General features: G+C 47.3%; 8 protein-coding genes, 1 long non-coding RNA gene and 1 other non-coding gene across 19 annotated transcripts in view; 4 read left to right on the forward strand and 6 right to left on the reverse strand.

Moving 5' to 3' along the window:
* UTP25 (UTP25 small subunit processome component) overlaps window positions 1–353 on the reverse strand; it is a 22999-nt gene extending 22646 nt beyond the window's left edge. The window contains exon 1 of the mRNA XM_010949464.3: window positions 145–353. Within this exon, the coding sequence (XP_010947766.2) occupies window positions 145–263 (119 nt within the window). The 5' untranslated portion in view covers window positions 264–353. The remainder of the gene's footprint in view (window positions 1–144) is intronic.
* Window positions 354–19323: 18970 nt separating this feature from the next.
* Window positions 19324–35583, forward strand: IRF6 (interferon regulatory factor 6). Of its 2 annotated transcripts, none has more exons than XM_010949461.3 (9): window positions 19324–19535; window positions 23354–23436; window positions 23991–24167; window positions 27681–27885; window positions 28870–28998; window positions 31018–31176; window positions 32210–32602; window positions 33301–33419; window positions 34086–35583. In XM_010949461.3, exons 3-9 carry the CDS (start codon window positions 23994–23996, stop codon window positions 34308–34310), a joined length of 1404 nt encoding a protein of 467 aa, XP_010947763.1. In that variant the 5' UTR covers window positions 19324–19535; window positions 23354–23436; window positions 23991–23993; the 3' UTR covers window positions 34311–35583. The 2 variants fall into 2 exon arrangements, with proteins under 2 accessions (XP_010947763.1, XP_074207991.1); XM_074351890.1 differs by having other exon boundaries at window positions 19350–19372.
* Window positions 35584–38402: 2819 nt separating this feature from the next.
* On the forward strand, window positions 38403–182150 carry LAMB3 (laminin subunit beta 3). Of its 7 annotated transcripts, none has more exons than XM_074351893.1 (25): window positions 38403–38507; window positions 49610–49749; window positions 106796–106864; window positions 118961–119054; window positions 137603–137702; window positions 156958–157072; window positions 157608–157681; window positions 161639–161830; window positions 163164–163227; window positions 163609–163802; window positions 166174–166294; window positions 166982–167170; window positions 168402–168557; window positions 168924–169120; window positions 169414–169525; window positions 170256–170634; window positions 171764–171924; window positions 172031–172251; window positions 172508–172705; window positions 173024–173168; window positions 176866–177073; window positions 177478–177619; window positions 178058–178234; window positions 178936–179089; window positions 181645–182150. In XM_074351893.1, the coding sequence occupies exons 2-25, from the start codon at window positions 49731–49733 to the stop codon at window positions 181779–181781; spliced, it is 3618 nt and encodes a 1205-aa protein (XP_074207994.1). In that variant the 5' UTR covers window positions 38403–38507; window positions 49610–49730; the 3' UTR covers window positions 181782–182150. The 7 variants fall into 7 exon arrangements, with proteins under 7 accessions (XP_074207994.1, XP_074207993.1, XP_074207995.1 ...); XM_074351892.1 differs by having other exon boundaries at window positions 38430–38648; XM_074351894.1 differs by lacking the exons at window positions 38403–38507; window positions 106796–106864 and adding an exon at window positions 54146–54330 and having other exon boundaries at window positions 49615–49749.
* Window positions 38646–44529, forward strand: C23H1orf74 (chromosome 23 C1orf74 homolog). Its single transcript, XM_010949453.3, has 2 exons — window positions 38646–38843; window positions 39352–44529. Exon 2 carries the CDS (start codon window positions 39446–39448, stop codon window positions 40235–40237), a length of 792 nt encoding a protein of 263 aa, XP_010947755.2. The 5' UTR covers window positions 38646–38843; window positions 39352–39445; the 3' UTR covers window positions 40238–44529.
* Window positions 40677–63204, reverse strand: TRAF3IP3 (TRAF3 interacting protein 3). 2 transcript variants are annotated; one of them, XM_074351899.1, is made up of 17 exons: window positions 62691–63204; window positions 61644–61782; window positions 58786–59189; window positions 56804–56951; window positions 56604–56667; window positions 56318–56342; window positions 56045–56074; window positions 55856–55951; window positions 49873–49944; window positions 47457–47597; window positions 47195–47332; window positions 45846–45981; window positions 45218–45280; window positions 43645–43704; window positions 42408–42544; window positions 41554–41667; window positions 40677–40933 (listed from the first exon to the last, which is right to left on the reverse strand). In XM_074351899.1, exons 3-17 carry the CDS (start codon window positions 59128–59130, stop codon window positions 40841–40843), a joined length of 1662 nt encoding a protein of 553 aa, XP_074208000.1. In that variant the 5' UTR covers window positions 59131–59189; window positions 61644–61782; window positions 62691–63204; the 3' UTR covers window positions 40677–40840. The 2 variants fall into 2 exon arrangements, with proteins under 2 accessions (XP_074208000.1, XP_010947757.2); XM_010949455.3 differs by lacking the exon at window positions 61644–61782 and having other exon boundaries at window positions 62691–62823.
* On the reverse strand, window positions 78998–102517 carry HSD11B1 (hydroxysteroid 11-beta dehydrogenase 1). Of its 2 annotated transcripts, XM_010949457.3 has the most exons (6): window positions 100460–101204; window positions 99605–99735; window positions 98755–98866; window positions 98441–98626; window positions 81073–81216; window positions 78998–79615 (listed from the first exon to the last, which is right to left on the reverse strand). In XM_010949457.3, the coding sequence occupies exons 1-6, from the start codon at window positions 100545–100547 to the stop codon at window positions 79395–79397; spliced, it is 882 nt and encodes a 293-aa protein (XP_010947759.2). In that variant the 5' UTR covers window positions 100548–101204; the 3' UTR covers window positions 78998–79394. The 2 variants fall into 2 exon arrangements, with proteins under 2 accessions (XP_010947759.2, XP_074208002.1); XM_074351901.1 differs by lacking the exons at window positions 78998–79615; window positions 81073–81216 and adding an exon at window positions 85807–86361 and having other exon boundaries at window positions 100460–102517.
* Window positions 121034–122072, reverse strand: G0S2 (G0/G1 switch 2). Its single transcript, XM_074351902.1, has 2 exons — window positions 121916–122072; window positions 121034–121758 (listed from the first exon to the last, which is right to left on the reverse strand). The coding sequence occupies exon 2, from the start codon at window positions 121725–121727 to the stop codon at window positions 121416–121418; it is 312 nt and encodes a 103-aa protein (XP_074208003.1). The 5' UTR covers window positions 121728–121758; window positions 121916–122072; the 3' UTR covers window positions 121034–121415.
* An 887-nt stretch (window positions 182151–183037) lies between the features above and the next one.
* CAMK1G (calcium/calmodulin dependent protein kinase IG) lies at window positions 183038–210683 on the reverse strand. The gene is made up of 13 exons (XM_010949451.3): window positions 210413–210683; window positions 201022–201142; window positions 196129–196257; window positions 192819–192893; window positions 191091–191229; window positions 190266–190389; window positions 188884–188959; window positions 187720–187832; window positions 186878–186956; window positions 185366–185453; window positions 184704–185128; window positions 184004–184131; window positions 183038–183867 (listed from the first exon to the last, which is right to left on the reverse strand). The coding sequence occupies exons 2-12, from the start codon at window positions 201111–201113 to the stop codon at window positions 184041–184043; spliced, it is 1431 nt and encodes a 476-aa protein (XP_010947753.1). The 5' UTR covers window positions 201114–201142; window positions 210413–210683; the 3' UTR covers window positions 183038–183867; window positions 184004–184040.
* TRNAP-AGG (transfer RNA proline (anticodon AGG)) lies at window positions 198321–198393 on the reverse strand. The gene has a single exon. It is a non-coding gene; the product is annotated as a tRNA-Pro (tRNA).
* An 18600-nt stretch (window positions 210684–229283) lies between the features above and the next one.
* On the forward strand, window positions 229284–230429 carry LOC123615159 (uncharacterized). Its single transcript, XR_006722715.2, has 3 exons — window positions 229284–229369; window positions 229954–230015; window positions 230237–230429. It is a non-coding gene; the product is annotated as an uncharacterized LOC123615159 (long non-coding RNA).
* Window positions 230430–283638: the final 53209 nt, after the last annotated feature.

Here is a 283638-nt window from a genome sequence, read left to right on the forward strand (position 1 = left end):
CCCTCCAAGCCGAGGGCAGCGTGGGAAAAGGAGGCAGCTGCCCCGTCACTATCCCCCGGGAGACCGGCGGGCCCAGCGGGGAAACGCGGGCTTCCACTCGGAACAGACGCGAGCAGAGCTGGCCCCAGCCATGCCCCTCCATACCTGTCATAGAAGGGATGCTCCTCGCCGAAATCCCGAAGATGCCTCTTCTGCTTTTTAGTCAGGCTGCTAAGCAGCTGGCCCTGGCTCCGGCTCCGGCTCCGGCTCCCGCGTTTGCCCATGGCGAAAACATCAAGTTAGCCCACCTCAGAGAAGCACGTCTTTCACCCGGAAGTAGTCTCGTCGACCCACTCACGCGGGATCGCCGACGGCGCTTTACGGTTGAAGCAGGGTGCCATAAAGCAGGGCCGCTTTACGTCGCGCTTGTACGACAGGCGTTAGAACTTCCTGCTTCCCATTCCGCCTCCTAGCGAGACTCTTTGGAAGCACATGCACTTAAGCTTAGCTTTTCTCTGAGCCCTAGAAAGAACAAGACAGGTAGGCTTTGGGCTTCCAGGTGTGGGTAAATGGGTGGGCGTGCTTTGTGCATCTGTTTTGGTTGTGGGAATCAGCCTCCATAAGCGTCTAGTAGAGGGGATGGTTAAATGCAGTGCCTTTAGCAAAATACCAACCAACATTTAAGGGTGCCGGCACATTCATCATCACAACAGTCACGGTAATAAGCCTGATATTGGAGATAAAAAAGCCAATGCTTAGAAAGAGTTACGTAAACACTACCAAGACAGGAGATGGAACACTAAGTCTGTCTGATGCGACCACAGGCTTTTCCCACTAGGATCGGCCACGTGCGTGTGCTATGGGGCAGAATGGAGAGGCAAGGCTAAGATTCCTGCCCTTACCCTACCCCCTCATTTTCTGAAAGTATTGCAAGAGCCCCTAGTAACAAATCTGTTCCGACACTTTTCATGTTTTCATGTTCGAGCAGAAATACCCCCAGAGAGATAATATGACTTTACTAAATCACTCAGAAAGTCGATGTTAGAGAAGGCAATAAAACTCAATCAAGTGTCTCAAAACTGAACCCAGGCAAAGAGGGATGGAAAACTTTCAAAGGCGGAAGTAACCAGTTCTGTATCTTGATCATGGTAGTGGTTATACATTGTATACAATTACCAAAAGTAATCAAACCATACATTTTAAATTTATAAAGTTTAATGTAAGTAAATAATAACCTCAACAAACAGGAAAAAGCAAGAGACACAACTGGACTTCATTTGCCAGTGACATGCAGAATGTGCAGGGCTACTTAGGACCATGGGATACACAGAGACACTTTTTTTCCTAACAGTAACTTATATGTCATGTTTTATAAATAGAAGTGCTAAATCATAGACCTCAGAATTCACCTTAATATTTAAGGTAAAACGGGAACCATCAAAGACGGTGTTTATTTGCTCTGCTATTAGAGGAACTTCTGTGGGAGAATTTGAGCTTTGCCCAGAACCTTGTCACACCTATAGAAGTTGTACTAGAACTATTAGAATGCTATTCTTGTGGTTCTAGTGACCATCCACTACTCCTAATTAGATTCCAGGAGGTTGGGGGTTGGGTAGGGAGGGGAAGGAGGATGAAGAAAATATGCAAACAGGAGGTAGTGCCAGCAGCTGGCCCAGACAAGGAATCCATAAACAAACAGACATCTGTCTTCAGTCTAATTTCAAGATAGAAAGTACAGTCACTTATGTCAACAAAAGGCTGTTTGCAAAATGTCATCATATATTTTAAGGCACTAACCACAGTATAACCTGGCTGGAACAATAAAGTCAGATGTTTTTTCCTCCTCCCACCCTCTTCCAGGTGCCCTGGCTTCCCTCCCCAGAGGCAACCAGTTTCTTGGTGTTCTTCCAGAGAGCTTCTATAAAAAGCTATATTCTTGAGCACTTGAGGTGACTCTTTACTCTCTCCTGGTTTCCACGTCACTGTAGTCCTATGGACAGGTCTAGACTGTTCCCAGGTGCAGACAAAACTGTGCCATCACTCCACCCAAGCGGTCTCATCATGGGCTCACTAAGCAATCAAAAAGGTGCCTCGCATCTGAAAATATTTATATTAGCATTTGACAACATAAAAGGAGACGCTTTGTGAAATTTTAACGTGAGAGTTCAGAATTTAAGCTTTTGTTCATGCCTCCTGCGAAAGTCCTCTTAGTAAAACCCGCACAAAGAAGGTGCGCGTGCCAACTAGCGAAGGCCCTGGGAAAATTGTAATAAAGGCAGAATTTGTTCTTCCCACACTCAGCCCTTCCTTTTCCCTCCTCCAGGGTTTTCTTTTATCTTGACCCTCAGGCACTTGGTGTTTTCAGGAGGTAGAAATGTTATGGGGAAAAGGGAAATAAGAATTACCTTGGTTCTTAGTCACCCCAAAAAAAATTTTTTTGACAAGAGACAAAAAGCGTGATATAAGAAAGATTTTTATTAGTGAAGTAAAAAAAAGAAGTAAAAGAGAGCACACTCCCAAGAATTGGGAGCAGGCCAATCCCAGAGAGGAAAAGTGGAGCCTTTCCTTTGTTTTTTCTGTTTTTATATCCTGTCTTAGGGGTGTTTTCGTGATTGATTGATTGATTGATTGATTGACAGCTCAGGTTCCCTGAGATCTGGCACCCCCATCCCCTTTTGGGCAGGTTCATTGGGTCAGGTTATATATACCAGGGCCCCCTCCCATGCGCAGCTGCAGTGCTTTGATTTTAACTGGCTTCTTTTACTGGCCCTCATTTAAAGAAAGTAAAAATTTCTGGAGTCCCTTTTCCTGAATGCAGACACACTGCCATTTTCCGGGTTGTTCCTTTCCTCTTCCTCTCCCCTTGCCCAGTGCTCATTTCCATCTAAACTGCCTAACAGAAATAGTCCAGGAAATAATAGTTTATACTAGTCTGTAAAGAGATGTTGTTGAATTAATGTTACTTTTCAATTTGGGGAGACTCCCGAGGGTAATGATCTCAAGGAGTGGGAGAAGGATGGCTGTTTCTTAGGAAAAGATTGTCAGAAGATTCAGAAAGGTGTTCATTTTTCTTTGTTAAAAACTTTTTCCTTGGAAAATTCCAAGTATATACAAAAGTAGACAAAATGGTATAATGCACGCCCATGTACCTATCCCTCAGCTTCAACACAAAGCCATCCTGTTTCTTATATACACCCACCCACTACCCCTGATCCTCCACTGTTTTATTTTTCAAGCAAATCGCAGACATCGTATTATTTAAATGTATCTTTAAAAATACCTGAAAGATAAGTGTTCTTTTTTAACATAGCTACAATGACACTATTTCACCTAAAAAAAAGTGATAATAATGATTTAATATCATCATATATCCAGTCGGTGTTCAGATTTCTGATTGTCTCACACATGTTGTCTTTTGAAGACAAACTTCTCCTTTTTGTAAATTTTGTTTACCCAGTGGTACAGTTTGTACAGGAAAGGCAGAATAAATGCTTGATTCTCTCCCTTCACTTACTAATTTTCAACATATGGAGTCAATTTGCTAAATCTTCTAATGCTGACTGATTAAGGTTTTTAAAATTTTTTTTATGTATTTACGTATTTATTTATTTATTTATTTATTTATTTATTTATTTTATTGGGGGTGGTGAGATAATTTGGTTTACTTATTTATTTATTTTCAGAGGAGGTACTGGGAATTGAACCCAGGACCTTGTGTATACTAAGCATGTGCTCTACCGCTTGAGCTATACCCTCCCCAACAATAGAATTTATTTATTTATTTATTTATTTATTTATTTATTTATTTATTTATTTATTTATATCACTATGAACTCGTTGAATTATACAAATTGATGTGTTTTAATCCCTTAAATATTATGGTGTGTACATATACATGTGGTTTGAAAGAGCTTATTTGATATATAGCGATGTATTTGAAAAAAACAAACTACTTTCTAATGCAAACTACAGACAGTAAGCAAGAGTCCATCTGAGACTCTCAGCAGAGCAGGAATGGGAAGGTGAGGGGGCGCACAGATACTGGAGATGTTTGAGTTTTGAAACTTCTGTGATAACATAAGTGATAACACAGGCACATGGGTTCAAGATATGTTGACAGGGAGCCGTTCGGAACCCAAAGGTGTGACTCTCTAACGATGGAAGCTCTGACACCTCAGCTACTGATTTGAGAAGATTCTGGGGAGGGTGTGTGTGCGCCCGCATGCCTGTCTCCTCCTAGAGGTCTTAAATCAGACACTGTCCCACATACAAGACCTGCTCCTCCACCACATGTATACACATGTGACTGTATACAGCCCAAAGCGATCCAGCCTCTCCCTGAGAGTGCTGGCAGAAATGTCTCTCACTACCCTTCTAATGAAATGAGCACACTTAGTCATGGACAAAAAATGTGCTAAACACCGTGTTCCAGGTGCTGTGCTGGCACCTGAGGCTAGGAGAAAGAATTAGCTCCTTGCCAGCCTCTTCAAGGAGTTCTCAGCCTTGTCTAGGTATGGATAAGTATGCAGATTATTACAGTATGGAACTGATAGATGCCTGATGCTAAGGAAGCAGCTAGGTGGGTGTTTTGGAGCTGGTGGGAAGGAGGAGGTGAGGGATCTGCTGCCATTGAATATTTGTCACTCGCTCACATCCATTGAACATCAGTATGATACTCAAAGTTAATCTTGATGCTGTGTCTTAAGCTTGTGTGAGTTGTTTCAGCTGACTTCATGAACAGCATGCATGCGTGTGTTCAAGACAGGATATGAGGGATGTAGGGCAACAGGAAGTTAGAAAGCTGTGTAGTCATCGGATTCCAGAGCATTGATTGTGTAAGGAGCAATGACATCTCTAGGCGGAGCATATTTTAGAAAACAAGATTATGTCTGAGAAAGGGAAAGCTTTGTAATGCACTTCAATGCCCACTACCGAACTTGAAAACATAAAATATTATTACATATACTTTCTACCCTTCCTATTCATCTGTATCTGTAAGAACTACTCGTTGTCAAACCCAGAGCCCGGCATACAGTGACCTTTAATAAATATGTTTCCTCAAGCTTAACAGAGGTTGATTTACATTTGCCTAGCCTAAAACTGAAATATTTTATCAAATTATATTCATCTGATTGAGACCGAGCTTAAAATGCTGTGCTAAAGGGATAAAGTTTTACATCCTTCCCTCTAGTGGAGTGTTTGTATAACTACACTCTATTTTTTCACATTTTTTCTGGCAGAGGCGCAGCACGCAAACATTCATTCATTTATCAAACATTTTCTAAACAGTTACTGTGTTCCTGTCATAAGGCTAGGCATTAAGGATTTAAAAAGCTCAGACCTCAGACTTTCCCCTTGGAGATCTCATAATCTAGTTGGGGAGACAAAGCAATTAACAAATGATTATACTCTCATGAACTAAAAGCTGTATGAGAAGGAAGTACAAAGGGCTTTAGGAACCCAAAGGATAAAGAAACTCATTCTGCTGTGGAGAGGAGGGGAGGAGTCGTGGGAAGTTGCACAGAGGATGCACTGAGGCAGGGTTTCCTGGATGAACAAGTAGGGAAAGAACGTTCCAGGGAGAGGGAAGAGCCTGAGCGAAGATGTAGAGATGTGTTTGGAGAACTGCACGTGGTCCATGTGGCTGAGGTGGGTGGGTGGGACGGGAGAGGCTGGAGAGACAGGCAGGTGAGGAGTCAGTCCACTAAAGACTTTGCATGCGTTGCTGGAGAGTTGAGGCCCAATCGCAGGTAAGGTGAGGAGCCAGTGAAGGATTTCAAGGAAGGGGATTATGTGATCAGATTTGGACTTTAGAGAAACCACAATGATGTCTGTATGGGTGACGAGGATATTAAATCTTCCTCTCTGACGCCTCCCTGGAGCCATGAGTTGGCAATAGATGCTGCCCACCAAGACTTGGGAGATTTTTTGTATTTTTACCAAATGTTTCCTCCCACTTCTCAACATTTCTGAAAACTAGTATTGCAAGTTTCTCCTGATAGAATCATCCTAAGTTAAGACTGTAGTGAATTCAGTTTATGAAATTCACACCATTCATGCTAGTTCCTGTGTGGGGCATGGTTACAACGTGAGGGGCTCCTATGGGCCAACCTCATGGGCCCTGCTCCCCATAGCTGTTAACTGCTTCGGTTCTCCCTTTGTTCCTGTGGTTCAGAGACCTTGTATCCATCTGCCCAATGAATGTCAAGATCATTCAAGTCACATGGTAAGCTTGAGATTTCTAGTAGACATCCAAGTGGAGAGGTCCAGGAGGTAATCAGATAAGCATGCACATCTGGGATTCAGGGGAGAGATGCAGGATGCCAGGATGCCCACATGGGAGTGGGCAGCGTATGAATGAGACTGAAGGAGACGACCTCATATAAATACAGAGAAGGAGCCTGAGAACTGAGCCCTGGGGCCTTGTACATTCCAGAGGCTGGAGGATGGGGAAGAACCAGCAGGGTGACCAAGGAGGAGCAGCCCATTTGGGGAGCAGGAGAGCTAGTGTTGTCTCCCATTGACTGACCGACCCTTCTCAGGAAAGGCAGGTTTACAAAGGGGTTAAGACCGAGGGTACTGGACTCAGTTGGACCTGGATTCAAATCTCAGCCACATATTAAGTACTAAGTGAGTTTATACTTCATGTATGCCACTGGGTCTAGTACAGGACCTGGAGGGTGTTTGTTGAGTAATCATTGATTGTGCACCCCTGTACCCTGGGCATATATTGAGTGTCGAAGGAATTTATGAGAAAGAATAAAACAAAGGCCCTGGCCTCCGGAAGCTCAGAGTCCAGAGGGGAGGAGCAGTCCTAGAAGTCGGTGATTCTCCATGACATCACAACCTAATACATTGTTGAATGAAAGTATGAGCCATGCACTGAGAGAACAGAGAGGAGTGATTAATCCAGCCTGCGACGGCCCGACTTAAATGTGATGCGTTTTTTTCTCATTTGTCTTTTACATGCCATTTTGCCCAAGAAATTCACGACTCTTCTGAATACCACCCATCAACCTACAACCTATGTGACAGTTTATGAAAATGTTTTTCTTTAAGAGAAAAGAAGAGGGGGAAAAAATCCTCAGGTTGTAGACTGTGGTCCTGCTTTTTACTAAATGAATGACTGTCTTGAATGAAATTGAGTATATAATTGCCTATCAGCCCCGGTCAACAGTGGCTATGTTCTCCCACTTTTGGCTGCTAGCAAACCACCCCGGTGTGGTCCCCACATCACAGGCCTGACCACCGAGCCTATTGCATGTGGTGTGGTAGGCTTCAGTGATCTTAATCTTTTTCCCCGGGTGATGGATGATTTACCTTCCATTTGGGGGCAGCTTTTCTTCTTCACGTAGTGAAGCCCCAAGAATTTCAGCCTTTTTCATATTTCTCATGAACAAGATTTTATAGTGTTTTCTTGTGCTTTTTATTTCTCCTTATTTTCTTCTCTGTGCATTTATTCTGGTTAGAACTAAAAATTTTAGAAGTAAGATTTGTAAATAAAGATGTCCTTCATGAGTTTAGCATAAATTCTCTTTTTTCTTTTCTTTTTTTTTTTGATTGAAGTATAGTCAGTTTACAATGTTGTGTCAATTTCTGGTGTACAGCATAATGTTTCAATCATACATATACATACATATATTCCTTTTCATATTCTTTTTCATCATAGGTTACTACAAGATATTGAATATAGTTCCCTGTGCTATACAGTTGAAACATGTTGTTTATTTTGTATCTAGTAGTTAGTATCTGCAAATTTCAAACTCCCAATTTATCACTTTTCACCCTCTTTCCCACCCTGGTAGCCATAAGTTTGTTTCCTACGTCTGTCAGTCTGTTTCTGTTTTGTAAATAAGTTCATTTGTGTCTTTTTTTTTTTTTAAAGATTCCCATATAAGTGATAGCATACAGTATTTGTCTTTCTCTTCTGGCTTACTTCGTTTAGTAGGATGATCTCCAGGTCCATCCATGTTGCTGCAAATTACCATAAATTCTTGCACTGAAAATTCCATAAAGGCAGATGTAAGTCAGTGTTGAGTACAGTGGAAGACTACCCTTGTTCTGCAAACTTACACCTCCTCCAGCGCTGCCTCTAGATGTGATTAGGGCTTTTGGAGCCAGATGAATGTTTGGATCATCATGCCCTCCAGTCCTGAAGTAACTCCAACTGCTGCTCCTTTCATGGCTGGGGTGGATGACACTGAATGTATGTGGGACGAGGCGGGTTCTAGTGGAAAGGAGATGAGGGCAGTGTGGGTAAGCTTTGAGCATTGTCAACTGGGATCCAAGGAGGACATTCTTTTCAACCACCCAGGAATATACCCTGGAATCAGTGTTTGTTCTTCAGCCAACAAAAAAGGCCATGAGAAATCATTAAAAGAAAGAGAATTGTGTAGCCCTAAAGCCCTAATTTGAAAAGGAAGAAAACACTAGCCTTTTCTCTTAGAAAAGATAGTTAAGGTTTATTTCCTACAAAGGGTATATGCTATTTGAAGAGTAATCGTTCTTCAAAGTTGGCCCTGTGCTTCAGCCTTTAACTAAAAGGACTGAGTGTCTTTTAATGTAGAACTCTCAATGACACGGAATACAATGGACTGAATGTTTGTGTCTCCCCTCATCATTCATATATTGAAACCCTAACCCCCAATGTGATGGTGTCAGAAGCTGGCGCCTCTGGAAAAGTGCTTTGATCACGAATGGGATTAGTGCTCTCATAATAGGGACTCCAGAGAGCAAGCTCACTCTTCTACCATGGGAGGACACAGTGAGAAGATGGCTTTCTAAGAACTTAGAAGTGGGTCTTCATCAGACACAAAATCTCCTTAGATTGCCCAACCTCCATAATTGTGAGAAACAAACGTCTGTTGTTAACAAGCCACCCAACTATGGTATCTTGTTATAGTCCAAATGGACGAGGATACTGAGCTTCTCCATGAGTAGTTTAGCAAGTGGTCCAGTCTTCCCTCTGGTTTGGCCAAATCTCTGATGACGCCGACCCAGTCCAAAGGGTAGTGCTGGCACCGTTCATCTTGAGCAGTCACTGTTGAAGCCTGGTTATGCTGCAGGGGGCAAGAGCAGACATTCTCCCCAGCCCTGCCTGAGCCCTCCCGTGGCTCCCACCAACGTGTCACACTCGGTCTCAGGCATGCCATTAGCTCCCAGAGGTATAGCTCTTTAGGGTCTGAATTCTTCACTTGATGAGTGCACAGCCATTTCCCTAGGCACGCTGAGAATGTCAAGGCGGGTGGGTTGGAAAGAGGCTTTGGTATCAGGCTCACACTGTTCCCAGAACCAGCTCTCTGCTTCAGTGGGCTCCAAGCCCTAGGTCATCACTGTCTTATGGTGAAGGTCATTTCAAGTGGACTTGTCACAACTGTCCATCAATGAGTTGGCATCCCTTCTGTCTCGTCCAGAGCTAAGGTAGAAATGGTAGCTCCAGGCCTTACTGTTCAGCAGGTGTTTTCAACCTAGAAAAGAAGGCACAGACATGTCCCATGTGGCTACTCTGTCTGGAGAGTCCCAGGAGAGGGTGGCTACTGGGTGCTGTGTTGTGGTGAAAATCATCTGAAAAGGTTAAAAAAAACATAAGTCAGGGTAGGTGGGAGCAGCAACTGGGGCTGGCAGGGACATCTGCCCTGGTATTGGATTAGAAGAGGTTGGCCATCGCCTGGGAGAGTGAGGTAGGTATTTCTCATAAGAAGTGAAGGCCCCCCGTTTCCTACAGGGCTATGAGAAAAATCGCTTTCAATTATGTTAATTACAACAACAGAGCACTGCGCTTCTCAGGAGAGCTTTTTATCTTCAAAGGGGCCCCAGGATGGAGCATTACCGGATGACATGAAAGTCTTTGGAGTTTCGGAACTGCAGTCTGTAGTCGGAGGGGCCCTAGCTGTGTGGGAAAGGCAGTGCCTGAGGAATTCTTTTGCTTCAGGATGGGGAGCAGGTTAAGGCAGGGATATGTGTACGGAAACTGGCCCTCATCTCCCTGAAACTGGAGAGGCAGGGGGATGGAGTGTCAGCCCCGGCCAGTCCAGTTCTCCTGAGCCCTGCCCTCTGTGTTGGGTTGCCCGATAAACACAGGACACTCAGTTACATTTGAATTTCAGACAATCAAAAAGCACACGGATGCACTGAACGTTATTTGCACACACAGCCCATGCCCAATCAGAGGCTGGGCTTCCTGCCCAAAAGACTCCTGCCGGAGAGGTCAGCAAGTCAGGGCGTGTTTCCCCAAGGCCCCAGGGAACCAGCAGTCTCCAGACCTGCCGAGACCCAGCCTCTTTCCCACCTTCCTGTGGGAATGCGAAAAAGTCCTCCTTTCAGCTCTCCAGGGGCGGGGACTCTGGGCTGGGCTGCTGGGCACACAGTCCAGCCTTCTCAACTCCTTTATTTGCCTTGGATTTGGGGATGAAACAGCCTTGGGGACGGAATGTCTCCAACTTCCCTTCCCTCCCCTCGCGCGTCTTCCCTTCTCTGCACCCTGATACCCACCCCACCGCTCTGTAGCTGGAGGGGAAAACCCTGCAGCCACCCAGCCACCCGTCACCCTGAGCAGCTGGAATAGGAATTCCTCTGTGACAAAAACCAGAGAGAAATGGTCACTGGGCTGAGATGAGCTTCGTGCCTAGGCAGTGGAATCCAGGCCGCCAGGACGGGTCTGGGCTTGAGCTAGAAATGCTGCCAGTTTTCCGGGCTGGGCGGGAAGGGAAGACAAGCCAGCACTTGCCGTAGCACAGAATAGCAACTGGGAGGTGGCTGTGCTCGTTCCCAAACAGTGAAACTTGCCTCCCAGGGCCTCCAGACATTCAGGCACTTAGAGAGAGGTTCCCAGGCCCCTAAAGCTCCAGATGCAGCCCCTGGGCTCCGTCAGTCAGGGTCAAGGACAGAGCAGGTTGCCTTCTTCACGCCCCCAGGACAGACAGATGGTCACACACATCCACATCCTGGGATATTACTTCAGGCCTGTGGGCAAGATTAACATTCCAAAGCTCAGTTTCCCCTCTATGATCTAATGGAGAGGGATCGGAGTCAGACAGACAGATCGGGCCCAGCCAGCTTCCTACTCACCGTTTACCAGCTGAGTAACTTTGGAGAAGACTCTTTCAAAAATTAAATTTAAGAAGAATCCCACACTGATGAACTTGAAAATAAATCCATTTAAGAAAAATGAATATGTGCAAGAGGAACCTGGGTGACTGGCCAGCAATGCAGCGGGTTCCAGTAAAGAAGGAAGAGCGCTGAGCCATGACTCTTCCTTCAAACACAAGATTCTGGAAAAGTTCCAGAAATCGGTAAATCACTCTTAAAATTATGTGGAGGAACAACAACAGCTCTCCCTCATGAATTGTAATAGTTGGTAAAACATGCTAGTGTTTCTTTCTCTCCCTGTCCTTTCTTAGTAACTTAGAAGTTTATGAATAAATTAATCAAAAGTGACACACTCAGTTCACGGGCATCATTCAAATCATTACCTGCCACTTGTGGGAGTATGTTGAACACTGAACAATCTGGGTTTATTGACTGACTAACTAATCTACTATCTGATTTGAGTAAGAAAGAGAGGAAGGAAAGAAGGATTGATTTTATGTCAACTGAGTAGATCTTAGCAGAAATTCTGACTCTTAGAAGCAAGCCTCCAACACTGATACTCTATTTCCTCAAATCGCCTTTCACTGGCTCTACTATATTCCCACCTCCTTTCATCTCTATGTGTGCAACAGCCACGCCCAGCTCTGCTCATGAGGTTTGTAAATAATGAACAAGAGAAGAAAAAACTTTGAAGCTACCTGGTACCCCCAGGGGTTTAGTCAGCCAGGCTCCTGGCCAGCAAAGATCTGATGGGTCCTTCTTTGGAGTTGAAAGACCCAGAAGAAACTGCTAGTTCTGGCAACTCAACGTTTTGCAGATGTCACTGGGCTGGGGAGGGACAGGTGATGAGTGGCCTGCCTCATCTCTGATTCCTAGGTCTGAACAAAATAAGAGACGGACAACGGTCCCAGAGAGTGGGATCAGAAGTTTCCCAAGGTGGGGTTAAAACCAGGTGGAGCCGTACACAGGATATTGGGGCTGTCCCCAGGATGTGGGGACAGCTCTGGGATAGAGGATGGTATAAAGTTCTGATGAAGAGCTGTTTCTACTCTTCAACTCTTATTCCATCTTATCCCATCTCTCTTGTAAAACACTCTGTCTATTTCCAACGTGAACCTGAGTGTGGCCACTTCCCTTGTCATCTGTTACCCTCCATGAGCCCCAGTTTCCTCCAATGTAAGATGGGAATATTAATAACTCACCCATACATGTGCATTTAGCAAGTATGTTTGCACACCTACTGTGTGCCAGGCCATGCGGCAAGCACTGAGAACACAGTGGAAATAAGACAAAGTCCTTGTCTTCCTGGAGCTTGTTTATAACTCCAGTCAGAAGCCTCCAAATGGCAGCTTCTGGGGTGAGGGGGGTCATATGGCTCATGTAATTAAAATAAAAAATAAACTTGTTGCAAACATATAAAAAGTTGGAAGATTTTATGTAAAATTCTAGACTTCCCAGTGGTAAAATTGGGCCTGTCTTTCTGGACAGCAACTATCACCCAGAACTCTGGCTGCTTTCCTTAGAAAGAAAGCATGCATGCTCTCCAGGTAGCCATGGTCCACAGCATTTCCGGACACTCTTACCCTGCTCAAAATTTAACAATGTTTTTGTTTATTTGTTTGTTTACCTAAAACCTTTTGATGCTCCCTTGCCGTAAACAGGAGAAAGTCCAACTCTTTGATATGACATTCAAAGCCTTCCAGATCTGTTCCCTGCCTGATTCATCCCTATAAATGCTACACACTAGCAAACTACAGTTTCCTGAGCATCCCGTGTGGTACCTCTGAACCTTTTGCCATGCTGCTCTTTTTGCCTAAAATGTCTTTTGCTTCCATTTATCTATCCAGATAATTGACCTTTAGACATCTTCCTCTTGTGCAGACTTCCTATTCATCAAAGATGACTTTCCTCAAAGATGCAAATGATCCACTTGAGTCCAAACGGGCATCAATTGTTCTACATCTTATGGTTGGATCCAGGGACCTTCCAATTGGTGATAACTTATAAAAAGCCTCAGCTTTCCCAATAAATGGGAAAAGCGTTCTTTGATCTCTACTCAAATGTCATCTTCTCTGGTTAGTCTATCTGAAATTTTACTTCTCCCTTGCCCCCTCCCCTTCTTGGCCTCTTTTGCCTTGTTGTTCTTAGAACTTATCACCAACTAACAGGCTTTACTTGTTGTTCTTATTTATCTTGGTTATTGTCTGTCTCCCCCACTAGAATACAAGCACTATAACAGCAGAGGGTTTTTTTTTTATCTGTCTTGCTCATTACTGTATCCCCAGCACCTAGAACAGAGCCTGGCACACAGTAGATACACAACAAACATTTGTTGGATGTGTGAATCAAATTTCTTGATTCAGTAAATATTGGGAAGTCACAGAATGTTTTTGAGCAGGAGAGTAAACCGATCAGAGCTCACAGAGGGCTGGAGGATAGAAGCTGGGGTGGGGGTGGAAGCAGGGGATAGGATGTGGTCCCAGTAATAGAAGGCTGCACAAGTGAAAGTCTAAACAGAGGGCTTTAGTAGGAATAGCAGACAATAGGAGGCAGTAAGTTTCGTGAGGGCAGGGTTTCCGTCTGGCATATAGGAGGCACTGAGGGATGAATGAAGGAATGATTCTTGTGTCACACGGGGGATGGAGCCAGGGCTCTGGTTTAGGTCTGTCTTAGAAAAGATCTGAATCTTTTCTGCTCTTGACTCTAAAGTTCTCCCAGCCAGAGGTTACATGAGATCAGCACTGAACTGCTATATTTGTTTGTCCATCTTCCCTTCCTTCTTTGATTGGGCTAACCCTCCATGACTTTATCACCTTGTAGGCCTCAGCTTAACTCAGACAAATTGAGACTCAGGCTGTGGGATCTGAGATGAGGTTTGGGCTCTAGATCTCCAGGGGCATCATCGAGATCAAATGACCTTTTTGATGGTACAACCAAGGTTGTCAGTGATGCAGAGAAATTAGTGTGGAAGGGTGCCACCCATAGTGTGGAAATTCGTGGGCCAGTCCTGAGCCACTCAAGAGAGTGAAGATCCCTGTGGATACCATGTTTAGCTTCTCTGCAGAAGCACAGGGTATTGAATAAGTGGCTCATCTTGGTTGAGGCTGGGTGTGTGGACTGGGTTGAGAGGAAGTTCCCACAGTAGAGGGGTCAGGGGGCAGAAGGGTGGAGGTGGGGCTGGTACTTAAAGAACCCCCTTGCCCACTCTTTAGTTAGCTACATCTCCTCAAAGGAATTATTCACTAGGCTTTGAGATCCACACTTGGACCTTGCCCCTAATCCAATAAACAGAAATGAGGAGCTTCACAGTCTCCCTGCCCCAAGAATAAACAGATAGTAACTCATTTCTGAATCCTTCAGATTTTTATGATGAGAATGCCTGGTGCCCAGACCTGGGCCAGATCTTTGCCTAAAGACAGGAGGTGTCACAGTGGAGAAAAATCACATTGGCTGCTTAACTGATTTGCTTTATTTATTTCATTTAATCCTCTTGTCAATCCTGAGAAATAGGCAGTCTCTTTATGTGTGAGGGGAGTAAACTGAAGCCCAGCCACTTACACAGCTAGAAACTGAGAGAAGGGAAATCTCACAGAGCTAGGAATCATTAGAACTACAGGGTGACTGTAGGATTTGCTCAGCTCCTTCAGATGAAGGGGCTCAGGCTCACACAGTGACAATGACAAGCTCTGCTGTCACCGAGTGCCAAAGGAAGCCCTGACACCCAGGACCCCTGGCTTCCAGGTGCTCTTTCTTCTTTCTTTAAAAAAAAAAAAAAAGTAATGATAATATTTTTCTTCTATTATGCATATCTGCATAAAGAATCAAATAGTACTAAAAGTATTATAGTCAAAACATCAGCTGTCCCCACTCCTCACTTTTGCTGAAATAATGTTTCATCGCCTAATATTTTCTGTTGAAATCTCTTATCTTTTCTTATCTCCCCTCTCATGCTTTTATCCTCTCTTAACCTTGTGGGTTAATGTCTTTTTCTATTTCCTTCAGTATCATTTTACTGGAATGGCCTGGGGAGGGAGACGAGATAAAACACATTAGGTCGATCAGTCTTACTGAATGGAAGTCCAGTTTCTTACCATACTGCCTGCACCAAAGATTCTGTATCCCCAGATAATTCATTTTTTCTGAATTCAATACATTGTCTGGACCAGACACCTAGCCCTGGGCTAGGAGCCCCTGGCTTGCAGGAGTTCTTGTCTGGGCTGTGCCTTGTTACCCTCAAGGACTTGACTGAGGCCTGGAGAGAATGATTTGCAGGAGGAAACGAAGAGCAGATAATAGCAGCGATGAGCCCTCCCACCCCCGCAGCCCTGATCCAGTTTCAGAGAGCTTTTACAGCCATGGTCTCATTGAACAGCTGCAGATAATCACACGATAGGTCGTTTGGTGCTGACCATGAAGTCAAAATCCAGACACTGCTCTGTCTCAACGGGGCAATGCATTTGAAATCAAAACTGCAAATCCTTCTGCTTGTGGTAGCTATAACTTCTTATTTGGCTCCTTTCTTTGCAGATCCAATGGAAGCTTCCTTTGCCAAGGGACAAGGCAGTGAAAGGAGGAAGAATGGAGGGAGGGCCGCTGGGGGCAGCTTACTTCCAAGGGATTTACTCAGCTTTGTTTTTCCCTCCTCCTCCTCTCACACAGATCCAAGTTTGGAGTAAAGACAGCTGCTCCCCTGAGAACACCAGTGGTCAGCTTGGTTCCAGGATAAAAAGAGAGAAACAAATAACTCTGAACACTTTGGTGAGGATTTCTCCTAAAGTTCCCCACCAAAGTCTGTGGCACTGTCTGGATTGGAACGTGAGATTCATTTATGGATTTATTTCTGCTGCAGCTTCCGTGGCAGAAGTCTCAATGACTCTAGGATTTGGATTGCATTCTGGGATGCCGCCTATGGAGGATAAGGGGACAGAGAAATGGTCAACAACCAATATGTGTCACCATTTAGGGTGTGGTTTAGGCAATGTATTGGCTTCATCTGCAGTCCCAGGACTGGATGGAGCCAGAAATAAACCAGGGTGCAGAAAGGACTTGGGGGGGGGTAACTGATGGCCTCCAGAATTGCCTTCCAGAGGCTCACTGGGGCCCAAGTTCCTCTGAGAGAGCACAGAACTGAATTGTTCAGCTTGAAGTCCCCACTCCTTCCTCAGCAGCCCCACTGACACGCAGCCCAGTCTCAGAGACTATTTGCTGTCATTGATTCTGGGGACACTAAACTCTTCACTGTCACCGAGCCATCAGGAAAGCTTCCAGTCGCCATGCCCTCTGCTCTGTCAAAGAAGAGAGTTGGATTTGGGTCACATTACTGTCATGTGTTTGATATTATAGAGGCTGAAGCCTCTAGGTGGTGAAAGAGACCCCTCCTCACCAGGTAAGAGTTGCCTGGGAGTCGGAGAGGGAAATTCCCCGATTCTCTGTAGTTGTGAATCAGGGCTTCTGTGCTGAGACGTACATCCCACTGCCTGAAACTCAGACTCACAAGTGAGTCAGCAGTGCCCCACCTAAGCAGGGATGGAGGGAAAAACACTGGGAACATTGCAGGCTCAAGGCACAGTGGGGATGTTTGAATCCCGAGAGAGATCTTTTGAGAACATAGAAGAATTAATTCCTCTAGAGCCCTTGCGGGGGCTTACAAGATGTTCTTGCTTCTCAGGCCAAGCAGATGAGGTATGTTTCAAGCAAAGATGATTTCAAGGTGGCCTACTGCCAGCTCTCATTATTTGAAGAGCCCAGGAAGTTCCTCCTGATTGCTACCTTAATTATTCTTGCTTTATGCCCTTTCATTGATTCTTCTATAGAATGACACAAGAGCTAGGACTTTGTTTTATTCACCATAGTATCAACAAAGTCTAGATATATGGTTGCTGTAAAATATATGTATTTAACAACTAGTGCAGCACCGGTCAGAATAGACTCTGGCTGGGGCACTGAGCAGGGGCCAAGTGGAAAGAGCCCTGGGCTTGGGTTCTAGTCTTGGCTTTGTGGCTAATATGCTTGGTGACCTTAAGCAAATCACTTGACTTCCCTGGGCCTCAGTTTTCTCATCTTTAAAAAAGGGATATTTGGACTAGAGTTTGCAAACTCATTTGCCTACAGGATCAGGCAATTAAAGTAAATGAGAAAATCCAATAGGGTTGTCCCTGACTGTTCTGTGTGGACTCCCTCTAAACAGGCAGCTGTTGCCTGATGGAACTACTGGTCCAGGCAGTTCAGAGCATTTGACTCCTCAAGGGATGCAGAGAATCTGAATGTTTATGTGAAATCTGGTGTTTAAAAAACTGTTTGGGTTAAACAAACATCTCTAAACCAGTTTCACCCATAGACTAGAGGATTTGAGGGGCCCTCACAGCTCGAATTTTCTGATTCCAAATATGTGTCTTTCAAAGAAGATCCTTAAGAAATCATCTTAGTTATGGGGATTTCAGCACAAGGGAATGTCTGTGTGTGGGCCCATACTTGTATGCCACTGGGCTTTTGGCTCCCTTCAAATGACACTCTCCTGGTGGTCTTCCCCCCCCCCCCCCCCCCCCCCCCCCCCCCCCCCCCCCCCCCGGTCACACACACCTGCAGCAGACTGCTTGCTCTCAGGAGCCCAACGCTGGGCCAGATGGAAGATGCTCCCTGCTCACTGAGCTCATCAGCAGTCATAGGCTGGCCATGCCGATGAGAGAGCCCTTCTCTTACCCTCCGTGAAGGGAAGAGTGGCCACAAGTAGGGGTGAGATGGAGGCTGGCTGAGTCAGGCTCTGGGCTTCGTTGCCTTCCCTGGCTGGCTGTGTCCCCAGGCTGAATTGGAACCAGGAGTCAAGCCCACATTATGACCAACCTGGAGCCCTCCAACCTGTCTACATTAGTTTGCTGGGGCTCTGGGGACAAAGTAGCACACACTGGGTGGCCCAAACAACAGAACTGTATTGTCTCACAAGGCTGGAGGCTAGGCATCCAAAATCAAGTTGTCTGTGAAGCTGGTTCCTTCTGAGGACTTTGCGGGAAGGATCTGTCCTAGGCTAGTCTCCTAGGCGTGTAGATGGCTTGGGACTCTCCCCATCCTCTTCCCTCAGTGCCTATCTGTCTCTGGGTCCAAATTTCCTTTTTTTGTAAGGATGCCAGTCGTATTCGATTAGGGCACACCTTAATGACCTCATTTTAACTTGATTACCTCTGTAAAGGCTCTCTCTCCAAGTAAGGCCACATTCTGAGACACGGGGGAGTTATAGGACTTCAACATTTGCATTTAGAGGGGACACAATTCAGTCCCTAACACTACTCCCTCAGAGTCTTTCACTCATTGCTTTTAAGCTCCAAAACCTAAGTCTCCTCCTTACACCCCTTACCCGTGACAGCTCAGTGCTTACAGGACATACAGGCCTTGAACCTCAGGTAATAACAGAAGATGTCATTTTATTCTGTGAGATACTGTCTATATGATACTTTTTATCCTTATATCAATAAAAATTGTAAGGCTTTATACTGCACTTGGGAGATGCCAAATACCGTGCCAAGCACTTTACATGAAGTAATTTTTTGAATGTCCACAACCCCCCCCTGTGAAGAGGTAACATTATTTACCTCACTCTACAGATAAAAAACTGAGGCCCAGAGAACTTAAACTTTCCCAAGTCTGTAGTAATTGATGGCGTTGGGTTTGAATCTCAATAGATTGGCTCCGGAGGCCAGGCTTTTAATCATTGCCAGATAGCGTTTGGAAAAGACAGGAACTATTATTCCATTATTCTCACTGAATAGATGAGGAAACTGAAACCAAGCATCTAAGTAACTCATCCAGGGTCACAGGGGTAAGAGGCAGAGTAAAGGCAGGATTCCTGCCCTAGAAGCCACGGGCTTCCCTCGGAAGGAACCAAGTGTCCTGCCTCCCTTACACAGGCCCACAGGTAGTAGGGCCAACTCCCAATCTCTAACCCCTTATTTGTGGTTAACTGTCCCCATACCGCCGGGTGAGTATGGGGCACGAAGGAGGGGAGGCACCTCCTTGACTTAGATCTGACCTCCCAGTTGCTTCCAGTTCCCCAGACCACCAGCCCCGAGGGTTGAAGTCTAGGCCCCGGTCTGGGAATTTTCTCACCCCGGGTTAGAAACGGGGGAGGGCGGTGGGGGACGGGCTGGGCGAGGCCGAGCCGCCCAGGAACACAGAGTATCATATTTCTCGCAACCCGCCAATCCTGAACGCAGGAGGGCGTGGCCACACCTGGGGGCGTGGCTGGACGGCGGAGGGGGCTGCGGCGTCCTGGGGCGAGGCTCTGACGTGATCTCGGAGCACCTGGGCCGGGCAGGTAAGGGCCGGTGCGGGACTGGGAGCGGACCCCGCGGTCCCTACCTGCGCAGAGCCAGGTGTTTCTTACCCAGCCGGTGGAGGAGCGCGGTGGCGACGGACGATCTTAACTGGGGAGTTGGTTCGGAGGAACGTCCGCTTCTGGCAGCCGGATTGAGGAAAAGGTGGGGACGCCAACTTCTGGAGACTGGCTTAAGGGGAGGGAGAACACACCCGCTGGTGGAGAAGGGTCCCCTCCAGGGTTTGTGGGGTGAGGAAAGTTTGCTTAAGGACATCTGTTTGTTTGGGGATACCATCTGGGGCTGGGTGTCCGTCGCTCTGCTCCAGGTGGTTTTTGGACGGGTCCTAGCCCTAGAGAGCTAGGCCCTTCCCAACAGTACCCCCCAGCCCCACTTCTGTTGACTCCCTTTCCCTCCCTGCCCAGCTGAAATGTACTGCTCTCGGCCTCTACCCGCCCACCATCGGGTAGAGCTCAGGTGCCTCCACCTCTCGGGTCCTACCAGCTGTATCCCAAAGAGGGCATTTCTTAGGCCGGCTCGCCCTTAATCCTGGTGGGTGTCTTGGGAAATTGAGGGTAGGGACGGCCAGTAACTTTAGCCAGTGTGTTTTCTCTCCTGGAATTTGTTTAGCACAGTCGAGCCCTTGGCCCTGGCCCTGGGAGACACCCGTGAATTTCCAAGTAGCCAAGCTAGGCCCTGGGGAGGGTGGCGCCGGGTGTGGTTGCTCTGGGGGTGAGGCCCTCTTGCCTGAAGGGGCTGGAGGGAGGGTGTGGAGAAGTGAGGAAAGTCTTCCAGGCCTGGCTGGAAAGCAGGCCCGGGGTGCCGCTCTTTACAGGGAGCGAGCTGTGTGGAAGAGGGGTCATCCCTGCCCCATCCCTGCCCCAACCCTGCTCTCTTGGTGGATGTCAAAAGTGGAAGCCAGGGAAGGGAGAGGGAGAAGGGGTTTGAGTAGGGGTTGGTGATGACTGGTACTGGTCTAGGAGAGTCCTTTAGGGTTAGATGTATCTATAATGCATAACACCAGCGCTCAGTACCCTGTAGCTCCCTCTCACCAACCCCCAACTTTGATCAAGCAGGGAGGAAGGGCATAGGAATTATGGCTAGTGGCCCAGAATTTACCCCTAAACCGAGCTAAACTAAATGGAGGAAAAACTGAGGAACTTGGAAGATGGCATTTCAGGTCCCTCCAGGAGGAAGGGAAAAAGCAGGACCATCGCTGATGCCTGTCTGCAAGAAATGAGGGGTGTGTTTTACTCTGAGTAAAACCACTGACAGTTGAATCTTGGCTTTGGGTTGGTGGTGTCCCTGAAAACTGGTCTGGGCAGGGGCTGCAGAGGTGCAGTAGGGATGTTTATAGGGGATCTCTTCCCTTGAGTAGGGGTGTGAGAGAGGATGGTTCATGCCTTGGGGAGATTGAAAACTTCCCCACGTGAGGGGAGTGGATGGGTTAGCATCTTTGTTCTTTGGCTGGTTGAATACTTGGTGGAGACACAGGCCTTGAATTTCACTTTGATGGCAGCTAGAGATACCAGGGATGAGTTCAGGTAGGCTAGGGTAGTTCTATGGGCATTGGGATTTGAGTGGTGAGAGTATTTTGAAAGAGAACTCTGGTTTAGGTGTGTTTGGGGTGGGTGTCATGCAGCTCCTCCCTAACCACTTCATTGGCCCTCTGTGTTGCTTGGATCTTTGTTGATGTTTTTGGTTTACTTTCTTGGTGTATAGAAGGGAAGGACTTAGAAGTCTGAGTGTAGTGGCAGGATTTGGTACAGCACACTCTGACTTAGAAGTGTTGGGTCCAGCCCCCAGGTAAAGTACTTTTCTGTGCCTCAGTTAACTCAGCTGTAAAATGGGGATGATAGTAATACTACCTCCACATCATGAGGATGAAATCAGACACTTAAGTAAAACTGCACATAAAAACTGTAAAGCCTATGTAGATAAAAAGGGTTGTTGTTACCATGGTTTAATTAGCTGAAGGCCATCATCTTTTATACCTTCCAATGGCCAAGAAATGTCTTAGCTTCCTGTGGTTAAAAAATACTCCTTGTGGTGTTTGGTTCTTAAGTTATGAATCAAAACATGTCATTGTAGGAAAATGTGGATCCTATATGAAAGTATATAGGCAAGTATAAAATTCACCCATAATCCTATCACCAGGTTACCATTAAGAACTTCTTATTGCATTGGTGTATTATTTCTTTCCCTTTTTTTATTCTATGTGTGTATGTATGCAAGTGCATGTTATGTTACAAGATGGAGACACTACTGTCCAGTCAATATGGTATGATGCCTTTTCCCCCCTTAACTACCTATTTAAACATTTTTCCAAATCCAGTAAAAATTCTTCAGATGCCACGATGGCTGCATAATGCAGCAGCCTATGAATGTTTTGTTAGCCATGTTCCTCTGTTATTTCAGTTGCTTCCAGTTTTTTCCCTCTCTGCCCGTTTTTATCATCTTCGTTACTGGGTGGCAGGTGGAGGAGATCTTGGCTGACTTTCCGAAGATGGACAGGGTTAGCCCGGCTGGAGGTGGGGCCTGGAGGAGGAGGCTGGGGCAGGTGCCATCCTATGTGGTGCCATGTTGGGAGAATGGTGAGAACACAGGGCTCTAGATCTTAATCTTCGATCTCCATGGGTGGCTGCGTCTCCCTCCCCATCTCTATGTGCAGTTCCTTGTGTTGGCCTGGTTGTCTTAATTTTTTCTTGATGTGCTGTGGATCAGCTAGGATGAGGCCTTTTCTTCAAAGCCCGTGATGCGTCAAGAGGCAGAATTGACGTGTCAGCAAGGCTCAGGGGAGGGACTGACCAGTATTGCAATAGAAATTCTCAAAAGTCCCTCACTAGGTTGACCAGTTTGCTGCCCACTTCCCTTTTCTCTTTGTTTTTCCCTCGCCCCATCCCCCTCACAGAGGCCAGGACTGAGGACGAGGAGGCTAGAACTTGCCCTGGGGAGAATATGCATTCCCTCCTCCTTGTGAGGTAAATGTTCTTTGGGGTGTGATGGCTTGACTTGCTGCCCTACAAAGCCACCTAAACTAAGGCCAAGAACTTGGGGGTGGGGGGCACTAGAGCCACGTCACATGCCCACTGTGAGCTTTGCTCCCAGGGGGAGAGTTTCAGTTGCAGGACTTGGTAACTGGGTCAGAAGGCTCAGGTGAGAGCAGGTCCAGCCTTGCTCCTAAAGTGCCAGTGGCCGAGTTGGGTTTGAGTTGGGTTTGAGTTTTCCTGCTTGTTGGGTACCTGGCTGGGGAGAGAAGTGGGGTTACGGGGGCAACCGCCTCAGCTAAGCTCCTCCAAGTGGGAGCCCCCAGCTAACTCAACTGGTTTGGTTTCCGAACTGTGATCCATGTGGGAATCTTTCTGGTGTGAAGGTGACTCAGTTATGTCCCTTTCCTCATGCCATTATGGGGTTTGAGCAGCTCCAGCGTGGATTTCTTCAGGAAGTCTGATGAAAACATGGTGTTTGGTAACTAACACTGTGCTTGTCACACAGGAGCTGACGATCAAATATTTGTTGAATGAACATTATTTTGCAGGCATCTCTTTCTCACCCGAGCTAAAAAACAAAGTCAAATAAGAACACCAAAAGAGCTAGACACAACATCCCAGGCAACCAGTTGTCCAGTGATGGTCTTTCCTTTAGGCGCCCAATCTGGGCAGGCTTTTGTTTCCCCGCTGTGAGTGCTGGCTACTGCTGGATGTTCTCTGCTACGCTTCGCTCTGCCCTTGTATTTTTATGAGAATCAATTGCAGACTTTACCCAGGCTGGCTCCTGCAGCCAATCAGTTCATCTCAGTCTCTGTGGGTAGATAAACAGACCCGGGTGAGGAGGCTGCCCTGGCAGGGCTTCTGAGCTTTCTCAGACTCAGTTACAGGGAAGGGTTCTCAGGCTTTGTCTCCACTGCTCCCAAGCCTTCTCCCAGACACTGCATTGTCTTGTGGATAACCAGCTTGGACCCCCCCCCCTTTTTTTTTGTACAGAAACTTTGAGTGATCCAGAGAAAGGAAAGCTGACTTGAGGCCCAGCTCTCAGATCCCCGTGGATACACTGCCTGCTCATCTATGTAAGTGAGGACTTTGGAACCAGGACCTGTCCCTCGCTTACTTTTCTCTCATCACGATGCTGTCATTTCTTACGAAAATATTCCCACTCGCCTTAGTTGTCTAAAAAGAGAGTGTGCCTCAAGTTCTTGCCCATATCCTCGCTGTTTCCGTAACTTTTTTCTTCCCTCTCCTGAGATGAGATTAAAAAGAGCAATTTCCCTTCTCTTCCAAAGCCCTTGGTACTTCACGAAGGACTATGTTCCAGTAGGGATGACATCATCTTTTTATTTTTCTGCTTCAGGATTTAAACAGAAGAAATGCGATCTACTTACGTGATAAGTCTGATTTGGCTAGAGCATGAAGTATAAATGGCTTTGGAATAAGAATCAAAAGAACCTTTTAACCTCTCTTCTTTTCTTCCCCAGCTGGCACAGTTGATTCCCATATTCAGTTTCTTGGCAGTAATCTAATGAAACTGTAGCCCTATCAAGCGGGAACAGTGGCTGGGAACTTTTCCCAGGGGCTGGCCTAATACTCCTGCTTTCTCTACTTCTCCCCCCTCCCCCCAACCCAGATCATGGCCCTCCACCCCCGCAGAGTTCGGCTGAAGCCTTGGCTGGTGGCCCAAGTGGACAGTGGCCTGTACCCTGGGCTCATCTGGCTACACAGAGACTCCAAACGCTTCCAGATTCCCTGGAAACATGCCACCCGGCATAGCCCCCAACAGGAGGAAGAAAATACCATTTTCAAGGTAAACGTCTTCTAGAATCTGACTCGAAATGTTTTCCAGTTCTCTCTGACCTTTCTGGTTCCTTGTTCTGTTCTGTTTTCAATTTTGGCACGAGGAATGTACTAGATCTGTTGCTGATGCAACAGAAAGAATGTTTATGATGTAGGGGGGGAGCAAACTTAGCCGGCATAGTAATTTCTCTTGTTGGGGCACGTCTGTTATGGTTGAGGTCATATATTCTTTCCCATCTTTCCCATCGGTCAAAGGTACTCAACTCACAAAGTCATGTCCCAAAGGATCCCTGGTGCAGTTGCCTAAACTCCTGGAAGTGTGGGTAGGATGTGTTTGTTCCTAGAGCTCCCAAGGGTCAGCCAACAATTGACACTTCCCCTTCATTCACTAGGTGTTCTGCTTTGGAGGGAGGTGCTTGGGCCAGGGAAATGGTTATCCAGACCAGGGCAGAACCTCTGAGAGTGAGCATGCCCCTAACATGGCCTGGAGGGTGGGTCTTGAGGGCCCTCTGCTTGTTTTTCTTTTGAAATTAAAATATTTTGCCCCATCTGTAACCTCCACTTAAAAGATGACTTAATTACAAACTTTTTTATTCTATAAATATGTTTTCTTAAATAAAGAATAGCTCTGATATGAGAGTTATTTTGCTTAACTGGAAATAAGACTTAATCACGTGGCATTTTACAAAATTAAAGTGAAGCCAAAGTCTCAGACAGAAGTAGGTGGGAAACTGCTCGTGGGAAGGGTGTTCTGTGGTTTGTAATTCTGAAGCCTGTGCCTCTGATGCAGAGCAGCTTCTCTGCACTGGTCAGTCTTCCACCTCTTGTGTAGCTTTAGTTTCTGCACCCTCAAGACATGGAGAAGTGAGTTTACCCATTTCTTCCCTGACTATAAGTTAGAAATCAGAGGTAAAATCCAGTCCCTACCCTGGGCCTCTCAAGGTTGATGCCCCAGCGTTCTTGCTGAGATTGTAGTGGGAAAGGCGGGCGCATATCTCAAAGGAGGGCCATCCTGGAGTTGTTTCCTGCCCAGCTCAGTTATATTAAGCAGAGAGACGAGAGGTGGAGAGAAAATTGGCCCGAGAGTACTTAGCAAGTAAAGAAATGCTTTTAATTTAAAAATTACATAATGATGTAAAAGTGATAAGGGGAACATCTGTAAACCAGCATCCATTATTCGAGCTGGCATCAGAGGGGGAATGGGCCTGCCTTGGCCCAGCTGGCCTCTCGCTGTGGCCCTGGTCTGAAACTGACTTTGCTGTTGAAGCGTCTGGTGGCAGCTGGCTGTCGGGGAAGAGGCTGGTTCCTGAAAGCCCCGCTCACGAGAGTGATCTGTGTGCTTAGGGCTTAAGGAAGTCTGTGGGGAGCTACTTTGTCTTATTTATATCTGTGTATCTGTTTACAGAATGCTAAGAGAGGGCCTTGGGAGTCAGGAGAAGAGGGAGGTGCTTTCACAGATCCCAAATTCTGACAGGCTTCTGGCAGGATGTGGGGTGTGGGGAGTGACGACTAGCATTAAGTGAGTGCCTACTGTATACCCTGTGACCATTATCTCATTTAGTTCTCGACAACTGTTTAAGGGGGGGCGTCACCCTCATGTTGTAGATGCGAAAGCTGAGTCTGAGAGAGGCTACATAATTTGCCCAAATCACACAGCCAATAAGTGATGGGGCCAGGATTTGAACCCAGGCCTGTCTGGTCCCCCATTTTCATACAGCCCTTTCTGACCAGCAGTCGGAAGTCCTGGCTTCAGATCCTGCTACCATCAATTGCACGTGTGGTCTTGGACAAGTCACATAATCTCTTTGGGCTTTAGCGTCCCCTTCAGTACAATGGGGATGAAACCAGTCTTGCCTGCCTCACAGGATTGTTGTGGGAATTGAGTGAAATAAAGTGTGGGAAGGGACTTGTAAATTACCATACAAATGCAGAGACTATGTCCATTTTAGGTAGAGAAATAGGGGCCCACCCAGTGACCAAAATCTCAGAAGCAAGACTCAGAATGGGTTTGAACAAGGAGTGATTCTGGATCACAGTGATTGCCATGTGGTGGGTACCACTCTGCTGCCTCAGCCTTGGGTCCTTAGCACCACCTGATTGGGCCCTGGGGAGTGGCTGCGTTGTGAGCAGGAAGGCTGGTGCTGTGGTTCTGGGTTAGTCTGGCTGCTCTCTGTGGAAGGGCAGGGATTTGGGGAGCCACAGAAATTTGCAGACCTGGGCCAAAGTCAGCACAGTGTCAGCCAGCTGGGTGGGGCCAGCGGGGGAGTGGACAGCGAGCATCAAACAAACAGAGGGGACAACAGCAGCCAGGTACCACCAGGCACAACTGGAGACGTGCCTCTCCGACACTAAGGACCAGTGAGGTTGAAATCCCCTGCAGAGGGCTGGATGGAATGGTGCCTACTGAGTCGCCCACCCAGGGCAGCAACTTTGTCAAACCTCTTCATCCCATACTGCAAAACTAGCGGAGGAGCCCCTGGCTCTGGGAAAATGGTAAGAACAAGTGAGTGACTTGGAGGAGAAGGATTTAGATTAGCTATTGGAGGAAACTGCCTCATGATTCTGAGGCTCTGCACGGAGTGACTGAGGGAGACCAGAGATCTCAAAGGATGGGGCAGAAAAATTCCATTTTGGCTTGAGGAAGAAGCCTGTGGTCAGGAGCAGAGGCAAGGATTTGGGATTGGACGAATGATATTCCCTATCCACTGGAACAAGCTGGTGTGTGCTTCCTGATCCTGAACTCTGCCAATGATACCCCCCTTTTCTGCACAAGAACGTATGTCACACTCCTGAAGAAAGCGTAGAGATCTGAGAATACATTTGCCGTGGGAGAGGGCGGACCTTCCGTGAGCAGAAACATAAATGCCTGTTAGCCCTGGAAATGGAAAACCAGAGAGGTGGGGCCAAAGTGGTCTTAGCCCTGGCCACCAACCACTGGTGTTTCCAGCAAAGTCTTTCCACGTGGGAGTTTGAAGACGTAGGGAGAGGCAGGGGGTGTGAGTTTATTAGGACTTGGGGCCCTCAGCCTCAAGGTGAAGCAAACTGAACCCCCAGAGTATGCTTCCTGCCTTCCTACAGGCTGTTACCCCTAAAGGCACTTGGTTTCTAAAGTTATTTGGGCATCGGATTAAAGACTGACAGGGGACCAACTAAGTTAAAAAGAAACTACCTGAAATCCTCTCTCTACATTTACCATTGGCATTTTGGTGTGTATTTGTTCCAGACTTCTCTTTTCAGCCCTTCATTATGGCCATTGTAGTCTTGACAGGTGGTGCTGGCACCAACACTTGAGATAAGTCTCCTCTTTTCAAAAGACGGTATTTGTGTGTGGCTTTGTTTCCCTTGGGCCCTGCCTTGCCTGGTCCCCAGGGTGGTGTTTCCTGCTGCAGGCTCTCTACTTTGGGGTTGGGATGATGGGGCAGTCAGGCTGGGGTGTGTATGTCTTGTCTGTATGAGGGAAGGTGGGCACACTTTGCAGTTTCTGGGCCACAACAGGCACTCACTGCAGTTTCCTATCCTTCAGGCCTGGGCCGTGGAGACCGGAAAGTACCAGGAAGGGGTGGATGACCCTGACCCAGCTAAATGGAAGGCCCAGCTCCGCTGTGCTCTCAACAAGAGCAGGGAATTCAACCTGATGTACGATGGCACCAAGGAGGTGCCCATGAACCCAGTGAAAATATATCAAGTGTGTGACATCCCCCAGCCCCAGGGCTCAATCATTAACCCAGGTGAGGACCCAGCTGCTGGGGAGAAGGCTCCGGGCTGGACCCTTAAAGAGACAGTTGACTTGAAAAATGCCTTGCTGCCAGAGTTTACGACTGGTAGACAAGAAAGCCTTTCCCTAGGAAGGGCCCAGAGAACAAAAGACAGAAACTCGGCAAAGTCTTCCTGCTCACTCAGTGGAACAGTAAAGCATTAGAAAGTAGAGGGAGTATAGAGTTCTATAAAAATAGCTTCTCGTGGGACTCAGCACTGAGAAGAGAGGCCAGATAGTTCAGAATAAAGAGGGATTAAAACTTAGAAGGTTTGAGTTCTAACCCTGGTTCTTTTCACTTCACTACCTGTGGGACATTGAATCCAGCCCTTTGAACTTTTGAGCCTCAGTTTCTTCCACTGTGAAACCTGGGCTCTCAGCTTTCCTGCCTACTTCAAAGGCTAGTCTGAGAATCAGTTGACATGACATGTGACAGCTATTAAGTTCTCTTTATGAACGATGGGTGAGTGATCATTTAATTTGTAGGTCACTTTTGTTAGAAGAATACTACCCAATCCTCCTATTTACTCAATGTTTAACGAGTTCTGATTATGAGCCAGATAATTGAGACTTGGCCTCCAGTGAATCCAGTGAGGCCCTGCCATGAGAGAAGGGTCTGTCCTCACATTTAAGCTTACAGAGGAGAGAAGTTGCAGTCCATGAGTCCTTAAAAAGGGTGCTAAAGTGTAGGAAGAGGTGTAGAGTAGGAATTAAAAGATTTCCAGGAGAAGGGACTAGGGTCTGCAGCTCCTGGATAGGAGAGGACGAGCTTGCACTCGGGCTCTGTAGGAAGAGTTGGAACTGGGGTGAACTCTTGGTTCCCACTCTTTGGCTAGGGCACTGGGGGTGCACACTGAACTCACTGGCACTCCCTAGCTGGCACAGTGGGTCAGCTGCAGGGGTGGCAGTGCAGCCTGAGCGGCCCACTTACGGGCTTGTATGTCTGTTTCTTGGGTAGGATCCACTGGATCTGCTCCTTGGGATGAGAAGGATAATGATGTGGATGACGAAGATGAGGAAGATGAGCTCGACCAGTCACAGCACCACGTTCCCATCCAGGACACCTTCCCCTTCCTGAACATCAATGGTGAGTAGGGGCAGTGGGTGGCACAGAGGGATGAGGAGGTTGTAAGGGGCTTTGACTTTGCAGCTGTTGACCGCTCAGCCACCACTGCACTGGGAGCAGTGACTGGATTTTGAGGCCAGGCTGCCAGTCTGTTAGCAGGTAGGGGTCATAGGCAAAGGAACTCCTCAGGCCCAGTTACCCCAGTGGGGTGGCTTCTAGGCAGAGAGAGCATCTTCTGAATCTTATGTGATAATTCAGAGAAATTAAAAATTTAAATTCATTCTCAGTTCCACATGCAAATATATCAGCTGTTATGAATTTTGCCGATTTCCATCAGGTCAAGTGCAGACATCATTTTCATGAATTGTAGACAGATTCCTCCACCTTTTCTCTTGGTATAAATTTTCTGTCACTTGCTTAACAGGATCTACTCTGCTAAGGCTGTATCATGGGAAACTTGCGACTTCTACAGCTCTTAATACTAGGCTCTGATAGAATTTATCTACTAGAGGCTTTATCTTATTTTTTTTTTAATGGACTTTTGGAATTCAGCTTCCTAGGAAAAATGAGTTTAGAGGCTGATGGGTCCCTGTGTGACACAGCAGGTACTGAATCTCCCATTGCACATCCTGAAGATGCTCAAACACAAGGTGTATTGCCCTTCCACAGCATCTTCACTTGAACTGACATGCTCCTGGTCACATGACGTGCATTCAGTTGAGCAGCTTTTCACTGCCTTTCTAAGTTCCATCTGGCTGCTACGGGTCAAATGACAGAGACTTGTGCCACCTAGAAAATTTAGTAAATCAAGATGATTCCTTTAGGATTTTGGAGTACCCTACTCTAGGTGAGGTCCCTACCTTTGAGAGTCAGAAAATGATTCTTAGCTGTCTACTTTTCCCCCTTCACTTACCTTGTCATTTATAACTTTGCATCCAAGTGATGAGTAAAGAAAAATATCATAATACTCTCTCGGGTCAGTATGGCCACAAGCTACAGTCCCACTTAGCAAAATTTTTAGAGTTGGACATTTGGAAATATGAGATCCTCTCCCAAATCCTTGGTTGACTCAGTCAGTCATTCTCACCCCTTAAAAGGATGCAACCTATTTCCAGGATCCTGATTTCCTATTTCTTTTCACATTTTATTCAAGCTGATGTTGTGTGGCCTTATGTCATGGGCCATTTTGGATCCTTTATGGAAACATGAGCATATATTGAATACAAAAAAGTAAAATGGGTATGTAGATTCAGCCAGACTTGTACACAGAGGGTCAAAGAAACATTAACCTCTGTGATTGCAGAGCTGTTGGGCAGAGGAAGAAGAATTATTGAAGAATAGATGCCAAAAAGATGAGGCTAGGAGGAAAAATCTGTAGACTTTGGAGAAAGCCAATTTTGACAATAGCAGGAAAGTAGGATGGGCTTTTCATTCTCTCTCTTAAAAGCTTTAACTGGATCCTTTTGAATAAATAATATTCTTACCTGGTTTAAAAGTCATAATGGTACCAAAAGGTAATCAGCTGAAAGGCTTTCCTTCCATCCTGTCTCTGAACATCCCAGTTCCTTCCCTGAAGGAGACAAATCTTTCCAGGTTCTTGAGTATCCTTCCACATGTTTCATGCAGGTAAACGTATTTGTTTATTTTAAAAGGAATTTTTATTCATTAACATTTACTTGAAGCTAATCAACTAATTCAGTTGAGTTCACTTTATAGAAGATAACCAGCTTCTACTTAATTGCTGGGTTCAGATTTTGCAACAGGGAACCTCTCATTCATGTGCATTTTAATTTAACCCCAGAGAAAACTCACTTGTCTGTTAATCATCAGCAAATGCATGTTTTCAGAATTATGAGTTTGAAAGAACTAACAAGATTAGGAAGCAGAAGCAAGGGAACCTTACGGCTTTTTGTGTTTGTTGGGGGAATCATTGACGGGCTGCCACACTGAGTCGTGGGACTCTTACGAGTTGACCTTTCAGGTTTTCGATGTGCTTGTGTGCGGTGCCCCTGCCTGCTCACCCACATCCCTCTGTTCTAGGTTCTCCCATGGCACCAGCCAGCGTGGGCAACTGCAGCGTGGGCAACTGCAGCCCCGAAGCAGTGTGGCCCAAAACCGAGCCTCTGGAGATGGAAGTGCCCCAGGCACCCATACAGCCTTTCTATAGCTCTCCGGAGTTGTGGATCAGCTCCCTCCCAAGTAAGTGAGCCTTGGTTTTCTAGCTGGGTCTTCAGCTCCTATTATAGTCCATTTCCTGCCCCACCTTCTGCCTCTGTGTCTTTGCCATGTATAGAATAGTCCCCCAGGGAGCCTCTGTGTCTGGTTCCTGGCTGGCTGATGAGTCACCAGGGAAGAAGTAAAGAAATACAAGCCCATACCTACTTGGCCCTGGGGATGCTCTGATTGGTTGCAGTGCAGCTGTTGGTTATTCACCTCTTGGGTGGGTGGGAAGGCCTGGGTTTATCAGTTTGGCCAGGCATTTGGGGACAAGGCCAGTTGTGGGATAGGGAAGTTAATGGCTTTGGATTTGGTCAAGGAGGCTCTTGGATTTTGAGAGGCTTTAGGACCCAGAGAAAATCTCTTTCTGAACTGGGCAGATACAGCTCAGTGAAGAATCAATGCCATTGCTCCATCTCCCTTTCACAGTACACGTGGTGGGCGGTGTGAATACTAACATCTTGTCCAAGAGGCTGATAACTTTGATAAGACTTAAAGGTTTCAGTGTACACTTGCTGAGTGAAAATTTACTTTGCTGTGAACTATGTCCTTCTATGATCTATTTTTAGCAGAGATCAACAGTGAGTGCTCATATGTATACTTTTCAGTACTTGTTCCTCCTGTATTTTTAAACAGTGAGCCAAAAATGGTACACAAACCAGGTGCCTTAGTTTTTAGCTCCTTCCAGTGCCTAGTGATGTGAAGACTCAGTCCTTACAAAATGGGGAGATCAGGACCCAGCACTTTGGTTGGAGAAATTCTAGCTATTAGGGTGTGGTGACTGAACAGAGATAGTATAGATGGACTTTGAATTGTTTGCTTCAAGGCAGCCTTTTGAGTGACCATTCCAGGGATGTGTTGATGTCTCCCTTTATTCCAGGAAGGATAACTATAGCAGTGGCCTTCCTGAATGCTGGTTGAAAGGTGGCTTGATCTTGACGGACCTGCAGAAGTCCTAGGGATGGACAGGCAGAGCAGCAGGGCAGGAGTCTCACTGTCCTCTCTCACCTTGCAGTGACTGACCTGGACATCAAGTTTCAGTACCGTGGGAAGGAGTATGGGCAGACCATGACCGTGAGCAACCCCCAGGGCTGCCGGCTCTTCTATGGAGACCTGGGTCCCATGCCTGACCAGGAAGAGCTCTTTGGTCCCGTCAGCCTGGAGCAGGTCAAGTTCCCAGGTCCAGAGCATATCACCAATGAGAAGCAGAAGCTGTTCACCAGCAAGCTGCTAGACGTCATGGACAGAGGACTGATCCTGGAGGTCAGCGGTCATGCCATTTATGCCATCAGGCTGTGCCAGTGCAAGGTGTACTGGTCTGGGCCATGTGCCCCATCGCTTGTTGCCCCCAACCTGATTGAGAGACAAAAGAAAGTCAAGCTATTTTGTCTGGAAACGTTCCTTAGTGGTGAGTCTTTTCAGATGATTGAGGATGGGAACTGCTCCCCAGAAGTATGTCTTCCTCCTTCCTGCCCCCCTTTCCTGGCTCTGCAAAGATCTTAACCAAGAAATTTCTTCTGCAGGAAGTCAAGGTAGAAGAGAACCTTGACTCTAAAAGTGACCTGGGCAACAAAGAAGGTTGTTCCACTGCAGAGCTATGTATTTGAAGCCAGTTTTAGGTTGGCTGTGGCTCCTTTATTGCCAGAAGAGGGAGACAGTCTTGTCATTGCTCCCCAAATTCTACAAGCTTCTCCTTAACTTTGGAGGGTGACCCTGTTCATCAAAATCGGCAAAACATATACTCTTCTCATTTGGGACATATCTGAGTGGCAAATTCAAGCAGACATGTTTAGAGAGAGCACTGAGATGTGACTTTTCCAGTGTGATTTGAACCCCACGTCTAGTTTAAGTGATGTCCGATGGAATTCTCTGAAATGATGAAAATGTTCTATCTTTGTGTTGTTCAATATGGTGGCCACTAGCCACGTGTGGCTATTATGTAAATGTGACACATGTGACTAAGAAAGTATTTAATTTTAATTAATTTAGATTTACTAGCCACATGTTGTGGCTGGTGGCTACTATACTGGACAGCATGAAAGAGGGTATTTACTGAGTAGATATGGAATGACCTGGTACACTTAACTGCTCTTCCACATTCTGCAGATCTTATTGCCCACCAGAAAGGACAGATAGAGAAGCAGCCACCGTTTGAGATCTACTTATGCTTTGGGGAAGAATGGCCAGATGGGAAACCCCTGGAAAGGAAGCTCATCTTGGTTCAGGTGAGAAGATAATAATGTGTCAACAATTCTTTGCCTTTCTATCAGTGCTTTAGCCTCTAGGTCTGGGATTGAACCCTGAGTGAGGAGCCATGAGCCTGGGTGAGTTTTAATCCCATCAGATGGGGTAGCGACTCAAGCTTTGTACATTGTACAGTAGGACCAGGCTGGAGAATACCGGGTCCTCAAAGTGGAGGAATGCCTGATTCAATGGAGACCTTATTCTCTTACTGACATTGGAGTCTTGCTGAAACCTAACAGGATATGACTCTTTCCAGCTCTTTTAGAAAAACCTTTTGAGTAACTTTTAAGAACATGTTCTTATTTGAGGAAATGGCAGCAAGACCACTTGGATTTGGCTGTGGATTTGTGCAACAGGACAGGCAATACATGAAATTTGGGTAAAAGTCTTGCTAAAGAAGCAGTTATTTATTTAGGCATATGATGTGATGCTACATCTAGGTTCTTTACCTTCATTTGAACCAAATTCTAAAGTGAACCTTGGCAGGATGGTCCAGAGAGATGAAGGCATATTCTGCATCTAGAACTTAAGAGTGGAGGGGGGCTTCCCCATGGCCTCACTGGTCCTTCGTTCAATCTTGGATTCCTCCTGCTGTTTAAAAATACCCTTTTATCAGTAGATACTGGTGTGCTCTGTGTTCTGAACAGGTCATTCCAGTGGTGGCTCGGATGATCTATGAGATGTTCTCTGGTGATTTCACACGATCCTTTGACAGTGGCAGTGTCCGCCTGCAGATCTCAACTCCAGACATCAAGGATAACATTGTTGCTCAGCTGAAGCAGCTGTATCGCATCCTCCAAACCCAGGAAAGCTGGCAGCCCATGCAGCCCACCCCCAGCATGCAGCTGCCCCCTGCCCTGCCGGCCCAGTAATCACGAATGCCATCTTCCTTCTCTTTCTTTTTTTTTTTTTTTTTTTACAAGATTGTACATAGGGATATTTTTTATTATTCAGATTTAACTAGCTTTTAAACCTTTCTTCTTTCTAACAATGTTAGTACTCTCTGACTCTCCAAATATGCCTAGCTTGAAAGTTGATTTAATTTATGGAAAAAATCACCCTTCATACTTTTTTTTTAGACCTCCCAATGGTAGTGTCATGTAGAAGGAAATCTGGCCTGGGAGTTTGCACACCAGGGTTCTAGCTGCAGCTTTGTTCCCAATGGTGTGACCTTGAACCAGGTCATTTAACCTCTGGGCTTCAGATTCAGTACTGTTCAAGTGAAGGAGCTGGAATGATGCCTGAAATAATGCCAGCTTTAAAACTCTGACTTGCTGACTTCATTCTCCTTGTACAAGGCAAAACTGCCTGGAACAGAACCTTTCTGCCTTGTTCTTACACCACATTTTTTTCTTGCTTTCATTAAAGTCCCCTCAAGCACTGATTTGTCCAGGATTGATCTCCGTTTGACCTGTTCTGCTAGTATAGTAAGCCCGCTCCCTGGTGGGGGAAGTGAGAGGGAGGGGTGCCGGCTGGTTGCTTAGGAACCAGGCTTGATATCTAAATAGAAATAGGTGCCAAAGTCTGAAAGTCATCCAGCCTGTGGAGTAAAAGCTCATAAACTGAGCTTCTAAAGGGAAGCTGTTGACATAGAAGGCTTAGGGATTCTGTAGAAGAACTGGTTATCAGGTGTGCAGCTTGTCACCTCTCAAATACAGGCATACAGCGGAGAGATTGTGGGGTCAGTTCTGAACCACCGTGATAAAGTGAATATTGCAATAAAGCAAGTCACACCAATTTTTTGGTTTCCCAGTGCATATAACAGTTATGTTTACATTCTACTGTAGTCTGTTAAGTGTGCAATAGCATTATGTCTAAAACTACAGATGTGCATATCTTAATTAAATAATGCTTGATTGCTAAAAAATGCTAACCAACATCTGAGCCTTCCGTGAGTTGTAATCTTTTTGCAATAGTAACAGCAAAGATCATAGATCACCACAACAAACATAATAATTAAAAAGTTTAAATGTTGTGAGAATTATCAAGATGTGACACAGAGACACGATGTGAGCAAATGCTTTTGGAACAATGGCACCAATAGGGTTGCTTGATGTAGATTGGCTACAGACTTTCAATTGGTAAGAAACACAGGACATGCAAATTGCAATAAAGCGAAACACAATAAAATGAGGTATGTCCATACTGCTGTGTATGTGTGTGTGTGTGTGGTAGATGAGAGTACAGACCTGGTGATAGCCTTCGAAGAGGAGAGAGCTCTCTTTCTCTTTTTTTCCTGCTTTGAGGAAGACCTGGGAGTGAGCTGGGCATCCAGAACAAACTCCTCTGACTACAGAGGAAACAGGGACCATTCCCCCTCGTATGGAGATTTTTCCAGTCTTCCTGTCACTTGGATTTTTTGCACTTGGGAAAAATGAGATGTTGAATGTGCTGGCTGAGCAGTGCTCTTCTGGGAAAGGCTCACTTAGCACAAACCTGCTTGTCTCCCTTCCTGGTGAAGGTAGCTGGGTGGGAACCATTATGGTGAAGACTGGTGTAGAACCATTATGGTGAAGACTGGTGTATGCCACCAACTGGTCTGATGTATTAACTTTTGTTTGGTCTCTGACCCTTTTGCTCTTTTCTTTTTAAAGGTGAAATTATATGTAATTTAAACTTGAAGACCTAAATGGAAAGCAAGATGCTAATCTCTGGTTGCAGGCCCCCGTCCTCTGGAATACTGATACCTATTTGTGCCATGTTAAGAAAGTCCATGTCTGGTCTGCTACCCTTAAACCAAGCCACCTCCTACTTGCTCCCGAAGTGGAGCTAGCTGAAAAGTTGGGCCAGCTTTATTTCAAAAACCATAAGCTCCCCTTGATCACAGGTGGCAATGGGACTTATTTACTGAGAATGCTGTTGCTGAAGTGTGACCAAGGGAAAACTGGGTGCTCAGCTGTGAGCAGAAGTTGGGCTTCTAGAGAGCAGGAGACAGGCAAGGTATAGAAACTTCATATTTTGGGGGCATTTTGTTGAGTGGGTGAAGTGAGGGATTTGGTCTTGATGTCTGGCTGCCTCTGTCTGTATCTGCATAACTCAAACTGAAAAAGAACCCGCAGTAAATAAATTGGGAGAGAAGCTGTGGGATCTACGCTGGTCCCTTCCCATTATTCTGTGAGATGCTAACAGCCAGGCTGTCCACCTGGATTGGGGCCCAGATAATGTGAACTGGCAAAGTGTAAAAAACAGTGTTCTTAAGTGCCAAGAAGGATTGAACTTCTAGTATGTGACTCTAATGGGAAGTTTATGAATATATCAGAGGAATGGATGAGTGGTTTTAACTCAGTATCTGCTTGACTACAAACTTGCTGAAGGTAGGGACCGTTTGCCTTGGACTTTGCTGCTCTTAGCACAATAGCATCATAGCTTCTTCCTTGTTTTTTTTTTATCCTTTTCAGAAAAGAACACTGGGAGAGTGCACGCAGGGCTTTCCACTGATCTCCCTTAGTGCTCCTTCTCTGGTCCTGATGCCGGGTGCCCTTTTTTTCTTGGAAACTGTCTGCTATCGCCTTTGGAAGCCCCAGCACTCATTCCCTTGGTGTTTTCTACTTCCTTACCTTCACCTTGCTTAAGACTGGGAAGGGAGTTAGATGGTGACACCGGCTTTTCATTTCCTTCACTGTCCACCCCACTAACCTAGATTAGCTGTAGGTGTAAATTGGGGGTGCAAATGTTGGACCTGGGCTGGTCCCTTGCCCATAAAACTAGGTCCCTGGCTTTATGTTCCCATAGCACCCTATACTTCCTCTTTCAGAATAATCAGTTCCCTTCTAATTGCTCAGCATCTGTGTCCTGCTTGACTACAAACTTGTTGAAGGTAGGGACTATTTGTTTTGGACTTTGCTCTTCTTAGCACAGTGTCTAGTACATAGTATGTTCTCAAATATTTATTGTTAGAATAAATGAACTAAACAAGTCTTTCATTTTAGGAACTGATTGCTAACTACCACGGAAAAATCAAATAAATACGAATAACAAAGACATTCTAAAATTAATTTCTAGTCTCTGCTTTTGACTGCCTCTGAGCTAAGAATCAACGTTAGAGTGGGAATCCCTACAAGCTGGTCCTCCTTCCAGGCTGGCCCCACCTTTACTCCACAGTGGTCCTTTTTCAGTCTGAAGATACCAAGGTAGAGCCAGGAGTGAAACTTCCAGTATAGGTGCGCACAGTTCCCTTAGCCTCTGCCCTGCCCATGTATCAGTAAATTTGGGCCATTTCTTCACATAGGAATTTTCTCAAGAAATTCTTTCCCTTCGTGGTATGGGTCATTTTGCTGGGAATTAAAGAGGTGAAAGAAAATTTTTTCTTCTTAATGACCTAACTGAAAAGCTTCTTCATCTCTGCCTTATGCGAAGTCAGCAAACTGAATTCCTACAACTTGAGCTCCACAAAGGTGGGGTTTTTATCTGTTTTATAGGCTTTGATAACACCAGCGCCTAGAAGCGTGCCTAACACGTATTTGTTGGGTGAATACTCATTCCCTTCACACCCTGCCTAGAGATGGCAAACCTTGGCCAGGTCACTTGTCCACCCACTTCTCGGAATTCAGCCTCTCAAATTTAGGATTTAGACAGATGAAAGTAAAAACAACAACAAAATTTTGCAGCACTACCCGCAGGTGAGGATATTATGCAAAACACGTCGCTGGTCTTGAGATAACTTTCGTTTGGAGGGGAAAATACATTTCTCCAGAGACAAATCAAAGGGTGTTTTAACGCTCTGTGCCCCGCTTGCACATTAAATGGGACGCCAGACTTAAGCCAAGGGTAGACCAGGGCCAAGGGCCGAGCCGAGCGAGGGCGGCAGCCGGTTACCAACTGCGCCAGGTCCCGCCTCCTTTCGTCCACTCCCGCCCCTTCCGCTTTCCTACGCAGACGGGCGGGGCCGGCATCTGTCTGGCCGGAAGGGGCGGGCCACAAGCGCCCACACTTCCGGCATGCTGGGCGCACTTCCTTGCCGGTGGTTGTAAGGCGAGGCGCACGAGTGGACTGGGTGACGTCACGGAAGGCGGACGGACGACGCATGAGTCGGGCATGCGCAATGGACCGACTTCGCCGACCGATCGCCGGTAGGCCGTAAGGGGCTTTCTTATGGCGGCGTGATTTGCACCGTTGCGGTTGCGCGCCGGTAACTCGCCTCCTTCCTGGCAGCGCGCAGGAAACTGGAAGGAGTTCCTGAGCCCGCGAACCTGCAGCGGAAGTAGAAGAACGTATGTGTGTGTGAGAGACCTCTGCCGTTTAACATTATCACGATGCTATGCTCAGGAAAGGGAGGCTGTGGAGGCTGAAGTGGGCCCATCTTCTGAGGCTCCTGAATGTCCATCAGAAGGGGAAGGCGGGGCCCGCAGAAGTTAAAATCAACCCTCTCGCAGTTCTAACCGATTTCACTTATTTTATGCCTCAGGGTGAGTTGGTTGGTAGTCCACTTTCTAGTGTATAGTTTAATCAGATTGCTATTCTTACAGCTACTCCTGGCGGGAAGCGAAGGGGAAGTTGGCTGTGAAAAGAGTGCATTTGGAACTTAGAACTGTCTCTCAAAGGGCAACTTTAGGTGAAATGCTCTGAATATTGCCAAAGACTGTCCTGCCTCTTCTCTGCCCCAAATTCCTTACGGTTTGACTCAGAGAAAGCAAATTACAACAGGTAAAATTTAGGATGGAAGCCAGAGAGAGTATAAATCTCGCCATGAGTTCAGAAAGACTCATGAATTTGAGACTAATGGAGATTTAAGTCAACTGAAAAATCAGGTAGTGTTGGTGGCCCCATCTTGTCTGGGCTGGGTTAGCATTCCAGAGCAGAAGGAGGAGGGAAAATGACCTCTGGAAGATGCTGTAAGACTTAAGGGAAGGCTGTTGGCAGATTTCCTGGTATGTCATTGGTGTTAGTAATCCCCTGCTACTACTTTGTTTTTAGGCCCTTCTTCAAGTGTCTGGAGTCAGAGATGCGGCCCAGGGGAGGGAACTGTGGCTAGTGAAGGAGGCCATGCTTAATATTGCTTCCAGATCCCATGTCAACACCAAGTCCTCAGCTGCTGGTGGCAGCTGCTCAGCAGACCCTGGGCATGGGAAGGAGACGGGGCCTACCCCAAGCTGTCTGCCTTCACCTAGCTGGAGAGGTGCTGGCTGTGGCCCGGGGACTGAAGCCAGCTCTGCTGTATGATTGCAACTGTGCAGGGGTGTCAGAGATCCAGAACTATCTGGAGGCGCTGCAGGGCCTGGGCTTCCTGACCCAGGGACTTCACATCCTTGATATTGGAGAAAACAGCCTGATTGTCAGTCCTGAGCATGTATGTCAACATTTGGAGCAGGTGCTGCTTGGTCCCATAGCCTTTGTGGATGTTTCCAGCTCTCAGCCTCACCCTTCCATCTGCTCCCTGGATCAGCTTCAGGCCTTGAAGGCCCCCGTGGCTGAGATCATCACACATTTGCAGGGGCTGCAGAGGGACCAATCCCTGGCAGCCTCCTGCAGCAGGCTCTGCTGCTCAGATTGGAATCTCTGTACTGTGTTTGGGATCCTCCTGGGCTATCCTGTCCCCTATACCTTTCACTTGAACCAGAGAGAAGACAACTGCTTAGCCATGACTCCACTACGGGTGTTTACTGCCCGGATCTCATGGCTACTTGGTCAACCACCAGTCCTGCTCTATTCCTTTAGTGTCCCAGAGAGCTTGTTCCCAGCCCTGAGGGACATTCTAAACACTTGGGAGAAGGACCTTAGAACTCGCTGTAGGACTCAGAATGACTTTACTGACCTCAGAATCTCTTCCGAGATAGTCACACTGCCGGCTGTGGCCCTCTGACTGTAACTCTTTTCCTGTGTAGAAGGTACTCAGTAAATGATCACCTCTAGATCAGGGACGGCAAATAGGAATCATCTCAAGTGCCAATTCTGAGCATCTTGAGAACACTAGGGAAGAATGTTGCAGTCAGTTTGCTATTTCTGTGTTAGGAGTCCTCTAAGCTGACATGTCTATTCATTTTTCACTGGATAGGAGATGGAGGGAGACTGTGGAGAAGAAGGAGGGTGATGGAGGAGAAGCAGTATACCGTTCAATGGTAGTGTAAATACACCTGCCCTGTGCGGGTAGTGTCTGCCAGCACGTAGAAGGACTGGGCATTACTGCATGCTTATATACTTCCAGCTGAACTGGACTAGGGAGAGTAGACGAGGATGCTTAAGTGTCTCATATTTGTGATGTGATGTGTCATTCAGGAATAAAGAGAGTTCTGAGGAACAGAGACCGTAGGTGAAGTTTGTTTATTTTTACAGTATTAAAAAAATAATAACGAAGTCAGAAATCTCAGGAGAGTTGGAAAAACCCACACTTTAAAGTACCCAAATCTGAGTTTTTAATTGAGTCTCTTGCTTCTGATTTCCATCCAAGGCAGCTGTCACAGGTTATTCAGATCATCAGGCTGTCCTTATTGGCCAGGAACACTGCCAGTGCTGTAGCGACCAGGACCATCATCATTGGAAGCCATCGGCCACATTGGCTCTGTGAGGAGGGAGGGGGAGAAAAGAGAAAGAGGCCATGCGCTGGTCAGAAAAGATACAGGCAAAAATAATCTTCCTTTGTCCTGTTCTAGCCCAGTGAAAAACCTTGGGTTGGTGGAGGAGAAAAAGCCTTTTACATCACTGTCCCTCTTACTTTGTCACATTCCTTGGGATAAAACAGTGGTCACTGGCCCGTAAGCCAGGATTACTGGCCCAGGGAGCCACAGTCAGAGGGGCCAGATACTTAAATACTGATACAAATGATCAAAAGTGGAAAATAACTGAGCAAAATTGTATTACTCTCTGTTTATATTCCTCAGTATGTTTGCTCTCCTCTCTCTGTCCTTGCACTATGCTCATAATAGGCTACGAGAACACCATTTCATGCTTTAGCTAACAGTAAGTTTTTCCCTTCAGGCTCAAGAGTTCCATGAAAATTAGGCCTGGATGCGTGAGCCACTGTTTCTCTCCGTAGTTGCTATCCTGTCAATGTGGTAAAAACCAAGCTGCACAGGGCAGGCTGGTCAGATGTTGGCACGGCTGATCAATTTTACTGGCAAGGTTTGCTAAAGAAGGAATCATGCATCATGTTGGGCTGCATGGGAGGATAGACCCTCTTACTCTGGGAGGCGGCTGCTGGCTCTGGTTCAGCTCTTCTCGACAGTGCTGCAGCTTCCGCAGGCAGGAGAGATACTCGTCACTGAGGTTGTCTAATTCTGAATGCAGTTCTCTGCACTAGGGGAGAACACCACCAAGGTCATCACTACCAGCCGTGTTGGGTACAGAGCCCAGGTAGCAGAGAGGGCCCTGTGCAAGTTACCCTGTTACTCATGTGGAATTTTTACCCCCCTCCTCCCTTCCCAGCCTTTCTCAGAGCTTTGCCTTTTGTCTGTCTCACCTAGTTTATCCATAATCTGTTCATTTAAATGATTGATTATAATGCATATTATAGTATATATTATGCATGTAAGTGCTTTTGTGTGACAGTTGTATGTGCAAGTTCTTTGTAAATGGGGACACCTCAAAATGAAGTTCTTACAACACAGATGACCTGGAAGTGATCTTAATGCAAGTCTTTTTGCCAGGAGCTAGTTAGTTGCAGTAAATACTTCCAGAGATACGTATGTTTGTGAGTATGTAGATAAGAGGGGTTTTGTTATTTAAAAGACTGTATAAAGCTTTAAGATACTCAATATACAACAGATTTTGAAGCGTTAATGTATTTACTAATAGTGTTTGAGTTTAGGTTGACTCTAAAAGGTAACTAGTTAGTAAAACCTTGAATAAGCATTGGTATAAACAAGGAAGGCAAAAGATAAGCTACCCTGAAAGCAAAGCCATTTTGTAGAGGGCAGTGAATACCTGCAGGCATCCAGTCTCACTTTAAGCTATGAAATGCCTGCTGCTGGCTGCCTCCTGACACTTCCCCTATCTCTGTAGGATAAGCCCCTCACTATCTGAGGTCACCATCTCACCTCCTTTTCCTTGGCCAGGAGCTGCAAAGTTTTCTTTTGGAGCTGGTCTCTGATATCCCAGTCTTTCTCCTTCCCTGTACCCTCAGGCTCCACTTCGTTATGGGAGGGCTTTGGACTCCACACGGGCCAAGCCTGATCTAAAAAAAGCAGCCAGATTCTCCATGACAGTGAGACCCACACCTTTGAGGAAAGGGCCCCATCACTGAGAGGACCCCTGGGGGTGAGAGGAAGGGGCGGGAGGAAGGGCCTGTCCCCGGCCAGATTGCGAGGAATTCAATTCTCTGACTTTTGAAGAACTCCTATTGGGACCTGGCTCAGCCTGAGCAGAGAGCTGGAATTTGAGCCCCTTGAGGGCAAGGTTGGCATCTTACTTTTCTTTGTATCCCTAGTCCTGACTAGTGCCAGGTACTTTTAGAGACTACTTATTAATTTAATTTCTTTGGTTGCATTCACACCTTTTGTCTGCTCAGTTTGCTGGATGCTTCAGTATAACTCCTTTTTCCTTCTGTCCTCATCTCAAAATGATGAGAATGGCAGTCATATCCTAGAATCCATCTTCATGTAGTTAAAGATAGCTTTTCAGCCACCTGGCACTCTTAATCTTGGTGAAGAGAGCATTGGACTAGGAGTCAGAAATTCTGGATTGTTGTCATAGCTGTGTCCTTAATTTGTATGACCACAGACCTTCATTTACCTTCATTTTCTTATCCATACTACGTGGGCATAATACTTTCTGCCTTCTATTTTACCCAGGGACTATGATAAGAAAACAAAAGGCCATGAACAGTGGGTAAGTGAGGCGCTTTTGCCCCCTCCAGATACATATGAGTTCTTCTCCAGGGAGCTAAGGCAGCAGACTGAGGGCTGAGAGTGAGGTGACTTGCATGTGATACGGTTTATACTTGGGGAGCTGGGTGTGGTCTGGAAAGTCAAGTGTAAAAATTGACATAAAATCCTGAGTTCAAAATCAATTTATTGAAATGTTCAACACAGACATGTTTTCAGAGGGAGTAGAAATCCTTTTCACAGTTTATATACTTCTCAGGATAGGAGGCTAACTAGTTAAAATGTTCTCAGAACCAATGATGAGTCCTTAAGAAGTTCCTCCAGCTCCCTGACCTAACAGACTCCCAGAACTGGCTGGGCCTCCAAGAGGTCATGTAGCTCCATCCCCCCTGCCTCTAGGCAGGAAAAGAAAGAGCAATATCTTAGAATTTGTGGAAATAAATTTGCTGACCTTTCTTTGTTAAGAGTTTCTCCTGTTCTTGAAGCTGTACGGACTGACTCTGAAGTAGACCTGTTGGAAAACACAAGGAACTTGTCTGTGCTAGCATGTTTACGGCAAAGAGTGTCTTTCAGAGCTTTGCTTAGAACCTTAATTATTAATTATGTTCCCATCTGTAGTTGGTTGAATTGTGTCCCCACCAAATTCATATTTTGAAGTCCCAACTCCCAGGCCTTCAGAATGTGACCCTGTTTGGAGATAGGTTCTTTTTAGAGGTAATCAAGTTAAAATAGGACATTAGAGTGGGTCCCCCTCTAACATGACTGGCGTCCTTATAAGAAGGGGAAACATGGACACAGACATGCATAAATAGAAGACATGAGAAGAGACAGAGAAGACAGCCATCTTCACGTGAAGGAAAGCGGTCTAGAACAGATCCTTCCCCCAAAGTCCTCAGAAGGAATCAAGCCTGCCCAGCACCTGGATTTTGGACCTCTAGTCTCCAGAACTGTGAAAAAAATAAATATCTGTTCTTGAAGTCACCCAATTTGTGGTGATTTGTTATAAATACACCATCCTTATATGTCTTCCTACATGTCTTTACCTTTAAGTCTGCCTAAATGTTACCTTAGAAGAAAGGCTTTCCCAGATGACACTGTGTGAAATAGCAACTGTCTTCTCTTTAACTCGCTTTATTTTTTTTCTCTGTAGCAGTTATTAATGCTGGACACATAGTCATTTGTTCATAGAAACTCCATACTCCACTGGAGTGCTCACTAAGAATGTAAGCCTCGTCAGTGAAGACACCGCGCCAGTCTGTTCCTTACTGTCCCCTCAGTGTGTCTAGGGAGCCTGGCGCTTGGTAGGGGTTCAATAAATATGTACTGAGTAAATAAAGGTGTGATTTTGAAGTGACTTCTTGCCCATCCAGCTCCCACTGTGCAGGAGCCCGGCTTCTCCCTGGGGTTCTTTCTTTCTCCCTTTCCCTGGTGGTTGCCTTGCTCTTTTCATGTCCATCGCTGTTTGCAGGAAACTTCTCGGTCAGGGTGTCAGAGGTTAAGGTGATGGGCACCCAGCAGAGCTATTAATTGATTCGGATTCTCCAGCTTTTCAGAAATTGCTTGCTTTTCTTCTGAAATGGTCCTTTTCCTCTTTGGCCCCCATATGAAGTTTTGAGGTAGTTTTCAATTGGCCTGAGGCATATGTCATGTGAGCTTATTTTCTGAACCATTCCTAGTGACAGTGGTCTTTGTGACATATTCATGTACATAATAAGTTAGAATATATCAAGTAACCATCTTAGAAAACCCAGCACTCATTGGAATCTGCAGTTCTGGGGGAAATGCAGGTGGTGTCATTGGCATGGAGGAGAAAAGTGGAAACAGAAAAACAGGCTAATGTGGAACTTGTGAAGAGCTATGTGAATGACCTCATTGCACAAGAAGAGGGTCTGAAAATGTACAGGTAAAGGACATGCCAGGGACTTGGCCCCCAGCCCTCCTCTGGATGCCTTTTATGGGGCAGGAGCCCCAGGAACACCAAAAAACCATCCGTGTTACTTTCTGAATCTGGAAAGGGGACTTACCCTGCAACTGCTGTACTTCAGACACCAGGGCCAGTCTCTCCTCCTCTGACCTCTTTAGTTGATCTGAAAATGAAATAACGCAAACTGAAATAGAAGAACCTAAGACTTAATGAGCTCCACACCTGAGGATGGGAGTTAGTCATAGCTGCTGTCTTGCCCATGGCGTCTGATATGGGTCAAGTGGAAGTTGCTTTTTCTCCTGCTTGCCCCAGGTCTGAAGAGCTAAATTAGAACCCGGCGACCTCAGTTTTCATCTGCATCAACAGTGGGTTGAATTAAGGGTTGTATCTGCACATGATTTGGTCCTCTCTCAGCTGACAGGCTGTGGCTGGGAAACGTTTATCACGCTTTGTGTTTCAGCTGACCTTTCCCTTTCAAATTAGATACGTGGCCTTGACACACGCGACTGTGGTGGGAGGGGTGGGCTGGAAAAGAGCTGATGCTCCAAGATCCTCTAATGTGGCGAAATTAATTTTCAGTCTTGGATGATAAAAACAGCCCTGCCTTTTCCTCAACGTAAAATGAAATTGCAGAGTCAACCTAACAAACAAGTCAAAGACTGAATCCTCTCCACCCAGCTTCCTTTCTCTGGGCGCCCTCAGCCAGAGGCCCCCAAGGAGAAGGGTACCTTGTAGGTGCTGGGTATCTGTGCCACACAGGTCTCTGTCCCCCTGCAGACGTTCAATCTGCGCCTGCAGCTCCTGGTGCTCATTCTCCAAAAGTTGCAGGGCCTGGTTCATCTGTAAGTCTCTACTGTCTGCCCCCTGGAAGGAGAAGGGGGTGCCAGCACAAGCAGATCAGTGCTAGGGTGGAGGTAGGGGGGCAGATCCCAAAGAAGAGGACAATCGTAGAAAACTAGAATTTTAGAGTTAGAAGAAGTCTTAGGGAAGTGGAAAAATAAAAGTTAGAAAAAAAACAAAACTCTTCACTTCGCTTTATTCCTCACACTAATAACAAACAGTGCATTAGATTCTTGATATTCACAAGGGATTCATTTGGGTAAATGCCCAAATTAAGGAATACCAAACCATCACCAGACCATCACTTTTCTAGGTGCCTTCACTTTGTCTTTACTTCTAATTCAGCAGCTATTGATTTCTTTCTTCTTTTTTTTTTGGATAGAGTCATTTTTCACAAAAAATTAAGTTGAAAAGAAAAAGTCCTTTGTGAGAGTTGCCTTGTAGGTGATTCGGGGAAGAGAACAGTGATGGGTGAGATGTTGCAATGCAGTGGCCAGCACGGTTCCCACCTTTGATGATAAGACTCACCCTCTGTCTCTTATCAAATGGGCTCCTCAGACCCCTGCTGCAGTAAAATTGTAAAGAGCAACTTTTGAGATGGGTCCTCAAAATTCTAAACGATGTACGTAAAATCTATGAAAAACAATAGCTAATATTTACTGAGGGCTTATATATGCGAGACATTGTGCTACGTACATTCTTTGCACGGATAACCTCACTGAACTCTCATAACAATCGTATGACATAGGTACTGTTGTAATCCTCATTTTTTTGAGATGAGGAAACAGGCTTAGAAGGTTAGCTACCTCCTCTAAGGTAACACAGGTCAGAAATGATGGCACTCTTGAGAAAGCCAAGGGTCTACTATAATGGCTTAAAAAACGCATTGGCAGGATGTGTTAGTTGATACTCAACCTGTAAGCAAAGCAGTAACATTTTTTCTGTGCTAATAGTGGGCATTTCTGAACTGGATGCTTTGCTGGGATGGGATGCAGAGAGTGGGTTGGAATGTGACAGAAGGCTGATGAATATTCCAGGCCAACCTTTTGCATTTGGATGCTGTTACTCCAATGAACACTTAGGTTATTTGTGTGAGCAGTGCAGACATCCTTGCTAAAGTCAAAAGTAGATCTAGGGCCCCCAACCCAGCAGCAGCTTCTTCCAGCACTGTTGTCACCCCCTCCCTCCCCTAAACCCTGCCTTCCCTCTCGACTTCCCTCCCCCCAGAGCCTGGTACCTGCAGTTTAGACTGAAGCACGTGGAGCTGGCTCTCCAGCTCTCTGTGCTGGCTTCCCAGGGTCTGCCAGTCCTCCTTCAGAGCCTCGTACTGGCTCCTCCACTCTTCACACTTCTGCTCGGCCAGAGCCAGGGACCGCTGAGGGAGATCAGAGGACAGGGTGGTGCCTTGGGGAGTTCCAGGAAGCTGTGTAGCTGGTTCCCTTGCCACCCAGACCGCCCCCAGGGTTCCCAGCCCCAGGGATTGTGCAGCATCCCCACACCTGCGTGCTCTGCAGTTGCTGTTCGGCGCTCATTTTCTCCTCCAGCACCTTCTGCAGTGACTCCTTGGCCTTCTGCTCATAGCTGTTTTTCTGGTCTTCCATCTCTAATAGCACCTTTTTCATTCCCCCAGGGGAGTATTTCTGTAAATTTGATGCAATTCAACAAATACACACTGAGCTTGTGTGTGCCAAACCCTGAGCAGGGATATAGAAATGAAAAGATGTTGGTCCTTGCCCACAGGGCAGAGATGCCAGTAATCTGGTGGACCTTCTTCTAGGCTGGAGGTGGGTAGGGAGACCCCTCAGGTGATGTGAGAGACAAGTGAGGGTAATAAACTGCCCTGGGCATGCTGGGCATTGTCCTCTTGGCCTTCCACAGGCACTTGAAGTTCAACAAAAACCTGCCTGGGGAAGGAAGGAAGGAAGGAAGCGATGGGCTACGTTGTGTCTGCCCCCTCACCCACTCAGTGACCAGCATCACCACCCACCCAGTCTCACAAACCCTAAACCAGGGAATCATCTTTGGTTTCTCTTTCACTTTCTCCAAGGAATCAGTTGGTCATTGAGCTTTGTCAAGTCAGCCTGTATCCCTTATCCCTACTAAAACCTCCTTAGTCCAGGCTGTAAAAACACTATTGTATGGAAGTCTTGCCTCCCTTCAAACCATTTTCAGTCCTGCAACTAAAGGGTTCTTCCTTAAAATTCAAGTCTCATCATGTCACAACCTGTATAAGCCTCTCAGTGGTTCTCAGTGTCCAAAGGATCAGGTCCAGACTCCTTGGTGTGGCTCCTACTTACAAGCCCAGACTTTCATTCCATGCTGCCTCCACCCAAGCTGAACTGCTTGCAGATCCCCTAACACCGTGCTTTCCAGCCTCTGCCTTTGCCCATATAGCTGCTTCTGCCTAGAGCATCCTGGCCCACCCTTTTCACCTGGTCAACTTGTACTCATGCTCAAGATTCAGCCCAAGAATCATATAAATTCTGAGAAACTTGACTAACCACGCCTGTTCCCCAGATCTTTATGGCTGAGGTAGTTTTTCTTGGTGTTTACATAGTATCCCCTGTACACCTCTATCTTTCTAATCTATTGACTCATTTTTTTTTCCCCTTAAGGGATTGCAGATTCTTAGGAGGCAGAGAGCATTTTTTAAAAAATAAAATGATCTTTGTAGCCTCAGGGATCTGAACAATCCTCAGTAAGCTCAATTAATTTAAAAAAATTAATACATTTGCATTTTTTAGGATTTCTCCTGGCTTCAGGATCAAGAAAATGACACAAGAGCAGCTTTGCAAAGTCACTGAGGGTCTTGCCCTCCCCGTGCTTTTCATTTTTATGCCCTGTGATTTTGGGGAAGGCACGAAGTTTTTACTGTCAATTCTGGATTACCCAAGTGGGTAAAAGATAATCTAGATGATGCAAATTTAGGAGTAAGTATGAAATCATTTCGATTTAGCTTTGGAAGCATCTGAAAATTTGGATTTAAATGTTGAGTGGGTCTTATGTCCTTGGACTTGTCATTAGAAACGAGGTACAGGAGTTACGGGCTGAGGTCATGCATGGGTAAGTCCAAGTTACTGGACTTAACCGTGCTGGTCGCTGGCTAGCTTTATCCCCCGTTGAAGATGAGTAGCTGGCATTCTGGATTATATGTGTCTCTTATGAGCTTGGCATTATTTAGTTCATGAGAGCCTGACAAAGTAGGTCATACTGAAAAAATAAAAGTTGTGAATCAGCAAACCCGTAGACTATAAATTGTGTTCCCCTGCAAGATTCTGTGTGGCCACCTTATCTCCCTAACATTGAGTGGGAGCAGTATGGCTGGTCTACCTCATTCTCTTATTTGCCATCTCCCCCCTGTCAGATATCCATCACTTCTCAAGTATGAGAGCTGATTTCTTTCTATCTCTTATAATCCAGGATCAGGCCGATGAAAAGATTGCCGAAGCTGGATAACAATAACCCAGAAAGCCAGGAGTCACTGTCTTTTACTTTTTCCCAGGGATTGCTACTAGATAAAAGTTGCATGGAATGAAAACCATTTTGCAAGGCTTCATTATAACATCCAACTCAACTGTTCGAAAACTGGGACAAGTGAAGTTCCATTCAGGTGGGGCGAATCTTTACCAAGGGCCTCTCCCTACTTTTCCAGGTATTTTCAAGGTTCCCTGGAGCTGGCAGAGTGCTTGGTGCTGGGCTTCCTTCCCCAGGGTGCAAAGGGGAGAAGGCGAGGAGAATGGAGGTAGTGTTTTGAATTGGAGACCAAAGTGAAAATGGCAAAGCCAGAACTGGGTGAGTAGAAATGGGTGCATTAATCTCTAGTAGGTGACGTTTCTAGAGAGTAGGATTGAGGTTCAAGCATTCTCTCCTTTCATTCTGGATTCCTGGGCTAGAAGTATCCTCCAGAATGCTTACCTGGGTACAGGTGTACAGCTGGTTTTCTAAGGTTCTCAGTTTGCCCTTCAACTTGTCTTCATTCAGCTGACCCTGGAGCAAATGGATGAGTTAATGAGTTTGGGCCAAAACATAAGTTGCAAAGAGCTTTGTTCTGTATTCCCAGCCTACTGCCTGGAACATGGTCTGTGCTCAAACAGTGTTGTGGAACTGAGCTCTTCCAGGAGGTAGGGAGAGGGAAAGATGACAAAGGATATTTGGGAAAAGGGGTATTTTCCTGTTTCTCTGAAATAGGAGAGGGAAGAATCAGACTGGTCCCCGAAGTTCTCTGTGTACCTTGAGGTTTTCTGTCAGATGGCTCAGGGTGTCACAGCAGGAGTCCATTGTAAGGAAAGCTTCCAAGCTCTCCTTTTCTTCCCTCATTCCCTGTCCCCCCTGTCTGTTTAGGCACTTCTGTACGTGGACCTTTACCTCCAGAGGCCAGTAAGACTAAAGGGGTCTCCCCGCCCAGGGGGAACGTGCATTCCCTCCCTCACCTCCTGCTATGGGCTACGTTGTCCCCCCCCCCCAAATCCGTATGTTGATGTCCTAACCCCCAGTACCTCAGAATGGGACTGCATGTGGAGATAGGGTCTTTAAAGAGGTGATTAAGTTGAAATGAGGTCAGCAGGGTGGCCCCTAATCCAGTACGACTGGTGTCCTCATAAGAAGAGGAGATTTGGACATCAGAGCGTGCAGAGGGAAGACCACGCGAAGACACAGGGAGAACTTAGCTATTTGCAAGCCAAGGAGAGAGAAGAAACCAACCCTGTCGGCACCTTGATCTCATTCTTCTACCTTCCAGAACTGTGAGAAAATACATTTCTGTTGGTGGAGCCACCCAGTCTGCGGTACTTTGTCACAGCAGCCCTAGTGAGCTAACACAGTCCCCTCCCTGCCACACACACACACACGCGTGCACACACACGCACACACTAGACTCAAGATGAGAAATTCTTTAAGAAAGCAGGAAAGAGAGGAGAGACATTAAGGCGGGGTATGTGTGTGTGTGTGTGTTTGGTTGGTGGTGGAGGTGGTAAGAGGATTTCCCAGAAAGCCAGATTCTACTTATTCAAAAGCTGGGTTTGTCTGGTGGCATTTTGGACTTTCCACGAGGGATGCTAATTTCAAGAGTGAGGGTGGAGAAAGGCAGGCAGGAAGGACCTTATCTGTTTCTGTTTTTCAGTATTCTGCTGAGTAGCGAACGACTCCTTTGCTGTTTTGTTCTTTCCCCCGCCTGCAGATGTCTCCCTTTTTCCCAGGTTGGAGGTGGGTTCTCCCAGCCCTGAGTTTTATTATGAGGAGGTCGGGGAGAGGGGAGCGTGCCACTGAGAGCTACTTTCCCAGAGAAAAAGCCGTGGGTCTCTTTAGCAGTAACTGGTTTTCATATCCTTTCTCTGACTTTCCCAGCCAGACCCTGTGGGACACTTGTGAGGTCTAGAGATGACATTTCTCCTCCAGTCTGAGATGCCATGGCCCCTCTCAGTCAGGCAGCTTGGACGTTTCCACCCTTACAACGTTTCTGGTCTGTAACGGTCTTGGGGCAGAGGAGTCTCTGTTTTGAGGTCTCTCCCCCTCAGTGAGTTTCAGGGCACCAGGGGGAGGCAGGAAGTGGTATCTCACAGCTCCTGTTTTGATCTTGTTTGGCTGATTCGCCTAACCATGGGAGCCAGGGGGTGCCCCCACCCTCTCTGCTTCCTGTATTACTCAGCTGGGCCTTGCAAAAGCAAAAGGCTTTGCCAAAAATAATTTTTCAAAGTGCCTCCTGCTAATAATGTTTTTAATGTCTCGTGTGAGAGCCGAGAGTCAGGGATCTGGCATCTGTAATAACCACAGGGCTTTGGGACAGATAAAAGAGATGGACAAAGACTTCCACTGTTCTGGGCTTTGGAGTAACTGGGAAAAGTTACTCCCCTGAGTGGCCTGTTCATTGTTAATCCACAAGTCCTGAAATCAACTCCCTCTTCACCCCAGCTCCTGGTTCAGATCTTCTGACTCTGTGTTTTCCTTTGTCTAAACTCTCACCAGGCAGAATGTAATCAAACCCTAAGGTTAGACCTAAGTCGGATAAGGATAAACCTAAGTTGAGGGTTTATCTTGCTATAGTTTGGGAAGAAAACAGATGAGCCCAAGGCAATAGTCTTACATTTTCCCCAGTCTCCTACCCTTCCTGGGTAGCTCCCTTTTCCTTCTTTATTATGGTTTTAATCCGATATTTTGCCTCTTCCAGTTGTTTTTGTAATTTTAGCCGCACCCCAGATTACTTCTCCATTCATGTTGCAATAGAAGACAATCCAGGATAGCCCCTTCAGTGGGGAGGAAGGGCCCCCCAAGTCTGGGGCTTGAAAACATCTCTGGTCCACAGCTCTGCCTTCCAGACTCCCCAAGGCAGGCAGGAGAGTTGCAGCCAAGTTGTTGCAAATGGGGCATGTAGTTTCCTGGTCTGAGCCCCAGATTTCCCCGCATGGAGCTCCATGGTACAGTACGGGGAAAGAACCACTTCTTACAGGCTTATTGTGGACTCATTTTGGCGTTGGCATCCCAGGAACCCAGGGCTCAGAGAGCACAGTACCCCCGGTTGTGGAAGGGAGTGAGGTGGGGGCCACACACACCTGGTGCCGGTCTGAGAGCTTCAGCTTCTGCTTGGCTTTTCCCTGCCTCTGCTCAGTCCTCCAGGAACACCACCACCTCACCGCAGAAGCACCAGCCCTCAGTCCACCTCTCTGCTCTCCCAGAGGTCGCTCAGGGCCCGCAGCCAATCCCTCGCCGCGCTGTCATCTCAAGATCTCATTTCCACTTTGCAGAACTTAAAACCAAACCCAAGCATGCCCTGCTCTGGGTTTTGTCTTGCCGGGTACTGAGGGCTTGCTTTCTCTTCTGCCTGAACCGTTTCCGCTCTGAAGCTCAGACCCAGCTCAGGCACCTGTGCAGTGCCCCCCAGGGCCTGTCACATCCAGAAGGCCCAAGGTCGGGTTGGAGGTGGGGGCGGTAACAGGAGCGGATCCTTGGTGTCCTAACAGAGTTTGCAGTGAGCTTCTCTGCATGAGAAGTTGAAGATTCAAATCACGGAGACCAAGTGGAAGAAATACAGGCCTGCCCTTGACTGAATGTCAGAGTCCCTGTTTGTGCTGCAGTTTGGGACTGTCCTTTCCTTGAAGTTGAGGCTTCCGTGGGATGGGTAGGGGGTTGAATTGTCTTGTTTTGGGAGAAGCAAGAGCTCTTAAATGAAAAATCTGAGACTGTTTTTCTTAAAAACAGGAAACTGGGGTTGGCGGGAGGAGGAAGATAAGAAGGGTGCGTGTTGGGAGGGGAGGGAGGGGGAAAACCGCAGCCAGAGGAGCCCCTGCTCCCCTGCTGGAGGTGGGGTGAGACCGCCCTCCCCATTCCCTCCACCTTCTGGAAATTCAAGCTCTGACCGTCTTCCCTGAGATGTCGCATGAGCTCTCACCACCCCTACTCCCACTCCTGCTCAGAGCCGTGGTCCTTGTGGTTGTCAGGGAACCTTTTACAGTGCAGATCTGATCAGTTGCTTTCAGCTTGGCTCCACAGCTGTATCAGTCCTTGTGCTGCCAGAGCGAGCACGACTGCACAGCTCCTGGACCAGCTCCTTCTGAGGATGGGCCAGACCCCTCTAAGTGCAGGGCTTCACCCCTGAGTAAAGTGTGTTCCCATGGTGACCCTGCTCATTGCCTGCAGCAGTTGTTCTCCAACTAGGGTGGCGTGCATTCTCATGGATCCATGCTGTATATGTTTTTCTTTGAAAGGGAATCTGTTAAGTATTTAAGTTTGAGATGCCCTATCCCACAGAAAACGTTCAAGCGCCGTAATTCTAGAGACCTGTCTGGGACCGTTTTGGGCTTTTATCTTTGGAGCTACTCTGACACGACCCCTTTGTTTCAGTCACAACCTGTTACATCCTGTGCTTTGTTACCCCTAGGCCTATAATCATTCTGCCTCCTTGACCTTAAGCACCCTTTTCCTTTCTGCTTTTTCTTCCCCTTCCTCATTCCTGCTTCTGTACTGATAAACTCCTGCTCATCCTTCCCGACCCAGCTAAAGTCAGCCCTTCCCTTTGGAGCCGACACTGTTCCAACTCGGGCAGAAGAACTGCTCCCTTGCCTTTCTGCTGTATCACTCTGTGGAGAGTGCTGTGACCACGTGAGCACACCGCATCAGAGTTCTACCTGTCTCTCTCTCCCTGGCTGATGTGGGAGCCCCTCAGGAGTAAGGACCCTCTTTCTTTCTGTCCCTGTAGCGTGTGGCCCAGCACATAGCTGGAACTTACCAGATGTCTATCGAAAAAACGAGTGAGCCGATCTCAGTCTAGTTCAGGACCGGAAACCACCTGGCACACGCAGCTGTCTGTCTCGGGCTCCCACTCAGCTATGAAAACGACTTCCTTAACCAGCCAGTGCCCTGAACATAGACACCTAAATCCAGGTACAGTGACTGGCGTGAGGAGGGAGGGCTGAGCCTAGGAAGTCTTTTTTGCACCACTGCAAACTTCTGTTTCGTTCCACGCCCTCCAGTTCCACCTCTCTGTCTAAGCACAGCTGTCCCCGTGGTAAGGTCAGACGTTCTTGGAGGCCGGTGAGGCTGCGTGTTCTCTCTGTGCACTTCGGGCTTTATATTTGTATAGCTCCCTGAACATGAGAGTCTAGGGGCTTTCAAGGTGGGGTCCAAGGACCCCTAGGAATCCCTGAGGCCCTTTCTAAGGGTCTACAAGGTCTTCCCTTTTCCAACTACATGTCTGTATGAGGCCGTCTTTTCCTCATATTTTTCAACCAAAATAATGTATTGATGGCAGACTGAATATAGATGCAAATAGGAGAATCTAGGTGTCTTCTGTTCAGACATGAAAAAGATGTGCAGAAACATAAAACAATGCTACTCCTCTCACTATTTAAAAAAATACTTGTTTTTCATAAAAATATATAATTTAGGTTCACATGTAATGGATTTATTATTTTTAAGATTCTTTTTTTCATTTCTAAATGGTAAGTACATTTGGGCTTTAATATTTTTTTTAAGAGTCTAAAGGGGTCCTGAGATTAAAACCTGGTGACTCATTGCATTAGACTATGTCATGCTCTGGTTCTTTGCCTGTGCTGTATCCCCTGCCCAGAATATAGTTCCTGTTTCCACATTTGCCTGGAAAATACTTATATAACCACAGATGTTTCCCTGGTTCTCCCCGTCTCTGGAGTCATTCGTTCCTCCTTGGATTCCACTATATCCTGAAACATTTCTTTTGCTTCTCACATCTCTGTATTGTTTAGGCGTCTGTCTCCTTGACAAAACCACAAGCTCTCCGAAAGCAGAAATCTGTCTAATTAATCTCATTATTTCCAGTGCTCAGTGCAGAGAACATGATCTATGCATATTTGCTGAATGAATGGACTGAAATCAGGAGGTCTGAATTTTAGTGCCAGTCCGGCCTCTAACTAGCAGTGTGACTTTGGACACATCCCCTGACCTCTCCCACACTCAGTATCCTCATCGGCAAAGTGAGGAAACTAGACTAAGTGATCTCTAAGGCCCCTTCCTGCTTCGACGTCCATGTCTGGGCTGAGTAGTTGGTGCATGACGGTTTGGAGTTAATGTCGGTGTGAATTCCATTCAAAAATAGTTGACATTTACCACAGTCAATAATATTAACCATACTGGGGTCTTCCTGTTTTTCTTCCAACAAATTAAAAAATGAAAATTCTTGCCCCTTTTGGTTCTGGGTCTTCCCTGGGTGTTAGCAGCAGGGCCCTTGGTTGATGACCCTGGATTTAACCAAGCTCTCCCATGTATTTACTGTAACACGTCTGACCTCTAGGTCTGTACACCATGCCCCAGCTCCGGCCTCCTCAGTGGTGAGGAGGCCCTTCTCTTGCTGGGATGGTATAGAAAGAAGACTAAGATGGGCACACATAGAAAACCCACGAGCTTTGTTCAAAGAAAGATTTCATTCCCTTACCTTCCAGGAGCTGTCAGAAGCCCGAATCAGGGTGGTCAGTAGGTCCTGGAGAATCACCATTTTTTGTTTCAGAACCAGCTCCCTTTGTAGGGCCTCCTGGGGGCCAAAATTCAAGAGGATAAGGTTAACCAGGAGGAGAAGGGAGCAAATGGATGGAGAAGCTGAGGGGAGAGATCACATGTCACTTACTTTGAGGTACTCAGAAAGCTGGATGATTTCCTAGAGAGAAAGAAAAAGGGTATTCTGAAGTCCTAGAATGTGGACCCAGAGCTAAGATTGGCTTGTGTCGAGTAAACTTTCTTCCTAGGCTCAGAGTCCCTCCAGGCCCCCACATCTGTGTTCATCCAGCTAGAGGACTCCCCTCCATCCCAGCTGAGTTTACCATGGAATTCCAGAATGTCAGAGCCTGGAGGAACTTAGATGCCATCTGATTCAACACCTTCACTGGGAGGATTTCCTTACCTTATCTAGAACTGCAACTCCAAAACTGGAAGAGAAGAAATAAAAACAAAAATGACAGTAGATCAAAGAAACACGCATGTTGGGGGGCAGTAGGTTGCTTCCTTCTGTGATCTCTTCTGAAGAGCCGGGAGGGTGGCAAAGGTCTTCCTCTTTCTTACTTAGGGTGGGATGGAAGTTCACTGTGTTCCCCTCCACATTCTGGGTGAGAGTATTCAAGTAAAAGCTTAGGAGAGAGGAGTGGGTGAGATGAGAGGGAGTTGGGGTCAGGAACATGAAAGGCACTCACTTGGTTTGCTGACTGGCATCGTTCTTAATTGTTGGCTGTGTTTCTTCTCCCTTTGTCTGAGTGCCTGGGAGATAGGGGATAAAGTGATTCAGAACCTGTGGGAGAGGCAGTGAGTGAAGTGGTGGGACTTCCCAGTGAGCCGGGACTGCCCTGGCAGGTTCTCTGCAGGCCCCAGTGAGTGAGGGAGACTCTGCTCTTACCGCGGTGGTGTCTGGGTGGCTTCTTGATGGGAGAGTCCTGTGGTGGAAGGCTCCCAGCCTGGAGAGGGGGGTGGTCAGCTAGAGCCCTCCAGGTGCCTGAGAGAGGATGGTGCTGGGCTGGAAAGACCTGGCAGCTGGTCCCTGACACCTGGAAGGCAAGTCAGGGATGCTAAAAGCCTAGATAGAGACTCTTAGAACAGGATTCTCTAGCTGACTGCAGAAAGATGAACCAGTGATCAAGTTTCAGGTCCAGAAAACCAAAATAACCCATTCAAGCCTTCCAGGCTATAAAGTTATCCCTGCTCCTGCCCTCCCTTGTCCTGGCCGGTGGGAATGTCCTCCTCTGGCCAAGCAACTGGGGACCTGGGCTTGTCTCCAATTCCTCTCTCTAGAACCACTGATCTACCTTGTTTGGTCCTAGCCACTTACACAGCCAGCATGGTGACATGGAAAGAGAACTGGTCTGAGGTGGGAGTGAGTGGATCTAGGATCAGGTCCTGCCTTTTCTTGGCCTCAGTCTCCCGTGTGTGTAATGAGGACTTTGGAGGAGGTGATCTCCAAGGTCCCTTCCGTACTCTACAGACAGCTTCCTTCCTCTTAGTAGTAGCTGGAACCTTGCTGAGGTTTTGTGTGAAGAGAAGGTGGAGCAGGCAGCTGCAGGGAGGGTGCAGTGGTACTTGTTGCAATTTTGTCTGCGATTTTTATATTTTCTTCTTACAAACTAAACAGTTCTATGTTTGTAACGTAACACCAAAAAGCTAAGAAATGCCTGTGGCATCTAATCACACAGACTAACTCATCTCAGTCAACCTCACATAACTGATAGGACCAGGAGGAGTTCTGTAGGTACTTGTATTTTCTGTTCCTTTTCTCCTTAACATTGTTATTATTATTATTTTTCAACAAAAGCATTCAGAAACCTTCTTGCCTTAGAAAGTACACAGTTGGTTTTATTTTACAACTGGCCTCCAGGATCATTTTTCTGGACAGCGCCTCCTATTGTGGCTAACCGAGGCACCGGTTTGAAAGGCCTGCCGGAGCACCTGCTCTGGGTGCAGCACAATCTCAGGCACTTCCGGGGAGTCCAGAGGCCCCATCCCTGCTGTCACCATGCCCACAGCATGGGTGGGAGGACACACAGATGGTTTGCTGGCTGGGGTCATTTCAACATACCCTGATTTTTGCCAACACTGCTCCTTCCCAGGCCAAACTAATGGGCCCTCTGAGAGCTACACAATATTAGAGGATTTATAACCTTGTAAGGACCACAGAGAGCAGAGGTGGCCTGGAGAAGCTAGGAAAGCTAGGGCTTCCTGGATCAGATGAGGCCTTAGGTGAGTGAAGCTAGTCAAACTGGAATGGCCCAAGAGAAAGAGAGCAGGTGGATGGTGCAGCAGCCCTACAGAGAACAGAGAAGAGAAATGTGTGTGTGTGTGTGTTTCAGGGAGGGGCATCAAGAAGATACCTGGCCCATAACAAGCATTCAGTGAATGGGTTTGTTTTTTGGGGGGCGGGGGGAGAGGGGAATAGGTAATTAGATTTATTCACTTATATTTTTTAATGGAGGCACTGGGAATTGAACCCAGGACCCCCTGCATGCTAGGCATGGACTCTACCAATGAGCTATACTCTCCCTCCCAGTGAATGTTTTTTGAGTGATGGATGAATGAATGCTGCAGAAGACATATTCAGATAGGCTAAATTTGAACTAATATTAAGAATTTGTTATGGAGTTGTTTTCAAATTATTTTTTCTGTCCTAAAAGGCAAGTGCAAAACCAAAATATAGCTAAAGAAAAAATCCCCCAAAACACAGCAACAAAAATATCTGAATGAATAAATGGCTAAGGTCGTATTTATTATATGGCAGAGGAAGAAGGGACTTCATTTAAATCACTTTTTAGTGACCTTGACCCCACCCACCTGTCTTGGTACCCACTACCCCATCCCCTCCAGACCAGTGTGTCCCTCGACATGGCCCACCTGCTGTCTAGGGGAAGAGATCCTGTTGGCCCAAGACAAGGACTCCTTGAGGTCAGTTGCCTGGCCCCCTCTTCTGGAGGGACCTTGCTTCCTGGCCCCAGGGCTCTGTGCCTTGCCTTTCTCCTCCACTTCCAGGTTCCTCCGTCTGGAAAACTGCTGTTGTCGAGCTCTCTTGAGCTGTTCCCTCTGCTGGGTCCTCTGCGCCTTCCCCACCTGGCGGCAAGTGGTCACGTTGGGGCGGCAGCGGCGGCTCTCACGGGTCTCCTGCCGGCGCTCGCATTTGGCCTCGTAGCTCTCAGCCCACCGGGCCAAGCCAGGGGCAGGCCTGAGGTCTGGGCTGGTCATGATGAGCTCCTGGGCACCTGTTGTGCTTGGCTTCCAGTTCCTGGAATAGCTGCCTGGGTCTGCCAAGTGCCAAGAGGGAGGCGGAGGGGAGGGGTCAGGAGATGGGCAGAAAAATGACTATCTCCCTGGACGAGGGGGCAGAGATAGCACCATGTCCCATACATGTAGTTGAAAACTGAGGAGAGGATCATGTCACATTGGGACTCAGGACTCCTGGGTCCAGTTCTTTAGACTAGTTTCTGCTATTCTCTGGCCGACGTCTCCCCTTTTGCAAAGTGGCAGGATCCCTCCAGCTCCCACTTCTTCCTTGAGCAAACATCTTACCCTGCGTCTAAGTCAGGGGAACGTGAGAAATAACTGATAAAAATCACTAAAATCACATAGCCTTTTGGATGGCGGATGGAGATGAGTTCCTTTTCCAGGGACTTTAAAGAACCAGTTACATTGGCTCCCTGTTTCCCAATCTAAAAGGAAAGTCAGCATCTTCACTGCTCTCTTGGCCTAGTTGTTACTAAAATAGGTGAACAGCTTTTCTCAAGGCCTGGGTGGGTAGCCATACCCCGTAAGTCATGGCCAGTCCTGTACCTGGTACCCACTGCCCTCTGCTGAGCCGTTAGCCACTAGCTTGTGAGCCTGGTCCTGGGCGTGGTTGAGGAGGGAAACCTCATACTAATTCCTCCAGTCGTGAAGTGCTGCACTGATCCACTGGCACTCCACTCCTGACCCAGGACCAGGTTCTGACTCTCAGGTGCAGATCAACTCAAATCAGTATTGGCTGAGCACCTACCACTTGCCCATCACTGACCAAAACCCATTTCAGAGCTCTCAGCTCGATGTCTCTCCAAGCAGAGGGTTCCATTTTTGTAGAATCACCTCCCTGTAAGGGCTAAGTATGGTGCCAAGTCTACTTCCTTAGCCCAGACCCAGATTGTGCCATGGAAGCCAGCAACCACATGGATGATGCCTAAATAAGGCTACTACACAAAAACGAAACAAAAGCAAACAAACAAAAACAGTAACCAGAAGTCCCCAGGGAACCAGGCGTGGTGTAGAGGCCACACTTGCTACCCTACCCCTTTGCATGGCCTCACCTGCTCGTCCCACATCCCCCAGCCCTCATCTCTTCTTCCTTCTCTGTGCCCCTCTCTCTTTCCTGCTCTCCCTCACCTACCTTCTGCAAATTTGTTTATTCTCCTAGAACCCTCTGGCAGCTGGGCTGGGTTAGGGCTGGGCTTGGCTGAGCTGGATTCTGAGCACTGGAAACTCTGGTCCCTCCTCATTGGTCCCTGGAGTCAGTCCAGAGACTGATGAAGGAAGAGGGACTCCCCCTTACAGCTGTCACCTCTCCTTGCCCGACAACCTCTCTATCCCTGGGAACCTAGCTCCTGAGTAGGTCAGAGAAGGGCATCTCGGCTTCATCAACCAGCAGGCATTTGCCAGCTCTGGCCCCTTGGGTTTATTTATAGGTCAAACAGACTCAACAGGTAGCAGCCTCTGTGCCCCTTCATTGGAACTTCCCCGCTTGTCCTAGTTCAGTCTGGAATTCTCTGCAGGATTCTTGCTCTCTCTCTGATCCTACCACTCCTTCCTGGGGTCATGGGTGGGGCAATCTCACACCCTGAGGTCAGGCCCTGTTCCCCTCTCCAGTGCCTGACTCTCGAGGAGTGGAGGGGCATCCTCTGGTCTCAGACAGGCAGAGCCGACCCCAAGCAGAACTGTGAGGTTGTCAGCGCTTGTCTGCTTGTCTCATCCATGGGTGCCTCTCGACCCTTTCCTTAGGCTCTTCTCACTCCTACTCTGTAGGGTCCCTTGACTTCCCACCTGCTCTTTTTTCGTTTAAAAACTTAGGAAAGGATCTGAGAGGCCCATTCATATCAAGTTATGAAAGACTGGATGTGCAGGTAGACCCCACGTTCAGAAGCTACACTTGTGGCACCCCAAGTCCTAGCCCCTGGCAACTCTGCAGTCGGTGGGGGAGGCAGGGAGCCCTGACCTGCACTCAGGCTGTGTGGACTCATGTCCTGGCTCTGTCACCTACTGCCCATGTGCTTTTGAACAAGCTGTTAAATGTCTCTACATCTCTGTCTCCTCACTTATATAGTGGGAACCTACTTCATAAGTTTATAAGGAGTAGAGGGAAAACCCATGTGAAACATTTGGGACATAGCACACAATAAATGTTAGCTTTTTATAATACTGTGATTATTATTACCCCGTCCTACTGATCTCTGACGACAAAGGCCCCGAGCTAACCTAGCACTCCAAGACCATGAGACCACAAATGCCTTATCCTCCAATCCCCCGCCCCCTTTGTCGTTGACAAGGTACTGTTTACCGCATGGAGGGGATGCTGGCCCTGGGCTGAAATCATAGTTACTGCTGCTCGGGGCCCTCTGACTTCTGGGTGTGGGCTACAGGTAGAAAGGACGACTCTGAGGTCTGGATACAAGCACCACCTCAGTTAGGCCTGGCAGAAAGGTGAAGACGAGGGTGATGAAGAATTGTTGTCTCACCTGCTTGTATCCCGCCTTTAAAATACGGGGCGCTAGCTCCCCTCCCTATTTGGTTCCAGGTAATCTGCAGGCTTTGTAGAGGAGGCAGATCCTTTGACTGGGGAGAATCCTCCTGCCTCTTGCTGTGAAGAGGAGAGAGCTGTGGGGCAGAGATAAGTGTGTGGGTTCTGTCTACACCAGTCCACTGAAACATGTGGCTGCCCTGCCCTGCTTCCTGGCAGGCAGACGTTGGGACTCGTTACGGAGAAGGGAGCATGCCCAGACTCCCAGGAGAGAGCACCTACCCCAGTAGGATTTGGTGTGGGTACAATCATACCCAGCCTTCCAGGAAGTCTTGACTATTCTGATTTGCTTAAACACAAGAAGCCATGTGAGATGGCTGACTGGCAGAGATGGGCTCTAGAAGAAAAAGGAACTGGTCCCTGTGTGGTTCAAAGAAAGGTCACTGGGCCACTGCCCAGGCAGCCCTTGGCAGCACGATGGGGCCCGGCTGGACCTCTGGGAGGAGGCAGCACTGGCCAGGTGAGGCTATCCTCACTGCCATAGGGAGAGATCAGGGCGCTCACACTGATGGTGCTTGGTTGCTGCCTTTCCAGGTCTCTGCTCCTACTTCCACTGTGTGTGCGATGAGTGACCTCCTGCATGAATGAATGGTCTGTCCTTCCTCATCCAGAGCTCTCTGCATGAGTGGAAGAGAGAAGGGCCTGCACCCAAGCTGCTGGAAAGGGGCTTTGTGCTCTGGGGTCCCTGCTGTTAAGGGAGCTGTGAAATGTACACCCCATCACTGGGGAGCCTGCAGCCTTAGTCGCTCAACTTACTGCAAATCTAATCTATTGGATGGAGCAGAGAGGGATGGGAGCCGTGCCTCTGGAGACCAACATAGGACACTTGCCCGGTTACCCAACCCCCAACACTTTTAAAGGACACCATCTGCTCCAGTGTGTCCCCCTTCAGCCCAGGGAATCTGGCCCGACAGCGTGTCTTCTGCCCCACCCCAGGGTCGGAGGGCCCCAACCTGGACACAGCAGCCTCCTCCTCCTCAGTTACCTGGGGTCCCAGGCTCCAACCCAAGCAGCTCAAGAAAGCATCCCACCGCCTGGGCAGATCTCCGCTCTGGTCTCGGAAGGGGCCAGCTCTCAGTCCGTGGCACTGGGCCCCCTTTGCATTTCCCTTCTCGGTCCTGTCTTTCTTTTTGCACAGCAGCCTTGCTGAAACAGGAAACAGACAAAGCCACAGTACGTGCTCACCCCAGTTCCTCTCTCTTGCTCTCTGGCATGATCGGAGGGGCCCCTGAACCCTTGAGGCCTCCAGGGCTGCGCTCAGGAGCTCCTCCCACCAGCGGGCACCCCAGACACCCTTTCTCTCGCTATTTGATTGGTCTGAGCTCTCGGACAGTTTCAAGTCAAAATCCCTTTCCAGGATTAGACGAGGATAGGTCTCTGGGTCAGATTCAAGTCTTGCAATTCTACGAGGGGAAAAAAGTGCCTTTTTGATGTAGAAGAGATGTTCCCAGTGTAGGTTGTCATGTGTATCGGGGAGCTCTCTGTGTAAGGATTTTCTCTTTCCTTTAGTCGCCTCTTTCCAGCCCTGGTGGTGCAAAGAGTTTCTGCTCGTCTAAAGTGCTGGTGTCTCTTTCAGAATTCTGGAATGAGGCCAGCTCTGCATTTGCTTCTTTCTGAAGCAATGGGGTCGGGGGTAGGGGGACATGAAAAGATGGTGGTTGGGTGGCTGGGGGACAAAGCTATAGCAGGCGGAGCCTTATGAAACTACGTCCTAGTCAACTGAACTAGGAAATCTGGGGAAAAACTAAAAGGAACTTATCTGTGTGCATTGAAAAGAAACTATTACAAATGCTCTAGTCAGGGAATTCCCAAGAAGTTCAGGAGAAGAGGGTGCAGAGGGAACCGGATTGGGACATGTTAACTGAGTAGCTTTGTAGCGTTGTATGATTAATCTTGTCTGAATGGGTGACTTAACATGGCTCCCGTGAAGTCTAAGACTTCACAAGTGAGGCGCGTAATGGGACTTTTAAGTAGCTGTGATAAGATGACAATTATTGCGTGTCAGGATTATGTCACAACCTTCTCTGTTGCCTACTACTTCCTCCATTCTCTGAGGAGAAAATGAGCAAGGAGTAGGCAGGGAAAAGAGGGCAGAGGGTGGATTCTCAAGCACTGGAACTGAGGACAAATGACATTCCCTCAGAATGAGAGACAGTAGCCCAAGGTCCTGTGTCTGAAGCTTGACACATGGAGATGGGAAGGAGTGGAGGACAGAGGGGTTGGGGAGCCCAAGATGGCAGAAGGGGAGAACGTTATCGGCACAGAAGTGTGAGAGGGTTCTGGGGGTTTAGGGCACTAGAGCGTAAGAGAGGACAGGCGATGCTAATAGGGGTTTCTCTGGACCAACTATTTGGGTTCCACTAAAAATCAGAAAGAAATGTGTATGAAGTTTAAAAATCCCTTTTAGGGCTGTGCACTCAGTGGGGGTACCACACCTACTTTAACTGGCGTTTGGAGAGGTTAACAGTGTGAGCTCAAGGTCACACGGGTTTGTTTGACATCAGAGCCTGAGTTCTTAATGCTGTATTCTGAGAACAGTACAATTGATGAGTTCGTCCTACCTGTCTGTCTGTATGGAGAGAAGGAGACAGAACCACACACACACTCATGCAAAAGAGAGACAGAGAAAACTCAGGAATGTACCTTATTTTCAAACACCCATGAAGCATCAAAAAATGACATGTTGATCATAAAGCAAACTTCATTTTAAAAAAAGCAAACATTAAAAAGTGTTTTGATCTCTTACAGCCGGACTTTCTGACCATAGTACAGTAAGATTAGAAATACATAGCAAAAGTTGGGAGAAATAAACACTTTAACCTCTTGGAAAAAATTTTTCCTGGTTTACTCTTGAAAATATAGAGGAGACCAAATATGCAATTAAGAACGCCCTGAAAACAATGCTAATGAGAATACTAAGAACAACATCTATAAGGTATGGCCTCGGCATAGTCTTAAATATTTATATATTCATAGTCTTAGACATTTTCATGACTTAAATAAGGAAAATTAAAAAACAAATTAGCTATTCATTTATTTTCAAATAAATTTCTAAAAAATGATCAGGAAAACCAAGGAAAGGAAATGAGAACAAAAGGAAGACAAAAGGAGAGAGCAATAGAATCAATCAGAGTTTAGGATAGAACTGATAAATTCAGGAACGGGTTCTTGTGCATGTGGAGAGAGGTCAAAATGCCAATAGAAAACAAAATAAAATAAACTACTAGCTAGCCAAATCAGTTTATAAAAGAGACAGCATATCTGTAAAAATGTATGAATGATACATAGAAAGTAAATATAATTCAGTGGAAATTAAAATAAATTTAGAGTTATTTGTGTAACTATGGGAGTGTTTTGAAAGTCTGGATAAAACAGATTTAAGAAATTCTGTGACTTTTCCTATGCTCCAAGAAACAGCACTAAGAAGTTAACCTTTTAAGGGGGGTGGTTCCCCTTGTGAGAGCTAGTGGTTCTAATCTTGTTCCCCCTTTGATGACTCCCTCTTCATTTTTGGGGAAATGGCAACCTTGACTCTAAGAAGTTGTTCTTGCCTTAGAATTACCCCTGGCACTCCCTCCAACATTTTCTCAGCAGTGCATTCCTCAAGTCTAAGTTATTCATTTTAGAATAATGTCACAGACCCTCAACAGGAGAGTACCTGGTGGCCTTGGAACCCCAGATTTGCAGAAGGTAGCAGAAGTGGGTAGTGAGGGGAGCTTGGAACTCCAAGCCCTGCAGAGCTGCTCAGGGCGGGCATACTTAAGTCTATTCCCGTTCAAGGTCTCCCCAATGCAGACGTACAGACTCTTCTCTTTAGTCTTCCAAGAGCCTAGTTGGTAACTATTTAATCAGATGTCCACACAAACATCCCAAGGACAAATATTCATGCTCAGAGGTAATGCAGTCTAAACTCATCAGGAGGAATGCAAATATTTTCTTAATGCCTACATTTGCAAGGTTACTTCTCTGAGTGCAGTTACAACTTCACATTCATAGGAGGACAGAATTCTCAGTCCTCTTCTTCTCTTGAGTTGCTTTGTGTTATCACTGTTGATAGAGGAACTTTTGCTGTGATAAAACCTCAAAGTTAGATGCTAAGAATCTGAAAGGCCTCACCCGAAGTCACAACTAACTGGATCCATCCTTGTGGGTCCCAGCAGTGAGCAAGGGACAAGTTACTTTTCATCCGAGGCTCCAGAAAAGGCTGGTCTCACTGGTTTTGACCTTGAAGGGTACAGACAGGGTGAAATTTCAAGTGTGGGGTGAGGGCGGAGCTGTGTGTGTGTGTGTGTGTGTGTGTCTATGACAGAACACACAGAAAAGCAAAGAGATAGACATATGAAAAAATGCTCAATATCACTAATTATCAGAGAAATACAAATCAAAACTACAATGAGGTATCACCTCATTCTGACACCTGCCAGAATGGCCATCATTCAAAAATCTGCAAATGATAAATGCTGGAGAGGCTGTGGAGAAAAGGAACCCTCCTACACTGCTGGGGGGAATGTAGTTTGGTGCAGCCATTATGGAAAACAGTATGGAGATTACTCAAAAAAACTAAAAATAGATTTACCATATGATCCAGCAATCCCAATTCTGGGTATATATCTGGAGGGAACTCTAATGCTAAAAGATACATGCACCCCAGTGTTCATAGCAGCACTCTATACAATAGCCAAGACATAGAAGCAACCTGAATGTCCATCGACAGGTGACTGGTTAAAGAAGTTGTGGTATATTTATACAATGTAATACTACTTTGCCATAAAAAAGAATAAAATAATGCCATTTGCAGCAACATGGATGGACCTAGAGATCATCATTCTAAGTGAAGTAAGCCAGAAAGAGAAAGAAAAATACTGTATGGTATCATTCATATGTGGAATCTAAAAAGAAAAAAAGTATGTTATAAACTCATCTACAAAACAGAAACAGACTCTCAGACTTAGTAAACAATTTTATGGTTACCAGGGAAACGGGGTGGGAGGGGATAAATTTGGGAGTTTGAGATTTACAAATGTTAGCCACTATATATAAAAATAGATTTTAAAAAGTTTCTTTTGTATAGCACAGGGAACTATGCTCAATATCTTGTAATAACCTTTAATGGAAAAAAATACGAAAAAGAATGTATGTATGCATATGCAAGACTGAGACATTATGCTGTACACCAGAGATTGACATGTTGTAATCGACTGTAATTCAATAAAAAATAAAGAAAAAAGAAAAGCAAGGAGAAAGTTAGGCCAGAAAAGGAGGGCCTCCCAAGGGCCCATCTCTGTTTGAACCAAAAGGCAAAAACACACATTAATCTTCAGAGCAACTTGGTTCCTCTCCTTTAGACTTTATTTCACATTGTGTCACCTTTGGCCTGCCTGAAAACAAAATGAGGCATATCTCCAAGTCAAATATTGTCATGACTTATCCCCTAGGTGTGCCACAACCCTTTCTGAACTTTAAAAATTACTGCGTTTTAGGGCTCAACTAAAGCACCACCCTCCTCTCCCCAGTGTGTGTGAGTTGTCCCATAATAGGATTCTGAGAACTCCTAGTTTACCACTAAAAGGCCACATTATTTATTTTAAAACAATATAGATATGTAAATTGCTGAGCTACCAAAAGTTATTTCACAAAAAAATTAAAAGTATGAAGCTTCTGTTCCTTAAAATATACTTTCACTTGTTTTACTTCATTTATTATTTTCCTTTTTTTTCCTAATTGAAGTCTAGTTGATTTACAATGTTGTGTTAGTTTCTGGTGTACAGCATGGTGATTCAGTTATACATACACAGATACATATTCTTTTTAATGACAGGTTACTGTAAGCCATTGAATATGTTCCCCTGTGCTGTACAGTCAGATCTTGTTTATTCTATTTATAGTAGTTTGCATCTGCCAATACCAAACTCCCAATATATCCCTCCCTCCCCTCTTTCCCTCCGGTAACCATAAGTTTCTTTTCTATGTCTGTGAGTCTCTGTCTGTTTTGTAAGTAAGTTCGATTGTGTCATTTTTTTAGATTCCACATGTAAGTGATATCGTATGGTGTTTGTCTTTCTCTGACTGGCTGACTTCACTTAGAATGACTATCTTTAGGTCCATCCATGCTGCTGCCAGTGACATTATTTCATTCCTTTTTATGGCTGAATGGTATTCCATTGTATATCTATATACCACAACTTCTTGATCCATCTGTCAATGGACATTTAGGTTGCTTCCATGTCTTGGCTATTTTCACTTCATTTCTATATGGTTTTTCCATGATAGCCTAGGTAGTCAGAGCCAGTACCTCTGTCTTAAGCCAAGAATTCTGAGAACGTCAACAGCAGTGCCTGGACTCACTAGCACTGTCATTCCACAGACGTTTGCTTTCTAATAAAATCAGGCTATTTAATAGTGTTATCCTCTTTCTGAAACTGGCAATTTTCCTTTGTGGTTTAAACTGGTTTTTTTTTTTTTTTTTTTTTGGCCACAGCTTTGGTTAAACTATCCCAATTATTTCACTGATGGCCTCACATTCCAAACTGTAATATCCTTCAGAGCCTTTTCTATGCATTTCACACCATTCTGCTCTTACCTTTCTGATCTGTTTTATACTCAGCACAATCTACTGTCCCTAACAGAGAATATTTGAAATTGGTGCAGTAAAATAGAACCAAAACTGACCTCACCAAAGCGCTGACACGTTAGCCTGCTGTCAGCCTGCTCCAGGGAGAGCACTGCAGAGCTGTGCTCTGAAGAACGACTATGAAGGCAGCTTGGTGGAGAAATGGCTCAGAAGGCACTGAGATATTCTTCAATTTTCTTTTTTCAGTTTTACAAAAATTGTAATCTGATACCATTAAAATAATTTTTAAAATAGAAAAATAAAGACCTCATCTTACCCCTCAAACATGAATTAATCTCATATTTTCCACACCCCCTTCTAGTTTTATATATACATGTATATATCTATAGAGAGAGAAGTATAGTCAGTCTACAGTGTTGTGTCCATTTCTGGTGCACAGCACAGTGCTTCAGTCATACAGGAAAATACATATAGGCGTTTTCATATTCTTTTCACTATAAGTTACTACAAGGTACTGAACATAGTTCCCTGTGCTATACAGTATGAACTTGTTGTTTATTGGATTTTCTGAGAATCCTTCTGTATTTCGAAGCGAGAGACACTCTACCAGAGTTCAGTAGGTGTTCTGTGCGATTCATTGGGTCTACAGATGTAATTCTTGGTGTATTTGTGGGAGAGGGCGAGCTGTGAGTCTGTCTACTCTGCCATCTTGGCACCCCCCCCCCCTTCTAGTTTTTATCTGAATGCACACATCTTTTTTTTTAACCAGGGTTTGTGTAGTGAATCTACAGTTATGTGTTTGTTTTTCCACTCAATACTGTATTACAGTCTTCACATTTTTACATTTTTCATATTTTTACCTTTTAGTGTTGTCATGATCTTTCATAATGTTAGTGCACCATGATCTGTTTAATAATTTCCCTATGATTGGATGGTAACCATGTCTACCTAGCATTGCTCAGGATAATTATTAATCACTGGTTAATGCAATTTAATAGATAAAAGAAAAGTAACTACGAGTTATAATAATTTTCTGTAATTACAAGGATAAATTCAGAGCTGTGATAACCTTCAACTTTGGAACAAGATTACTATATGTGTCACATCTGACACCTACTCACCAGAGCTGCTGTTTTGCCCTGAGTGGCAGGCAGCCCAGGGCAAAGGTGCTGGGAAGTAGGGCTGCCCGAGTTGGAAGCCTGGCTTTACCTTGACTGCCTGTTTTCATAAATTATTTAACCTCTTTGCATCTCCATTTCCGCCTCTATAAAGTGACTATAATGATAATCCCTACTCTACAGGATTACTTAAGGATTGCATGATATAGACACTTACACAACACTCAATGAATGTTACCTGTCACTATTATTTTAGCAACACGTCTGACTTGGAGCATCTGTCCTTGTGACTTATTAATGGTTGATGCAGTGGGTCCTCACTTGGACCTGCAGTTGTATGAATGTGAAGCAGTACTTTCAGTGAATTTTTGTCTGATATAATTTTTCTGATGTAATTTCATAAGTATATTCTTAGGATAAAAAACATTTAAAATGATAACCTTGAAAGATTAGTAAACATGTGTACCCTCTCCATCCATGGGAGGATGGCAAAAGTATAAAATATATAAATTTTTAAACTCAACGCAATTCAGCTGACCAGGTTCTTCTCCTCCTCCTCCTCCTTTCTTCTTTCTTCTTCTTCTTCTCCTCCTCCTCCTTTCTTCTTCTTTCTTCTTCTCCTTCTTCTTCTTTTCTTCTTCTTCTTCTTTCTTCTTCTCCTTCTTCTTCTTTTCTTCTTCTTTCTTCTTCTTTCTTCTTCTCCTTCTCCTTTTCTCCTTCTCCTTCCTTCTCCTTCTCCTTCTCCTTTTCTCCTTCTCCTTCTTTTTTTTTTTTTTTTTTTTGTGGGAGGAGGTAATTAGGCTTATTTATTTATTTATTCTTAGAGGAGGTGCTGGGGATTGAACCCAGGACCTTATGCTCTACCACTTGAGCTATACCCTCCCCCCCGACCAGGTTCTTCTAAGAATATGTGTTACATTAGTCTCTGTGGAAGAAAAATATTTGAGGTGCCTCATAGAGTGCCCCCGACCCCGCCCCACTAAATACGTATCTAGTAGGCCATTTAACTTCTATATTATATTGGACCAAATCAAATGTGTTCTGAAATAAATCATGGGAATCATAACAGGACTGACCTCACAGGGCTATTCTGAAGATTAAATAAGATAACATTCATATAGCAGAATAGTGCCTGAAGATAGTAAGTATTTGGAAGTGTTTGCTAATAAGTGAGGTGAAAAAAATCATCCCAATGTGTTGATACTCTTTTTAGTTTTTGTGTGATGTGACTGATAATTTGATTCATATGGAGATTTTTATGGAGGAAAATCATTCAAATTTTTTTAAAATTTTATTTTGGGGAGGAGGTAAATAGGTTTTATTTATTTATTTTATTTAAATGGAGTTACTGGGGATTGAACCCAGGACCTCCTGTATGCTAAGCGTGCACTCTAGCACTGAGCTATACCCTCCCCCTCAAAATTTTATTTTTATGGAGATTTTTGTCATTTCTAATTTTTAGCTTTTACCACAGTACTGCAAGTGTACATCTTCATGCATGCAGTTGTGTGTGTGTGGTTTTTTTTAAAAAAACATTGTAAAAAAGCAAGTATTGTGTCCTCAAAGTAGCAACAACATATTAATCACAATTCAATCTAATTTAAGACGTTAAAGTTTAAACCATAAATGTATGCTTTATAGAGGACAGTCAGGAGACAGGTTACAGGTCTGCCTCTTATAGCCAATCAGCCACAGTTGTGTGTTCTCTCCTTTTCAAATATTTCCTTTAGGATAAAAATCTCAGGAGTGGGTTTGCTGGAGCAGTTTCATGGAGAAGCAGTTTAGTTCTGATGAGAAAGTTTTGCAAGAAGTGGGCAGGAAGGAATAGAGCTAAAGTTCAGAGCGCTGCTGGAGAAGGCGAAGTCGGGGTGGGGGGCCCTCCTAACAGCTTGACGGCTTGGTGCTGCTGGGTGTTAGCAAAGGGGCAAAACCAGGATGGAGTGGTGAAGAGAGTAATGGTCTGGAATCTGGAGAAATGACCTTGAGATCCACCTATACCTCTCTCCTGAAATGCAAAGTTGTTTTGCCTCCATGGGTCTGTTTCCTCTAGAGCCTTTCCAGTATTAGGGTCTAAGAGTCCTTTGATTCTCAAACATGAATTACATGCCAAGCCAAGCTCTGTGTTCAGTACCAGGGATGCAACAATGAGTACACTACAGCGAGTCCCTTGATGGAGTTACGTAAGATAACTTTAAAGGTAAATCTTGCATGTAGTAAACTCAAGTGATAGATAAATATAGAAATTTATAGAGGCACGGGAGAGGTAGAGCACCCATCCCAGCCTTGAGAGGTGGGGCCCTGGTGGAAGGGAGGACAGTTTTCCTAGCAGAGGTAATTGTTGAGCTGAATCTCAAAGGATGAGCAGGAGGTAAGCCGACTATGGGGAGAGTGAAGAGCATTCTGAGAAGAAGAGATGGCCTGGGCAAAGGCACAGTGGGAATAGCTGGGTGCCTTCAGAGGACCAGCAGCTTCATGTCCACAGGGAATCAAAAGCAGAGCAGGTGGCCTGAGATGTGTCTCAGGAGATGTGTCCTTCCACATCACTTTAAGGAGTTTAGGTTTCTTATGGGCCAATTTACCCAAGGATAGCTTTGGATATATTGCAGCCTCCACTCGCAGCCAAGAATCTCTCTTTATTTCCCGGTATCCTGACATTTTCTTCCCCCTTGAGGCCCAGAGCATCTTGCTTTGGAGGATGACCACTAGCTGTCGCTATTGACCCGCTCTGACTCCCCACCGCTAAACGCCAGTGGTGCCCTAGGCCTCTGGATCCCGGCGGCCCTACCAGACGCTCGAGTGTCGCCCCGCCTCCTCTAGGTCTGTTCATCTGCCCTAAAAGGTGACTCACAAGAAGGCTCGCAGTAGAGGAGGTGGTGGTAACCTGGGCGCGAACTGGGGGAAGAAATTGTGGTGAAGAGCGGTCCACCGCACCACCGCATTCAGCCACTGGGTGGCGCTGCCACCCCTGAAAGCAAAAAGAGGCTTTGGATAGGACTACTCTGCTCTTCCATCGTGGGATGGGGTGGCTTTGGCGTCCACTCTGTTACCCAGAGTTCCGGGTGCCACAGGACTGGTCAAGGACAGTGTGAGGGAGGTCCCGAGCACACTGACCCAACAGTCCCCGATCAGCCAACATTGCCATTTACTGGGTCCTTCAGGCCTCAATGTGTGTGTGGGTCTTTAGACCTGTCCCCAGTTCCCACCCTCTGGTGGAGTATGCCCTCCCAATATGCCCTCTGCTTTGGCTTCTGTTTCCTTATCTGCTTTCCCAGAAACTCTCATCTCCAAAGCCTCCTATTCAGCAGGTGTTCATCTGGTACTTTTCTGCTTTTAGGAATCCATTTCCCCTTATCCTTTCTTCTGTAGCATTGCGGTGTGCTCTGGGTCCATGTCCTCACCCTGTGTGCAGACTTAAGTCTGCTTCTCCTGACTTTTTTTTTTTTTTTTTTTTTTTTGCCTGTGGGCACTGGAGTTCTAAGTCCTACTTTACCTTTTTGAAAATTCTCTCTTTTCTTGTCTGCCTTTTCTTTCACATTAGCCCTGTTTTCATCCCTGTCTCCCCCGCAACAACTAGACAATGTAGACATATTCTAAGTCTAAGTAGAAAAGCTGTGAGTCTAACAACTAGAGAAGTCAGGTTAAGAACTGTTGAGAGGGGGCAGGATGTAGCAGGTGAGGGATATCCTGGCTTTCCTTGGCATCCTCCATGAACTGGTGACCCTTGGGTGGGATGGAGATCTCGGGGTGCTGAGAGGCACACTGAGGCAGAGTGGCTGGAGACAGTGTGAGACCGCATGAGCACTGATGTGTTCTTCTCCCTCCACGCTGCCAGTTAGTTTGGTTCGCATACCTCCTTTGAGAAATTAAGGGATGCTTCTGGGACTTGATTAACATATGTGTCCTAGTGCTCTGGGCTGGGCACTAATGAAGAAGAATGGGGGTTGCTGGCAGATCTCCTGGTCAGCAGGCAATGCCGGAGCAGGTGATGGCCTCTCCCCAACACGTAGCACCCTCAGAGAGGGGAGGGAGCTCACTCTGGGCCAAGACGGGGTTTGGCCTGTAATTCAGGTCCCAAAGGACTGCTTAGTAGCATAACTTACGCTGACTTCTTTCTGTAACACAGCTTTAGAGCCATGGTCTCCAAAAGGGACATGTTGGGGGAATGACTGGGGGGTGGGGAAGAAAAATATTAGAACTTATTTTTTATCTTGTCTTTTTAAGATTTCTATTTTTTGCATATGTTTTGTGTTCATAAATATTAAATGCATATATTATGTAAACAGTAACTGTGTATCTGTCAGAAATACATATGCCTCATCATGTTTTTAATGGTGAAGTGTTGGATCCAAAGTGTCAGAGACCACTGCTCTGGAGAATCTTTGAAGCTTGCCGGGGGCTCTCCGGAAGGTCTGAGATGCTGGCCCGGAGCAGTCCAGCCGAGGAGAAAGGCCCAGCCTGTGTGGACAGGCTCGGTGGCGGGGTGGGACTTAGCCGTCCTTGAGAGCGAGTGGCAGCTGGGTGACTCTCTTCTGTGCCAGTGTGAGTCACTGCCTCTGAGGTCACCTCCGGGCTCCCTGCTACCTGATATTGAGGGCTTTACATTCTTTACTGAGGAGAAGGATTCAGAGTTTCTCAAAGGGATGTTGGAAGAAGTGGGAGGCCTAGGATGTCCTCCAGCATGAGGGGAGCCGTGACCATTAGGACTTTGCAGATGGTCAGTGGGCGTGGCTCCTGTCTCCACAGTTAGGAGTCTGGCATCATAGGGGTTGTGTCCTTCCGCTCTGACTGTCTCAGACCTGCTTCTGAGGTGATTTACATGTGTGACAGACACTTGTGGTTGCCTAACAGAACCCCATTTTTATTTGGGGTGGAAATGGGCTCAGCTGAAAGTTCCATTGCTCAACCTCTTTTGAAGGGACGGGGTGGTCCCATGACTAGCCCACAAGAGGGGAGCGGACATCCTGGCTGGGCATTCCCTGTTGGCTGTTTAACAGGGCTCAGATTCAGCTGGTGTACACCTTCATCCCTTTGTGTTTCTCTCTCTTTTTTGGGTGGGTTGGGGGGCCTGAATCACAGTGTGATGCTGAAGGTGGAGCAGCTGTTTTGTGAGATTAAGACTTCAGACTGGCCGCCTCTCTCCCCTTCTGAGATGGCCCATGTTCTGCCTATGGAGAGTGTATCTTCTTGAATAGACCTACTTTCACTTAACAAAACAAGACAAAACAAAACAACAAACAAACAAACAAACAAAAAAAGCGTTCAGCCTGTGCTCAGTATAAGTCAGCTGCTCCTTGGTTCTGCGCACTTATCACTTACTGGGCGGCATGGGGAAAGTGAGAGAAGCCATGAAACAATGTTAAGGTAGTTAATAAACTAAAACTTTGGTCTTTCCAAGGATGTGTTGGTAAATGCTTAACAGCTGGCTCTCCAGAAAAAGAACAAAGCCCCGATCTGTAACATCTGCCTACTTCCATGATGTGGATGCTCTCACAGGGCCGATTTGAAGCCACCAGTTGACATAGTGAATATGTATTAGAAGAGACAGATGTCATCGGCTCTCTCAAACCTGCACAGCCAGCTCCACCACCCACCCTGACTTTCACTTCCCACATTCTTGGCAGAATTAGTTATTCTTAAAGGCCCAGCTCAATACCTCTCTCCTCCTGCAAGGACTTGAAAGTCACAGGACAGCTTGTTTGTGTCACTGCTGGGGAGGAGGGCGGGACCAGTACTCCCTGAGTCGGAAGGTGTTCTCGTTCCTCAGCTCAAAGGGTGTCAGCCTCTCGCGTGAAGTCGACGGCCTTGACCCAAATATGTCTTTGGGCCTAAGGAGGACCCTAAAAGTTCAGGCTGAAGGCAAAACTGATTTTAATCTGACCTTGGCTATAAATTTGTCATCTGATCATGATCCTGTCTCGTCAGGTGTCTCCTTTCATCCTAGTCAGCCTCCCGCCCCACCCTGTGGACGAGCTCTGGATCCTGTGTCTGGTACTTCCACCCACACACCTTATGATTTTCCCTGCCTCGCAGAGCTGACAAAGATGGCCAGGCCAACATGTGCCTTATCCCACGTGCTCTTCTTACGATGTGACGTGACACTCCTCTGTCAGGAGGTGGGGTCTGCAGTCCTCTCCTAACAGCACATGGTCAGTCAGGAAAGGCAATAAGCAGCCCCCTGGCCCTGTCCCTCAGGGCATGTGCCTTTGGAGCCCGGAGCCACCGCGTAAGAAGTCCGGCAGCACTGAAGCTGCTGTTCTGAGAGACCATGTGGACAGGCCACAGCAAGCAAGAGGTGCTCGGGGAGCCCTCAGCTGTCCCGGCTCCAGCTGGGCGAGTGTTTCCGGTTCGGGCACAAGCCACGTGCTCCATCGAGCCTTCAGATGATTCTAGTTCCTGGCCTTAGAGCCACCCCCAGCTGTGCTGCGGCAGGGCAGAAACGCACTCCCCTCTCTGAGCCCTGCCCAGCCCGCAGACTCGTGAGTGAAGTCCACATTCCTCTGAGGTCCTGGAGATTAAGACTTCCGCATATCTTTTTTGGGGACACAATTCCACCCATAACGCTGCCATTACAGGAATAGTAGGTCTGCTCCTCCGAGGGAAGCCATCCCTGATTTGTCAGGTCTGAGAAGTTAGCCTCCCCATTCAGTACACTCACACACACGTGCGTGTGCACACGCCGCCCCATTGTATGTACTATGTTAATATTACATATATAAGATTGTTAACATAAATGGGGTGATGCTGTACATATTTGTGAGCAACTTTACTACACTTACCTTTGTGTCTTGACGGCCCTTCTGTGTGAGTACATATAAATCTACCTCATCCCTTGTTATCGTGATATAGTGATTTCATACTGTTGATGTCCTATGGGTAGACATTAAAGTTATTTTCAGTTTTGGGGTTTGGGTTAGCCCTTATCACAAATGTAGTGTTTGGTGACTTGTAACTTTCCTAACAGTTATTACAAGAATTCCTTGTGGTAAGAGAATATTTTGGTTAAAAAATATTGCTGGGTGGCCTCAGATTGGAGTCAGAATCCACTTTGCGTGATAAATGTGAGAGCAGAGGAGGTTGGAGGCTTGCACACTCTCAGGGGTCAGAGTCAGGGAAGAGGTGGAGCCAGCAGGAAGCACTCTGAAATTCAGAGACCTGGCCCGGGGGCCCTTCTGAGTTAAGTGATGCCCATCCATTGAGTGTAAACCCAGTCTTCCCTCCCGCCTCTGAAACATTAGGAAAAGGTGACATTGCTCACAATATGTTCAGGGAGAGTGGAGTTGCTTTGGGAATCCACAGAGAAGTGCTGAATCTTTGTGTCACTGTGGGTGAAGAGTGATGGGCATCTGGGTTCCACATACAGTGAGAATACAGACGCCCTGGCACATACAAGATAAAGTGAGCTAGGCAGGCCAGGGTCTTTTAAGTGGAAGTCATCTGATGACAAGAGCCATCGTGATGCTGGTACCACTGATATTAGAGCGTGGCTCCCGAGAGATGGGGCAGAACTCTAAAGGGCAGGGGTGCCAGGTGAGGAGCCAGGTGAGGACCCTCCTGTGAAGGGCTCTCTGAGAGGATCACTACACCTTCCTGCTGTGAGACAAAGCTGAGTTTCTTGCTATTCTAGGAAAGGGAAGTACCACCTTGAGGGAGTGGATCCTTTCAGAATGGGGAGGGCAAAGGGGGCTGTTGATGAAGTACTGGAGTCCAGTTTAAGGTGGGCCTCCAGGGTGGAGGCTTGATTAGGACTAGGGAAGGACCGCGAGGCTATCATTGGGGCCTGGTGACCACAGTGAAGACAGGGATTTGAGGTCAGGGCTCCAAAGAGTCCTGAAGGATAATAATCATTTGATGTTGTCTGTTGAAATGTTGAGCATTTTTAAATTGTTTTCAACATTTATCTTCCTGGACCGACTTGGAATAGTAAAGTCAGGCTGCTGAAGATAAGGAAATTGTAATGTCCAGGCTGGTGAAGGCAGCAAACTATGAGGGTGTCAGTGGTTTCAGTCTTCAGACCTAATTGCTGAGGTCATCCCTTTGGGATTCTGGGGAAAGCCTCAGTAAGTAAGACGTTTAACCTCTACCCATGCAAATTCTAACTTGCTTTGAATATTGTCCCCACCCTTCAGTAAAGGAATTTCTGTGCTCCACCTTGTCAACAAAATCTGTGAGGAGGGAACCTTGTTTCTACAGGAGACTGAGGGGTGTTAATGTGCTTGGTCAAAAACCGACGTCTACTAGACCAGGTTTTACTAGATGTGTGTGTGTGTGTGTGTGTGTGTGTGTGTGTGTGTGTGTGTGTGTGTGTGTGTGTGTGTGTGTGTGTGTGTGTGTGTGTGTGTGTGTGTATTATCATGGTGCAGAGTCAGAAACCAGACTTCACATTTTTGGTCTGTTTTCTCATGCACAGGTGCATTCAGGTCGCCCCGCTCCCTAGCACTGGGCGCAGCCTGGGAAGGACCTCTTTCTAAGTAAAGTCCAGCCACATCCACACTCCTAGATCCAGCTCCTTGTCCGTGTGGCTGGCAGCTCAGCGGGCTCCAATTTTTCTGCTGCTCAGCCATTTAGATTAAGAGGCAAGAAAAGGAAACTTCCCCTGTACTTACAGGCCCACGTCTTGTGCCCCAGCATCACTTCCCACGGAAAGCCTACATTTCAGAGTGTCGGGTTTGTGCTGCGTGCACTCCATCTGCCCCTCCAGAGCTCTCTCCATCCTTTCCCAGCCTACTCTGTGCGCGGGGAGGTTGACCTCTATGGCTTACGTCGCTCTGCCCTTTGCCCCTCTGTTCAGCTAATAGAAAATACCAGCGAGGACTCAGAGGGAGAGAAGAGTGAGGCTGGGGTATTTATTCCCCCAGGCCCCTCCTTCATGGTCCCTGGTGGGCCGGTTGCATCCCTAAATGGAATGTCATCCCTAAATGGAATGTGTGGCACTCTGCAAGCAGTTCTCTCTATCTGGGCTTTCAGAACAGGCCCCTCCTCTTGTCCAGATGGTGGGCCGAGGGCTGGAAATTGCAGCATCTTGCCCTGACATACTGCTTGACCTTTTGTGACTTCCCCGTAACATTGCCCACACTTTTGTAAATAGTCTCCTTTTTATCAGACTCTGCTAAAATTATTCAGTTTGCCATCTCTTATCTGCTGGCCAAGTAAATCAGTTGTTGACATAGCTGATGTTTTGTTTCCTCTTTGCTTTTAGTCAAGTGAGGCCTGGCAAGTATTTGCTATATATTTGTTGAATGAATGAATGAATGACTGTAAATGTGTGAATGGCAGGATATGAACTCCAACCCCTCCCTCTACAAACCTCTCATATACTGTTGAGCATTCATATGTAAAGTATAGATGCTTTATGCACTCTGGGTACAATGAACAGATGTGGGTTCTGTGGCTCAAGTTTCCACTGGGTTTGCCCCAGTGACTCATACTCAGATGTCCTCCTTCCCAGAGGAGCAAAAGAAAATAATATAAAAAGTGTCTGAAATGTACAACATGCTAAAGACATTATGTCCACCAAATGAAGAATAAATAAAATTTCTTCAATTTAAGAACAGATAAAAAGTTCAGATCACAAAATAAGAAAGGTACATTGAAAAACTTCACAGGTATAGGTTATGGTTTTAATGGAACCATACTGAATGAACTGAAGTTACAGCTACCTACCAGGTATGAATTTATAAAGTGTCTGCGACCTTTATTAAGTTAACATTAAGCATCATAACCATTATTACATGTGAGGTAAATTTGATGTAGCTACCTTGCAATTATACTTAGGGTTACCTTCAATTTCACAATTGCTGGTTCACGACATTCATTATAATTACATTTCGACTGTACAAGTGTTAGAGCAACTCTGTCAAATTGTGAGATGTGATGTGTGACTGGCAAGCCCCTGGGGACACTCATTTATCTCTCTGGGGAGATGCCTTCGTGATGGAACTCGGATCAGTCTCAGGCAGAATTGTCCCAAGCTCTGCTATCATGCTCAGCCCTAAGGAAGTCCCTAGTTGTTAATAAATTTTTCCATATTATAACTTCTTAAGGAGAGGAATTCCAGGATCTTCCTCCCTGGATTTCCCAGCAGGAGAGAGGTCAAGATTGAGCTGTCATAATACACTTCCTCCTGGCGCAGAGCTCCCCCTTTGATAATCTCTAAGGCACATTCTTCCTTTGGAGACGCGTGTTTTACGTCGAGTATCCCAGCCACTGCCTCCATGGCCGTGTCTGTAGAATGACGAGGGAAGAGGGGTTATCCAAGGCTAGCCGAGTCCACGTGGGGGAAGGCCTGCAGACACCAGCAGCTTAGCTCTTGGGGGCTGTTTGCCAGTGCTCTGCAAGGCCCACGGGTCCTATCAAGAGTATGTGGAGAAAACTGAGTCTGTTTGGGGCCCACTGGGCCAAGAGAGGCTCCGTGTTCGTATCGGCCCGTCTTCCTGGACGAAGGTTTGTGGGGGCAGCTAGAGGGTACTAGCTGAGAGAGTTGAATCGTGCTTCTCTCTTGGGTGTTTTGGTTGGAGTGAGGGAGCAACATGGGGGAGCAGAATGAGGACAGAAGTCAGATGATGACCCAGTAGCTAATGGGAGGTGTCAGTGGGCAAAACCAGAGTGCTGTATGTTAATGACTACTGGCTTGTAAAAAGGAGAGGTGGACAAGAATCGAGGCCTTCGTGCCCTTGTCAACACCAGTCACTTTCACTTGGAAGGAAACAGTTACCTGCTCTCTCCTTCCAAATTTCCATGTCCTTCTCACCTAGCTTCTCTCTCCATCCCTTTCTTGTTTCACTCCGTGTCTTTGTCTTTTTTGTTCTCTCTCTCTTGTTCTGTAACTGCTACTCAATAAGTCAAAGTTTTCTTATCATACTTGCCACATGTTTTAGATAAGCTTGTGTTTGGACTTACAGAAAAGTTGTAAAAATTGTGCAACGTTTTTCCTTTTATCCTTCACCCTGCTTTCCCTAATCATAACATCATACATAACCACTGTACAGCTGTCAAGAATAGATACGATATAATTGGAACAATGTTACTAACTAAACTGCAGACTTAATTTTTTCACTAATATCCTTCTTATGTTTCAGGACCTTATCCAGGACTTGGCAGTAATTTCTTCTTTTCCCTCTTGTCTTTGTCTCTGATAGTTCCTCAGTCTTTCCTGGTCTCTCATGGCCTTGACACTTTTGAAGGGTACTGTTCAACTGATTTGTACAATGTCCCTCAATTTGAGTTTGTCCATTGTTCTCATGATTGGCGTGAGGTTATGCATTTTTGGCAAGAACACCCCCAGAATGATACTGTGTCTTTCTCACTGCACCATATCAAAGGGTTCATGGTATCGATGTGTCTTATTACTGGTGATGTAATTAAGAAAAACTTGTGTGTGATAAGTTTCATATAGGAAAGTAACCACCATTGAGTGTTCATGAGGCCATAAGGTGTTTAAAATAGGGTTGGGTGATGAGTGTGGTGTCACTCAGCATACTCAGTGGTCAGAATGCAAAGAAGGGTCAAAGTGTAGTCAGGGGCTCCACTAGTGACAGAAGGTCCATTAAAGGGACTAGTGGTCTCACTGGCTCTCAGTGCATTACACACGATGATGCCAAGGAGTTCAGCACCCTCTTTACCTACAATGGGAAGACAGATAATCCATTCGCAGGCCATTTATTCCAATCTCTTGACCTTACCTGTGTTTATGAGGCCGAGGAAACAGAGAGTGATGGACACATTGACCTTGGTCACGGAATATTCTGTCCTGATGGAGGAGAAGAACCCATCCAGAGCAAACTTGCTTGCAGAATAGGCAGCAATGAGTGGATTAGATATTTTCCCTAAATGATAAGGAAATAAGTTAACAAGGTGACCCATTTCGGCCCCAACAGAGTGGATCTGTGCTTTATCTGTAGCAGCCTTTGAAACCCCTTTGGAGTCCTCTTACTCTTTGAATCTCAGTTTCACTCTCTTCCCTAAAAAGATTATCATGCTGTGTTGAATTTTTGAAAGAGAGAAATCATTAAGGTATAAAAGAAACTCCCCTTCCATTGGGGAGGGATTAGTTATATTTTTAGGAAGGGTGCTAGATAAGTGGGATTACAAAAGAGCCATGTAATTCTCCGGCTGCTAACTCTTCCACCTCTGACCCAAGAGCACCGGAATCCAAGAGTCTGGCAAGAGCTCTCTACCAACACAATAACCTATCATTTATTTATTTTCTACGCAAGAGAAATGAAAATTTCTGGCTTTGTTTTTCTAGTCTAGACCACTTTTCTTCCTTTTATCAGCCTAGTTAATTCGCACTCCGTTTTTGGAGGACATGTGGATGTATGCCTAATAGCATAACCTATTCTTTCCAGGAGGAGGGAGTAGAAATGTCCTGAGACCTTCTCTTTGCTGAGCCTTGTTACAACAGCTACTTTAAAATCCTTGTCTGCTAATTTTAAAATCTGGGTCATTTGAGGATTGATCCCCATTGGTTGTCTTTCCTCCCGAGTATGGGTCATATATCCTAGTCTTCCTTGTGCAGTAATTTTTGATTGTATCCTTGATATTTTAAGAGCCTCTGAATCCTGTCCTCCAAAGAATGTTGATTTTTTTTTTTTTTTATTTTTTGGTGGGCAGTTATCTCAGCTGAAACTCTGTGTCCCATGCATCAGGTACCAGCTAAAATCTCTCTTTTAATTGTTTGAGCCTTAACTGGGCTTCTTGATGTCTGCACTGCCTGTGAGTAGTTCAGGGAACAGAGATTTAGGAAGGGTTCATATATAGAATTTGGTGCTCTTCCACTGTGGCTCTTTCCTTTCTGGGACGTCTCCCTTCACTTTCTGGCTGCTGCAGAAACTCCAGACCCTGCCTTCTGGTTCTACGTGGTAGTAAGATGGCAGATTTCAATCCCAAATAGGACACTGATTGGGGCTTGCCCTTAGGCAACAAGCTATGAAATTGAGAAACTCACCTAGGGTCAGTACCCTCTTTCGAGTATCAACAACTCTCCAGTTTGTCTGCTTTTGCTTCTTCTCTCCCATGCTTTCAATGGTTGTTTTCTATATTTAGTCCAGTTTGTTATCTGGGGAAATTTGGCCTGTTAGGTATTGCCCTGTCATGCCTGGAATTGGAACCTCTGTAAGTTTTTGAAAATAATAAAGTTACATGCCGAGTCAATGAAGAAAGAATGTCTTAGTCAATAAAGATGCTGGGAAAGTTGGTTAACTAATTGGAAAAAATTGTTAGTTCCTTCAAAAATTATACATGGAGAATTATAGCAGACGATGTTGTCTACCCAATATCCATTTTCCTTCATTTAATAAAATAATCTAATTTTGTTCAGGACAGCAATGTGTTCAGATAAAAATATTTACTTCCTCAAGAGTCCCTTGCTCTTTTGGGTGGCCATATTACCTAGATCTGACCAATGAGAAATCTAACAGATGGCATCTTCAGGAAAGGTATTGATTACCCCATAAAATAGATGAATTCAGGTGGCATGCGGCTTTTATATTTTGCCCTTTCTCTTTCTTTCTAAATGGACTTCAGATGTGATGCCTAGAATTGCAGTAGTCATTTATGAGCTTGAGGAAGAGCTATATAATTATATAACTATATAATTATATAATTAAGGAGTATCAAACAAAAATGTGGAATGAGCTTAGATTCTGGAAGATATAATAAGTCCATTAAACCAGCTCTGAACTTCTTATTACCTGAGAAAAAGGAATCTCTATTTGTGTTAAGCCATTGTAAGTGGAATTTTTGTTACATGTGCAACAGAATGCATCTTCTGACTGATACAAAATTCAATCAGAGAAGGAGGATAATATAGGTAAACACTTGTCAGTTTGGTTATGAAAGATCATCCTAACATAAAAGTAAAAAGCATGTAAAGACAGAGACTATTTGATTATATAAAATGTAAAATTTCCATATGTCAAAACAATAATTACAATAATATCACTATGACGGTAAAGGGTAAATGATAAACTAGAAAATAATTTGCAACATATTAGGCAAATAAAAGCTTAATCTTTAATGTATAAAGAACTCTTAAAAGGTAAAAAAAAAAAAATAGAAACAGATATCTTCAGGGAACCACACCATCCTCAATTCTCAATTATGAGTTTTGGCTTCAGATGACTCTACCGTCAAGTTCCAGGAATGGCTGTGTGACACAGGATGTCCAACCAGAGTCTCTGATACCACTAGGCTACTGACTAGTCTCTGGCTGGACCCAAGTCCCAGGCAGAGCTTCAGGACACACTGTTGTTGCCTAACCAGAATTTAGTTCTTTCTTCCTCTGTGACAAAATCCCAATTGAACTCATGTTTCCACCTGCTAACAGAGACTGCGGTTTTCTCTCAAGATACCTTCTGTCCCTCTTCTTTGGTAGTAGAACCCCTGATTTGTAGCTGGGTTCATATCTGGAATGAAGTCCACATTCCTTAGCTTCTTTCAGCCAGTTGTTGCCAAATGACTAAATGCTGTCTAGTAAGTTGTACACAGAAGTGTGTCATGTGATTTCTGGGATATATCTTTTGTTTTTAGGGTTTTTTTGGTGGGGGGAGTAATTGTTTTATTTATTACTTATTTTTAGAGGAGGTACTGGGGATTGACCCCAAGACCTCATGCATACTAAGCATGTGCTCTACCTCCATATTCTGAAGGGAGTTTCTAGACTCCCTGTGTATCTTACGTAAAATGTGGTAACACAAACAAACAATTCCTCCCAACCGCCTCCGAACCCTAAAAAGCAAAATCAAGTTTGCAGCACATAGACCCTCAACCATCCTAAGGAAATAAAAGGGGGTGAAGGTGAAGAGGTCAGAGAGGACAGGAGTTGGGGCAAGGAAATCAACAGTGTCTCAATGATCTTCCAAGAAGAAGGGGCCAGTCCTTGTGACAGGAGCTTCAGCGGCACCTCATGGAGAACTTGTCCCCAGGAGTTTGATGGGTACTAAATGCTGGAGTTTGACCCAACCTGAGAGGCACTGGCTAGGGGCAAGGCCATTGCAGACTAGTGCAAATTGTGTCATACACAAGGGAACTCTCCTTGGGGGGCCTGAAATCCGGTCCACACTCTGCTCACTACCCTTTGGGTCTTGTCCCAGGGCTTATCCCATCTCCCCTGGAGTCATTTCCGATCCTGCCCTAAAGGACAGTCCAACGTGGTGAGTGTATTCACCTGTACTCCCACTGTATTCCCAAGGTATGAGGGAAGTAACATAAGCGGCTGCTACCCAGTTCACAAGAACTATCAATATTTCCAGCAGGGGCCTCCAAAGAACCTATGAAAGCACCCAATGCAAGAGTCAGGTGTGGTCATCCTCCCAGCCCAGAGAGCATGAGATTTCAACATGCACGGCGGCCAGAGGAGACCGATGCTATAATATCTGGGTACCAGCCAAGTAAGATCTATCCTACCCTGAACTTGTTTTCCCTGCATTCCCCTCTTCCTTTTATAGGAGAGGCTGAAGGGAGCCTGGTGAGTAGGAGGAGATGGGAAGCAGGAGGGAAGGCTGAAACACATCTCTCTTTCCCATCCTAGGTTTCCTACAGCAGCAGGTTCAAGCTTGACGAGAGAAGCTTTGGTTAAAGTTAAATTAAAAATGACTGGACATTTCAATTACTGAAGCAAGAACTTTCCTGAGACTGGAAGCACCCAGAGAGTCTTTTATTATCTTGGAGTGTTGTTATCTGCCCTAGATCACATCCAGGTTCAGGGAAGAACTCACCCAGAGAACAGGTCTGAAGGAAAGAATAAAGTTGCTTTTTGATTGCACCCTGTGAGATCCACTTGTTCAACTACTGTTCATAAAAAATATTCCAGAGTATGAACCTAACTAAATCAAATGAATAAATAAATAAATGTACTATTCTAATATGCATGAAGCAGTCATGAAAGTGAGGGGATTAGAAGCCTGTGTGCTTTTATCCAGGGTGAAGTTTTGGTTTATGTAGGGAGAATAGAGCCACCACAGCAGAATTCATACTTTCTTTCTCTCTATATGTGTGTGTATAGAAAGATAGATAGATAGAAAGATAGATAGATAGATAGACAGACAGACAGACAGACAGACAGACAGATAGATATGACAGTCAGATTTATCTTCTGGGAAGTTTTAGACCACAAAGAAACAGCTATGGTGACCATATTTTCTGAAGCAAAATATGGGACATGGAGTCTGACAAGTAAGAGTGCAGACCTGGTGATAAATGGGACAGACTGGTTGCAATTAGCTCTGCCCCAGAAATGCAGGGACTTAGCCACTGTAGAAACAGCAAGAGCCAGAGGGCTGGCCGATTAGCTATGCGCTGGAGCTTGTTGGCTGAGCAGAAGAGGTCAAAAGCAGGCCTTATGCTTTTGTTCATCCACTCCACACCCTCCATCCCCAACTGCTTTGCTGAGACTGAAATTATTTCCATTTCAAAGGCAGATTTTCAACGACTTTAATTGAGAACTCAGATGAAAGCGTACAGGGTTGGAAATCTTCACTGCACGCCTTCAGACTTTCAGAGTGACCCCAGGAAAATGCACCACATCTTCTGCTGAGCAAACCCCAACTTGAGGGTTCATCAGGCCTTGATGACTATGAGGCTGGGAACCCATCTTGAGTCCTGTCCATTTTTTGTAGCTCTTCCTAAAACTTTGTTTTCAGCTGGGACCCTCATGGTCTAAACTCCAGTTGTTTGGGCTGAGTTGGGTTCTGAAGGTAAATCCATCTCTTTATTCCACCCTGGGAAACCTGAGGTGTCGTCATAAGCTTTGAAACAACCCACACTTCAGTAATAACTGAAGCAATGGGAGTGGATGGGATTGCCCAGGGAGACTGCATTGAGTGAAAAGAGATGAGGGCCTGTGATGGAAATAGTCCCAAGGAAACCAACAAATGAGAACTGACAAGGGGCAGTCAGAGCAGCTGGAGGAAAGCCAGGGAAGGGTTTTGAAGACAAGGGAGGAGTGTATGGTGTTGAAACAGCACAAAATCCTGCAGAGATAAGATAAAATCTATTACTAAATTTCACAAGGTGACTTCAGCAAGAGCATTTCTCTGCAGGTACAGGGCCTGTGAAACACAGCTTCTCCCCTTGCCTTAGAGCCTCAGCACATCTCCCAAGGCAAGAATAAAAGAACAGATTTTTAAGAACCTCTGCAGTTGAAAGATGGGCCCAAACCAGTCCTACTGGCATCACCAAATCTCCCACATGCAACATAGTTGTGCTTGGAGAGAGGAGTGTTGTCAGTGTCCTGTGTTCATCCACCAGGGGTCAGGTTCATCCATCAAGGGTCAGGGGAGGCATTTGCATTCTCTTCCCCTTGAAGCCCACTTGAGAGGGGCTTCAAGAGGATCATTCAGAGACCTTTACAAATGTACCCTAGAGTTTGGAGACTAGTATTTGACTCACACCTGGAAGTCTAAAAGCAAGAGGCAGAGCTGGAACTGTCCTAGCTTGAAAGCAAAGCTCAGTGCGTTGTGGGATCAAATATATCCACACACAGTGGGCTTCCCAGAGACCAAATGTGGATCTGGTGGAGGGGAGCTGGGCTGAGGTCACCTGCCCAGGGGTGGGTCCAGAAGTCTGGACTGATCGAGGCCCTGGAGCTGAGGAGGAAGCTTAAAGGAGTGAGCTAGAGGAAGCATTGCTCATGCCAAGTGGGTCTCCTGCAGGAGATCCCTGAGGAACCCATGAAAAAGCCCCACAAAATCCACCCTCACCTCCTCCAAGCCACTAGAGCCCTAGGATGGGGATTTTTTTCTTTTGACGAAATTTCAAACCTATGGAGGAGGTGCGAGAATAGTACAAGTGACCTTTCCACCCCACCCCCTCCCTGAACTATCTGAGAGCGATTGCTGTAACTGAGGTGATTGCTGACCTGACGTCCCATCGCTCCTGAATATGTGAGCATGCGTTTCCTACACAGAGGGACATTCTCCCACGTAACTATCCAAAGGAAGAAAATAATTTGTTAGTTTCCTAGCCCTGCTGTAATAGCTGCACAAGGTGGGTGACTTAAGACAACAGAAATTTATTTTCTCACAGTTGTGAAGAGCAAGAGTCTGAAATCAAGGTGTTGACAGGAAGTGTCTCCAAATACTCCAGGGGAGGGAGAATCTCCCCTTGCCTCCTCCAGCTTCTAGTAGCTGTCAGCATTCCTTACAGCTACATCACTGCAAGCTCTACCTCAGTCTTTACATGGCCCTCTCCTTGTCTCCTTCTGTCTTTGTCTTCTCTTCTGTCTCCTATAAGGACACTCGTCATTGCATTTAGGGCCCACCCAGGTCATCCTGGATGATATAATCGCACGATCCTTGACTTGATTGTATCTGCAAAGATCTTTTTCCCAAATAAGGTCACCCAGCCAAATTCAGGGAATTAGGATGTAGACACCTCTTTTGAGGGCCACCATTCAACCTACTACATTAACATTGATGTATCCCCATCATCTAGTCCACAGACCCCATTCAAGTTTGTCACATGTCCCAGTAATATCCTTTACAGCAAAGGATTCAACTGAGGATCACATGTTGTGTTTAGTTGTCATGACTCCTTAGCTTCCTTCAAGCTGGAACATTCTCTGGTCTTTCCTTGCCTTTCATGACTTTTACCCTGTTGAAGAGCACTGCCAGTCATTTTGTACAAGGTGGGATGCTGGAGCTGGCTTATACTGGATCATGAGAGCTGATGGTACAGTTTTCATTGATTTTGCAGGCAGGTTGAACTCATGTTGATACGGCTATAGTGAGATTATATACACCATGGAAATTCTCCAAATCAGATTTGTTGATGTTGCCCTTCTAGAGAGCTAGTTGGTAAATATTTACTGTCACACTGCTGATAAATGTCCCTCAGGTTGGGTTTCTCTGATATTGCCTCATGATTTGATTCAGACATATGTTTTTGGCAGGATCACAGAAGTAATTCTCTTCCCTTCACACTGCATCCCATCAATTTATTCCATTACTTGTGATGCTAGTTAACTTCTATCATTTGATTTCAAGTGGTATCTGTCAGGTCTCTCCACTAAAATTATTCTTTTTTCCTCTGTAATCAATAGGTATTCTGTAGGATGATACTTTTTTGTTGTTTTTAAACTATCTTAACCATGTTTAAGTCTATAGTTCAACAGCATTAAGTACATTCATATTGTTGCACAACCGTTACCACCATTTATCACCAGAGTCTTCTCATCTTGCAAAACTGGAACTCTGTATCTATTAAACACTAACTCCCCATTCCCCCTTTCCCCCAGTCTCTGGAAACCACCCTTCTACTTTCTCTCTATGATCTTGACTACTCTCAGTACGTCATACAAGTTTAATCATACAGTGTTTGTCTTTTTGTGACTGGCTTATTTCACTTAGAATAATGTCCTCAAGGTTTATCCGTGTTGTAGCACACTTCCTTTCTTCTTAAGGCTGAACTGAATGCATATCCCACATTTTGCTTATCTGTTACCTGTTGATGGACATTTCAGTTGCTTCCATGCTTTAGCTATTGTGAATAATGCTGCCATGACCATATCTCTTCAAGACTCTGCATTCTAAAGATACTGAGTCACTACGTTGCACGCCTGAAACTAATATAACGTTGGAAATCAACTATACTTCAATTTAAAAAGAAAAAAAGAAAGAAAAAGACTCCGCTTTCAGCTCTTTTGAATATATACCCAGGAATGGAATTTTTAGATTATATGGTAATTTTATTTTTAATTTTTTAAGGAACCTCCATCTATTTTCCACAGCAGCTGCACCATTTTACATTCCCACAAACAGTGCACAAGAGGTCCAGTTTCTTCACATCCTGCCAACAGTTTTTTTTTTTTTTTTTTATTGGTCATCCTAGCAGTTGTGAGGTGACATCTTCTTGTGGTTTCAATTTGCATTTCTCTGATAATTAGTGATGTTGAGCATCTTTTCATATACCTGTTGGCCATGTGTATGTCTTCTGTGGAGAAGTGTCTATTCAAGTCCTTTGCCTGTTTTTGAATCAGGTTGTTCATTTTGTTGTTGTTGAGTAGGGTGGTACTTTGAGACTATGGAAATACTGTGTTTCTTATTAAATTTTATCCATTAGGTTTACCATCCATTGATGTTTCCTGGATGAATTATGAGTATGACAGTTGCTAAATGGTGATTTTACTAATTTTATTATTCTTTCTATATTTATCATTTGGCTTTTTACTATATGGAAAAACCTTCTCCTCTCCCCATTTATTTATTCATGTATTTATTTATTTATACTATTATGGATTCTTAGTCTATTTAACAGTTTACAATCTATTATTATCATTACTATTTATTTGAATGCCCCAATGGTCCCAGATTAGGTTAGGGGGAGCCACGAAAAGTTTCTGTGTTTTAGTAATGTGTCTCTATTAGTCTTCGAGCAGTTCTTTCCTTACTGGCACAAGAAGATTCTCAGATTCTTCTCATGCCTTTCTGACCACTGCCCTGGAATCAACCATTTCTCCTAGAAGTCCTGGTTTCTTTTAGTGGAGAATGATATGTAGAAACCAAGCTCTGGGTGCTAAGTGTGCTCACAGGGCCTCTCAGATGACAGAGCTAGGAAACATATTCACTCACCTATCTATATTTCCATGTCTATCCATGTATACAAACTATTGTCAGACCAGCACCTCCGATTCCAGTTCATCATCCCAGAGTTCATTCTCATTTTCTTCCTTTTCATAGTTATAACTCCAAAAGTGAGAATCTAGCTTCTGTTATCCTCGAAATATATTACTTATTTGATTAATGCCCTTGTATGTGATTATTCTTTAGTTGCTTCTGCACCCTCTGTGTGGACACCCTCTCCAGCCCACCTGGGCTCTGATACCCCTTGCCAGGCCACACGGATGCCCTCTTCACTGCACGCTGGGCTGCCTCATTGTAGCCCCCTTGCAGATCCCCTCTCCACCTCTCTTGGTTCTGACACCCCATGCCAAGTGCCGCGTGGACAAACTCCTCAGCCCACTTGAACTCTGAGACTTTACACCAGGCTACCATTGTTGACCCTTGTGTGGACACCCTCCTTGTCTTAGTCTCGATATCCCAAGTCAGATTGCCACCTCTTTTCAACAGAAGCAATATTTAAAGAAGATTATCCAAAGGAAATGCAAGTGACTCAGACAAGTCTACCATCACCTACCCGGCTTCTAGCCTGACTGTGCCCTCCTTCATTGTGGCCTCACTCATTAGACCTGAGTCAATGCCTGTATCTGTCTAGGGTGGTCATCCTAAATGACTTGGGGGATTGACTTAAAAAATTCAGCCGAGCCAGTTGGATACGTCTTCCTTAGGGGAAATTTAGAGTTGGAAGATTGAGAGATCAAGAGAGTTGGCAATAGGGCTGAAGTTCAAGAGTGTACTGAGAGTTGTGATGCTGAGAAAGGACTGTGACAGCTGGATTGAACTCTGAACCAAATGAAGCAGAGACTGATAGAGAAGAAAGAGGAAAAAATGTACCGAGAGAAGCAGATATGGCAAAACCATGCTATCTCTGGGAGCTCCTGGAGGCTTCTCAGCTTCAATTCCCTTGAGGTTAGCTGTCTCCCCGGGGCGGACTGAGACAGATGTGTGCCCAGTGTGGGCCAATGATTTGGCACCCTTTCACAATATTATTCTTTGAATATTGTTCACATTTAATTATTTAGGGAGTACAGGGGAAGACTAATTTTCTAATGCTAGAAATAAAGGATTCATTATATGCACTTATTCCATGGAAATCCCCAAACTAGGCAACTTCATAGAAAAATGTTAAATAACTTAAAACTTATGTACTAAACTTAATTCTGCCATATAGTGATTGGATTCTGACTTTCAGTTGACTATGGTGGCTGACTTCAGGCTACTGGCTGTTTTTCTATTGACTGTGGTCACATTGACTTCAGGTCAGTTGGCTATTTCCAGCATTGGTCGTTTTACTTGTAGGTGCATAGACATGTTGAAAGAAAAAAATTCTACGACAAATGTTATTATACACATATCTGTGACTGGATTGATGATTATTCCTTGATAGATTCTTAGCATTATATATGCTGGGTGAAATGATGGGAACACTTAAGGCTATTGGTACATATTGCTAAAGTGCTTTAGGTAAAATGAAAAATGAGGGATAAGACTTAAAAATCAATAGGGGAAACTAGTTAAAATGAATAAAAGAACCATACCCATTCCCACTAGGAATGTGTGAGTGCCCATCTCACACCTGCTTTGTGGAGTTAACAAAGTCTACAACAGTTCACACTTTTGTAGGCAAACAAACAGCAACAACAAAAAACCAACTGCTGAAAAATGTTAACTCTGCAAAGTAGGTGTGAGAAGAATACTCATATGTATCCTCAGGGTGGGGATGGGACATGATGCTTATATTCATTTAAATTGGTTTTTACTTTTGTATATTTAAAAAGGTAGGTCCTTTATTTTTCATTTTATCTAAAGCAATTTGGAAATATGTACCAATAGCCTTAAAAATGATTCCATCATTTCACCCAGGAAATCTAGTACTAAGAATTTATCAGGGAAATAATCATTAACTAAGCCACAGATTTATATACAAGATACTTGTTTTAGGGTTTTTAAAATACATTGAGAATAACTGAAACCGAGTCCCCCTAAAACTGAGATCACCTGCTGAGTTTATGATTAATCTCTGTATCCAAAACTTTATTCCTTTTCTTGTCCCACCTCTGTTCCCCTCAAGATTGAGAAGTATCAAAGATAAGGAGGGATTGAAACTGAATGGGACCCTGCAGGGCCCTCCCAGGTACAAAAGCCCCTCCATGTCCCCCATTTCTTGTTTGTAAAAAAAAAAAGGCTTTAGTCTCCTTGGCCTTCTCCAAGTCCCAAAGAGTAGACTCAAGCAGTTAATGACTAGGACAAGAGCCACAGGACTCCTGTTTCCTCCTGAAGGGATATAAATAACAATCCAATACATATCTTTGAGTTGTTCTGCAGAAACTAAGAACCACCCCCACTCCTGCGTCCCCTCCCCATATACACAGACACACTCAGGTGGAGGACGGTGACTACATGCTGACCACAAGCATGTAGACCCTAGACTAGCCGTAACCAGAAGGTTGATGATTGAGATTCCTGAAAAACCACCCTGTTACCTCGCCACCAACCAATCAGAAGAAGGTCCATAAGCTGATCATGCATCCTATGACCCTCTCCTCCAACACTGTTTTAACAATGCTTGCCTTAAAGCCAACAGAAAATTTGGGTCTTTTGAGCACAAGCTGCCTATTCTCCTTGTGTAGTTCCCTGTGATAAATGCTGTACATTTTTTCACCACAATCTGGTGTCAGTAAATTGGCTGGCTGTGTGATGGGTGAGCAGAACTGAGTTCAGTTCAGGAACGTAACCTAAATATCTGGCAGTAGGGACATAATTGCTCTGTGTCTATCTAGAAGGAAATGCTCCAAAATACTGGCATGGTTATGGGTGATTTTTATTTTCAGCTTTATACTTGTCTTCATTTTTCCAATTTTCATAGTGTGTGTGTGTGTGTGTGTATGTGTAGCTTTTATAATTGTGGAAACATTTTTAAAAAAGTTCTTAGGGGTACTGCTGTTTCCATTATTTTGTGCCTTCAATTTATAGTCTTGTATGAGAGATTTATTTCAGAAATGATTTGTTTCCTGCAATGCTTCCTTCTTTTGAATATAATCTTATCGATATACTGATCCTATTCTTTTTCTTTTCGTTAGGAAACTCAAGAGTCAAATTAGAAACTTAAGCACAGCATCTATATTGAGTTTAATTTTGAAATTTTTATATTCTTCTTTTCTTTAAGACCTAGTTTTTTATTTGTGTATTTCCAAATAGAGTCTGTTGTGGTAAGCCTTCTCAACCTCTTTGGTGAGTAAACATAAAGGCGTGAATGGTGATAGAATCCTGCTATTTTCAACAGGAAGGGTACTTGAATGAAAGCAGTGGTCTAGCAGGGTTAGGGTGCCACAACTACTTAAGCTCTGTCCACCCACCCCTTCCAAGGGAGTAAACGTGGAATAATGGTCACATGGATTGAATTACAACCTGCACTAAATTGTCACATCAGAGAGTCTTCTCTTCCGCTTTCAGATCTCCTCTCACCCCTCCTGGGGGCAGATACAACACTGAACTCCGATGTTGGGTCCAGAAAATTGTTTCCGTCCTACAGGTTTTCAGAAACAGATTCACAGACATAGAAAACACACTTATGTTTACCAGGGCGGAAGACGGTGGGAAGGTTTAAATGGGGAGTTTGAGATTTGTAGATAATAATATATATAAAACAGATAAAAAGCAAGTTCATACTGTATAGCACAGGGAACTATATTCAATATCTTATAGTAACTTATAGTGAAAAAGAATATGAAAATGAATACATGTATGTTCATGTATGACTGAAGCATTATGCTATACACCAGAAATTGACACAACATTGTAAACTGACTATACTTCAATTAAAAAAAATATATATATATACAAATAAAAAAATCCTACAGGTTTTGCCTGAGCAGTCTCTTTTACATTTTTTAATTTTTTTATTTTTTGGAGTGTGTGTGGCATTTTTATTGAAGTGCAGTCGATTTACAATGTTGTGTTAATTTCTGATGTACAGCATAGTGATTCATTTGTATATACAACAATGACTCTTGAAATACTTATGTCCAGGCTCTGATCTCCTTCTGGCCTTCTTTCAGATCCTGAAGATGACATATCCATACACACACATGCCTCATCTCCCTGTATTTCTCCCCACGCCCCTGCAAAGAGTCCAAATCCACAGCACTCCACCATCGTGTAAATACCTAAATCCACAAGCACAGACACTTCCATTCACCTTGGAGATTGTGGTCCCTGAAAATTATTTCTGAGGTAATTAGATATAAGGGTGAAGATTCATCTTTATTAGAAAAATTGGAAAAATTGGGTGAGGGATAAATTACCCCATTCTACTGTACTTCCTAGGCTCCTCGGCATCCTAGATCTTGGTCGCCACCCCTTCCCCCCTCCCCCCAGGTCATATCCATACATTAGGCCTTAGTTAATCTTTCAGGAAACAGTGGGTGCCAGAGCTGAAGCCAAGGATGAGATTAACATCTGTATGTTCCTGTCTTTATGAAAGTAGCATTTTGCATATTCCAAGTCCTGTTAGTTGATCTGTGTGGTTGAGAAGCCTGTTCCCCCCTACCCCATGCCATCTTTGTAATGTAGAATTCTTGAAATAGGGTTTAGACCACACAGGCAGCCCTCAACGGACAGACAGGTTAAAGTCCAACAAATGACTTTATACACTGGTTTGAGGTTTCCTACAAAAGCATTGTCTTACAGGATATTTGCGTCTGGCTAGTCTGCTTATAATGTGCCTGACATACCACACATTTTCATAAAAAATAGTTTGAAACAATGTTGGGAATGAGTAAGCCAGGAAAGGAATAGTTTGAATAAGACTTAAAAAAAATATAACTTTATATATATACATACACATATATATACACATATACATATATACATATATATATACATATATACATATATATACACATATATAAAAAGTTGATCTTTTCCAAAGAAGATTTACTTGGAGAAAAATGAGCAGGTAACTGGAGACATTTAATGGAGCTTCCAAAGAGAGCTCTGAGCATTCAGAAGTTATTGGCAGGGTTCTTTTGCTCCTTCTGATGTGTTTTTCATTTTGAATATTGAAAGAAACCGAGGGTTTTATTATGTCTAGTTTCACTTCAAAAAATGTCTTACATGTTTCGTGATACAGAAGACTGGCCATCTGTGCACTTGAACTAGACCAGCATGGTCAGCATTTGTGTTATAGTTGTTGTTACTGGTATTTGTACAACCAATGAAGCCGAAAAAGAGAAACAGGAACAGGGTTTCTAAAGGGATCTTAGAAAAATGTAGTAGGTAAGAGGAAGAGGAAACGTTTAAAGGGATCTGGTGAGGACTGAAAAAGACCTCATAGGAGGTGAGGTAAAATGGATGCTTTAGGAGAGAGGGCTCGGGGTGAGGGGGTGGTGACAGGGTTTGTCCATGGCTCCCTAAGGGGGCTTTAGATGCTGGCTTCCAGTTGTCCTGTCACAGTTATGGGGTTCACAGAACCCAGGGAGTCAAAAATGGAATGACTTTTACATTTCTAAAATTGAGCCTAAGAAAACCTTTTTTGACTAATGGCAGATAAACTTTTTCCAGATGTTTTCAAATGTTCTCTGCCCAACCCAGTGATTTTTTTTTTTTTAGTCAAATTGGAGTATTAATCTCTCTGTCTCCATTTGTTTTGCAAATACCATCTAGGTATTTTCTTTCAATTCTTTCACCCACCCCACTGCCCCCTGCATCATTGCCTGACGGACAGGATTTTGTTTTTGTGATGGACCTTGAATGTGAGCCAGATCAGGTCTGGGATGTGTGTGCACGGTGTGAGGCACGCATGTGGGGTGGCCCGGAGGGAACACTGCCTCTCATCTTATAGGCATGGGTGATTTGAGAGAGACTGTTAATTGTTTGCCAACATCAGTAACCCTTGATTTTCAGTTGGATACAAGTCCACTTTGAATAAAGACCTACAGTCGCAGTCAGCTGTAGCATATGAGAAGTGTACAACATTCAAATTGTCTTCTTCCTTCTCCATTTTCTCTAGCTGGAATTCTGACATGATAATGAACCACCCTGGACCCAGAGGGGAGGATTACGCCCAGGGATGGTGGTGCTGAGATAGAAGGTTCCTAGACAACTTTATGGGGCAGGACAACCACAGCAGATCTAAACTGCTTACCCCTGACTGTTTCACGATAGAAAAATAAAATCTGCTTTGTTTAAGCCATTCTAAATTTGAGGTATTGTTACAGTAGCTCAACATCTAGCCAACCTAGCATGTGGTGGAAGGAGGGGAGGCCAATCAAAGTGACTCGATGTTACACATCACATAGAAACTTGATCAGTAGGTGCCAAGAACTGTGTTGAATGATGGATGGATGTGGACTGTAAGGAAATTCCCAGAGGCAGCATACTGTCTCTGTTGATGCTCAAGAAGTAGCTGAGGTTTTAAAGAACATATTAAAAGTATGGGATTTCCATGCAACGTGATACTTGGAAGTGCACTGGGGATAAGAACTATTGCTGATCACTGCAGTTCAATGAACGACTTAATACAGTCCACGGAAGGAATGATGAAGAAGCCATCCCAGTACTCTTTGGCTGACCTTCAAATCAATTTGAGGTTTAGCATCCCATGTTTGTGGAATTCAGATCTTAAGGAGGACAGATTAATGAACATACTTGCTGTCTGTTTAAAACAATATAACCTGTGTAAATCAACTATACTTCAATTAAAAGAAAAAAAGAATATAGCCTAGAGCAGAGAAATTCTTCAGTTAGGAAGAGAAGGCAAAGTGTTTGTACTTTGCAAATTCACAGACACACTTTTAAGCAAACAGGCTGGACTCTTAGCTATGCAAACAGCAGACACAAAGGAGAGTAGTCCAGCTAGATTTCTACTTCCCAGAGTCCACAGAAATGATGAGGTAGCATTTGGTAGGTGGCATTTGGTTTGGAAACAGAGGCTGTCAGAATTTCATCGTGCCCTTGGACTTGTATGGTAATTCTGCTCCTTCCGACAACACCTAGGCTGTGTGTACAGTATAGAAAGTTAAATTCTCCAACCAGAGATGAAGCACACCCTTTGCTCAGAGCTGGATGTGTTCTTTAATCAAATGAGATCGTTAAAGCCACCTACACCATGACTGATGTGAGAGTTTTGGCCAGTGCCCTGGGATGGGCTGGGGATGTGCCCAGCACCCTCTCACTCAGTATGCATCCGGAAGCGCTCCCTTCCTTTCAGCCCAGAGAGAGGCTGTGTCTGGGGAGGGGTGGGAGAGTCTGTGTTGTCTAGGAAGCACAGGGATGCATATCAATCACTCTGTTTGTTGGGTGGCACAGACACACTGCCCTTTTATCCCATCTAGGATGCGGAATCTGTTACAACAGAGATGCTGCTCTTACTTACAGTAATAACTCATGTTTGTGAAGTACTTAAGAATTTACAAAGTCCTCTAAGTTATTTGTTTTTACATTGCTAGGAACCACATTTAGAGGGCGATTTTGAGCCTGGTGTTTGCCATCTTCCAGCCACATCCTTCTACCTGACTCAACAAACACGTGTGAAACTTATCTCCTGAACCTGTAAAGCAGTGGGCTCAGGGAGTCCCTCAGCTGGAAACTCCCTGGCTTTTTCCTGGTGATAACTTCGGATGCTGCCACCATCCAAAGCATTGGGGACCCCTCTTGATGACACAAGTTCTCTTCACAAGTATTTCTCTATATACACTCCCGACCCTGTTGGTTGTTTAAAATGGACTTTTTATGTAGAAAGTTCAGATTTTTGAAGAGCACCCCAAATATAGGCAGGTCTGTTATGATAGGGTGTTTGTTTCTGTCATTCATTTCATTTTGCCTTAGCTTAACCCACTTATGAGAAAATTGTATGTTGTTAGAACATGTCACTTCTCAGTGTTTGTTTGTTTGTTTTTTTGCATCAATTAATGTCACCAAGGTTGCAGAGGAAACAAAATCCTTTTTATCTATGGTGACCAGGTCTCTCCCTGAGTCTCAGGACAGGTTGTACCTCCAGCAGACTCTTGATGACTCTCTGGATTCCAGTTTGTTGATCACAAACCACAAGGCTTCGAGTGAGCATTCCAAATTGCTGCTCTTTCTCTGTTACATCCAGGGATCTGGGAGCCCATCTACCCCGAACAAACCTTCATTTTTATGGTTTCACCTGTTCCCAACACTGTCTCGGTTAGTCAGCATACATGCTCCTCACCGAGCTTACGTACCCAAGTGTCTTATTGGTATATCTGCCTGTCCATACACCTGGGCAAGGTGTTCATCAGCTTTTGCTTAATGCAAATGCTCACTGTGAGCATTTCAACTTCCGGTTTCTATCGTGTTACTTCTCTGCATGGAGACTGATAAAATGCGTGTGTGCGACACAGCCCCCGACACCAGCATCCCTAGCACTTCCCCCGCTCCTACCCTCCACGCTGGTCCTGGCCCCACTCACCAGCCATCGAGGAGACGACCACAATGCTCCCATTGCTCTGCTTCAGCATGGGCAAGGCGGCCACGCTCAGGACCACGTAACTGAGGAAGTTGACTTCCATGATTCTACGCACGAGCTGGATGTCATCACTAAATAGATCCACAGGAGTGCTGGTGATGTGGTTGAGAATCAGCATGTCGAGTCCCCCTGCAAGAGATGGCGGGGTGGAGAGAAACCATCTGAGGCTGATACCTCCACACCGCTGCCCCCACTGAAATCTCCCTGGTGATCCCTAGGGCAAAGTCCAGAAGAGGAGACAAGAGATGCTGTCTCACCCATGAGCTTTCCAGCTTTGGCAACGAATTGCTCTGCGAAGGTCATGTTCTCCATGGTGCCAGCAACATAGTGTGCCGAGGCTGCTCCGAGCTCCAGGCAGTGGGACACAACCTGCAGGGGCACAGCGGTGACCATGGCAGTCTCGGCTGCAGACCTTTGGGCAGCAGTCTCTGATGTGATGGGGGTTAAATGAGAGGTTGCTCAAGGCCCTATTTTGATAAGAAGAGATGTGTGTGTGTGTGTGTGTGTGTTGTTAAATACAACTTGACACAATATGTGTCCTCTGTTTGAAATACTATCTGGAACAAGGTAGGGTACAAATGGATAAATCACTGTGCTGGGGTTTAAGTCCATGATTTGTGCTCAGGAGTTTCTGTGAACGGATTTTTTTCTGAACACATTATTGCTACGGATGCTAGTTTCTGTGTGGGGAGCCCTAGACTTGTGAATATTTGTATATGCTTGGGTTTGTGAGTCTGATTGTAGAGGAAGGTATGAGTCTGCATGGGTACAAGGATATGGATTCATGAGTAGGTACTAGATGTTGGTATCTGAGCACGTGTGTCTATGTCTGTGACTCCATGTGGAAATATGCATGAAGAGGCATGTCTGTGAGTGTATATAGCCCAAGAATTTTGTGTCTATATATGTGTGCATAAGAATGAATACTTAAATACATGTTTTTATATTCCTGTGGGTGTTTGGGTACTTAAATCCTGTGTGTGTGTGTGTGCGCGCGCATCTGGGTATGACTGTGCCGGCTTCTGTGTGTTGGCATATATGTATGTATATACAAGAACACACCTGGGCACGTGAGGGTACATACAGCTGTGGGCATAGGACCCTCACCTTCTTTAGACCTTCTTCTGACCTCGCTGTCACTGCCACATGGGCTCCCATCTTCGCCAGGTGGTAGGCCATCTCTCTTCCGATCCCCTTGCTGGCCCCCGTGACAATCACTTTCTTTCCTTGAAGCATCTCTGGGAAACCCCCAAAGGAAGTGAGGACCACGCGTGGCAGCACCATTCCTCCTCCCACTCCGGAGGTGGGCAGCCTTATCTCAATGTCTAAACGTTATGAGCCCAGATCAATTTATCTCAAACTGCATGAATCAATGAAGGAACAATTCAAGTCTTTCATAAGCATTCTCAGAAATGGGGGTTGGTGTTGGTTGCTCAAAACCTTTAAAAAAAAAAAAACCTGTGGACAGAGGATTCAGCTAAAACCCTGGAGTTCCAGATATTTCTCTACTCATCCAGTTGCTCAATTGAAATAAAATTCAAAGGTCATCAAAACACATGTGCTCACAGAGATTCCAGGGATTTTCTCTCACTTCTATTTAGTCATCAAGTCCAGAACTCTTTCTTGTTTCCCACTTACCCGTCTCCACAGAGCCCAATTATCTGGTTAAGCTGTGAATTTTGGAATTACCCTCATTTTTGTAGGGGATCTGGAATCACTTGCGGTTAAGGGTGCCCCATAAAACACAGACTGTTTGGTCATCTTCTAGCTACATGCCTACCCCGCCCCACACCCCTGTTACCCAGCCTGTGGCTGGGGGACAGAGAAACACAGTCTTACCTCAGGGTCCCCTCTTGGGCAGCAACTCTGGGGATCAAGAACTCATTTTGGTCCTCAGAAGCCCTCTAGACATCCCTGAGTTTTGAAATCTGTTTCACCAAAATTAGGCACATTGGTACTCACCTGGTCTGAATTCCTCATTCGCAGAATAGAAGTAGTAGGCCAAGATGATCCCCAGAACGGGGAGGAGATATTTTTTCATAAAAGCCATCAGAGAGGGACCTGGCCCGAGGAGCCCTGTAGGACACACAGAGAGAACCTACAGAGCTTTCTACAACCTCCTCGGCAGGCGGCAGACTCTGAATTGTGACATCAGGGACGGGGGAGGCTGGAGTAGGCTTAGGCAGCGCTAGCCAATTTCCCTGTCAGAGCTGCGATTGGCTTTGGGTGGGATCCCACTTGTCCCTGGCAGCCTGCATGGTGGATTTCATAATGGACAATGTTTACTCCATTTCATTGAGCAAGAAGAGACTTCCAGATGGCCAAGTTCATGACTGTACAGGACTGGATTCCTGAGCATCCCTACCCCGAGCCCATCCTCCTCCTAACGCCGTTTACGCCAGGAATCAACGGCCTTTCAAAAGTGGGGTATATCAAAGGTGGAGAGAAAGTGTGTGCGGGGCTTCTGGGGAAGTGTGAGTAATAGCAGAGCGAGCCAAAGTCAAGCAAATCTCACACTCAGCCCCACCTCCCAGTCGGAAGCAATTAAAAATAATAGCACAAAACAGAAAAATAAGCTTAAGAAAAAAAAAGCACAACTTGGGGGGGAAAAAAGAAAACAAACAAGCCTCTAAGCCCCACACTCAAATTCAATGAACAATATTACAGCATCAAAGGGGATTGCAAGGCGGCCAGAAAGCTGATGGTGGGAAATCCATGCCTGGTCGAGACTCTCAGACAAGTGCAACGGAATGTACGCTTCTTACTTTAGCAGCAAATAAAGAACAAATAATGAGTGCCAAGAAGAAAAGGCATGAAGCTATTAAACTAGGTCTTATAAAGGCTATAGAGGACCAAGAAACATGGAGGCAACGGTAGGAAGAGGGGGTCTGATGCGAAAAAAAAAAAAAAAAAAAAGGAACAAATACCATTGAAACAAAACTAGCCTGAAAAGCCCTCATCCAGCTAAAAATTGATCTAGTAACAATAAAAGGACTGGGGTCGGGGAGAAACCCCTATTAATTTAGAATTTATTGCAGAAATACAGAAATAACCACCTTGCTATGTCTGTAGCAAGAATTCATTTAGGAACAGCCCTCAAAGAAAATTTAAGATATATTATCATTCAGTTTTTCAACTTAGAAGCAACTAACTGAAGTATAAACATTACCCTGTCACAGAGCAAATCCAGAATTCTACAAGTTACCAAAGGAGCCGAGAAAGCCATTTACATGTAGTGATAAGAGTGAGGATCAATGCACTGAAGGAGGACCTTGGATTGAGGGTGGGGGTTGGAGGATTCACACAAGATTAAGAGAAACTGAATTATGACTCCAAGTCTGGTATCTGGAAACCCTCACTGAATTTTCACTTCAGAACAAGGGAAAATAATTTAAGACCCAAAGGAGATGAAAATAATTTAAGACCCAAAGGAGACCCAACAAAGGCCCACAGCTGTGAAGTTCACTTCCAGAAGACAGTGGAGATTTGAGAACAGTTGAGGACTCGATGGAGGACAAAATAGGAAAAAAAAAAAAATTAAAAAAATAATCAAGTGGAAAATTACATTATATTGTGTCAGAACTGCAAAGTGCAAATGCACTGTTTTATAAAGGACTTTATGCTACCAAGCTGTGTTACACACTAGACTCTAGAGGAAAAGGAATTTCAGTTTTATTTTCTTCATAGTATACTGCTAGTAGCAAACAAATAAGAACCAGGGAAAAATTGCTTTCAAATACGATGATGCTAAAATGATAGGAAGATGATCAGACCAGGGAAGGGAAGTTTCTTGTCCGACAGAAAAGAATTTTAAAATACCCTACAGAAAATATAAATTAAAAAAAGGCAAAAATAACAGCGAGCCGGATGAACTGCAGGTGATAAACGCATTGACCGATGCTGATTGCTGGCTGAATTAAAAAATGAAGTCCAGCCTTATGCTGCCTCAAAAGACACATTTAAACACAGACACATGAAAAAAAAAAGAAAAAGCCCCACAAGCAGATTAATAATGAGATGGCCAAATAGCTGTCATGCTGGGGACTAGGGATAGAGAGCGAGCATCCAATAAAATAATTTTCATGGACTTTGATGAAACAATTTTTAATCAGTGAAATGTGTTAACGAGAGATGAAACCAATGTGCAATGGCAGATGACACATTCCATCTTAGCCGTTCTGAAGAGTTTCGGTCTCAGGATCCCTTTACAGTCTTAAACGTTACTGAGGATCTCAAAGTATTTTTGCATATGTGGTTTCACCCATTGATATTGGTACTGATGTATAAGGAATTAAGACTGAGAAAAAAATTGTTTAACCCAAGAATACAGAAGCATCCATGTATTAGCTTTGTATTATTACACAACCTGTAGGCTGGGGAAACTCATGAGAGGATGAGAAGGAAAAAGGGTGAATGATGTTTTAATATAATTATGGAAATAGTTTTGACCTTCCAAACTCCTAAGAGGGTCTTGGGGACCCATGGGGACCACACTTGGACTACATCATGTAGTTACCATGGGTCCCCTGTATGTCTGTAGTTACACGCCTGGTTCTCTCATTACCTTGTAAACTCCTGGAGCGCATGCACTATGTCTTTTTCATCTTTGTCTCTCTCCGTCCCTCTCGCCTTGCTCCAAAATAGGCATTCGGTGAACTTGTGCTGTTTCAGGGTTTCTGAGGCACTGCAGCCATGAGAAAATTGCTGTCTTTCTGGAGCCTGTTTTAATCCAGGGAGGTTGCTGGGATTTAGCGTTCTGTCCAGAACAGATCAACCCCTGCCCCCTAATTCTCTTCTAGTGGTGCTCAACAAATTGGAAAAGAGAAAAAAAAGGCAAAAGGGAATTTGAGTGTTTCACCTAGCATTTGTCTCCAGTCAGATTTTCACCAATCAAATAACGTTCCTTTTGCTGCCATAGCGACAAAGCAAGCTGCGCATTCCTTCACGCCACCCCTCCTTTGTAAAGCACTGACCATCTATGTTTTAGAGCAGGCTCTCAGTGAAATGCCTTCCACGTGACCTGGCCATTTCAAAACCCCACAGAGAATGGGTCCCTCTCAGCTGGAGGTGCGTGTCTCTCCGACTTGACCACCCCCACCTATGTAAACAGGGTCAAACAAAGCAAGAAGGGGAGAAGAGGGCAGGGAGTTGAATGGGAAAGGGCCTCTGCGGGACGGGTCAGATCTGGGAGGACTACCAGGAGGTGGCAAACATGTGAGGAGAAGGAGATGGGCAGGTAAGAAAGGCTTCAGAGAAGAGGTTAACCTTGAGCCGTATTGGAACAAGAGCGGGAATGCTCTTGGCAAAGGCAGAAGGGTGAGAGTGAGCACTGAGTTGGGTTCCAGGAGTGTGCAGGGGAGAGGGGAGCATTGGTTTGTAGAACATTCCATGCAGAAGAATGCCAAAGGGGAATTCCTGTGCGTCTGGCATAAAGTGGAGGTCATGAAAGGAGCACCTGTCATTTTGGAGGCAGCGGAGGCTGGAGTGCTTTTGGGGACAGCTTGGTGGCTTTGTTAAGGAAGCGGCCTCTTACTTGTGAAAAGGAATCCTGCCCATGGAACAGTGGGCCAGCTTTGGAGGTGGGTGAACCCTCTGTGTTGGGAGGTGCTCTCTTCCTTCGGAAAGCAGTCCTGACAGGTCGAGATGGAAGGGATCTTAGCAGAATGTGAGAATGCATGGAAGTCTCCCCTTCCCTCACCCCTCCCACCCCACCCCCTTCCCCATCCAATTCCTCAGGTCTGATTTTTTATGATCTCCTAAGTCTGTGTCATGTTTGCCAAAATCTGTTGTTAGCTATGGAAATAACCATCATTTTACATCATTTTGTCTAATAACATGGACTCCTCCCCTCCCCACCCCTTCTTCTCTCTTCCCTTTATGTCTAACAAGAGGAGAAGTCTTATTTGTCAGCCCTTCTGCAGGACCCTATTCCTAATGGACAGGCTTGTATTTTCCAACTAATGGAAGCTCAGATGCAGGAAAATGAATGAGAGATGGGAAAATCTGCCCTGTGTCTGCCATCCTGTCCCCACCAGTCACATATAGTCTGTGGTGGGGGGACTGGTGCGGCCAACTGCTTGGAAACTGTTTCCCTGGGAGAGCCAAGAGCCTCTTGGTAAAGAATAAGTCCCCTAATGAGAGCCAGAGCCTGGCTGGTCCCTGCCCCTCAGTGGGGGTGGGGCAGAGACAATTCCAAACATGCCGTACTTGCAGTTTTCAGGTTTTCCCCTGGCCTGTCTCTTGTGGACTTGCATTGGAGCTCTAAGTAGCCACGTGTAGTAACTGAAAAAGTTATTCCCTGGAAAGTTTGGTGAAACACGGGTAGCACCAGGGAGCCATGAGAGGCCCATAAAGGGGAGAGGACTGACTCCAGCAAAGCCACCACGTAGCTGCGGCCATCTGGAGTTTTCTTCCTTGGTTGTTCTGTTCAGCCTTCAGGGAGCATGTGAGGTTGGGACAGCAGCCTCCGCTTGGTGTTATTCTAGGGTGCCAGTGACTTTGCATTCGAGGGAAGCCACCTCCCTTTGGAGGAAGTAGGGTTGCCACGTTTACTAAATAGAAAGACAGGACACTCAGTTAAAGTTGAATTGCAGATAAACAATAAATACCTTTTTTAGGAGATAGATAATCTCAACTATTGCATGGGCTATACTTATACTAAAACATTATTCACCGTTTATCTGAAATTCAGATTTAGCTGAGTGTCCTGTGTTTTATCTGGCAATCCTAGGAGTGGCATGGAACCTTGGGAACACTGGAAAACTGCGCCTTAGGTGTGCACAAAGCATTTTTGGCCATGGCTACTGATAGAGACGAGACCACCTTGTCTACCTTTACTACAATGGAACCCAGCCACCTGGCCACAGACAGCCCCCAAAAGGCCCTCAGTAGGAAAGAAGGAAAAAGGTACATGCCACAAGGTGGCTGAGTGATTTCATCTCCCAGCATTTATTTAGGTCTTTCTATAGGTCAGGTCCTATGATCTATTAAAAAACCAAAAACCAAAAAACAGTAAAATGCTTTCCAAGCCCTAGAAGGAGGGAGATATATGACATTTCAATAAATGAAATGTATGAAGTGTTACCAGCACTAATATGGAAGTCTGTGGTGAGGATGGAAAGAAGGAAATAGCCCTTTCCACTTGGGGGATGGGCAGGTAGGAAAGGCTTCAGAGAAGAGGTTAACCTTAAGCCATATTGGAACAAGAGTGGGAATGCCCCTGGCAAAGGCAGAAGGGTAAGAGTGAGCACTGAGTTGGGTTCCAGGAGTGTGCAGGGGAGAGGGGAGGGTTGGTTTTAGAACGTTCCATGCAGAGGAAGCTGTGTGAGAAAATAGAAGGAGGTGTGGAAGAGAGTGACATGTTTGGGAAACTGCAAACAATTCCATATGGCAGGATGACTGAATTTCCAGGGATGGGGTTCCATGGGGAGAAACCAGCCTGGAGAAGTCAGCAGGAACCACATCCTTGAGGACCTTGTACTTCAAGACATGAAACCTCTGCACCCTGTGGTCTCCTCATCCCCATCCCAGGACTCTGCCTGTTCCCTGGCCCTTTGTACTCCCTCATGACCTTACGCTGAAAGTTCTGGGTCCCCTGTCCTCTTTAGGCTCATCAGTCCAGCCCCACTCCATCCATCAACACCTCACTCTCCCCGGGGCTGTGCTGGACATGGCCTTGACCGCTGTCAGCTTGCAGCTCTGGACCTGTGCCCAGCGATGTTTCTTGGGTTCCCCCCACCCACACCCAGCTAGATTTTCCTCCCATGTGCTCCGCTTCTTGGTTGTATTTACTTACCTGACTTCTCAGGAGCCCCTTCCGCTCCTGCCCCTCTCTCCCTTTCCAAAGCATCTTCTTCCCTTGGATTCTGTCCGTATATATTCTCTGGGCTTTCTTCCTATTCCTCTGACTGCTGCTTCTTGTGTTCTTTATACACTCTCTCTACCTTTTGGATTCCTTGAGTGTTGGACTTGGCTTTGATTCCGTCCTCACTATTTCCTTCTCTCTCTGTCTTTTGTGTGTGGCTTCTCCCACTCTCATGACTCCACTTGCTATCTTTATGCTGATGAGTCTTAAAAACCTCTATCCTGTGCCGCATTGTCTCCTAAGCTTCTGGAAGTCTAACCACCTGTTTCGTCTCACCACTCTACCCCCATTCCTTCTTATCCTTCAGATTCTACCCTTCAGAGTGTCCCTTGGACACCTAAGGTGCTCCCCAAACACCAGTTATTTCTCTTGTCAGAGCTCCCATCCCTTTGTCTTCGTAGTTGCTCATTTGTCTGTTTTCCCCTTACATGCAGCTCTGGGAGGGCTGAGACCTGGTCTACGTTCAGTATATCCCCAGTGCTTAGCACTGTGCTTGGCACACGGTAGGTACTCAAAAAGAATTTTCTGAGTGTTTAATGGAAAGTGACTCCTATACATACAGACAAAGATGTCTGCTAGGTATTTGAAGGTCAGGAGAAAGGTCTAGGCTAGAGATACAGATTGGGGAGAATTAAATCATATTCTTTCAAGTTCAAACCATAGGAGTGGATGACAACCCCAGGGAGAGGACGAAGGGCACTGTGGGACATTACAGAAGAGGAGAGCTGGTGGAGGGGAGCAGAGGGGAAGCAGGGAGCAGAAAGAACAGAGAGAACAGAGAACCTGGGGCCGGGGTAGGACGGTACTCTCAGTGAGATGCCAGAGGTCACAGCTTTGAAGCTTCTGTGAGGTTGAGGAGGATGACAAGTGGCAAAAACACTTTGGGTCTGGATATAGGAATCACTGGAGTCCTGTTAGAGAGTTCTGAAAGCACTAAAGCCGGAATGCTGTGGCTTGCAGAGTGCTGGACATGAGGAAAGAAAATGTTTAGTGTGAGTGTGGGGAAGCGGGGACTTTTGAGGAGCTCTGGAGGGCGGCAGATGGGAAGGAGGGTTCTGATTTTTTAGGATAGCAATGAGTTAAATTTTCATTCCCGTTTTTGAGCATTTTCTCTGTGCCAGATACTGTGCTGGGTTCAGCATGTTTTCAGCTTGTGGGAAAAATCCAACAAAGTTCATAGACAGCATCGCTGGAGGGGCATGATTTAGGGGTCTGAGGATCTGGCACGTGACTCCAGAAAAGGAGAATGGAGGACGTAAAGCGAGGGTGGATATGGAGCCCTTGTCCTCTGCTTCCAATTCAGTGAGTTTTATAGCTTAGTGAGTTTCCTTCGATTTTTTTTTTTAAACTGAAGTATAGTCAGTTACAATGTGTCAATTTCTGGTGTACAGCACAATGTTTCAGTCATACATATTCATACATATATTCCTTTTCATATTCTTTGATTTTTGAGAGGCAGATGGGTGTGGCTTCCCTGTCTGTCCATCTCTCTTGGGGGAGGGGGAGGAAGAAGGCGGGGTGGTGGTGGAGAACTTAAGTTCTTCTTTTCCTCAGGCTTGACTGCAATATGTAATGCTTATTCTCATTTCTGCCTCGTTCTGCTTCCTTCCTGATCTTTGTGTACTTAACACCTGTAAGGCAGGAAAGTCTTTCCCATGTTGGTTGAACTTTTCCTTTTCTGTTTTATGGGAGGTTCACGAAGTTTGAAGGCTTGGAATCAGCTGGGGAAAATGGCCTTATAGGAACTGAGGGAGAATGTCTAGGTTTAGGATGCTAAGAGTTTTAACAGGCTTCTGCCAGCAGAGGGAGCCCCAGGGCTGGGAGAGAAAGCAGACGGCCAGAGTTTAAAATTACAGGGATGGGGGGATCTTTATTTCTGGCAGTGTTTTTTAGCAGTCCAGAGATTTATGGGTTAAGATACAAGAAGATGAAAGAGAAAGGGAAGGAGGAAGACAGACTCACAACATACCGATATGTTACACACACACAAATCACATATAACCCCTCTCCTTCACCCCTCCCTACACACATTGACAATTTCTGCTCTAGTCCGGTGGTTCCTAAACGTTGCTGTGCAATTGAATCATCTGGGGGAACTAAGGGAAGGTTCCCAGGTCCCACCAAGGACTGTTGAATCAGAACCAGCAAGAGCGAGACAAGGAATCTGTATTTTTGCAAAGCTCCCCAGGTGATTCTGAAGTAACCTTTAGAAAGACCGGCAAACTCCTCTAGGTAATTAGGTAAATACTTTAAATATACCTTGTTCGAGACTTAATTTAATGGCTCCAGCTATCAACACGCTGACTGGTAGACAGAATGTAATCCAAGGAGACTGCTGTTTTGACTGAGCCATTTCTTTCTTCTCTCTTTCTTTTCTTTCTTTCTAAATAATTTTTGTATTTGTTAATATAATAATACATGAGGAGGGTTTACAAAGTCACATGGTAACAAAAGTCTTATAATGAATAACAGCAATCGTGTTCCTCCCTTCCTCACGCCCTAGTCCCATTCAGAGGCAACCATGTTTTAAAATCTTATTTCTTTCCTCTAGGAATCAACTCCATATTTTAAAACATTTACTGCTATTTCTTGAGTTTGCAATTTTAGAGATGATCTATTGACTGCCTACTAGGGAATATTAGGACTTCTTTGTTTTTACTCATTCCCTTCCTTCTAGCTATTAAATCACAATTTTAATTAAATCAGTAGTCAGTATTCATATTATTATGACTAATTTTTTACTTCTTAGCAATGTAATGTACTATGACTGCATTTCTTTTCTTCTATTTCTCCCCCCCGTGGGTGTTAATAACCACTCGTTTTTGTTTGTTTGCTTACTTAGTTGTCCATGCTCTCCAAATCCTCTGATAGGAGCAACAAAATGCAAATAAATTGGTCAAATTAATTGGATAATCTGTCTGGTTTTGTTCCAAGGGGACATTCCCTCTGGAGCCCCCAGTCTTCTTATTCCAGTCAGGACTAGGGTCTAGGTAGACTGATAGCCTTTGCCATTCACCTGGGAGGTCCGACTTTTTCTTGGTTGACTGCCTCATGAATGGGAGGGAACTTTTTTTAAGACCTTGGATGCAGAAGTACTGTTGTGCATTTAGCATCTTTACATGGGCTTTAATCCATCAGACCCTGGCCACACATACTGTCAGCTCTGCCTGCTTGTCCTTACTTTACCCTCTCCCTGATTCATTGTTTGGCTGGGTAAGGATTTCAAGATTGGAGATGATTTTCTCCCAGAATTGGAAGACATTGCTGTATTGCCTTTCAGTTCCCAGCTTCCACTGTTGATACAGAGAAGTTCAATTACTGCCTGGATTCTTGATCCTTGGTTTGTGACCTGTTTTTCTTCTCTCTAGAACTTTTGGGAATCCTTTTCTTTCCTGAGGCTCTAGCATTTTAAATTATGTACTTTGGGGAGAGTCTTGTTGTTGTTGTTGTGTTGAGCACCTACTGGGTCCTTTCCACATGGAAATTCAAATCTTTCATTACGGGAAACTTTGGAGAAATTATCTTTTTGGTTAATGCATTCACCTCCATTTTCTCTATGTTCTCTTTTTGGAAATCTTATTAGAAGATGTCACAGCTCCTGGATGGATCCTGTGAGTTTCTTATTGTTTTTGCCTTATTTTTCATCTCTTAACCTTTCTGTCCTACTTTCTTGGAGAATGTCAATTTTATCTTCGTGTTTCATTTTAATTTTTAAAGTTCCAGTTGTATTTTAAAAAGCTCCTGTTCTCTCCTACTTTTTAAAAACTTTGGCTCCCTGATCTTCACTGACAGATACACTGTCTTCCCTTATTCGTGGGGGGATACTGATGTTGCCTGGGCTATTGCCAGTTTCTTCCACTTTCTCGATTATCTATGTTGGGGACTCCACCATCAAAGTCAGAGGCTTTCACTTGATGCTTGGTGATCCCTGGCGTACATTCTGTGGCTGTTAGAAGCTCTGTGTGCGAGGGCAGGGCTTGTCAACAGTAGGGTTCCGCTGTAGGATAATCCAGAGGCTATGTGAAGGTATCATTGTCTGTAGTCTTTTTTTTTTTTTTTTAAATTTCTTGGACACTTTTTACAAGGAGGAATCCTTAATTCTTCTGCCTGGGAGGGGGAGGTGCTGCAAAAAGGTGAATGCAGAGGGATATAAGCTGGGCTGTGCCTGTTTGGGGAGCTGAGCCAGGACAAGGGGCTGGGGAATCTCATCTTTCAGTGTGGAATCTTCCTTTTATCCTCCGTCTCTAGCTCCATGCCTAAGCCCACACTCTGCTGAGCCCGATGTCCCTGAGCCTGGCGCCCCTGTGGCCAGTTTCTCCAGAAGATAAACCTTCCTTCTTCTTGGTGGGCAAGGGAGGAGGGAGGGGATTTGGAGTGTCTCCTCCTACTTTTGCCGCATCCCTCTCTCTGCACGCTGAGGTTCCCGGTGCCCTAATCCCTGAGCCTCTCCTGGGCTCCGTGGCTTCTTGCTGGCGCCTCGTCACGCGCTGTGGGCTCCAGCAGTCTCCGGCTTGCTAAGTCCCTCGTTCACCCACTTGTATCTTCCTAGAGGGTGCTGACGTTTCTCGTCTGCTGTTGTCTCCATTCTGGTTCTCTTTGTCCTTGTGATTTATAGCATGCAAATTCTCCTCCTGGGTCAGCGCACTTATTAGGGAGCAGAAATGAATGATTGTTCAAACGGCACGTTTAGCCCTGGAGCCCTCTTTTGAGTAGCCTCTCAGGCTTGACATGAGAAGAAGCGTGTGGTAGCACCGACTTGTATTCCTCCCAAGGTACCCAAGAGTCAACAGTGTGGGAGTGAGACTTTTTCTTAAGTCATTTGAATGGAAGAAAAGGAGGGGGGAAATATTTCATTGATTCATTTATCCATTTTCCCCAAATGTTTATTGAGCACGAATAAATGCCCCCAAACTGTGCTCGGTGCCAGAAATATAAAAGCTGAGTAATATTTGGTTCAAGAAGATTGTAGTTAAGTATAAGGAAGGTAGACAAGTAAATCAAAGTTCACGATAGCATAATAACAGCATAACAACAGTGTAATTGTAAATCAGAGCTCACAGTGGTGTAGTCAGAATGTGCACTGGGTGCACAGAGTACAGCTGAGGGCATCCAAGTCAGCCCAGGGCAGTGGGGAAGCCTTCTGGGAGGAGGTGGCCCCGGGGCTAAGCTTTGAAGAGTAAGTCCAAATTATGGAGATGAAGAAATTTGAGGGAAGGCCATACCAAGCAGAGGGAACTGTTGTGTTTTTAGGGAAGGAGTCTAGAAATAGCTTAACATGTCAGAGTGACCTCCAGTAGGTTGAAATGGCTGGAGCCAGAGTCCATGTTGGGGAGGGGCCTGAGTAAGGAGGGGCCCATCCCTGAACTAGAAATATCCACATCAGTCTACAGCCTGATCCTGGACCTGCTAATGAGAGGTGCAGAAATAAGAATATCTTATTCTCTCTGTGAATTTGAGCAAATTAAAAAAAAACATTATTTGTAAAATGAGGATACTGTGAGATCATATAAACAGATGAGATATGTAAAATGCTGGCTCAGTGGTAGGAATGTAAAATATTCCAGTTCTCTCGTGACCAGCCTGCCTTAAAGCCTTCTTCTACTCTCTCTAGTCCCCTGAGAGTTACAAAACAGATTCTGGAAAAGCTTAACTGTTAGGAAAATCTTTTCCTTCTTCCCGTGTCTGCCAGGTAAGCATTACCTGAGCATCTTTCAGCTGAATATTTTATTTTATTTAATCAGAAGTTGGTGGGTGGCTGGGGCACCTTCTTATAAAGTTTGGGTGGTTTCTTAAAAGGCCCCTGGGTGGGACCAGGATAACTGATTTCTAGTCTCCCCTCTACCACTGACACATAGGTGACCTTGACAAGGCCCTGCCCCTGCCTTGGCTTCAATTCCCTCAGCTGGCAAACAAGAGGAATTAAATTAGATCACCTTAAGATTTGTTCCAGCTCAGAAATTGGATGCATGGAGGCTTTTAGCTGTACTGACATTAGTGTAAAGAAAGAGCTAGGGTTTTTGGATTTTATTTTCGTATCATACAGAAGAGGGAAAGGCAGTTCCTTTCAAATTCTGGCAGGTGAGCAGGAGCGAGATTCTTCTATCTCTCCTTACCTCTCCCACCCTCCTTTCAGCTTCTGACTGTGATTTACTCACACAAAACCCAAAGAGAAATACTGGCACTAAAAGAGGGAAAAAACAAAACAAAACAACAACACTTGAAGTCTGTCCTTTTGGCTTGTTAAGCTCTGTTGGAAAAGTTGGGGGAGCAGGTCTCTTCAAAGCCAACTGTTATGTAAACACACCATCACGGGCTATAGGCACTTTGAAAGCCTGCGCTGAGCTATTTGAATCCCCCCAAGTGATTGGATTAGTAAACTGCTACCTTCTGGAAGATACTGTCTATTGACGGTCAGCGAGGGTTTGGGTAAATGAGGGTGTGGGGAGTGGGAAAAGCATTTCCTGTTTCTGTCGGGTTCTCACTAATGGACCTGAAAGAAGTGCCTTTGAACTCGGTCTGAACAGGCTCAGGTCAGTATCCGGAGCAGCAGAGGGCCCCGGGATTTAGGAATAGGTGAATAACACGGGAAGAATTTTGATTGACAACTTTCGGCCTCCCTTGGTCCATTGGACAAGACTCCTTGAGATAAAAGGAGCCTTCCTCAAAGCTCCAGCTCTCAATATTAAAACTATTAAGCCAGCTGATGATTGGATGCAAAATAGAGGATACCGGCACTCTTAGCAACCCCCAAGATACAGCCTAGGGTTTGTGCTCTGTCATCGCTTTAAAGTCACTTTATAATAATGCTTACGACCTGCAATCTTCGTATGATTTCAAAAGAACACGCAGACATTTTAAAACCTATTTTTACAACTTTTTGCTCCAACTTAACTTTTTGTCCCAAAATGATCAGAATGTGCTCAATGCCAGCAACAAACATCTGGTTCCATCTGTGTCTTATCACATCTTCCCTCCTACACATTGAAAGGCTTATTGGGCATTTCTTTTTGTTTTTGTTTTTTGGGTTTTTTTTTTTTTTTTTTGACTGCATTTGGCATTGAAGTCTCTCTCAGCCCAGCCCTCCAGTTTATTCCAATAGAGGCATTATTTCAGTAGCGGTTTTTGAGGACCTAGTATGGACTAGGCCCTGACACCTATAGTGATGCTATTATATATTATTGTGATTTTAAAAAGTCTTACCTTGAGGTTTCAACCAAATTTGACTTCTTTTTATTGGTCTCCTTTTTCCTTTTGCTTCTTTTCTCCCTCTCCCTCCTCCTCTGCCTTCCCTTCTGTTTCATCTCTCTCTTCCTCTGCGGGAAGGGGAGGGGCAGGATTTCCTGCTCAGAAGTTGGTTAGTTTCTGGGAGGAGTCAGAAGACCTGATTTGGGGCTGGAACCAGCTGCTCTGTCACCTGATACAAGAAGGTAAAACCCAGGCCAAGGAAGAAGACCTTTATGCTAGTACTATCTTGCAGCTGGGAGGCACCGGGAGACGAGCCCCAAAGGAAGGGCAGAGTGGGCTGGTCCTGGGCATCACACATCAGGGCTCCCCAAAGGACAGAGGACCCCTGTGGCCGTCCAGGGTGGGAGTGCTTGGAAGCGGTCCTGGTTGCCCCGGAGACTTATCCATTACTGTTGTCAGCTCTAGATCTGCCAGCGGCACACCAGGCAGACCCTGTCCCACCCTTAGCAAGTGCTCACTCTTGGATTCCTGGCTTTGCCGCAAAGGAAACTACTAAAACAAGAACTGGGTTTGGGCGGATTTTCCTTCCCCACCGGGAGAGACTAGCAATCTGATGTACTCTGTGAGGCTGTGGGTCCAGTCGTTTCTCAGTTATTAACTCCTTAGAGAGTCATCTATGTTACTTATAAACCATTATGGTGCTCACATCCACTGGAGTGTGGAGTAGACGGCAGAGGGGAGACAGGATCCAGATGGGGTAGGGACTCCACTTGTAGAGACAGGAATTCCAGCCTGATTCACACGGACTAATGATAGAGGGTCCCCTATCACGTCAGAGGGTTTCATTCTTTAAAACTAAGGTAGAGACAACAAGGTGTCAACAAAAAGTTTACTTTCTTCATCTAGTTATTTATTCTCCATTCAACAGATTAATGAGCACCTGCTCTTTGCCAGGCACTGGGCTTGGAACTGGGAACAGAGTCGTGAGCCGAACTAGACAGAGCCCTGCCCTGGTGGGGAGCGTAACTAACATGGCTGCACACTGAGCTCTCTGTGCCTTGGGGGCATAAATTAGGAAGGGCTGGAATTGCTGGGTTCTAGTGTCTCCTTTGGACAGCATCACTGGACCGATTTTGGATAGTCATCTTTCTGTTTCTTAGCCAAAACGGAACACTGGTTCTTCCAACAACGCTGATACCTGCAATATTTACCCGTTTCTTTATCTACAGGCTCCCAAGTCTTAGAGGATGGAAGACTTTTTTGTCTTGTTTTTCTTTCAGGAGCCAGTTGTATCTGGAGAACTAGCTTATCCACTTTGTAAGGCTCTCTGAAAAGGTCTCGTCACACACTGGATGTTTTCTTAACTGCCAGTTTTGGATTTCAGTTAATTTTTTTTTCTCATTAAACTCCCTAAGTAATATTAGAGCTCATTAAAAGAAAAGAAATGAAAAAAAACAAGTCTCCTTTACTTCAGCTGTTGGGTCTACTCCAGATTGCTCTTTGAAAGTTTCCTAAAGTCTGTTTTCATTTTTAGTTTATAATTTTCAACTTTTTGTCCAAGATATCTTTAAAAGAAAGGCTCCTGGAATTGTCTTCTGTACTGTATTTTCTAATTTTTCTCGCCCTCTTAAGGCACTTTTTTTTTTTTAATTTCATACAGCTGAGTTATTTAAGTTTTTCTTTTCTTACCTGGCTGCTTTCAAATATTTTTCTCCAGCTGAAGGACTAACAATTAACTGAGTTAGTCTGTAAAGATCTGTAATCCAGAAGAGTAAATACCTAATAAAATCCCAAATTATGTAAAAGATTTATGCCTGGCTTCCTGAGATTTAGGAAAATCCTTAATTATAACTCTTAATATGGCTCCAGACCAGGGTTTCAATTTAACTTCGTTAGGGCTGCCTTCTGGTTTAGCGATTTTACAATGTAATTGCTTTTTTTTCCCAAAGAAAACTCTGGAAAAAAAAAAAGGCAGCTCATATAGAAGATCAGGTAAAAATAAGTGGAAGAGAAAAATGAAATGAGGGTGGGTTCCAGAAGGTTATAAGTGTCTTTGAGCAAGACCATGCTGGACTTAGAATTTTGTTTTTTAAGGCCTAAGCCTAATCAAAGAAGCAAACTGCTAACTCTTTAGATTTCTGGGGTTCCTCTTAAATGTATTAATTTATTGATTTTGACATGTAAAAAGTTCCCTCATGGTGGCCATTGTTATTCTAAACTCAGGGTTTTTGCCCTTTATCAAAGTAAGTGCAAGAGTTAGGATTACAGGGCACCTGTATACAGGAAGCAGGCACTCGTCGGAGAGGAATGTGCCAATCTGATGTAGAAGAACCCAAGAAAGCCGAGAGGGTTCACTTAGTAAGGATGTGTGCCCGGGAATGGTTGTCTTGGATTCCCCTTCTAAGCCAAGGTTAGGGAAGGCCTTGCAATCGATGACCTGAAAATTTTTGACCCCAGGATGTAGACTAAAATTGACTTCTTTTCACAATGAGTAAGACAAGGAGGGCTCTCATGAAGGTTTTGTAGGGGTCCCAGAGCCAGGGTTGATTATTTGCCTTTTCCTGAGTAGGTCACCTGTGTAATGGACCTCGAACTGTTGTCCCTTAGGACCGGATTGGATTGGTGACTTATTGGGCCGGTTCATATGGAACACTTCCTTATTTGTATATCAGAAATAAGGCATTCCAGAACAACAACAACAACAACAAAACACGTAAGACTTCATAACATTGATAAACAAAAGCAAAGGAGAAGTGAACAGCAAGGGAATAGCAGTTTAATGGCAAATATAGTTATCAAATGGTATACCTCCAAAAAAAAAAAAAAGAGTCTGATGAACTTATATGAGACCTATGTCTAATTACTCCGTGGTATACCACCCAGTCAAAATGTCTAATGACTTACCCAGAGGCCTAGGTGTAATTATTTACCAGAGTGTACATCTATAAACTAAAATTTCTATTACTTTACACAAAGACTGAGGCCTAATGATTTTATACAAAGACCTACTTGGTTATAAATGACAGAAGCAGTGAAAACTCAGTGAAACTACTCACATTCAGATTAGTGTTGAGACTGATTACCTGGCAGTAGATCTGAAGGGCAAACAGAGTTTAGACACAAGGAACCCAGTAAGTATACCTTTTGCTTTTTGGGGAAATGTGAAGTTCCGAGTTTGGTGTACTTTCCTGGACATAAGTGGGCTGACATCATCTGTAGAAGCATATTTATTTGTTGCTTGGTTGGCACTCTGAAATATATTTATGGGGTGAGTCAGTTCCTGGTTCGATGGCTCTCAGAAGTGAGGGACTGTTATCGACTGGTTGGGGTGTAAAATTATGTTACCGGAGGTGAGCTGTCATTGATTGAACTGGTGGGTTTACGACTGGTTCTGGATACCATGATTATAGAACAATCAAACTTTTCCTAAGAATGTGGAAACATCTTAATATTCTCACAGTTGACACCTACTAGTTGTTTTCATAGAACATAGGACAGGTCGGCATCTGATATAGCACAAATTTATGTACATATATTTATTAATGTTAATAGAGCAGACTTTTGTGGTGTTTTGTCAAAGGGCAAAGTGACTAATGAGGGCTTCACTATGACTAACTGTGGGAACCCCTAGGTTAAAGGACCACAAGGGTAAAGTGTTTTCTAAGAGAGGTAAACTTAATCAGGAAATAGTTTATTTTCAAAATGAAATCCGTTACTTTTAGTAGTCATCCAGCAAGAAGGAAAATGTTTACTATGCTAAGAAAAAGAATAAAGAGGCACTGAAAACATAGAGAAGAAGCAGGCTGGAATGGGAAATACATTCCCTATTTGGTAGTTGTATTAAACAGAATGCTAGCATCATGTAAGTGGGTGGGACCTCAAAGCTCATCTAACTAACCTCCCTCTAAGTTCAGAAATCTCCTCTCCAGTTCATACCATCCCCGGTAGATGATCTCTGACCTTTGCTTGGTCCCTTTTAGTAACAGGAAGCTTACTATACATCACAGCTCATTATGTTTTGAATTACTCTGATCTCTTAATGACACATTTCCTTGCACGCCTACGTGTTAATTCTAGTTCTGCATTTTCAAGCCACGTACCACAAGTGCATTTTATTGGACTTTGTTGGACCAATATGACAGCCCTTCAAATATTTGGAGGCAATTGTTATGTGACACTACTGTATCTTATCTTCTCTAGATTCATTCAATTTTTCTGTATGTGACAGGGTTTCTGAATTTTATCTGCCCAAGTTACTCTGATCTAAGCAGGTTTTTGTGTGTCAAGATCTCTCTAGAAATATAACAATGACAACTATCATTGGCTGGAGGCTTACTATACGCCAGGTAAGGCTGTAAGCACTTTATATGCATTATTTCATTTAGTCTGCAAAATTATCTCACTCAGAAGGTACCGTTTTATAAATGAGGAAAGAATTGAAGTAACTTGAGGCAGAGAGTTTATAAGTAACTTGTCCAAGGTCTTAGAGCTAGCAAACAGTGGAGTCCAGCCAAAGCAAATCCAGACATTCTGACTTAACTTCTTCGGTTTCCCACCTGCCAGACTGCAAAGTAAAACAAAACCACCTCTTTTTCCGTTTTCCTGGAATTCTACTTCTGCTAATAAGGTGTTAGTTTAATTTAGCAGCCCTGTCACAAATCCTTGTTGGATTCTACTGAGCTTGTAATTAGTGAAAATATCTAGGTCTTTTTCACATGATCTGCTGCTAGAATAAGTCTTCATAATTCTATAGTCATGCAACAGGTTTTTGGATCTGAATTCTGTGCTGTATCTTCTTCCCTATTCAGTTTCAATTGGCTAGCATCAGTGCATGGTTCTAGCCTATTAAGTCATTTTGAACCCTGACGCTACTATCTTAGCTCCGTATCACCAAATAGAACTGATAAGTGTATCTTTTATCACTTCTCCTAGGTTGCTGATAAAAATTGCCAAACAGGAAAAGGCCAAGGACCATTTTTGTCCCTGTGTGGGAGAGGGACTTAGTTTGATCACAACCAGACATAATCTTGCGAGGCAACCTCACAACCTTAATTCTGAAACTATTAAACAAACCATTTTCCTTTCCTATCCTTTCACCCAGGATTTCTCAATCTCAGTCCCATTGAAATTCTTGGACCAGAGAATTCTTTATTGTGAGTGGCTGTCTCGTGTGTTATACAATGTTTAATGGCATTCTTGGCTTCCACCCACTAGATAGTTGCTAGCAAGAGTACCCCTCCTTCACTACCAGACAAGCAGAAATGTCTCTGGACATTTTCAAATGTCTCCTGGGGGACGAAACTGCTTCCCTTCCCGTTGAGAACCACTACTCTCACTTTATACATAGATTAATTGAGACATCAAGTATATATGAAGAACCTACTGTTTGCCTAAGACTTGATCATTTCTTTCAGCACTAAAGAGGAAGACATCAAGAAGATTATGCTATGAGAGAAGACCAGCTCCGTATAACAACTGGGAAAAAATGGTCCATTACTGCATGATCTGGTATGAGAACCAGACTGACTGACCTGTAAGAATTCAGAGAAATGAGAAGAATCAGTGAGGACAGAAAAGATTTCAATAGCTCGGATTTGATGGGGTTGGGTAATCTGAACATGAATAGGCATGAAGCATAGCCTTTGAAACTAAAAATACATAGGCGTTTCCTACATATTTAGGCAGACATGTAAAAAAATATTTTTATATACAGGCAAACCAAATAATATAGGCATTACCTTCTCAAACAAAAATCGGAGTCCATGATTTGATATATAGTTTGACAAGAGGCAGGATATTTGAAATCATACCTCTCCTGGAGAATTTGAGGTATATGGTTTCAGAAGGTGTGGAGATCGTGGGTTGGAGGGCATTCAGGTGGGAAGGGTAATGTGAACAAAGGTGAAAAAGACCAAAAGGGACTAGGAGGGTCCTGGGGTTCAGCCTGACAAGTCAGGTAGAAGAGCTGAGATGCAGGCAGGTCACAGAGACACCAGAAAACCTGGTACAGAAGTTGAGGCTCTGATGGTTTTTTGGGGGAGGAGCAACAGGATGCATGGTAGGAAAGGAAGGGCTCCATCCCCAGTCTGGCAGTGGATGTTTTGGGGCAAATTCTCTCCCGCTAGAGAGTGCAGAAGGTGGTTTGAGACGCTGAGAGCTGGACCAGGTGGTGGCTGTGTGGGTGGACGAACAGGAAACATAATAGGCAAGGCACTTGGGAAGGCCAACTGAGAGAATAAGATTGGGTAAATTCCTGAGTTTTTTGGACACTTAAGGTGAGGCTATGTCACCTTAATACAGGGCCAAGTTTCCCATTTTGGAAACTGGGGAAACAGTGGTTCCATGGCTATTCTGCTCTTCCTTTAAGTATGTCTCTTTTGCCTTGTGTGTCACTGGATTCTGACTGCTTTTTTGTTTGGAGTGATGAGGAGAGATTTCAAGCAGAGATGGCACCCGATCAGGGCCAGAAATGCTGCACAGGACTTTGAGTTGGCAGAAATAAAATGGAAGGGTGTATGTGTGGGAAGAGGGTGGTGGTGGTTGAGAGTCTGATCAGAGGCAATGGCACGAGCCTTGCTATGTCTGCAAAAATGCACAGGCAGTGATGGCGAGAGTGAAATGTCTGGACCTGGTTAGGGCAGGAGATGTATTAAAATCACAAGGAGAGTGGCATTAGGCTTCTGTCCCAGGCTACCTCTTTAAGAGCCATTGCTTAAAATTTCCTATGTTGAGCCCTAGAGCGCCACCTTCCCTGGAAGAAGAGGACTCAGGTCTGTGATAACCAGTTTTTTCCCCCTTCTAACCGAAGGCTTCACTGTATTTTGAGTTTGTGAGGAGGAAGGCTGGGTAGAACTGGACATCCAATTAAATGTTCTTGGGAGATTGCCTTCCCTCTTTTCCTACAAACTAGCTAGTTTCTTCTGTCCCTCCGTCCCTTCCTCTCCTTCCGCCTCCTTCTCACATGCTAAAATGCAGTTAGGAAGAAAGAGGTATCAGCCACAGAGCCTCTGGGGCACAGGTGTGAGATGGCAAATAGGTTTTCTGATCTGGAATTAGTCAGTATCTCTCATTCACTTACTCTAGCTCAGAAATTGATTTATCTTGTTTTTTTAAAAAAAATTTTTTTTCATTTAAAAAAATGTTGGTGCTAGAGATTGACCCCAGGACATCGTGCATGCTAAGCATGCACTCTACCACTGAGCTATACCCTCCCCTCCTTGATTTAGCTTCTTATCTTAAAATGCTAAGTCTGGGGGAATTTATAAGTGTCTCTTTTTTCACTCCGAGCACAAAGCAAAAACAAATTCTCAACAGACTTATAAGCATGGAACATCAATCTTGGAATCGGAAGCATTCAAGCAAGTGTTGCCTGACCTTCAGCAAACTGCTCTCTCCGCTGTGCCGCGTAAGACCCCCTTCACCAGCAGACCTGCTCTCCCTGCTGCCCACCCTAGGAAACCATGCCCCCCATGAATCAGATGCTAAGACAGAGTACAAAACGTTTTTTTATTTCAAAATGCAAAATGGTAGTCACTGTAATAATAATAATAATAACAATAATAATAACAATAAAAACATAAAAAGGATGTCTTCTCCTTTCAACGCAGTGTAAAATGGTAGATGCACTCAGATAGCTGACAGGTACCTAGTTTTGGACATGTCATCCCTCTTCAGTGCTGCACAGCAGCAAAATTCAGTCCTAAACTCCTTTTGGTGGATCCGTGTGGTAGTTCAGTCTTAGAAGTCAGTGGCTTCTCAGGAGCAAGTCCCAACAGCACAAGGCTCCCACGGGAGCCCGACCCTCGCGCCCTGGCTCCCTCTTCTCCGTTGTCTCTCTCCCCTTCCCTCCGCCGCACCCCCCCAGGGTTCTTAGGAGGCGTGCAGCCGGTTGGAGAGGGCCCGGCAGCCTTGGACGGCCTCCGGCGGCTTGTCTTTCTCCAGCGGGGCCCGCTCCCGCAGGGCCTTCCGCGCCTGGGCGGCCCGCAGCTCGGCCACGGCCGCCTCCCGGTCCCGCAGGCGGTCGGCGGCGGTGAAGGGGCTGCATAGGGTCTCCATCAGCCCGAGCACCGCGCCGACTAGGGCCAGCACGCCGCCCAGCATGTACAGCCTCACCAGCTTCCGGCCGGGCTTCTGGGCCATCAGCTCCTTGGCCAGAGGAATCAGCTCCTGGATCGTTTCCATCTCGGCTCCGGGCTCTCGGGCTGGGAGTGACCTGCAGGAGGAGCGGAGCAGGAGAGGGGGACCTTTAGCTACGGAGGATGGTTCCAGCTTCCAGAGCACCCCTCACTCAGCCCGCCCGGGGGAGGCCGCAGAGAGGGGAGCCCGCCCGGGACCCCGCGCCCCACCGCGCTCTTCTCCGCTAGGCTCACCTAGGGGCGCCGCGCGATCGGCGTGTGCGGGGATCCCGCGCCTCTGCGTTCTCCTCCTCCTCCTCTGCAGCCGCGGCTCTTCCGGAGGGAGACTTCGCAACTGGTACCGGGACAGCGTCCCGGGGCTGCTTATATTTTTGCTCCGAGCCCCGCCTCCTGGGCTCCCGGGGCTGGGGCCCGTGCAACCAGAGCCAGAGAGAGGAGGGGGAAGAAGAGGAAGAAGGGGAGGGAGAAGAGGAAGGGGGTGAGGGGTGGAGCGGGGCAGGGACCTTCCGGGAGGTGGCCAAGAGCTGTGCACTCCTGGGCCATGTGAGCTGGGGGTGCGGGGGAGGGAGGGTCTGGTTGCACAAGGGTGAGGGCCCGGAGCCCAGGGAGGTATCCGCGTTCATTTCCAACCTCTTTCTTCATGGTGTGGGTGGGTCACAGCTTCCCTCGTTCGGGGCAGCCTGAGAAGGACCCCTACTGAAGACACCTGGGATTCCACCTAACTGAAAAATTAGTTTTTATTTAGAAAGATTGTCATCTTTCCACACACATAGGGATTGGAAATAGAAGGCAAGGGGGAGGGATCCGAACAATGAACAGAAGAGGTCTCCAGGCTTTGTATAACACAGTTGGTGCTTAGACTATTTCTTTTTGGTCTGATTGATTTTATTCATAAGTGCTTGCAATGCTATGGTCACTGGATAGATAACAATCCATTGAGGGTGATCTTTATGCATAGATGTGGGTGTGTGCCCACGTGGGTGTGTGTGGTGTGTGGTCAGCCTCTGTTCCTGCAGGTGTTTGTAATCTTGTGTATCAGGGAACTGCCATCAAATCCAAACTCTCCCACTAGGAAGTGAAATTAGGGGCTGGGGGGAGGTGAATGTGGAAGGAGGCTATTGGTAAAAGTTGTCTGCTGGTCTGGACTGCAAATATGTCATGCTCTCCTGAGTAATTATTTGCCACTTCCCTGCATCTGGGGGCCAACACCGCTGTACCAGATCAGCTTATCATTGAAACGGTTTAGGGGCAGAAGGGTGAGAGTTGACAGTTTGGGCAAGAAGCTAGAGTAGAGAGTACTTTTGAAAGCATGAGGAGAGTAGGATTAATTTTAATTGGGTTTAAACATCATCGCCTGTCTGGGGGTGTGTTCTAGTTGAGCTTTGGTTATCCGTATACCAGAGTTAGTTAGCAAGTAGGGGAAAGGAGAGACACCAGGCCAAGCACCTCTAGCAGAGAAAGGGACGGGGCAGGGAGAGGAGGGGGAAATCGGACTGGCCAGAAAATTGCAAAGGTCAGTGATGCAATCTTGCAACAGCCTGTCAACGTCAGTCAGGCCAGGCCGAGCGCTGTGGGGAGGGACTGGGAAAGGGATGTTTCAGGGATCATATATTTGGGTCGTTAGAAATTTTAACATTAACCTTTCTTTGGGGTCTGAGGCAATTTCCCAGACAATTCAGTTTCAAAAGGCAACACCACCACCAACCCTTCACCTTGGCTATTCGTAGTTAAGCTGTAGCGTTTGTGTGTGCAGACCGGGCAAAGTTACCTAAGGAACTTATTTAAAACTCTGCATTTTAGTCTGTACACAAGCAGTCAAGGTGACAAGGGGCCAAGTTGAGATTATTCCTGGAGGCTTGTGTTTCCAGCTTATTATTTTAACCTTGTCAGGCCGGAAAATTCTGTAACAGGAGAGATGACTATCAGTCTCAGCATTTTCTTTGACTCTTCCTTCTAATTTTGAAGAAGTCTCTAGTAGCTGGCAGACATGATCTCTGAGCTTTCCCGAGATCTGTGTGAGCTTCAACCTCTGTGGCTCTGGAGGGGCCTAGGTGGTGCGTCTTAATATAAGGGCTTTCACGTGGTTTCTGCTCTGAAGGTGAGTCAGCCCTTTGGAGCCTTGGACCCAAAACTCCGAAACTGACTCTTCAGTACGTAGTTTCAGTATTTCTGTAACTCAGAGACAACCCAAAACTCTGAAATTGACTCTTCAGTAAGCATTTCCGGTATTCTGTAACTCAGAGACGCAAACCGCACGTCTTCCAAGGTCAGCAGACTGTAATTTATGTGGGGTTCCCCTTTCTTGCGATATGCTCTGGTTGGGTTCATCACCTCAGAGGGGTTTCCCTCTTTCTCTGAGAATCTAACTTTGGTCCCCAGGCCCCACCAGGTTGCTGGCCAGGCTAGGCAGAGAGGGCGGTGGCAAGTGGCATGGACTGGGGTCACTGGTGGATTTGGTGTTCCTGGTTTAGGTGGTAGCTGAGGCTGAGTGGGAGATGGTGGGAATAGAAGGCTGAGGAATCTAGGGTTGCCTCATGCCTGGGAGTTCCTGACACAGCTCCTCTGTCTGGGTGGGAAGGAGAACCCAGTTTCTAGGTTAGGAGTGTGGCTAAGGCTTGGGAAACGAAGCATGCGTTTTGACTGCACTGATATCTCATTAGAGATATAAAGGCTTGTGTTGCATCGCGCAGGTCAACCTGGCAGAAGGGTGACCCGCCATCCTTGCTTGCCTAGGGGTTCCTGAGGGATTTCTCCAGGATGCAGGACTAACAGTGCTGAAACTGGGACGGTTCCGGGAACTAGAATCCTTGAGTCTATCCTAACATTTAATTCTTGCCATTTCTAGGAAGGCAAGAGAGGTCAATTTAAAGCTCGTTGATTTTGCTTTCCAAATTCCTTTCTCCCAAACATTAAAACATTCAGAGCTATCAGCAGAAGAAGCCATCACAAGGGGGCAACATGTGGTCCAAGGAATAAGGACAGAAGAGGGATGGCACTGTCCCAACAACTGTGCCTGAGGGTTGGAAGGAACAGAGGACAGCAGCGGTTCTTTGGATGGCTGATTGTGTATGAGCCTCAATTATTACTATTATTATTTTGTCAACAGCTTCTTGCTGTTTACCAACATCACTGCCCACTCCTCCAGGAGATTCCAGGGGGCTGGAGGAAGGAGAACATCCTGGGAGACATAATAAAACTATTCGTGTACCTTACACTCCAATTTTTTTTTTTCAGTCCTTGAGTTACTTTCATTTCGTGTAAATTAGTTTTGGAGGGAAAGTTCTTATCTCTCAAATATCAGTGGGTGGTTTTTAAATCTACACGTCTAACCTTTATCTTCCTCTAGCCTTGTACATTAGACTTCTAGAATCTAGACATTTCTGGGTGGATATCCTGCTTTTATCACAAGCTTGCTACTTGTAAAACAAGACCTCCACTTTTCCTGTACCCTTACAAACTGAATCACCTTCTCAGTATGCTTATTTCTAGCAGTGGCATCTCCATTTTGCCTGTTCCCTGAGTTAGAAATACAGGCATTTTCTTGGAGAGGTCTTCCCTGACCACTTTATCCCACCATTCCCTGCTGGATGCCCTGCTGTATTTTCCTTTGTAGTGCTTAGTACCTGGCTTTATACTGATGTAATTATTGGTTTGCTTTTGTGTTGTCTTCCACACCCATTAGAAGATAACCTTTATGAAGACCAGAACTTTGTTTTATTCTTTACTGTGTCTGCAAAGCCCACTATAATCCTTGGCACATAGCAGGCAGGTCCTTAATAAGTAACTATGGGATTGATGAATATCTTCCCCACTGGACTGGTAGAGGAGGAGCTATGTTTGCTAAGTTTGCATGCAGTCAAATATTTAGTGGATACTCAGAGAAACATTCAGGGTATGTTTGTATTTTGGACCTTTTTTTTTTTTTTTGACCTTTTGTCCTCTCCTCTCTAATTCACCTCAAACACTACCACCAAATAAATCTTTCTAAAATTAGAAGGTGGGTATGGCTCAGCGGTAGAGCATGTATGTGCTTAGCATGCACAAGGTGCTGGGTTCAATCCCCAGTACCTCCATCAAAAAAAAAAGAAAGAAAGAAAGAAAGGAGGAAAGAAAGGAGGAAAGAAAGAAAACAGGCTTAAAAAAACTTCCTTAAATTAAATATTTATTCTTAATTGCCCTTTTAAAACCCAGATCATTTCTCATTGCCCACGTGATACACTTTTGGATTCTGCATGTTAAATTGACTTGATCAGTATTCTTGGATCCAGGACCTCTATCATGTGACCTTCCCATCTCACCTAACTTCAAACCCCATTCTTCTCCAACAAGGAGGCTTTGTTCCACAGAGGGTTTCTCAGAGCCCAAGGAACAGTTCATTCTCACTGCTGCCGCCTCACCTTTGCTCACCCTCTTCTTCCTCCCTGAAGTGCTGTTCTCTTTCTACTCTGTCTTCCTTCCTTCAGGTCACGTGCTCCAAGAAGCCACCACCGCCTGTGCCAGCACACACTGCTGTCTCCTTTCTGTGAATTTCAGCTGCCTCTGGCTTGTACCTTGCAGGCTGGCACTGCACCGTGTGTTGGTTTATACAGCTCTCGTTTGTTCTTGTGGGCTTGCCCCATCTCTGCAGAAGACCAGATTTTTGTACCTTCCATGCTGCTAACATATAATAGGGGCCCAATCAGTGCTGGTTACATTGACCTGAAAGTCAGAACTGGGATAATGATTACAAAATGATCAGTTAAAACTCTCCTGGGAGGTTATTTTAGGCATAGTGACTTGTCCTTGGTTCAGAGCCTTAGGCTTGAAATTGCCCAAGACCTGGCATCTTGGCTGGGTTCCCTCCACTCTGGCTCCCTCACCTTTCACTTCTACTCCCAACTTAGTGTCTGACATTGCAGCAGTTGGCTCACTCTCGGGCAGCCCTCCACTGCTCCTGGGACCCCAGGGCTTTGACAAATCAATACCGAGGAACAGATCATTCATAGACGATTTGCTCTTGTCCCTCTTGGCTTCTGGCTGAGCAGAGCCACCAGCTGCTGGAGCAGGCAGGATGGGCTGGGAGCAGCGGCACCCTGCAGCCCACATACCACAGGCACAGTGCTGTGCAAGTTTGATCAGCACAAGAAGCTTCCTTCAAGCTCAAGTGCTAGCTGGACTTGAGGATGGGTTTGGGGACAGTCTTCTTGGCTTCCATGATATCATATTCTCCTAGTTTTTGTCCCGTCCTATTCCGGACACTCCTTAGTTCTTTTTTTTTTATTGATATATATATTATTGAGATGCAATTGTCACATAACACTGTTAGTTTTAGGGGTACAGCATAATAATTGGACATATGTACCTATTGTGAAAATGATCACCACAATAAGTTTAGTTAACATCCATCACGGCACGTAGTTTTCTTGTGATGAGAACCCTTTATCTATTTACTTAAATTTTTTTTTTTATTTTTTATTGAAGTGTAGGTGATTTACAGTGTTAGTTTCAGGAGTACAACAAAATGATTCAGCTATACGTATACATACATATATATTTTCCTTTTGGATTCTTTTCCATTCTGTGTTGTTACAAGAAACTGAATACAGCCCCTTGTGCTGTACAGTAGGTCCTGGTTGTCCTTAGCTCTTTTTCACGCTTTTGCTTTTGACCTAACGTCTGAATGCAGTGTTTCTCAGGACTTAGACTGGAGCCTCTTTTCTTATTGTGCATGCTCTCTTTAGGTAACTGAGTTTATTCCTGAGGCTGTGTAGACAGCAAGCAAATCTCAGCTCTAGACCCGGGTGTCTCCCTGCCTGTTCTTATGTCTTACAGGTGTCGAACTTCCCTTGTCTAAAGCCAAATCCAGTATTTCTACCCTATAAATTTTCACCACCGTCTTTCTTAATCTAGGCTTCCCTGTCTACCTAAGTAGCTCAGGTCCTGAGTCTGGGGGCCATCCTTTGCTCCTCTGTCTCTGACACCTCTCATGCACAAACAATCACCAAGACTTGTCATTCTACCTCTTAAATATCTCTTGATTTTATTTGCTTTCTATCCCCTCTGCTGCCCTCCTCGTCTAAGCACTTGTCATCTCACCTGAACTATTACTGTGGTCTCATAGCTGGTCTCTCTGCTCCGGGTCTTGACCATCAATCCAACCCACTCAAATCCATTGTAATCTTAAAAAAACAAGCAAAGCTGAGTGTGTCACTCTTCTCTTTAAAACCCTTCACTGGATCCCCACATTGTCCTTTGGATAATGTCCCAGATGCTTTGCATGGCTTATACGTTCACCCGTGATCTGGTCCTTGCCTATTTTTCCAGTTTCACTACATCTATAATCTTCCTCAACCCTTGCTCTCTAGGTGCCAGACACACTGTTCTTCCCCAGCTTCAGATCCTTCCTCAGGTTCTCTCCCCTTGGCACGCTTTCTTCATTTTTTCCCTTGACCTGGTGAACTCTTACTCATCCTTCAAGTGTCACTGTACTCACTTCCTCAGGGAGGGCTTCCCTACTGCTTAGATGAGGCCAGTTCTGTTTGCTTCACATGCCTCCTCATGTTCCCTTTCACAACTCTATTGTCTGTCTCCCTGGCTGGACTGTGAACTCAGTGAGGGCGGGAACTGTGTTCTCAGAGCTAGCACGATTGCATATTTCCTTGAGGGGTTTCATCAGAGCCATCAGTTTGTCTTGTATTGAACTGGTTATCCTACAGGCAGTGGGAAAAACTGATGGATTTTAGCAGCAGAACCGTTAGACAAGGTCTCCATTTTTAAGTAGATCACGGTGTATGACCCAGAGAAGAATGCATAAGAGGGGAACGAGCTAGAGGCAGTGAGCGGGACATTGTCAGAAAAATTCAGGCAGGAGGTGGTGAGGGACTGGGCCGAGACAGAGACGGTGGGGATAGAGGGAGACAGGTTTTTATCATGGTTGTTGTTGCTGATAATATGATTTTATTCCAAGAAAACCAATAAGCCCTAGTAAATAGCTACTATAATTTTAAAAGAATTTTATTGAAGTATAGTTGCTGTACAACGTAAGTTGCAGATGTACGGTATAGTGATTAACAAGTTTTAAAGGTTATACTCCATTTATAGTTATTATAAGACACTGGCTATATTCCCCATGTTGTGCAATAGATCCTTGTAGCTTATTTTATACCCAATAGTTTGTACCTCTTGCCCCCCCACCCCTACATTGCCCCTCCTCCCTTTCCTCTCCCCACTGGAGAACCACTAGTTTGTTCTCTGTATCTGTGAGGGAGACAGGCTTGAATGATAAGTTGTAGGCAAAACTGGACGTCTCAGTACTGTGGGAGGGAAAGGAGTTGGAAGTGACCTCCAGGTTTGGAGAAGAAAGGAGGAGGAACACATTTGGTGAGGAAGAGAGTGAGTTCCATTCTCTATTTATGGGACATGCAGTCAAAGATGCTCTGGTAAAATAGAAGGACCCAGACAAGGACCCTTCATTTTCAACCACCGGAGCGATCTGCATCAGTACCAACACGCTCTACCTTCTGTCACCTTACTCGGAGGGCAGCATCCCTGCTTCCTTCTGTGCAGAACTGCCCTGCCATCTCATCTGATTCGTCTATTTAAGGTCTTGGAAGTCTACAAATAACTTAGGTCACTTTGGGCTGCCTGTAAAAATCTAATTCAAACTGGTTTAACAATAAGAGAAGTATATTGTTTCACAAGACAGAGATTCCAGGATTAATTCAGTAATGTAACTTTATATATATTTAAAAAAAAAACTAAGTGCTTTTCATCTTTCTAGTCTGACATCTTCAGCATGGAGACTTGCCACAGCCCGACTCACATTATGGTTCCAAGTTAGCTGTCACGGTTCTAGGCGTTGCATTCACTATGACAGCATCCAGTGCAAGGAGAGAGACTGTTCTTTTTCTTTTATCAGCAAAGATACCTTTCCTGGAATCTTCCTAGAGGCTTCCTTTCAGTGGCCAGAACCGCATTAAACGCCCATCCCTAAGACTCCTCCTGAAGGAGAGGGTTACCACCATGACCTTGGACTGGTTGTTCTCAAAGGTTCTTTCTGGGACCAGCAACAGTAAGATCACATGAGAACTTGTGAGAAAAGCAGATTCTGGACCCCTACCCTAGAGCGGCAGAATCAGAAGTTCTGGATGTGGGATTAGCTGTCTGTGTTTTTTAAAAAGTCCTCTAGGTCATTCTGATGCATGCTAAAGTTTGGGAACCATGGGCTAAGGCTAATCTTTGAACTGGGGAAAGGACAACAGCCCAGAGGACTCAAAAAACCCTGGGGATCTATAAGCAAGGAGAAAGGAGGGTAGGGATTTTGGCTACAAAGTCAGCTTCCTGCCAGATCCTTCCTCTTTCCTGAATAATCACTTTCTCCTTCTTTATTATAGTATCCCATCAGTATACAGTCATACTCTGCTATCTGAATCTTAAAAAGCCTAGTCCATGGCCCCAGGTCACTATCCCGCTGCTGTCAGGATTCTTTGTAACTGAAACTGTTTATTAAAAGTTGTCTACAATCACTGTATCCATTTCTTCATCAGCCATTCACTCTTTTACCCACTCTCTTCTGGCTTCTATCCCATCAGTCCACCAAAATCTAATGGGATGCTTGTTAAATGAACTGAATTTTAGCATTCAACAGATAGAACCATTTCTTCCTTCTAGAAACACTTTTGTTCTGTTTGCTTCAGGGACGCTGCCCTCTCCTGTTTTTCATTGCACTGTTTTACTTTCTTCTTCCAAGATCACCTTTGTTACATCTTCCTCCTCTGTCAGTCAGTGGTCCTCCGCCTTGAATGAACATTAAAATCGCTGGGGAGCTTTTAAAATTTCTGCAGTCCAGGCTGTACTCGAGACCAATTAAATCGGAAATTTCTCCAAGCAGGACCCAAACATCAGTAATATTTAAAGCTCTAACGGTGATTCCAGTGTTCAGCTGGGATGAAAGATCATTGCCCTTAATGTTGGGGTACCCCAGGGCCCCACCACGATCCTGCTTCTCCACCTACATTGTTTCTTTAGGTCAGTGGTTCTCAGCCTTGGCTCCAACTTTAGAATCATCCCGGGAGCTTTTAAAGACTACCGTGGCCTGAGAGTTCCCCAAGATGAATTGACTCTGAATTCCTGGGGTGATTCTAATGTGTAGCCACAATTGTGAACCACTTGTAAATGATTTCCTACAGTTCCATGGACTGGGACTCAGTGCTTTCCTATAGAGCTTTCTGCAGTGATGGACGTGTTCTACATCTGTGCTGTTAAATTTGATGGCCACTAGCTGCTTGTGTCTGTTGAGCCCTTGAAATGTGCTGAAGTGTCTGATGAACTGAATTTTTAATTTAATTTTAATTAAAGTTAAATTAAATCACCTTATAAGTGGCTAGTGGCTACCATTAGCTTTATGTGCTAATGACTCTGAAATTGGTTTCTCTCTCTTGAGCTCCAGGATTATGTAGTAAGCTGTCTAACAGATACCTCTTCTTGGATATCTAATAGAGTATCTTTAACTTAATACATAAAAAATGAAATTCTCGATTTTCTTTCTTCAAAATTTGTTCCTCTTCTAGTCTTCCACATTTTGGTAAAATGTTATCACTTTCCATCTGATTGCTAAAGCCCCAAACATGGAAACCATCTTTTTCTCCCTTTCTTTCCTCATCTCTGTCAGCCAGTTTTTCAGCAAGTCCTGTTTGTTCTCCTTCCAAATATACAATTTGACTCTGTCCACTTCCCTCCACCTCCACTGCCTCCAGCCTGGGCCAAGCTGCCATTATTGCTCACATAGAGTGGTCAAAGCTAAAAGTCACTGCATCCTTAATATGTGGTTTCTAAGGCCTTTGTGTGTGTTAACTTGTTAATCCTACAAACAAGCCTACGAGGTGGGGAACCTGAGGGACAGGACGCTTGAGTAATGTGCCTTGGATCGCACAGCTAGTCAGTGGTGGAAATGGGATTCAAAACCACACTGTCTGATCCCAGGGTCCATATCTTCACCATTCATTTTTCTGTCTCTCTGACTGGTTACAAGGCCCTGTGTCAGTGGTCCTTAATCCTGCCTGCAAGCTGGAATCACCCGAGGAACTTTAAAAAATCCCAGTTTTCACAACCCCACCCCAGGCCAGTTAATTCTCTTGGGGTAAAGCTTAGGCATCAGAAATAAAAAAAAAAAAAAAAAAAAGAAAAGAAAAGAAAAGAAAAAGAAAAAGAAAAAAAAAAAATCAGGGAATTCTCTTATGTAACTATGTGAAGAGCTATTCCATCTATGACACAAGGCCCTGGTCCACCTGCCTCTCCCACCAGTTTCAGCCCCCACATCCATCACACTGCTCCCATCCCTTCTTCCTACCTCTAGAAGAGGCCAAGCTCTTTCCTGCCACAGGACTTTTGCACTTGCTCTTCCTCTGCCTGGAACATCCCTTTCTGGTGTCTTCTGGGGCTTGAGGAAGACTTTAGAGGTTCTAATCCCTGAAAAGATTGAATGCTCTAACCTGCCCATGTAAATCAAAATGAAAACAATATTAAACTTTAAAGTATGTGGAGGTAAGATGTACAGCATTCTTATTTTGCCCAAAGTGTCTGTTTCCTTGCCTTTTAAAGTATATTAGATATAAAAATTTTCAAAAGAAATGTTGCCTCCACTTTGCTGGCACCTTAGATACATGTTTAGCCTGCCTTGGGAAGTCCATCTCTTAATCTCTCAGGCTCATCCCAAGGGTCACCTCCTTGGAGAGAATCCTCTTATCCATCGTTTCTAAAGTGACACTCCCAACATCTGGAGACCCCCATCTGTCATATCACCTTGGTTTTTAAAAAAAATATTTCATGAAAGCATTGAAAGCTGTAACTGTCAGAGCTGGTTTCTAGTTTACTGGTTTACTGCTTGTCTCTTCCACGAAGGCAGGGTCTTGTGTGTCTTGTTTGCTGCTGTCTTTTCTTGTCTTCACTTAGCACAATGCCTGGTACAAAATAAGTGCTCAGTGATTATTTCTGGAACGGAAGGATGAATGAATGCAGGCAGATGTATGGCAAGTGGAAGCGAGTAGATTAATCCCCAGGGAGACAGGCCAGCTTGGGTTGCCACTGTGTAAATGGGTGTCTTTATGGGGTGAGATGGGAGAAGTGAGTTCACAAAAACAGAGGACTTCTGATCGGTTACAAGAAGGGAGGGCCCTGGGGAAGGTTTACAGCTGAGGAGGGAGACGGCAGCAGGAGCATGCTGTGATGCTGGATGGATTCGGGAGACAGTGAAAGCTGGTATTTATTTTTAGGTTGTAATTTCCCTGTGTCAACTTCAGATTTTCAGTAAAATTTCTCAAGCCCAGCAGCTACGTGTTGTGTTCTGAGGAGAATGGGGAAAGGACCGTGTGTTTGTGTTTGGGACCAAAATAGGCTGGAGAGACCGGGGGCAGCATGGAGAAACGGTGAAAAGGAAGTGAGAGTGGCTGAGGACAAGCAGCAACTGCAATGAATTTGTAGCATCTCCCTAGAATTCTCAGAACTATGGTTGTTCTGGTAGTAGAGGAAAGAGTGAGTTGCATGGGTAAAGAGGTTGAGGTCACTTTGGTTGTACAATTATTAAATTATTTGGTAATTATGTGTTCAGTGTCTGTGTCCCGTGAGACAGTAGTCTCTCTCTGGACAGGAATCGTGTCTGACTTGTTCACAACTGGGTCACGGCGTGCCTGGCATTGGGTGGGTGCTCAGTAAATATTTATTTTGTGAATGAATGGTTCTGGATGTTTTTGTGTTTCTTGGTCAGAGGTCAGGAGGGTTTGCTGTGAAGTGAGGGGAAATCTGAAGAAAAGCCCAGCTCTGAGACCGAGGACCAGGCCGAAGCTGCGATCGGAGAGGGTTCAATACACAGACTGATTAGCTAAGAGGATCCAGACCCCTGCGCAGGCCCCAGGGACACCTGGAGGGAAAACGGGTACTGTCAGTGACCAGACAGAGAGGCCAGGAAAGCAGCAGATCGAGTACACAGAGGCGTGTGGATGAGAGAAGCCCCCTCAATGCCCACGCGAGCCCCCGGCACACCGCTGACCCCCAGTGAATCAACTGCGACAATTACTCCTAGGCCCACTTGGCTGTGGCAAGGGGTTTCTTAGTGTACCAGCCCTGGTGCCCACGGGTTGAGACAGCCTGAAACTTCTGGCAGGACAAGGACAGGCAGGGACTGAAAGACCTTTTGCTACACACGCCTGCTGATTCTCTAGGAGTGACAAGAATCCTTAACACACGTGTAGGGACTCTTGCTTCCGGCAGACCCCCCCCCCCCATTTGTGCCCTGTTCTCCCCTGGGGCCCACATTTATCCTTTTCATTACCTCTCAGGCTTCTCAAAGCTGGGGCTTAAACGCCTTGAGGACCTGGATCCATGGCCTCACCCGGGAGGTGTTTCAGTTCCAAATATCAGAATTGCTGCCTGTTTGATTTCTGGCCTCTCCCGAAGTGTCAGCTGTGGTGGGTGGAATTGAAAGCCCAGCCTTGGAAGTCTGCTTGGAAGTGGTCAGCTCATCACGAAGTTTCTCAGGTTCCAATTCTCAAGGGAAAAAAAGTTTTTTTGTTTTTTTTTTTCCTGGATGATTTTTCTCTCTATGGTGTCTTGAGAGGGAGTTATAGGGTGATATTCCTGGTGTCTCATTCTTTTAAACGCTTTTTGGTCAATTTTTCCTCGCCCCAGGGATCCATACTGGTAAATCAGTATCTGTTTATTGAGCACTTAACGATGTGCAAATGTGATGCGCTCATTAGGGGATTAAAAAGAGTGGCTAAAGGTTGTCCCTGGTCTTAAGGAGTTTGTAAGCTAGGTTTGGGGACAAATCACAAGATAACCAAACACTGAATAGCCATAAGTGTGTAAATTTGAGATAGAAGGGATTTACAACACAGAGCAGAACCGACTGCTAATTGGACTGAATCAGGAAGGTCTGCTGCTGCTGGAATTTAGGAAAATCTTATAGAAAATAGCAGAGAAGTCATCACTGATCCAGGGGTCTGATCTGAGTCTTGAATTTAGGATTTAGCCAAGTACACAAGAGGTGGAGAGGGCAATGTTCACAGTCAGAGCCAGATAAATCAAGCCTATGTGTGGTCAAGGGAATGGAATGGTTGGATCAGAGCATTTGTGTGAAGTAGGGCCAGAAAGGCAGTTTTTTTTCAGCAGGATTCTGAGAACCTGACTGTGGACTCTGGACTTTAATCTGAAGATGATGGAAGGTGTATAGGTCAAAGTGCTTACCAAACCCACTTCGCAAGTGGAGCTCAAGGCCAAAACTAGCAAGATGAGATGCGATAAGAAAAAAGTGCAAAGGCACGTGAGTGCTTGTGTGTGTGTGCACGTGTGTGTGCATCTGTATGTTTACGCATGTCTTAAAAATAGCACAAATTCAAGATGTCGGCAACCTGTTTTAATGGTATTTGACTTGGAATAGATAGAGGTGTTAATGTATCTTATGTTCAATATGAGTCTTTGGTGTGATTTGGCCCAGTGGTGTTCCTCTTAGGGACTGGAGTGGCTGCATGTCTCACAGGTATTTACCCTCTGAGTACAACTTGCAGAGATCCCACTGTCTATGTTTCTAAGGTCTTCTGGGGTGGAAGGGGGCATCTTGTGATGCTTTAGGTTTTGCAAATTAAAGCATTCACCATGACCATTTTTCCTACCAGTTTCCTTGAGGTGTCATATTCTACAGATTATCCTATCATTAATTTTCTTTTAATGAAAAACAAATTCTCTCAGTCTTGGGAGTACAAATGTTGTAATGGAAAGTACATGGATTTTTGGAAGCTTAAAGATCTGCTGTTGGATTCTGATTTCACCCTATACCAGTTGTGACAGACAATGCTCTGTGCTCACAAAGTCTTTTTCCTCTTCTGGGCACGTAGGAAGATCACGTAGGAGCCCTGTGAGTAGTTCTGGCCAGTAGGTTGTAAGCAGCGTGACTGCGAAGCTTGGAGGAACTGGGGAGAATTCCTCCCTGCTCCTCTAACCTTGCTGCCGTGACCGTTAACGCCAAGTGTCCTGGTTGGTGCAGATACAAGATGGCAGAAGCCCCTGAGTGACTGTGTAGAACAGAGCACCTCTCCCCTCTCCCCTGTCCTCATCGTACTTTGTGGAAGCAGCAAACGCTTGTTGTGTTAAGCTGCTGAGGTTTCTGTGGTTAGTTCGTTACTGCAGGATAGCCTAGCCTAACTTGACTAAAACACTAGTCCTGGGGAAGGGACAGACTGGGAGTTTGAAATTTGTCGATACTGACAGGCATATGCAGAATAGATAAACAAAATTATACTGTATAGCACAGGGAAATGTATACAAGATCCTGTGGTAGCTCACAGCGAAAAAGGCTGGGACAATGAATATATGTATGTTCATGTATAACTGAAAAATTGTGCTCTACACTGGAAATTGACACAACATTGTAAAAATGACTGTAACTCAAGAAAAAAAAAATTAAAAAAAACAACCAAAAAACAACACCAGTTCTGTGTCTTTGTCACTTCGGGCTGCTCTAACAAAACCCCATGGACTGGGTGACCTAGGCAGCAGGACATTCATTCTCACACCTCTGGAGGCTGGACGTCCAGGATCAGGGTACCAGTAGGCTGGGTTCCTGGTGCGAGCCGGCATCCTGGCTGGCAGACGGCTGCCTTCCAGCTGTGTTCTCTGGTGTCTCTTCCTCTTCTTATAAAGGTTCTAATCTCATTGCAGGGACTCCGCCCTACATGACCTCATCTGATAAACCCAATTACCTCCCAAAAGCCCTCACCTCCTAATACCGTCACATTGGGGGTTAGGGCTTCAACATACGAATTTTGGGAGAACATATTCAGTCAGTAACACTCAGTTACCTTGCATAAGCTACCTGATCATTCTGAGGCTGCAAAAAAGGGTATAATAATAAATCCTTCAAAGAGCTGTCTTAAAGGGCTGCTGTGAAGCTTAAATGAGGGAGCGTAGAGATGGTGTTCAGCATGGTGCCTTCCTTTCTCACACATCGAGGAACTGTGCTACGTGCTTTCTTGACATACATCTAACAGCCCCAAGAAGCAATACTCCTTAAGAAGGGGAAACCCTATCTTACAAAATCCACAGTGACGTAGAAAACTTGTAGAACTCTGGGCAGTCTGTGGTTTTAGCGGAAGGGCTTCAGGGCAAAGGAGGGAGCAAAGAGAGGAAGGATTAATTACTTGTAGGTGAACAAAAACCACCCTTTTTCTCCTGAAACTTCTTACTTTATTTTTACTGATTATTCTAGTACAATACACTCATTGTGGAAGATGAGAGCGTCCAGAGAAACACAGAGAGATGGGAAATGTTAGCATGTTGAATATTCGCTCCCTGTCTTCTGAGTATTATTTTTTCTTTAGAATTAAGTAGATTTTATTTGTTTTATTTTTTATCTTTTGTTTTATTTTTCCCCTCATTTCCCCCCACATTTGTTTTATTTCTCCCCTCCCAAAACCATCTCACGAACATTTCCCCAGGTTATTAAAACCTCCTTATCAGTATTTTAGATCAGCAGGGGGTCAGTTTTGAATGACGGTTTAGAGGGAAGGAATTAGATTAGGTAAGATCTCATCACCCTCCGCTGTTAGGATACAGACCAGACTGTAATCTGTGTAAACAGAGGCCCCAGGCAAAGAAAATGCCTTTTCTCAATAGGCCTCAGACTTGCAGGGCAAGTGCCGGGAGATATGTAACAAAAGTGCTGTCCAGACCAACTTTGACTCCTCTCCTTGTCAGGTGTTGGAATCTGGTTTTATTAACTCTTGGAGGCCATAAAACACTAAATCATGCTTATACTTGCTCCTCTGCCCTCTGTCCTCTGTAAACCCCTCCCGCCCCCTGTCCTTTATCCAGGAAGGCCGGGAGCATTATCCTGCTCTCGGAGAGCTGAGCTCATTTGGCCCCTTGACTGCCCCCTCTTCCCCTCTGGTCCAGGCTCTCGGGAGTTGGCAGCCCTAAGGAACAGAGTGGAATGTGGGACCTGGGGCCTCCCTGGGAGAGGAGGAGGGAGCAGCCCAGGCCAGCCCGCTGCCAGGTAAGTGAGCTGTGAGATATCTGTATGGAATGGTATTTGCTTTTTGTTAAGCTTACTGCAAAGACTGCTGCTCGTATGCCAACACCTGTGTGTGTGATGCACACACAGGGACAGACCCTTTGCGGAGCACGCACTGAGCCATGTGCTTTGCTGAGAGTTACACAGGCATTGTCTCCTTTGATCTTTATGAAGACCCTCAAGGTAGATCGTTATTACTCCCATGGGATGTAAGTGGCTTTGGTTGTGCAAAATCACAAGGCTGGTGATGCAGAAACAAGGCTTGCACCTTCATCTCTCCCACTCTGAAGTCTAGGCTTTTAACTGCTGTCCTAAACCACCACCCCTGTGAGCAGAGCATCCTGGAGCTGGAGGGGGCTTCAGGGCAGCTTTAAAACATATTGAATGTCCCTGCCCCTCTGCCAGTTGATTAAGCCTCTGGCTAGGGCCTGGCCTAACTCTGTGATTTTATAAGTTCTGCAAGTAATTCTGAGGGCAGCCTGGGTTGAGAACCAGTAAAATCCAACACCTTTATTTACAAATGATGAAACTGAGGCCCGGGGGTGTGGGGGGCTCTCCCAACTTTATGCTTTGACTGAGATGCAGAGCTGGAGCATTTCAGAGCTGTTCAAGTCCATGCAGAGACCCGGCGTGGCCACAGGCACTGCAGGGAGGTAGTGATTAAAAGCCTTTGGGGGGCTGATTCCAGTTGAGAAGTCAGGTGTGCCCATACTCCCTCCCCTCAAACCGCAAGATGCTCAGTCCTCCATCCTCAGCCCTCAAATGCCAATGTGAACATTAGGGAATCGGATTTGTCTCTCTAGTGGCCCTTTGAGGGATCCTGTTCGGAATTTTAAAGTCCCGGGAGGCAGCCCTCTGATAGCCTGGGGAGCAGATCTCAGGATGCAAACGCCCCACATGGCTCACAGCCCTTCTGAACGCTCGCTCCTGACCTCACCTGTGGCCGCATGTTGCCCCTTTCAAATGTGTGTCTCTCTCCTCTCAGGCCACGTGGCCAGCTCCACATGACAAATCTATGGCCAAAGGTCATGGAAGTTGGACTTAGGTCCCGGGAGCCTAGTTCCCAGAGGGCAGTGGCTGGACAGTAGGGGGAGGGGAGGTTGGGGGTGGAGAGGGGTGTGGTCGTGAGCCGGCCAGTCTGCCGAGGAAGATGGGGAATTTGGGAGGGCAGTGAGGGTGGCAGAAATGCCAAGATATTCCTCTCTCTTCTCTGGGGAGCCATGAACCAGCGTTTGACTCCACCGAGCTATAGGCTGCACTGGGCTGTACTCCTCAGGAGGGAGGGGACAGGACATTTAGGGGTGCACCCTGGGGGATAGAACAGAAGAAGCTGAGGCCCCTGACACAGGAGCCTGACCTCAGGGGAGGGGATCCCCTTCCTTGGGTGAGGGGGGTCGTGTCATGCTGTCATCATGCTCAGTCTTGTTTGTTTAATCTCACCGGCTCTCCTTGATGTTTGTCCTGTCACCTTCCCTGCCTTCCCACCCCTTATGGGGCGCCCAGGTCCTTGCCCAGAGCAGCTTCCTGTTGGAACGAGGGGAACCCTGCTGGCTGGTGTGTGCCGGAGCCTCTGTGATGGGGCATCCAAGGCCAGCATTTTCTCCATCTCCACAAAAGAGGTTGTATCCATGGAAAACAAGCTGGCAGGGACCAAACGGTGTCTGTTCTGGATGTTTCTTCAGCATCAGTGTCTCCCCAGGGGTTCCCGGTCAGATTAGCGCTCCAAGGGCACCGCTTTCAGATGCTGGGTCTTGATTAGGTTTGGGAAACACGAAGTTCAGCGTCTAGTGGGCTCTAGTCAAGGGTCACCAAGGGTGGGGAAAGGGAGTTCAGGCGCTCTAAGGCCCTAAGTAGTGGTTAGAATGTGAGTGCTGAGCAAACTGGTCTGGGTTCAGATGACCCCTTTCCAGCTGGGACCAAGTTAGTGAAATGTGCCTCATTTTTCTCGTCTGCAACGAGAGAACGGTGACAATGGTCTACCTGCACAGAGATGTAGTGAGCATTAAATGTGCTGATACGTAGAAAGTGCTTAGAACAGTGCCCGGCACACAGTGAACTCGCAGAAGGATAGCTGTGGTTAATTTAGGCTGACTGCCCGACTCTCCTAGACCTCAGGCCGAGGCTGCTGTGCATGGCTGTCAGTTGGACGGATGTTCAGGTGGGAAGGTGAAGATGTGGGGAGAGGTTCCCTTGGGAATAGAGTCACCCCATGATGGCAGCCCAGGCTCCCGTTCTGCGTTCTGCTGTCCCTTGCCAGAGGCTGCATTCCTGTCTGCGCTCAGGAACATAAGGAACCACCCTCTCTCTCTGGTTCCTGGAGGGGTGCACGGAAGAGTGACCGATTGTCTGGGCAGCTGAGCAGTTGTGCTGGATGGAGACATGCCAGCTTTAGTCACGTGGCTAATCCCCAGGGCCCTTCCTGGAGCCCACCCTGTTCCACAGACGAGGACTCAGCCATGACTCATTGGATTCAGGTGGTGCCTGAGACTTAGTCACCAGGTGCCCCTTCCTCCACCACCTGGGATTCAGCTTCCACAGCCTGGATCAGGCTGTCTTATCCTTCTCAACCTCTTCTCTCCTTCTCTCCTTCTCTCCTTCCCTGCTCCCTATCCCTTGATCTCTCATTGGTCAGATCTTGGCTGATCTCCTTGGCAACATGAACAGTTTGAGCCCGACAGAAGGATGATGGAGACAGTGGCTCCCCAGGCCACCCGCATATCCTGTTAGAGACATTGTGAGGGACGACTGACAAGCAGGCAGAGAGGGAGACTGCCTGCACCGACATAGTGGCATTTCTGTAACCTGGGGGTAGGTGCTTCCAAAGAGATCTTCCCCACCCCTCCCTCTGCAGCTGACTGATGTATGAATTTCCACTATTAGTCATTCACCCTGGCAACCAAAAGCCCAGTCTGTCCCCTTTGAGAAATGCAACTCTGCCTACAGGGCATGGGGAACTCTTTAAGTTGTATCAGTGATTCCCACTTCAGTGTGAATCCATTCATTCCACAAATATTGAGCACCTACTATATGCCAGGCACTATTTCTAGGGACTCTGAAAACCACAGTAAACAAAATGGACAAAAATCTCTGCCATCTTGGACATTACATTCTAGTAGGGGGGAGGCGAAATAAATGTGATGACTAGGTGGACTGTATAGTTACAAAGTGGTTAAGTATTGCAAAACAAAACAGAACAACCCTTCCATGATGTGCGGTAGGTGGGGTTGGGAATGCTAGGGGGACAGGGATAAGGCAGGGAAGTTGGTTGTCGTTTTAAATACGGTGGTCAGAGTCGGCCTCCTTGGGAGGGCAGCATTTGAAAAAAGAGTTAAAAGAGGTAAGAGAGAGAACTTTGCAGGCGTGGGGGAAGAGCGTTCCAGGCAGAGAGAGCAGCTGGGGCAAAAGCCCTAACTCAGAAGCAGCCTGGTAATTTGGAGGCACAGCAAGGAGGCATGAGGCTGGAGCGAGAGGCTAGAGCGGAGAGGAGTGTAGGGGTGGGGAAGGAATGCGTTTGTCCCATCTGGACAGGCGCAGGCTGGGAGGGTGGAAGTGGGTTCGAGTTGCCTTTGGAAGTGGGAGCTGACTGAACTGCCAGAGGGATCGATGTGGGTGCGAGAGGGACCGGGGTCGAAAGAACCACTTTCCTGGGCATCTGTTCTAACGAGTCAAGCTCTGAGGTCGTGGAGGGTGGAGAACTCTGGAGCAGGACTGAGGGTGGCGGGAGAGGAAGGGGACCCAGAGGGGAGGCTGTGGTGTTGGAACATCGCCCCCACCTCACCTTCAGCCCTGGCTGGGTCCTTCCTCAGCCTCTGCCTCTATTTTAGGCTTCTTTTCTCTGAACAAACTGGATTCTGAAGTTCAAAGTCTGTACCTGGGGCCCTGCAGTCCTGAGGGGACTAGATCCCCACTGGGGAGCGCTCGTGTCCCTGAGGAGTGAGGCTGGCTGGGCTCTCCTTGGGGTCTGCAGGAACAACGTTCTGGATTTGTCTGGGAACACATGGGTAGGATGGGGGGGGTGCCTAGGGGTGCCAAAGAGAGCAATTGCTGTTTCCCTCTGTGTAGCCAAACCACTGCGGGACCTGCCCCAGCCTGTGAAGTCTGAGACACCTATTTACCTGGGCTCCTGGGCTCCTAAGGGGAGAGGAGGAGGGGGATTTAAAGGGCCCAGCCTGCCCCGCCTGTCTGAGGATCCGTGATTGCAATGCCTGCTCCTTCTGCTGAGTTAACTATTCTTGAGTTCTTTGTCACATCCTCTTCCTGGTGGTGGGCAGGGGATGGGCAGCTCCACCAGGGGCAAGCTTCCTGGAAAGCTTGCATTCAGGGAATTGCAGAGGTGGAGAGAAAGACTAGGCGGCTGGGCTCAAAGCCCTTGGCCGGTGTGACCTGTCTCTGTGGGGGACTGGAGGAGGGGGGACTGGAGGGGGGGTCTCTCTGTGCTCCTTTTGCAGATACAGGGCCCAGGAAGGCAAGCTGCTTGTCCTGACCCTGGCTTGTTGAGTTAAACCAGATTTCAGTGGAATGCTTACAGAGGTCCAGACACTAGCATTTATCGGAATGTCCATTATGCGTCTGAACAATTCATCGCCCATTTGCTAATTACAGTATTTTCCCCTGCCATCTGGGGCTACATTAGATCCTGTGGGTTGGAAACAACCAGTTTACCACTTAATCCACAAAATCTTACGTTTTCCCCTGAAGCATTCTGAGACCAGTTTCTTGGCCTTAACCTTCCAACTGTAGAGAACTCCCTGCTTAGGAGACACTCACAGGCTGGAATGGCTCGTTAAGAGTCTCCTTTAAATAGACACTTTGAGGCGACAACGTTCCCCACAATGCCAGAGTAGGCTCTCCAGGGCCAGGATCTGGACTGGATGACCTTCCAGGTCTCTAAAAGCCCTCTGACCCTAACCTGGGGGGAAGAGGGTCCTCTGAGACAGCCTCTCGATCTTGGCCTGTGACTGCTATTTACAGGGGCTCTCAGCCTGCAGCCCAAGCCAGGAGCCTGCCCAGGGTCCCACAAAGGAAGCTGTGTCCTCAGGCCTGGCGGGGGGCCAGGAGAAGTCATCAAGTTACGTCTCAGCCTCTCCTTCCTCTCCTTGTGGTCAGGTCTGCTTTCTGGCCCTCCAGGCCAGCATTCTTGCCCAGGGCGGGAGGGGCCAGGAGACCAGCCCTCCCTGAGCTGAGCTGTGACTCACAGGCAGTTACCTGTCCCAGGGCTCCCTGCCAACCCTGCGAGGGAGCCGGAGGGGAGACATTTAGAGTTCATTCCTGTTAATTTGTCCTAAGCTTTTCTTGGGTGAGTTGGGCTCTGACCTCTTCCTGATGAACCAGAGCCTTTTAATTCCCCAAGAAGTGGGATTTTCCACTTTTTTGTTTCCCTTTGGGAGGGGTCTGGTGCTTTCCAGGGTCCTGGCTGTCTTCTCCCCTTCTGGCTCGGTGACAGGTCTGGGGCTTTTACACTCAATGTAAAAGCACTGATCCTTGTGTGCTCTGCTTGGTCTTCTGTCCGGAGTGGTCCAGGACACAAGAGGAGGCTGACCTCTACACATCTTGGGAAAGTACCTGCACAGTGCCTGTCACAAATGTGGCGCCTCCCCTACCCCAGGAATCTTGGTCTCCAGCGATCACTAACCTTTGCCTGGTGCAGCTCCCCTCCTCTCTGCAAGGCACCCACAGGCAGGGGGGCACTGAGAGCTTGCTGTGCGGCCTCTGGGACCGACCCACCTGCCCAGTCCTGTCTGGGTTGGGGGTGGAGGTGCAGTGACGGCAGATGGGCGTGCCAGCTGCCAGATTCCTGAGACCCGCCCTGCAGTGGGCTACGCCCAGCCGGGGAGTCTCCAGAGGTGAGGCCGTTGTTTAAAAACGGGGAGCCAGGCGAGGAGACCCCCACATTCAAGGGGAGCTCTCAGAGAGGCGATTCAGAGAGAGGACCTCGGCAGGCGGCAGCTCGGAGCAAGGTATGTGACCTGCCTTCACCTGCCCGGTGGGGGCTGGATTTGGAGCAAGGGTTGTGTATCTGGGTGTCGGGCCTGGTTGCAGGGGCCTGATTCATTCCTCTTCCTGGGAGCTCAGCTGAGCTCGTGCAGTTCCAAAGGCTAGGTTAAGTGTCTGCCACTGTTTGGATTGCCTTTTCACATCTGATAAGAATCTCGGTGACTTAGAAGAAAGCAGGTTCAGAGCTGGGCTGTGCACAGAAAGGAGAGGGTGGGCTGGGGTGCTAGAGCTCTTCCAAAGGCTGCTCAGAATGCCTATCTGGGCCGGGAAAGGAGACAGCTCCGGGTGGGAGAGCAGAGAGAGCACTGGAGGAAACCAGAAGATGGGGCTCCCTCCTCAGCCACAGTTAGCTGTGAGATGTCAGGCCTCCTGTCTCCGCCCTTGGCCCCTGACCCCTCGGGGAGGGGATAGGAAGGAATGACTTTGGGATGTATGATTTAAAGATGCCAGGAGTGCCCCAGTTCTCCCTCTGCCCCTGCCTCTCCAACCGCCATCCCTCCATCCCAACCTGAGGAGTTTGTGGCTGTCATTGGAGCAGAGCGAGCATCTGATCCAAGGCAGAGGTGGGCGCTGGCTGAGCAGGGGTGGGGCATGCCTCAGCAGGGCAGCTGGCATGCCTCTAGGACCCTTCAAGTATTCACCCCTGGCCTCCTTCAGAATCCCTGCTCTGTGGCCTCCCAGCCCCCACTTCTCCTGTACAGCCTCAGCCCTTAATTGGAGACATTTTGGGTTGCTTCCAGTTCGGATGAAATCCTCTCACTTTTTAAAAACTGTTAGGCCTGCCTCTCTCCCCATCACATTCCACTACCTGCTCAGCCCAGAGCTGTGGCCACCATAGCCCCACCCTCGGGGTGGTCTTGGGTGGTCCTGGAGACCATGCCAATGGCTCATGTCCGTCTTTGACCTGTTCACCTTTGGGCCTGTAGGCTGGGCCATGTTCTGAGAAAGGCCAGTCTTCTTTCTTGGGCCTCCGACCTCTCTACAGCTCCTCTACTGCAAAGGGCCCAGCCCTTTCCTGCTCCCCACACCGTTGTCATTATGATCGTGTGGGGCAGGGCAGGGTCAATCCTCCTCCCCACCATCGCAGAGGGGAAAGCTGGAGTCTGGGAGGGGCAGCATTATCCCAGGACACCCTGGGAGTCACATGCCAGCTGGGACAGGGGGCCAGGACTCCAGCATTTTCCAAGCTTTTGGCTACAGAAGTGCTGTTCAGAAGTGTCCTAGGTCAAGACCCTAGGTAGAGACTTCTTGAGAAAACACAAGCCCACAGACAGAAAGGGCTCCTGCGCCCCAGGGGTTTGCATCCTTTCAGCCAGACTGCTTTGCTCTGCCCCAGGTGAGGTCCTCAGTGGGGATCACCCCATATGCTGAAGATGAGGCCACTCCTTCTCCTGTATTTTGGTGAGTATCCCTTCCCATCTTTCTGGGCCCTATCGTACAGCAGGGAGGGGAGAGCCCTGGGTGAGGAGGCAGCCTACCAAAGTGTGAGCTTCACCTGTTACCCCGGGGTCCTGGGGTTTGGAACACTCGTCTACCGGGATGCCCATGAGGTCTCTGTGTTCCTGGGGGCTTTTGAAGAAGATGGTCTTGAGAGGCTCCCACGTGTCTTCTTCTTCCTCCCTGAGGGTGGTGTGTGGCTCCCCCGGTGCCCTGCGCAGTTGATTTTCCATCCTCTCACCCTCAAGCTGGTCCCAGAGCCATCGTGGCTTGAGTTCTCATTTCCTGGTGGCTTGCAGCTGGGCACTCACAAAGTGTGGCGGGGTCACCTTTACAGATGAAAAAGCAGACAGAACGCAGGTGTCTCCCAGTGTCCCTCAAATGGCCAGCAGCCAGTGCTCCTCTGGACAAACGCCACGCTGCTGGCGAGGAGAGTTGTGGGCCTTATGCTGGTGGCCGAGCATGTGTCTGCAGCTGATTCTAAAGCCACATATGGATGCCACATTCCCAGGATCATCCGGGGTTTTTACTTGCCAGAGTTTCTCCTCCTTTCTTTCTCTTCTTTCTTTATTTTATTTTTTTAATTTTTGTTTTTTGGGGAGAGGCAATTAGATTTATTGATTTATTTATGCATGCATGTATGTATGTGTTTATTTAAAGGAGGTACTGGGGATTGAACCCAGAACCTCGTGCATGCAGAAAAGCACCCTACCACTGAGCTATACCCTCCCTGCTCTTCCTTTCTTTTTAAGTTGTGGGTTACAGACTATAAAATCAGTTTTTTGACCAGACACATCAGGATTGCAATCACTACCACCACCAGCAGGTGGGATCATGGAGAGGGTGATGAAGAGGGTCTAGTCTTGCTGGTCGATCGATGTCTGCCTCCCCGAGGGACACGGGGGTGGCCGGCTAGACCCCCCTCTCTCTAGGCTGCACCCCAGCACCTCCTGTGGTTTCAGTCTTGCCCAGCCTCCTGTGTGCCCAGCAAGCCTGCTCCCGTGGGGCCTGCTATCCACCTGTTGGGGACCTGCTCGTTGGGAGGACCCGGTTTCTCCGAGCTTCATCCACCTGCGGACTGACCAGGCCTGAGACCTACTGCACCCAGTATGGAGAGGTGGGTTCTACCTCCAAGGCCTCCAGGGGCTGGAGGAAGGTGAGGTGGGGTGGGGTGGATGAGGCCGTCATTTGTTCACTGAATACTTAGCGTGCTCTCAGTTTAGGCCCAGCCCCATGCACTGTGGGAGAGCCAGAAAAGCATAAGGCCAGATCTCTGCCTCTTAGGAACTTGCACCTTTCTTGGGCAACAGAAAATGGACTCATAATTAGCCCGGTAGCTCTTTTTTCTCTTGATAAACCTGGAGTCTTTTCTCAGCCCTTGGGTCTGGGCAAGACAGTTTCCCAAGTCTTGGGAATCAGCCAACAGATAAATATTGATCCTCTAGGTGTGTGTCATTCAAGATGCCATCTCTGGTGGACAACGTTGAGGCTGGTGGAGCCCGGGTGCTGGGAGGTGTGCGCGGGGCTGCATGTGCTGTCGGGGGAGCTGAGCTGTGTGCGGCCGCTCTCTTGCCGCTGTCCCTTGGGCCAGTGTTTACGGGTGTGGCTAGAGCTGGTAAAAGACTGTATGATTGTAGGCTGGGGTTTACCCTCCCGTGTTGTGCAACTGTCACGCACGAAGAGGTGTCCTCCTTACCTCTCGGCCTCTGCATGTTTGGTCCCCGTGTCTCACCATCCCAGATGAAGTGGGGAACATTCAAACTGCTTTTAAGGACACAGATCAGTGAGATAAATGAGGAAGTGATCGAAGTGTGCAAGGAGGTTCAGCGGCTCAGCTGTGATAGGCAGATGATCCCAGCAAACCCAGGAACCGGAGCACTGTGACCTGCATCAACTCTCATCGCCTCTTTGGGCAACTGATTTTTTTCAGAGAGCTGTTGCGACTTTTCCTCTCCATTGCCTCTGGACCTTCCTGGTAGGAACTTTGGCCTTCTTTTCTTTTCCTTTCAGCAAGGTTGGTGTCTTTCCTTGTTCCCCGTGTTTGTCAATGTGGATATCACTCAGCGTTTTCTGGTTTCCCAGTTGCCTGTCTCATTTGGCTGTTTTTTCTGCCCTCAAAACATAGGTTTGCATAAAGGACAGAGTGAGGGAGTGATTTCCCCCAAGTCTGCCTCTTTGAGGGGAAAAAAAGAGACAGAGAGAGAAAGGGAGTGAGAGAGATTGATTGCCATGAAGGAGACGTGGGTTATCTGTGGTTTCCTCTTTCCAGGATGTCCTGGTCCTCAGGACCGTGGAGGTGGCATCTGTCCTGCCTCTGGCCTCACTGCTCTTCCAGTCCCCAGTGTTCACTTGGCTACTTTTAATCACAGATGGTACTGGGTAGTGGCTTTTGGAGGTGCTGAGCAGAGGTGGCTGTGGTCTCTGCATCTCACCCACTTGGATGTGGGAAAGCCCATTTGACAGTGTTGGGTAATCTGGCCAGCAGCAGGCGTGTCCTCCCCGTGGGTCCAGATTACTTCACAAGCATCGGGGCTTGGCAATATTGAGCTTCCTAGGCAGCAGAATGATTTGAACTGCCCTCTTCCCACACGCCCTCAAATCTTGCGCCCTTGAGCCATGTCCCCAGATTTCAGGGAGTCCTGTTAGTTTCCCTCCTTGGGCTGACCCACCTCTGCGAGGGAAGCAAGAAGAGATCAGAGGCCCCTGTGCTGGCACGTCTCTTGGCCGCAGCCCTGTCTGGACAGCCTCTCTCCCTCTAGACCTGGGGCTTTGGCTTCACCCTGGCCTGCCCTCTGCCTCTCTCAGATGCCCCAGGAAGCCAGCTGCCTTCCCTGCTCCTGAGCAGCCCCTCAAGAGCAAAACAGGGTGCTTGCAAAAGAGACTTTTGCAACCCCGGAGATGGATAAATCTCAGTTATTCTGCTGCTGTGAAAGTTGAGAAGCCTTTTTTTTTTCTTCTATAAGCGGGGATCAATCCATGTAACCTCTTGGAAGAGTAGATGATAGGGCATCTCGAGTGCAGTGTGTAGCCCCAGGTCTGCCACTAACTTGTGGTGCCATCTTGGGCAAGATCCTGCCCCTCCTCTGTCTCACGGCCCCCTTCTGTGAGCAAGTGATGAGTGGCCATTAGGACTGCTCCTTGCTCCAACTCTCTTGGGGAAGGAGCTGATTGCTGAGAACCAGCTTCTCTCCCCCTCCCTGCCCCCTCTCCGTCTTGTCTGATTTCTCTTTCCTGCCTCCTTACCTGCCTGACCTCCTAGAGGCCACTGGTCACAAGCAAGGAAGACACACACTAAAGGCACAGATGCCCACTCTGTCTAGGTGTGCCCTGAGCCCTCACGGGGCACACTGGTGGCTGTGTGATGAAAATTAGGAATCCAGAGTTAGCTCCGCTGAATTTTAATTTCATGTTTAAGTTTGTCTTATTACTAAATGGTATCATGGTGACTAGCATTTACTAAGCACCCGTTATGCATCCCAGGCATTGTGCTAAGAATTTTCTACAAATCAGCTCAATTACCTTTCACAGCACTCCGTGAGGTGAGCTATTGGGAAGTTTGGGTGTGCACTGGGATCCCCGAACGTCTGATGGAAACACACAGGGACCGAGTTGTCTGAATAGTTAAAGATGGGGGTGTGGCGGCCAGCCCCGGCTGGAAGCAAGGGTGACAGGATGCAGGTCTGACTTCCGGGTGCCTGCCCCTCTCTACCCCCTGCCCCACCCGCGTGTATGCACCTTTCTTAAGCCAAAGCCTCTGGTTAGTGCCTTTGTTCTATTTCCACCAGGGGTCACCTGGTGAGTCCTGAGCCCAGTAAAAATTACCCAGCACCTGCTGCCTGCCTGCCTGCCGACATGACACGAATGCCAGTGCAGTGGGGATTTATGACTCTCGGACATTTCAACATTGCCCGCTCCCCACTGCCAACCCCGGGGAAACTTAGGAGCAGTGGGGACTCCTTCCAGTTCCAAAATTGTCCCTCCCAGCTCTGGATCTCAGAGTGCGGCTCCTTTTTGTGGGTCAACCTTAGCTCATTGGCGTGTCATCTCCTCTGCCTGATTTTGTCTCACTGGCTAAATCCTATTGGCCTTGGGGGCTGGTTTCTGTGGGTTTTGGGTCCATATTGCAGCCCTGACAATGGACAGAGGACTTGGCCAGCTTTGCCTTGTGCCCCTACCCCTCTCCCTCCCCTGCTTGACTTCACCCTTCTGGGCCTGCCTGCCCTGACTGCGCATGAACTGCCTGGGCTTGAACCCAGCTGTCCTTTAAAACTGCCTGAGGTTTCAGTCCCACCCTGTCCCCTAGCTCTCTCTTCTAGCTCCTCAGTAACCTCTGGGTAAACTCACTGTACCGTTTTTCCCTAAAGCTCAAAGCGTGGATGAAAATGTCCGTGATGTCTCCTGCCCTTATTCTGTCCTGCGCTTTCCCTGAGCCTCATTTTCTCATTTGAAAATGTTAATACTGACAGCATGCACTTTAGTGTTTTGTTGTGAGGACCGGATAAAGGAATGAGCCAAGTGACCACCGGCCTGGTGTCTGGAAGATGCGGAAGGTTCCATCCCCTCCCCCACCCGCCTCCCTGGGGACCTGTATCTGCCTGCAGAGGCAACCCCATCTGTGACTCTCAGTCCTGAACGCTTCTTCCCTGATCAGGACACCCACACTCAAATGCTTGTTGAAATCAGCCCACCCTCGGGCCAGTCCACTCTCTGCCTCCAAGGTGACCCTGCCTGTCTGGTTAACAGTGGGCTGCTGGAGAAGCTGGAGGTGGTCGTGGTTAGTGGAGTCGCCCAACTGGGGGTGAAGACGCTGTAGCTTTGGTCCTGGTGACAACACTTAGAATAGGAATGTGACCTTACGAAGGCCACGGCTACTCTCTAGACCGCTGGGTCCCTATCTATGGAATGAAGGAGTTGGGTTAGTCAACCTTTGCTCAGCTCCAACATCTCCACCAGCTTCTCTGAGGTGGCCGGGCTGTGTGGGACCCTGAGGGTCTGCTGTGGTTTCTGCCAGGCGAGCACTGGTGGGGGCTGAGCCCTGCCCTTTCATCATCTCTGGGCTGGTGCACACTCCTAGGGAACCAGTGGGTTTTGCCTGGAAGCTTTCCAGGCCTGATTTCTGCTTCTGACAATGTCTCCTCCAATGCTGTGTCTATTCCCCTAAATGCTTTATTTATCCCCCGCTCCCTCCCTTTCTGGGGGAAGACTTAATTACCCTGCTGCCTTAATAACAGTCTTACACAGTGCATCCCTCAGGTTAATTAGCCGTGGAAACCGAACAGCTGTCATTTTTATCTCTTGGAAACAAGCTGAGGAGCAGTAGCCAGTTGATGTCCCCTCCTCCCCACCACACACACACACGCGCGCGCACACACACACACATATGCACATAAGCGCACTCACGCCCACAACACACACCCCAACCACCACTGCCTTTCCGTGTTTGACAGTCGTCTGGTTTCCTGATCTCTGGCATGGCTCATGTGTAGGCAGAGCATGTGTTCCTGTACATCCTGAGGTCCTTGTCCTCTGCTCACAGAAGACTTTGGGCCCATCTCAGACCAAAATATCTGCTTTCTGTTTCCCAGAAGCTCTTAGCAGGCCTGAAACTTTCAAAGCTCCTACTGTTGAGGATTTACTCTTTTAGATGAAGCATCACTGAGTTCTTTGTTTCAAATGCAAACGTCCTTGGGCAAGGCATCCTAACAATCTGTCATCATTTATATTTCAGCAAAGGTTTGCTGATCAGAAAATTGGCTGTGGCTTTTTCAAAGGATCCCAAGAGAATAAGATCTAGGAGGAGGAAGTTTTGAGGGGATAGGAGAAAATGAAAAGGGCCACTGTGGGGAATAGTCGCTGTCTGAGAGAAGCAAAACTTGGGTTGGTGGAATGTGACATTCTTGGATCCTGGTTGTTATGGGCTGGGGAGGGCAGCTTGTGGGGCTAAAAAAAGAGAAGAGAGAGGAAAGGTGATATGGAAAGGCTTGGACGCAAACCTGGGTGGCCTCCCAACTTTGCTGGCCTGGCTCCTCCCCGCATCGCTCCTTGGGTCAGGTCCCTGAAAGTCTCTGGACTGTGCCTTGCAGACCTACCTTGCTTCTGTGCCCTCGGGGCTGTAGGAACCCTGGTTACTGGTAAAGCCTTCACACGTGCATGTGTGCAAACCAACTCCCTGCACTCAAGTCTGGAGGGACACCTCTGTTTCTGGAGCAGTCTGGGCTCGGGTTGAGGCTGCCTTTACCAGGGAAGGAGAGAGGGGGCATCCTGCAAACCAACTCACTCTAGTCCCTGCAGTTTCCCAGGGTTGCCAGCCGACCTCCATGTCCCTTGAATCAGAGCAGGCTGAGAAGGTTTGGAGGCAGAGAGCCTGGGAGAGAAATCCCCACTTCTTCTCTTCCTAGCCACTGTGAATTTGGACACATTTCTTAGCCTCTCTAAGACTTGCTTTCCTAATCTGTCAAGTGAAGTTACCCACCATTTAATACAATCTGCCTACCTCGAGGACTTTGGAAGGATAAAATGAGATGACGTATGTACTGTCCCCAGGACAGAGCCTGGTGCAGTGTAATTTCCAGGTGTGTGGTACACATCACTCTTGCCGTCAGCTTCAGAACTGAACTTTCTGAACTTCCTTTGGATGGAGATAAGGGCTGTGTTGAGTGAAGGCTTTGCTCGAGATGTTACCTCATGATGGGACGGTGAAGTTGAAAGTGCCTCGTCACACTGGGGCTCTGCTCCCCCCTGGCACCACAGCAGGCCCCGACTTTTGACCTCTGCTGGCCATATCCACTGACATGGAAACTGTGTGGCTGAGGATCCCAGGGGCTCTAGTGGAGGCCTTGCTGACCAAGGTCTTGAGGGTCCCTCTTCCCCTGCCCACTTTGCTAGGACGAGTGTTTCTCCAGTACGGCGCCTGGCCAATGTCTTATTTTTCTCTTGCACCCATTGCATTCTTGTTTGGAGTGTCTTTAACTTTGGAGCAGACAAGCTGGAGTAGGGGAAAATTCTAATAGCATGTTAGAGCAGGAAGGAACTTCATTATCTCATCCCACCCCTGCATCTTACCAATGAGGAAGCCGAAGTGAATGTCTTTTCTTGCAGGCAGCTGGATTTTTTTTGTTTTTTGTTTTTCGTTTTTTTCATCTTGGCTTCCTTTCTTTTGGCTCTGGCTGGCTGCCATGACCCTGCTCCTTAGATAGACACAGGCAGTCTCTGGCTTGCCCGTGGGAGGGAGCTGGGCCATGGATAACCAGAGCCTGTTTTCCTATTTCCTCCAGCATTAGCTCTGTGTTCTGCAAAGACACAGAGCTTTGGATTGCATTGTCTTCCTTTTCCCAACCTTCTCCATCGTGATTCAAGCTCCTGCTGACTCTTGCTCTCTCCTTTGCCCTCCCCTCATTCTCTGGCAGGGTTTGTTTTCCGGCCAGACTGCTGAGCTTCTAGAAAGCTCCAGGAGAAGGGAAGAGACCCAGCCCTTTCAGACGGAGAGCAAGCAGGAGCCCAGCTGGCCGGAAGCCTGGCGGGCTGAACTGATAATAATGCTGCGTCTCTGCGGTAGCACAGCCAGGGGAATGCTGGCCAAATGACCGCAGGTTGGGAGGCAGCTGCAGCTGCAAGCTTCCATCTCTGGGAGAGACAGAGGCACGTAACACACACGAGGGGAGGGGAGGAGTCTCACGCTGAGAATCTCACACACACACACAGTACATATAGACATACAAGAATAATATAGAAGGGGAAACTGAGGCCCAGAGAGAGAGGGATGAAATTAGCAGCTTGTCTTCACATGGGCTTCTGCCAAAAGCGGCTCTATTTTGGGCCCCCATCTCTCTAGCTAGTTGACAAGCAGAGCTACTTAAAATACCTGTCCGGAGCCTGTTGGCTTAGCCTGTCTCTAAGGATTGAGCTTAATCCCTCCTTTAGCCGTGTTACTGTGATTAGCGGCACGTAGATGCTAAGCCAGGAGGCCATCTGATCCCTCATTCAGCGTCTGCACGCTGGGAGGAAGGTGGAGAAGTCATGGCGTACCCCAGGCAGACGATGGAGACAGGGAGGAGGCAGGGTGACGAGTCCATGCTGAGAACCCTGGGCATTTTCAGTTTGTTTTAATTTTATGATAGTGACTGAGTATAAAAGTTAATTTATATCCCAGGTATCAAAGTTTAAAATGATTAAAAAATAACAAAGAAAAAAGTCAACTGCACTCCCATTTAGCAGAGATTCTGGGCTAAACTGGATGCATTTGCCATTTTTTTAGGTCAGAATGGCTGAATGTCAGCAGTGCCATATGGTTCAACCTAAGATATTAGTGTATTTCCTTCCTTTCTATTGCTTTAAGAATGTATATTTGAGATCATGACGTATAAACAAGCTTATGCCCAACTTTTTTTTCATAAAACATTATAGGGTAAGCATTTTCCCCATGCAATTAAAATCTTCCTCTAAACAATCTTTTTAATCATTGCATAATATTCCATCATTTGGGACTATCAAGGGAGTTCCCACAGTTCCGTGTTAAGCTAGCTCCTGTGCCCCATGGCCCAAAGGGTCAAAAAAAAAAAAAAAAGAGCCTTGTTTCTGGCAGTCTCTTGGCCGGGGACCAGGCTGGGATCAGTTCCCAATGGAGCTCCAGGGAGCTCTGGTAACAGGCTGCTGGAAGGCAGCTGGCCCTCGTCTCTCTGCGGGACATGCGCTGAGCACAGACAGAGGATTGGGAGTGGAAAAGTTTGCCCCTGAGAGTCTGGGCAGAGTGGGCAGAAGGGCATGCTTGCTGCCAGGGACCAAAATAGGATTCTGGAGGAGACTCAGATTCCAGCAAGAGGCTTTTTCTGCCCAGAAAGAATTATTTTAAGTACTCAGGTATTTATTTCAGCCACTGACACATCTGCAGTCTCTGTGTTAACTCAGCCGGGTTAGCCTGATAAGCCGGCTTTCTTCCCAAAGTGCTTTCTCTGCCTGAGGCTCCCCCATGGGCGGCCTCCAGGGGCAGACCAAGCCCTTTCAGTGAGACACAGATTGTCTCCCTTCACCACGCTTCCCGTGATGTCTGTGCACCCAGGTGGCTTCCTAGTGGAAATGGGACAATGACAGAGAGGGAGGGAGGGAGGAAGAGAAGAGGATGGGAGTGGGGAGAAGGAGGTGAGGAGGGACCCTCTCTGGTGCTGATGCTGTCACTGGCTGTCAGTCAACAGGAAAGTCACATAGCCTATTGCAGCCTCAGCCTTCTCACATGTGAAATGGGAATACTACTACTTACCCCGTAGGGGCTTGTGAGGCTTCAGTGGGCTTTGCACTGAAACTCCTGATACAGTACCTGGCACGTGGTCGGCATTCCCATCACTGACTGTTGATATTTGTCCCCTCGTCACTCCCCCACGCCTCCTTTTAAACTCCCTGTGTGCAAGGAGGGTGAGTCTCGTAATCATGTCAATGAAAATGCTCGCACTTACTGAGCTTTTACCAGACATTCACTAAGTATTTATAGAGGACCTGCTGTGTGCCGGGCACGTTTCTGAGCACTGGGAATACAGTGTAAAGTGAGTTCTGCCCTCGTGGGGTCTGCACTCGAACTGGGGTTGGGGGAGGCCGATGGAAAACAAATACTGTGAGCCAGTACACAGACAGTAACTGAACGATGTGTCAAGTAGAGATGTTACTATGGAGAGAAGTGGAGCAGGGCAGGGGTGGAGGAGGGGTGAGGGAGGCAGCGTGGCAGGGAATTCTGTTTTATACAAGCCCTTATGAGAGTATTAAACATCCCCCCAATTACTGTTTAATAAAGCGCTTTGGGACATGATGAGGACATGTCCAAGCACCAGGAAGGGTGATGATTCTCTTATTTTGCAGGTTGGAAGTGAGAGCTGGCAAGTAGGGTGGGAAGTAGAGGCTGGGGGAGCCAGGACTCCTGCCCCCTCCGGCCTTCTCCACTCTCCAGGCTGTGTCAGCGGTGCGGAGGGAAGATGGCGGTTGGGGGACAAGTTTCTATAATTCAAAGCGCAGACTGGATGTGTGAACTCACTCCCTTAGGGACTGCGCTCTCAGGTTGATCAGTTCAGTCTGAGATGGTCTGAGATGTCGACCTCCTTAGCTTTTCGCCTCCCCTGGACGAGGTGGAGGCTCAGGGGCTGGAAGGCCTCAGAGAAGGCTGCCTGAGTTTCCCCCTGGTTCTGGTGTGTGGAGGCTTCAGGGAAGCAGAGGCCTGGGGAGCGTGGAGGAACCGTTGTCACTACCCAGAAGGACCTGCCAGCCAGGGAGGTTCTCATCTAAGCTTTTCTATTATGTGTGGGTAAATTTGGAGCCCTCTGAACAGTGTTCTTTATGCTGGGCACAAGATTTGGAACCATGGTTACTCAGACAAACATTTTATGTGTGTTGCATGAGGAACCTGGGTCACAGTGTGTCTGTGGGTGTGTGTGTGGGTGCACGCACGCACATGTGGACAAGCTAAAAGAACAAGGGCCATGTTCTCTGGCTGTGTTCTTTTCCTTGGTGATGCTGTGAGGCCCATGAGGTTCAGCTGGGTCTCCTGTCTCACTCCAGGGTGTGGGCAGGGAAGGTGACGTTTTGGGGGACTGCCCCATTGAGGCTGCTTCCTTCTTCATTGCCCACCTTGACCCAGATCTTCATGGGGAAAAGCCCTCTGCCTTCAGCCCCAGGGCTGCAGGCTTCCTCTGCCCTCTGCCTTCCTGGCCTTGGGACCATCTACCTGCAGAGCTCCACCTGCCTGGAGACCTTGGGCTTCTCTCCTGTGGCTAGGGGATGCCAAACCCGGGAAAGAGCCTCAAGTCCCAGGTGGCAGTGCTGGAAGGCCTTGGACATCATCGAATGTTGCTATAATGTTGGCTTCCTGACAGCAGGGTCTTTGTTTTGTTCATTACTATAATTCCAGAGCCCAGAACAGGGTCTAGCACATAGTACACCCTCAATAAATACTTCTTGAGTGATTAAATGACTCTACTTCAACCTCCGTTCAATTTACAGAGGAGAAAACTGAGCCTTGAAAGTGGGGTCCTGAGCTAGGACTGAAACCCCCAGTTCCCTTGTCTTTTTTCCCTGTCCCCTCTCCCTGATCCTGAGAAACTCGATTTTCCCCAGGCTGCCAGGATAGAGTAAGATGAGATATAAAACTCTCCAGCCTGCACGCAGCACAGAGTAGATGCTAAATTAATGTGAGTTCCCCTTTCTTTCTTTCTTTCTTTCTTTCTTTCTTTCTTTCTTTCTTTCTTTCTTTCTTTCTTTCTTTCTTTCTTTCTTTCTTTCTTTCTTTCTTTCTTTCTTTCTTTCTTTCTTTCTTTCTTTCTTCCTTCCTTCCTTCCTTCCTTCCTTCCTTCCTTCCTTCCTTCCTTCCTTTCTTTCTCTTTCTTTCTTTCTTTCTTTCTTTCTTTCTTTCTTTCTTTCTTTCTTTCTTTCTTTCTTTCTTTCTTTCTTTCTTTCTTTCTTTCTTTCTTTCTTTCTTTCTTTCTTTCTTTCTTTCTTTCTTTCTTTCCTCTTAGCAACTCTTCTTGAGTTTCTCTTTGAGACAATGACATGTATGAAAATTAACTTTTTTCTACCACCTCATACCTCTTTCCCAGTCACAACACCTGTTGACTCTTTATTTAGCTATGGGTTAGGAGGGACACAAAAGACTTAGATGACAAGGTAACCAATAGCCTTGCTTTAAGAGATTGATCCTCCAAGTGTATTAATGAAATCAATGGATCACTAAGGGTAGGATTTCCATCCAGGGAATATTCTGGGCTCTCAGGATGCAAGGGGAGAATTCTCTCTGGCCACACCTCTGAGTCTTTGGCATCTCCCTGACCCACAGTGGCAGATGAAATGCTGCAAGTGTGACTCCAGGTTGCCTCACAATTACAACAGTCACCGAGTGGAGAACGTGGTTTCGTCCTCAGGCCCCACGCGCTGGTGGCAGTCACAGAACGGTAAGGACCTGCCACCACCAACGGGAGCCCAAATGTGTGGATGGTCCCACAGGATGGGGGTGGCCGAAGGGTGCCTGGGAACCTATTGGGTTTCCCAGGCATTTCTTACAAAGGCGGGACATGGGTGGTTGACAACCAGAACCTTCTGTCTTTGTATTTGAGGTCTTTGAGATGTAGGTAGAAGAATTTATTGGAGGTTAATGAAAGGGCATGAAGAGAGAGAAATGCCTTAATTTCACTCTACTTAGTCACTGTGGGCTTGCTGAAGGGACTGAGCTTTGGAAACAGATTTGTGATGAACAGAGATGTTGAAACTCTTAAAGGTATTAGGAATATCAAGCGATGGTGGGAAAGAAATTTGGCCAAGAAGAGATAGGATCTTGAATAGGTAATGTAAGTAGAAACACCCTCATACCACTCCTCTTGAGAGGGAAATCCGAGAGTGAAGTTTAGAGAGTTTCTGACCTTCCAGAGCCTTCCACCCAGGGAAGGTGGGAACTCTCTGCTCTAAAGTTTCTATGTGTTGTTTTCCCAGATGTGAACCCTGTCTCTCTGCAGCTGGACCTGGACAGGAAATTCCAGCTTCAAGACATCACGATGGATTTTAAGGTGTGCTTCCTGGGCATGGCAGGGGATAGGAGAGGGTACTCTGGGCCATGTGGGCTCGAACTCTTGGGGAGCACAGAGTCCTTGTCTCCTCAGGCTTGGGGAGCTGGCACTACATGCTGGGTGGGCCTTCCTTCCCCATGCTGGGGTGACACTCACCCTGAGCCTATATCTGGGTGGCAGCAGAGGTCCCACTCCTGGGAGAGCAGTCACACCTCCAGGCTCCTTGTCCCGGCTGTGTATGGTTATGTATCCTCTACCCTTCTGCACCCCCACCCTTCATCCAGCTAATTAACTCAGCTCTACTAAGCCTGGCCACTTGCTATACAATTGTGTGTTCTTGGCAGACTCTGTTTTAATAACTTAGCTGACAAGATTGAGTTTAACAAATAGCCAAGAACTGGCCCATCCTCATGTTACGATGTGTGTTTGGAGCGATCTGCTCACTCAGTGCAATTAATTCTCAGGTTCTGCTTTTAGGCCAGCCTTCTGAGATCCTCCTTTTGGAGGGGACATTTTCATTCATTGTGACAGGTCTTTTTTTTTTTTTCCTCTTTAGAGATTTTATTTTTTTCTTGCTATAAAAATAGCTAAATATTTAAGGATCAAATATGATCAATGAGGTTAGATGGTGGGGAAAGGGGATCTCATGTTCAGGAGTTAAAATGAGCTGTGAATTAAAGCAATAGGACCTACTTTTTCCTACGTGGCTGAGGAAGTTGCTCCAAGACCTTTACCCCAAGAACAGGTAAACAGTATTTTGAGAAATGCTAGTGTCATCTGAGTAGATGCCCAGTCTCTAAAGGTGACAACTTTGAAGGGCAGCATTCATGTGGATGAATACTGTTAGTCTCATTGCTTCTTTTTATCACTCATCCATTTGTTGATTTGTCCATTCTTACTATATACATATTGAACACTGGTTATATACTAGGTTTGGTGCCAGACCTTAAGGATAAAAAGATGAATAAAACTAAATCACTGGCATCAGGGGAGGGTATAGCTCAGTGATAGAGTGCGTGCTTAGCATGCATGAGGTCCTGGGTTCAATTCCCAGTACTTCCACTAAATAAATACATAAATAAATAAATCTAATCACCCCCCCAATAATCACGATCCTCAAGTTGCTTTGGTCTATGTGGGTAAGGCAAAGAGCCAGAGCAAGAGAGTGTGATGTGTACCCTGCTGTTGGTGAGAAGAGGCGTCGGAGTGCGCAGGAGCTTGGTCTGTCCTTGGCGGGGTGAGTCACCCGGGCGAAGATGAAACTTCCTAAGTCAGTAACAGCCAGGAGGAGGTTAAGTTCACTCCAGGCAAAGAGAACAGCAGTGCAAAGGCCAGGAGGCAAGAAGCAAGAAGGTTTGTAGTTGGTGGTGGGTGGGGGGAAGTCAAAAGGATGCACATAGGGTCTGGAGGGGCAAATGTGTGTGTGGTGGTGAGAGGTAGGAATGTGGAAAGCTGCAAACCGATGAGAGATGAGGCTACAGATATAAATGGGGAGGGGGAAAGTAGATTAAAGACTCATCTATTCATTCAACAAATGTACTAAATGCCTACTATGCGCTAGATGCTGGAGGTACAACTGCGAACGAGACAGACAAGGGGCTTATGGTTTACTGTAGTGGTTCTCCACCAGGAGATATCTGGAAATTTATAGAGACATTTTTCGTTGTCACAACTGTGGGTATGCTATTAATGACATTTAGTGATTAGAGGTCAAGGATGCTGTTAACCATCCTACAATGACCAGGACATCCCATAGCAAGGAATTAATTATTCAGCTCCAAATATTAGCAGTGCCAAGACTGGCAAAACCTGGTCCAGTGGGAGGAAAATAAAAAGCAGGAAACCAACAAATAAAGAGTTGGAAATTGTGGTGACATCTGTGAAGGAAACAAGTGAGATGCTGGAATAGGAAATGGTGGCACCAGTTGGGTGGGCAGAGGATGGGCAGAAGATAGATAGAAAAAGATCTCCATGAGGAAGTGACGTTTAAGCTGAGAACAGATGATGTAAGGAACCTACCAGGGGGAGGAGCATTCCAGGCAGAAGGGGCAACGTGAACAAAGGCTCTGAGGAGGGAGGGAGCGTGGTGTGACTGACGGCTTGCAGAGATGGAGGTGCACAGCGGCATGAGACGGGGTGAGGAGGCAGGGCTCAGGTAGCACAGGGCCTCTTCACCCAGGCTCAGGAGCTCAGATTTATTCAGAAATAGTGGACAGAAGACTGGAATAGATAATTCACCAAAGAAGACATACAAGTGGCCAACAGGTATACGAAAAGATACTCAGCATCATGGACCATCAGGGGAACGCAAATCAAAAGCACAGTGAGATGTCGCTTCACACCTGTCAGAATGGCTGTTATCAAAAAGATAAGAGATAAGTGCTGGTGAGGATGTAGATAAAAGAGAACCCTTATGCACTGTTGGGGTGGAAATGTAAAATGTACGAACACTATGGAGAACAGTATGGAGATTCCTCAAAAAATTAAAATGGAACTACCATGGTCCAGCAGTCCCACTTCTGGGTAGATATCAGAAGGAAATGAAATCAGTGTCTTAAAGAGATCTCTGCACCCCGATGTTCATTGCAGCATTATTCACAATAGCCAAGATTTGGAAACAACCGAAGTGTCCATCGGTGGATGAATGGATAAAGAAAATCTGACACACACACACACACACACAGAGGAATATTCAGCCATTAAAAAAAGAAGGAAATTCTGCCTTTTGTGACAACATGGATGGAATTTGAAGGCATTATGCTAAGTGAAATAAGACAGACAGAAAGACAAGTATTGCATGTTTTCACTTGTATGTGGAATCTAAAAAAGCTGAACTCGTAGAAATAGAGAGTAGGATGGTGGTTGCCGGGGGCTGGGCGTGGGGGAAATGGAGACATGTTGACCGAAGGGTAGAAACTTCCAGGTGTAAGGGGCATAAGTTCTACAGGTCTGAGTTACAGCGTGGTGACAGTAATTAGTAACGCTGTATTATGTACTTGAAAGTTAAGAGAGTAGATCTTAAATATTATCATGACACAAAAAAGGTAATTATGTAAGAGATGGGGGTGTTAACTTTATTGCAGGCATCATCTCACAGTATATAATGTGGATCAAATCATCACATTTGCTACACTTTAAACTTGTATGTTTTATATGTCCATAATAGCTCAATAAAGCCGGAAAAAAAAGCCAAATCATTGCAAGTCATTGGAAGGTTTTTAGCAGAGGAAGTCACGGCCCACTTCACGTTTTAGAAAGAAAGCCCCTCCCGTCTGTTTGGAGGTTGGGTTTATGAACCCAAGGAAGTGTTCCCAGCGGGGGAGCTGTCAGCATGGAGACCACACTTAAAGCCGTGAGAAATGGAAGAAATCATGGAGGGAAGGAGGAGGCACATGAACAATATGTCATGCTAAGGGGCTTGCATTTTTACCTTTAGGCCAATGCAGACCCATTGAGGGGTCTCATGCAGGGAGTGACTGATCAGATAACCCTGTAGGTGAAGTGGGGAGTGTGGTTTGGAGAGGCTGGACAGAGGCTGGACTTGAGTTCCTGGCTGTTGCTGGGATTCAGGCTCCGCATGAGCAGGGCCGAATTCTGGCCATGGCCACGTGGGAGAGAGGGAGGAGGGACAGACCCTACAGGGGGTGGCTGAGTGTGGACAGCGGGAGTATTTTCTGGCCTGGCCGCCTGGGGGGTGGCCTGAGCTAGGGATCATGCCTTCTGGAACTCAAATCTCCTTTCTACTACTTTCCACGGTTCCCCTGGGGAGAACCCGCTGGGGCCCGGCGTTTGCCAGATTTGGACCTGAATGCCGCTAAGCCCACTTGCCCCACGCAGTCCCCCATCTCCCTCCCTCGCTGGGGTTCTCGGGGGCCACCAGCACCTCTTTGGGAGCCTCCCTCTGTGACTGTGTCGTGGTCACTCAGGCCCCCATCCTGTGCGTGTGTGTCTCCGCAGGGGCCCATGCCTGCTGGCATGCTGATCGAGCGCTCCTCCGACTTCGGCAAGACCTGGCGGGTGTACCAGTACCTGGCTGCTGACTGCACCTCCGCCTTCCCCCGGGTCCGCCAGGGCCAGCCTCAGAGCTGGCAGGACTCTCGGTGCCAGCCTCTGCCCCAGAGGCCTAACGGGCACCTGGATGGGACCAAGGTAGGCAGAGGGCACCCTGAAAAGTCAGCCCGGGAGAAGTCTCGCACGTGCCAGGCTCACACGGTCACCCGGGCTCTGGAGAGGTGATGAGAACCGCCCCCTCCCCGAGATAGTACGCCCTGCTGTCTTCCCTGAGCTCCCCAATAATGGCCCCTCTGGGCACCCTCAAAACACTTGCCTCGCAGCCTCTTTGCTGCCCGGGAAGGGTATTTCAGAAACACTTTGGGTGCACTGCGCAACCCAGCCGCACTCTCTTCCATGGCCTCCTCCCCCACGGCTCGTCCCCAGAGCCGAGAGGGGAGCACCCACGTCACTCCAGTGCAGGGACTTGGAGGTGGCTAGTTAGATTCCAGTGAGCACATCACACATGGCTAATTTAACCTCAGGTTTCGCCTTGCTGAGCTCCACACGAGAATGGAGGTTTCGGTTTGACCCACCTACCTAGCTCCATCCTCACCCTTTGGGAACCTGAAGTGGAAGCTGCGGTTCCAGGTCACCTGAACTTAAACCCTGAGCTAGAAATGAGAGCCTGCCTCTAGAAACAGCTCAGACCGTCTTTCTTCCCGAATCCTCCCACCTGGAACCAGATCCTTTCATTCCTTTCATCACTGCTTTTCTCTCCTCCTCTCTCTGGCCCAGGCTCAGGGGAGACCCCAGAGCTGCTCGGAGCGCCGCCCTCCCTGTGGGAAGTGTGGCTCTTTCTTTCTCCTGCAACGGGTCCTCCTTGGTTCTAGCTGTATCCCAATCCACATTAACCACCTTCCCCAGACCCCGCATCAGAACACGGGACTTGTCCCTGATTTGTGCAAAGTTGACATGAAAACTCTTCCTGGGAGATGCAACTGAAGTCACATCCAACGAGTGTTTTTGATTAAAAAGGAAAAGCATCATGGAAACAGGGGTTGTCTAGAGGGTGGTGGTCACCACGTCCATGTATCCTTGGGCTCTAGACCCTCTCACTCACCTTGGGTCTTTGGAAAATTACTATCACCTAAAACACTTGTATGTATGTGCATTATATATCTTACAGTAATTTCGACCCAAGGAAAGCAGGAAATTCTTGGGATAGCTAAATTTTCAACTGGAGAAGAGAAGTTTTACACACAGACACACGCATGTGCACACACACACACACACACACACGCTCATCTAGGGCTAGTGATCATCTTGCCCCTGCAGGGTGATTGGCAGGCCTCACATCCATGGTCCTCTCAGGCTCAGGTAAGAAGGACCTTAGGCCGAGGAGGATGGGGCATTGAATGGAGAGGCCAACTTCAGGGCTGGGGCACAGCTGACCTCTTCCTCAGCTCTTCCCTGTCCCCGCTCTCCATAGGTCCAACTTAACCTTATGGACTTAGCCTCTGGGATTCCAGCAACACAGAGTCAAAAGATTCAAGGTCAGTCTGGCTACTCCTCCAGTCTCTGGGACTGTGGGTGGGAACAAAACAGGCTTGCAACCCAGATGGCCAACGTTTCCTGGCCTTTCCTACCTCTGTCAGCAGGGTGGGATTTAACACCTGCCCTGCTTACCCTACAGAGGTATTGTGGTGGCCCCAGAGACTCAAAAGAGCTGAGTCAGAGTGGAGGGGGTCTCTTCCGCTGGGGGCGGGTTGAGGGCTGAGGATGGTGGCCCCGGAATCACCTCATGAAGGCAGGGAAGATGGGATGGAGAGACTGGATTCCTTTCCTTATCATCCTGCCCTAGGTGACTCCACCTCTAACCTGCATCTCTGTTTTCCCTTCCCCACCCCTCCCTCCTTGTTGTTTGTCCCCCTCAGAGCTGGGGCAGATCACAAACTTGAGAGTCAACTTCACCAGGCTGGCCCCTCTGCCCCGGAGGGGCTATCACCCTCCCAGCGCCTACTATGCCGTGTCCCAGTTGCGTCTGCAGGGGAGCTGCTTCTGCCACGGCCACGCTGACAGCTGTGCCCACGGTCCCAGAGCCCCTGCCGGCCCCTCCACCACTGTGCAGGTGACAGCCCAGGGCTGGAAGGGAGAGGGGAGGGGGCAAGACCAGGGGGATGACCCTTGCAGCGATGTGGATGGACCTCGAGATTTCATATGAAGTGAAACAAGCCAGTAAGAGAAAGAAAAATACCACATGATATCATATATATGTGGACTCTAAAAAAAAGACACAAATGAACTTATATTTACAAAACGGAAACTGATTCACAGACATAGAAAATGAACTTGTGGTTACCAAAAGGAAAGGGGGTGGGGGAGGGATAAAATGGGGGCTCAGGACTTGCGGATACATGCTACTGTACATAAAATAGATAAACAACAAGGTCTTACTGTAGAGCACAGGGGAGTATATTCAGTATCTTGTAACAGCCTATAATGAAAAAAGAATAGGAAAAGGAATATATATATATTATTCCTGTGACTCAGGAATTACAATTCAGTGATTATAACTGAATCACGATGCTATACACCAGAAACAAACACACATTGCATATCGAGTTATGTCAATTGGAAAAAAAAAGACCAGGGCAGACTAAAGATATCCTTGGGACTCCTGTAAAGGAGAGAGGGCACTAAATTTAAGACTTGAGTATTTAACCTTTTAGCAATGGTGAAAAAGAGTCTCAGTGATTATTGTTTCAAAGATCGGATTTTGTAGCACTGCCTTAGACCTGCTTTATGGTTTGAGATTTTACCCTGTTGCCCATAAGTATACGTGTGGCTGTTGGAGGGAGTTTGAGGTGCTGCTTCTCAGCCCTGGCTGCACGTCCTAATTTTCCTGGGGAGCTAAAAAAATTCGCCCAGACCTCCACCTTCAGACACTCTGGTTCTTTTTATTGTGTTTTAAAGTTCCCAGGTGATTCTAACATCCTGCCAGGGTTGACAGTCCCTCGTCTGGGGACTCCAAAGTCCCATTTAGAGGTGAGATATGGGAGCAGGATGAGAGAACAGAGCCAAACACAGATGTTGGGTCCACCCCAGCCCAGCTGAGTCAGATGCGGCAGAGATGGAAGAGAGAAATTCAGCTTAACTAGCAACCCAGGGGATTTTGCTGTGAAATCGAACTTGGGAACCAGCAGTAGAGGAGAGAGAACCTTGGGCCAAGAAGCTGAGGGAGCTGCCATGCCACTTTTCTGGGGTTTCAGTTCTTCTGTTAGCATACGGGAGCGTGACCTATGCCCTGGGGATAGAGGCGGGTGATGAAATCATGTACAATGGCCTGCAAGGGAAACACAGGTGAAGTGAGCATCTGTCAGCTTCATCCTTTCCTGTTCTGGGCCAGTGCCTGCCCCAGGCTACAGAGGAGGCCAGCGGGGGATCAGAGCCAGGGATGTGTCATCTATTAGGGCCATGCACAGAAGACCAGAACACAGGCGGAGCAGGGTGGCTGACATCCGAGGAATGCAATGTGCTGTTGGATGTGGCCAAGGGAGAGTGCCTGCCCACTCCCGGCGGTTCGCTGATCTGGCTGTACCCTGGAATCACCACTTTAAAGAAGTTCCCAAGCCTGGGCCTCGTCCCTGAGATTTGGGTTGAATTGGGCCTGGAGAATGGGTATTTTTCAAAGAGCTCCCCAGCTGATTATGCAGTGCACACGGAGTCGAAATCCATGGAATTTGAGGGACCGGGCAGGCCTGGTGAGGGAGGTGCCGTTGTAGCTGGTAGGACTTGGCTGGTGGATAGAGAGAGAAGAGACTTCTAGCCAGGAAAGAAAAACCTCAGTCCTTGCCAAGCAGAAGTGGGGGGAGTCGGGCTTGTGCTGGGAGAGCTAGTTCACCTGGGCTGCACTGGCGGAGCAGCGGGGAGGATGAGGATTCAGGTCCTCGGGGAGGCCAGGCTGCAGGGGTGGGCTTGGTTTGGAAGACAATTAGCACACAATTGCTGTTCTATTTTTATACCTCAGTGAATCTAGTAACAATTCATCATCACATTCTCATTAGGCAAAAACCACTGCTATCAGGACTGTGGGATGTAAATCTCCAGAGGGTCCACCAGCTTCGAGAACCACAACCAGTTTACCAGCAAAGCTGTCTGAGTACCTTACAGGTGCTGCTTTGGACCGGATACCATGGGGACGGCCAAGTGCAAGGACTGAGCTTTTAAACAGCGAACTAGAGGAGCAGTGCAGGCACACGCACACACGCAGGCACACACACACGCAGGCACACACACACACACACACACACACACACGCACCAATGACACACAGGCAGATAGCTGGATGTGTCGCAGGATCTGAGTCAAGGCTGGAGAAGCTGGAGGCTGAGCTGGACCCTGAGTCATGCTGGGTGCGAGGGTCAGAGAGGAGAGGGCAGGTCCATCCTGGGGACATCCCTTTGAGAATGATTCCTGGTGACCGATGGCGCCTCTCCTAGGTCCATGAGGTCTGTGTCTGCCAGCACAACACCGCTGGCCCCAACTGTGAACGCTGTGCGCCCTTCTACAACGACCGGCCCTGGAGCCCTGCCAATGACCGGGACCCCCACGAATGCCAGAGTATGAGCCTGGGACCAAGCCCCCACCCCCAGTGACTGGGCGGGGTGCTGGCCCCTCTGGGCCTTAATGACCTCACCTGGGACACAGGGAGAATCTGTTCTTTATTGTTTAAATCTCAATCTAACTGCATCCCTGCCATTTAAACTCTCCTGGCTCTTTGGGGAAGGAGAGGGTGTTTGAGTTGCATCCTCCCACTGCCCCCCAACCCTTCTCCTCAGCCGGGCCTGGAGGGACCACAGCTTGGGCCAGGCTTCTGATGCCACACAACTTTCGTGCTATCCCCAGGCCCTCCTTTTTCTGGCCTCTGCAGTTGCCTTATCCTGTGTAGGGCAAACCTGAAGGCAGGGCCCCTCCTGGAGTAAATGAGGGAAACGAGGGTCCTCAGCCCAGATAGAGGCTGTGAGCCAGCAGGACCCAAGGTGGCAATGGGGGGAGGTTGGCATGGGGCCATGCAAGGGGCTCCCTTTGGCCCAACACTTGGACTTAATTCTTGAGCTTGTCCTTATGCTGCTCGCCTTTCTTACTGGCTGTATAACCTGAAACAAATTACACAAGGCCTGGGCCTCAGTTTCCCAGACCCGAGCATCTTGCCGAGTGGCTGGGGACACCAATGAGTTAGCGTGGAACGTGCTCTGTAGATGGCAACAGTGCTGGTCACACGTCAGCCTGGGGACTCTCCTTTTTCAGTGTGTGACTGCAATGGGCACTCAGAGATGTGTCACTTCGACCCAGCCGTGTTTGCTGCCAGCCAGGGGGCACATGGAGGTGTGTGTGACAACTGCCGGGACCACACTGAGGGCAAGAACTGTGAGCGGTGTCAGCTGCACTACTTCCGGAACCGGCGTCCCGGTGCTCCCATTCAGGAGACCTGCATCCGTGAGTAGAGGCCCCTGGGACCCAGGGCCTCATCTGTCGGTTACTCCCTACCTGCTCCGGGCTCAACGGAGCACGTGTCCCTGGGGATGCACACGCCCTCAGGAAGCATGAAGATTTGGTCGTGTGTCAGGACTTGTGGGCATTTGTTTTAACTTAGCTGTACCCTTCTGAGCAAGTCACCTAACCTCTCTGGATCACCAATCAGTCAATCAAGCATTAATAGCCCTTATTTTAAGCATAGGGAAGAAAAAAATATATACAAGATACCATACCTGCTGTCAAGAAACACTCATGTTGTCTGGTAAGATAAACCACATGCATGGAAAAAAGGACAAAGCATTTTGTCCATATACATGTTAATTGCCTTTACCGTGTTGTAATGTGGTTTGCTTTTAATTTTTCTGTTTCTACCAGTATTCAGAACCCCTCAATGGCAGAGGCTATTCTTATATTCTTAGGCCCCCAGCCCAAGGACAGGCAAATAATTGGTACTCAAGGGATGTTTACTGAATGAACATGTCAGTCACCCAGGAGTGACTCAACATATCCACAAGGGTCAGTGGGTTCACATAGGAGAAAGCAAACTGGGCGGAAGCACTCAGATTTGGACGGGGTTCATCAGGAAAGTCTTTCTAGGTGAAGAAAGAGTCTTTGTTTTGAAAGCCATGAAAGGGGTCAGGGCGTGGTGGGTGGGAGGAAGTTCGTTCAGTTTCTGCTGTTACTATCTGTTTATGGAAATAGGGAGAAGGTCTTGAATTTGACTTCTGTTTCCAGCACTTACTTGCTGTGTGACCTCGAGGAAGTTCTTTGAACATCTCTGAGCCTCAGTTTCCTCATCAGTACAATAGGGACAAGCATCCTCACCTTTCAGGGGTGTTGTGAGGATTATATAAGGTGACCTGCAAGAGGGCCCAGCTCAGTGCTTGCCAGAGTTGTTCAGGAAATAAGGCAACAAAAACTGTTACAGTATCTCACGTGTGCCAAGCACTGCTGCACCTGCTCTGCGTTCACTCATTTATTCCTCCTAAGAAGCCTATGAGTGGTACATGGTTATTCCCATTTTATAGATTTGGAAACTGAGGCACAGAGGGGTTAAGTAACTTGACTAAGTTTGTAAGCCCCAAAGTAGTGGAACAAGGATTTCAACCAGGAAGTCTGGCTTCTGGAAGGTGCTCTTAACTCTCTGCTTTTCTTCTCTGTTCCTACTGTGGTGGTTGCCTTTGTCTCTCAGCCTGCGAGTGTGATCCGGATGGGGCAGTGCCAGGAGCTCCCTGTGACCCAGTGACTGGGCAGTGTGTGTGCAAGGAGCACGTACAGGGCGAACGCTGTGACCTGTGCAAGCCAGGGTTTACAGGACTCACCTACGCCAACCCACAGGGCTGCCACCGTGAGTAGGGGGCTCAGCCTGCTGTGGCTTGGGGCAGGCGGCCTGGGGCCACCAGATCTGAGATCCGCCCTGCTCATGGCACGGTGTGTTGGGTGCTATTCCACTGGACTCCAGCAGGTGGCAGCACAAGCCTGAGATGGAAGGTGGGGCTGAGTCAGCCAGTGGGAGGGAGGACGGGCCGCCAAGCCTCCAGGTGCTGGGACTGGTGGGAAAGCGGGGTGGCCTTGTGAGTCAGCCAGGCTGTCTGGAGGGACTGGCCCTGCCTGGTTCTTTTCCCAGGCTCTCCTCCCCTCTCTGATGCATGTCCTCTGGGGGTGAGTTTTGGTGGCCCGTCCCCCGAGCTCAGCAGCCCTCCCTCCTGTACAGGGTGTGACTGCAGTGTCCTGGGTGCCCGGCAGGACATGCCGTGTGACGAGGAGAGTGGGCGCTGCCTGTGTCTGCCCCACGTGGTGGGTCCCAGATGTGACCAGTGTGCTCCCTACCACTGGAAGCTGGCCAGCGGCCGGGGCTGTGAGCCATGTGGCTGCAACCTAGACAACGCCCTCAGCCCCCAGTGCAACCAGGTACTGTGGGGGCTCAGCGGGGGAGGGGTCCCGTGCACCAGCCTCTGTCTCCCCTCTAAGAGCTGCCCTTCTGGGCCTTTCAAAGGCGGGCCTGGCTGCTTCTGTCCCCATGTCCCTGGGGAGGCCACCAAATGTCCCTCCCTCTGTGGCTCTCAGCCTTTAGTAATGCCACATTCGCACACCTTCTGCAGGGCCGTCCTGGGCTTGGACTTCAGAACTTGGGTCCTAGTGGGAGCCCTTGCTTTGGGGGCGCCCAGGGAGGTTCGGCTCCCTGACCAGGCTCTCCTCGACAGTTCACAGGACAGTGCCCCTGTCGGGAAGGGTTTGGTGGCCTGACCTGCAATGCTGCAGCCATCCGCCGGTGTCCCGACAGGACCTATGGAGACATGGCCACTGGATGCCGAGGTGTGCTCTCTGAGTGGGGGACGCCGAGGCTGTGGGGGCGTGTGCCTGGGTGGACTTGCGGAGGGGTGCGCGTGCGTGTGTGATGTGGGAGGACATCCCAGACTGGTACACGGGCCCTGGCAACCTGTGGGAGTGCTCGCTCCCCACCACTGCCCCAGGGCTGATGTTTGGCCATCGCCATGTCCCCCGTCCCCTGGACAGGAGGGTTGCTTTGTCCCCACTTCCCTGAGGAAGCTCTTCCCAGAAGCCGTCTCCAGGACGGTGGCAGAGTAGGGAGGACACGTCCTCTCTCTTCCTAGATGGAGAAGGCGAGCCCTGGGGGGTAGTCAGTTTGACAAGGTGTGAAGAGGTCTCAGCTCTGCCCCCTCTAGGGGAGTCGCCCCCTTTTCAGGCCTCAGTTTCCTTGTCTCGGGAAGGGGCACACTGTCTCAGTGGCTTCATCTGTAAGAATGAGAAAAACAAACATCCTCTGTCGCAGAGTGGGTGTGAAGGTCAGAGGCGTGACTGTGTGTGCACGGCGAGCGTGAGGCTCAGCACAGTGCCTGGCACGCGGCAGGTGCCGCGGGAGGCTCGCCTTCCTTGCTTTCCTAACCGTGACTTCGTTCTGGCCTTGACCATCTTATTCTAAGCCCGAAAGACCCTGAAGCCAGACCTTCTCCTCGGGCTCTCCCCACCGGACACCTGATCTTCCCGACCCCCTGGCCTCTGACCATCATTCCTCCCACCCTAGCCTGTGACTGTGACTTCCGGGGAACCGAGGGGCCTGGCTGTGACAAGGCCTCGGGCCGCTGCCTCTGTCGCCCCGGCTTGACCGGGCCACGCTGCGACCAGTGCCAGCGAGGCTACTGCGACCGCTACCCCGTGTGCGTGGCCTGCCACCCCTGCTTCCAGATCTACGACGCCGGCCTCCGGGAGTGGGCCCTGCGCCTTGGCAGCCTCCGCAACGCCACCGCCAGCCTGTGGCTGGGACCGGGCCTGGAGGACCACGGCCTGGCCTCCCGGATGCTGGACGCCAAGAGCAAGATGGAGCAGATCCAAGCGATGCTCAGCGGTGCCTCTGTCCCGGAGCAGGAGGTGGCCCAGGTGGCCAACGCCATCTTCTCCATCAGGTCATTCCCTCTCCCTGCTGAGCACTGAGAAGCATTACTCCTTATGGGCGCACCTAGGGGCATGCTGGTCCTTCCTCCCATCGGGACAGCCCTTCACCCTCTACAAGCCTTGTCCCAGAAGCCTCTCTTTTAACTGTCACATGAGTCCTAGGAAGTTGGTGTGCAGACGAAGAAACAGGCGCAGTAGGTGATGTGACAGAGCCACGTGGCCCCGAGGGGCAGAGCGGGGGGCTCAGAACACAGGCCCGAGCCCAGGCCCTGTGCTCTTTCAAGTGCCAGGCGCTGCTGCTGCTGGCGGGAGCATCAGCTCTGGATTAGTCAGCCTGGTGGAGGGCAGCGGGAGGCAGGGCTCTAAAAATACCTTGCATTTGCCTTCGGAAAGAGAGCGGTCCGCCCACAGCCCCCTCCTATCAGCAGAGGCTGCCTTCTCAGTGACATTCGGTTCTGGAAGTCTTTATAATGAGTTTGCATTCCCTGAACCCTCCCTTACTGTGGGGCAGCCCAGAGCTGTCCGGGTGTGCCACTGACCTCGGTCTCAGAACTGAGTAGGGAGTCCATGGGCATTTGGTGGGCTGGATGTGCAGGCCTGGGGTCTTCCAGGAGGACGGGCCATGCTGAGCAAAGCTGGGACTCGGGGAATGCAACGGGGCTGGGAGGGAAGGGTGGTGGGTGTGGCCGCAGAGAGCGTGGGGGCCAAGACTCCCTGAACGTGCAGTGGTGCTGGGTCTAGGCAGACGACCCCTTTCAGGGGGGGACGACCAGTGGGCAGCAGCTTGGGCAGCGCCGTGGGCGGTGTGGGCCACAGGACACGGACTCGAGCCTGGTGGCTGACGTCAGCCTGCAGCGAGGGAGGAGGGGTCCAGGGATGCTCCTGGTGGAAGCCGTGTGGGGGCGGGGGTGGGGGACAGCCGGGAGTGTTAGGGTCACCACACATGCCAAGGAGGGAGATCGGCCTGCGGAGGGGTGGAGGGAGGCCTGCGGACTTTGCCCAGCAGAGCCCTCTCTGGCCTGTGGCTTATCCTGAAGGCCTGTTTTTCCTGACTCAGTAGCAGTTTCTCCACGGGAATGCCTGGTTGTGGGGAGGCAACCCCCTTCCTGTGTTTTAGTGGGAGCTCCTCTCCCACCTCAGGCGGACTCTCCAGGGCCTGCAGCTGGACCTGCCCCTGGAGGAAGAGACCTTGTCGCTCCCAGGAGACCTGGAGAATCTGGACAGGAGCTTCAATCGCCTCCTCATGCTGTATCAGAGCAAGAGGGAGCAGTTTGAAAAAATAAGCACCGCAGATCCCTCAGGTGAGGAGGGGCGCTCAGACACCAGGCCACGCCCCCCTCCTGCTCCCCCTCCGTCTCCAGGCCTCCAGGTCCAGGCTCAGCGCAGTTCCCCCTCTTCTTCCCACAGGAGCCTTCCGAATGCTGACAGCGGCCTACCAGCGGTCATCGCAGGCTGCTCAGCGGGTCTCCGACAGCTCGCGCCTGCTGCTCCAGCTCAGGGACAGCCAGAGGGAGGCTGAGCGGCTGGAGCAGCAGGTGGGAGGAGGGGGAGGAGCCGGTGGTCCCCGGCTCACGGCCCTGAGACTGGAGATGGCTTCCTTGCCTGATCTGACACCCACCATCAACAAGGTGACTCCTGCCATAGGGCCCCATTTCCAGCTTGTCACTCACCAACTGCTGCACCCCATTTCCCATTGGGGTGATGTGAACTTACTGCATCCCCACTTGTCCAGACCCTTAGTCCCTCACGGTGTGCTCAAGAAGAAACAAGTTTCTGGTATCTGGTTGCCATAGAGATGTCTGGCTGTTTGTTTCCCAGGTGTGGGGTGGAAGCGATTGTTGGGGAGACTTGGGGACCCTCTTTGATGTCCCCATCTCTCCACAGCTCTGTGGGGGCTCCAGGCAGATGGCTTGCACCCCAGGAGACTGCCCGGGAGAGCTGTGTCCCCGAGACAACGGCACGATTTGTGGCTCCCACTGCAGAGGCACCCTTCCCAGGGCAGGTGGAGCCTTCAGGACAGCAGGGCAGGTGGCCGAGCAGCTGCGGGGCTTCAATGCCCAGCTCCAGCAGACCAGGCAGATGGTAGGTGCGGCAGAGGTGGGGCTGGCACGCCTAGGAGGAGGCAGAGGGGACAGAGCACCTGGGCAAGTCAGAGTTTCCATTTTTCAGCCAGGAAATGAAAGCCCAGAGATGCCAAGTGACTTGCCCGTGACCCCACAGCAAGTGACAGATAATGTTTGAAGCCAATGGTTTCACATCATTTCTTCCAGGGCCAAACTGAGTTAGTTACAAATGTTTCCCGGGTAGATCTTGGGTAGCAGGTGCCCACAGCATCCCCGGAGCTGCTGGGAGGCTCTCTTGGGGTCTTGACCACGGCTGACCCATTGTGTGTGTCAGCAGATCAGGGCAGCGGAGGAAGCCGCCTCGCAGGTGCAATCAGAGGCTCAGCGCCTGGAGACCCAGGTGAGTGCCAGCCGCTCCAAGATGGAGGAAGACGTCAGCCGCACCCGGCTCCTCATCCAGCAGGTCCGGGACTTCCTCTCAGGTGAGCTGGTCTTCACCCTCCCCTGGGCTGATGTTTTGACTCCCTTCTGTGCTGAGTGCCGTGTTTCCTGTCCAGCTGCTTCCCTGGTCTCCATGGCCCCTGGGCCCGCCCCCATCACTCACCTGGAAGGCTGCCACTGCCTCTAGGTGTGGTCCCATGTCTCTTCCTGCTCCCCCATGGCCTGTTCTCAACAGAACAGCCTGAAACATCTTTGAAAGATGTGTAAGGGGTGGGGATGGGGTCACATCCCACTTAAGCCTAAAATCCTTCACTGGGATCTTCCTGTTCCTGGAATAAACTCCCAGATCCTTATTGTGGTCTCTGTCACCTCCTGGATGTGGCCTGCATCCTCTCCACTTTGTCCTTGAACAGACCAGGCTCTTGCCAGCCTCAAAGGCTCTTCCTCTGCCTGGAATGCTGTCTCTAAGGCCACCGATTCTTGCCTTCCAGGTTTGCGTTTAGATATCTCCCTTGAGAGGCCTTTCCTGACCACCCCATCTGGTCACCCCCCTCCACGCCATTCCCCTCTGGAATCTGACATTTACTGTGCTGCTCCAAGCCTGGGAGGCTGTGGTTGTTGGATTCATTTGTCCAAGAGTGTGTTTGTCTCTCCACTAGACTCTAAACTCCGAAAGGGCAGGGAAGGCGTCTATCTTGTTCACTGGGTCCCTGGCACCCAGCATGATGCCAGACCTAGAAAAGCACCCAATGTTGGTCGAATGAATAAATGAACCCAGTCCCCTCCCTTGCTGCCCTGGGGAGTGGGAAGATCCCAGGACAGGACTCTGGACATCAGGGGGACTTTGGGCAAGTTGCTTTCCTCTTCGGCCTCATCTTTGGCTTCTGCCAACTGGGATGGTAGGATTTCACAAGTTTATTCCAGGCATCAAGCAACTGATGTAAAATGTGTTTTGAAAAATTAAAGGTGCTGCAGGAATATGAGCTGATATTATTAGATTTCTGGTCCCTGCCGGGGAATCTGCTTGGCTGGGAGCCCAGTTAACATGAGCTGAGGGCCTGGTGTAATGGCATTCATTCTTCCTGCTACTGTTGTGGTGCCTATGCTCCGAGAGGCCAAAGTCCCCTCCTGTGTGCAGGTGGCAGGTTGGATTGAGGCAGGAAGGCTGTGCTGAGGTGCCCTGGCTGGTCTGAGGCTGCGCTGGAGTCAGCGTCCCAGAGAGCCCCAGAACGGGGGAGAGTGTCACCTGGATGCAGGGAGATGGTGCCTGACGTTGGATGGAAGTCTGAGGCTCGGACCCGCAGATTAGGAAGGCTTCTCCTGAGTGAAGCCGAGGAAGGCTGGACTGCCCCTCTCCCTGCATCAAACCCAGCCAGGGGCGGGATGTGGGTAGGAAGCCTGTCCTCGGGGTGCAGCCCAGGCAGAGAGTTGCCAGGTTAGCGGGCTCCTGCTGTCCCCTCAGTTGTACCTGTGTCTCAGGTTAAGTCCTTGGACAGGACAAGGGGCAGAAAGAAGCAGCTCCTGGGAGAACCGAGGACGATTCTTACAGTCTCCCTGGCTGTGGGTCCTAGTCTCCAGAGACTTGACACAGGAGGCACGGGTAGCAGCTGCTGTGGACACACAGGGTCACAGCGAGGGTGGGAGAGGGGAAGACCAGTGGACGCTGTCTTTCCCAGTCTTCAATGGGAATGACAAAAGTAATAGATCAGCTTTACTGAGTTCTTACCAAGTGCCAGGCACTGCTCTCCATGCATTGCATTGTTTAACCTGAATTGCCTACCACTTTGCAAGTGAGGACTCTAGATACCAGGAGGTTAAGAAACCTCCCTAAGGGCAACCAGCTTGGAAGGAGGGTTCACCTCACTCCAGAATCCACACTCCAGATTATTGCATTGTGAGGACACACACACACACACACACACTTTTGCTTCCTTGCCTTTGCTAATGTTTCTCCTCTCCCTGCTTTGTCTCCCCTGCCCTGCCCCACCCCTCCTGACTGGAATCCTTGCTCATCCTCTAAGAATCCCCTAGGCACCTCACTCTCCAAGAAGCCTCCCTGGATCCATCAGCCTGGGCTCGGTGCCCCTGCAAAGGCCGGCCCAGCCTCCGTGCTTACCTCGGTCACTCAGGGCTGTGTTTCCTGGCCCCGCTAGGTTTCGAGCTCCGTGAAGGCAGGGAGCAAGCCCAATTTAATGCACAGTCTCAGCTCCCGACAGCCTGCTGTTCGGAGAAGTGAATGTTTGCTGAGCCCACCCCGAGACTCGGGAGCCCACCAGACTGAGTGTAACTCAGACCAAGCCTTCGGGGGCAGCCGAAGTGATGCAGAATGCAGGAAGGGAGCAGCGGGGTGGAAGTGTGCTTCCGTGGGAGGCTTTCTGGGGAAGACTCATGTGAGCCTTGTTTTGAGAGTAGGACTCTGGGTTAGGTGAGAGGTTGTTGGTTTCTGTGGGGAGGTCCTTGTGAAAGCTCAGAGTTGGGAAAATGCCCACTTCAGTAAACTCAGCCACAATATGCCTTGGGTTCCTGTATTGTGTTGCTCTGGCCCCGAAGGGACATAGCAATAAAGAGGCGTGGTTTCCGCCTTCCAGAAATGTCCTTCCATCTGGCACGGGGACGGGACTGGGTCTGGGACCTGTGTAGCCAGCTGGTGAGGAAACCCTTGGATTGCAGAGTAAGGCTGGGCGTGGGGCCCCAGGGGAGTTCTAGTCCTAGTGCAAACCATGTGGGTGGGCGGGCGCCCCCTTCCCTACCACCTCAGTACCAGCTGAATCTATCAAAGTGACCGGGGGAGGAGATGCCATCTCTGAACCCCTGACCTTACTCTCTGACCCAGAATTGGTTTGGCAAATTCCTGCTAATTGATTGTGTCATTTTATCCCTGGAGGTTGGGGATCGCTATTCCCATTTTGTAGATTTAGGAAACCGAGCTCAGAGAAGCCAGTTGACTTGTCCCAGGTTGCTTGAAGAGTAAAGGGGAGGCCTGGGACTGGACCCCTTCAGTATTTCATTCACTCTACAAACACAGAGTGCCTCCAAGTGCCGGGCACCCTGCTAGACGCTGGGATGTAGCTGTGGATGAAAGCCAGTCGCTGCCCTCATCTTGCTCACATTCTAGTGAGGAAACAAACAGAAAACCAGATAAGTGAGCTCAGTGTCGGGCACCTGGCGGGGGTTGGTGATAAATGTCAGGGAGAAAGATAAAGCCGAGAAGGAGGATAAGGCGTGTGGGCAGAGGGTGGAAGTTGTAATTCCAGATTGGATGGTCTGGGCTGGCCTCTCTCAGAAGGCGGCATGTGAGCAAGACTGCTCATCTTTATCCGCCTTGGCAAAGATGAGCGCTCCGGCCAGAGGAGGGGCAGGTGGAAGGGGTCTTGCTGCCAAGGAAGCAGTTCCAGTTCCTGGCAGGTCTCCCCAGTTTAGGGCTGATTATGTTTGTGCTCCAGGCATTGCTCAGTCCCAGCTGTCTGGCACCACCTCCTTCTCCCGAGCCTGCCATTTCCTGCTGCGCCACGCAGTTGCCACAGCTGTCCCAACAGTCATCCTCCCACAGCAGCGTCCCCGGAAATTCTCAGAGAAAGGGCGCCTGAGTGTGCCCGGGAGGCGGCGGCAGCTCCCTGGGCAGCCAGGACAGAGATGCCACAGCGGTGCTCCCCACGGGTGCTGCTCAGCCCCGAGAGGCCTCTGATCTCTGAGGGAGGTGGCTGGGCTCCCCTGGTCCAATGAACTGCTGTCTTCCAGACCCTGACACCGATGCAGCCACCATCCAGGAGGTCAGCGAGGCTGTGCTGGGCCTGTGGCTGCCCACGGACTCTGCCACGGTCCTGCAGAAGATGAGTGAGATCCAGGCCATCGCAGCCAGGCTCCCCAACGTGGACCTGGTGCTGTCCCAGACCAAGCAGGACATTGCTCGGGCTCGCAGGCTCCAGGCTGAGGCTGAGCAGGCCAGGTACGGCCCTGGGCTCTGAACTGCTCCCAGAATCAGGCTGGGGTTTTGCACCCCCCCCCCCAATTCTGTTGCTGGAAGCAAGGGAAGAACCTGTGCAGGTCAGAGGGGCCGAGGGCTGGGAGACGGGAGGGGTGCTGTCCGTGGTGGGGGATGCTGAAGTGGTACACAGCATCCACGCTAAACGCCACGTGGCCCCGCCTTCCATATTGGAAACCATGCCCAAAGGGTGCCCCAGGCTTACCTGCTTGGTGGGGTCCTGGAATGGAAAAGCTCCCGAGTTCAGACTCCTCCTTGGCCTTGGCTGAAAAGGATATTCTCTGGGGCTGAGGAGTGAGTTGGACCACACATCTCTTCATTCACTCTGCACCCATTCTCCCCTCTCCCTCCTGCTCCCCTGGTCCCAGGAGCCGGGCCCACACAGTGGAGGGCCAGGTGGAGGATGTGGTGGGGAACCTGCGGCAGGGCACAGTGGCGCTGCAGGAGGCCCAGGACACCATGCAAGGCACCCGCCGCTCCCTCCGGCTCATCCAGGACAGAGTTGCTGAGGTGAGGCATTAAGGCTTCCTTCCCCTGCGTGTGGGAACAGACAGACTCATGGAAGGCACAGAAGGTGGCATAGAAGGTGTCAGATAGTGGATAGTCAGATAGTTTCCACCAGGGTGGAAACTGAGCTGGGGCCCTAAAGAATAGGGGTCAGAAGCCTTGGGCCTGGCTTCCAGACTTTGGTTTTCTGGTCTCGTGGCCAGGGGCAGCAGTCAGGGTGGGCTCTGAGCTGCAGCAGGTGTGGGGGTCAGCTGAGCCGGAGAAGGGGGAGGCCTGGATGCCAGGGGGCAGGTTGGGGATTGAAGGGAGGGGACAATGTTCTGGTTGGAATGATGTCCTGGTTGGAGAGAATTTCTGTGGCCTGATGAATTGGAGGACAGAAAAATGAAGGCTGCCTTCTAGGAGACCCACCCCAAACCCCAGGTTTCTCTTTCCACAAAGGTTCAGCAGGTGCTGGGGCCAGCAGAAAGACTGGTGACCGGCATGCTGGAGCAGCTGGGTGGCTTCCGGGCACGGATGGAGGAGCTCGGCCGCCAGGCCAGGCAGCAGCAGGCGCAGGCAGCTGAGGCCCGACAGCTGGCAGAGGAGGCCAGCGAGCGGGCGCTGAGTGCCCAGGAGGTACGGAGAAGGCAGCGTCAGCCTGAGGAAGCACAGACCACGGGCTCCAAAGCACTTAGAGTAACAGTTACCCTAAACTATCCAGAAGGGGCTTTAGGATAAACATAAACCTGGCCGGGCATCTGCATCCTCCCCCCGGCTGCCTTCGGTGGAGCTGGCCCAGGGATGTTGGAAGCGGCCTGTCCCATTCCTCCCCCTTCACAGATGAAGTGGTGGCTTTGTCCAGGACTAAATCACATCTAAAAGCAGGTCTCTTGACACTCGATCCGGAGCTTGTCCCCTGTTGTGGCTGCCTGGCCTGGACAGACGCTCTTGGCTTAGTTCAACCTCAGCCCCATCGCAGTCAGAATGAGATCAGCGAGAAAATCAAAGAGCCATTCTCAGTATCCCCAGGGGACCTGCAGTCCCAGCGCGATGGCCCAGCTGCCAAGCGTACTGGGTGACAACTGTGTGCGTGGCCCTGGCTCAGGCAGTGAGGTGGGGAACGATGGGGCCTGTAGCTGGAGGGAGGGAAATACAGAAGTTAAGGTACGGTTGGTGGCCCAGGAGTTTTCATAGGCAGAACCAACCCACTGGGAACAGTAGGAGGCACCGCATCTCTGTGTGCTGATTTGGGGGAGAGCAAGTCCTTTCGCCAAAGGCCTTTAGGACTTTGGATGATGACGATGATGGTGACACGGAGACTCTTCTGCCTTTTTCAGGGATTTGAGAGAGTAAAGCAAAAATACGCCGAGCTGAAGGACCGGTTGGGTCGGAGCCCTGTGCTGGGCGAGCAGGGCAGCCGGATCCTGAGTGTCAAGACAGAGGCAGAGGAACTGTTTGGGGAGACCATGGAGATGATGGACAGGATGAAAGGTGAGGGGATGGTCCATGGACGTGGACTGCAGGGCATCCCCGAAGGCTGCTCCCCACCCAGGGCTTCTGCAGCCCCCTCTTGTTGGAGCTCTAAGTGCTCAGGAAGTGAGGTCAGTCAGGAATCCTGAATGCCTAGTATCGTGGGGCTGTGAGGAGAGGAGAGATGTTTGCAAGACTCAGCCTGCCCTCAAGAAGCTTGCCATCTGGATGGGACCCTTTTTCCTATTGGCTGTCAGCTTCATGGAACTGTATTTAACAGCACCAGGTGGTCTGTGATAAAAGCCCCGGAAAATAGGAGCTCCAGAGGTTCAGAGGATAAATAATGTCAGAGAGAAACGTTCAGTGAAGGTAACGTTTAGAAAAGATAAGATTTGAGGTGGGCCTGGAAGGATGAGTTGGCCTGGGAGAGGCTGTGAGGAGGAGGAGGACCAGCAGGACAGAGGGGGTGGGAGGGAACAGGGCGTGTTCTGAGGATGCGGGCAGGACCACAACTGGAGAGGAGGGTTGATGAGACCAGAACAGGCGGGAGAGAGCAGCATGGGGCCAGTGTGGTGGGTCCGTGGGGCTGGCCCTGATGCCAGGATGGGGAGGGTAGACTCAGCCCTGGGGACAGTAGGAAAGCATCCAAAGATTTTGAATATGGCAAGACTTAATGAAAGGAGATATTGAAAGGGTTCTGAGGTTCCTCAGAAAGGAGAACAGGGATGTTCAAGAACCAGGCTGATGTCTGAGACCCGATGATGGGTCACTGTACTGGTGGGCCCAGCAAATGCCACAACCAGAGTTGCTCTGACTTTTAGAGAAAGCTTTTGACAAAACTCTGCCTGGCTAGCCAGATGGACCCTCTGGAGATGGGTGGGCTGGCGAATTGACAGTGAGTAGGTTGGAGGCTATGGCCAGTCCCACCTGAAGAGGGAAGTGAGAGGAGCTGATCTACATGCAGGAGCCCAGGGCTGGGTGAGTACACGCCCTGGCCTCGTCCATCAGTGTTTTGTACGAAGATAAAGAATGTGCTTATCAGATCTAAGGATGACAGACAGTTAATACACTAGGTAACAGAACCAGCATTCTAAGGCATTCCCAGAAGTCTAAGAGGATGGACTGAAACTAACAGGATAAACTAAGGAGAAAAACCCTCTCTCGCTCTGCCCTTGCTTGGACCTAAACTCACAAGCGTAGCTCAGGTGAGGCCTGGCGTCTCGGTGGCTAATGCAGCTGAAAACACTTTATGTAACTGGTAAAGTGATGAACACATGCAGGTTGTTGCTCACCTGAAAAAGACCCTAGAGTTTTGAGGAACTGTAAGCTTGATGTAAGTCAGAAGTGCCTTGCTCCTGCCAAAAGAGCCAATAACTACAAAGCAGCATTAAAAATGGCATTAAAAATATTTTGTAACTGGTGAGTCCTGCACCTACCAGTCAGAAAAAGCTCAGGTTTAGCCTTGCGGCAAACATTTACTTGCTTGTGAGAAGTTCCTTTTCATTGTAGGGTATGGGGAAGATCGCGGGTAGGGAGACTCTGGGGACGAGGACCAGGGAACAGAGCAGCAGCTGTAGAAATGTGTCGTACTGACCCATAGATCTTTCTGGGTGCCCACTGGTGATAGCCTGGTAATAACCCTGTTCCACTCTGCTGATAGCATCTCAGAAGGGATGCTGCATACATCGGAGGGAGGCTGACCAGGGCTGGGAGGCAGGGAAGGCCTGATGATTGTGTAAGATGAAGAGCGCATGAAGGAACTAGGGAGGTTTCATCTGTGGAGGGCGAGGCCTCAGACACGTGAAGGACTGACTACCAGGTGGGAGACAGAGCAAGCAGATTCCGACACCCCTCCAGACCGACCTGGGAAAATCGGGGGGAAGCCAGATGTGGGCAGATTCTGCCTTTATGAGAAGAATTTTAACAACCCCAACTGCCTGAAGTTGGAGCCTCCCTGCCCTATTCCTGGAAAATTCAGGCTGAAACTGGGTACCGGCTCTCATGAATGTGGTGGTGGGGTGGTGGGGGGTCTTGCCTCGGATGACAGTAGGGACAGGCTGGACCAGACCACATCCTTCACATCCTCCACATGTAATCTGGTGGTGGTCTACAGAACAGACCAGAGCAGGAGGACTAGGTCTCTCTGGAGTGACATTCTGGGGAGACAAACTGGGGAGGAGTTCTGGTGCCTACCCACTTAAAGATCGTTGGCGGGATGACAGCTGTCTGGGTCTAAGAGCAGCAGGTTTCTAGTCTTAGGGCCAGTGGCCTCCTTCATCGGCCTGGGACAACTCTGTCTAGAGCAGAGAAGTGCAGGGGCAGGGGGATGCTTGGGGTGGCAGCTTCCTGGGTTTGGCCCCTATCGTGTGTCTCTAAGAGTGGGAGAGGGGCTGGAGAGGCCTGAGCCTGGAGAAAGCTGCCTTAGGGCCAGACTCCCCACGTGGAGGTGGACGTGGAGGTGATGTCTCCTGCAGGTGCTGCCTCCAGGTGGGTGGGAGGGGAAGGAAGGGCTGGGAGTCTCTGGGGGTCTCACCAGCTCCTCCTCCTGCCCCTCTGCTGTTCCGTCTGTCCCCCAGACATGGAGGTGGAGCTGCTCCGGGGGAGCCAGGCCATCATGCTTCGCTCGGCCGACCTGTCGGGGCTGGAGAAGCACGTGGAACGGATCCGCAACCACATCAACGAGCGCGTGCTCTACTACGCCACCTGCAAGTGACCGCTGGCGTCCAGCCCGTGGCCCCGCTCCTCTGCCCTCTTCACCTCTGGGGGTCACACTGGGTTGGGAGACTTTCTGGCTCCAGGAGACCCTCATGCAGCACAATGCCCAGCCTGGCCTGCCTTGTGGTGCTGCTGTTTGGATTACTGGGCTGCAGCTGAGCCTGATCTGGTGGGACAACTACATTTAAGGGACAGAGATGGTGGCGGCGGGCCACGTCATTGTGACCAGGAGCGCCAGGTGGAGGGAGCTTGGCTGGGCAGGGTTCTCACCCTTCATTCTCCACTGAGGCTGAATCTTGGACCAACACAAAAACGTAAATAAAAATGATATTCAAGTGAAAAGCTGAATAAAGATCTCTGGAAAGGAGCCTGAAGGTTCACAGAGGGAAAATAGTCTGTCTCCCCATGAAGTCAACCCTTATCACTTGCTTCTGTCTCCTGTCTGGGGCTCCTGGGTGCTCCCCTGAGCAAGCCCGAGGCTTGCTGGCGTGTGAAGTGCCGGCTGTCCCCCCCAGCTTTGTCTAGCTGGCTCGTCACCCAAACTTAGGGAGACGGGGCCCCTTTGCCCCAGGGTCGGATGGAGTCCACCCCTGAGAGACCCAAGGAGCTGTTATCATCTTTGAACGACTGTCCAGTGTCTCATTTACAGATGAAGAAATAGAAATTCAGAAAATCCAGAAAAGGGAGGTAAGATGTTTAAAGTCACACACAGCTCCTAGAGGCGGAACGAAGACCGGACTCTGTGTCTCTTGTGATCACAAAAAGACGCTGTAAACAGACGTGTGTGTGTGTGTGTGTGTGTGTGTGTGGGCTTTGTGCCAGGCATTTTATCTACGTTAACTTCTTGGTCATTATTCATCACAGTTGTTATTTATCGAGCCCTGTGCTAGATCCGTCATCTGCATTATCTCATAATGTAGGTGGCACTGATGTTCCCATTTGACAAGTGAGGAAACCAAGGCACAGAAGGCTGAGTAGCTCCCCGCCAGGCCACGGATGTGGCAGGCAGGGCAGAGCAGGACCTCAAATCCACATCCATCTGGTACAGGCATTAGGAGGATGGACCCTGGGGCGGACTGCCTGGGCTCCAATGTCACTTGGGTCACTAGGTGCCTGGCCCACTGTGAGCGCCCAGCAGCTCCTGCCGTCGCCAGGTCCTCCCCGACCCCAAGCTCTCCGGGCGTTTTCCACTCCACACAGGCTCAGAAGTCCCTGAGCTGCTTCTGACTTAGAGAAGAACCAAATGAAGCCTCATAGAGAAAAATATGTCCATTTTATTCAGCACAACACTAAGCATGAAGGTGGAGGGAGCAGGGGTTTGGGCAAGAAAACTGGGGAAAGACAAGAACCATGTGCCTGATTTTCAGGGAGAACAGGGAGTGGAAGCAGGATTAGAATTACTGGCTGAAATGAACAGTCGGCTTCCCATTGTCCCTTCACTGAGTGTGTGCGTGGAGGGCATCTGGCCAGGATAACCATTCCTTACGGGACCTCGTCGTGGGTTTCCTTTCTTTTCATCTTGGACGGGGGCAGGGAGGGAGGCGGGTCAGCAGTGTGTGGGAGAAGGCTGGCCGGGTTGGGAGCTCATCCTGGAGTTGGGATTTGAACTTGGAGAGCTCATAGGCAGACCACGAAGCTGCCTGGCCTTCATGCAGGTGGGCAGGTCATTCTGGCCATGGGGTCAGAGGCCGGAGAGTCAGGAGGGAGGTGCACTGAGCGGGGAGTCTGGGTAGATAGATGCTCTGTATGGCTTTGCTCGGAGAAGGTGACACAGCCTGGCCAGCCCATTAAGCTTTTCACGACAAACGACACAGATCTGGGCAAGAGCTACCTAGACACACTGCACAGAGCCACAGCACGTAGGGGAGGGGGCACAGAGCCGGCAGGCCAGGGGGACCTGGGAGCTGGGATGCCGCTCCTCCTGCCCACAGCTTCAGCGAGGCCGCCACGCCGCTGCGGGGCGCTCACTCTCCGGCTGTCAGTGAGGGTCTGCTGCTTCTGATCAGCCCCTGCTTGGCTTGCTCCCCCTTCCTCCCGCTGCAGGGTAGACTCCAGGTTTGGAATGGCGGAGCTGAGCATCTCTCCTGCCGAGGAAGGGGGTTCAGGGTGGGGGTGGGGCTGCAGCCTCTGGACCCCATCCTTGAGACTCTGGGACGGGCCTTTCCTTCTGAAACGGACGCTCCGCCCCCACCCCGGCCCTCCTGCCTCCAGTCTGCTCACCTGAAAATTGCGGTGACACAGGCATGGGTGCTGGGGATCACATAATGAGACAGACTCCGGCCTGCCCCACCCGGCAGTGGGAGCTGCCGCCTGCTTTCACTGGCACCATGACCTCTGATTTGAAGTTCCTGGAAAGGAAGCGAGCAGCAGGCTCTGGAGCTTTTGAGGGAGGAAGAGCCAGGACAGTTTCCTGCGCCTGCATCCGCTCAGCCCCGCCCCCTCCTTTATGAGCTTCAGAAAGTGGAGCCCTAAAAGCGAGGATGGATGAGACATCCAAGCCCCCCCGCTCCCCCTACAAACACAGAAGCCCTGGAAACTTGAGGAATCTATGCTCACCATTCACACATAACGTTTTCTGCAGGTGTTTATAATCCCTGTTGCTTCACTAAACCTTTACAGGACCTCTGTGAGGCAGGCTGAGCAGGTGCGTATAATCTCATCAACCCATTTTACAGATGAGCAAATGAAAAACAGAGATATAGATTGAAAAGACAGTGGCCACACAGCTGGTGAGGGGTGTGGACAGGACTGGAAGCATTTCCCTTTACCCCCTACCCCCAACCAGAGCCCTTACACACTACAGAGCTGCCTCTGAGGGGTAGAGGCCCTTTGGTTAATTTCTTTCAGCTCCATTGCCTGAGTTCTTGCAGACCCAGGCTGAGCAGGGCCAGGCCTCAGGCTTTGGCTGAAAAATACATACTGTTTTTTGTTGGCCTTTTTGAGGAGTGTGGGCTCGGAGCAGTAGGAGGACTTCCCTTTGGTCCCGATGCTCAGGCAGCTGGAACAGCAGCCACAGGGCCCGATGGCCAGGGGCCCCTGCTGCATGGGCACCAGGCTGCTGCTGATGCGGAGCGAGCCATTGACCAGGCAGTTGAGGGACCTGCCCCCTGGGGCAGCGGGCCGGGGGCCGTGCTGGCAGGGCAGGCGGGGCAGGGCGGGGAGCCCCACGCTCTGGTCCAGGGCAGGTGCCGCGGTGACGGTGATCTCCGGGGAGCTGGGCCTCAAGGCTTCGGAGGCCGGCAGGCTGGGCTGCCTGTTCCCCACCTCCGGGCGGACCCCCGGGCTGTGCTGGTTCATGTGCAGCTTCCTCATGTGGTGCACCACGGCCGCCGCATTGAAGGCTTGCTAAGGAGACACGAACCAGCCTCTGCCTGTCTGCATCCTCGGAGGGCCCAGCGCATCCTCTGGCTTGCCCTCTGCCCTGTGGCCTCTTGAAACCCATGTGCCCTCTTCTCAGTTCAAAGAGGTCCTGACAGCTTCAGTGTCTGCCAGGAAGCTCCAAGGAAGGCCCCTATCCCACCTGCCCCTGCCCAGCCTCCAGGGCCCAGACAGCCTGCCCACCTCCTGGAGAGGACCACCTACCCTCCACTTGCTCTTGGCGAAGTTCTTCTGGATCTGGAGGCTGACTGATGGGTAGATGTCCCGGTGGAGGGCTGTGTTGCCGTTAATCCTGTGGGCACAGAGGGGACACTGGGCTGGTGGTGACTCCAGGGAGTCGGCCAGGCGTTGGGCATGGGGCTGTGGATATGGGTCCAGGTAGAGCTGAATGGAGCCCCCAGGGGAGGGCAGCCCTTAGCAGGGAAGGGCTGGGACCAGGGCTCCTCTTTCCCTGGGGCAGGTCACTTGGGGCCTATGCTTCGGCAAAACGAAAACCTTACTTCAGAGCAGGATCAGCAGCCTATGGCCTGTACTCACTGCCTGTTTTCACCCTGGGACACAGACACACCCACCCCTTCAGGTGTGGGCTCTGTGGCTTCCCTGCTGCACCGGCCGCTTGAGCAGTTGCCCTAGAGAACATATGACCAGTAAAGCCTCAAATATTTCCTACCTGGCCTTTTACAGAAGGAAAGTTTACTGACCCCCATGTCAGAGGGCATTTGGGTGATCACCATCCTTTGGCTCAAAACTTTGCCCGGAATTCACCTCCTCCTGAAAACCCTCATCGGTGAGGCCACCCAACACAGGCTGCCCTCTTCCTGTCCCCTTAGCCTCTTACCCACCTACCTCTAAGTGTCCCTCAGACACCTGCCATGAACATAGTACTTCCTAGGTACTGAGGGACCCAGAGAAGTAACAGGCATGGCCCTGATCACGAGGGCCTAACAGTATAGGTCTGGAACCTTGTTTCATGCCATGAACTAGAGTAATTCACGGTGAGCAGTGCAATTGACATGGAGGGGTGGGGAGGTCTGTCTGGAATGCAAGAGCCAGGGCTTCTGAGAAGGGCAGAACCTGCTCAGGATCCACATCCAAGGTAAGGGGCAGGCCATTCTAGGTGGTGACAATGCTTGGAGCCAAGGTGTGATGTGGAAAGAGCTTGGCATAGGAGGCGGGGGAGGGCCGGGAGAGAACTGTAACCCTTAGGCCTTCTGGGACAGAGAAGGTGTGCTGGGAACCCTGAGCAATGGCATTGGAGTAACAGATCAGGCCAGTTTAGGGAAACCCTAGGCCTGCTGTGGTGGGAACTGGGGAGCTTGTAAATTCTTGAGCAGGGGTGTAGCCTGAGGAAAAGGAAGTGTTTCAAGATTTTATGTACCTGCTTTACCAATTGGTTGCTTTGTGCTTGTTCTCAAAGCACCTTGCATGGAAGAGGCTTTGACCCTAGAGTAAAATAATGCCCCTAAGGACAGAGCAAAGCTGCCTGTCTCGCTGCATCTGCCTCCTCAACTGATGACCCAGCTGCCGGCATGGGCCAGAACCCACGTAATTCAATGCTGTTTGCATCTCTAACTGGACCTGGTGAGCACGTCTGTGCCCCCTGGATGCCTCTTCAGGAAACAGCTCAGACTCTGGGGAAACACACTGTGAACAAGTCAGCGTGGTACCTGGGGAGCCACAGGCTGGGGTCTAGGGCCTGCCCAGTTCCGCACTCACCAGGGGTGCCTCAAGGCCTTCTCACAGGTGTACCGCTCATTCGGGTCCTTCTCCAGCAAGTGACAAATAAAATCCTTGGCTAAGGGGGACAAAGCAAAGACACAGCAGCTAAGGACCAGGTTTCATGACATGGAAATTCACTTCCAGGCTGGTGGGTGGCAGCAAAAGCATCTTTAGCTAATCTTCCAAAGAGGCAATTTTAAGTCTTGAAAGAGAAAAAAAAAAAAAAATCCAAACCACGTAACAGCTACCCACCACAAAGCACCAGAGAGGCTCTGGGCAGCCTCACCCACACAGCATCACAGATAAGCTCTTGTCACGAGGCGCCGATGTGCCTGAGGCCCCGCGGGTGCCCGTTTGCACCTTCAGGGCCAGCACCTCCATGGGTGAGCGCTGGCTTCTCCCAGCGCTGATCTCCATCTCGGTTCATCCAGACCCGACAGCATGTAATGAATGCTGGCCTTCCCACACACAGACATCGCACGCTCTTGGTCTTTGGATGAAAAAGGCAAAACTTGGCCTTGGGTCGCCACTCCTGCCTGGAACACGCCCCTGTGGCTGGCTCTGCCCTTCCGGCCCCTCATCTGAACTACCTCCCTTGCTTTTACCGGGCACACTGTGGTTTTGTCTCCGGGAAAACAAAAGCACGAACCTTAGATACAAACCATTTACTTGGCCTTTGAACCAGACGAAGATTTCTCCAACTTTCCCTGGCAAACCTGTTCGCTAAGGTTCCCCGGGGACTTTCAAGAGCCAGGGCTGTCATCCTTTATTGAGCTCTTTTCCCTGGGCAGCCTTTGCCTGGAGCCTGTTATTTTGTCCTTCACGTGCACCAGTCTTACCTGACTCAGAAATGTCATCCCAGAATGGAGACTCAAACTCGTAGTAGCCCTCCTTGATCTTCTCAAAAAGCTTAGACTCAGTTTCTTCATAGAAAGGGGGATACCCACACAGCCTGCAGAGGGACAGGAAGGAGGTATGCCGCTGAAGAAGCCCACCTTCCCTGGGCCAGCCTCTCCCCTCTGTCCAACCTCACGCTATGTCCACGGCCAGGCAACAAGGGGCCCAGAGCAGCAGCGTGACCGGGACACGGATCTGCCTCTGATTCAGGAAAGATGCAGTTTCCATCAAGTGTTTCTGCAGAAGCCTGCTTGGACCAGGCAGCCCTGAAAGGCCGCTTTGCACATGATCTCCCCTAAGCCCTCGCTGCTTCTCCATGTACCTCCCCCGACTCCTGGATGATGCATAAAACTTCTTTAAGAAGGATGGTAGAACGTCCACTTGAATGTAAGTTTCCAGAGGAATTTTTTAGGCTCTTTTGTTTATCATTTTTTAAGTACCTAAACCACTGACTGGCACAGAGTGGACAGTGAATATATGTTGAGTAGATGAAGACAATAGTTATAAAACACAAGTTGAAGAAATAGGGAAATGAACTAAGGAGTCAATGAAGAATCCCAAGTTACTTTCCTAAGAGCGAAGTTTGCTCTAGGTGGGAAGGGCTGCTGGGGAAGGGGTGGTGAGCGGGTTTGGAAGGAAGACGCTGGGAACATGCGGAGAGGAGCGGGGACCAGGTTCATCCAGACCATCATTCTGCCTCGGGCTGACGTTGCCAGGAGAGAAATCTGAGATGTGAACATCCTACCCACTTGGCTTCCAAGCTTGGCTTGGCCTCTGCCCCTTGCACTGCTCACTCCACAGAGTGGGACTCAATACATTTATATCCAGCACATGGGGGTGGGGGTGCAGGAAGAAAGTGTCGTGCGGCTGAGCAGTGGGTTCACACTGAGCTCTGTTTTTATAACCTGGTAGAGATCAAGATAAGAACATTTGGTGCTGTGTGTATGAGTAAGTGTGCGTGTGCGTGTGCGTGTGCGTGTGCACGTGTACCGGCACATGCTTTGGAGGTGGATGCTGCTTGAGGAGCTGAGACAGAGAAGGGAGAAGAAAGGGTGAGCAGGCTCTGAGATTTCTCAGGAACTGAGCCAGTGCCAGCTTCTACTCACAATATGTAAGTGATGACTCCGATGGACCAGCAATCCACAGCCTTGCTGTAGGGCTTCTGGGCCAACACTTCTGGAGCTGCAGCAAACCAAAGGCAGAGTCAGGGCTGGGGGCAAGAGGAGAGGGCTGAGGGTGAGGGCCAAAGGTTAGGATGAGGCTGAAACTCATGCAGGGCAGGGACTGGGTTTCTCCCAGCAGACTATATCTTCCTCCATCAGACTGCAAGTTCCTCCATGAGAGGGCCTAGGACTCCTTCATCAGACGGGGTTCTCCAGGGCTATGTTTCCCCCATTAGACTGAGTACTCTCTGGAGGCAGGGCCTGTGTCTCCCCTCAGATGGGGGCCCCCAGGGCAAGGACTGTGTGTCTCCTTTCAGCCGGGGACCTCTCTCCCACTGGACTGGGATGTCCTTGAAGGCAGACGTTTCATTAATTGAGGCACTTGCAAAGGGCAGGCAGTAGCTGCCCCATCAGCTCTGTTACCTTCTGAGGGCAGAGCTTAGTCTGGCCCATCGGATCAAGAGCTCTGTGAGGGAACGAGCCACCTCTTCCTCTGACTGGTTGCTCTGGGGCAGTAGAGAGCTGCCTTCTGTATGTATCCCAGATATTAGGGGTTTGTATCCAGCGGGATTCAATGCCTGCTGGTAAGTGACCAGCTTCTCCTTTGGGGAGAGAGGAGAGTCCCTCCGCTGGGTCAGGGTTCTGCCTCCCACTCCCAGCCCTCACCTGGTGATGAGTGGCTACGAGGGAAGGGGCAGCAGTGGATGCTCCGAGTTTTGACTTTCTCCGTCCTTGGACCCCAGGAATTCTCCCTCCTGGTACCCTGCCCACTTTCACCTTTCTGGGGGCTCTGGAAGCCTACAGGGCTGTTGGGTAGGAGGCTCCACCTCTGCCAGTTTCCTAGGGCATTTCCTTGGTATATATTTGGGGCCTATGACTGAGTTCTTCAGATCCAGTCTCAACACTATGCCTCCAGGGTATCAACAATTAGGGGGTGGGGGGCTAAAGTCTCCTCCGGACTGGGAGAAAGGAGAAGGGGCTAGTGGGCAACCGCTCAGCAATCTACTGATCTCTGGAATTGTGATCTTGTTTCTGCCCCTGGTCTGGCTGGAAAGACAAAGGCTGGAGGTCTATCTGCAAAAGTGAGAGCCAGAGTACAGATGGGGTAAGGGGACTCAGGAGTAGAATGTCTTTAAAGATGCAGGACTTGGGAGCAGTAGGGGTTGTTCCAGATGCATTGGCTGGCCCTGAACCTCATGAGTGACTGTTCTACCAGGATCATCTCTGAAATGGAACCTGGTCTGCTCACAATAGTTCTCTGTGAGTAACATCCATGTGGTGGAATGTAGCCAACTGGTCAACCTCCCTTCCAGTCCCATACTCACCGACATAGCCTGGGGTCCCACAGGCAGTGGACATGACACCACTCTGTTCCATCTTGGAGAGACCAAAGTCTGTGATCATAATCTTAGAATTCTCTTCAGGGGTGAGGTAAAGCAGGTTTTCAGGCTATGGGAAAAAAGAAATATCAAGTAATGTTGGATATAATCACCTAAAAATGTATCTCTTTCCTTCCCCCAGTATCTGATTTCTTAGGAAGCTGCATCCTGGGCTCCTGATTTCAAGGTCAGACTCATGTCCCTCCATTCTTCCCTCCTTCCTCCTACCTGGACCTTCACCCTCTGTAATCCAGCACCTTGTGTTTTGCTTTTGGCTCTGCCTTTACTTAGCTTGATAGTTAATGTTCTAACTTACTTACAGTTATACAGTTAGCTTAGTTATAGTTAATGTACTAACCCTTCCCTCTTCTCATCCCCAATTACCCTAAGATTATTTTGTTTTCTGAGGGAAACAACCCTTAGTTTATCTTCTCTAATCTCTCTAAAGTCTGGTGCATGCCTGGTGCAACATTGCCTCTCAATAATAACTTACTAAATTTGTCCATTACTGTGGCTGGGTTCAAAAAAACATGTGGATGATTTTGGTATCCTAATAGGGTGAGACCTAGTGAAAAGTTCAGGAAAAGGCTGAGGTGCAAATTAATAATGATGGTTCAGTAACTCAAAATTTGTTTTAGAATCTGAAGGTGAAAGGGGCCTTAGGGATCAGTAAGTCCAACCCTCTCATTTTACAGAGCTTAGACTGCCCACGACCCATGCAGCTTCCTCCAAGGTCACTGCCGTTTCCCATCGAGGACCCCGCCTTGGCACCTTTAAGTCTCTGTGGACGATGCCATTCTCGTGGAGGTATTTCACTGCCGACAAGACCTGCCGGATCACCAGGCTGGCATCCTTCTCTGTGTAGACACCCCGTTCCAGAATCCGGTCAAAGAGCTCCCCACCAGAAACACTGTGGGCACAGGGACAAGTGCAGGAATTCAGTTCTTATTTCAGGCCGAAGGGACATGAATGTGTTTATTCTGGAGCCATGGGGCACAGTTGTGGCTAAACAGGCAGGTGCCCGCAGGCTGTGATTTGAGGGGTGCAGAGAGGACTAACCCAATCTCAGAATGCAGCCTTTTGGTACCTGGAATATCACTAGGGAGTTATTTCTTTGGGCCAACCATTGACCTCTCCCTGGTAACTTCCTTTAAAATGCATAATGCCTCTGGTTAGGGTTTTGCAAGAAGCCAATAATCCTTTCCTGGGGACATGTTTCTTAGCTGCCTTCTTTCCTGGCCTGGGACACAGGAAACCATGATGAAAGGGAGAGGTGAAGCTGAAATCAGACGAAGTAGGAAAGAGAAAGTGTGCAAATGAGGCTAACTATGCTCATGTCAGGATTTCTTTCCTCATTTTGGAAAGCTGAGCTGCCTAAAGCTGGCATTACGAGGTAGAGTCATAGTAGTGTTGTCAGAGTAGTGTTCTGAGGCTTAAATGGTATGGTATCTGAGGATTCAGAGGAGCTTTAAGATCAAGTCCAACACCCATCTCTCGAATGTCATCTACACTATTTTTGCCAAGTTTTCTAGTCAGTACCGGAAAATACCAGTGGCAGAGAACTCCCTCCCTCCTAAGACAGACTGTTTCATCTTTTGTCACTTTCTTAATATATATCTATATATCATGAAGGAACTCAACTTCCTGTAGTAACTGCAGGTGGCATTGGTTGTGGAAATGCACACATGACAGCACCATGCAGCAATAAGGGAGTAGAATTTCTCCAATCAAAATGCACACATCCTGCTCCTTTTGTTTCTGTCTTGAAGCTCTGGGCTCTGCTGTGGGAGCTGGAGGCCCATGAGAGAGATACTCTTTGTACACAACTCTGAATTCCTGACTCAGAGAGGCCTGGGAGTCTCTGCAGAACTTCAGTGACATCTAAACCTGCACACCTTTCTCCCTCCCCTTAGCCATCTGGGTGACTGTGTGCTAATCCTGTTGCATTGGCCTCATTAAGGTGCCACATGGTCCTTGCCCACTTGTTAGCGCTGCTCTGGGCCCCTCCAAGCTTATTTCCTTGGCTGCTTGCTACCACTATTCACTGGGCCTCCGGTGAGCCCAGGAGTTAATAGCCTGAGTTAGCTCATTACAATTTCTGTGAAATTAACCTATCGGTCAAAGACATTGCATCCAGCTACACTGAGCTTGCAGATGGATGCGTGTGTGTGTGAGTGAGTATACATGTATTTTATACACAGTAGCATCTCTGAGCCCAAGGCTGAGCCCTCAGGAGCACTGACCAGCCCTACAGCAGCCACTCTCAGGCAGAACTCTGATGACAATGACACAGAGTCCTTTCTAATGAGGCACCGTTTCTGCCCTACGCTTGGACGCACACATACACACAATTGCAGCCTGTTGTTAATTGAACCAGAAAGAGCTCTTAGCATTTCAGAGCCTCTTGAGTTAAATCGTGCTTTGTCTTTTCAGCACCTTCCTTCCCTCACCACCGACCCAGGGGCCCCAGGGAGAGGAAGCGGGTCACCTGTCACTTACAGCTGCATGACCAGGTAGTAGTGAGTGCTGCTTTCATAGATGTCCTCCAGGGTCACAATGTTTTCATGCTTGATCCTGAGGGAAAGCAAGGGTTGTGGTGAGAGGTAGACGGTTCAGGCTGTCCAGACAAAGAAGGCAGATTCAGCCCTGCTGGACTTTTATTTCTATTAGAGACTTTTGATGACAATGTTTAGGAAGATCGGGTCCTTGTGAAGCCTTCCTAATAAGTAGGCAGTCAGGGAAGAGATTCCCCAAATGGTGTTTAATCCATATTTTGAAATGGATAATTCATCCTCTTGCCTTCAGGGAACACACATCTCATTGTTACTCCAGGAATCTCTTTAAACTTTACCAAAAGAGAATGTTAAAAGAACTGAGATTTAAAAGAACTTATATGTGGAACCTGAAAAAAAAGACAAATGAGCTTACTTACAAAACAGAAACAGACTCACAGACATAGAAATCAAACTTACAGTTACCGGAGGAGGGGGGAAGGGGATGGGAAGGGATAAATTGGGAGTTGAGATTTATAGACACTAACTACTATATATAAAATAGATAAACAACAAATTTCTTCTGTGTAGCCCAGGGAACTATATTCAGTACCTTGTAGTAACCTATAATGAAAAAGAACATGAAAACGAATATATGTATGTGTAGGTATGACTGAACTATTATGCTGTGCACCAGAAATTGACATGACACTGTAAATTGACTATACTTCAATTAAAAAAAAAAGAGCTGAGGGAGTCTAAGGGGGCATCTATCCCCAGGTTATCCCACAAAATGGGTGGAGGCCAGATCTTCAGAAAAATGGCATGAAGGAAGTGTACCACAACAGGAGGTGCTGGGTTAGCTAAGCCTCCTCTTGGGTAACCAAGGAGGAAGTGTTGCAAAAGTATTGTTCCAGGATATTGTGAGAAGTAAGACAGAAGCTTGTTGTGAGGGTCACTTCTGTGGGATGCCTGAGATCAGTGACTCTTGCGCAGAGGCTATTTTGTCTCTCAGGGGACATATGACAATATCTAGAGACACTTCTGATGGTCACAACCAGGGAGGGGAGACATGCTACTGGCATTTAGTGGGTAGAGGCAGAAATGTTGCTAAAGATCCTACAATGCTCAGGAGAGCCCTCAACACAACAAAGAATTCTCTGGTCTAAAATGTAGGGGGATGGAGGAAGGTATAGCTCAGTGGTAGAGTGCATGCATAGCATGCAGAAGGTCCTGGGTTCAATCCCCAGTACCTCCATTTAAAAAAAAAAAGTCAATAGCACTGAGGTCGAGAAACCGCACCCTGGATTACCTTTGTCTGGGGTTACTCCGAGGCTGAGGCCAGCAGAATAATCATATGAGCTGACGGGCTTGGCTTTCCGGACAGCAATCCTATGCATGCCCTAGCAGGAGGAAGCTTCTTGGAAGTTTCACTCGTGGGCATGCAGCACAGGGGTTCACCACTTAGACTCGGAGTCAGTTGGGACTGAGTTCAGATGGGACTCAGGCACTTACTAATTGGGTAACCCGGGCTGGCTTCCTCAAATCTCCTAAGCCTCACTTAGAGTCTGTAAATCTCTCTCACAGAATGTTATCAGGATTAAAGGAGATAATGCACGTAAAATGCTTAGTACAGTGTCCGGGGAAAGTAAACACAATCAACAGTAGCTAGCATCTTTAAGATATTTTAAAAAATACAGACCCCAAGCAGTGATTATCTGATGGATTCAACTACACTGATAAGCTGTAATGCTAACAGGAATTTTTCTGTGATTTAATCACCAAACAGATATTTATTGAGTGTCTATGCTGTTAGGGATCGGTGATGCAATGCAGTGATAAGAAAGACCAACCTAGTCCTGGCTCTCAGTGAGTTTACAGTCTCTCTCTGCCCTAATCTCCCTGGATCCCAGACCTACATCCCCAACATCCTACCAGACGCCTCTAGGTAGAGATAGGTAGATATGTATATTGAATATGTTACAACCAATCTCTATTTCCTCTAAGCCTACACATCCTTTCTGTACACCATCACAAGCAATGATACTACTGTTTACAGAACTGATCAACCTCAGGGTCTTTTTTATGCTTTTCTCTTTTACACTCTTACCAGCCAACCCCAAACCTAATCACTTCTTTTTCTGAAATAACTCTTGAATCCAGCCTAGCTGCCACCACATGATCTTGCCACTACCTTCACTCACCTCCTTATCCTTGCCTCGATTATTGAGAAAGTCTTGTAATTGGTCTACTGTCTTCCAGGCTCACATCCTCCAATCCATCCTTCACCATGTTTGAAACTGTTGGCTCTAAAGTATAAGTCTGATCGTGGGAATTTTTACTTAAAATTCTTTGATGAGTTTGCTCTGCCCACAGAAAGAAGTCAACATTGTCTATCATGGCATCCAAGACCCTTTATTATCAGGTCCCACTTGGCCATTTTAGTTTCATCTCCTGTCCCTTGATGGCACTCACTCTAAGTTCAGGGGCTTCCAATGGTCACTCTTCCCTAACATCGCTTGCCCTTCCATGATTCTATAAAAGTTTATGCTACACTCAGCCTGACTCTGACCTCTACAAAATTCTACTCATCCATCAAGGTCTCTCTTCCTTGAAAATGTACCTAAAATCCACACTTGTAAAAACACATACAGGCAGCACAAATTTCTGTCTCCTCCAAGTTCTGCCTTTTGCCAGCGTGGCTCACCTCCAATGGGACTGATGTCTGTTATGGGCACCACCATCTCTGTTCACAAAAAAGTAAGCTCCTGAGGGTAAAGAATTTTGTCAGCTTCATCGTTGTGGTCCTGATGCCAGTATTAGGCATCACCAGAGGGGTTCCACAAGGATTCGTTGTATGAGTCCCTGCTGTAAACATCTGATGGTTTATTAGCGTAACTTCCATCAGGACAGCTGGGGTGCTGAAACTACACTTGCTTTGGAACAATTTAAGGCTAAGTTTCCAAATCTTGTTCTGCATCTTTCATTACTGATTCTTCCTGGTTTTGACCCTTAGCTGATTTTCGTTCCTTTGAGCTAGTTACCCTGTGGTCTATGTGCACAACCAGCTCTGCTACCATTTGTTCACTAGTCAAATTGCTGCCAAAAGGAAAAAAAAAAAAAAAAAAAAAAAAGAAAAGATAAGAAATCAGCCAAGACAGCTACTATCTGGCTAAACATAGCTGATGGGTCCAACTGACCTATCAGCTCAAACAAAGGGAGTAATACCTTTGGGGGTGGAAATCCTGCCCCAGTCCCTCTTGAAGGTAATATTGTCATCCCACAGTTGTCCTCGACCCGCCCTAGGACCCACTCACTTTTTCAACACAGCGATCTCATTCTCCAGGCTGCTGTCCCGGAAGGCAGGTGACTTTTTGATGCACTTCAGGGCAAAGAGCTTTCCAGTTACCCTTTGCTTCACCAGGAAAACTTCTGAGAAAGCTCCTCTGAGTAGAAGACACCAAGAGATAAAAGTTAGTACTGGCTGGCTAGAGACCAGTGCTGGAGGCAAGAGCAAAGGGGACAGGAGGGAAGGTGTGGCTGGTAATCGGTTTCATTGTCATTATGGGCATCTGATGAGCTGCATCCATGCGAGACCCTATCAGGCAAACCATCGTGTCTTTCATCCATCACGTGGGAGAGACAAGATCCTACCACAGACTCAGGGACTGGGAAGCCCGTTTCTGAGTTCCGTGATTTGGGAACAATTCCCAGAAACTCTGCTTCTATTCCAGAGATGTCTCCACTTGGCGAACCCACGAAAGAGAGGCCACTGCAGAGTTGATTTACTTTGCTTCTCCCAACGTGGTGCAGCGTGGCACACTGCGTGGCAGCTGGAAGTAGCCCTGGAGAACAGGGCTCCGGCAGTGAGAGAGAGGGGACTTCTGTATCAGCTCTAGATGGTGATAACTGCCCCGAACCAGTGCTCAGAGGCAAGGGGGCTGAACACCCTCTCACTCAGTAGGATCTGTGAGGACAAAAGGCAGAACCCAGCAGCTCAGGGCGGGCTGTCTGAAGACGGAGAGAATGGAACCCAATGGGAATACAGGGTAGGATTCCAAACTGTAGGATTCTTGGTTTGAAGGGGATCCTCTGGAGACCAGGTCATCAGAATGGCAGTTAGATAGCAGAGGACGCTGGAGCCTGGTTGCCCACGTTATAACCTCAGCTTTTTAGGTAACAAGACACTTGACTTCTATATACCCAGTTTCTTTATCTGAAAAGTGGGAATGTCAGTAGTATCTGATCCATACAGTTGTTTAGGAGAGGACATGAGTCAATTTATATACGAAGTGCATAAAAGCGTTTTTGACATCTAGTAGACTATACGTGCTAGATCCGATCAATGTTATTATTACTATCGTTATATGAATACCCTTAGGGAGAACATCTGGCAGTAACAAGAGGAGACAGAGCTTGAGTGAGGAAATAGCGGCACCATCCTCCTCCCTGCCAGCTGGGTTTTCTAGTGTGGAGGCCCGACAGCAATCAAGCCTGTGTAAGGACTTCCAGAATCTGCATGAGAAAATGCTTGGTGCTTCCTGTGTCTGAGTTTCCTGTTTTCCCAGCTGCACTGGGAACTGAGTTAATCAGAGACTTCAGAGCTTGCTCCATTCATTCATTCACTCACTCATCCCTCCAATCAAGATTTATTGAGCACCTACTGAGTCTTAGACACTGGAGAGAAAGAGGTAAGTGTTTCTGCTCCTAAGGAGCCTGCAGACTTAGTGAAGAACATGGACAAGAGAGCAATTAACGTGCGCTTTGAAAAATGTTATTCGGCATTCAGCAAGCACCTGTTGGGCTGACAGAGCCTCTCTGTGTTAGGTACTGGGATTAGGGTTGGTCTAGTTTAGACTCTAGTGTGAGAGACAGACACACACAGATCAGCAGGAAGGCTTATGGGACCACAGAAAACAGACACTTAAGACAGGGCCTCTGCCATGCTCGGGCAGGTTACACACTGCGTGGTTCCAGGAGATGCCCATCCCCTCGGAGTCTGTATGTTTCCATACTTGTTATAATATCTTTCCTTTACACAGCAAGCTAGAGAAAAGGGTGCTTTTCCTCATGTATACAATGACCACTTGGGATGGCTGAGAAGCACATCATTCACGGATCTCCAACTTAAGAACACGCTGAACTCAGTTTTAAGGGATGAATGAGAGTTAGCCCAGTGAAAAAACAAGTTGGAAGTGGTGCTGCAGGTTGGGGTGGGGCAGAAGCTTGAGAAAAAGCCTGGAGGCGTGGAACAGCAGGTAGGGATGGGGCTGCTGCGGGCAGTCTGGCACCTGCTGTGAGGCAGGGAATGAGGGGAGGCAAAGTGGACCAGCACCAGGTCCTCTGCCTAGCTGCGTATGGAAAGTGCTCAAGTGTCTGTGTGATGGATGGATGGATGGACGGACGGATGGTTGGAATGGGCTGTCTGTTCTACTCATCTTTTTTTTTTTAAATTTTTTTAGGGTAGAGAGGTAGTAAGGTTTATTTATATTCATTTATTTATTTTTAATGGAGGTACTGGGGATTGAACCCAGGACCTCGTGCGTCCTTAGCACGCACGCTACCACTGAGCTATACCCTCCCGCCGACTACTCTTCTTTAGACCCCGCTTTCCTTGCCTTAAAATGAGTTGAACCACTTGACCTTAGCGATTCCTTCCACTTGTGACTTTCTAGGATCCCCCCTTCAGAGTTTTCCCTTTCACCTGTATCTTTCGAACCACACATAGATGGTCCCCTGATTTCAGAGCTGACACCCACTCTGGGCTCACTTGTAAAATGAGATCAAGCTCAGACCTTCCTGGGGGACGGTTTACGCTGCAGCGTGTGGCGCTGTCCTGCCTCAGGCTGCCTTCTGCATTGTGTGTGTGTGTGCGTGTGTGTGTGTGTGTGTGTGTGTGTGTGTGTTTGGGGTGTGTGGCAGGAGCACAGGAGAGGAATTGGAAGACTTAGTTGTGCCATCTGTCAGACTGGGGAGCAGCGAGCTAGTTTTGAGCAGCCAAGCTTGCTCGGGTCAGAAGGCAAGACAGGCAGAGGCCTCAGAGTCAGGGGCGCTTGCGAACTTGACTTGTGTGTCCTGCTCTGCAGAGCTCTCTGCTCTTGCTGGGAGCCTGGGTGGTAGAGGACGAGGGGAGAACCAAGAAGCAAGTTCTTTTCCTGGGCAGTGAAAGGAGGAGGCCTGGGACTTGGGTGACGTAGCTCTGTTATGGACTAGTTTTGCCCAGTGTCCCTACAGCTGCCCAGGGCCCTGGAATTGTGGGTGGCATCTGGGCAGATTTAGCAAAAGGCTATTTTCCCTGGTAGGCTGTCCCAGAGGAGCTGAGGACTAGAGAAAACGGGCCTTTGTTAGGGGATGCTGGTGTATCCTGAACAGGGGAGGCAACTGTGTGCAACTGTCTCCTCTCCACAGCACGCCACCTGGGAAACCCTCTGGGGTCTGCAGTCTGGGCTGCCTGTCCTCGTCCTGAGCACCACAGAGGTGCCTTCTCTCTGGCTGTGACTTGCCCCCAGTCGTGTCTGCCTGCTCCCCTCCAATCAGTGTTGGGCTGGATACATTAGAGCCACCAGAACCACTTAAAATTGATTCACGGTCTCCGGGTCCTGGCTCCTTAAATTCCGCTTTAGTAGTCCGGGACCAGAAACCTGTATTTTTCTGAAATTCCCTAGACTGAAATGATCTCAGGGAATCGTTAATTTTCTTGAGGGAGACAATGATATTGTGGATCCAGAAGAAAATGCTCTTATTCTTAGGAGATGCAAACAGAAGGATTCAAAGGCAACGTGTCATGATGTTTGCAACTTGTTTACAAATTGCTCAGCAAAGTGTGTGTGTGTAAAGCAAATACAGTGAAATGTCAATAACTGTCGAATTCAGGTGGTGGGGATATTGGTGTCCACTGCACTATGAGCGCAACTTTTCTTTACTTAAACTCTTTCCCTGCTAGAAGATAGAGGCATGAGCTCCCCAGGGGACTCTGCTGTCCCCCTAGGTTTAGAAGCTGCTTCACTGAGCTCCTTGAGGAGGGTGTGCGCTCCAACACAAGTCTAAACAGATGGTGAATACACTCTTGTCAACCTGGGCTTCCTTCTCCCTCCTGCTCTTCATTTTTGGGATGCTTTAGCAAATCATTTCCGATTCAGTCCTGAGCATTGCCTCCCTCTCCTGCCTAACCCCCTCCCGGGCCACGCCTGTCTTGGCAAAGGCTGATGCTCTGATGCCAGGGCAGCTGCAGAGACCCTCCTGTGTGCTGAGTGTCACCCTGGCTTGCGATGGGAGGGCTCCGAGGCCGCCGCTCAGGGCCCAGCCATCTCCTCCCCGGCTCCAGTGAGCGTGTGGGCAGCCGTCACTGCCTGAGGTCACCGCCTCCCAGCCAAGGCAGAGGGAGCTAAACTTAGCCAGAGCTGGCTAAAATGAAAGCTTGCTTGACTGGACAGCCCACTAAGGGCCCCTCACTTCCATGGCCCAATTAGCCCAGGCTAATTAGCTGACCAGCTGGGGTTCTGAGGCCCTGGGAGCCTGTGGCCCGGAACCGCTGCCAGCCTGCGTCAAAGGCTGCAGCCTCCCCCGGCGGAGAGGCCGGACTAAGGGCGAGTCAGCTCCAGACAAGATGTCTCTGCTCCTCCAGCCGTGTAATCACTGTCAAGGGGCAGGCACAGACACCCTAGAGGCTGGTAGGAGTTTGGGGTACAGTGTGATCTTATTTTCCCAACATGGTACCTAAATATGGAGCAGAGAGGATGCCAGTGGTGGGAGCTGATTCAGGTGTGGGTAACCCATCAGCCCTAGAAGCGCCTTCTTCCGTCAAGTCTATAGCAGACAGTGGGTTTGACCTGTTCACTGCAACATTAGGGCTGGGGGATGAGGAAGCTGGGTGAGGGGGCCCAGGGAGATTCTGGGGTCAGTGAGTCTCCAGAAGTGCTCCAGAACTCCTCTTTCCTGCGACCAGGGCAAGGATCACAAGTTGTCACAGATCTGGAAGCAGGGCAGGATCTCCGGAGGGTGAGGAGGTAGAACCTGGGTGTCAGGGCTGGATGGTCCTCTGTGTTACCCAGGGTGCTTCCCTATTTGACCTCCCCAGGCCCCTCAGAGCTACTGAGCTGGTGTTACCACAGACTCAGTCCTGGTTTATCATTCCCCACTGGCCCAGGACCACTCTTTTCCAGCTCCCCACGGCTGGCAGCCCAGCCGCCCCATCTCCGCCCAGGACTCACGAGCCCAGCACTTCCATGAAGATGAACGTTTTCCGGATGTTGGTGGTCTGTTTCTTCCAGGAGCTGCAGTCATCTTCTTCCTTCCGACCCATCGCCTCCAGAGTTGAAGCTTCTGGGGATGCTGTGTTTGAGGAAGGGAAGAAAGGGTCTGATCAGCTAATTTCTCAAATAGGAGGAGAACAAGTTGTAAAAAGAGTCTAAGATACTCACATCATTCATGTAAAGCTAGAAGGAAGAATTAGGAGCAAAACCTGGATAACTGGCAAAAATCAGGCTTATTCTATCCATTTGCTCTTTAAATGAATAACAAATTTTACTACTATGTGCCCATTGTGCCTGTCCTGTGCTTCTGGAGTTTAGAGTCTAGGAGTTGAAACTCCACTTTGTACAAATGCATTTAAGGACAATAACGCACACATGTGTAGATTGACATGGGACTATCCACCTTGAGGGGATCTGAGCTGTTTCTTGTGAGACCAAGTGATCACCAAGGTATTTATTCAGACTACTGAGTCACCAGACTTCTTCCTGTGGTCACAGCTCGGCTGCCTCCCCCTGTCATTACTATTAACTTCTCTCCTACCTGTGATGGGTTAAAGGAATGAATATTAGATGAATGAGCGCTGTGTTTCCTCGTAACTCCCACAACATTTAGCAGAGTGCTAGAAAAATAGTTATTTGTTAAAATCTGAATTGGGCGGGGGAGGGTACAGCTCAAAGTGCTAGAGTGCATGCTTTGCATGTACGAGATTCTGAGTTCGATCCCCAATACCGTGTCTAAAAAAATAAATAAATAAACCTAATTACTTCCCTCCCCCCTTCCCCCACCAAAAAAAAAAAAAAAAAAAAAATCTGAATTGGAATGTGTCCTGACTTTATATGAGTTCTGGAGTCACTATCTTCGTTCAACAGTCAAGACCCACGACGTGCCAGGGGCTGAATATGCACGGTGACTGTATCCCTGTAAGTAGCACCTGCAGTAAACCCTCCCCGTTGAGCAATGTCTATCATTGGTTGCCAGCTGGGACCCTGGCTGATGTAATAAGAAATGGAGACCCAGAGAAGCGGTCTTAGCTTCTAGTGAGGCAGTTAGAGCAGATCTCACATCTTTCATAAGGATGATTCAGAATGATTATCTGAAGATCAGATCATCTAGCCAAGGTTATAGAGCTAATCACTTGCATTCTAGATTTCTTCTTCAAGATTTGGAATAGAAGCTATGTACCCCCCCACTGCATCACACTGGATTCCAGCCCCCTGCCGTCTCGGTCTAGTGTCTTATTTAGCATTTTTCAATGCACTTTAAGACAAATGAGTTCCCGTGATATTTCATCGAAAGGTAAAGTTGCTGATGGTACTCAGTGTATAACCCAGTGGTCAGATGGACCACACAGGTGATGACCCTGCCTTCCTGGGGCCGGCAGCCCGGAGGAGCCAGGCAACGAGCAAGAAAGCTAACAGGTGTATAGTGACGAAGGGTGGTTAAACCACGAAAGAGCAAAACCTGAGCTTGTAAGACAATCAGGGAGGGTCTTCCTTAGAAAGAAGGGTGAGCCTCTCTGACCAGGTCACATTTAGCTGAGATGGGAAGTTGGTGAAGAAGCCAGTTAAGCATAGAGCATGTGAAGCGGCATTTTGGCAGAAGGGATAAAATATAAAAGTGCAGAGGGGGCAAGAGACTGAAGGGACAGTGCGGCTGGAACAGGCTGAGCTCTGTTACGTTAAACTGATGTATTTTCATTCCTGGTAACCCCCACCCGGAAGATACATGTCATAAGACAGGTTCTGTGGTCGAGAGGGAAACCTTTTCTACTGTTAAGTCCCAGTTGTGAGGGGACTTGAGACCCTAGGAATAAGAAGGTGACACAAGGAAGGAGAGAGGTGTGGAAAAACTGACACTTTTGGCCCAAGTGGACCCTGAGAAGGAGATGGAGAGACAGAGGGTGTGGCTGTCAGAAGCACACATCTTTGCTTTCACCCTCTCAGGGTAAACGTCCATCCAGGAGTGGGGGAGATCGGTGACAGCAATGGGTGGGCTTGGGTGGGCTCCCCAGGACCCTGCTGGTCGGAGACTATAAGCCCAGGAGAAATTCTGACCACAACCACATTTAACAGGTGGCAAGTCATCATGGGGCAGGCCGAGAGGGGGAAGATGGGTGAGATGGTGTCACGACCTGCAGGGACTCTAGAAGTTCCCCAGGGCCCGTGGGGCTGGAGCCAGCCTGTACCGGCTCATGATGACTGACCGTATTTATTTCTTCCATCTCCATGCTTGGTGGCCTCATGTTGTTAGCTTGGAAAGGACCACAGTGGGAGTATCTACACCATGGAAACAGGGAAAGGCTACCATCTGGGCTCCTCCCACCCCTACCCCCACCCTCCAAGAGCCAGACCTTAAGCATTTATCAGCTCCCCTCTGCCCTCCGCCCTGGTGAGGGGATACAGAGTGGCTAGTGGACCTGTACTGGGGTCCGGGAGAAGAGATGGTTACAATCAGGTCCTCTCAGGTGGGATCAAGTGTCTGGGATCAGGCTTTTAGTGGAAGGTGTCAGCATAATGCCCCAGGGGCCAGAAGGGACCAGGCACACTTCGGGCATCACTAGTCCGCCTCTGCTGAGCTCCCAGAGAACTGGGGCCTGAAGTCGCTGATAAGCCTGGGGCCCCTTTCTCCCATGCCACAGCCAGGTCCGGTAAGTACCTCATGACAGAAAAGGTCACCTTGAAATAGAACAGGAAGCAGAAAAGCCATATCAAGTCTCTGTGTTTTCCTGGAGGACACTGGGTCTGCTAAATGAGACTCTATTAAACCTGAGAAACTGTAATGGGTAAGTTCAAATATAAAGTTCCCTGTCGCCCTTTTTGCTGCCTGGTAGGGTGGGAGTTCACAGGAAAGATTTTATAGGAAATAAAGAAGGTACCTTTTCTTTGCACATTTTAGTCTAGCGTGCAAATGGGCAGCCTGGCTATGTAATGATTGGTGCCTATTATAAAAAACACATGTAGGAAATGTTAAGAATTCCTTTGCATTTGATACAGCCGAATACAGAGCTGGTATAACCGTGTATCTTCAGGCGCATGTACTGATTTCTTCCCTTTGACAGGGTGGCAGCCCTGAGGGACCACAGCAGTTCAGGGGCCAGGCACTGACCAGAGGAGCACTCACCAGCAATGCAGTGGTGGGCTGACCATGGACTTGAAGGGCCCAGCTACAAAGTGGAGACCAGTGAGCCCCGACTGGCAGAGATTGCTTTGGGCAAGAAGAGAGGGCTATCTTTAGCCAGACACCATTCTGCAGGCTCTTAACCTCAAATCCAGCAGCTTCCACTGATCAGAGTGGTTGGCATCTGGGCTTGTACCAAATGCTTCTTATGGTAGGGGCACGCCACAGCTGAGAAGGAGGTAAGGGGCATGAGGGCAAAGGGTTGGAGGTTAAAAGGAACCAATAACAGGGTTCGTTTGTGTGACTCCCTCTCTGTCTCTCCCCTCCATAGAACAGCAGGGCTGGAGATGCTGCCTTTCCAGGTAAGGAGCCAATCGAGAGCCTTCTTTCCAGCTCTGGCCCATCAGCTGGACGTGCGTCACTCCCCCTTCTGGAGCCCCCATGGAAGGACGGCCCGCTTTCCAGGAGGCAGCGCCACCTCATTAGCAGATCTGTACTTGCTGTTCTTTCTTCCCCACCGCTCTTAAAAAACTTAAAAACATAGTATTCTTAGCCTCAGCGAGGCTATAAGAAAACCTGTCTCTCGCCCACCCCTCCTCCCATACACTCAATCCTAACAATTTAGTTCCATCTTCAGAGCCACGTGGAAAGCTCAGGGGCCCAGATTTGAAACCCCACCTCATTCCTGCCCCTCCTTGACTGTGGAGAAACCTCAAGGCCGGGTGCCCTGCATGGTGGGGGTCCACAGTGTGCTCTGAGATGGGGCCGGGGGTGGGGTGGGGCCTGTTCGTTGCTGCCTCTTGCTTCTTTCCCTGAAAGTCCTCCCCCTCCTCTCTTGGCTTCTGTAACTGAGGCCCTTTCAGAGGAAAAGAAAACACATTCTGAGAAGGTAGAAGTTTTCATGATTGCTCTCATTTGGTTCTAAAGTAACCCCCGCAGGGCACTGCCTTGCTCCTGGCTACTGCCAGTTGTGTGGTGTTCCGTGTGACTGATGGTCTTCTTGGACTCTGGGGAGAACACTTCAGAGCTGGGGAAGGAAAAGCTCTTCCTCAAGGGCAGGCTGCACTGCCTTGGGGTGGACGCTGCCCCTGAGTGTGGCCCTTTCTGAGCTCCTGGGAAGAGGCCGGGGACATCCAGGCTGGCTACTGACGAGGTGCTGGGCAGAAACGCTCAGGCCTCGAGCCTGCATGGTTCTCATGGAGTGTCACTGTCCTTCTTTCCTTCCCAGGCTCCATCTGGTCACAGGGGCAGCACAAGCCCCAGACAGAAGTCTAACCGCAGACGAAGTTTATCTTCAGGGCCCTCCTCATTGCCATCACCACACCCCAAAGGTACCAAGTCATCTCATGACACCTCCCTGCTCTGGATCCTCTCTCTGATTTTTTAAAAAATATATATATTTATAATACATATTATATTATATATTTTAATATATTAATGTGTGTGTGTATACACACACACACATTTAAAGGAGGTACTGGGAATTGAACCCAGGACCTCCCTCGTGCATGCCAAGCACGTGATCTACCACTGAGTATACCGACCCTGGATCTGCTCTCCGGACCCTCACTCCTGCCTGCGCTGGTCCACATGGCCTCCTTATCCAAAGTTTTCTGTTTTGAGCCACAGCCACTTAGTTCTGCTCTGAGATGCTTTTTAAATGAATCAGTAGGGCTCATTGCTTCAAAAGGCCACCCCACCAGATGAGCTGCCCCAGAATCTCAGGGGCACCATGTTTTAATCCAGAGGCATTCAGTTCAGTCCCAGCCAACGTATGTTTCCCAAGCCCACAGTAGGTTCCTAAGCTGGACGTGAATGAACTGGAGGAGACGGAGACAGGGAAGGAAGGAATCTTGGAGCAGCACATCTGCAGGCTTCAGCCCACAGATAATGGTCCCCAGCTCTGCCTACGGGAGGAGACCTCGCCAGGGCTCTCACTTGAGGCTTCTGAGCAAGGAGGCGCAGATGACTCTGGAGCAGAGTGACCAGGTCACAGAGCCTTCCTTCCAGGTGTATCTCTTTTACTGACCCCGGATGAATCAGCCCACCCACAGGTTGCTTTGTAGTTTACTTCCAGGGTTTTCCATGCCTTGAGAGCATGACTCGGAAAGGGGTGTGGGTCTTGGGAGGGAGGTTATCCGTTGGCTCATCTTTCTTAAGAATGTGCTCTCTACCTCCAGACTGGGGCACACAGAATCATGGCAATACAGAAGTCGTTGGTTTATCAAGGGGCTAAAAGACTAAAAGCTGGGATACTTTCTTGCCTGGGCCCCAGTTTGCTGGACTCTGGCCCATCCTGGACTGTCCATCATGTTCTGGATTGAGAGGCACACTGGAAAGAGGTCAAGTTCTGACTCTAGTCTTGACTCAGCACCAAGCAGCTGTGTAGCCCCAGGCAGATCACTCTGCCTCTCTGGGCGTCCAGTTTTCTCCTTAGTGAGAAGAGGAGAATGGACTAGATTAGGGGTCCCTGACGTTTGTGATTTAGAATATCAGTCCCCGGAGACTCCCTGTAAGCCAAGTGGATTTGCTACCCACCCCTTCTTGGAGATTCATGATCTGTTTAGCTTATTAAAGGCTCTGAGGGCTGGTAAAGACACCTGCCTGATGCTCTTTAACCTGGCGTCCCCCAGCTTTACTGGATTGTAATTGGAAATTCTTGCCTTTCACAACACCTGCTAGCATCGAGACGCTCTAGGGTTGCTCGAGCTTGCTTTGGGAAGTGGGGACCAGGCCAGCTCTGATGTTTTGTGATTGCATATTTGAGCAATCTACGAAATTTCCAGCAGCCAGCTGCCATCACTCACAGTCCTACTTCCTTCATGGTGTCACAGGCATGTGGCTGGCTCTGCGTGGGCTGTCAGAACCCATTTCTGATTCATGGGCTGCAGCTCAAGTGGATGGTCAGCTTGCCAGGGCCCAGACCCTGGACCCTGGACCCTAAAGGCTCCTAGAGACTCCTGGCTGGATGGAACCTCCAAGGAACACGGGCTCCCTCCCCAGCCTTCCCACTAGCCCTGCATCTCAAAGGCCAACTCTGCATGCCAGTTTCTGTTCATAAAATCACAGAGGAAGGTGGTTTTTTCAATTGCCTCCTGCAGTTTATTTCAGGCTCAAACCCACATTTAAGTTTAACCAAATCCCTCCTGCTGCAGCGACAAGGCAGAATCCATCTGTTGCTTAAGGTTTATCCTGTGCCTCTTATAGGGGCAATAAAGAGGAAATGAGGGGCTTCATTGGTGGCTGAGGGGTCAACACATAAGAGTCACTGGAGAGAACAGGGCATGTTATTCTTAATGTGCTCAGTTTCCTCATTGGCTGGATGGGAATAATCACCCCTGCTCTGTTTATTTCTCGGGATTCCTGTGGGCATCCAACACATCAGTGGGCACGAAAGCATTCTGCAACCTCTTAACTAGTGTGCAGCGGGCCCACTTGACAGGCACACAGATTAAACCCTGGGGAGAGAGAGGGGAAATAAATGATTTAAACGGGGCTGAGCACAGAGCAGGAGATGTGAATCTGCTGTTCCCTCAGCTGGCCTTGACTCCCATGTGCCTTTCAGGAGTGACCCACATCTCACTGTAACTCTAAAGTGTTTGGAGATGTGATTTTCCGTCCATCATAGTCCTGAAATGCAAACCAACTACTTCATCTGGCCAAACAGGAAGACAGAATGTGTTGTAGTAGTGGAGGAAGCCCGGCCTGCACTGGGGGGTCTTTCTAAGCAGTGTTCAAGGGTCATGGGTTTAACTGTGTGTCTGCCACACGCTGCCTTTCAGCCTAACGTCCATGCAAGAGGTGTCTCTTGGATACAGGTGTGGGGCTCAGCCTACAGCACCTCCTGAAAGAGGGGGGAGTCTCCACCCGGAGTGGGGGTGGGGGTGAGGAGAAGCAGGAGGAAGGGAGCAGAGCTCAGGATGGCTGTGGCCAGAAAGCCTTCCCCTCCCCACCTCCCCGCTCCAGGACGAGTCATCCACAGCACGCCTGGCTGGGGCCGCCCCACCCCGCGCTGCCCATCACCAGCTTGCTTTCTCGGCAGCAGCTCAGCCCCAGCCCCCTCCCCAGTGACCATGGCAGCGGGCCTGCAGTTGTAGCCACAGCCTGTTTGCAGACAGCCACCTCCCCTCTCATTCATGCTGCAGCTCATTCATTCCACTGCCTCTGGCAGGCTGAGGCTGGGCCCCATCACCCTTAGGCACTCAATTTATTTCTGGCCGCGTGTGCACCTGTGTGAATGGGGGAGAGGGAGCCTGGGAGGCACTCTCCTTTTAGAGGAGGATTCTTTTCAGTCCCAGCCAGAATCGCTCCCAGACCTCAAGGTATTCGCTGCCCTAGACTGATCACCTGGGTGGTCACTGTGCTGGGTGCTTTACCAGCACCACCTCGTTCAATGCCTTTCAAGGTAGGTATCATTAACCCTATTTTATAGTTGAGGTGCTGATGGGTAGAAATGATAAGAAAAATGCCCCAAATCAAACAGATAGTAAATGACAGAGCCAGGCATGAGCCCCAGACCATCGGACCCCAAGAGCAGTCTCCTTGTCCCCATCATGTAACCTGTTGCCTCTTTGCTGGGGGTGGCTGTCGGGATTTCACTTACCTCTGCCCTTATCCTGAGGATGCTCTCAGGTAATCCCGACAACGGACTGAATCCCCCTGGAACACATGGCTTGGCTTGAAGGATCTGGGAATGGCTGGATCCCGGGAACACTCAGCATTGAGACTGTGGCTGGACGTCTACCTCGTGCCCGAGCTGCGACTGGCTCTAGCTCAAACCTTTTCTCACTCTAACCTTGAGTTTCTTTCCCCAAGTTCTGTCCCATCTCTAAAGAGTGCTCTTATTACACGTACACCTGCCCACACCATCGCTATCTGTAGTATCATGGAAAGGTCACTGATTAGGTCAGAAGATCTGGATTCAAATGCTACTATCATCAGATGGATACCATCAGTATCCAGCTTTGCAAACCTCCTTGGGTCTTGGTGGTCTCATCTTTACTAAGTGAGAAATACTATTTGCCCCACCTGCCTGATGGGCTTGCCTGAAAGATGATTAATTACAGGCACATTAGTCACTGTAAAGTGTGGTCCCCATATCAGGCATTACTAAGCACTTCGTATTCTGGCCTTTTAGGTCTGGTCTTTGGCCCTTGTTAAGCTTGGGTCAGTAGGACCAGGGGCTGGCCTCTGTCTCCAGCTTCTAGTCTGGGAAGGATCTTCCCCTTACCCAGGACAGAACCTGCTTGACTCCCTTGACCCTTCTCAGAGATTCTCCTCCTCGGCCATTTGGCTGCAGAACAAGCGCTGCAGCCAGGCCAGCAGCGAGAGCCCTGGCAGCCACCTCCGGGAGCCTCAGGGTTAACGTTTGTGCGTCAAAGTAACGTGGAGAAAAGGGGCCACAGTGCGTATGGGGGTGGTGGTGAATCCAGACCTCCTCTTAACCATCTTTACCTGAGAACTGAACTAAGGAAGTTTAGAGACCGGAGGGAGGTAAAGGAGGGGCCTCGTGACTGACAGCAGTGCCACCGCTGAGTTCTGCATCCTAACGCACCAGGGACTGGAGGGGGAGCTGGAGCCGGCTGCAGACCCTGCCAGGAGGGACTGAGCCTGGTCCGCCTTCCTGGGGTCTGCAGAGCCACAGGCCGTTTACAAACCTCCTTTTTGCCCTCTGGCTCTTCTAATCCTCCCAGCGACCTGGACAGGTCAGCAGAACCAGCGTGGGCATTGTCCCATTTGACAGATGGGGTCAGAGAGGTTAAGAGGTGAAGGTTGAGCCAGGAGGGAGGGATGCGAGCAGGCAGGAGGTCCTGACACCCTGCAGATGGACAGCCCCTCCCAGGCACAGAGCCTGGAGGACTGTCCCTAGAATGCAGCCTGCAGGCAGGCATTGCAGGAGGGGCATATACAGATATTTTGCTGCCTTTTCTCTGCCCAGAAGTGCAAAAGGTCCCCACTAGAGCCAACCCTGGAGCGATGGCTAGATGACTCCCTGCAGGGGTCCCACCCGGAGCCCCATTCAGACTTATCTTCCGAGAGACAGCTACAACTTCCCCTCTACCAGGAGAGTCAGGCAACACTGGAACTGGGGCTGAAATACCCAAGTTTTGTTTGTTTGTTTTTTTTTTTTTTTGCAAAAGTGGCTCTTCAAACCCACTGTCTAGGAGCCACACGTCTCCCACTAAGCAAGGAAATCTCCTCAAACCCAACAAAGAAGTAGGTTCCTCTTACCCAGGGACTCCGAGAGAATGGGGCTCGTGGTGCTCCCACTCCAGCTCCTACAGGTCTGTGAAGATTAGCTGCTCCAGAGCTTCAACAATAAACCGAATTAAAGGGGAGGAATGCAGGGGTTTTCTTTCCCAGGACCGTAACCAGGCAGCCTTAAAGGGGAGGAAGAGCAGCGAGGGCGGCTCACAGCTCTCCCTCCTTTCCTCCGCTTTCCTCTCCCTCTGAGCAGATCCAGAGAAATGCTTTTGCTAAGGGACCCTTTTATGCCGTGTGTGCGCGCGCACGTGAGCACGCATGTGCGCGTGTGTATAATTGTGTTTGCACTGAGATGTGTGATGGAAACAGGGGAAGAATAAAAAGCAGAATCAAAACATCATTTAAGGTTTCCATTGGCCTGAATGGGGTGATAACAGAAAATCAGAGACTGTCTGTCTCAGGTTCCCTCTTAACCACTCAGTTGCTGGTGTATATTGTTTAAAAACACTTTCCCGAGTGACAGGATATCTGCATTGGCTGGGAGGAGAGACAGAACAGCCCTCAGTGCCCTCCAGGCTTGTTCTCTTACAGAATGCGGGGCGAAGTGCTCGGATGTCCCGCGGGGGACCCTACGGAGGGTAGTTTCACCCAGTGTCTGTGGTAAGTCCCCTCTCCCCTATTTCTAGAAGCAAACCATTCTGATCCCCAAATCTACCATCTTCTTCTCGGTCCTAACCCACTGGTCCCTGGGAGACCATTCCCCTCCTTCTGGAAGCTGTTTGCTCCATGTCTTCCCTCGCACTCACCTCTCTGCCCCGTCCTCGGCCAGGCCTGCGCCGTCTCCATCTTTCATTGCAGGCTCCTCGGATCCCCGTCTTCTGCCCTCTTGCTTTCTCTTTCTCTACTCTCCCCTTAATCCTAACAAACTCACAGGGTTTTTTTTTATCATCATCATGCGAATGCTTGAAATTAACACCCCCATCCTAAATCTCAGCCTCCAATGTCCACTTCCATCCACAAAAACCTGAACTTTTTCAAACCCACAATCCTGTCTTTCCCAGTCAGCTAAAGGACTACCCCTCCCCAAACACTCCAGTTGGAGACCCAGGTGCTCTCGTTTTCATGGTCTTCCAAATCCAATCAGCCGTTAGGTGTTGCACTGAATTCGCTTTTAAATTAAGCCGTTCCAGTTAACATCTTTTAAAACCCTTTTATTATTTATTTATTTTTATTTGAAGTGTAGTTGATTTACAGTGTCGTGCTCGTTTAGTACCTTTCCATTTTTAATCATTTGTATTTTGAAAATAAATAATAGATTCATACGGGTCAGAAATCAGAACTCTGTTAAAAGCCATACCTAGAGGGCCCTCACCCCATCCACTCGGCACCCACTCCTGCCCCCTGCCCTGCCGTGTGCAGGTGGCCACTTTCATTACTTTCTCGTGTTCTCCAGTATTTCACGTGGAGACAAACAAACAAATATGTATATATTCCCTGCCCCCACCCCCTTTCTTACACAAAAGGCAGTAAGTAAATGCTGCCTCTTTCAAGTTTTCATCTCTACAATCTTAATTCAGGCCCCCTTCCCCTCTTGGGTATTGTTGGCCTGGTGGTAGACAAGGCTCCAACTGGTCCCTAGGTGAGGTGGTCGATTGGGATAGTGAAAAGTGGCTCTGGAGAAGACTTCTAGGTTGGACTCCTGAGCTGTCTATTGAAGAGGTGAGTGGCCTTGGATAAGTGGCTTAGCTTCTCTGTGCCTCAGTTTTCTTCATCTGTTAAATGGGTTAATCGCTGAACTTATTTCTTACACTAGTAGGATGGAGTGAGACAGAATGCAAGTTGCTTAGAATAGTGACTGGCACTTGGTAGGCCGTCCATAAATGTGAGCTATTTTTATTTTCTTTCCCATCTAACTTTCATTTTTGCTAGAATTATCTCAATAAAAAAATTGCTTTCACCTCAAAAATATCCATTACCTACACAATAAAATCCAAACACTTCAACCCATCACTGAAGGCATTCCAGGATCTGGCACAAAACCATGTCCCGTCCCCTGAGTGCCTTCGTTCACCCAGCCGACACTCCAGCCATACCATGGAAGACACTGATTCCTAACACATCACTTATTTCTAAAGCTCCTGACCTTGGCTGATGCAGATCTGTCAGTGTCGAATGCCCTTTCCTCATTCTCTGCCTATGGAAATGTTATGGATTTTAAAAGACCACGTCAAATGCTACCTCATCCATGAAGCCTTCCATGATTTCCTCACCCTGTTAGAAGTAATCACTGCTTTCTCTGGGCTGTTCCCTGAACTTTTTGTCTATGACTCTCCTGAGTTCTTAATCTTTTTCTGTTTTGAATTCTAGTTTGTGTTTTCACTGCTGTCTCCCTTCTTTTTTTTTTAATTTTAAAAAATTATTTATTTTTTAATTAATTAATTCATTCATTCTGTCTCCCTTCTTGAATTGAGAGTTCTTAGGGCAGTGATTTTTCCTCTGTTCCTGCCCTCTTGTCCTCCTTTCCCGAATCCTCCTCCTGTGTCTGGCACAGGGCAGGCACTCGGCCAATGTTTTATGATGAACCCAATAAGTCCATCAGCCACCAGAAGTAGAAAGGCCTTAGAGAGTCATAATTAAATAAGATATGCTCTGCTGGTGGTTAGTGTACGTAGTAAGTACTCAGTAAATGGTAACTCTTATTAATTAGTATTGATAACAAGAACAATAGTGTATTATTGTTATGGGCCTAACATCCTGTTCATTGCTTAGATTCTCCGGGCATAGCATCCCTGAGGAGCAGCCGTCCTCCCCTTGTGGGAACACTAGAACTGGGGGTAGTCAAGCAAGGCCCATGGGCCTCAAAGATGTTTCTCTCCATAGGGAGCTGAATTCTGCCCCTCTGGAGTCCCCTGCCAGCACACATGTATGTACACTCATTCCTTAAATATTTATCAATCACTGACTGTGTACCAGGAGTTGAGGATAGAAACCAGACTCAGCTTCTGCGCTTTTAGAAATTCCACTGTCCAAGCTCAGGAATCAGTCAGCTCTGCCCTTGGTAACTCAGAATATGTGACTCTGTCCTGCAGGGTCCTTGTATTCTGGTACAGGTTTGAACTGGGCAAGGAACTGCCTGTCAGCGCCAGGCCACCAGCATTCTTCTCCCTCCCCACCCCCAACTCCATCCACCGGCACACACACCGCTGGTCCTGGAGAGCCTTAGAGCCAGGGATGAATTCTTAGCTGCAGAAACAGAAACAGGTTCAGCGGATGCTGGGTACCATGGGAGAACGTGTTGCCTCTTTGCGCTGCATTCAGAAGGTGGATGCTTTTGCAGGTACCGAAGGGGCCATACACCAGACATCAGAGGCCAGAGCAGGGACAGAGCATCCACTGCTCCAGTATGGGTGACTGGAAAACTGAAGGGCCTTCGGGAATATTTCCCAAAGAGATGGAAGAGAGCTTTTTGCGTGATAACACACGCAGGATCGTGCACACACACACGTGCGCACTTGCAGAACCATGCTTGCAATTTTAACCAATTTGGATTCTTTTAATGACCTTATTGCTATGTTTTCCCTAATCCACAATTCAACCAAGTATTTATCAATCGTCAACCACGTGCCAAGTAAAAGACAAGACTAAAACACAAAGAAAAATCAGAGACCAATCCACAGTGATATAGGGTGCTATTAACTCGTGTTGTCACCAGAGATGAGTCCACGTGAGACGGCTGTGGGTTGGAGACATCAGGAAATGTTTCATGGAAAAGTTTCACGGGAGTCAGCGTGGGCTTTGAGGAACGGGACCAGATTTGGGAGGTGTGGTGGGTGGGGTGGGATTTGGGAAAACACAGAGCGTGGAACACACAAGCCCGTGCTGGAGTTGTGGAGGTGGCCCTGCAACGTGGTGGGAGACAGTTTGGCCGGGCAGGGTGTTGAAAGAGTGAAGGCTTTGGTCTTGCCTGCAAAGGCAGCAGAGCCGTCACTGCAGGTACTTAAGCAAGGCTGTTGGTGGGAACCCAGTGGTGATCTGCCTGGCGCTGGGGGATATCGGAGGCAGGAAAATCAGCAGAGAAGCTTTGCAGACCTGAGGGGTTGAGGGCTTGAACCAAGGGGGAGCAGGAGTGGAGAGGAGAAGGGAGTGGCCTGAAGGGGGCGCCATGGCCCGTAAGGGAGCATCCTCATCTCACCCCCCCAAAAGACAGATGGGTCCGAGCTTATCAAGCTGTTTAGTTCACAGGTGATGCTGGAAGAGAAGTGGCTGAGTGTATACTAAGTCTCCATCTCTGCCGCTCCCACGTGGTCACTCTAACCCTCAAACAAAGTAAGGAGTCCTCCCATGGTTGGGCTAAGGAGGAGAAAAGGGAGACGCGCTAGCTTGTGAGGTTAGAACAAACCTTTGTCCGTCAAAGAGCAGATTCTTGCCTCCCCTTGGTCTGCACTGTCTTTTATTTAATTAGAGCTCAGACTGAGATTTTTGGACAGCAGATGACAAGACATAATGGGCGCCAGGGCGGAAAAGGAAGAGAAAACAGCCTCCCTTCGCTCATTCATGCAACAAATATTTGGTAAGCACCTACTCTGTCCTGGGCAATGCACCGGGCTCTGAGCACACAGCCACAACACAGTAGGCACAGCCTGCCCTAACGGGTCTTGTATCCTGGCAGTAATGTCAGATTTCAAACAAATACAGATCATGACAATTGTGATGAGTACTAACTACAGTTTATGGCATTAAGAGAGTATATGTTAGGGGGAATGTTACCAGCCCTGAGGAAATGACTTTCCACCTGGAATTAGAAGAAAGAAGAATCACCTACAAGAAAAGCTGGAGACATCAAAGAATAGCATGTGTAAGGGCGCTGGGGTGGAAAGGAGCCACACCTACCGGAGAGCCAGAGAAGTGCATTGTGGCTGGGTGGTGAGAGCCAGAGGGAGAGGAGCCCTGAGTGCTACTGGTGTGGCAGGAAAAGGAGGAAAGTGTGGAAGGCTTTCAAAGTATGATGGGAAGGATGGCGAGAGGGGGAGGGGCCACCAAGGAACAAATACCCCTGATGTCAGAACACGTTTCCAACTGAAGTTGGTTAACAGAGAATGGAATGGGCACAGGGAGGAGGTCGAGGGGAGAGAATGGAAGTGACAGGACGGCAGAGACAGGCTGGCACACAGGTGTGGATCAGTGTGAGACTTGGTACTTCAGTATTTATTTGTTTTAAAAATAAGACACCAGATTTCTACTGCTTCCAGTAATAGGCATGGTCTGCATTGTTCCTGCAGCCTCCGATGTGCTCCTTTTAAAACCTGAGGTGGACCTTTAAAAAGTCCCCTCCCCTGAGTACCCTTCCCTGGATCCTCAGGCAAAACAGACCACCCTCTCTGATCTCCTAAAGCCCGTCTCTGCCACCGCTTCCACCCTGCTCCACTGCAGTGGAAGTTGGCCCAATACATGTCAAGTTTGCCCATTATTGACAATCTGAAGGTAGAATCCATACCTCAATTACCTCTATAACCACCATATGACATTGTCTGGCAGACAGCATATTCCACAAACGTCTGCGAAATCAAAGGGCTGAATAAACCCTGGAAGGAGCATTTTCTGGTGTGTCCTGAGTTTGACACCATTAATGGTGGGAGGAGGAGGAATTGGGTCCATTTGTAACAGGCTACCATGGGCTGCCCCTATGCACATACAGAACCCAGAAGAAATAGAAAACAGTTCAGTTCTTCAGGTTTTGTTGCATCTTCCAATTTTTTAGGGTCTGTAGAGCTGGATGTCGGGTGAGCCATTCAGTCCACATCGCTGGCTGCTTCCCCACGGCCCTTCCACCTGGGGAGGATGGTATCAATTACACCTCTTCTTTCGAATGACTCCTTCATCCTAACTGCCCTTCCCGCACATCTTTCTATCCTTCTCAGCCTCTGCCAAGGTTCAACAAGCATTCAGCTATATCTAGTCTACCCCGGGTCAGGTGGGGGTGGCTTTGGCTCTTATAAGTGGGATGTCTACAAGGTAAGAAGATTTTCATCTGATCCACTTCACGTGTTTGCTGTTGTCTTTGTGCTGTTGTGTGGCCTCTGTGTCACCTTTGTTGGCCTGAGTCACTTTCCCAAATGAGCCCAGCTTTGGTATATGACATGTTCCAGGAAGAAGTGGGGGGCAGGATGAAGTCCACCCCACTGGGCGTCGAAGTTTTGGCTGATGACCTAGTCAGTTTCTATGTGGGAACTCGCTTCTGGTCTTCGGCAGAGGTTACAGTACTTTCTGTTCTGTGTTCATCATTACCTGCATGCTGGTATCCAAGGCTGGAGGAATCAGCCACAACTCTCCAAGGTCACCAGTGTGACCTTGAAAGACAGCAGAGGGAGGGGGTGTGATCAGGAGTAGTGAGTGGGCAGTCATGAGTATCACTTGCCTAACCCCAAATTTTACAAAGTACCTGATTGTCCAATTTGATTTTAATCTCATTTTCCTGTTTCTTCCTAACCATCCAGGGAATGAACAAATAAAAAGACCGGCCTGTAAAGGAAAAAGGACGGTGGTGAGAATGTCACTGAAGAATTTAGCCCACATCTCCACATGTACAAGCAGGTCTTAGACTTGCCCCTGACTGACTGGGGTTTAGGTGGCCTAGCATTTGTTCCCATGGCATTTTTGCTGTCTAAACAAACCGGGGTGCGGCAAAACCTTAAGGACCTTCCTGTCCTCCTCTGTCAAACTGGCCTAATGATGCGTCTACCCCCCGAGTCTGTTGGGGTCCAGCGACATGAAAGGATGTGTAGGAAACCTGAATGGTAACGTTGCTCTTCTTCCCGGTTGGAACCACGTGTCCAGCGCCAGGTCCCGCCCCCGCATCGGGCAGTTACAGCCCAGCAGGGCTGTCGCTCTTGGCTTCTCCAGAGAGAAGGTGGCGCAGCAGGGCTTCCTTGCTCCCAAGAGTGAGCTGCCACTGCCCTCTAGTGACACCCTTCTGCCCTGACCTGGTCCAGCCCTCTGGCGGAGGGGGAGAACACACTTTTTTCTTGGCTGGACTGTTTCTGACCAGCTCTTCCTCAAAATTCTCTGTATTCCTGCTATGGGTGGTCAGGCTGCTCTTTTTTTTTTAGTTTTCTAAGAACTAACAAATATCTGTCAGGGGTCTACTATGAGGGGTGGGCAATGTGCCAGGCATTGAGGTGACCCTCCTCCCCTCCACCCACCTCCCTTTGCTGTCACGTGTCCCTTGGCGGGTGGGGAGATCTCAGACCAGTCATGTGCAGGATGTCCACCTTCTGAAACGTTACAGGGGTGATGACTGAGCCTCCCACCCTGCTCCCCACCCCCAAATGGAAAGGACCCAACAGGACCAAAGAGATGGCCTGATGATTATCTCTGTCCCCATGGTGCCCAGGGCAGAGGCATTCCAGAAGGATCCAGCTATTGAGGAACTTGTCTCCTGAATGCATAGTTGATGTTCAGAAGTGCCTCCCCAGAGAGACCCTGCAATTCTGTAATATGTGTACCCCTCTTTGAGAGGCATAGTGAAGGGGTGAATGGTCAGGCGTGAGGGCAGACTTAGGATTGAATGGGGTGTTCTATTCCTAGCGGTGTGACCTTAGGCATGTTTCTTAACACTTCTGGGTGTCTGTTTCTCACATGTAAAATGGACCTAAGGGAATGCTTTCCTCAACAAGAGGGTCATAGACTTCAGTGGGATGATGTATATCAGGTGCTGGGGGAACAGTAAACACTTAGGATGTGGGCCCTTTGGGAGTGTGACCCAGTTGGAGACACCACAGGGACCAATACAGAGAGTAAACAGCTGCAGAGAGCTGGGTGGAGGCAGCAGACGGGGCCGGGGAGGGGACAGTGTCCGTGTGGATGGAGAACGTGGATTCGTGTATGCACATGCCTGCAAGCCAGGTGCCCGGAACAGATGATTTTCATGTACAGTGAGGGCTCAGCTTAAGAGCCCAAGGTGGAGAGGGGACAGGTCCTCACCCCTCTTGGGGTAACTGTCTTTTCCAGGAAGAGGAGCAGTCCTGAGCTCCAGAGTGCTCTAGTACCCAGGTGAGGCCAGTGGATGGCCTGGTGGTGGACTTAGTCACAAGCTGGGGTGGGAGGAGGGAGGGAGAGACAAAACCTCTCCTTGATGATGGGTTTGGGAGGGTGACAACCAGGACTTTTGAACACAGAATGCTAGGACCTAAGAGCTGGGCATTGTTCTGGGGAAGCAGCGCCAGGGGAGAGCGGTAACAAGAAAGCCCTCCTTCCTGTGGGCCTCCCTCGGCACCTGCTGAGGGCAGGTAAACCCCGTCTCTCCCCCACCCAGGCTTTCAGGAGGAGGGGGGCTCCTGAGGCCGCCGGCAGCCTCACCCCCGAAATGTCCTCCTCTCTTATTGTTCCTGAGATGGAACATTTCAATAATGGAACCGATGATAAGTAGGAATCAGCAGGAACCACTTGCTCCTGGGGAAGAAAACAGTTGCTTGATTTAGACACCAGGTCTCTCATCTGACTGTTCGCAGCGCCGTGGTCCAAATTTGACCTTGGGGGATGGACCGAAAGAACCTGTCGGAGGGAGAGAAGTGCAGGCACGAGGCCTCCCGGGCAAGGTCTGTGGGCTGAGAACAACGGCCTGCCTCGTCTCTGGGCCCCGCGTCGGGGACAGGCGCAACGGCCTCCATGTCCAAGGCTAGTTCGTGCGCCCCATGTTGGCGGCGAGCGTGCAGCCCCAGGGCCGGGGAGCTGTCTGGCACTGACGCGCTGTGTTGCGCAATGTTTTGATCTCAACTTTCAGTATTTCTACCTCCCCCAACAGGTGGGAGGAAGCAGGGAGGAAAGAGTCTGCCCGGGCTTTCTACAACCTTGGGGAAAGCAGTCGGACAAGTGGGTTACAGAGACAAGCGATTACCTTCCTGCATCGATGGCAAGGCCAATGTCCTCGGTAGCGTTTTCTACCACTAATTTCCTAAGTATTGACTGATCCTGGGGTCCGGAGGGCCTCAATTAGCCTACTGAAAGGGTCACTTTGGGGCCCAAGCCTGCAAGATGGGGTGTGGGAGGGAGAGGGGAGGAGGCATTTCTTCTGTTCCTCCCCCGGCCGAGGGCACAGTGGACTCCAGGGGCAGAAGGAAGGAGCAGCTCCAAAGGCAGCCCCTTTTCCTTCTACAACCCTGGGACGCTTTGGAGGGATCAGGCTTTGGAACAAAGCCAGGCCAGTCGTGCCGGACATTTCTCTGTAAGCTAAGGCTGGCCTTGTCACAACCTGAGGATGGAAGGATTTGGGGCCAAATGGAGCTTGGCATCCAGAGAGGGGGCTGAGGGGCAATAGCTGGTAAGTATGGCAAATCAGCACATCCCAACGTTCCCACAAGACGTGATGGGGGCATCGCAGCCAGCGTGGGGGGAAGGGCAGTGGGGGCCCAGGAGAAGGTAGTGCTCTGAGACTGTCCTACCATCTGCCTTTGCGTGGGCTGCTTCCCCTCCCTGGCGTGTCCTCTCCTTTTCTGTTGAGAAGATCACTAACTGTGCTTCCAGAACAGCTCACATCTTACCTCCTTACGAAACCCTCTGTGACAAAAGTGATTCACTCTTTCCACAGTGCTGGGTAATGTCTTGTCACTTTTCTATCATAGTCAACATTTTAAATTATTAAATAAATTTCTTTCACTAAATATTGAGCCTGAGGGCTCAATGGTAGCAGCTACTTGGGCTTTAAGTGCCTAGTGTATAGCAGCTAGCAATTTATTAATTCATTCAACAAATACACATTAGAATTCAGGAAAGTAGGCTGACCCGCTAGCATGGGGGTGACATTTGTTGGGAGATGTCCAGGCGAAACTCCAAATTCAAGGTGAAGGTAGAGACAAAACTGAGGAAGGGTCCTTGTCCCAAAGGAACTGGGCACTGGGCAGAGTTTAAATGCAGAGATCCCAGCACAGGAGTCCAGGTTGGAAATCGGGGTCAGGGAGGAGAATTCGTTGTAGGAACAAACGGGGACTCAGTCACAGAGTTGAACATTCGCCCTGAGAAAGGCTGACTGAACCTCACAAACACTGAACAAAACAACCTTTTAGGCTCCATCATGGAAGACGGTCCTGATGTCTGAGCTGGGATGGGGCTGAGTCTGCAGCTGCGGGAACACGGTTGAAGGGGTCTCAGCTGCAGTTGGAGGACTGATGGTGCCGTGAGTCAACGAGCCAACAAGCCAGAGTCCTGGACCATTGCTCTGTCCTCTTCTCCACAAAGGGAACACAGACATCGGTAGCCAGTCCTCCAACCCAGAGCAGGGCGGCAGTAGCACATCTGATGGCATCTCTGGAGAATCAGCCTCCGGCCGCCATTAGGTAGTAGACGAGCGCAAAATGTGGAAGTGAAACTTGCAGAAACACAGATGCACCATGCACACACGTACCAGCTGTCCAAGCTTCCCTCCGGAACCTCCTTCTAGTTTTTAATCTCAAGAACTTTTCTGTGATTTTTCTCTTCCCATGCAGAGCATCACACGGTGTTTTGGTCCAGAGCAAGACTCCCGGGAGAGAGTCTGCTCTTAACACGTGGACTGGAGAAGAATGGGTTAGAGCTCAGGTGTGAAAAACATAAATGTGGGTGGTGTTTAATCATCACAAAAACAACCAGAAAGCGAGGTGGAAAAGTCAATTTATCTCGAGTCTTTGAATGAAGACTGTTCAGGTCCTAGTGCCCCTTGGCAACTTCTCATCTCATAGAAGAGGTTTTCATTCTAGATTTGACTTCTCGTTGGGTGACTTCAGATAAATCTGGGCCTCAGTTTCTTCAACTATAGGATGGAAGGAATAATGGAACTTTGACAGCGTTCAGTCTGATGAGCATAGTGGATAGCTCCTGTGGGTTCCACACAGCACTCTGTCCCCCTTCTGGGTACACACCCCCAACCCTTTCCTGCTGGGAGATGCTCATGTCCTTGTCACATGGCTCCAAAAGGAGCCATCACCGCTATGTAGAACGTACCCTTGGCCACAGTTGACGGGTCAGTGGTGAGCTCAAGTCAATTCAGTCTAGTTTTGCTGTCAAACGTACTCACTTCAAATTTAAGAAAAATCGTTTCTTTCAGATTTTCCTGGGCATTCTGAATTTTAGAATTGTAGATAATAGGTTGTGGAATTGTAGAGAGTTGAGTCTAGGCATATTTAGATCATGTATGTCTATTTTCTCTGTTAGGATGTGAATTCCTTAAAGGCAGGAAGGAACACTTCCCCCAAGGGTCCTGCAGTCCTCTCAAGTTTGGCTTGTCTAAAACTAGGCTTACGTGGAAAGTGAGAAATGTGAAGTTGGAAGCATGAAGGGTCGGGGTGAAGTGGAGCCAGAAAACTGAATGTGACGTCTTCTTCCCACACCTGTTCCTCCACCTGTATCCTCTTAGTCATCCAACCTGGAAGCCTGAGTCACTTGGGCCCCCCTCCTGCCCCCACCTTCCTTCACCCTTTCACATCCAGTAAATCTCCTAGTCTTGCTGATTTAATTTCCTAATTATTTCTTGAATTCTCCCCTTCTTCTCCATTCCTTCATGGTTTGACTTCATCATCTCCTGCCTGGATTATAGTTTTATCTCTCTCCCATCCCCATTCCTCACTAGCCCTGCCAGAGTGGCTGATCTGTACTGCAAATCTGAATTCTTCACTCTGATTTGAAGTCTGCCCAGGGCTCCCCATTGCTGGCAGGATCAAACCCAAGGTCTCTGGCACAACACAGACCTGGCTCAACTCCCTGTGTGCAAGTAGCTGTTTCGTGTTTCATGGACTTTTTTGCGCTGTGCTCTCCTTGCAGCAGGAGATTCCCATCATGCATTTCTCCACCTTTAAAACCCATCTCAAACTTCAACCCCTTGAGAAGCCTTCTTTGGACTGTTTATGTGCCTCTGTCACTCAATATATGACTTTGTGTTGAAGTATTTTATTTTATTCATTTTTAATTGAAGTATAGTCAGTTTACAATGTTGCATTAATTTCTGTTGTGCAGCATAATGGTTTAGTCATACATATACATACATATATTCATTTTCATTATAAGTTACTACAAGATATTAAATATAGTTCCTTGTGCTGTACAGAAGAAGCTTGTTGTTTATCTACTTTATATATAGTAGTTAGTATCTGCAAAACTTGAACTCCAAATTTATCCCTTCCCACCTCCTTCCCTTACTGGTAACCATAAGTTTGTTTTCTATGTCGATGAGTCTATTTCTGTTTTGTATGAAAGTTCATCTGTGTCTTTTTATTTTTAGATTTCACATATAAATAATATCATATGGTATTTTTCTTTCTCTTTCTGGCTTACTTCACTTAGCATGATGATCTCCAGGTCCATCCACGTAGCAGCTGCAAATGACATTATTTTATTCTTTTTTATGGCTGAATAGTATATATAGCACATCTTCTTTATCTAGCCATCTGTTGATGAACATTTAGTTTGTTTCCATGTCTTGGCTATTGTAAACAGTGAAAAATATTTTCTTAATGACTTTCTCTCCAGTTAGACTGCAAATTCTTTGAGACTAGGGATCATGTCATATTCATCTTTGTGAGCCTCAGTTCTCTGTAAATATTTAGAATTTAGCAGATTCTTAGGAAATGCTGAGTGTGAGAAAGAAGCTTCTGGGCTCGTCTGGGAAACTGCCAGCAGTGTATGTGCAGGGAGGTTGAGGAGGCTCTGGGGGAGAACCTCAGTGTATGTCTGCTGATGGGATATAAGAGGCCAGGTCTTAGGAAACCAGGATTGTTCTATAGAAGCCAACGTGCAGGGGAGCCAAGGAGCCCCCTGGGAGAAGTCTTCGGAGCTGTGATGAGCCTGATCTCGGGGAAGACACCACTTGTTAGATGAGGGGAGTAGAGCCTGGTGGCCGATACTTGAAGTCCCCTTTGTCTCAGTGCTGATATATGCTTTCCAGAGGAAAAAGTGATTGTAACTAAAAGCAGGACGTGTTGCTTCAACAAACCCTGTAAAGCACTAGAGCACAAACAGAGTCTTAACAGTGTTCCATGAAGGGGGAAGAGCCATTTCCCACTGACTCCCCTCCATGCTCAGGTTGGCCATGCGCAACAGCACAGGGACTGCGAAGGGCAGGACGTGGGTGGTGGTACGTGATGGACCAATGATGGTGAGACCAACAGGTGAGACCAGAGTGGCAGGTGGAGAATCCCCAGGCATCTCCGAGCAGCAGTCCTTACAGGGACTGTCAGCCCAGCAGAGCAGAGGTGCCACGAGCAGAGAGACTTGCTTAAGGGCAAGACATGAAACAGCCCCTGAGGATTTACAGTAACACTGGGGCAACTTTGCAGAAGGCTTTAGGTTTGATGTGAATTGATGTTGAATTGGAGGGTCAGGATGGAAGAGAGAGGAATGTTTGGGTTTTTTACTCAGTGAGATTTTCAATGTCTATTGATAGGCTGGAAAGCTGAAGAAATTAGTTCTAGAATCTAATTAATTCTTCTAATTTTTCTTTTTATACCCTGGACATTGACATCCCCTTCTGGCCCTACCTTCCTATTATGGGTTGAACTGTGTTTCCTTCAAATTCATATGTTGAAGTCCTAACCCCCCAGGAACTCAGAATGTGACCTTATTTGGAAATAGAGTCACAGCAGATGTAATTGTATGAACTCATTAGGATGGCGCTAATCCAGTGTGACTAAGAGCATCTCTGCTCTTATAAAAAGGGGAAATTTGGATACAGATACGGACACAGAAAGAACACCATGTGAAGATGAAGGTAGAGATTTGGGGCGACGCCTTTACAAGCCAAGGAACACTAAAGATCGCTGGCAAACCAGCAGGAACAAGGAGAGAGGCATGGGACAGACTGTCCCTCGTGGCTCCCAGACGGAACCAACTCTGCCGACACCTTGATTTTGAACGTATCGACTCCAGAACTGTGACAGTACGTTTCTTTGCTTGTCACCCAGTTTGTGGTGCTTTGTTACAGCAGGCCTAGCAAACGAATACATCTTCATGGGGACGGAGAGGACTGAACTGGGGGTGGGAACCTTGTGGAGCTGAGCAGGGCTGCAGTAAGGAAGTACCGAGGTCAGCCTGCCTCTCTGGCACGAGGGCTGGAATGAGAGCTATGGACGATCCCAAGTCTGCTTTGTAGCTCTCTCAAGATGTGGAGTTGCTGACACTGTGAAATCCTCAAGCCCTATTGTTTTCATTCTCAGTCTGAAGTCAGAGCCCAGGGGGTGCCCCTCCAGGAGCTGCGTATGCAACATGCTTTACATGTCAGAATCAGCTGCGAAATGAGTGGTTATTGCCTGTTTTTCAAAGCACAATTCCCACTGCTGGTCCATCTGACTCTTGCAAGAGAGGAAAGATACGTTTCCATGCCTTTGACCACCTGAAAACTTGGTCAGAAAGAACCGCTTTAGTCACTGCTTGATGGCGCTGTGTCTTGGTAATGCCCAGTACACCCCTGGACAGGTTGGGATCTTTCACAATACAGACCTTTGACGCAGAATAACTTATTTGAGCACTTAGTTAATTCCCTGTCTTCTGTCTTCTCAGTCGGACCCCAGCCTGCAGATACAGGTTTGAAGCCTCAGCAGAAATTGTGAATGTTGAGTGTGTGTGTGTGTGTGTGTGTGTGTGTGTGTGTATGTGTGTGTGTGTGTGTGTATGTGTTTGTGTGTGTGTGTGAGGGAGAGAGAGGGAGAAACGGGTGGAATGACTGACCTTGGATCTTTGATAGCTGTTTAAACAAAATAGCCAATATTTGCAGATTGCCTTGAAAACTGTAGTGTTTCAAAATCATTGCCAGGGAGACTTTGAACTTTTATTAAGAAAAACAGGAAATGAGAGAATTGTAAACCCCAGGGAAGAAATCTGACATTTTGAGGCCACAGACCGACTCCCTCTGATGCACTAACAAGGACCGTTGAGTATCCTGTTTTGGGTCAAACAAATCCCATTTGATGGTGTAACATTCTCCCAGAAATATCATGGAATGACCATAGAAGGCCACACGAAAGCTCACGAAGCTCTTTAAGGCACTAGACTAGCACCCTCTGCTGGCCATTCTTGGACCAGCCCTTTCTGCCCCTAAGTCCTACACATTCCATGGATCAGGGAAAAAACGAACTCATTGCATTTCCCTCTCCCAGCTGGGTTTTTTTTTTTTTTTCCTAACTCCTTCATTCCAAATTTCTTGCGGTGTGAGGGTCTTTGATCAGATATAATAAAGGAACAGTTTTTATTAGCGTAGCTCATGGATGTTTTGAGAGCCTATCGCTGTCAGTGGGAGAAAGGCTTCTTTGCCATGTAGATGCTCTAACGTGAAGAGTTGTTTTAGTCACTACTCACTGGGACTGCCCCTCAGTAGCGCTAAGACTTAAAGCCTGATTCTATGATGTTGTCAGATAAGAACCCACCACCAGCCCAGCAGTAGAGTGAGAGGGGGAGCTCGGATCTCAGGGGCAAACACTGCAGCTGGAAGTGTTCCTTCACGTGGAGGAGGGCCAGAGGAGGGGTTGGGGGTGCAGAGGGAGAGAGTGAGAGTAAGGGGATTCCTGGGTCCCATTTAAGGAAGACCCGGATGATCTGGGAGGCAATTCTATGGGAAAGGTCAAGAAATGCCTTGTCCCATCCTCCTGGTGGCTGATCAACTGCTAGGAAGATTGCGATCTTTTAGGGAAACAGACACCATCTGCATGGCCTTCTGGCCACCGGGGGCGTCAGTGAGGGTTCTGAAAGACCCTCTGTTGGGACAGGATTCCATTTCAACATGTTTGGCGCGAGTCAGCTCCTTCCTACATCAGCAGAGCTGCTTGTGTGGGATGCTCTCTCTGCAGAGCTGTTTGTGTTTAGAATATTTAGGTCTGAAAAAAGCTGGCTTATCCAGAAACCAACCCTTCCCACTGTAGACTCTTCTCCTCTATCTTTGAAAATAAAATTAACTGCACAGTGATGAAGCAGAACAGTGGTTAAAGACATGGACTCTAGCGGGGAGCGTATAGCTCCATGGTAGAGAGTGCTCAGCATGCATGAGGTCCTGGGTTCAATCCCCAGCACCTCCATTATGAATGAATGAATAAATAAACCTAATTACTCCTCGCAAAAAGAAAAAATGAACTCTGATGTCAGACTGGCTGGGTAACACTGTCCCAGCTGTGTCTCTTACTACCTGTGTGACCTGGGAAAACTACATGACCACATGTTGCTTCAGCTTCCTCGTTTACAAAACGCGAATGTGAACGGTACTTACCATGAGGGTTGTTGAGAGAGATAAATGAGTTAACACACAGAAAACAGTTCCTTGCACATAGTAGTTATTGCCTATCAGCCTCACAATCATCATCATCATCATTGTCTTCATCATCATCCTCATCACCACCATCACCACCATCATCATCATTATCACCATCACTGTCACCATCATCATTGCTGTCATCACCATCATCATCATCACCATCACCACCACCATCATCATTGTCATCACTGTCATCATCATCATCATCATCACTGCTCTATGACCCATGGTAAGAAGCTTTATTGTGCCCCAGTAACCACCATTCTATTTTGATTTGGTTGCACATGTTCCTGCGAGTGAGAAGAAATATGCCTGGTGGTAGGGTCCCAGTACCAGTGCTCACTAACATCCGGTTCACCTCCCTCTCCTTCTAGGCGCATGGAAGGCTTCTGCCTGGAACATGGGCAGGGCCATGTGAGTAGTTGTGGTTGGTGAAATGTGATGGATATGGTTAGTGTCATCACTTCTGGGCTGAGATGATTAAAAGCCCAAATGTGCTTCTTCACTTTCTTTTTCTTTATCACAGCAACTGAGAAGCTCAGGTGTTCCAGAGATTGCAGCTCTACGATGGTCGTTCATCTATTAGCTTGGGTCCTCCAGTGACAACGTGGAACAGACCCGCACTGACTCTTACTCCATATGCAGCATGAATAAGAAGTAAACTTTCATGGTGTGAAGCCATTGAGATTCAGGAGTTATTACCCCAGCAGAGCCTTGCCCAGGAGTTCTCAGTCCAGTCTGCTTACCTGGGGACAGGTTAGAAATGCAAATTCTCAGTCTCCACCCCATATATACTGAATCAGAGACTGAGGGTGGGGCCAGCAATGTGGATTTTAATAAGCTCCCCAGGTGAATTTGACGCAGATCAAGTTTGAGAACCACTGCTCTTACCTATCCTGAATAAAACATGTGGCAAAGGCCGGGGACAGCTCCGGCTTCTCAGCCCCCAGTTATACAGGGACTTTGCCCCTGTAGGTGGTCGCTGTTTGGGCTTTACCTCTTCCCATTGGTAGAGATATTTAAGCACCAGCTACTTCAGAATAGTTAGCATCACATAAATCACGGCCCAGGGAATTTACTTGAGGTCAACACACTGCTGGGAAATGGGTTCATTGATGCTTTAAGAAGGCGAACACTTTCTAGTTCTCTTAGGTGTGTCTGAAAAACGGTGGGGTTTATTGCTCTCTTTCTTACTCTCTGCTCTATAGCCCCAGGGAAGACACGGTCTAATGAGCCCTGTTTCACCGAGGAGGAAAACGAGGCTCCGAGTGGTCCAGTTATTAATCCATAGCACTGCGCTACAGCGCTGGGGCTCTGCCTGGCACAAGTAGATACTCAGCAAACGGTTGCAGAAGAATGAAGATACAAGAACACGGGCTGGCCGGACACTTTGCTTAAATGTCTGAGCTTAGCTGTGTCTCAGTGCTGGTGCCCATCGCTGTGCCTGGGTGGGTCCCACCAGCACCAAGGCGGCACCTTGGCAAAGGGCAGCGCAGGAGGGACAAAGGAAAGGGCTGAGCAGGAACAATCTATCTGATCCAGCCCTTTCTGAGCCCTTTGCAGAGCTGTCCCAGGGAAGTGAGAGCCTGTGGTCAGCAGAGGGCAGTATTGTTCCAACAACTACCGTGTGGGGAGCAGGACGCTCGCTCCCATCCGCTTGGACAATTCTGAAGGAATTGACTGAGGCCAGAGAATCTGGTCCTTTTGAAACACAAAAATAGCAAACAAGATGGACACCTTCATACCCACCACCTCTATTAGACAATGAGTATTTCCTACATAGTTCTTTCAAATTTGCTGTCTGAAAGATTTCATAATAAAATGTTAGACGAAGAAAGAGGACAAAGCCCTAAGCCGTGCTATCTCGCTGCATTAGTGAGTAGCTCACCCACCTGGACCAGTCCCGCAGACGTGTGCACTGACATCAGTCCTTATTAAGTGCCTCATGCTTAATGTTCATCATATTCTCGCTGCTCAGAGATCTGTCCCCAAGAGCTCCCTTGCTGTCTTTCCTTCCCTGCCCTTCCTTCCTCTTTCTCTCCCTCGCACTCTCTCCTTTATCCCTGTGTCTAGGCATGAGTCTAGGTGGATGGCTGATGGGTTAGCAGGGCCAGGTACTGGGGTAGGTGTGAAAGACACAACAGATCCCATCCTTTAAGAATTTAGTCTTGGAAAGACAAACCCACAGAAGCCGAACTTAAAGGAGAAAGGCTGGAGGACATTTAAATCATGTTCTCTGAGCCACAGGACAAATACAGGCTTAAGCCTCTGACTCAGACCTTGGCAAGAGGCTCTGAACTTCTTCCGGATTTCGGCATCATGCACTTTCTAGAATGCACCTCTTCCATATCTCCAAACGCCTCGCAAGGTCCTCCAAGGTAAAGCTCATCCCTGTACCTAAGAGAAAAAGGGACAGATTCCTTAATTTGGCTGCGAGAGGGTACTCCGGCTCATCCAAGAGGTTGCAGATGAGCCTCCCCTGGTCTTGCTATAATCCATTCTTACATCCACCCGAATCATTCCAAGGCTCTGTGACCCATGGGTGACCTAGAGTTGAGTCAGTTCTCCTAGGACCACTCCAGCGGAGGCAGGGCTTCGCCAGGATCTAAGTCAGCCTGGCTTCCTGGCCCCAGGCACCAGCTGAGACTTCTGAGATGGGAGCTATTTCCTACTGCGCTGCTGCCGGAAGGAGCCAGGATGCCCCACTGGGATCTGGGTGTTGGGAGGTGAGAGGCACCATTAGCAGCCATGGCTACACTGGCATTGGGAGATTAATGAGCCTTTTTGAGTAACGAATGTAGATACAGCCAACTGTTGGCAATTAGTTAGAGCAAAGCCATGCTGCGCTTCGGCTCCGTCAGCTGGGACCCCTAAAGGAGCAGAAGAGCAGGAAGGGCAAGGCAGAAAGGAAGAACTGGAATTCCACCTTCCCAGTCTTAGGCTAGCCCTCTCGGTCTGTCCTGACCCTGAGCTAAGCCTTCTGTAATCAGAGCAATCGGATAGGTGCCGCTTTGATTTGCCACACCTAGAAGGCCATGAGGGTCTGTAAGAGGTCATGCTGTCCACCATCCTGTCTTGACTTAGGACCACAAAGGAGCGCTTCTCAAAGTTGAATCGGAGTATCGATCACCTGCGAACCTGGGAACCTTGCTCCCAGGTGGATGCTAATGCTCCTGAACCAGGGACTGCACTTTGAGTCTCAAGGCCCATAGCACCAGGGAAGAAGGGAAGGGTTGAGAGAGAACATGTATTTTGGTTAAGTTGAGACCTTAGAGTTTGTACTTCATTTATCATTTATTTGTTCATTCAGCAGTGTCCAGTCTGTGCAGTCGGTGCTAGAGCTGGATTCACATGTACGGCTACAGAGATGGGGTAAAAAGAGCCTGGAGTAACCAGAGGGATGCCCTGGGGTTAACAGGAGGAGCGTGGTTGGTGGTGGTGGTGGTGGTGGGGCGTGGCAAGCAGGTCACACTAGGGTGGGCTGCCGGAGGCTGCGAGAGCCCGTGCCCTTCCTAAAGTTGCAATGACTGTAGCCAACAGCCAGGCAGGCAGGGGGGAGGGAGAAGTGATGCTCACATCGTCTTCTCTTTCAGAGAGAAAATGCATCCTAAAAGCAGTGGGAGTTAATTTGCTCTTCTGTAATCAATCACTCTGGACAGAAGCAAAAACACACCACAGCAAGCCCAGAATGGCTGAGAGGAGGTGCTTGGCTGGCAGGCAGGGAGAGGACCCTGTAGAGAGGATGCTTTTCTCTTTATGGATTTAAAATAAAATGAATCTTAAGGACATATGGCTTCAGTGTGCATGTGTGTGTATGCGTATGCGTGTGTGTGTGTCGAGGCGGGAGTCAAGTCTAGAGTGGTGCCAACCTTCCCCAGACTTTGAAGCAGTCTGCAGCTCACCCTGTTGCCGGGTCTCTTTTTTGATGCATATTTGGGCATCAGGAAATGATAACTTCAGGAAAGGCTTCTCAGTGCTCCTCCCTCTGGTAAAGGTACCCTGGAGGCAAGGAGTTTCCATTTACCTCTGTGATCGCTGGATAGCTTCTGTTTCCTCCTGAGCCTCAGTTTTCTTCCCTGTAGAATGGGGAGGTTCATTCTCCTTTCTCTACCCACATTGCTGGACAGGAGGGGAAGGAGGTGTGTGGCTGAAACTGATGTGAGATGAACTCCAGGAGAACCCGGTGCACTGGTTATTTCCATCTGGGTCTTGCGCTTGGGGCGAAAACAGCCCAAGCTAGTCTCGCGCGGTAGTTTTCGGGAACGCTGTGTGGTACAGTGTGCTGTCCCTGGCTGCCCCGTCTCACTGCTCAGAGATGTGCCCCTAACCAGCTCCTTTCCTCACTTGCTCTCTTTCCTTCCCTGTCCTTTTCTCTTCGTGCTCTCCCTTCTCCTCAGACTCTTTCCTTTACCTCTGTATCTAGTGTCATCATATTTTTCAGATTGAAAGTTGGGATACAGTCTGACAATGGTTCAGGGTATTTGCAATCTGGGCATTTAAGGGCATTTTAGAATGTATGATTGCTCTAAACAGCCTTATTTATACTTCTTCCTTTGCCCTTCTGCTGCTCTGAGCTATAACTACATGGCCACAAGCCACCCAGTTGGGGTCAACGTGATGCCAAATATCCAGATGTTCAAATATGTCCAGATGGTACATTTAATTTTTGCAGTTTTGCTTATTGTTCTGGGTGCTTGGATCCCTGTGGACACAGTTCAGTAAAATCAAATAGATGAATAAATAAAGATAACCTCTATAACCCAAGCAGTGAGTTGTTTAGCATTTTGTTTTCAAAACAACTGGTAGACAGATTGGGATATTTTTCCTTCCTGCTGGCATTATTTTAGTGGTGTGCTATGCAGACTTCACATAAGTTGTCTCTGACCAAGCTGTCTGGGGACCTTCCTAGAAAAGAGATTCTTCCAGTGGAAGAACTGCCTGAGGAAGGAACATCATAGCTTGGTTTTCTGGAACCACAGGGTCTGTGTAATAGTGAGTGGAGTCCCTCAACCAAATCCTTATCACACTGTCCATCATCCACACATCTACTCTTGTACCCATCCATTCTTCCATCCATCCACCCATCCATCTGTCATCCACTCATCTACCCATCCATCCATCCATCATCCACCCATCCACTCATCTACCCATTCATCCTTCCATTCATTCATCCATTCATCCATCCACCTACATCTTTACCTACCCACCTGCTTTTCTTTCCTCCCTCCCTTCCTTGTTCCTGCCTGCCTTCCTCATTTTTCTCCTCCAGAACTTTTATGTCTCCTATGTGCCTTGCATGTGCTAGGTACTAGTCCTTACCTGCTAGGACTCACAACATGTTAGGTGAGACAGATCTGCACACAGCTGTTAAAACAGTTGTAGAGCTTGCACATTTGCACCCCAGACCTGTCTTTGGACAATCCCACCTTCTCCCCCTGGCTTCACATTTCCCCTCCTCTCCATGGTGGGGACACTGTCTTTGGTGTTCACAGCATCTTAGAGAAGGGCTGCTCCTTTGTGGTCTTTAGATCTCAAGTATGGGTGGCTAGAAGAAGGAGTGATTTATATATAAAATTTGAGTGATATCCTTTTCTCTCCTCACCCTCTAGAGTTCTTAATTCATGTTTCTGCACAGAAGTGCAGCCCTCCCGTCTAGGAGCGCAGCAAACCTCTGATGAGGTGAAGGATGCTTCTTTCCTCAGAGCGTCCTGCCCCCGCATCACCACCTACCCAGAGGCAGCAGATGGACAGGGAGGCAGACCCATTTATTTATTTCAGTTCTGGCTGGGGTCTAGCCTGGTGGGAGAATGTAACCAAGAGAAGGCTTGTGGCTTTTGGAGCTTAATTAAACATATTTACAAGATCTAGGGCTGGTTAACTAAAGAGGCATAGAGACAGAGGCTTGTATTGTGTTATAAGATTAATAAACCAATTAAATAAAGATTGCGGCAGCTTGGCAGCCCCATTGGGGCAGGAGGTGAGTTTGACAGCTGCTCTTTCCTGATGGTTGTCACACATTTTAGAAGAAAAGACAGCCTACGCTTCCCCCCCCTTCCTTGAGAGAATACCCCAGGCTGTTGTCCTGTCTAATCGCTCACACTGCTAGTCAAGTTTTTTTCTAAGCTGTAGGTCGAATGTCATGTTTAACCAACTGAGGAAAAAGAAAACAAAAGCTTTTTCTTCTCTTCTAATCCTTAAAAAAAAAAAAAAAGCTCCAGTATGAGACCATTTATTTCTCCCTGTGATGCCCCGTTCCTGAGAGCAGCGGAATGGGGGAGGCAGGGGAATTCTGGGAGTCGCAGCAAGCAACTGTCAGAGTTAGCACTCTCCTCCAAATCTTGGGCCCCCTCAGGATCAAATCGCTGTTTGGATTTTTGCCTGTGTTATATTGCTTTAAATGCCTTCCCTCCCCGCCATTGCCTGGGGCATAATTAGTGAACACAGACCTATTTGCAAAGTCCAGAAAAGAAGACCCTTCTTTTCTGAAGCAACAAACTAAGTACCTAGGCCTATTCAGGGAATAGCAGTGAGGGGTGAACCCCGACATGCTTCTCTTTCCTCAAGATCTACAGGCACCCCCCTTCGCATCCATTCAGAGGCCGGGGCTCAAAGTCTTCCTGATTAAAACTGTGAGCGAGACTATGGGCACACGGGTCCCCCACAATGGGATGTATAAGTTAGGACCCTTCGCCTTCGGTGATACCCAAGATCACTAAGCATGTGAGGAGCGTCTTCCTGGGCTCAGCTGTGTGATCACTGTGCGCTTTGGGGGCCGCTGGTGTTGCATCAGCTGCCTTGGTTTAGTTTTTACAGCTGTCAGTCTTGCTCTGATCAGGAGATTGTAGAGTGCTGACGGGATGGGGCAAGTGTCAGGAAAGAGTCGAGGTATTTATTTCCTTTATTTGCAAAAAAAAAAAAAAGTGGGGGGTAGTAATTGTATAATGATTATAATTAAAAAAAATCAAATCTAATAAAATTATTATACTAAAGTCAGTTCTGCCCACTTTATAAAACTGGCAAAGAAGCAAGGTGAATAATGTCTTGGAGAATTCTGGAAAAAAAAATGAGTATTTGCAGTTATCAGGCCGTGCTTGGATTCATTTCTGGAACAAAATAGGGAATAAATGAATGAATCAGATTGACCTGGAACTTACCGATTTTGATCTTCTCAAGCTGTTTAACCTCTTAGAGCTTCATTTTAAGTGGACATGATAATATCTGAGGTCAAAAGTGTGGACTTTGGTGTCATTATCAGGCTTTCTCACTTACTAGTCACTTACTTTTGAAAGGTTTATTTGAGCTTCATTTTTCTCATCTGTAAAATGGGAATGATCATAATTCTTACCTAATAGGATTATCATAAGGACTGATTACTATCATTCATGTAAAGTTTACAGCTTAGTGTCTGGTACATAGTACTTGGTATAATAATAATAACTATCATAACCTTAATTATTCTGATGGATAAATGAGATTATGTACATAAAGCATTCCGCACAGTATCTGGCACATAACAAGTGTTGAATAAATAAAGGGCCCCACCTCCTCTGCCTCCTAAATGAATGAACCAGTCTATGCATGAGAAACCTGGCCTGAAGGGATTTCCCATTGAACGAAAGGCTGTTGTAACGGAGAGTGGATAGAGCCGGAGAGGTTCCCACGCCTTTGAAAGCTCTGGTCCACAGGGTCGCTGATTTCTCTGGGGGAAAGAAATGCCTGTAAGGAATCAGGTGGGAGAACAAGGTGGAAGAGCCCGACCCTGCGGGAAGCCCAGAGCTGGCTGCCAGGACCCCTCCTCAGCCCCAGGCTCAAAGGCAGTGCGCTTAGGTTTGGCTCACATGCCTTCCAACTAGCCTAAAATCTATGTAGCGCCGCACCATCCTTAAGTTAACATCTACAGTTTTCTCCGTAAGTTGAAACCATTCCAGAGGATATGATTGCAGGGTATTATAAACACTGACTCTTTAAAATGAAACCATTATCACTTGTTAAATGCATTCAGTGACATCTAAATACCACAGTGTGTTGATATCCATTAATGAAAAAGAATATGAAAACGACTATATGTATGTATATGTATGACTGGGACATTGTGCTGCACACCAGAAACTGACACATTGTAACTGACTGTACTTCAGTTAAAAAAAAAAACAAACCTGTGAGCAAACTGTTTCTTTACCATTGGGAACTTTGGTTTCATTCTCTTTCTTATGTCATCTTGCTATTCTGTCTCCCACAGAATTCTGTTCATATGTAGTACGTTTCTATGCTTGATAGTCCTTTACTGACCACTGAATACGCATTTCTGAAATAATATTATGTATGTATTATGTAATATTTTAATTTATTTTTAATAGTGATAAAAACAAATAAAATTTACCACCTTAAGTGTTTTTAAGTGGCGTTAAGTATACAGACATTGTTGTGTTTAATACGAGTTTTTAACATTAAAATATTTCCAGAAGGTTCTAATGTTAAAATTAATTCTTGGATAAGTGATTATTTTACTTATTATCAGTGCACAAAAAATAACATAAATATAACATAAGTTTTGTCAATAGTTAAATAGTAAACATTTATTGGGACTATATTTCTTAATAAGATTAATGGCATTCTCCCAATTAAATAATAAATATTCCTTATTGCTGGAATGAGAAATGGTGATACATCAATTCTATTCTTATTTGAAAACTGTTTTGTTTTTTATAGATGTGAATTCTGAGGAATCTTTCTCACCTGAATAAGTTGATAGGAACAGGAGATATTTTATTTTGATAACTTCATTAATTATTCAAATTCTTTTTGGGTTAAATGCCCCAGATCACGCAGTGACCCATCGTCAAAGATGATTTTCTCCTTCAATTTTTGTTGAAAGAGAAAACACTTCCTGAGGGATTTGTTATCTATCACTAGAACTATTCACTTTCTCAACTTCTGGGATTAACTAAAGACTTTTCTAGAATTTATTCAATGACTATTAATTACAGCTATTTTTTTTCACCTTGTCTAGTTCAATTTATTTTTTAAAAAGGATTGGAAAATCAAAATACTGTTAATTTTAATCTACTTTTCCCAATGTAATTTAAAGAAATAAAATGTTCTATTTTATTACATGCTCCAGTCAAAAGACACAGAGTGGCAGACTGGATAATAAAGCAAGAACCTTCAATATGCTGCATACAAAAGACCCACTTTAGAGAGAAGGACACATATAGATTGAGAGTGAAAGGATGGAAAAGGATATTCCATGCAAATGGAAAAGCCAAAAATGCAGGTGTAGCAGTACTGATTTCAGACAAAATATTACATGCTTAAGTATCTTTTGGTCAAAACCTTAGAGCTCAGATTTAGCCCTTTCAATTTATGGAAAATGTATAGCAAAGCCAGCCTTCCTTGTCAAGCCAATCTGCAAACCAGACTTCACTTTCACTAAGAAAAAGCCTGACTTAAATTTTTAATTCAAATCAGCAATACAATACGATTGGGGAATATTATGAAAACCACATAAGAAGGATTACTTCTGATCTTGTAAAAAAGATTACTAAAAGCAGTCAAGATCAAAATCATGAAGAATATTATATAATGACTTTATTTCATGAAAAGTTGTGGAAACAACTATATGCTAAATCTATATGCTGTTTCAATATCTTTTAGTAACCTATAATGAAAAATAATATGAAATGGAATGTATATATATACATGTATGACTGAAACGTGATGCTGTACACCAGAAATTCTTGCAACATTGTCAACTGACTATACTTCAATTTAAAAAAAATCTATATGCTGTTTCTCATCATTTAATTTGCCATCATTCAATGTTGTGTGCTGCCCAAATTGTAAGTCATTTATGGAACAGAAAGCATGATAAAAGGTGTAACATTTTTTAGTAAATCTGTATGTATTGAACTTTGGAATTAGCTTTTGGGGATAATTAAATAAGAATCTTACATGGAAACACAGAAATAACCTTTAATTTCATTAGACATTGAGATAAATTCTCCAACACATTTAATGAAAGAGAAAGTTATATATATACATATGTATATATGTATATATATATATATATACTGCTAAAAATGAATTTGTCTAGCAGCTAACATTTAATTTTCTTTTTTGATTAATAGGAGGCGTAGGAGGGAAAATATTTAAACATTTTATAAGATGAAGTACTCTCAGGATTGATTGTAATTGGAATACATATCTCACTATATTCTTTGATAAAATAGATTTTAACAACCTATTGAATAATGCACAGTGCATTCAAAAGACATCACATAAAATTTTTATCTGTGGGTTATATCCAGTACAACTTGTCAACTTTAGAAGCCCCTGAAAACGTTTCAGTTGTATTTAAAAGAATCGCTGTTACAAACCTGTGCTGGTTTGGCTGTTCAAACGCCTTGTTGTTTTTTGCTTTTCTGGTTTTGAGTATTGAGAATAGTTCAAGAGGATTGCTTTTCTTTAATACAGACGGTGAGGGGGAGCCATTTTTCATCTGCATTATTCCTTACAAGGTCGTCTTTTCTTCATTCTACCCAGACCCTGTCAAAAGCAATGCGTTCGTTAACAAGACTTAAGGAGTGCAGAGATGGGGTGTCCTTACCCAAAATGCCAACGCACGCACTGCTGATGCTCCATGACACATCTGATTAAAGGCCACTTCTACGAGAGTCCGCTACCTAGGGTGTGACTTTCTCTTACCTAAAGAATGGATGGAAAAGGGAAGGAATGGAAATCCTAAGATGGGGTTATTGCGCCTTAATTCATCAATAAAGAGACTTACCTCAAAATAATATCTCAATTGTCCTTTTGTTTGGTGCACTGAAGATTTTACATCCTGGAGAGTACACCATAGTACTGTCAGGGATGGGTGAGGGAAACACCTTTCTTTTGTAAAGTGGGACAAGGGCGATTAAAAAGGGGGGAAGTGAAAAAAGAAAACCAAGTGACACCAGGAAATAGCGTATGTGGAATCTGAAGACCTGCAGTTGATAAAATTAGCCCTTGGAAAACCCTCATGTGTGGAATGTCTTTCTCTACCATCTACACATACACACACCCCTTACAAGCTCACATTCACGCTAAACTGCCAAACACATTCTCAGACACCTTCACACTTACACACGTTCTTGCACTCCCACATATATACGTTCACAGGCTCACAAACACTGAAGCATACCCTTCCATCCATAACACACTCATACTCACTCACACACTGACTTCCGTACTCACACACATCCATAGGCACCTACACTCATACATGTTGCAGAGGTTGGTACCAGGCCCAGAGAGGTCTTCTATTTTCTTTAGGTCACACAGCACAACTGTGTGCCGTGGTTTTAAGACTACTCTTCTAGGACATCATCTATCACTCCCCTCACCCAGGCTACAAGTCTTGCTTTCCTTCCAGGAGACTGGGAGTCATCCGATTTTCTGTTGAGATGTTCAGCCCCTCAGTCTGCTAAGGCTCTGGGTCTCGGCAAGTCCACTCTAATCCCTTGGCTGCTCCGAGCTGCATCAGCAAAGCTCTGCCTCCCCAGGAATCGGCCGTGATTCTCTCTGAGGCAGCGCAGCCAGGGGGACCTGCCCTAACAGCATAGGAGCCCGGGAATGTACGCAACTGATGCTTGGTTGGCTGGCAGCAAACAAGTATCATCACTGATGTGCCCAGACACACTCCTGCCCCTCGTGGTCCTGCCTGTCCAGCCCGAGGCGGCGTGGCTGGCCGAATGGGGATGGTCACCTTGCAGCATGGCTCCAGGCCTGCCCTGAATGTGCTGTGTGACCTGGAGCAAGTAAAAGACCTCTCTGAGCCTCCCACAACCTCTGCAATGTATGCGGGTGTAAGTATGTATGAGCTTAAGTATACAACGTACGTGAGTGCATGAGTGTGTGTGAGTCTGTGTAAGAGCTTGAGAGCATATGCTGTGTGCGTGGATGCGAGTGTGTGGGTGTATGTGTTTCAGTGCAAGAGTTTGTCAGTGTGAAGGTGTGTGAGTGTGTGATGAGTGTTAGTGTGTGTGTATGTATATGCAGATGGTGTAGAAAGGGAGGGTGAGGCAAAAGGGAATCTTAAAAGGAATTTTAAAGCATCTTTGTATCTCCCAGTAACGGGTGAGGACACATAAGATGATTCTACTTCCTTCAACAGATACTGATGTGGTCCATACGATACATGTTTGCTGCTGGGCTCAGCGCTGAAGTTCAATGGTAAAGCAGACAAACATGGTCCTTGTCCTCATGGAGCCTATAGTCTTGGATTCAGATTGGAACACAGGCTTTAGCACTTCCGTGTGGGGTACCACAGGGGCTGTTAGGGACTGTGGGGACACACAGGAGGGCACATGGACACAGCTAGAGGCAGTGCCCTTTCTGCCGAGTCCTGAATAGAGAGCATGGGGTCGTGGATGGGGAAGAAGCAGAATGCTGTGGGCGGTGCTGTCCAGTATGGTAGCCACTAGCCGTATGTGGCTGTAGAGCACTTGAAAACATGGCAGATCCAAATTGGCATGTGCTATAGGCATAAAATACACATCAGATTGTGAAGACTTGGTATGAAAGAGAATGTAAAGTACCTCAGTATATTGTTATCCTAATTACATATGTAATGATAACATTTTGCATAGACTGAATTAAACAAAATATATTATTAATGATTAGATCACCGGTTTCTACTTGTTTTTCAGTGTGGCTACTAGAAAACTCAAGACGACATAAGTGGCTCTAGTTCTTCTGGCCTTTTTTTACTGGCTGGTGGTGCTCTAGACCATGGAAATGGTCTGTGCAGAGGTTCAAGGGGTTTGGGGAACTAGAAGTGATTTCTCATTGCTGAGCTTGGGGTTTGGGAGGGAGCTGGTGAGATCTGGAGAGATGGTGGGGCAGCAGCCTGAAGGGTCCAATGAGCCCCTTAAAAGCATCACTGAAGGCAACAGGGGCGATTTTAAGCAGGGGCATGCCTTGAGCAGATCAACGTGCTTTGGGAATTCTCCTCTGGCTTCTTCATGGAAAATGGAATAAGAAGTGGAGGTAAAACTGACAGCAGGAAGACCAGGCAGAAGGTCCTAGCAGTGATCCAGGTAAGAGAAGCCAGTGGCTGGGCTTGGGTGTCCCCACAGTGGATGGAGAGAAGTGAGCCATCAGTGAGCACATTTATTACAGACACGGAATCATTTTCACAAGGAACCCTGCAAGAACCAGAGTCTTCAGCGTTCGCCCCTAATAGTCATGGAATCCTCCAATCACAGACTGATGGGGCAGGAAGGGTGCTCGGGAGTCATCTGGGCATTCGTACTTAGGGCTTCTGATAGAATGGAGCTGTTTAATCCCAAACCTGAAGAACCATATAACAGGTAGGTGCTTTGCTCCCTGGGCTGGACCGAGGAGATTTTTCCTCCCAAGGGAGGCTTGTCAAAGCAGCGGCAGCTTGAGTGCATCCCGGGAAGCGGGCCACATAACCCATCAAGCCAGTCTTGCATGCATCTCTAACAGGTGGCTCTGGAGGCTGCTGTCCCACAGAACATCTGGGCCTGGCACTAGGTTCTCTTTCTGCAGAGGTCAGTGCTTTGGCAGATGCTTGGGGATTAGCAGATGCCTATTAAGACTAGCTCCCTGGTCCAGCCCACAGTCTGACATTCTCAGGAATTTGATGCACCTGACTTAGAAAAATCATCCACTGCTTGGCAGCTGTCCTTAACACAGTCTCCCAACTGGTGCCCCCATTGCCAGTCTTGCTCACTGCCCTCAGGCTCGGATTCTTTATCTGTGATGCTGAAATCCAGTTACTTTCCTCCCCTGCCTCAAAATCTCCTGAGATCATCCAAAACGTTTGGTTAAAACCAGAGATCACAGAAAAAGAAGGGAAGACAAAAGAAGAAACAAAGAACACATGTGACAAATAGCAGTTAAAAATGTGGTAGTTAATGATCTAGCCATGTCAATAATCACTTGAATTATAAATGGTCTCCATATAGACAGAGAATGTCAGAGTGGACAAGATAAAAAGCTCCAACTGTATAGAGAGATACGAATAGGTTGGAAGTAAAGGGATGGAGAACCACTGCTTCGGCTCTCGCGAACGGGTATCAGGCATTTGTGATTTTGATGAGTTTATTAGTGTTCCTTTGCATAGGAAGATTTTCAATTCAACCTTTCTGTGAAATGAAAGGACTTACCTCTTACAGGAGTTTAAGTGAGAAAGAAAGGGGCAACCTCACTAGGACTCCTGAAATGGCCAAATCAAATGCCAAGCCTGAATTTGTGGGGCTGTATGAACACTTACAGTTAGTTACTGTGCAGGAGGCACTAGTGGTGGGTGTCCTGTACTCTCCTGACTCTGCCTGAGAAACGCATTTGCCACCAGAGCTTTGCTCTGAGAGCCAGCCCTTAGGCAGCTCTGATTTTTGTTTATATTGCAAGAAGCCTTCAGGTGGGCCAGAATAAGAAAACATAGGTCAGTTCTCTGTATGGAGCCAAATCAGAGCAGAAGACGAGCCGGAAGAACTTGGCTGCTGGGGGAGAAAGCTCACCTCCACCATTTAGGATTTGGGTCAGTGGAGCTATTTCTGAACAGAACGCTTGTGACTCTGTCTCTCCAGGGCACCAACAATGACATGGAAAGTAAAACATTTCACTGGTTATTTTGTCACTTCTCATATGAAACATTTGATTGATATTTTGGAATGAACTGCTCAGATATTGAGTATTCTGGAATTTTACACATTTATGTCTGAGATTATCAAAATGCACTGAAGAATATTAGTTTTGTGCAATATTAAAAGATGCTCTATGCATCTGTTTGAGTGTGTATGTGTCGTGGGGAGGGAGTGTTGAGAAAGCCAGGTTCTGAAATGCCTTAAACAGAGTGAACAGGTTTCTTTTTTATGAACCTTTAATACAAGCAAAAGCGTAATGGGAGGGAGTCTTGACAGACAAGGTAGGGAACTATACTGTGGTGTGCAATAGTTCCCAAATGTATTTGAATAGGGGCTCATTTTTCTCCCCATAGAATGCCTGTATCAGAGGCAAATAACTTCCAATGTGTTGCTTAAACAAAGTAAGGTTTTTATTTTCTTTCAGGTGCACGATATCCAGAAGTAGGCAATCCAGGTGACTGTGACCCCATGATGTCATCTGGGACCCAGGCTCCTCTTATCTCTCTGCTCTTGTATCCTTAGGTTGTTATTTCCATCCTCCAAGTCACTGTACAGTTCCAGATGGCTAATGTTGTTCTGATCATCACATACTTGTTCCAGGTAGAAAGGTGGAGGAAAGGGTGAAGGGCATATAGTATGCTCCCCCTTGATCATCTCCCTTAAGGAGATTTCTTGGAAGTCCCATCCCATAACCTCTATTTGCATCTCATTGGTCACATTTAGCTGCCATGAAAACTTGGAAATGTAGGCCTAGAGCTGGGTACAGTGCTGCTGTAAAAATGAACAAACAGATTTGAAAAGACACATGCACCCCAGTGTTCATACCAACACTATTTACAATAGCCAAGACTTGGAAACAACTTAAACGTCCATCGACAGATGACTGGATAAAGAAACTGTGGTATATTTATACAATGGAATACTACTCAACTATAAAAAAGAATAAAATAATGCCATTTGCAGCAACATAGATGGACTTAAAGATTGTCATACTAAGTGAAGTAAGCCAGATAGAGAAAGAAAAATACCATATGATATCACTTATATGTGGAATCTAAAAAAAAATGAGACAAATGAAATTATTTACAAAACAGAAACAGACTTACAAACATAGAAGACAAACCTGTGGTTACCAGGGGGAAGGGGGTGGGGAGCGGAAGGATAAATTGGAAGTTCGAGATTAGTAGATGCAGACTACTATATATAAAATAGATAGACAACAAGCTCCTACTGTATAGCACAGGGAACTATATTCAAGACCTTGTAATAGTCTATAATGAAAAGGAATATGAAAAGGAATATATATATATATGTATAACCGAATCACTATGCTGTACACCAGAAGTTAACACAACATTGTAAACTGACTGTACTTTAATTAAAGAAATGAATAAACAGAAATCTCAATTAAATGAGTCAGGAGGCCAAAAGGGGGCGCTCTTATGTCCTATGATGATAGCTGAGCCAACAGGAAGAAAGATTTCTTGTCTGGCAAAAGCTCAGCCAATGAGAGACTATCACAACTCAGCCAATGAAAAGCCATTTTACTGCAAACTCTCAATTCCTCTAGTAAACTGTTTACTATAGCCCTCACGATTTCCTTTCCCCCTCTATAAAGGAGTTATCTCCATTTTTGCTGGAGACTCGCATGAGGCTCAGTATGGTTGCAAATCCTGAACTGCATGTCTTTGCTGATTCCAAATAAACCCTCAGTTTTTTTTTTTTTTTTTTTTTTTTTGCTGGAGAAATAGTTGACAGTCTATTTGTTTTAGGTCAACACTGACCTGCCTGAGTTAAATCAGAGTTTTGGTTTTTTTTTTTAGTGTTGGGGGGAGGTAATTACGGTTATTTATTTATTTATTTTGGGAGGAGAAATCAGGGAGTGAACTCAGGACCTTGTGCATGCTAAGCATGTGCTCTACCGCAGACCTATACCCTCCTCACCAACTCAAAGTTTTATAGCCAATGGAAGAAAAAAATGTCAAAGAGGCAAATAGTCTCCATACAAGCATCCAACTGAACGACCCTCAGGGCTGTCTGGGAAATGCTGGTGTATATTGTTCCCCCACTGGGCTCCACTGTTTTGTCTTATCCACATGCTCCGCAGTCTTGTTTTCTCTCTCTGTCTGTGTCTTTGTCTTTCTCTCACATACATACATGTACATGGAAATATACATGTGTTTACACATATGTCAGATTATGCATAGAATATAAATGACTAACAGAATGTTAAAAGAAGAAGAAAAGAAGGTCATTTAGAAATTATCTAGCTCAGTGGTTCTCAACCCTGGCTGCACATTAGAATCATTTGAGAGAACTTATAAAAATATTTATGCCTGAATCCCACCAGTTTGAATCATAATTTTGGGGGATAATGCCCAAATATTCATCTTTTTTTCTAAAGCTTCCTATTTGATTCTAATTTGCAGCCAGGGTTGAAAGTATGTGGTCTAGACCAAATTTATCATTTTATAGGAAAATTATCTGTGAAATTATTTCTTTCATGTCTGTTTCCCCCATTGTGAGATTGGGAATAGTGTCTTTTGTGTTATCACTATATTCATCCCCAGAGCTTAGCACAGCACTGGCACAATGTTAAATGAATGAATGAATGAATGTGTGAATTGGCCATCCAGGTCTTAGAGAAAGGAAGTTCCTCATTCAAAGTCACACAGCAAATACACACACAGCAGAACCAGGATTAGAACCTTTGTCTCTTGACTCTGTGTTCGGGGCTCCTTCAATTATCCATCCCATGACTTCCATAGTCAGAAAGTCAGACCTTGGAAGATTTTACTCCAGAGCTGACAGACGTGCTGCTGTGTTCCTGCAAGGGCTCATTGTATGCTGTGTGATCATTTGCGAATCTCAGGTTAAAACTGTATCTTATTTCTTCAAGCATCACCAGCCACACACCTCGCCTGGCTCACCGTAAATAACTGAGGATAATATTAACAGGGAAAAAAGGAAGGAAGAAAGAAGAAGCCCATGCAAATCCAGGCCTCTGGCATACCGTAACTTCCCTTCAGGGTCTTTCTTGTCAAAGGCCGCTTCGCTGTCTTCAGCCTTCCCTGCCTATGCCTTAAACTTGGATTCTATGTGGTCTCTAGCCAACTGCTCAGTTTTAATTACCTGCCTGGTTGGAAAGTCTTGAAAGCAAATTCACAGCAAGGTGTTAATGATTGATAAGGTTGATGGCATACACTTTCTTGGGATCTTTGCACATCAACCAGGGACAGCGTCCTGACTCAAAAGAAGGAAAGTGTAATTGGGAAATTTGAGGTGTAAGAGAACAGAACCCAGGAGGGTCAGCCTGGTGGCCTTCCTAGAGGGATATAAGCACAGCGTGACACCTGTCATATAGCAGGCGGCTAGGTGTTTGTCTTTGACTAGGGCATCTGGAAGGCACCCCTCGGGGTCAAGTTCCCACGTCTGCCTTAGAGTTCTACTTTGATCGTGGGGTTCTCACTCAGCCACATCATGAATGGTAGACACCAGAGACTTCCCTGGATGCTGTGGGGGCTTGGCCACTGGGGCTCAGACCCATTTTGGTCAAGGAGGAAGGGAACGCATATTTAGTGCCCGAGGCAGAGTGCTTAATAAATGTTAACTCTCTTCCTTCTCTCAGCAGGCTTTGCTCAGCCAGCAGCCCCAGAGGGAACAATTAGATTGTTTATCCAAACCTCAGCCACTTTGCTATGTAATTGATTTTTCATTGAGTGTATTTAGGAAATGGTTATTTACATGAATACAGGCACACCAGGGACATGGCAGCGTCTGATCATAGAAAATGGGAGGGAATCTAGATCAAAGTGTGGAATCCAGTGGGAGGGACGGTGGGCTTTGGAGGCAGACAACCTAGGCTGAGAGTCTGACTGTTGCTGACTGTGTGTATTGGACAAATTATTAACCCTCTGAGCCTTGGTCTCCTCATTTGAAAAGGGGGGTAAATTTATTTTCTGTGAGGATTAGATTAATAATGCTTATAAAATGCTGAGAGCTAGACCTGTTACGTCCTATATGCTCAATGGGCTGTTGCTACTGTTACTATTATTACACTGTTATTACTGTTAGTTTCCATGCCAGGGAAGCTTCTGAGCCCTTCACTTGGCTTACCTGTCCCTAACCATATCTCAGCACTTGGCTTAAGTCTCACCCCTTCGCCAAAGCCCTTGCTGACATCTCTGGTCCTTATCCAGCTACCCCCATCTTCCATGAACATTTATGAGATTCAGTCTGTAGCATCATATTTTAAAATTTAGTTACAAGCAACAGCATTTTCTTTTTTCCCTGTCTAAGCCAGAGGTTGGCAAACTGCAACCCACAAGCCAAATCTGGTCTTTGGTTTTGTTGGAGTGAGAACTAAGAACAGTTTTCACATTTCTAAATGATTGAAAAAGAGTCAAAAGAAGGCTAATATTTTGTGATGCACAAAAATTGTAGGAGATTCAAAGACGCGTGTCCATGAAAAGAGTTTTATCAGAAGACAGCCTCACCCATTCATTTGCATAGCCTCTCTGGCTGGTTTTGGGCTACAGTGGCAAAACTGAGTCATTGCAAGAGACTGTAGGACCCACAAAGCCAAAAATATTTAGGATCTGTCCCTTTATAGGAGTGTTTGCTAAGCCCTCGACTATAAGCTTCTAACAGGCAGGCAGGGTGTGCTAGTCTTGTCTGAATTCCATGGCACGTGGCAGAATGCTAGTCCCAAAGCCAGAGCTGGATAAATCCTATGCATTGCTGATGGCAACAAATCACTCTTGCCACAGGGGGTCCATATATAGTCGGTCGTCCCTCTGCTCCTGCTGTTGGGGTGAGGATGGAAGATTATTGTACAGCAGGGGTGTGTGATGGAGTGTTTCCCTCATGGATTTGAGGTCTTTAAAGGCAGAGAGACCAGTTCTGATTGCCGTGCCAAGAGAAGCACCAATATGCACCTTGCACTGTGCTATGTCCTTTGTATGCTGTATCTCATTTAACGCTCATTCATTTATTCAACAAACATTTATCAAGTGCCTTCCATGGGCCTGGCACTGTTCTAGGCACTGGAAATGCAGCTGGGAGGCAAAACAGATGACACATGTTTTCTCTTGTTGTGTTTCTGTGTTGGACTGGGCAGGCATTCTAAAACAGTAAATGAGCACAATGTGCTGAAATGTATTGTATGTTAGATGGGATTAAATGACAATGGGAAAAATAAAGCAGACATGGGAGAGGGTACGTGCTGGCTCTTTAGTTCAGGTAGGGGAGAGTGTGTACATTTTAAATAGGGAGGTCAGAGGAAGGCTCTCTGAAAAAGGTGTTTTGAGCAAGACTGAGAGTGTGAATCCTGTGGCTATTTGGCAAGAGGGATAATATAGTTGACCATCAAATAACAGGGGTTTGAACTGCACGGGTCCACTTATATGCAGATCTTTTCAGTAGTATGTCCTACAGTACTACAGAATCCGAGGATGGCTGAGTCCACACATGCTGAACTGTGGATACAGAGGAGCCACAGATACAGAGGAAGAATCAAGAGATAGGGAGGAACCCTACAGACAAAGCACTGACTGTAAGTTATACTCGGATTTTTGACGGCATGACGTTTGGTGCCCTTAACTCCTTTCTTGTTCAAGGGTCAACTTTTTGGCAAGTGGGCAGCAAGTGCAAAGGTCCTGTGGCAAGAGAGGACTTGGTGTTCAAGAAATAGCCTTGAGGGGAAGGGTGTGGTAGAGTGTGTGCTTAGCATGCATGAGATCCGAGGTTCTAAACCCCAGTATCTCTATTTAAATAAATAAACCTAATTACTGCCCCCCCCAAACTTTAAAAATAGCAGAGGCTGGAGTGAGGAGAGGGAAAAGAAAGTAGGAGAAGGTGGAGAAATTCGGGGGTTAAGGGAAGAGAGGAAGGAGACCAGTCGTGGAAAGATTTCTGTGTCCCTGAGAGGGCTTAAACTTTCCTCCTGGGATGAGAAGTCACTGAAGGTTTTGAACCCAGTACTGAGGATATCTGATTTTTACTTGAAACAATAGCTGTATGAGGCAGGTGTTTCTTGTTTTCATTCTGCAGATAAGAAAATTGAAATTCGGAAAGGCCAGGTGGTACATGTTTATACAACCAGTTAGAGGCAGAGGTGGCATCCGAATGTAGGCTTCGCCAGATTCCACTGCCCTCCCTGCCTGCCTGGCTGGCACCGAGCAGAGCCCCAGCAATCATCCATTAAGTGATTTCAGAGTAACTTCTGGGACTTGGGTTGTGGAATGAGCCGCACAGCCCCTCACACTGCCCCTCGGCTCAGCTCTGCCTTGGTGCTGGGGACAGCTAGGAACACGGTCTAAGCGCTGGCCAGTGGGCCCTCCTGTCTTCCTTAAATTTGTGCCAGCCGGGCAGTGGCCTGATGACAAATGTTAATTAAAGTACGAGGGAACAACTTAATTAGCTCCTAATCCTCACGTGCTGCCAATTAAACACCTTGGTGACGAGTTTACTCTGGAGCTTAATTAGGTGTTTCTAAATAAATCTCACCCCGTGCCACCACCTGTCAGCTTAGGAGCCAAATCTCTTGGATGTCCCCTCTCTTACTTGGGAAGGAGTAGGACGGCTGGTTTGGGTGGAGAAGCGAAAACAGGTACTGGCATCTCTCAAGATTATTTCGAGTTCCTTTGTGGATTTTAAACTTGGTGAAAATCACTGGGCAAGTAGGAGCTCATTCCCTGCCTGTGCTACCTCCAGACCTCTGGCAACAGGGACCGTTAGCCCTCACACGAGAGAGGAAAACTGTAAAGTGCATCATGACTTTTCCCTCCTGCGGGTACCGTGAAGTCCTCTTTTCAGTCCCAAATGTCTGCTGCCAAAGCACAAATTTATCCTTTTAATAACTGTGAACTGAATTGTTTTGAATGAGGGGCTGGAGTTTAACAGCAACACAGGAGAGAAGACTTTAGACTTTTGCAAACTCAAGATATGTTACCAGAGCCAAGAGATTGCTGGAGATGCCAGACTGTGTCATTGGATGGAGAGATGCTCTGTGGTATTTGGTACTCAGTGACATGGGTTTTGAGTGAAGCGTAGCATTTTCTTAGGAACATTGACAAGCAGACACTTCCCGTGGATGCTGACCAGCTTGGTGGGTGTGCCTAGAAGTCGACTCAGTGGAGGAATAGGTGAATAAATTGAGAATGCTTAGTCTGGATCCTTGGTAATTCTTGGTATTGAGAACTGGGTAAGGTAGCCATCATTTAGTCTATGAAGAGCTCCCATAGCAGAGGATATAAGCATATTCCATCCTGCTCCAAGGTCAGTGCAAGTGTCCAGGGGTGAATAGTACCATAACCCACGTTTTTAACCATTATATTTAATAGAAGGAAGGGGATGACTTTGCTTGGTTTACAGCTCTCACCACTCTTCCTGCAGTTGGGACCATTTCTTCCCAACTTGAAGACTGACAGTTTTGAAACATGATCCCAGAGTCTCTGATGCTCCTCTCATCAATGGATGGGGTCTTCATGCTTCCTCCTTGAATCTAGGCTCTGTGACTTTTTCACCAATAGAGTATAGGGTAAGTAGCAGTATGCTAGCTTCCACGCTCCAGCATTAAGAAACCGGCAACTTCCACACTGTCTCTCTCGGGTCGCTCATTCTTGGAACCCAGACACCACACTGTAAGGAAGCCAGCAGGTGCATGGGCAGCCATGCTGAGGTGTTTCCGCTGACAGCTCCAGCTGAGGTCCCAGCTGATGGCCAGCATCAACCGCCTGACATGTGAGAGTGAGCCTTGAAATTATTCTTTGCCTGGAGCAGAAGTGAACTGTCCTCCCCTTGCCCCGCCCAGATCGCACCTTTGCTTAATAACTGGAACTGAATTGTTCTGAATGAGGGCTGGCGTCAGAAAGACGATTGCTGTTGTTTTCAGCCCTGCATCTGAGACGGCTTGCTTGATAAATGGCTCACAGACAAGGCAGGCTCCCAGCTTTCAGGACCAGCCTTATCTTGAGTGTCAGACAGCTCTGTCCTGCAGTAAGTCAGGTCAGCCTGACCCTGGCTCGCGGCCTGGCATGTAGCCATGATTCAGAACACTTGTTGAATGAATGAGTGACTACATGTTCCAGTAATGAAAACTGAACTGTTGACCCTGTCTTCCTCTAGTGTCCCAGTTCAGTGTTTTTTTTTTTAAACCTTGATTTTAACAACGATGTCTGTTTTTGAAATACAATCTGAAGGTACTTCAAATCCATAAAAGGACTAAGTGTGGAGCTGCTCTGGGCGATGCGGGGAGAGGGCTCTCAGCGCTGTCAGCCCAGCCTTCTCTCCCCTCCTCACAGGGTCTCTGGGGAAGTTGGTTTTGTGGAGCTCAGGTGGCAAAACCAATGTCCTTGTTTATCTACATGCCGTTTGCCTTTGGTCCCGCTCCTAAGTCTGTCCTGACCGCCTTCCTCCCCCACTGGCAGCGCCAGGCGTTAAAGGAAGCAGAGGAAGTGGTGACAGAGGCGTTACTGCCCACCATGAGCCCTGGTGAGCTTTCTGAGACGTGAGGGTCTAATGTCCCAGCAGATGGAAGGGCCTCCTTTGGGGCCCCTTGAGGCAACAAAAGAGGCCTTCCCTTTGGGGGAGAGAGACCAGGCTGGCTGTGGTCTGCCTTGCCCTCTGAGGGAGGGGCAGGGGCCAGAGGGGCTCTCCACAGGGAGGTGATGGTGGCCCCTGGGGAGGGGCAGGAGCACCCGCATCTGAAGCAGACACTGTAGGAGCTGACTCCTGCGGGGAAAGCTGAGCGCTCCCCAGGCCTAGTGGGAGGCACTGAGGTGTGAACACGACTTTAGATGGTGGAACAGGGGCCTGAAGGGACAACGGGGCCACAATCCGCTTTCGCTGGGCCCCCTGGATGTGGAAGGCTGGGCCTGGGAGCTGACTGGGATGGAGACTGAGGAGAAAGAGGAGGGGTGCTGGGAAGTGGGGTTAGAAGGCAGGAGGACATTGGAGACAGACTGAACGAGTAGGCCAGGGCTGAGGGGGCTGCCAGGGGAAGGAGGACTGGAAAGGGCAGGGCCAGGACTCAGGGAAAGGCCGCTGACAAAGAAGCCTGCTCTGTGGAAAGGGTCTGAAGGATCGACCTAGGGAAAGGAGATGCAAGGAGAGCTCCCGTGAAGGGACCAGATTTCTCGAATGTTCTGTGGGAACTGCTCAGGGTCTTCCTGAACTTTTGGCAGGGGTTGAGGGGTGGGGGTCCTGTGGCTCAGCACTGGGACTTCTTCAGAAACTCAGTGTGACGTAGAGGGAAGGACACTGTCTAGGAGTCAGGAGGTCTGGCTTCTTGTCTGACTTTGCCACTGACAAGTCATTTTGGTTTCCTGGGCCTTTTTATTTCATTACCTATAAAATGAGAAAGTTGATTGCTATTGATTGCTAAATCCTGCTGAGTTCTAGACATTGTAAGATCCCATTCAACAAACATACGTGGGTCAGGCACAGCCCTGGGCACTGGCGATGCAAGTGGACCAGCTGTCCTTCCTTCGGGGGGGCTCACACTCTAGTGGGGAAAATGGACCTTCCTATAGGCAGCCGGGCTGCAGTGTGAAAGGGGGTGGGAGCACTGATTCTAAGGCCTGAGCTAAAAGTTAGGGTGATGTAGGGAAGAGGAGCAAAAAAATTCCAAAAGTGGGAGCTGAAGGAAGAACTGATTGATTTAGAGATCAAACAGGAAGGTTGGGGAGGGTATGTGCAAGGCTTTAAAGCAGAGTGAAGAAGCAAGGCAGGGAGGGCTGTCTGCCTTTGGCCCACTCGGCACCCTGGGCCCGGCCCTGGACAATGGGCTGTGGGTAGGCTACGCCCCAGGCCCGCCCCTCCAGGGACACGCAGAAGTGCTCAAATCCATTTCATTCCTTTGAAACATATCTTTACTTTCATTTTTAGAAAAAATAGAAAATTTAAGAAAAAAGCAAATGATTCATAAGGTTAGCAACTGGTTAACATAGTGCTTATATCCTAGGTTTCTTTCTCTTTCAACACACACACACACACACACACACACAGAGACAACTATATTGGACTATTTTGTGCTTTTCTAACTTGGCAATATAACCAAACATCTCTCCTTGTTGATAAATATAGATTGAGGTCGACAGCAGACCCCAGGACTCCGAGATGGTGGCAGCCGTTCCCGTGAAGGAGAAGAACTCACAGATGTCCAGACAGGGGAGCTGCCACGCAGGACGCTGATGTGGGACTTCACCCGAGAGACACTGTTGGAACGTCTCAAAGACGTGACTGCTGGTGTTACAACAGGTATGTCCATGTAAAGAAGGAGAGTCTCGCTGGGGTTTTTCTGGTCCTGCAAGCTTACATGCTTTCCAGCTACTACCTTTCTCCCAAGGAGCTCAAACATGAGTGGCCACGCAAGTACCACTGAGGAGGGTTCAGTGTGGAGGGTGCCTTGTGCATCCCTGACCTTCTTTGGCACCCCTGAATCCTTTCATATCCTAATTGAGAATTAACACCCAATACAAGATGACTGGTAAAAAAAAAAAAAAAAAAATATATATATATATATATATATATATATATATATATATATATATATATATATACACACACACACATATATATGTCAACACCAGCATTTTTAATGGCTTCATAATAATTTTATTATGTGAACATAGCATAAATTATTTAACAATTCCCTATTGTCTGAAGCTTACATTTCTTTCCTGTTTTATGTCACTATTATAAACAATGCTTTAATGAAAATAGTGTTATGCATAGATCTTTGCACACCTACCTAATTATTCCCTCGAATATGATGATTTTACAGCCTCTGATGTATATTACCACGTTGCTTTCAGGAAGATTTGTTCCCACTTACTCCCAATAGCCGTGTATAGATGTCATCTCCCCTTCTCGCCGACTCCAGGCACTGTGATGCTTTTTCATCCCTGCCATCTGGAAAGGAAAAAGGGCAGATCATTGTTTTAAGTCACATTTCTTTTATTACCATCTGGGTTGAACACTGTTTACATTTTTAAATTGTATTTGCATTTCTTCTTTCGTGATTTGCTTTTTCAATATCATTTTGCCATTTCCCCCCTATGGCATGTATGTATTAGTTTCCTTTTGCTGCCGTAAAAAATTAATACAGACTGGGAGGCTTAAAACAACAGGAATGTATGTTCTCATAGTCCCGGAGGCTAGAAGTCTGAAATCGAAGTGAGCAGCAGCCCTGCTTTTTCTGAAGTCTCAGGAAGAATCCTTCCTTGCCTCTTCCTAGCTTCTGGTGGTTCCCTGCGTGCCTCGGCATTCCTTGGTTTTGTAACTGCATTACTCCAAGTTCTACTGCTGTCTTCCCTCTGTCCTTGTCTGTGTGTCTCCAAACCTTCCTTTCCTTCTAAGGATTAGGACCTACCCTAATCTAGTGTATCTGCAAAGACCCTATCTCCAAAGAAGGCCACATTCACAGGTACTGAGGGGGTCAGGACTTGAGCATATCTTTGGAGTGACCACTGCACTTTGCTTTTTCTCCCCTATTAATTTTTTCCCCCTTAATGGAGGTGCTGGGGACTGAAGCCAGGACCTCGTGCATGCCAAGCACGCACTCTAGCGCTGAGCTATACCCCCACGCCTTCCCCTAGTCATTTGTAACAGCTCTATACTTTACCCTTTAGCTCTTTGACTCACACCTGCCCCTCAGCTCAACCAGAGAAGGACAGAGATTGGACTGGATTTGAGGAAGGTAGGTTTTTATGCCTAGCCACCATGTGAGCCATGAGTCCTGTGCGTCTCCGGAGCTCCTGTGTTAACGCTTTCTTCCCAGAGAAGCTAAGTGATGGAGAGAGGGAAAGGAGAGCTTATCTTCTGGCACTGCTGTGAGTAACTGCTGGCAGCTCTTCCACGAGCAGGTCTTGAAGCCAGTTGGTTGGATGGATGATGATCAGGATGGGAGAGGCTGAGCCACTAATGGCAGTCTGAATCTTAAATAGGTGAATGAATGACCACTAAGGTTGGGAAGGGAGTCATCTGGCTTCACTGGGGCTTCCAGGGTTTATATGAGGCTGTTTGACTGATACTGGTTTCTTAAAAGTATCCTGTGGCTTTTTTCCTGCTTCTCAAGGACTCAAGCATTTCAGCAGCAGTTTGGCCTTGAATTTAGTTTCCTTGGACCTGAATGGATCATGCTCATCATAAGAAGCCGAACTATTACCAGCTAAGAGGACTCTCTGCTCTCCCTGACCTCTGTAAGGTTCTTCCGTAAGGAGGATGGGGATGAACTGGCTCCAATTTCCAGGTGGGTTAAGCCGGAGCAGCTGTAATCTAGTGGGGACTTCCACTGGGGCCTAAATTCAGATGCCTCCCTTCTGCAACCTCACCTCCGAGGCTCAGCTCTGCAGAGTCAAGAGCAAGACGGGGCTCCAGAGAGGCTCCGGAGTCTCTGAGATTGGAAAGCGCCTTGTTCCAGGTGCTGAGGGGCTGGGTACTGTGTACTCAGCCTGCCCCTTCATGGGCCTGGGGCAAGAACCTGTGTGGCCAGCTCAACCTTTATCTTTCCCTGGGGTATCAGGTGGTACCAGGGCCAGAAGCGAGAATAAAGATGAAGAACAGTGCACCATGCCCACCACCGCCAGTTCCTGCTCAGGAAAGAATGTCGGCATCAAGTCACGTGGCTTTCAGAGGCAAAGGTGGGCCATGGGAAAAGTGCTGGAGTGGAACATCCCCGAACTTAGGGAAAGTATAGACCTGGGTTTGGAGCCTAGCCCTGCAATTTGCTAGCTGAGTCGCATGAGTTAATCCCCTTGATCTCTTTAAGTTTCAGTTTCTGTTTTGTGAAAGTAAGACCACATTCTGGTAAGTTGCTTATAGAATAAAATAAACTAATGTGTGAGGAGAAAGCCCGTCACAGGGTACGGCACAGAGTAGGTACCAAATGAATGTTAACTTCTTCCTTATAGCATCTTTTCATCCTATATGATATGATAGGGGCAATACCACTGAGTGATTTTCCCTAAAATAATCGCTTCTTCCAGCTAGTTGAAGTTCTATTAATTCCATCCCTTATTCTTTGGGCTAAGGCACCTTTCCTTAAATACACTTTTGAAAGCTTTCTTCTGTCTTCATCTGAGCAGAAGTCTGCCTCTCACAGACTGGCAGGGCCTGTGGGACTTGTTAAGCACAATTCAGATGGGGAGGGTGGAGGAAAGCAGCCTGAGGGTATATCCTGGACTGCAGACAGGAGACAGGAACCCCGGGACAGTCTGGGTGACACATCGCTCTCCCTTGGGAAATGTCCATCACACAGGCCGTCTAATCTCCCTTTGAGGCAAATGGAGACCTGGGGGTTCTGAAGGCTTTGCGTAGAGTGTGAAGATGAGGGTATTACCTGCCTACAGGTGGGGAATATGGGACTGAAGGGGTCAGCTTGGGGAGCAGTTGAACCCCAAATCTAGGCCAGCTACTGAAACAAGTCATCAGTTTGAAAAGGCAAGTCAGAAACGGGGAGAGCAGGTGGAAGACCAAGGGACAGCATCCAGGGAAGCCAGAGGTGAAGGTTCAAAGCCAAGGCGGGTGATGGGGACTGATGTGCCTCAAGACGTTAGTGGCAGAGGTGTTTCCCAAAGTGCCTGCCTCGGACAGGAGCAGTGATGGCCAGGCTAGGATTTTCTCTGCCACCCACCATCCACCTTGAGTTCTCACCTCCCTGATTAGTTCTAACCCCATTTCTGGTCTCTCACTGGGGGTGGGGAAACACGATTACTGAAGCGCAGACTCCAAACTCCAGCTCCTCCTTCCCCCTTTGAAGCGTGAGTGAAGGATCTACTACCACACAGACCAAGGAATGAAGGCCACGTTCATGAGCATTAGATCAACGCTTCCGGAAACCTCTTTACTGCTTTGGAATAGCTGCTTGTGGTATCGCGGGAGCCAAGAGCCTTACATAGAGCAGCTGGGACACTCTGGCTTGGAGGGCTAGCCCCCAGGAGCGTTGTCTCCCACAAGAATCAGTCTTTTGAAGGACTAGGCATTTTCATGACCAGGGGGACTGAGCTACCACAAGGACTACCTTGGTCTTCTTCCCGAGGGGGGTCATAATCCCATAGACTAAGACTCCGGTTCTGTGTATGGGGCCGTAGGCATTATGCTCTGTATGATTGAATGTGTGATTCATTTGACACTGAGAATAAAACCAGGTTGAATAATATGAAAATACAAGCCTCAGAGGATCTGAGAAAAGCCTTGAAATCATTGCCCAGTCATAAATTAACACCCATAACGAGAATGGAAATTTACCCTAAATTTAGGACACTCTGTTTTTATTTTTTTCCACTGAGTTTAAATGCTTTCCATAAATCCTAAATATTTGGGGGCTGTAAAGTTGATTAAACACCTGAAATGTAGTTCCCTGGGACATAAGAAGAAAAATATTAAGTGCTTTTTTAAAGTCCATGAGTGAGGACTGAATTATGGTTTCTTTGAATAGTGAGGCTTGTGCCTCCTCTGCTGAGGTCAAGAGGAAATGAAGAGAAAGAAAATCAATAGGAAAATGACTCTCATGCTTGAATCATTATTTTCTGCTTCCAGCAGGCACCTGCTATTGGTTTGTATAATTAATAGTAAAGTGATTAAAAACATACTAAGCCCTTGAAATAGAGCGTGGGGCAGTAGCCTGAGCAGAAAGATCCTTGCTCCTACATCATTCTGCCTCCTTGATGCTCCTTCCCCCATTATTTCATCCATCTTCGGAGCATGACTCATACCTTAGTGCTGCGATGAAGTTACATATTTATATGGTGATACATCTTTCAAGAGAGTTTGTGCCTGGCTTTGCAAATGGTCTAGCAGTCCACATCCTATCAGCTCTTCCAACAAATACTGAACTCTGACATCCCTGGTACCCAGGAGCACTGTGTTTGCGGGCCTCCGACTTGCTGTAAATGGGTCCTTGCTTATGGCTTGATGTCCTTGGTCATAAGACAAGAGGTCAAGTCAGTAAGTGTTCCCTGGGCACCAGTTCTCAGATCCTACCATTTGATGTGTCAGGTAGAGGAGGAGCAGGCTGGCCAGCGGCAGCCAGTGAACCGGGGGCAGAGGCCTCTTGTCCACAGAATTTATTATCTCCATCTTTTGGAGAGGTTAATTAACTCACCCAAGGTTCCAGGCTAGTGAGTGGTAGATTTGTACCCAGGTCTCCTCGATCTTAAGAGAAGGATAAAGTAGGGAATGACAAAGAGGACGACTGCGAAGTTTAGGTGGATTCTGAAGCTGGCCTGCCATTACCAGCAGAGAATTTTTCATACCCTCCCAGTGTGCATTCAGTGGGCTGAGTTTATTTGACCATATGGAATAGATGAGCATTAAGTACATACTTAACCCAATTCCAGCTACCGTGGGGTTAAAAAGTGCCAACCAGGACTTGACTTCCATAGCTTGTGCCACTGCAGACTTGAGTCAAAGCAGAACACCGTTGGAGCCTTGATGATGAAACCTTGCAAATCAAGAGTTAATTCTCAGGGTTAGGGTCTACAAAGAGAAGGGCTGGCCACAGAGCTCAGGTGAGGAGAGAGAGGGAGCCAACTCTTAATTAAGCCTGGAGAAGTCCTGGAGCTGGCATGCAGTAAGAAGGCAGAGGGGCTGCTAGGGGCTTCTGGGCAAGCTCAGCCCCTGAAGACAGGTCTTTCTTCTGTCTGAATGACCCCATTTTGTAATTTCGATAGCTTTTCTGCCCACAAGTCCAACCTACCTACAGCTGGCTACATGACTTGAGTTCCATCCTTGTGGCCTGAAGGACCTCAGCCACCTCTCCCTGGATGCACAGGCCTGGCGGATCATGCCCTGCCCCCCTGATTGGGGCCCAACTGGCAAAAGGCATTCTTTGGGTGGTAACTGCTTCCTGTTGCATGAATTCTAAATACCAGCTGACAGCTGGGTTCTTTGACTTGTACTCTGTCTTTTGCCCTCTCCTCACCTCCCACTAGTGCACCTCCCTTCAACAACTGTGACCTGACTCATGTCTGGAGTGACAGCCTTGAACACTACATCTCAGCTTCACCTTGGAGGGAGGACATCTTCAGACGCTGCCTTTGCAGTCAGGGTCCTCAGCCCCTGTCTCACTCCAGTATGAGGTTCTTGAGCTGATCCTAGTTCTGTCCCTCTTTCTGCCTCCCTGATCCATCAAAGGAAATCTCAAACCTGGGTCCTGTTCTCAGAGAGCCTGTGATCTTCCCAGATAAACAAGCAATATGCAAACAAAACAGATGGACAGCATTCCAAAGGAGGACACAGTCCAAGTGCTAAGCTGTGTTATGTGACATGTAGCGGAAAATCCGAGAAAGGAAAGCAGCACAGGGTGCTGGAGTCAGGAGAGGCTCCACAGAGGAGGTGAAGCCTGGATTGGACTGTGAGGATGGAGGAATCAGGCTTCCATTTCCCCACCCTGGCTACGGATGCTCTAACAGGAGTCCTAAGGGTGTGCGGGCTTCCAGGTCCCAGCTTTTGTATGTCTGAGTGCCAGCAGTGGGGACCAGATGGATAATAAGGCCTTGCTTCCCTCTAGATGACCATCAAGAGCTATTAGTTAGGAAAGCAATTATTTACCAACAGATATTAAATCTTGGCTGCTAGTCTATATGGGTAATGATCGTAATGAAATCTACTCTCTTGCCAAGTGGATATGGATAAAATCTTAGAGAATGAAGAGATGGCTTTGTCAGGGAGCTAGAAGCAGCATCTATCACTAACAGGTGCCCCGTTCTCAAGTAAGTCTGCAGGGAAATTAAGAGTATGGGTGAGGCTAGGAATGGGGAGAAAAGGCCTGGAGTCATGGGTGGTATTGAAGCAGTGAACCTGGGGTTTGTGTATGAAACATATGTGGAACTTTGGGGGGAATTGCATGTGTCAGCTCAATTCCCACCCTGAGATCCCGATCCAGTGGGTCTGGGGTAGAGGGAGGTCTGAGGGGGACAGCTCCAACTGGATCATAAGAAGCCATGACTTAATCCTTACTAAAATCCCAAGCCCACTTGAAACCTGGGAAGTGCTGACAGAATGAATAACAGAATCACATCAGGAATGGACAGGACCTGGAAACCTGTGGGGTTGGTGTTTCTTAAAGTGTGGTCTATGGACCACCTACAACAGGCTGATCCAGGGACCCCATGGTGGCTCAGAGATATAAGGTGGGGAACTAGTGCCTGGGAACCAGAAAAGAACTCAGGCTGGGGAATCAGGGTAAAATTTAGTTCCAAAAGTAGGGATTAAACTTCGATTAGTACCTCAATCTGAAAAGTGCTCCTAGCTGGGTACACACTTTATCCTGGGTAGAGAGCTGTGTGGTCTTAGATGACACATAGTTATTGATTCTGATTGTCCAATATTAATTTGAAGGTCCCATGATTATGCCCATAGACCAAGGTTACCACATAGCATTCTAGCTTTCTACTACCATCAATCCAATCATCCTAGAAAGATTCCCCTCTTTATATGCTGACCCTAGCACTGCCACCCAGCCCTCAAATCCTGGCCTTATTCCTGTGATATAAGGATAAATGGTTTTCTTTTTTTTTCTTTCTTTCTATTTTTTGGCTGTCCTACATCTTACCTCTTTTCTTGTATTTAGAGAATTCTTGACCCTAAAAGTCTTACTAAAAAGCAGACCTTGATTCAGCTACAAAGGTCAGATACTTAATTTCCAGTCTCCTATAGCTAGAGTAGGACAAATGACATAGGCTGAGATGAAGCCATCGGGACTTTATTTGGGAGCTAGTTTCTAAGGGCAGCAGAGGGTGGGGCTGGTGTCCTGTGCCAGTGGTGTTGGGAGTGTGGCCCGTAGTTCCAGTGTCTGGTGGGAGCTGTTGAGGTCCCCTCACAGTGGTTCTGTGGATTGAATTCAGCTCTGGATCCTCCTGCACAGCTTCTCTCATTCCTGGCAGTTCTGCAAATGACCCATATCCTTCTAATCAATTACATCCCTACTCGGATCAATCAGAAGGTACCAAATTTCAGATAGGGAAACAGAAACCACTCTAGGCCTTTCAATAGAGGGAATTTAACACCAGGAACTGGATACGAGGTGACAGAAAAGCTAAAAAGCCAAACAAGGAATGGTGAGGCCACACAAAGATCAACAGTTGCAGGAATTTTTGCCACTTCTAGGACTGGGGTCATGGAGGGAGATGTGTTTTCAGATCCCAGAGACTGGGCTAACCAGTGTGAGCCTGAATCACAGCCTGTCGGATGGGAGGTGGAGCTAAGGAGACACAGCCATCTCAGAGACATGGCCTGAGGCAAAGCAAGACAAGAAAAAGTGCCCTGACTTCTCCCCTCCTTCCTGCCTCCAGGCGCCACTGGCAGAAGCTGCCCAGAGGCCAGCTGCAAGGGAGCCTTGTCATTCCCTGCCAAACAGAGCAGAGCGAGGAGAGGGAAGGGAATGGACGTGAGAGACAACACACAAACGACAAGCCCATAGCTTTCATCTCTGTTGCTTTCAAATAAGAGCATTGCGGATAAGATGCTAAAGGGAGTATTTCCACATGAAACACAAAAGTACATTGGGAGTCAAAATCAACAGGGTGAGTATATTTCCAGGTATAAGTGTATATTTGCAGGGTGAGCGATACCCCAGCAGGGAGGTCACAGGTACGTAGCGTCATCGCAGGCTTTATTTAGTACAGCTAATGTTACTGTTTCACACTCCTGGGCTGTCTGCATTTTCTCTTTAGCCTGGAAACCTGGGGCAGTCAGTATCCCTTCTGACAGAGTACCAGGAATATCCAACCACCTCCCTTCTCAAATTTCCAAACTTCCAGTCTTTTGTAGGCTTTTCTTAAGCTTCTTGGCCCTGAGGTTTTTGTCCCATTGACTGGTTGGTGTGCTACAGCTTGTGAGAATGAATTAGGCCAGTCGGTCACCAGGGTGGGTGCTGGACACCTGGCAGAGGAGGGACCCAGAGTTCAGAGAGGCTCCAAACACTTCTTTGTGATTCCACCCACAGCTGCTCCCAGCCGCATGGGGGTGGGGTGGGGACGGGAAAGGCCTGTCCCCGGGGAGCAGAATCCACCCCTATGGTTTACAAAACCGAGATCTCAGCTTCTAGGGTCCCTTCTCCTTGCTCGGCTCTAATCCTGAATCAAAATTAGAGACTGAGGTTTGTTTTTTTTCCCCTCTATCTTTGTACCTCCAGTGCTTAACATAGTCCAATGTAAGTGTGATGAAGAAGAATAATGAATGAGCAAATCAGGGAATAAAAGACTACATGACAGTTACCATGACAACTAAGGCATAAACTCCATTGTGTGAGAGAAATGTCTTCTAACTTACTGCCTTTTCCATGGCTGTTCTTGGAGATGGGCACGTGTACTCTAGGACATTTGCTGGTACGGGAGGGAAGAAGACGAGATGCCCAGAAGCCCAGAAACGTCAGAAATGTAGAAAATGCAAGGAGATGTCTCTTTCTCTCTGCTACTCTGACGGGATGGCTCGATGGCCAGAGACGGTGTCGTGTGGGCTTGAGCCTGCCTCTCTGCCTTTGCCTCACATCTCCCCACTCACAGCCCCGGCCCAGTCAGGCTGCTGTGGGGAATTTCTTTGGGAAGACCTGCAAGCCTATGGTTCTTTACTTTAAAGTTAGGATTTCTATGATGGGGAAGGAATGGGGACTGTCACCCCAAAAGCAAACTCAATTAATTTTCAATATGGCAAAAGAAAACAGAAGGAAGAGGAGAACTTAGTTCATAAATTCTGTCCTTTTGTATGTGTTTCCATTATGAGTGATTGTTCCAAGGACAGAGGGTTTTAGAGCCTCAAACTTGGAAATGGCTAGATCCCTACGATGGGCTTCCTCTGACTCTACCTCTGCTCCATGAAGCCTGCATGCATGAACACACACGTGTGCACACACACACACCACACACACCACACACACACACACAGTGGTGTTCTCCCGTCAGCCCTGAGACCGCCTTCCAGATGGTAACTTATGATTCTTCTTGCCTGCTGTCTGTTTTGGCTGATGCTAAAGTGACTATCTCCCTTTGGAGATCTTTGGGAAACTCCAGAAAGTCGGAAAAGATCAGGATATGGCGTCTGTAAAATAACAATGGATAACATCTGGTTGGATGAATAATACCGGGAACCAGACGCATATGCTTCTTAGGGGAACCTGTCATCCCATCTCCTGGGTGGCCCATTTTCTCAGTAGGAAGTGAATGAACATGAGACCACCCTGGAATTGGCCTTTTGGAAAAAAAAAAATTTTTTTTGACCATTACTCAGGTTCTCAACTTTAAATTGGAAGCCCCTGGACCCAGAGTCATAGGAGTAGGTAAGAATGTCAAAGCCCACAAGTGATTCCGAGGAACCTAACAAGCTGATCTCTGTCACTGGGGTCCCCTGTTACCTCCAGAGGGAATGTGTGGGTCACTGTGGTGCAGTTCAGGCCCCATTAACAGCTTTAGGGCTGCCCTCCGGACATCCAGTCAGAGGTGTGTATTTGGGGGTAATTTTTTGAACACAGAGACGTTCTTTTTCTGTTTCTCACACTGCGCATGCAGGAGTTGGGTGTGTGTTTCTTTCCTTCACTAGCATCTCTTTCTCCTTCTCTTCCTTTCCCATCTCATCTCTTTGTCTCTCTAGTTTTTTCTCCTCCTCCCTCTCTGTTTCGTTCTCTGCCTTTTCTTCCTCTTTGCTCTCCCTACGTCTCCCCTCCCCTTTCTCCTCCTCCTCCTCCTCTTTCTTCTGTTTTCTCTCTTCGGGTTGCTCAGAGAACTGGATTGAATAGTGACAGCCTCTGCCCCCAATTCATGTCCCATCTAGAACTTCGGAATGTGAGCTTACTTGGAAATAGGGTTATAGATGGAATTAGTTACATTAAAATGAGACTGTGTTGGAGTTGAGTGGGCCCTTAATCCCATACGATGCTGTCCTGATAAGGAGAGGAGACAAGACTCAGAAGCAGACACACCCAGGGAGACTCCATGTGATGGTGGAGGCAGACATAGAAATGACGCATTTCCAAGCCGAGGAACACCAAAGATTGCTGGCAATAACCAGAAGCCAGGAACGGGCAGGGAAGGAGTCTTCCCTAGAGCCTTAGCAGAGAGCATGGCCTTGCCAACATCCTGACTTTAGATTTCTAGCCCCCAGAACTGCGGGAGAGTATGTTGTTTTAAGCCACCCAGTTTGTAATAATTTGTTACACCCGTCCCTGGAAACCAGTACATTTATCACTAGGTTCCAGCATACTCCTCTCCCCTGTCCACAGCTCTATTTTTCAGATCCAAACCATTAACCTCATCCATTGCATTCCTGGCATCAGGAATCAGCTGGCTCTTTTTCTTTGAGGGTAAACCTCACATCTGCTGGACTCATAACCCAATAGCTGTGTGGGCTGCTTCTCTGCTCAGAACTGTCAGGGTTTGTAAATATTTCATGAAGGGAACCTCCTTTGACCTGATCCTCTCAAGTGAATATGCTTTCTTCAAAAAGACAGAAAGACTCAGGAACCTGAGTTTTAAGTCTCCATGTGGCCTTGGGCAAGTCTCTTAACCTCTCTGTGCTCCAATGTCTTCATCAATAAATTAAGGAAACCACTTCTGTCTTGCCTGCCTCGGGAAAATGTTATCACCAGAAAAGAACCTTCAATAGCACACATAGGATGCTGTACACATTTTATAGTCATTTATTATCCAGACTTAGGAAGCGGGGATGAAATAAATATTTATTGAACACCCACTATTAATTTTAAAAATATTACTTCATCAAATTCTCAAGGCAACCTACTAAAAGGGTAATTCTCATTTTTAAGTGAGGAGAAAACTGACTTGAAGAGAAGACAAGAAACGTCACTGGCATAAGAAATGGTGAAGGTCTTAATTAAACCCAGATGTTCTGATGTCCAACCCAGAGGTTATTCAACTACCCTACACTGTGACCCTCTTCTGTGTTGATTGATTTATTTTGTAATGACACACTTCCTTCCCACCTGGAAGTATTTCTTTGACCTCTCAGTAGAAGATACGAACCCAATACGATCTGATCCCTTTCACAGGGTGAGGTTTAATTTTCAGGTGTGAATTTTAACAACATGCCCAGAAATGGTAGGGGAAACAATTCGGTGGAATAATTGTTGGGAGCAGACAAGAGTCTACTGGGAGGTGAAGGATTTGAGATGTTTGTAAAATTGAAGTTGAAGCAAACCTTTGGAGGGGACACAGGAAAGGCTACATCCGGAAAGGAGGAGGGGTCAAGTTCAAAGTCACAGTGGGCTAGAAAATGCGCAGGTCTGCACCCATGCTCTACAGTGGGGGCAGTTTGGAGATGTAGAATTTTATCTGCACGGAGTGTCTGTGTGTCAGAGACAGGCAGAGGAAGAATTTCTTTTATGTCTCAGGCACCTGCGATCTCTCCCTCTCTAGACATCTTCCTGCTTGCTGAGTCTTTCCTTTCCTCCCAGAGCCATGGGAATGCCACCTCCTTCTTTAGGGTTTATCTGACATCTGCCTCACTGCTGAGGGAGCAGACTCTTTTTCTTCCCTTTCTTTAAGTCCCAACTGTAGCTTCCGTCTTCCTACCCTGGGTGTGATTAGGGTGAAGAAAAGCTCATAAAAAAGAAAATCAAGCGCCGGATAATTACAGCCCATAATTTGTTTACCTTTAAGAAGCCCACACTGGAGGAGCATTACTCACCCTGAGGAGTGTGGCATAGGCAGACGCATCATTTATGCTGAAGTATATTATATGCGGGGATATTTATGATGAAATGAGTTTGCCAGCCATTGCCTATCAGGTCATAAACATCCTACTCAGGCTTGAAAAATGGCTTTTAATAAGGTCTTGTTGCAAGCTTGGGGTGGATGGGCAGTATATGACTCTCCCAATTTTACTGTTCCCGGGAACAGGATGTGCAAGGCTGTGTCCCAGGGTGGGGAGCTGCATTCCTTGGCCTCATTTACGCCCCCACTGACTCCCCGGTCCAGCGAGCTCATGGATTCTTAAGTACAGAGTCCATATCTTACTCATCTTTGTATCTGCAGCGTCCGGCTCATGGTTTTTTGTAAACAAATCACTAAAATGGAATAAGATGAACTGATTCACATAGGAGGATGTTTAGATTCTAGCATTGTGATCTCATGAGTTCCTGGGGAAAAACAGAAGAAATACTTAGCATCATGTGAGATTGTATATTTATTTGTTCACTTGCTCAATCAGGCATTTCCTCATTTATTCAACAAATGCTCATCCAGAACTGTTGCGTGCAGGGCGCTGTGCTAGGTGCTGTGGGGGCTGAAATGATGACTAAGAATTGGCTTCCGCCTCCAAGGAGCTTATGGTCCAGTATGGAAGGTAAGAGAGAAAGAAATGGTGCAAAGAAGACAATAAAGCCATAAAGATTCTGTGGGTGTTCTGAGGATGAAAAGATCACTTCTAGCTGGCGGCGTGGGCAGGAGTGGGTGTTTGAATGGGATTAGAATGGATGGTGTATGTGTGTTTTGTTTGCAAGTGAAATAAATCAAAGCTAACCTAGCTTTCAATGTTCACAGGGAGTCGGCTGTGGTTCCTCACAGAATCTAAGGAAAAACTCAACAAATAAGGCTCAGGCATGGTGGGGAGCAGAGATACCCAGGGCCCTCAGTAGTGGAATGGGTGGTCCTTCCCTTGAGAGTCCCACAGCCAGTATGATTCAGTGTGTTATCGAAAACTCAGCCTCTGCAACCAGAAAAGTAAATTCAAACTTGGAGGCAGAGTTTTGGGAGCAAAGAAAAGAGCAGCTTTATCACTTTGCCAGGCAAAGGGGGTCACAGCAGGCGGATGCCTTAAAGACTGGGAGCCCATCTTGGGCTATGGGTCTTGGGGTTTTATAGAAAAACTGGATAGAACAGAAAAGGTGATAACAATCAGGGCGTTTTACAGGTTGCTACATTCCTCTTAACCTCAATGCATCTTCAGGAGGAACTCCGGAGGGTCTGTCCATTCTTCTGAGATTATCTGCCTGTTATCTCCTTCCTGGAGCAGAGCCTCTGGGTGAAAGTTATTCTCAGTAAAGAATGAGTCAGCAAACGGTTTCACATCAGGGAAGTCAATTTGGTAGTTTGCTTTAAACTCCTTCAGGTACCCATGTTTCTCTCTTTCTGGTCCAACCTTCAACTTTCTGGAGATATGATTAATTCAGCTGAGTGTCAGGAGTTCAGCTCCTAAATGCATTAACTCTGGCTACAGGAGCCATCCCCAGAAACACGGCTGCTAAGATCCTCTTTGGGCAGGGGAAGCAGTTCCCAGGTCCCTTGCTGCCCCCTGTCAACACTGAGAGCCCGCTCTGCCCAAGACCGCCCTGCCACTCCAGGCTGAGGCTTTCAGGCCAATTCTTTTCTGAGGCTTGAATGAAGCAGGGAGTTCTGGTCAGTACACGGAGAGCACTTCCAAAATGTTGGAACTCCACCTTGGATCTACAGATGTGTCTTGTCAGCAGGGGCCCCTACAGATGGATAAGGTTTGGCAGAGTAGGGACATGGCCCTGAGGGACATTTGTGGTGTGTGGAAGTACAGGGCTAAGAGTGTTGCCAAACGGAAGTTGGTGTGCCCGACGCACAGTGAGGCCAAACAAACCGGAACGTCGGAGTTTGGAGCAGAGAAAGTTTCATTGCAGGGCAGCAAGCAAGGCGGACGGGGTGGCTGATGCCCAAGAAAACCCCGAACTCCCTGACGGGTTTCAGCAAAGCATATTTAAAGGCCCGGTGAGGAAGCGGGGATGCAGGGTACCTGATCAGCTTGTGCACAGTTCTCTGATTGGTTGATGTTGAGGTAACAGGGATCAGTCCTTAGGCACCAGAAGCTCTCGGGGACATGTGCTCATGATCATCAAGTAGTTAATTTCTTCCCTTTGGTGGTGGTTTTTAGCATCTGAAAACCTCAGGAAATATGCACCACATACTATTATCTGGGTACTTCAGGGAGGAGCTACAACAGAGGACATGGGGGAGGGGTCTGTCCCAGGAAGGCCCCTTAGGGTCCTGCTCGGTTAAAAAGCATCCCCACTTGGACTCTCGGCCTTGGGTCCCACCTGTTCTCCCAAGCCTCAGTTACGGTCATTCATTCATTCCTTCTACTTGCTGTCCAGATGGGCTTGTGTATGATTGTGTGTGAGTGTGTGTATGTGTGTGTGGACGTGTGAGTGCAAGTGTAAGCATGTGTGACTGTGGTTATGTATGAGTGTGTGTATGTACACGTATGAGCAGGTGTGTGAATGTGTCTGAGTATGTGCATGCTAGCGTGTGCGCGAGTGTTTGTGAGAGTGGGTATGTGGGATTCCACTTTGGGCAGGGCAGTGGGATGAACAGATCACAATAAACAGCCAATCTGAGCCTTCTTACGCCAAATAGGCTTCTTAGCATAGCTTTCATGGGCTTTTACGGGAGATGATTTCCTTGTCTTCCACCTTAGAAAACGACTAAAGTTACTCAGTGCTCTCTTTTGTTAACTTGTCTTCTATATGTGGCATCCCAGACAGTGGAGTAAGGCAGGGGAGAAAAATACCTATTCTGCAACACAACAACAATTTCATCTTGTCCAAAGCCAGTAATTTATTTCCTGCAGCATAAGTTCATTTCATCCTCTTGAACTTTCTCTGCATGTTTCTTCTTGGGATCTTCCCGAGGCTGAATGTAGCCATTGTCCTCTCTCTTCCCAGCCACCTCTTTTCCAGACGGAATAATTCCGGTCCTGTGCTCTCCTGTGTGCTCCCTTCCCCGGCTCTCAAGTGCACGGGCTGCTCCACTGTAGGCGTGTTCTTTTTTTCCACTTCCCTGTTGCTCATCCCTCTGTACACCCACTGAAGCCCTGTGTTTTACCAAACAGGTTAAGAAAGTGGACTTTGTTTCCTTTTCTCCCCTGGGGATCAAATAGAATTGCTTGCCTCTCCAGGGGTAGAGAAGTCATTTGCAAAGGCCAGTGGGATGGGAGAGCAGGCTTGCGCAGTTGGAAAAAAATCCGCAATGTCCTCCCTGGAATGCAGAGTGGATCCTACCAAGATGACACCAGTGGGAGAGTGCTGCATGTGTATCTCACTGGAATTTTGTTTATGTAGGAAATATCTGTGGTTTGGCCAAGCAGTCATGCGCCCCAGGACTCCCGTTGTTATGATAGGAGAGAATAGGAGTCTCACTCATCTCTCTAAGCCTTTTATGAAGGAGCCACGTGGCTGGCCCTGCTGATTGAGCCCCACGGGAGAAAGCCAGTTGCATGCATATCAAGGCTGTTTTCCAGCAGCACAGGCCCTGATTTTTTTTTACTCAGTTGCAGTTCATTTGTAAATTATTAAACTTTCAAGAGCCAGTGTTTGCTCAGAGCCTTCCAGTCCGCTTTGAGCATCAGTGCCATGCTCGAGTTGGTGGGGGAGGATGGAGCAGAGAGCTGGAGCTGGGGTCGGAGGATGGCATATCGGTTGACTGGGAGTGTCCCCTGAGCTGCAGAGAAGAATAGGACCCAGAATCAGAAGAAGCCCTGGCCAGCCTTTAACCCACCCAGGGCCAAGGAGATCTGGCCATGGGCGAGTCCACCTGGGAGCGAAGATCCCTCAGTCAACGCTGAGGTCCACTCTGCCTAAGACCACCCTGCCACTCTGGACTGAGGGCTTTTAGGCCAGTTCCTTTCTGAGAATAGAATGAAGCAGGAGTTTCTGGGCAGCGCATTGAGAACTCTTCCAAAATGTTGGAAGTCCACTTTGGATCTATAGATGGAAACATCTACTTGTCTTCCGATGTGAAATCAATTTCTTTGTGAGTCTCTCCTATAAGAAGTAAGAGCAGCAACTGTGACTTAGTCCTCTCTGGATCCTCAGAGTAGCACAGGGCCCGGGATTTATTGGGGACCAGAGGATTCTTGCTGACTGAGCAATTAACTCTAGTTCTTTTAATGTTCTCAGCCCTTATTAAAGCAAATCTGTAATTCAAAATTCAATCTATGTACATGCAAGTACAATACAGTACAGTAAGTGTGTTACAAGTCACATATTGAATGTTACATGTTGCCACAATGTCCAGACAATGGCCTGTCAGTAATATAGGTAGGTAATCTTTGTGGAAACAATCCACAAAATATTCTCTCTTTCTCAAAGGTCATCCTCAGTGGCTCCTATAATCTCATTGAATAGCTTGAGGCTGAAAATTATCCAGCATTTCTCTTGCTGATTACACTACTTGCTGAGCAATATAAAGGGTCCAAAAATGGAGGCGGTGTTACCAGGAAGGTGTTAAAAATAAAATAAAACCTTAACTATTAATACGTTAACCATCAAACCAGGCAGGCTTGAATTCTAGTCCCAGCATTACTTCATAATATGTACCTTGGGCAAATTTCTTAACAACTGTGAGACTGTTTTCTCATCTGTAAAGTGGGAATATGATTCCTACTTCATAAGTTATTGTGAAGACTGAATAGTTAATACTTGGAAGGGATTCAGAACAGTGCTTAACACATAGTAAGGACCCATAGTCCACATGCTTAACACATAGTAAGTAACTATCATCATCATCATCGTCATTGTCACGTGATCCCCATGAGGACTCAGTGAGAAACTGTACCTTAAGGATCCTGCAGAGTACCTGGCATATAATAGGCACTTAACAGATGAAGGCCAGCTAATGCTAATAATTATAATTAGACATGCTAAATAAATATATTTCTAAGTGATGCGAAAAACAAAAAGATCTTGTTTCGGATAACCAGGGTCAGTCTCTTTCAGGCTACTAGGATCTGCTGTTTCTCCAGGGAGGGAGCACTGACATCTCTTGGGCACGTATTTTGTACCAGCTACTGTGCTAGGGTCTTTGCAAACACTTTTTTCCATTTAAGCCAATAATTAGTCATAATTTCATAGACAAGTCACTTAAGACCAAAGGACATTAGCTATCTCTCCCAAGGTTGCAATAGTTAAGAGTGTTAGAGATAACATATTTTGCGTTGGGTATTTGGACTCCATACCATGTGCTTTTTTCACCTTTTGAATTTACCTTAAACAAACAAGCAAACAAACAAAAACTTCCCAGAGCTCTCCAGAGCTCTTAGCTGTTCTCCTGACCTTTCTTTGCTGTGTATGGAAGCAGGCCCACCTTGGCTTAGGCTGGGCTTTTCCGTTTGCCAAAAGAGCCATCTTAGGGGTTATATCCTGGAGTGCAGCTCAGTAAACATGTGTGTGACAGCGGGGTGCCAAGCACAACACTGAGCTCTGGACTTACTAAGATGAATAGGACAGGGTGGCAGCCGTCCTTGAGGAAGTCAGAGCCTGGAGAGACAGATTCCATGTGACTCAATAATCTTGGCATAAAGATAAAAGTCGAAAGGCAGAGGTGTGCCCAGGAAGCTGCAGGAGCACTGAGGTAGGGGACCGGGGAGTCTGAGCTTTGAAGGAAGAGAAGATGCCAGAACTTAATGTTGAAAGGTGAGTGAGAGTCAGACAGGGAAAGTTAGCAAGAATGTGGAGGAAGAGGGGAGAGCAGGAGCGAAGCCACAGAGGAGAGGAGCAGCGTGGGGTGTTGGGGGGACTCCAAGCCATTTAGATTTCCTGAGGTGAAAAATGCAATACAGAAGTGGGCAGATAATCAAGCGAGAGGGGCAAGCGGGGTCGGGTCTCAGGTGTCACTGTATGCGTGTCTGGGGGTTTGGGCTTTATCCTGTATGTTCTGTGGATCCAGTGAAGACCTCCTGGCAGAGGAGTGATAGGAAGGAAGGTTGGAATTGACATAAGCAAGGCTGGAAGAAAGGGGACCTGTTGGGTGGCTGTTGTCCAGGGGAAAAGATAAGGCAGTGATGGTCAGAATAGAGAAGAAGACGGAGATTCAAGATGCATTAGGAAGCAACGTCTACGGGGCCTGCTGATTGACAGGGTGTAGGAGGGAAAGAAAGGATCAAGGATGATTTCCAAGATTTTGACTTAGATAACTAGGAAGATGATGGTGAAATTAACAGACTATTAAGAAGAGGAGGCTTACGAGAGATATAAAGAATTAATTGTTGTACATGTGGAATCTGAGTGCTTAGGGGACACCCAAGTGAGTATAAATGTCCAACAGGCATTGTACCTTGAGACTGTAACTAAGGAGGAGATCAGGTTTGGAAACCATTACTTCTCAGCCACATCCAAGTCCAGAAATGAGCAATGACTATAAATGTCTGACTTGACTATCTTGCATCTTCCCTGCTCGCTATTTGCATGTTTTAGCAGAGTAGCACTATGGAGCAGAAAATGAAGTTGCCTGGCCTGGGTTTCCACTCCCACCATGATGTTTCACCTCCCCTCGTACCTTTTTTTAAAAAATGCTGTTCCCTCCTTTTGGAAGACACTTCCACTTTCTTCACTGAGTTAATTCTTAATCAGCCTTCAAGACTCAGCTCTGGGTTCAGGGACAAATGTCTAAATCAAAGTCTACGAATGGCCCCCAGGATTCCCATAGTCTTCAAGGCAGATATACAGCTGGTTTTGACAAATCGCCCTGAGTTACATCAGCAGGTGTCTTTTGTGTCACAGGGTTTTTCCTCTCCCCTCCTCCTCCAGGCTTCTTTCAGGTCTTCTTTGGGGGGCCTGAAGTTTCAAACACTGTAAGCCTAACATTAGTGACTTCAAATCAAGAATCTCTCCCCACCAGGGGGTTCTGCAGGGAGGTGCCCCTGTGCCACACTTGCCCTGGAATTTCTCAGCCACTCCAGTGACCTGCATTTGGCTTAATGAAAGTCCATCATAAGTCAAAATGACAAACTCACATAGGAGAACACTGTTTGGGCCCAGCAGCTCTGGAATCAATACCTTTAATTTCGGAATCTAAAGGAAAACAAAAATAGAAATAAAGGAAGAATAGAAGGAAGGAAGCGGAAGAAGGTGAGAAGGGAGGAAAGAAGGAAATGAGGAAGGATTTACTGAGTTTCTACCATGCACCGGACTTTGCTCAAAAAGCCGGTGATACACAGGTTCCTTCAGCCTCCATTTCTCAAGCACCTACTCTATTCGAAATATACGAGATGCTGAAGTTACAGAGGTAAATAAGTACTTAACCAGGCTTTGCAAAGCATACCATTCAGGGGGCAAATAAGCACCTAGTGAATACACAATGGAATGAATTTTATGTACGATAGGCTATGGAAGCGCAGGGGAGAGAACAGTTTTCTTGGGTTAGGAAGATCAGGGGAGACTTCCTAACGGGTCGATAGGAGTTTCTGAGCTGAGATGGGATGCAGGAATGTCCTTAGCAGAGACCTGAAGGAGCAACGGCACGTATTTGTGTGCTCGGGGATGACTGAGTGCTTTGGTTCAAAGTGGCTCCTACTTGCCAGGGCCCAGCAGACTAGCTCCCTGAATACTTACTCTCTGTATTTGCCTTTAATAATTAAGCACTAAGGAAGTGGCTTTGATTGTCAGCCTCACTCTCGGGGTTAATTAGATATTTCCAAATAACTTGCCAAAGGCTTACTTTTGTCCCAAGCTTGGCTCCCCGTTTCTCTCCCTTTCCCCAAACACTGATTTCTCCAGAGAGCCCTTATTGGAGAATTGACTGCAGCTAGTTATTCCAGATAATTAAGATCGCTAAGCAAAGCAATTTAATTCTATTTAAAAAAAAATTATTTTTGGAGAAAAATGTTAATGTCTGCATAGCCCACCACCAGTAAAACTCCTTTTAAAAGGTTAAGTTGGCCGAGTGCTGTACTGAATTGAGAATGACTAGGATCAAATGAAACCCAGTACAGATATTTAGCAGAGTAATGAAGTTTATTCGGGAACAAATGGCTTTTTTTTTTATCAGCATCTGTTTTTACTCCAGGCGGTGTTGAAATGGGGAAGAACGGAGTCAGCCAGGCCAGCTGTATTAAAAGAAGTTTGTTTTCTGTGACCTCCCTTCTGTGCGTGCCTTGCACCAGCCTCTGCCCTTCCTTCCTGCCTCCCTCCTATGCGTAGGACTCTGGCTTCCCTGTTTCCCTCTTTCACTTCCAAGCATGGGTCCCTCTAAGGCTGCAGGTCTCTGCAGTGTCCTCCGCATCACACGTGATGACACATCAATCAGAACCAAGGTGACAACTTATGGAGGAGGGTTAGAAAACACACGTATGGAAAGAAGAACCTGCATTTGCTGCCAACATGTAAACATTTGGAGACTTCACACAGATCTAGGCTTCCAGCTCCTGGAAGCCTGGCATTTCTCCGTAGCAGCCACTGACTGAAACAGACCAACCACTGTCCCCTTTAGACCAGGCATGTGAGCTAACAGCCCACCCAGTCTTCTTCATTTATTATCTTACCTGCTCGGTCCTGCAGGCATTTAGTTTTGGAGTCCCTGATAGAAGCGATTCTTTCCTTTTTTTTCCCCAAATGAGCGTTTTCTCCTTTCTTGGACAGATTTTAATTGCGTGATAAGAAAACAATCTGATTAAACAAATCCATGTACTGAGAGTAAATGACTGATTGTCTGCTTAATCCCAGCAGAGATAATTGCATTTTCAAATTGTGTCACTTGGATCTCTGTTTAACTATTGGGTCATGTGCCCAAGGAAAGTGAAGAAGATTGGGCTCTAGGAGGAGTACGATCTGATAGCCAGGTTTCCCCAGATTGTCTTTGAACACTTGTAATGGCTGCAGCATCCTTTAGTGGAGAGAGAAGGGGCTTTGAACTCGAACAGATCTGGGCTCACATCTGGACGGTTACTTGTTATCTCTGGGGACCCTCGTAGTTTCCGAGCCTCAGTTTCCACATCTGGGAATACAGTCTGTTCCTGGGATTGCTGAAAGGTTCTGCGGAGCTGGTAGGTGTAAAGCTGGAAAACATATTAGCTGCCCAAGAAATGCTACACTTTTCGCCACCACTTTTACTTTCACTTGGGCCTGGGGATCAACATTCTGAACGTGTCTGAATGACTACAGAGTCACTGTCTCATTATAAAAAAAAAAATTTATTTACAGAGAATTATATTCAAGATAAATGTCAGAAAGACACTCTTAAACAAGCATTTGCTTAAATTAGTTGGTTAGGGGATGTCCATACTTAGCCACGGCCTTAGCTAGGAACTGCACACATCATAATCCGCCCTTGTACTCCTTCTTTTATCAGTGCATCCATTTATTCAACAAGCCTTTGTTGGATGCTGTATTAATCAATTTTTCCTAGGTTCTGATGTGGTAAGAAACAAACCCCAAACCTCAGTGGCTTGCAACCAAATATTTATTTCTTCCCCATAGTATGTACTGGTTGCTGGTCAGCTGTGGTTGGGGTCCTGTTCTGAGGTGTGTTCTGGCTCCTGGGATCCAGGATGCATGAGCATCCTCTGTCTGGGACATGGTAGTCTCATGGCAGCGTGCGGAAGGGAGCTGGTGATATCATGCAATGCCTCCTGAAACTTCTTCTTGGAACTGTTGACCATCATTACCACTCGCATCTCATTGGCCAAAGCAAGTCACATGATCATGCTTGCCATCAGTGGGCAGGGACGCCCTGTCTCTTAGGGGGACACTGCAAGTCACAGGCAATGGTGAGGGATGCAGAATTTTCTTACAGGGAAGAGGGGAGCAGGTATGTAGGGACAGTAGTGCTAGGCATAAAGGAACAGATGAAATATGGACTTTTCTTTCAATGAACTCACAGCTTAGAGAGGAAGAAAGACCTGAAAGATTGCACTGAAATATATTTAATGGCTGTAATAGCTCACCACCAGTGCTGTATGAAGTAATTTACATGTATTAAATAATTTAATCCTCACACAGCTCTGTGAAGTGGGAACTGTTTTAATCTCCTCCCCACTTTATAGGGGAGGAACAGAGGCATCCAGCAGTCATGAAACTCGTCCAAGATCACAGAAGCAAAATGCAGCAGAACTCAGACTCAAACCTGGGTGACATGGCTCAGGTGTCTGTTTGCTTGACCATGGCACTGGATTGTCACTCTAGGTGTGACAGTAGAGTATCACAGAGGCTCTGGTGGCACCTGCTGGAGGTGAGGAAGTGGTAACAGTAGCTGAGATGGTCCTTAAGAACTGAGGAGGATTTAGCTAGGGGGAGGAAAAGGCACTGCTGATAGAAAGGAAAGAAGAGCCAGAGGCTCAGAGTGGAACAGAGTCCTGAATGTGGCACCAGGAGTGACTGAGTGCTGCTGAAGCTGGAGGCCTGCAGCTACAGAGCTGGGACAATCCAGATCATGGGGGTCAGGCTCTAGCTTTAAGTCTCTGGGGAGCCACTTTGGGTGGATTTGGGAGCGCAGGAGTGGAAGCAGGGAGACTAGTGTGGGGCGATTGCAATATGCCCTTTATCCACTTCCCTCAAAGGGATTTCCTATTAGGAAACACATTTTGCTCTTTGCATGGTCATTTTTCCCTAGCTGTCTGCCTCCGTCTCCTTGGGGCAGGGGTGCTGAGTGTGGCACAGGTGTCGGTGGACCCTGCGTTGATAAAAGAGAAGACCGATCTGCACAGGTTATGGCATTTTCTACCACATCACGTCGTGTTCCACAGGTCTGCTGAAACACTGAGCATTTTTCTTTTCCCTGAGAAGCAGACTGTTAGCAGCTTTACTTCTCTCAAGGGTAGAGTGCTGAACATTATTTGTTGTTCTGAATCTGAATTCAGTGGTGTCTTTTTTTCTGTTTCCTTCTGACACATGATTTGCTCTTGAACAATTAACAGACTGAAGGCTGTGTTCCATCGCCTCACGGGCTCCCGCCAGGCACCCCTGGGAGCGCAGGAGGAGAAGGCTTTCTTCTTGATCCTATTACTGCTGCCCAGCATGGAGAAGATTAATTAACCCACCAGGTTTTGCTTCATTACCAGGAAGAAAGAAAAGCCAGTGACAGTGGAATTCAAACCTGGAGAAGGCAACGAATTCGGGGCTCCAGCGCCCGCCAACACTTCTAAGACAGCCCAGCCTGTGAGTGGGTGACCGGTGCAAGTTACAAACCCTCACCGACCTTGTGTCTTGCACTTCAATTGCACAAAATCAACCGCGGACTCTGAGCTGAGCCCCACAGGGGCCAATAAGAAACTGTCTCATTCTTCGGAAGCTCACTGTCTAGTCAGAACTGGGGAGCATAGTCATACCTACTTCCCAGGGGTGTCGTGAGCGTTCCTTAAATGTGGTACTACGTATGAACGCACTTTGTAACTAAGCACTATGTAAATGTTAGTTATTACCATTTTAGTGCTTGATACTTAGATATTGCAACAACAACTGAGTACTTACTTGGGCAGAGAGGACTGTACTTGGAGCTAATGGTGAAAGGATTCAAAGACAATTGTCTTTGCTGTTCAGAAAAGTCCAATAGACACACACATGACAATGACAAAATCAGGGCCTCGAAGAAGTTTCAGCTTACGTGCTAAGCATGGCTGCTTGGCCGTGGTCATCTGGAGTATTTGCTGAAAAGAATTCTGAAGCTCTTTCGAGGCTCAATGGAGAAGGATGATGAGGCAGAAGAGAAATGAAAGCCACGGTCACAGTCTGGGCACATGGTGGTACGCATACTAGGTACTGATAACGCCTGACGTCAGGCAGCAAAATGAATGATAAAAATAACTCACCATCATAGGACTTCAGCGAACTGGCCTCAGTGTGGGCTTGTGTGGTTAGCAAATAATGCGGAGGAGCTAAAAGTCAAGCTTGGCCCTGGATTCTGGTGAGAGAGAGGATGACTACTTCAGGAAAGAGGAGCAGAAGGCAGGGCATCTGGTGTGGATGGTACAGCATGAAGAACCCTGAATGAAGTCGGGAGACTTGATTCAGAGTCGGGGTGCTAACTGTTACACCGTGGGACCGCCACTGGAGACCTGATTCAGAGCCCAGGTGTCCCAGAGGTGAAAGGGTGGCTTGGTTCCTGTAGCCCTTCTGGTCTTAGAGTTTTCATTATAAAATTATAGAGCTTAACTTGATGTTCTTGAACATATTCTTAAATTCTGCAAAATAGTGCCTCTGTGGGCTAGATGAGCCTTTGCCAAACTGCATTTCAGGAAACAATGGTCTCATGAGCTGCTTTTTGAAAAATGTTTCATCTTCAAATAATTTGGGGAAATTCTGAATTCTGTAGCCCTGTTGATTCCTATTCCTCTCCTATTCTTTCTTTAATCCACTCTGATGAGTCCTAAAAGTTGGTGTTTGTATTTTACTATAATTGGTATTATAATGGTAGTAAAGAGGAAAGCAGGTGGATTATGCAGACATTTCAACATCTGAATCCATAGAGTTTGGTGATTAATTGCACACAGATAATGAAGGAAAGAGTCAAAGCCAAGATGACAAAAGTTTCAACCCAGAACATGGGTAGAGTAAGCCAGGGGTGTAACGGTCAGAAGAGAGAAGTTGAGCCAGGTTTGGGGACGTGGAGCAGGGCTGGGGGAGGGAGAGTACCACCCTGTAGGCCAGGTACCTCAGGGACTTCATAGAAGGGATGCGTCTGGATTACACACAGATTAGGACATTTATTGCAAAGGTATAAGAAAAGGTGAAGGAAATGAGGTTATCATCTCAGCCACAACACAGTGCTAGGGTCTTGATTTGTGTCTTTATCCAGGACTAAGAGGACACAAGACTTTCAGTTCAAAACGGGGGAAGTCCTGGATAAAAAGAGTTGGTTACTCTATTCAGGGACCAGTGTTCCCCTAGGATGGACCCATGGATTCAAAATCAAAGGACAGTTTGTTTATTGCCAGCAATTTTTGTTGAGCAATTTTTCTAGATAAAGTTCTAGTTGGTCCCCTAATAGGTGACTGGTCTCTCCGGTATATACAGGGGCGTCTTCGTCTTGTCCAACATCCTCTGGTCCATCTGGCTACAGCTGGGTGACAGTTAGGTCCCCCTCTTGGCAGGATATGTGGGGTGCAAGCGGGAAAAGGCAGATAAGACTGCTTTCATCAGACAGTTGCTAGCCTATTCATTTGATGGGACTGAGGCCTTTAGGACAGGCTGACTTTAAAGGAGCCTCAAAGATTTAAGTGGAAGAGTATTTACAAAGCTGGGAGAAAGATTTGCATTTGAGCTAAAAAAAAATTCCTAGATAATCTTGAAAAAACAAATTAAAAAAAATTTTAGAAGCCTGAAAAAAAATAAAGCTTGATCAAATGCCATAGGAAATGACTGAGGAAGGATTCAAGAGAGGGATGGAGAGGGAAGAGGAAAAGTAAGGGGGAAGAAGAAAAGAGAGAGAAAGGGGGATAAAAAGAGTGGGGAGAGACAGAGAGAGAGAGACAGAGAATGATTTGTCTCCCCGCCTCGTACATTAGTAGGTCCCACTCTTGCACTAAAGACTAAGGCATGGGAACAGCTCACACGTCTACTTTGGTACAAATGGTTCCAGCTTCCCATACAGGACTCTGCTGGAAGTGGTTTAGGGACCCATCATTTAAGACAACTCTCAGCCTTCCAGCCAACAACATGCATTTTGCACTGTAAATGCTGCACAGAGAGGGAAGGTTAGCATGTCTGTGAAGCCTAGGAAAGTCCGGGAAGTTGAGAGAACAGGGCCTAACTTTTCTTCTTCGTGCTCCATTTGTGATCATGGGCAAGAGGCTTAGAGGCTTACCTTCTCTGGTCTTTGTTCTTCCAGCCTTCCAGGGGAGACAATGACCTACTGTCTCGGAAGAAGCTGAGGAGGGGAGGTGCTGAGCCAGGGAGAGGAGGGCAGAGGCTGGCCCATTCCAGACTGGCCTCATGCATACAAACACTGTACAGTCTAGTCGCCGACAAAGTCCTTCCTTCCTGTGGGCTGCTCAGGATCTCCTATCTCCCTGGACTCTCAAAAGTCAACAAGAGCCACTCAACTAACTTCAGAGGTTGCGATTTGATATAAGCAGTGTGTAGCACGTGACAACAAAGCCCCGGGCTCTAAACAAGTCGGAGCTCAGCCCCTGAGAGTCCAGTCGGGGATGAGATGCACTTTGGTTTTCAAGCCCCATTGACCCAGGCTTATCCACAAAGACAGGCTGAAGCCTGGGGCACACGATGGAAGTGGAAGTGGCAGGTTGGCCCCAGGCAAACATCGTGTGCAGTGGATGAGACCTGTCCTTGGAGCCTGATCCTACATCTGTGAAAGTGAGTGATAACAGCTGGAAGTTATAGTCCCCAGGAGGGTGTGTCAAGGGAGATTAAAGCCTTTTACTAAGCGGGGCCTGGGAAGCCCAGGAGGAATGGCTGGGAGCCACCAAAAGTCCAGGAAGCGAAATGGGGCATTGAGACCGCTCAGTGATGTAGGTACCAGCACTGCACACGACCCCATGGGCTGCAGCTGGAAAGTTGGGGTATACATTTGGAAGATGAAGTCCAAGTTTACACCTTTCCCTGCCTTATCTTTGGACCCATTTGCCTGTTGATCTTGACCTGACCCAAGAGTGTAATGAGGGAAAAGTACCATTAGGTGGCGATGCAGGCAAACTTTTCTCCCACTGGTCCTGAAAGACGAGCACTGAGGGTTTGTCTCTAACCTTAGGCTCACAAGCCAACTAACTCATCCATGTCCCCTGCATCTCTGGGACAGCTTTAGCATCCAGCTGCTCATGAAGGCTGTGTGTGCTTGGGTGTGTCTATGCATACATCCATGTGCAAGCCTGCCTGTCAGTGTGTATTTTTAATTCAATGTGAGCGACCAGCAAATGAGGCAGCAGGGACACATGGGCGCGAACTGACCACCCAGGACCACACTCTGTGAAAATGGGTTGCCTCTGTCTTCTCTGCTTGATCTTTGCTGGGGGAAAAGACTGAAATTGGATGCAGGGAGCACTCCATGGCAGCCCTCTTCAGAGCAAGCTCACATTTCCACAGATGATGCTGAGCTTCCCGCTTTGCAAAGGCCTTCTGCCCGAGACAGGCTGGGCTCCCTTCACCTCCACTGCTCCTTTGCCTCCGCGCTGTGGTTCTGTGGCCGATGAAGGCTTCCTCCCATCCTGCTCTTCTCTCTCTGGGTCTTGGCCACACTGATCATGAGTTTTGTGCCGAAGCACAGGATTTGGACCAGCTTCCTATACCCCATGGGGCACCCCAGGGCCAAAGGAGCAAAGTCAGCCTTTCTTGGTTCATCCAGGGTGCACTGTGCTCACTCATCCTGGGGGTGGATGGAGAGGAGCACATATTTTTGTTTCTAAGTCAGAGCAAAAACAATGTCTTGTTCCAAAGGAAAATGCCTCTTGGTGAAAAAACACTTGAAAGTGCAGAGGAATAAGTTCTGTTCCGTCCTTGGTGGCCACCCCGTTAGCACTTTTACTTGATCTGTTGCTTAGAGTCTTGAACTGCCTGACAAGGGAAGAATTTCACCCATAGTCCTTGAATTTCCTCATGTAAGGCACTGGGCCATGGCCACAGGGGAGACCCAGTGTGTAAAACTCAGCCATTGCTCTCCAGCTAGAGATATACTAGCCACACCCCCCCGCCCCCAGCCCACAGTACGGTGGGGGTGACATTCGTGTGTATAACACACCCTGCGATTGGGCCCAGGTCGGGCACAGTGACCTCTTAGGTGGGCTGAAACACCCTTCTTTTCTTCCCTGTATGAAAAAAAGATAAAGGAATACAAACGTGAGCAATCTTGCAGGAATACTATTGAATCTGCTTCATTTTACACATCCACAATATTTGACGCTATTTAGTCCAATAGATAAAAACCGTGCACTGATAACTAGAATAGGAAGCAAACATGGGAAATAAAAACCAATATCCAGTGAATTCTAGGGCATCGGGATGTGGGAGCAATTGAAGCCAACTGAGAGCGGGTGGGTGGGCACTAGGAAAGGGTCTCCCTCTGAGATGAACTTTGAGGGATGAGTGAACATTTTTTCAAGGTAATTCTCCAGCTTTATTGATATATAATCAGCAAATAAATTTGTAAGCTATTTAAAAAGGATAATGTGACACTTTGATGCAAGTACATATTTTGAAAGTGTTTCTACCATCTAGTTAACACAGCCATTACTTCTCATGTTTATGTTTAATTTTTATTTATAGTTTTTAGTGAGAACATTTACGTTCTACTCTCCTGGCAAATTTCAAGCAGTGTTATCAGCTATAGTCATGATGTTTCAGAGGAGATCCTCAGATCTTGTTCATCTTTGGAACGTTTGCACCCTTTTATCAACCTCTCCCTGTTTCTCTACCCCTAGTTCCTAGCAACCACCATTTTACTCTTTGCTTTTATAAGTCTGATATCTTTAGATTCCACATGTAAGAGAGATTAATTTTTTGAAAAACTTCTGAACTGTTTTTATAGTGGCTGCACCAATTTGCATTCCCAACAACAAGGGCTCCCTTTTCTCCACATCCTGGCCAACACTTGTTATCTCTTGTCTTTTTGATGAAAACCATTCTAACAGATGTGAGGTGATATCTCATTGTGGTTTTGATTTGCATTCCCCTGATGATTAGTGATGTTGAGTACTTTTTATATAGCTGTTGGCCATTTGTATGTTTTCTTTGGAAAATGTCTATTTTGTTCCTCTGCCCATTTTTAAATTGGATTGTTTAGGTTTCTTTCTTTCTTTTCCTTCCTTCCTTCCTTCCTTTCTTCCGTCCTTTATTTCATGGTATGTGTTCTTTATATATCTTGGATATTAATTCTCTGTCAGATACATGAATTGCAAATATTTTCTCTCAACTGGTAGGTTTCCTTTTCCTTCTTCTTCCTTCTTCTTTTTTTTTTTTTGGATGGCTTTCTTTGCTGTGCAGGAGTGTTTTCATTTGCTGTGGCCCTACTTGTTTATTTTTGCTTTTGTTGCCTTTGCTTTTGGTGTCAAATCCAAAAACTTCATTGCCAAGACTGATGTCAAGAAGCTTTCCTCCTATTTTTTTTTTCTGGGAGTTTCATGGTTTTGGGTCTTACATTCAAGTCCTCAATCCATTCTGAGTTGATTTCTGTATATGGTGTAGCATAGTGTTCCAGTTTTACTCTTTTGCATGTGACTGTCCAGTTCTGCCAACACCATTTATCAAAGATTTTGCTTCCTCATTGTATAGTCTTGGCTCATATGTCGTATATTAATTGATCAAAAATGTGTGGATTTATTTCTGGGCCCTCTATTCTGGTCAGTTGATCAATGTGTCTGTTTTTATACCAATACCATACTGTTTTTATTACTGTAGCTTGGTAACGTAGTTTAAAATTAGGACGTCTGATGTCTTTAGCTTTGTTCTTCTTTCTCAAGATTACTTTGGCCAGTTGAAGTCTTTTGTGATTCCATACAAATTTTAAGATTTTTTTCTATTTCTGTGAAAAATGCCTTTGGAATTTTGATACGGATTGCATTGAATTTATAGATTGCTTTGGGTAGTATGGCTATTTTAACAATATAAATTCTTCCAATCCATGAGTTTGGAATATCTTCATTTATTTGTGTGTTCTCAGTTTCTTTCCTCAGTGTCTTATAGTTTTCAGTATATATTTCAGTTCATTATCTTCCATGACTAAATTTATTCCTAGGTATTTTATTCTTTCTGATGCAATTGTAAACAGGATTGTTTACCTCAAAGTATTATTTAAAAAAAAAACTTTGTTGAGATATACTTCAAATACTATAAAATTCACCTACTTCAGGTGTACAATGCAACCAGTTTTAGTATATTCACAGAGGTGAGCAATTATCACCACAATCTAAATTTAGAACATTTTTTTACCATAAAAAGAAACTCAGTGCAAATAAGCAGTCACCCTACTTCCTACCAAGCCCCAGCCCTAGACAACCATTAATCTACGTTCTGTCTCTGTAGAGTTCTCTATTCTGGATATTTTGTAGTAATGGAACTATACAGTATGTGGTCTTTAGTGACTGACTTCTTTCGCTTAGCATGATTTCAAGATTCATCCATGTTGTAGCATGTATCAGTACTTCACTTCTTTTACTGGCTGAATAATATTCCATTGTATGGATATACATCTGGTTTATCCATTTATCAATTGATGGACATTTGAGTTGTTTCTATGTTTTGGCTACTATGAATAATGGTGCAGCGAACACACATGTACACATTTTTGCACGGGTATAGGTTTTCATTTCTCTTGGGTGTATACTTCGCAGTGGAATCACTGGATCACACGTTGCCTTATGTTTAACTTTTTGAGAAACTGCCGAACTATTTTCCAAAGTGGCTGCAACTCCAATTCCAATTTCTCCATATCCTTGTTATTGTCTGTATTTTTAATGACAGACAACCTGATGGGTGTGAAGTGCTACCTCACTGTGGCTTTGATTTGCGTTTCCCTAATTACTGACTACGCTGGGCGTCTTCTCATGGGCTTATTGGCCATTTACATGTGTTTTTGGGGAGAAACGTTTATTCAAATCCTTTGTCCGTTTTAATTGGATTCCGTGTCTTTCTATTTATTGAGTGGATGAATGAGTTTCTGAGAGGAAAGGTGCAGGAGCAAAAGACTTGATGAGGAGAAAGGTGACTGCTGTTGAAGAGTGGGAAATAAAACAGATTGACGGGAGGGTAGCATTTATGCAGGAGATGTGAATCTGAATTTAGCAGAAGTGACTGCCAAACATCTCTATTTATCTATCAAGTGGGGATAACAATGAGGCAAAATGCAATAAAGAACCAGTGTTTACAGATAACATAAACTCATAAATAGAAGCTAATGCCATTGCTGTTATTGGCTGCCTAAAATGGGTTGGTCACTAACTTAGGAATATCATGTGTGATCGATTTGATTTAATCCTCCCAACCAATCTAGGAGTTTTCCCATTTTTCATACTAGGTAACTAAAGGTCAGAGAAGTGAAGTAACTTGCCCCAGGTTATCCAACTTATAAATTGCAAACATGAAAACTCCAAACCCAGGTCCTTCAGCCCCTGAAGTGCTGTGGGCAGTGCAGAGCACTACTTGGGAGATCAAATTACGGAGGGACATTTTGAGGCTCTTACTGTACAGGGTCTTGACTGCTCAGAAGGAGAGTTCATGCTTAATTTGGAGGCATGGGAGAGCTGCCATCTATGAGCAAGGAAGACTAGAAGCCACGTTTTGGAAAGTTAAGCTGGATAGTTTGGAGTAAGGGACACCAGGAACTGGGAGACAGGTTAGGAGGCTATTAAATAGTGAAGAATAAAGAGTGCAGAACTGAAGAGGCCACAGAGCATCCCAGAAGACAGACATGCAGTGCTGCCCTGGAACCAGCTTATACTGGCTCGAGAGAGAGCCAGTTACTAAATTTTCAGCCATATGTTAAACACTGGTGTTATTATAAATTACATTACATAAATTTAAAGTGTAAAAATTTACATTAAAAATGAAATACATACTCAAAAGTCATTGCTTCCTAATGCTTTTTGCTGATCCCTCTGCTCTTGGGGTTATGTCATCTGTTTTATCTACGCGGTGGAAATGCTATGTGATGGGGCACTACCACACTACTCTCCCCAAGGCTCAATGACATCATGTTGGCACCTTGAAATTG

Source organism: Camelus bactrianus, chromosome 23 (genome assembly GCF_048773025.1).
Source record: "Camelus bactrianus isolate YW-2024 breed Bactrian camel chromosome 23, ASM4877302v1, whole genome shotgun sequence".
NCBI lineage: Eukaryota > Metazoa > Chordata > Mammalia > Artiodactyla > Camelidae > Camelus > Camelus bactrianus.

Bases quoted from the DNA above. Each gene is read 5' to 3' on its own strand.
- C23H1orf74 (XM_010949453.3), top strand. From the start codon at position 39,446: ATGTCAACACCAAGTCCTCAGCTGCTGGTGGCAGCTGCTCAGCAGACC.
- LAMB3 (XM_074351893.1), top strand. The intron at 161,831-163,163 runs GTAGGCAGAGGG...CGCTCTCCATAG, and splicing joins GGCACCTGGATGGGACCAAG to GTCCAACTTAACCTTATGGA. The intron at 177,074-177,477 runs GTACGGCCCTGG...CCCTGGTCCCAG, and splicing joins GCTGAGGCTGAGCAGGCCAG to GAGCCGGGCCCACACAGTGG.
- IRF6 (XM_010949461.3), top strand. From the start codon at position 23,994: ATGGCCCTCCACCCCCGCAGAGTTCGGCTGAAGCCTTGGCTGGTGGCC. The intron at 32,603-33,300 runs GTGAGTCTTTTC...CACATTCTGCAG, and splicing joins TCTGGAAACGTTCCTTAGTG to ATCTTATTGCCCACCAGAAA. The intron at 33,420-34,085 runs GTGAGAAGATAA...TGTTCTGAACAG, and splicing joins GGAAGCTCATCTTGGTTCAG to GTCATTCCAGTGGTGGCTCG.
- HSD11B1 (XM_010949457.3), bottom strand. From the start codon at position 100,547: ATGGCTTTTATGAAAAAATATCTCCTCCCCGTTCTGGGGATCATCTTG. The intron at 98,867-99,604 runs GTGAGGGTCCTA...GTGCCCCTGCAG, and splicing joins CAGAAGAAGGTCTAAAGAAG to GTTGTGTCCCACTGCCTGGA. The intron at 98,627-98,754 runs GTGAGACAGCAT...CATCTCTTGCAG, and splicing joins CAAAGCTGGAAAGCTCATGG to GGGGACTCGACATGCTGATT.
- TRAF3IP3 (XM_074351899.1), bottom strand. From the start codon at position 59,130: ATGACCAGCCCAGACCTCAGGCCTGCCCCTGGCTTGGCCCGGTGGGCT. The intron at 56,668-56,803 runs GTAAGAGCAGAG...CCTATCTCCCAG, and splicing joins GCCACCCAGACACCACCGCG to GCACTCAGACAAAGGGAGAA. The intron at 45,281-45,845 runs GTACCCTTCTCC...TTTCATTTTCAG, and splicing joins AGATACCCAGCACCTACAAG to ATCAACTAAAGAGGTCAGAG.
- G0S2 (XM_074351902.1), bottom strand. From the start codon at position 121,727: ATGGAAACGATCCAGGAGCTGATTCCTCTGGCCAAGGAGCTGATGGCC.
- CAMK1G (XM_010949451.3), bottom strand. From the start codon at position 201,113: ATGGGTCGGAAGGAAGAAGATGACTGCAGCTCCTGGAAGAAACAGACC. The intron at 190,390-191,090 runs GTGCCAAGGCGG...TTTTTCCCATAG, and splicing joins TCGTCCACAGAGACTTAAAG to CCTGAAAACCTGCTTTACCT. The intron at 184,132-184,703 runs GTATGTATTTTT...CTTCCTTTCCAG, and splicing joins AAAAAGGCCAACAAAAAACA to GAACTTCAAATCAGAGGTCA.